We start from the raw sequence: 275796 nt of genomic DNA, 5'->3' as shown, positions 1-275796 counted from the left end.
TTTATTTTATCATTCATTCGAAAAATTGATTTTTATCCGCTCGAAGTAACAATTCTATATTGCTGACGATTTTTTTATTACAAAATTATGGAAAATTGCACTGTATAACCCAAAAAAATTTATAATTCATTCAGTAGCTAAACTAACCATAGAAATATTTAATAGGGTGTATTTTTTATAATAATTACAAGATTAACCCCCTGTTATCACCCTCTACCACCACTCCCTACACCACTTCCGGCGACCACAGCCGTCCACCTACTCCGGCGACCACCATCGGCCATCTACTCCGGTGACTACCACTTCCGGCGACCACCGCCGTCCACCACTTCCGGCGACCACCGCCGGCCACCTTTGCTGGAAACAACCTCCGGCCATCACTGCCGGAAAGAACCTCTGGCCACCACTGCTGAAAACAACCTCCGGCCACCACCCCGGTAACCACCGCCGGCCAGCAACTCCGACCACCATCTCCGGCCATCACCTCCGGCGGCCACCCTCCTCCAAACCATCAACATTCTCCCCCATTGGTAATTTTTCCTACCCCTTATGTCATATAATTAATTTTTAAAACTAATGTGCTATATTCTTAAATATATTTACAATTTTGGTTACTACACTAATTCACCCAAAAATTATCACCACAGTTTTTAGCAAAAAGAATATGAAAAAGTTTGCAGAATAAATTTATCGAGGATATAGGGGCATATTTATATACTAAATGAAACACTTGTTTTGAGGACTTGGTTGCTTTCCAGATTAACAAATATCCTACATATATATATCAAGTCTACAAAGCAAAATAATAAGCATGTACAAGGGAACCAACGTATATAAAGCAAACGGTTAAGCTCTTTACGGCGCAAAAACGAATCAAATGATCTGAGGTAATTTAACATTTAGCTAAAGTTTGAGGTAGTTACGTATATGTATTTGTTTTAACCATAAACTAAGATGCAAATTGTTCTTTTGAATGTAATTCAGTGTTTGGTCATGGTAAGATCGTAGTTTACTACATAGAGCGGAAAATGTTACATGAATAAAGCCAACAAAGTAAAAATGTAAACAAAATCGGACATAATCGAACTAGCTAGGTTTTACATATGTGATATGTAGCGAGAGTAAAAAAATTGACATTGATGGATTATTCCTTTCGTTGTTCTTCATACCCTTATAGATATATTTGTCGGAAATTTGTAGTGTAAAAATGGAAAAACATAGTCAACAACAACGAATATTGAATTGGTTACACAGTCATAGCTGTTGCAATAGGAATAAAAATTTGTTACACAGTCGTTTAAATTTCTGTCTAACTCATGATTTGGTTAAACTAATTTGAATTGACTAGTAATTAACTAACTATCAATTTATCGCTAACAATCAGACTGTTCTCGACAACAGAATGGTAGTCATTCGTTTTCAACGAATAAATGATAAGTTGTTAGCAGAAATACAAATCTTAATATTTATATAAAGTTTCGTGTCCAATATAACTCGAACGAAAGTGTCCTTAATTAATCAAAGACAAATAATTGCAAGCTGGATTTTATAACCCAAAATAGTTACAAAGTCATATAATACTTTGTTCTAGTGTAGTTTTGCATCACAACGTCAACATCAAGTTTATTATATTGTATTAAACCACAAATATATATAATCGAAGAAACGTAAACGGGCGTCATTACGTTGATATCAGTTGATGGGTCAATTATTAATAATTAATGAATGTCTAACAATAAGCTGATCTGTTGGGAAACTTTTAAAAAAGAGAACTAATGATCAAAAATAACAATTCGGAAAAGAAATAAGAAAGTGTGGGCAACATGACTAGATGCTTATTGGCCAATTTGGTTAATGAGAGTCGAGACTCGAGACCCGTGACAACCTTCCCTCTCTGTCTCACAGCTTTTTTATGTCTTACGTTTCATTTTAGATTTTTCTAATCTTTATGCATAGTATATACTATATAGAACTAAATTGGTATTATGTTATTATTATTATACATATACTAGATGTTTTGATAGAATAACTAAATATTACTCTTTCTGTTTTTTTTTATTTGCTTCTGATGAGAAATAACATTGCCTCGTCTGCCCACGACCTTGTTCGCGTGGTTTGTTCCCATGCTATATGCATCTAACCATATGTAAATAATTGAACTCTTTAATGATCAAGAAAAAACTTCAAAAACTGCAAAAAAAAAAAAAAAAAAACTGTGTATTCTTTGCTTTTAACACGTTTATGATTACTATTCATGATTAAAAATGCAATTGGAGGATTTTATTTTCGACTCCGTAATACATCTTTCAACTATAATACGGTCATGAATGGGTTCATGTCTAAATAGTCTTACATGCCACCAAACCTTAAATTTTTATGTCATATATTTTTTAAAAAAATTTAATTACAAAACATTGATAGGATTCCCCACCCTCCCTCAAGGCCCCAGATTGTTTTGTATAAAAATGTTTTATGAGTATAATCAATAATATATACTGTTAGTATGTTTAATAAGGAATTATATAATAGTTTATATATATAACAAAAAAAATTGAAGTAGTTTGTTAGCTGTATTATGTCATGAAAAGAGTGAGAGAATTTGTTTTTTTTTTTTTTTAACTTCGAGTGAGTTATGATTTAATTAATGTTAATTTTCTAATAGAAAAATCCGTTTTAAACAAAAAAAAAAGGAGTTACCATTTTTTATATTTTTTAACCAGCGTTAGGGATTATGCGGATGTAGTGGCGGCGGTGGGGGACAAGTCCAAGCATGGACATGACTGGAGGGGAGGCTACGGTAGGTGGTTTCAACAAATTAATACCATACAGTTAACAACAAATGAGTCTTAACGTTGAAAAAATTAACAGGTTTAATTGATGTAGTATTTATTAGTTATGCTTATTGAATTAAATTGAGGAAACACATCAAATACTTCATGCTAGATAGTAACAATTCTGTTATATATGTATTGTATTGATAAATAAAAATAATAGATGATCTGTTGTAGATCTATCGAACATATATAGTCTTACTACCAAGTTTTTTTTTTTTTTTTGGTTAAAGTCGATCCATTGTAAAAGTATTATATTGAAAAAAAAAGATTGTAGTGAATTCCATATTTCTAAGTTACGATGAAATTATAATAAGAGATTGTGCGGTTCAAAAGGAATCATCATCACTGGTAATGCTTTATGTAAAAATATCGACAAATGTAATATATCACTGAGAAAACGTAAAAATAATGTTGAAGAAAGGAAAAACAAACTGACACTTTAAAAAAGGGAAAATAAATTATTAAATATTTTTCAGCAATTTCTTTTTTTGGTTTGAGATATCTCATTTTTGCCCAACTAGATTGTTTTATCTTTATCTTATTTTATGTTCATGACAAGAGACTCTTATCCTTTGTCATCTATTTTCGCCTAAAACTTCTCTATAAATACCTCGTTCACTTTTCTATCACATGAAAACTAAAAAACACAAACATCACATGTATACACACACATAGTTTTTTACAACACACACATACACAAACACACAGATATATCAAAATGTCTTGTAATAATAATAAAGCATTTTTAGTCGGCAACAAAGTCGTCGTTATACTTGTATTCCTCTTATGTTTGGTTCACTCGTCAGAGTCACTTCGCCCACTCTTTGCATGCGATCCGGCAAACGGGTTAACCCGGACGCTCCGGTTCTGTCGGGTTAACGTACCGATTCACGTGAGGGTTCAAGATTTGATCGGGAGGCTCACGTTGCAGGAGAAGATCCGTAACCTCGTCAACAATGCTGCCGCCGTGCCACGCCTCGGTATTGGAGGCTATGAGTGGTGGTCCGAGGCCCTTCACGGTGTTTCCGACGTTGGTCCCGGCGCTAAGTTCGGTGGTGCTTTTCCAGGCGCCACAAGCTTCCCACAAGTCATCACCACGGCAGCTTCTTTCAACCAGTCTCTATGGGAAGAGATCGGACGGGTGAGGATAATTAAGAATTTTTGTGTTTAAAAAAATATAGTTTTAAAAATGAAGATTTTATGATTTCTCTACGTGAAAAACGTCATCGACATCGTTAGAGGTCATACACTAGTGATAGATTAGTAGGACGCTCTCTATTTATTATTCTTGGAAATTTATAATTCACATGAATTTTACTGACTACGACATGAGTCCATCGAATAAGTCAGAAAATTAAGTTAGACAAAGTCCAAAACCGGTATATTTTACTTTAGACATCAAATCCAAAACCAGTATATATATATAAAACATATTTTGAAATACTATGGGTTGAACCGAATTTATATTTTGTAATTTATATATATACACACACATATGTTATATGTTTATGTATTGTTTGCCAAATTTAATACTTATATGATGATGGGCAAGCTAGCTATAACCAGTGAATATCAAAATAATACTTTTATTTATCATATGGTGTAAATATGAAGTATATTTATTTCTTTCAACAAAAGCAAAGGCATACGGACAATATATATATATTCAAAATTAACATAATTTATGGTAAAATAAAAGGTGGTGTCTGATGAGGCAAGAGCTATGTACAATGGAGGCGTGGCCGGTCTGACATATTGGAGTCCAAATGTGAATATACTGAGGGATCCACGGTGGGGCCGAGGCCAAGAAACTCCTGGTGAAGATCCTATCGTTGCCGGAAAATACGCCGCCAGCTACGTCAGGGGACTTCAGGGCACCGCCGCCGGTAACCGCCTCAAAGTCGCCGCATGTTGCAAACATTACACCGCTTATGATCTTGATAACTGGAATGGCGTCGACCGTTTCCATTTCAACGCTAAGGTAAATCTCATTCACATTTACTTACTTATCTCTAATTATGTGTTTTGAAGTTTTTGACTACTAAACTTCTTTTCTTTGGTTGAAAAATGCTAAAACTCTTTAAAAAATTTTTTTAGACATTATCTTTAGAATTTGTATGGGAATAAAAGAGAACCCGTGAGTCTCTACTCTATTATTCTTCCATTTTAAGTGGTTCGTCATTTCATAAAAATTTCAAATTTCATTTTCGTTTTTTTCAAGAAAAAAAAAACAAAAGATTAGATTTTTTTGCTGAAACTTGTAAATATACTTTCTCGAATTAGAAATTTCTACTTTATGTCGTTTTCTATTATTTATGGCTCCACGCAACGAATTAATTGGATGTGACTAAATATGCGTTTTCTCGTTAATAATGGCCAATCGTCTTTTATCTTCTTTCGTAACAAGATTCGCTAAATTCAGAAGATAGCTTAAATCAATATATATCTCCATCGTGAGGCATTAGTTATTTATAGTTCCGTCGAATATGCGTCACTTCGCAATCTTGCAAAAGACTTTTTTCATCCTACTCAATCGAAATATATCATCAAATAGGTAAAATATGTGTAGATTTGTATGCATGTCACAGTCAGATACAAAAAAAACATTTGCCTAATATATAACAGCTAATTAAGCCAATAGACAGCGTGACTTAGTGATGTGTCATATGCATAGTCTTATGTAATATTGGTGGAGAATCTTATCCCTAATTGGTTCATGTGGACCAACTTGGGCCAAGCTCCTTTCCATTTATCTTGTTCATCCCAAATATATGCAATAAATTAAATTATATTTAACAAAAAAGATTCGTTTCTCATGCATAAATAATTTAAACCATAACCATCTAAACGAATTCACTATTGATATGCATCAAGATAATAGTATGCTTTTATTATTATAGATAGCTAATAGGTGCATGGTTGGTCCTAAGAATTTGGGACCTCAAACCTAGAAGAAAATTATGATATATAAAGTTTATTCAAATAAAATAAAATTAACTTGAACTAGTAGTGTTTTTAATACATTTTTCCATAAAAGCTAACCATTTAAACTTTTGTTGAAAAAAAAAAAAGCTAACCATTTAAACTAATACAATTTTAGGATTAGTATATTCAAGCTAATATAATATCATTGACTAACGTAATAAAGTGGTAGGGGGTGGCTTAGTCAAAATTTTCTTAAGTATGGGTTATTTATTTAATTTATTAATGGATTTAGGTCACCCAACAAGATTTAGAAGACACATACAATGTACCATTCAAATCATGTGTCTCCGAAGGAAAGGTCGCAAGTGTTATGTGCTCGTACAACCAAGTCAATGGAAAGCCCACATGTGCTGATGAAAATCTCTTAAAGAACACTATTCGTGGTCAGTGGCGTCTCAATGGGTAAGTTTTAAAAGTCACACAAAATCAACAGCTCATATCAAATTTGACTCATAGACTAATAATATGAATGCATACGTATATATATAGGTACATTGTCTCAGATTGTGACTCTGTTGATGTTTTCTTCAACCAACAACATTACACCAACAGTCCGGAAGAAGCCGCCGCCGCCTCTATTAAAGCCGGTAAGTTGTTATATTCAATTGCATGCATGTGAACCGTCCGGTTAAGTTTGATAAGAAAAAACATTGTGTCGTTATACAGGTTTGGACTTGGACTGCGGGCCGTTTTTGGCGATTTTCACGGAAGGTGCAGTGAAGAAAGGATTGTTAACGGAGAATGACATCAATTTAGCACTTGCTAATACATTAACGGTCCAGATGAGACTTGGTATGTTTGATGGCAATCTTGGACCTTATGCTAACCTAGGGCCAAGAGATGTTTGTACTCCGGCCCATAAACATTTAGCTCTTGAAGCGGCTCATCAAGGAATTGTTCTTCTCAAAAACTCCGGCCGGTCTCTTCCACTCTCCCCTAGGCGCCATCGCACCGTCGCCGTGATTGGACCAAACTCCGATGTCACCGAGACTATGATCGGAAACTATGCAGGGAAAGCGTGCTCCTATACGACCCCTTTGCAAGGTCTCTCAAGATACGCGAGGACACTTCACCAAGCTGGTTGTGCCGGCGTGGCTTGTAAAGGAAACCAAGGATTTGGTGCGGCTGAGGCAGCGGCGCGTCAAGCCGACGCAACGGTTCTTGTGATGGGATTGGATCAGTCGATAGAGGCGGAGACACGCGATCGAACGGGGCTGCTTTTACCGGGTTTCCAACAAGACCTAGTGACCCGTGTGGCTCAAGCTTCTAGAGGTCCAGTGATTTTGGTCCTTATGAGTGGTGGACCAATCGATGTAACCTTCGCTAAGAATGATCCTCGTGTTGCTGCTATCATATGGGCTGGGTATCCGGGTCAGGCGGGTGGAGCTGCCATTGCCAATATCATCTTTGGTGCTGCTAACCCCGGTACATAGCGAACAATGATTTTTTTTTTTTTAAGCCAAACTAAACATTAAATTTATTTAGCTTTGATTATTAACAGTCAATATTTTATATGTATCTTATGATAGGAGGAAAGCTACCAATGACATGGTATCCACAAGATTATGTGGCTAAAGTGCCAATGACGGTAATGGCCATGAGAGCATCTGGAAATTACCCTGGAAGGACTTATAGATTCTACAAAGGTCCAGTGGTATTTCCATTTGGGTTCGGCTTAAGTTACACTACCTTCACTCACAGTTTAGCCAAAAGCCCATTGGCCCAACTATCAGTTTCACTCTCCAATCTCAACTCTGCCAATGCCATTTTCAACTCTTCATCACACTCTATCAAAGTGTCTCACGCCAACTGCAACTCATTTCCGAAAATGCCCGTCCACGTTGAAGTATCGAACACCGGTGAATTTGATGGAACACACACGGTTTTCGTCTTTGCCGAACCGCCGAAAAACGGAATAAAAGGATTGGGTGTGAACAAACAATTGATTACGTTTGAAAAGGTTCATGTCACGGCAGGGGGGAAACAGACAGTTCAAATTGATGTTGATGCTTGCAAGCATCTTGGTGTGGTTGATGAGTATGGAAAGAGGAGAATCCCAATGGGTGAGCATAAGCTGCACATCGGTGACCTTAAACATACTATTTTAGTCCAACCGCAACTTTGACGGAGGCATATAAACAGAAACAACAAATACGGAAACCATGATCTTTAACAAAGTGAAGTGTTTCTTCTTATTTCTATTATTATATAGAGAGATAGGTTTATTTTCTTATGAAATTTAAATACTCAAGAAAAGTATGAAATTTGCAAAGAAGCACCAAAGGGTTGCTTCTTAGATATGTGTTTTTTTTTCCTTTGTTTTTTATTTGGACCAAAGTTATTGTAACTTGTGGCTCCCAACATAAGAAATACAAGGAGCCCTTGTAAAATGGTGAAACTAAAGATAAATGAAAATAAATGTTAAAATAAATGTCCCATATTGATAAGCTTGAAATGTGTTATTACTTATTACCGTTTTTCCAAATACGCTTTAAACTTTGCTGTCTATGTTTTTTTTTGTCTGTTTCTGTCTAGACATATATTAGGTGTTGTAAGAGGAGTTTTTGGTTGGAACTTTGGGCATAAAGTCGCAAATGACTCACTGCAACTTTATAGGTTCATGGAATGGTATGAAGATGTTGGTATGGTGGATGAGATTTATTTTACAAGTGCATTCATTCGTAGCCAATATCACTTTTAAGTTTGGTTTGAATATATTTAAGTTTTATTTGTTAGGTTTAAAAAATGTATTTAAAGTTAGTTTTTCAAGATCCTTCTTTGGCTATAAAACAAACAAAACAAATAAAACATCTTATTTCGTGTCGAGCCCTGAGATCATTGTTAGGTTTGATTTTACTTTTCTTCCTAATATGGTTTAATTTCATGGCAGTCAATAAATGGTTTACAATAGGCAAAGTAAAAAACATAGAGCGGGTTGGTGATGACTTTGTATTCAACTGCTAGAAACTTCTCTTATGTATTTTTTCTAACCTTCTACATGAAACTTAAACTCTACTTACTTGCACCACAAGACTTAAAAAATTTTCAGAAACTAAAATGGAATTTATATAAGGTGGATTTAATCATTCTTGTGAACTCTTGACAATGGCGTTTTCATTCATCAGAGACCTCCGGATCTCAGTCACCCTTGTCGTTTTTTTCTTCCTCTTAATTTCCTTTCCAGGTCTGTTGTTCATTTTATACACAAGCATGTATGTTACTTCTTTTGCAAGGTTTTGGTAACTTCATTTAAAAAATGTTAATTAATTTTACAGGGAACACTTACAGTGACGAAGACGAATCGGATGCAGGAGATTCAGGTGGAGGAGTTGGAGGTGGCGGTAGTGGGACAGGTGTGGGAGGCGGAGGGATAGGTTCTGGTACTGGATTTAACGGCGGAGGGACAGGTTTTGGCGGAGGAGGATCGGGTGCTAGTGGCACAGGTTTACGGTTTCAGGTTCAAAGTAAGTCTATCCCAGAAAACATAATCTCCCCATTGGTTTTTGGAATTAACGTTTTAGGTTTGTGATAAGTTTTGATTTGTTTTGGGGTTAGGACTTTGACTGTTCTATTGACTTCATCAAGTCACCATTCCTCGTTCAAGAATCAGAAGCTTTAGATGTGTACGGGAAGAGAAGAGAGACGCTGAGACTCGATATGATCCAACGATCGATGACAAAGATATACAAAAACGCAGACATTGTTATATTTAACACTGGTCACTGGTGGACTCACCAGAAAACATACGAAGGGTATGAAACTATGAACTGAACCTTTCTTTTTTACACTTGTCTCTGTTCATATCTGAGTTAACTATGTTTTTCGATGTTTAGGAAAGGTTATTTCCAGGAGGGGAAGCGAGTTTACGAAAGATTAGAAGTGAAAGAAGCTTACACAAAAGCTCTACATACATGGGCTGATTGGGTTGATTCCAATATCAACAGTAGTAGAACAAGAGTCTTCTTCGTCGGTTACTCCTCTTCACATTTTAGGTAGAGAATAGTTTCCTTTCATTCCAAGCAATCTCTGTTAGGGTATAGAAATTTGGTTTTGACTCGAGAGTTTTTAACTGCAGGAAAGGGGCGTGGAACAACGGAGGAGAATGCGATGGAGAAACAAGACCGATACAGAACGAGACGTACACAGGAGCGTATCCATGGATGATGAAAGTGGTCGAATCAGTAATCTCTGATATGAAAACGCCAGTGTTTTACATGAACATAACGAAGATGACTTGGTACAGAACGGACGGTCATCCGTCGGTTTATAGACAGCCTGTGGAGGTCCGAGGAAGTTCTCCTGCAGCCAGAATGTTTCAAGATTGTAGCCACTGGTGCCTACCTGGAGTTCCTGATTCATGGAATCAGCTTCTCTACGCTACTCTGCTAGTTTCACATAGTTCCCTGCTTGCCTGACAAGTCACTTGGAAGTCTCTTGTAGTTCTTGCCTCTGTATATTAGGTTTTACCGCTAAGGCAAGAACTCTTTCGTACTGTATTTAAAGCCTAAACATCGTTAGAAATGGGTAAAAGATCCATTTGATTGTGTACATTGTCTTTGCTTGTAATGTGGTTTGACAGCTATACTGATTAGTGATTACCGACATCTCTCAATCTCTCTCACTCTCGCTCTCACTCTTTTTTTTTTTTTTGCTAAGAGTGTTAATATCATTATAAATGAAAAAGTTTGGCTTGTACAAACGTTAAGCACATGGTCCTTGAAACCTTGGCAAAAAAGGATAAAAACAAGGTTACAAGATTGGGAACACACAAAATGGGTTCATTAGATCCATCGCTGCATCAAGTTGCGGAAACTCTTTCTGTGTTGTCTTGCTCTTTTTTTTGGTTTGTGACGTAAATTGTATTAACGGTGTGTTTATTTTTCTACTATTTGTGTTAACAATTTGTGGGGAAATATCACTTTTTCCTCAGTCTCTCTTACTTAGATATAACATAAGACCTGTTTGACAAAAAAAAAAGAAGATATAACATAAGACCTAATTAAATACAGAAAACTTACAGATTTGAGTTCCACAAAGCATAAACATTTGAATATTGGTTACCATATATTTTTGGAACTTCATTTTCAGATTTGAACAAAAAAATGTTTTCATTTTGAAGATAAAATATTTTGATTTCTAGAGACACAGGGTACAAGTGTACATGTATATGAAGTGATGCATACGTGATGATTCTACAAAAGCATTCACATACCGGGTATATTTGGATTTTCCAAACGCGACGAGGCTCTTGAAGCGTAAGGTTTGGAATGTTGGTCGGTTTCTAGACCTTACCACTAATATAAGAGGGGTGGAAGCGTTGTTACTTGTTAGTCATCATCACTCATCAGAGATCATCCCTTACTTGAATATATCTTAGGAAGTCAGCATGGTTCTGATATCGACACATTTAATCTTCCTTCACTATCTAATGGTCTTCAGAAAAGCCAAAATTCAGAATATAATAGAAGTCAATGTAAGGCGATTAGTGCTGCAGTTGGTGATTATAAATTGGCACTTCTTCAAGGTCCTCCTGGGACTGGTAAAACGAGGACAATTATCGGTGCTATCAGTGGATTAATTGCAAGCAGATCTGGTTGTAGGGTACTGGTCACTGCTCATTCCAATGTTGCAGTTGATGAAATTGTCTCGCGGCTCTGTAGTTGTCAGATTTATGGTAGCTACCCTTTTAATTACTTGATGAGAATGTTATTATATTTTAGTTTCTGTTTTATTAAATACTCCAGTTTAGCTCAATCCTCAATGAAATAAGTTTTAGACGAGATAAAATAATTACTTATGAGATTATGTCATATAGAATATTACGATTATGTCATATAGAATAGTAATATTTGGCATTTTAGACAGTTTTCAAAACATAATTATAAAAGTAGTATAATCACTATTTACAATTAGCAAATTCCACATTTTTACTGTTTTTACTGTTTACAAGACTTTCCAACCCTCAACAATATTTTATATTTACAACTTATGCCATCTGAGTCTCTGATTTTTTTTTTCTTCAAATATATGTTTTCTATAATCTTAAAAACAAAATGCTGGCTAATTAAAATTTGTTTTCTAAAATTTTAAAGATGTACAAAAACCTATGTTTTTTTGTTTATAATTTGATATGCATTTTGTTTGATGATTTTATTTGATAATGTTGAATATTTTTTACAAATTTTGTATCCGTACACATTATTAAATGTACATATGTATGTACACATTATTAAGTGTACAAATGTTTGTACACATTATTAAGTGTTTACATATGTACACTTAATAAGATGTGTAAACATATGTACACTAAATAAGGTGTACGGATACAAAAGATGTATATAATATATTTAAAATTTATTAAATAAAATTCATATCAAATTGTTAAGGAAAAAATTTAGATTTTTTTTGTATCCAAGAAAATTTCTAAAAAAGTATTATATTAACAACATTTGAATAATTATGATTGAAGAAAAAAAAACTTTATTTCTCACCCACACACACATACCCCTTTTGGTAATCTTCTCACCCAACCCTATGTCTCACAATCTCTTCTATCTCACACATTTTCTATTACACAACACCTATTTTTCCAATTTTGAATAGTAAATGTATTAGTTTGTCAATTAAGTTCCAAAATGTACTAATATGCAAACAAACCCTAAATAATCTTGTACTATGTACTAACCCGTGGTAGACCGCGGGCTAAACATTTTGTTTTAGAAAAATGTGTAATAAGATATTTGTTAAATTATTTATAATGGTTTATGATTGAAAATGTTGGTTGATTAATTTTTTGATGAAAAACTCTTCCTGCAATACTATTGTATTATAATTAAATTATTGTATAAAGTTATAGTATAAAGTTATAGTATAAAGTATAAAGTTAAATTATTGTATTATAATTTTTGGAGAAAATGTTGATATGTCTCAAAAAAAATTAATTAATTTTTTTAATAATGTGTAAAAAACTCAGAATGCATGCACGCTTCTTGGGTGATTAATTTTGGTTGATTAATGATTAATAATAAGTAATAAGATAATAAGATGATTATTAATAATTATTTTTTATACGCTCAATAGTTTTAGCCAAAGATTTGGGATTAGATCGATTAATTGGTTAATGTATTTAATTTAAGTCCATTTAAGTCGATTAATTATCCATGTAACCCTTGATTTTGGGTGATTAATTTTGATTGATTAATGATTAATAATAAGTAATAAGATAATAAGATGATTATTAATAATTATTTTTTACACCTTCAACAGTTTTAGTCTTTATTTAACAATTTCTAATGGCAATTGAATGTAAATTTTTACATTTTTCAAGATGATTTTTAATTTTGTACTTTTCAATTAATATAGTAGAATTCCAAATTTGTTGTTGATTTTTTTGTACTAATTATAATTTGTTAGCTGTCTCTTTGCGTATCACTGATACTCCTCAGAATTTGTTCCGGAAAGTATCGGGATAATAACCCTTTACATTTATCAACTCGAGATTGTGTGCTCTAGTGTTTTGGAAGCATTTGGGTCTAAAGCAGTAGAAGTTAATAACATAATTATCATCCTATCAACCGTAAGATCTTCACCTACTCATGGATATGTTTTCTTGCGGATCAGAGACATAATTAAATTGGTTTACTTATGATTTCATTATGCAGACATGATTAAGATTTACTGAAAAAAGATTTGATTTTTCACATAAAAAAGGAAAAAAATAAAGAAGAAGAAGATTTGCTGAAAAACATATGACATTGATTAAAGGGCGTAGAATATGAGTCATATGTTCATCATAACTTTTTCTTCTTTTCCATTTGATTCACATTTTTCCACAATCGAGTGAGTTCCGAAAGCGAGTAATTTCCATATTGAGTAAACTCTACAAATTAAATTAGTTAAAAAAACTATTGGAGATAAGAACAAATTCCCTTAAAGTTAGTTTGCCATTCAGTTCAAAACTGAAAAACATATATAACTACTACTGATCGTACACCAGTGATTTGTCTACTCATTTTTTCGGCAATAATTGTTCTATTTATTCAACATTCTGGCATAAAGTGAATTTTTGTTAAAAATGTATGTAGTCATTGCATATTAAAACTGACCAAAAGTAATGGTGGAGCTGCGTTATAGATTTGAAAAGAATTATTATCGTAGTTTTTTTGCTAATATTTATAGTTTTTTTTTTTTTTGGGGTTCCAAGAATATTTCGAAGGCATATTCATTCGTAAGCCTTTGTATATTAGGTTTTACCGTTAATGCATGAACTCCTTCGTACTGTATTGAAAGTAGGTCCCTAGCAATGGGTAAAAGATCCAACTTGATGATAGCTATATTGATCATTACCGACATTTTCTCTCTATCTCTCTCTCACTCTCACTCCTTTTTTGTTTGTGAGGTAAATCGTATTAACGGTGTTTTTGTTTTCTACTATTTGCGTTAACACATTTTTGAGGGGAAATAACCTTTTTTCCTAAATTTCTCTTATTTACATATAACATAAGAACAAAAACACTTCAAAAATTTGAGTAAACATTTTAATATTGGTGGCTATTATTGGAAATTTCATTTTCAAATTTTAGTTGAAAAAAAAAGGGGCATTCTCAAAAATACCCCTTTTTCCATATCTCTTTTTAAAAATACCTCTTCATGTTGACCATTTTTGAAACTACCCCTCTTTATATACAAAATGACCAAATTACCCTTTTTGAGTGACAGCAAGAATGTACAGTCATCAAAATCGAAAATATTTTCCCGCCAAAAAAATTTTCCGCCAAAATTTTTTTTCCCGCCAAAATCGAAAAATTTTCTTGAAAATATTATTTTTTCCCGCCAAAAAAAAAAATTTTCCCGCCAAAATCGAAAAATTTTCCCGCCAAAAATATTGAAATTTATACCTTTTTTAAACACATTGTAAACGCTTTTAAAAACCTTGTAAATGCTTTTAAAAAGCTTGTAAATGCTTTAAAAGGTTTTTAAACACCTTGTAAACGCTTTTAAAAACTTTTTAAAAACATTTAAAAGGTGTTTAAAAACCTTTTAAAAATTTTATAAAAACTTTTACAAGGTTTTTAAAAACATTATAAAAGGGTTTAGAAGGTGTTTAAAAACCTTTTAAAAATCCTTTTAAAAACCATTTGAAAACTTTTTAAAAACCTTTTAAAAACTTTTTAAAACCTTTTAAAAACCTTTTAAAAATCTTGTAAAAGCGTTTACAAGTTGTTTAAAAAACCTTTTAAAACTTTTTAAAAAATCTTGTAAAAGCCTTTACAAGGTGTTTATAAGGTTTTTATAAGGTAGAAACCTTATAAAACCTTTTAAAAACCTTGTAAATTTTTTTTGGCGGGAAAATTTTTTTTTCGAAATTTTTTATCAAAAGTTTTTTGACAAAAAAAATTTTGGCGGGAAATTTTTTTTGAAAAATTTTTGGCGGGAAAATATGTCGGAAATTTTTTGGCGGGAAAATTTTGTTTTTCTTTTTATTGAATAAAATAATTTTCATCTAAGGGTAAAATGGTCATTAAAAATTAAAAGAGGGCATAAATAAAAATGGCCAGAAAAGAGGGTATTTTTGAAAAGGGGTATAACAAAAGGGGCATTTTTAACAAATTCTCAAAAAAAAATTCATATACCATATTAAAAAAAAGACAATATACAAATGTATACCCTAAAAAAAATCTAACAAAAAGTCATTTTGAAGAAAATATCATTTAGTTGACAAAAAAAAAAAAAAAAAAGAAGAAAATATCATTTTGATTTCTAGAGATAGTACACAAGTGTACATGTATATGGGTTAGATGCAGGACATGTCAAAGAGATCGGTTGGGTAATTTATTACTCAAGTGCTCATATGCAAAACAAAAGCGTATTTATACCAAAGGTCAGATTTATGTAGGTTGGTGAGAGGATCGCAGGATCCATATGGACCTGCATGGTCATTATAACCTCCGTATTTATACCAACGTCCTCTTACGCGTGGACCCAAAATGCAAACATTTTTTTAACGAATTTTATATACACCTAAGTTCTATATATATGTGCCAATGCGATTACACCGATCTATATATAATAACAATCCAAAAATACGACTAATAGTTGTGTTTTTTCAATCATACATTTTAGATATTTTTTGAAAAGTCGTGATTGATCATTAAAACGGTTATTTATGAAAAGTTACAACTGTTCACTGTAGAGTTGTGATTATTGGAACATTCATATCTTTTGAAATCTATATATATTTGTGTGTTTGAACTGTTTTTATTTTTTTTGCCATGACACAAAATCAACTAAAATTTCAATCTCAATGGTTTATACATTTTTCTAAATTATTTTCCAGCATTCTTTCTTTTAAAAAACAATAAATTTCTCTAATTCTTGATTTAACAAAAGATTTTTAAAATGATGAATATAATAGAAATCCGAATAAATACCACCAAAAGTTGTGTTTTCTCAATCATACATTTTGGATAATTTTCCAAAAAATCTGTAAAAAATTGAAATTGTATGTTTTACAAAAAAGTTGTGATTGTTCATTGTAACGGTTTTTTTTGTAAAGTTGAAACTGGTCATTGTAGAGTTGTGTATATTCAAATATTCATATCTTTTAAAATCTATATATATTTGTCTGTTTGAGCTGTTTTCATTTTTTTGCCATGACACAAAATTATATAAACTTTGAATCTCAACGGTTTTTACAGCTTTCTAAATTATTCTCTATCATTCATTCTTTTAAAAGTAAAGAAATTCCTCAATTTTTGATTTAACAAATTTTTTTTGGAATGATGAATCTAATTTACAACTTTTAGTTAATTTTAAATATAAAAATTTAATAAAAATACCTAGAGTTTTTTTCCCAGAGTTAGATGGATTATATAGTGAGTTTTTGAATTTGACTTTTCAATATGATAATAAAGATGCTTTCTATTTAAAAACAGTTTATATGGGTTATTAGGTATAAATATAATCAAGTGCAGACACAACAGTTTCGATTTTTCGTAATACCTTTTCGTAAAAATTTGTTTTTATTTGCTTTTTAGAAAAAGAAAATTGAAACGGTTGTATCTGTTTATTATAGAGTTGTGTCTTTTCACTATATTTTATTTATATTTTTTCAGCAAAACTTTTCATTCTAATAAGTGTGTCTATTTAAATAGTCATGTCCTTTGAACTCTCTTTATATTTGTCTCTTCCTTAGTAACTAACAAGTTCGTTGAAACAAATTTTTCATTTTATGTTGAATCTAAATAATTAAATATTAATATCTAATATTTAACGTTATCCTATAATCTAACTAAAATTTTAGAAATGGTTATAGCAATAGAGAAATTTAATACAACTTAATAAAAAATTTACATTTGCGTCCATTTATCGTAACTTTTCTTAAAAATATATATTAATATTTAAAAATAATAATAACAATCTGAATAAATGTAAACAACAGTTGCGATTTTTGGTAGTATTTTTTTGTAAAAAAATTATTTTTATTTGTTTTTAAAAAAAAAACTCAAACAGTTGTATCTCTTCATTGTAAAGATGTGTCTTTTCACTATATTTTATTCATATTTTTTATCACAATTTTTCGTTTTAATAGGTGTGTCTATTTAAATAGTCATGTCTTTTGAACTTTTTATATATTTGTCTCTTCATCAATAACTAACAAATCATTGTTCGTTGAAACAAATTTTCCGTTTTATGTTGAATCTAAATAATTTGGATATTAATATCTAATATTCAACGTTATTCTATAATCTAAATAAAATTTTAGAAATGATTATAGCAATATAAAAATTTAATAAAACTTAATATAGAATTTACAGTTGCGTCTATTTATCGTAACTTTAGTTATAAACTATTTCCATTTATTTTATTTTGTTTTTAAAAGTTGTGTATTTTAATTTTAATTTTTTGTTGATACAGTTTTACTCACTATTAAATATATTTTTAATTATAATTATTTAATAAAAATTATATTTACTCACTACAACCATTAGTTCAATATTCTCAGTTAGGATCACTTTGTCATAATAATTTTTTTTATTGTAGCTATTTACCATAATTCTTCATAAAATATCTTATATATTTATAATACTTAAAATTTTTTTTTGCAAGTTACGTCTATTCTACATTATATTTGTTGTTATAAGTTTTCATTTTGATGGTTGTGTTTTTAGTAACAGTTTATGTTTAATGTTTATGTTTTCAAACTATTTTGTTACATTCAAATGATTTCATAATGTATAATTTTAAATTTTAAATTTTATTTACTTTTTTTTGTAAAATATTTCCTCCGCGACATCGCGGGAGTCTGAGTCATAGTATATAGAATAAAGAGGACTAAAAACATATATGGCTTCATGAAATTATAACTCGAGAAATACTTTCTTCTTTCACTGAAATATATTTGTACATGCATCTGATTTTAAAAGTTGCTCTATAGTGTTTTCTACTAATGTTATCGATCGTTGTGTTATCACTTGTACTTTGGATTTTCTCTTTTAAGATAATGCATATTTATTTTAATGATTTAGTGTCGGCGTACATTCAATAGATTGGATTGTTGTATGAATTTTACGATGAATACAGGCGTATAGGGAAATAGAGAGAGAGAGAGAGGGGTATAAGGAACCCATAGGCGAAGAGACAAGGACAAAAAGAATTTAGAGCAATGGCTTTAATGGCAAACCTTTTGCTCGTTGTAACTAAAGAGACTCGTGATGTCTACGTGACTGGTTCATACATAATGTCATCATCCTTTTTCTATTCACTCTGTCTAGAATGTCACACATATCTTAATAAGTTACGGTCGTATTTAATTTTATTTTCTTAAATGATGCCTATGAAAAAGCAATAGTTATATAATTATTATGAGTTGACAGAAAGAAAAAAAAATGAAATCTATAACTACATTAAGATTATCAAGTTAGCTACTCGATTGAACTATGCAAATAATACATGATATAAAAAGTTCATGTCGAAATGTATTGGAAAATATTTAGAGACATAATTTATTGTTTGTTTATAGTTTTCAATCTTTTCGATAGTGAAACGTAAATTTTGTTTTGATGTATATTTGTTCTGCAAGGATTTTTAAAGTCTACTAGAAAATTAAATTTGTTCGTCGAGCAGCCAAAGTTGGTGTTGATGGAGTAAGGCAGTCATTGGAGAACGAACTCGACTCGGTCCTACTTGATGCGTGATTCTTCAAACTAAATAACTTTTTAACGTTATTATTTAGTTCATTTGACCTTAATCCATGTACATCGAAAACATTAAGGTTTAATCCATGTACATCGAAAACATTTTTAAACCTTAATGTTTTCTTGTAAAGCTTAGAAGCGGCTAGGTTTACAATGTGTTTTTTTACTGATATCAAATGATTACAACTCTACATATATAAAGGAGGACCCTATAGCAACTAGACTTGGAGAACAAGCTATAAACTTTTCTATTTTTTGTAAAGTAAATATCCAACACATTGCAAGAGGTTGTGGGTTTTGTTTTTTCCATGTGAGTTCGACGGTTCCTCACTGGCTCTCTCTAGAAGAGAGTTCTTAACCGTGAGCTAGTATATGGAGTTTAGATGACAAAAAAAAAAAAAATCCAACACATTATATATGTAACATTTATATATATATTTCTCTCAATATTCTTCTTCAAGTTAGAGCATGTAAATCTGAAATGCCCAATTTGGTTGATAAACCTTCAAACTGTCCACGACTCAAAGCTTTCGTAAGCAGATCGGAGATATGATCATGAGTACTAACATGAACCATTGTAAGAGTCCTATCTTCTACAGCATCACGAACAACATGACAATCCCGTTCAATATGCCTAGTTTGTTCGTAGAAAACTTGATTAGAAGAGATGTGGATAACAGCGTTACTATCACAAAACAAACGTATGGGTTGGGTTTCAGGATAACCCAAAATTTCCAAAAGTTGTTCAAAAGCATATTTCCTTTGAGAAAGATAAAATACCTTTAGAACCTAGTGCAATATCAATTCTAAGAAAATATTTGGCTTTTCCCGAATCCTTCATATGAAAACATCTTCCCAAGTAATCTTTAAAACTCTGAATCATTCACATGTTATTTCCACAAATTAATAAGTCATCCACGTAAACTAGAACTTGAAGCTCAACACCTTCAAGTCAGAGAGTAAAAAGAGAATAATCCGCATATGATTGGAGAAATCTAAATTTTGTCAATGCCGAAGAAAATTCAGCAAACCGACATCGAGAATCTTGCTTTAGTCCGTACAAAGATTTGTGGGAGTGACAAATTTTATTTGGATCAGAGTGACGAAAACCGAGAGGCAATTTCATGTAGACTTCCTCTTTTAAATCACCATGAAGAAAAACATTGTATACATCCATTTGATATGCTTCCCAATTTTTAGCCGAAACAATACAAAACAAACTACGAACCATCTTTATCATTACGACCGGAGAAAACGTTTCATTATAGTCTTCACCTTCTATTTGTCAATTTCCACATGCAACTAGTTAGGCTTTATAACGTTCAACAGAACCATCAGCATGCAACTTTTTTTATATAACCAGTTATTGTTAATAGCTTCTTTTCTTGGAGGCTAATCAACAATACTCAAAGTACCACTTTCTTCGAGAGCTTCTACTGCTGTACACATAGCTGTAGTCCAACGTGGGTCAAGCATAGCCTGTTTATACGAAGTTGGTTCAACCCCATCTAGCACAGCTGCTAAAAACACTTTATGACCTGGAGAGAACATATCATCAGATATATAATTCGTAAGGGAATACAATGTTTTTCCTTGGACCAAGAATGAAGAATTTGTATAAGAGTCGGGTGGAGCGTGATGGGTTTCTTCATTGCACTGAGCAGTATAAGTCACATATCCTTGTAATCTAATAGAAGGAATCTTTGAATGCTTTCCTTTACTCATTTCAACAACTTCGGGCTCTTGTGTTGTAAACGTATCTGATGGAAATGTTAATGTACGAGTTAATGGCACAACGGGAACAACAGCCAACTACAGAGCAGATGGCAACACATTCAAACATGAAGGTGAGGATACATCTAGTGTCGGAGTAGATAATACGTCCAGTGTTGAAGTCTCATTGTTGACACTATTTTCTTAAGAGTCACTCCTCCTTACTATGTGTGTCGGTGATAAATCAACTATCCAATCATCATCAATATTCTCAATGGACGGAGCATGCTCATCTTGATTCGCAACAAAAGGAAAAATATTTTCTTGGAATACCAACTATTTGCTCTCAATATCAAAAAGTTTCCAGCCTTTCTTGCCAAAAGGGTAACCTACAAAAATACAATGCTGACTTCTCAATCCAAATTTATCTTTCTCTCGTGATGTCTATGAGTATAACAAGAAGATACAAAAACCCTCATTTGGATCATATGATGGTTTTACTCCATGAAGAAGTTCATATGGTGTTCAACCTTGGAGAACTTTTGATGGAGTTTGATTTATAAGATATGCAGCTGCTAAAATTGCTTCACCCCAAAACTGAACTAGAAGATTGGCTTGAAAAAGAAGAGAGTGAGCAATAGTTAAAATATGGCGATGCTTCTTCTCGACATGTTCATTCTGTTGAGTATCGACACATGAAGTTTGATGAACAATTTCATTCTCTTTGACATATGTACAAAGACACATAAACTTCGTAGCATTGTTACTACGAACCATACAAACTGATTTGCCAAATTGTTTCTCAGCATATGCACACAAATTTTGTAGAACACATCTAACTTCTGATTTTTCTAGCAAGATATGTGTCCAAACTGCTCTAGAAAAATCATCCACAATGGTCAAAAAATAAACAGCTCCACACAAAGCTGAAACATATATGGACCCCAAACATCCACATGAATGAGAGAAAAACAAATTCGTTGCTTTATTAGAACTTTCAGAAAATACTTCTCTTGTTTGCTTAACTTTAAAACATATGTCAAAAGGAATAAGACTATCTAATTTCGAAACACTAGAGAAAGAAGGATGTCCCAGCTGGCGATGCCACAAAGTCGAATCACATTGCAAGTCAACCTTGTTTCCTCGTACAACTGCCACATTCATGAAATAGTATACCCATCACGTTTTTTTCGGCTCCAATCAAAGTTTTCAAAAGAGGGTTCTGCAAAACACAAAGTGTATCTGTAAACATTGCTACACCTTTAATCTGTTTTAACAACTTTGAAACAGACAACAAAGAAAAATTGAGATCAGGGTCGTATTGAACATCAGAAAGAGTGAGATGATCTGAAACATGGAACACCCCGATACTATTTGAAACTGTTTTACTTCCATCTGCAAAACCCACTGAGCAAGCAGGAATGGAGATAACATTTTCTAACAATGAAATATCGCCTATCTATGATGAGAGGCTCTCGTATCAAGAATCATGTCCTCACTGATCTTACCAGAAACCATCTTACCCGAAAGCTTGTCTGAATTGCCAGATGATTTCTCTTTAGCCATCTGCCCTATAACCTTCCATTGCTCAGAAGAAAAAGACGGGTAAGCAGAAGCGTTAATAGGATTTCCCTAGGACTAGAACTCTGATGAAGGCTGATAACCGAGTGATAGGCGATGTGAATGGAAGATGATGATGAACGAATGATCTTGGGTGATGATGTGCGAAAATCGAATGAAGAAACAATGGTCCGATGGTGTTAGGTGTTTAGGTGTTTAGGTGGTTAAATGGATTGTAAGATAGTGAAGGGATTCTGAATCACAAAGTGTATAGAAACCCAGAAATCAAGAACGCATTCAAGAATTCAAATTGAGAGAAGAAAGATCAACAATTCTTGTTACAACATGATTCTTCGCTAAAGAACAAAGAGGCGTAGCTTTGGGGTTTTATAATTAACCCTAGGGCTCGACACTCCAAACAACAGGAAGTTCAGAATAAAACAACAAGACGTTTAAAGGAAATAAGAAAACAGCAAAGCGTCCAGGTGACCTGTAGTAGTACAGAAGTCACTTGTATTAGTACAGAAGTACATTATTCCCCATTGGTAATGGCTTCTAGATAACTCGACGTAGTGATCCATTTGCCTCATTAAAAACCATGCTGAGAAAACCCATTGGGACAAAATTCAGCTATGGGAAAAAGAGTACAAACTTCACACCTAAGTTACCTAGTTATCATTACCAGGTGAAGTCTCCAAGGTGGATATGTTGAAGACTTGGATCCTGGGTAGGTTGAATGACCCGTCAACTATGAGTGAATGAGCGTCCTTGGCCATCTCCTTAGCTCTTGAACGAGTGATCCTTCCCACCATCTCCAGTTTCTCTGCAGCCTCTGGCTCTGTGCTTGCCACGATCATATCATCCTCCCCCTCTTCAAAAGGATTTGTCCTCAAATCGGAATCTGCATGATAAGAGAGCAAGTCAGAAATATTGACTGTTGATGATATGGTATACTTACCTTGAAGATCAGTCTGATATGCCTTGTCATGGATCCTCCTTATGACTTCCCTGAAAAACAAGTTAGCTACAATAACAGCATCACCCGTCTTGTGACTTGCAATAACGTGAGCCATCTTGCTAAACCTGTCAACCACAACAAAAATAGAATCTCTACCATTTCTGGTTCGAGGTAAGCCAAGAACAAAATGCATAGAAATTTGAGTCCAAGGTTGAGAAGGATTCGGTAGAGGAATGTACAAGCCGTGAGGCTGTACCCTACCCTTCGCCATTTTGCAGATATGACACCTAGAACAAACCTTCTCAACGTCTTTCTTCATTTGAGGCCAATAGAAGTGTTCTTGCAGTCTAAGTAGAGTCTTTGACACTCCGAAATGTCCAGCTAGTCCACCTCCGTGAGCTTCTCTGATCAGCATCTCTCTCATGGATCCTCTCGGTATGCACAATAACAGATATCCATCCTGCCTATAGTAGTTTTCAAAAGCAAACTTATGGCATTTGCCATAGCTCTCAGCAAAATCGACGTCAGTCTCATAAAGTCCTACTAGCTTAGAAGGCAAAGTAGAAATGAGAGTGTACCTCCTGGATAATGCATCTATGACTACATTATCCTTACCTGCACTTGGACTGAGGTTCTCTTTAATGTGTCCATTTCTCATCAGTTCTTCTACTTGCTCCTGAAGCTCTTTAGTTTCTGGAGATATCTCTTCTGGAAACTCATACTTGTACTCCTCTTTAATCTCTATGATTTCGCGTGGAAGCTCTTCTGCTGGCTTAGTGCTGGTGAGTGTTTCTTTATACTCAAACATGAATGTGGTCATCTCTGGATCAAATAGATTGTTGAACTCGCTGTGGTTGATGTACAGGCTGTGAGACACTTTCTCTGTATCCTTGCGGTTTATGTGAAGCTGGTCCTTGTAGATTTCGCTGGGTGTAAGTGGTAGAAGAGTGACCTTGTGTCCTTTGAACTCAAATGAATGCTTGTTGGTGTAGCCATCTTGAAACATTCTTCTGTCGAACTGCCATGGTCTTCCCAACAGAATATGACTTGATTTCATCGGAATCACATCACATAACAGCTCATCCTCATACTTCCCAATCGTTAGTTTCACCATCACTTGCTGCGTGACTGTTAAAGCTCCCTTGTTGTTCAACCACTGTAGCTGATAAGGCCTTGGATGTGAAGTGGTCTTGAGATTAAGCTTCTATACCATCTCTTCACTAGCTGCATTAGTACAGCTACCACCATCTACGATCAAGGTGCAGACCTTGTCTTGAACCATACACCTGGTGTGAAATAGGTTCTCACGCTGACCTCTATCATCGGGATGCATCTGAACACTTAAAGCTCTGCGTGTTACTAACATCTCTCCCATGACTGCGGGTTCTCCTTCTTCATCTAGTTTAGGCTCTGGTTCACTTTCTGAACTGTCTACTGGCACAATCTCTCCTCCTTTTTGAAGAAGAAACATCTTCTTGTTAGAACAGTCTCTGGAATAATGTCCCATTCCTTGGCACTTGAACCACCTGATATGACTTGTAGAGGTGCTATCTTGGGCTTATAATCAATCCTAACTTCCTCTTTGACTGTGGTTGTCACGGGTTTGCTGTCCTTGGTAAAGGCGGGTTTACTGAACTCTCTCGGCTTGGACATGTCAGGCGTAAATGTAGACCTCACTCCCTTTCTCTTGATCTGCGATTCAATCAGCTCTGCCTTATGTACCATTTCTTGCACATCTTCATAGTTCTGCAACTCTATCTGGTCTTGAATCTCTCTGTTCAATCCCCCAAGAAACCTATACATAACCATGTCTTCACTCTCCCTCAGATCAGCCCTGATCATAAGCGTTTCCAGCTCTTGATAGTAGTCTCTAACAGACTTAGTGCCTTAGATGAGACGCCTAAGCTTGTTAAGAATCTCCCTCTGATAGTGTGTAGGCACAAATTTCTTTCTCATCTGCGTGACTAACTGTTCCCATGTAGTGATAGCAGGTTCTCTCTGCCGATGTCTAGTAAGTCCCAGCTGCTCCCACCACAACAAAGCATAGCCATTGAATTCGGATATGGCTATCTTCACCTTGTTCAGCTCATAAGTACCTTGAACCTGAAAGTTGGATTCCATCTTCCTCTCCCAATCTAGATATGTTTCTGGATCATTGGTTCCATGGAAAGAAGGATACTGAATCTTGAGATGTTTCAGCTGCTGCCTCAAAGGATCATATTCCCTGCCATGATCTCTGTTTCGGTTTCTCCTCATTGTCTCTTGACTATGGTCTGAAAATTCTTCTTCTTCAGAATATTCTCTATCTGACTCAATATATACTCGATGCCTAGCTACTTTTTCAACTCGTCGTGGGCGTATATGATCTCTGCCGGTTCTGCGTTGCTCTCTTTCTGTACCCTGAGTGCTTCTCCTCTAATTGAAACAAGTCTCTCTCCCCCCAGTAAGTGTATTAACTATTCTGATCCGTGTGTGCTTGGAAGAGACTCCAACGTGTGCCTTTCCTTTGGCTAAAAGATGGGCTTCATTAGGACTAGGCGGGTCTGAAGAACTCTGTTCTGAAGCACTAGATGCTTGAGCTATGTCTTTGAACTGTTTCTCAAACTTGTTACTGAGCTGCTCCATCTGTTGCTGAAACTGAGTAGACATTAACTTGTTTGCTTCTGCTATTTGCTTGGACATGGCTTGGTTCAAAGCTTCCATAGCCTCTGGAGAAAGCTCCATTGTACCTGCAAATTAAAGAAGAAACTCGCAGTAAATTGTTCTTTGAATGAGAAAAACGAAAATAACTCTAAGACTCGAAATTTTCTAACACAAAACTACAAGAAAACGAGCAACACCTAATCCTATAGCTAACAAACTCGAAATAATCAAACCCTAATTGTAGTATAATTTCGAACAACACCAAACTAAATCCTAAACGATCTAGACACAAACGAACCAACAAAAACAAACCCTAAAACTAAACAAATGAATTTTAAGCAACAAAAATGAGATTAGGGTTTTAGAATCGCTTAGCCTTGGCACAGAGTTGGCTCTGATACCACATAATAGGATTTCCCTAGGACTAGAACTCTGATGAAGGCTGATAACCGAGTGATAGGCGATGTGAATGGAAGATGATGATGAACGAATGATATTGGGTGATGATGTGCAAAAATCGAATGAAGAAACAATGGTCCGATGGTGTTAGGTGTTTAGGTGTTTAGGTGGTTAAATGGATTGTAAGATAGTGAAGGGATTCTGAATCACAAAGTGTATAGAAACCCAGAAATCAAGAACGCATTCAAGACTTCAAATTGAGAGAAGAAAGATCAACAATTCTTGTTACAACATGATTCTTCGCTAAAGAACAAAGAGGCGTAGCTTTGGGGTTTTATAATTAACCCTAGGGCTCGACACTCCAAACAACAGGAAGTTCACTCTAAAACAACGAGACGTTTAAAGGAAATAAGAAAACAACAAAGCGTCCAGGTGACCTGTAGTAGTACAGAAGTCACTTGTATTAGTACAGAAGTACATTATTCCCCATTGGTAATGACTTCTAGATAACTCGACGTAGTGATCCATTTGCCTCATTAAAAACCATGCTGAGAAAACCCATTGGGACAAAACTCAGCTATGAGAAAAAGAGTATAAACTTCACACCTAAGTTACCTAGTTATCATTACCGGGTGAAGTCTCCAAGGTGGATATGTTGAAGACTTGGATCCTGGGTAGGTTGAATGACCCGTCAACTATGAGTGAATGAGCGTCCTTGGCCATCTCCTTAGCTCTTGAACGAGTGATCCTTCCCATCATCTCCGGTTTCTCTGCAGCCTCTGGCTCTGTGCTTGCCACGATTATATCAAGCGTGAGGACTTGTTGCGTGAGCCACTGTCGCAAAACCATGATCTCGACCAGATGGTCCTGAACTCGAACAACGCCCACACTTTGAACCACGACCACCAGCCTTATTGTTGCGTTCACTCCATCACTCTGGATAACGAACAAGCTGCCAGCAAAAATCTTTTTCATGGCCTGTCCTTCCACAATTGGAACACACCATGTTACAGTCTCTGTTTCTAGTAGCATAGGGAATGAAATGAGAGATAAAACTAGACACATCAACTGATTCACGATTAAGTGCAGGAGATGAATCCTCACGACGAGTGACAAAACCAACAACATCTGGTTGCTGTTATTTCTTCTTTGCTGTTGTAAGCCTTTGTTCTTCTCTAATTGTCTTAGCATACACTTGCGCCAGATTATGCATGGGATCAGCATCAACAATTTCACAAATCAGATTGCCAAAACGGGACTCATCAAGCCTCATGGTGAACTTTTTCATCTTCTCTTTCTTTTATGATTTAAGCTCCAGCTCCACAAGTACACACATGAGTTTGACGATATCTCTGAAGCTCATCCCACAACACCACAAGACATCCGTAATAATCAATCACGGATTGCCCATCCTGACATCACGAAGCTAGAAGACACACAATCTGGTGAATTCTGACCTTGTTTTCCTTTAGGCTCTCCCATAGTTCACCTGCATCGGAGATGAATGACACCATAGAATGCACACGTGGTATGATTGAAGTTTGTAACCATCCCACAACCATCAAATTCACATAGGTCCATAATTCCATCTCCAAACCTGTAGTCGTTAGCTTCTTGATCGAACCATCAATGAAACTAGTCTTCTTTTATCCTTGAGAGCATTAACCATCTCTGTTGTCCACTCAGTATAATTCTCTCCCGTCAACTGAACATAAGAGATCATTGAACCAGGGTTATCACCAGAAAACAAAGAGTAAGGCGTGAATTCTGATGAATCAGCAACAATAGCCTTGGTATCTCTGTCGTCCGACATTGAAACAGATGCTTGATCTTATTCAAAGATCGAAAATAAATAAGAAAAAAGAAAACTCTTTGAAAACAAAAAAAAAAAACAAAGGAAAAGGGATTTTAGGCCGTAAGCTGTAATACCATGTAAAGCTTAGAAGCAGCTAGGTTTAGAATGTGTTTTTCTTATTTATATCAAACGATTACAACTCAATATATACACAAGATTTGGAGAACAAGCTATACACTTTCCTATTCGTTGTAAAGTAAATATCCAACACATTCTATATGTAACTTTTACATATATCTCTCTCAATATTTTCTTATTTTCTCTCTTTAAGGTAAAAAAATCATTATCACTTATGATCAGTTCCTTCTTGACCACCAGTAAACATGATTCTTGATTTGAGACTCTTGATCAAATAATTTGACTTCAATCACATTCGGAATCACCCTTCAACCAAATTGTGTTACTTCAATCACATTCGGAGTCAAATCTCTATTATAGAGCAACATTTGCTCAAACCCTACTCTATATTTTACTCTAAAATAGAGAAAATAATAGGATTGCTCTATCTATAGAGCAACTCTATTCTTACCTCTATTTTTTTACACTAACTCTATTATAGAGGTGAAAATAGAGTAATACATTGAAGGAAAACAGTGCTCTATTTTTGAGTTACTCTATTTTAGAGAAAAAAATAAAGAAATACAATGGAGATGGTCTTACCAATCTTGAATACAATTATTTTGATTGTGGTTGTTCATGAGATTCCAAACGATGTGTACACTATTGTGGTTATATAAAACTAGCCTTCATGATTAACTTCTCCAATCTTATCGGTGTGTTGAATGAAAATGTAAAGTAATTTCATTTCAAGTTTTCGTTGTAGCAATCCCAATATAAACTATTAGGTGTCAATCTTCTAGAATATTTTTGACACGAGAAGACCCACATCCGTAATTGTAAACAAAGATTTTCCCCCAACATTTTCCAACAGTTTAAGATTGATGATATACTATATATACTTTCAAAGTTCATAAAATTGTTGCACCAACATATATGTTGTCCTTGATAATAATATTATTGAATTTCTAAAAGAGTATTTTCTCTCTTTCTTGAAAAATACTAGAGGTGAACCTTTTTATTCATCTCTTCCTTTTTCAATCAATCAGAATCTTCTATATAATATTTTATTAAAAAAATAATCAAAATTAAATTAAAAAGCAAAACAAATAATGTATATTTTTAATTAAAGAAAGTTAAATACTGAATTCGTTTAGTTTTACAATTAAACGAAGTTATATATCAGTTTCAGTTTATAAATAATAATTAGGGTTTAGATTTTACAAATAGAACAAAATTATGTGTCGGTTTGGGTTTAAAAATAAAGTTATTAGGATTTAGATTTTACAATTAAATCAAAATTCTATATAGGTTTGAGTTCGCAAACGAGATGGTTAGGGTTTAGATTTTACAATTAGAATCAAATTATATGTCGGTTTGGATGTTTACAAATGAGGTGGTTAAGATTTAGATTTTACAATTGGAACAAAATTATATATCGGTTTGGGCCTACAAATGAGATGGTTAGGATTTAGATTTTACAATTAAAACAAAATTATATGTTGATCGATTGGTTTATAAAAAACAGTTTGAATTTTTAATTTTGCAATGATGTACACAACTACTGTACTACAAGGGTATTGTTGTTTTTGATGCCCCAAAATGTATGTTTTTAGATACTAATTTAAAGTATGATTATATTACAAATACTAATTTCAAGTTTTGATATTTATGTAAATGGCAAAAGTTTAATTATTTAAATGTTATGAAAAAGTTACTTTGACAAATGTACTTCCGAGTTAATAATAGGGAGATTTTCAATTAAAAAAACATAATTAAATGTCTAAGAGAAATAAGTATCTATAGTTTATATATTTTAGATATTTTTAACTTACTAAAAAAATCTAAATTTTTGTGGATCATGTTATGAAGTTGGTTAAAATTTACATAAATATGATTATATAGTTTTTCAGCTTGGTCTACTAAAATAGACAAAATATTTTAGTTTGATATCAAATAAATTAATAAGAAGTGTTACCCTAATCCTAACCGGTACCAAATATATAAAAAAATTCAATCCATCTAAAATAATACAATCTCTAGATTAGATTAAAAAAAAAAAAAAAATATAATTATTAAAAAATTGTCCCGCCATATACAGCGGGTTAAAATCTAATTTTACTATTGTATCACGATTACCACTACTTTCTTATTTACATAATTTATGTTTGTATTCTCTTAAAAAAACAACTTTCTCCGACATATGTTTTCGATAGACACTCATTCCTGTTTTAGAAACGCAATGTTAATTTGAAAGCATTAGGATTTATGCTATTTATGGTATCTACTTTAATTTGTACCTTAAAAACCTAATTAATATATATAAAGGATATACTATATATATACTTATTTGTTTCTGCTAAATAAAGACATACATAAGTTTAGGAAGAGAGGCAAAACATTATAATAATTTTTGTTTTCAAGTGTTGAACTAGCAACTACGATGATCACCAGACTTGCTTGGATCTATAAAGTGAAGAGACACTACACAAATACGAATTGTGTTATCAATTTTGGTCGTAATAATTTTTACTGTGAATTCTAATTTGACAGTCTAATTCGGTAAGAAATAAACTATCATCGAAGTGGAACTACTAAAAAATATCGGAGAAAACATATGAAAGCGATTAACACCAAAATGAAAAGTATATGCAGCATATGGTCATGGACCAAGAGCTAAAGAGAGTCGTTTGGAATATTCCGCCTACCTTCTGGATGGTAACCGATACCGATCCATGTAACTATGAATCAATACGTGAATCAACGTTTTTTTTATGGCCTACCACAAGACAGTGCTTGCCCACTGCCCACTTACAAATATGGTCCCTGATCTTCCACATAAGCTAACATAGCCATTGTGACCGACTCATACTCATTAGACGTGTTCGTTTTATAGACTATTGTTGTGATTTTTTTTTGTACGTACGCTGTGTCATTAATGTTGTTTGTCTTAATTAGCCATTTCTGATACATAAACGAGTTTATTTGTACTCTTGCCTCAATCAAATATCTTATAATTAACGAATATTAATTAATATGAAACCTGGTTCAAAGAAATTAAAATAAGAATTAATTAATATGTACCACGTATATCTTTTGAGTTTTGAAAAACTATTTTAAAACACCATTCAACTTAGAAAAAAATACCAATCCACCACTTGGGGGATTTTTACATGAATGGTGGATTGGTGTTCAAGTTAGTTATTTTTTTTTTTTTTTAATAGGATAAAACAAAATTGTATTCCAATTCACCATTCAACGTCTTAGGAAATTTTTTAAAAATACTCACTTGAACATCAATCCACCATTCAACTTACGAATTTAATTTCTTTTAAAAAACTCACTTGAACATAAAAACTAACTTGAACACCAATCCACCCTTAACTTAGGAAAAACATGCAAAAATCCCCCAAGTAACAAAATATGCAAGACCAACTTCGTGCGATCTAAAACCATTACAAATAAAACAATGATCAAATTAAAAAACCAATACACCGTTCAACGAATTGTTTACGTACGTAATTAAGGGTCAGATTGACGTTATCTTTGATAATTTTGATATGATCGAGGTCTTTTATATATGCAGTTTCTTTCTTTTCTATTAATTGAGGTTGATCTTGTATATTTACTCACTTCTTCTATCACTTGGAATTTTTTTTTTTTTTCTTTTAGCATTTTTCACCTCAACTAAATTCAAGATGTGAATATATATACCTATTGAGGAGGTGAACATAAGAATGTTGTAGACACACTCATTGAATGCATATACAAGTAGCTAGGTATATGCATATATAGCTGCGATACATGTACATATATGCAAGTACGTATTTAGGTATATAAAGTAGACATTGTAATAAATATTTTGTCATCACGGAAAAAGGGAAGAGAGGGACTAAAGGTTAGAAGGAGTGGTACGTGGAGTGTCATATGTGCGATGGTTTTGAAGATAGACAATACATAGGCCCTGATTGGCAGGAGACTTTTAAGACTTTAAAACAAATAAAAGACTTGACAGCCACTAATTTACCAATCAGACTTTTTTTACTTTTATTTTTTTAAAAGTTTTGTAAGCCACTTTTATTTTTCTCTTCGTTGTTTACTCAGAATTTTTAAAGCCTCAAATTCAGGCTTTAAAATTAAACAAATAGAAAAACTTTATTTTTTTCCTCCCATTATATTTAAAATCTCTCCACAAATTTATATATATATTTTACATAATTTTATTTTTATAAATTAATTTTTCTTATTTTATTCTCTTTCTTTTAAGATCCATTTCAATAATAATTATTTTTATTTTCATTATTATCATTAATATCATCATTTTAATATATTTTAATAATAAAAGTAATAGTTATCTTATTAAAAGTATTTGTTACCAATCAAATTTTAACAGTTAAAGTTTTTAAAGTTTCTACAGTTAAAGCATTTACAGCCAAATTCTCTACGGCTAAAATTTTAAAGTTAAAGTCTTTACAATCATAAGTAACAGCCGTTACCAATCAGGGCCATAACTTTTAATCCCACCGCAACGTGGTTCATTCCTTCACCTAGACGATGTCGTTTTCAAACCTCACTCTCTCTCTTTCCCTTTTGTCCTCTCTATATTAATCACCTGGATGGTTTCTTCTATTCTCACTAACTCACTCTCTCACTCAAGGGACCAAAAAGTGTTTTCTCTTTTTTTGAGTTTCTCTTTCTCTTTTTTTTTGTAAGAGAAGAGATCGAGAAGCGATGGGAAGGGCTCCGTGTTGTGAGAAAATCGGGTTGAAGAGAGGAAGATGGACAGCCGAGGAAGATGAGATCCTCACCAACTATATTCAGACCAATGGTGAAGGTTCTTGGCGATCTTTGCCTAAGAAAGCTGGTACATATATCTCCAACATTTACATTTTCTATTGTCGATTTTTCTTAGATTTTAACATTGGAAAAAGGACTGAACTTCTTCAAGCTGTTAATGCATGCATGTGTCAATCTAAAAACAACACTTGTAACGTAAATATATATAATTATATATTAAGAGAAGAATGCATATATATATATATATATGTTCTAATATCTTACATAAACTTTTTTTTTTTTAGGATTGTTGAGATGTGGAAAGAGCTGTAGACTAAGGTGGATAAACTATTTGAGAAGAGACTTGAAAAGAGGAAACATTACAGCCGACGAAGAAGAAATAATCGTCAAGTTGCATACCCTTCTCGGCAACAGGTACTATACCAAATTAATCCACGTCACATCCGTCAATTATATTTCGTGCACTGTCTAAATAGTGACTCTAAAGACTGGGACCGTGCATATAATACAGTACAATTATTTTGCATGTAATGTCAACTTAAGAAGCATTGAGAAATGGTCAGAGTCCGATCCAACCGTTAAAAAAAAAGAAGACAAAAGTCATCAAATATATTAGTTTTTACAGCCATGATTTTGTGACCATCGAAAACATTTCAGCCGTTGATCACTGTTCGAATGGCCCAACCCTTTCAAAATAATATATATACGAGATTATCCAATTTGACTTTTTGTCAATAAAAAAGCCTTGGAGTTATGTTGCTATAGATCTAACTGAATCGACCTCCCTAATTAATCTTTGTCTCATATGTGTTTTGTGTACGGTCCTAGTTGTAAAACAGGCTCTCCGACCTCTGTAAAAACCTTGATAGTGATACGCATGTGTCCGTTAGCAAAGTGGTATTGAGTCTAGGGTTAATGCACTGTTATAACTACAAATTCGCTTTTATATGCTTGTTCATTTGAGTGTTAGTATTTTATTTGTGATAAATTTGTGGAAAATTCTTACCAATAAATCTCATTTCTAGACGAAACTCGAATATATTTCATTTCTACATTTTTTTTAAGAAAAATGAGATCGTTGTTGGAACGGTCCAACCTTTTTCAAAGAAAAACTAAGTACAAATTAATGAAAACATGCAGTTTTAAAAATATTTAAAAATTTGTCGTCATCAATTTTCTTATACTCCATCGCCAGTTGCGATAAGTTTGAACCAATGAAATATTCAAAAATTGGATTGAAATTTGCGATACATATACCAATTTTTTGTATTGAATATTTGAACCAATGAAAAGCCAACTTGCGATAAGTTTTCTAAATGTATATAGTCTCACGTGTGTGCATGTGACTATTTTTTGTTTTAGGTGGTCACTTATTGCAACACATCTACCAGGAAGAACAGACAACGAAATTAAAAACTATTGGAATTCACATCTCAGCCGCAAAATCTACGCCTTCACTGCCGTTTCTGGAGACGAACACAATCTAGTCATTAAAGACTTGGTCCTGAAGAAATCTTCTTCTTCTTCTTCGCCTTCTGGAGCCAAGAACAATAACAAGACCAAGAAGAAGAAGAAGAAGGGAAGAACTAGTAGGTCATCCATGAAGAAACACAAGCAAATGGTAACGGCCTCCTCACAATGTGTCCCACAACAGAAAGAGCCACCTCCGTGCCACCGTCAACACGGCCCGCACGTTCTCCGACCGGACTAAATACTGTCAGCCAAGGTTTCCCGTGCACTGTCGCAACAGCCCGCACACCTCCGACTGAACCATGAGGTCTCCCTCTAGTCAATATACTCACATCCTAGACATTATTTGCTCACAACTCAGTGCTTCCCCCGTCCGTGGTCGCAACCAACGAATCATGCCGGCTTGCTATCAGGCTAACCACCTTAAGCTACGGCATCCAGGAAGTCACTCACACTCCCCCCGCTCTCAGGTTGCAACCTTCGAGTCATACCGGCTCACTGCCAGGCCATAGCCTACAGCTACGGTATCCAGGGAGTCTCACACGCCCACTCCCCCCGCTCTCGGGTCGCAACCCTCGAGACATACCGGCTCACTGCCGAGCCACGGCTCATAGCTACGGTATCCAGGGAGTCTCATAATCCCGCTCTTGGGTCGTCACCCTAAAGCGCGCTCTCGGATCGTCATCCGAAGCAAACATACCACTCCCACTCTCTGGCCACAAAGTCCATCGAGCTATCGGTATCACATGAGTTGGGCCCACACAATCTTGAGAAAACAAGTCTGATGTCAACGAGTATCTCCCGACTAGATCTACCTCAACACTTTCCATTTCTGGAAACTTCTACTTTTAGAAACTTTCCTCTTTTAGCATTGCGCCTTCACGAAAACTCATAACCCGAACACCACCATGACCACCACCCGGTCACCCTGGAACACCCTACCCTCAAGGTATTTCCATACACTTTTCAAAAATAGAAAAGCTCTGACTCCTATAAAACTTTCCATTTATAATGACCTTCTATTTATGGAAACTTTCCATTTGTAGCAACCTTCTATTTATGGAAACTTTCCATTTATGGAATTCCCGAGCTATTTCCTTTCCACTGGTTTCACAATTCCCAAAACCAAAGAACTCCAACTTTTATTAGAACCTCAAATGCAATAATCGTTTATAACTCCAAATGAAAATACATCATGAACGAAAGAAAACAAAAGCTAAAACTAAGCGCCGGAATGGACACCCGGTCCTCCCTTTGGCTGCGCCGCAACCTCCATCATCTGCCTCCTCTTAGGACAGAAAGGCCTGATAAGCCCTTCCTCCCCGCAATGATAACACACTCGACGATACTCCTGCGAATCACCTCCCCTGGGCCCGCTTGCCGACACGTGATCCATGCTCCCGCGCCCAAAACCTCCCTGGCTACCTTGGTTTGCCACTGTCGTCTCTTCCCGCCTCCTCTTACGCCTTTGCTCCGACAGCCTATCCTTGCTTGGAATGCCCTGCTCCAATGTCTTCTCTGTCTGAGTCGCTGAACTGACCACCACCAACTGTGACCTCAAGTCATCCTCTATCCCAGCTGCAACCTCAACCAGCTCCGCCCTCGTAGCATAGCTCCTCACTCTGCACCGACTCCTCAAATCATCCCGCAGAGCCAACAAAAACCTCCGCACCTGAGCCGACTCTGGCTCCCATGCCCGGCCTGCATACCCCACAAGCCGACTGAACTCTGCATCCAGCTCCCGCACTGTGCGGTCCCCCTGAGTCAACCCCAAGAACCGTGCCTCCATGCGATCAAGAGCCTCCTGAGGAAAATACTTGGAGTTAAACTCCCTCACAAAATCTCCCCAAGACATACCCCGCTGCACCTTCCGTGCTGTCACCGATCTCCACCACACACATGCATCTCCTGACAAGTAAAACACTGCCAGATCCACCCTGAACTGGTCGGGACACCTAAGCGAAAGGAAAATATCCTCCATCCGCTCTCTCCACTCATCTGCTACACTCGGATCGGTACTTCCTGAGAAATACCCTGCTCCCACATGCCGCAGCTGCTCCATCATCCGCACATACTGAGCATCCACTACCTCGGCCCCCGGCTGCACACCTTCCTGCAAACCCGCCACAGGCTGCACCGCTGGAACCTGCCCACCAACCACTGGCGGCACTACTGGAACCTGCCCACCAACCACTGGCGGCACCACTGGATCCTGCCCACCAACCACTGGCGGCACTACTGCTGGAAGTCGCTGCAAAACCTGAGCTAGCAAGTCCATCAAGACATCCTCCCTGCCTGGAGCACCTCCTGCTGCAACCCCCACACCCGGGGCAACACCGTGACCGACACCGGGCCCATCCGCCCTGCCGTCACCCAAACCAGCCTGGTCTCCAGACACACTAGGATAAACCTGTGACTCTGCTACCTCCTCACTGGCCATGCTCTGGGTCATACTCACACTGGCCTCAGGAACCTAACCTTGTCCCCGACCACGACCACGACCACGCCCACGACCATGACCACGACCGCGACCAACAGCACCCTCTCTAGCCATCTGCACTATCCAGAACAGAAGGCTAAGCACACAATTCAAAAACCGCACATAGAATACACATCTTACCGTGGAATCTCATTGAAGGCTCGAAGAGGATGATACTAGGACTCCATACCGCAAACAAATTTACTAACTACTCATAATCAATTCCATCACACAACATCATGCATCAAGCAGAAGGAAAATAATTCACCCAATTAAATTCCTAACCGCTCTAACCATCCATTTAACCATCCTAGAACCGTAAAGGCTCTGATACCAAAATGAAACAACCCGACCCGTTTTTTTTTTAATAATAATAATAAATACAATATATAATTAAGCAGCCCATACTACTTAACTAGACCAACCCAAATCACAACTCCTATTTAAACCAATAACAACCAATACGCACAGCGGAAACATACCAACCATACAGAACCATTACAACCTCAATACAATAACAATCCTAAGCATTCTATCCATCAACCTAGCATATCTCTATCCAAGGTTCCAACAACATATCCAACAATCCAATAACACGCAAACGAGACCCTAGATCATCCTCCTCCTCATCGCCATGATTCCACAACACAAACCTTATCAACTGATTATAACAACGAATACAACCAGTTGAGACTCTCCTAACGTCTGAAACAGCCCAGCAACGCCCGTTAACTATCAAATCGCTCCGGTGAAAAGCTACCCCTAGACGTCACGAAGCTGCCCACAAAATTTCAGCACGATCAGGCACCACACGAGACCACGATCTCAGTTACAATCTCCGATGGTCCCAACTCGCGTCTGAGAAAACGTGTCTCACGAAACTTTGAGAACGATTTGATATGCCGAAACTGTTTCCTCCCAAACCCTAACGATTATGATCTTTCTCCTTTAATCTCCTTCACACCACAATAGGCTCTCTCCTCTCTCTCTATCTCTGCAAACGGCGACCAAACACCCTAAAACCCTTAATTTGTCGCTTCTCCACTTATATACTCGGTTTAGATAACTAAACCAAACCAACCAAACCAAAATTGCGAATTAAAACAAACCCGACGAACCCAGAAATAGTGGTGTCGATCGATGCCACAAGGGTGTCGATAGACACTCCTACCAAAACCGCATAATCCGGTTCGCGGATGTTACAATTCTCCCCCACCCATAAGGATTCGTCCTCGAATCCCGCAACACCGTCCATCCGTCAAGGACCTCCGTGCCACCGTCAACACGGCCCGCACGTTCTCCGACCAGACTAAATACTGTCAGCCAAGGTTTCCCGTGCACTGTCGCAACAGCCCGCACACCTCCGACTGAACCATGAGGTCTCCCTCTAGTCAATATACTCACATCCTAGACATTATTTGCTCACAACTCAGTGCTTCCCCCGTCCGTGGTCGCAACCAACGAATCATGCCGGCTTGCTATCAGGCTAACCACCTTAAGCTACGGCATCCAGGAAGTCACTCACACTCCCCCCGCTCTCAGGTTGCAACCTTCGAGTCATACCGGCTCACTGCCAGGCCATAGCCTACAGCTACGGTATCCAGGGAGTCTCACACGCCCACTCCCCCCGCTCTCGGGTCGCAACCCTCGAGACATACCGGCTCACTGCCGAGCCACGGCTCATAGCTACGGTATCCAGGGAGTCTCATAATCCCGCTCTTGGGTCGTCACCCTAAAGCGCGCTCTCGGATCGTCATCCGAAGCAAACATACCACTCCCACTCTCTGGCCACAAAGTCCATCGAGCTATCGGTATCACATGAGTTGGGCCCACACAATCTTGAGAAAACAAGTCTGATGTCAACGAGTATCTCCCGACTAGATCTACCTCAACACTTTCCATTTCTGGAAACTTCTACTTTTAGAAACTTTCCTCTTTTAGCATTGCGCCTTCACGAAAACTCATAACCCGAACACCACCATGACCACCACCCGGTCACCCTGGAACACCCTACCCTCAAGGTATTTCCATACACTTTTCAAAAATAGAAAAGCTCTGACTCCTATAAAACTTTCCATTTATAATGACCTTCTATTTATGGAAACTTTCCATTTGTAGCAACCTTCTATTTATGGAAACTTTCCATTTATGGAATTCCCGAGCTATTTCCTTTCCACTGGTTTCACAATTCCCAAAACCAAAGAACTCCAACTTTTATTAGAACCTCAAATGCAATAATCGTTTATAACTCCAAATGAAAATACATCATGAACGAAAGAAAACAAAAGCTAAAACTAAGCGCCGGAATGGACACCCGGTCCTCCCTTTGGCTGCGCCGCAACCTCCATCATCTGCCTCCTCTTAGGACAGAAAGGCCTGATAAGCCCTTCCTCCCCGCAATGATAACACACTCGACGATACTCCTGCGAATCACCTCCCCTGGGCCCGCTTGCCGACACGTGATCCATGCTCCCGCGCCCAAAACCTCCCTGGCTACCTTGGTTTGCCACTGTCGTCTCTTCCCGCCTCCTCTTACGCCTTTGCTCCGACAGCCTATCCTTGCTTGGAATGCCCTGCTCCAATGTCTTCTCTGTCTGAGTCGCTGAACTGACCACCACCAACTGTGACCTCAAGTCATCCTCTATCCCAGCTGCAACCTCAACCAGCTCCGCCCTCGTAGCATAGCTCCTCACTCTGCACCGACTCCTCAAATCATCCCGCAGAGCCAACAAAAACCTCCGCACCTGAGCCGACTCTGGCTCCCATGCCCGGCCTGCATACCCCACAAGCCGACTGAACTCTGCATCCAGCTCCCGCACTGTGCGGTCCCCCTGAGTCAACCCCAAGAACCATGCCTCCATGCGATCAAGAGCCTCCTGAGGAAAATACTTGGAGTTAAACTCCCTCACAAAATCTCCCCAAGACATACCCCGCTGCACCTTCCGTGCTGTCACCGATCTCCACCACACACATGCATCTCCTGACAAGTAAAACACTGCCAGATCCACCCTGAACTGGTCGGGACACCTAAGCGAAAGGAAAATATCCTCCATCCGCTCTCTCCACTCATCTGCTACACTCGGATCGGTACTTCCTGAGAAATACCCTGCTCCCACATGCCGCAGCTGCTCCATCATCCGCACATACTGAGCATCCACTACCTCGGCCCCCGGCTGCACACCTTCCTGCAAACCCGCCACAGGCTGCACCGCTGGAACCTGCCCACCAACCACTGGCGGCACTACTGGAACCTGCCCACCAACCACTGGCGGCACCACTGGATCCTGCCCACCAACCACTGGCGGCACTACTGCTGGAAGTCGCTGCAAAACCTGAGCTAGCAAGTCCATCAAGACATCCTCCCTGCCTGGAGCACCTCCTGCTGCAACCCCCACACCCGGGGCAACACCGTGACCGACACCGGGCCCATCCGCCCTGCCGTCACCCAAACCAGCCTGGTCTCCAGACACACTAGGATAAACCTGTGACTCTGCTACCTCCTCACTGGCCATGCTCTGGGTCATACTCACACTGGCCTCAGGAACCTAACCTTGTCCCCGACCACGACCACGACCACGCCCACGACCATGACCACGACCGCGACCAACAGCACCCTCTCTAGCCATCTGCACTATCCAGAACAGAAGGCTAAGCACACAATTCAAAAACCGCACATAGAATACACATCTTACCGTGGAATCTCATTGAAGGCTCGAAGAGGATGATACTAGGACTCCATACCGCAAACAAATTTACTAACTACTCATAATCAATTCCATCACACAACATCATGCATCAAGCAGAAGGAAAATAATTCACCCAATTAAATTCCTAACCGCTCTAACCATCCATTTAACCATCCTAGAACCGTAAAGGCTCTGATACCAAAATGAAACAACCCGACCCGTTTTTTTTTTAATAATAATAATAAATACAATATATAATTAAGCAGCCCATACTACTTAACTAGACCAACCCAAATCACAACTCCTATTTAAACCAATAACAACCAATACGCACAGCGGAAACATACCAACCATACAGAACCATTACAACCTCAATACAATAACAATCCTAAGCATTCTATCCATCAACCTAGCATATCTCTATCCAAGGTTCCAACAACATATCCAACAATCCAATAACACGCAAACGAGACCCTAGATCATCCTCCTCCTCATCGCCATGATTCCACAACACAAACCTTATCAACTGATTATAACAACGAATACAACCAGTTGAGACTCTCCTAACGTCTGAAACAGCCCAGCAACGCCCGTTAACTATCAAATCGCTCCGGTGAAAAGCTACCCCTAGACGTCACGAAGCTGCCCACAAAATTTCAGCACGATCAGGCACCACACGAGACCACGATCTCAGTTACAATCTCCGATGGTCCCAACTCGCGTCTGAGAAAACGTGTCTCACGAAACTTTGAGAACGATTTGATATGCCGAAACTGTTTCCTCCCAAACCCTAACGATTCTGATCTTTCTCCTTTAATCTCCTTCACACCACAATAGGCTCTCTCCTCTCTCTCTATCTCTGCAAACGGCGACCAGACACCCTAAAACCCTTAATTTGTCGCTTCTCCACTTATATACTCGGTTTAGATAACTAAACCAAACCAACAAAACCAAAATTGCGAATTAAAACAAACCCGACGAACCCAGAAATAGTGGTGTCGATCGATGCCACAAGGGTGTCGATCGACACTCCTACCAAAACCGCATAATCCGGTTCGCGGATGTTACAATCACAATAATGTATGACCACCATGGAGAAAACCTCGGCTCCTCCCTCATCCCTTATGGAGAGAACCTTGCGTCTAACCTCCTCCACCATAGAGAGAATCTTGGTTCCGCTTTCCTCCCTTGGGGAGATAACCTTTCGTCCAACCTCCTCCACCTTCCTCCCTTAGGGAGATAACCTTGTGTCAAACCTTCTCCACCATAGAGAGAACCTCGGCTCTGCCCTCCTCCTATGTGGAGAGAACATGTTCACGTCTTTTTGCTATCTTAAAAATGGCTTGCTCCGACAACTATGAAAGTAAAAACCTTTTTCTAACGTCATAAAATCTTTTGATAGTAACTAATGTTAAATTCTCAATGTATTCGTGGAAGTTTCTTTGACACACCATAATGTATTCTCTGTCTCTGTAACGCCTCGACCGCCACCTTGCTTAGTGAGCCCATGTCCACTCTCAGTCCATAGGCCTACCTTCCTAAGTGGGCCTTATATCTATTCCCGGCCCGTGGATCCACACATATTCGATGGTCAGTTTGTTACGTCTGGAGGCTTTAAAAACTTGTTTACCGAACCTACATATAAAAATAATAATTTTTTCCTCTGTTTTGTCCTCACTCGCACAGTTCTGACAATCACTTCCAGGAAGGTCACCCATCATGAAGTTCTCTCAGGAGCCTTGACCAAAAAAATAAGTGCGTTTTGGTAACATATATGGCCAAATCAATTCTTTTAAATATTTCCGCAAACCAGGGTGTCATAGTCTTTGAGCTCCTATAGATCTATAAACAATGATTTATGTTTTTCCAATCTATTTATCTATGTTTGTTGTAAGCTTGTGTTTGATTAGCCTATTTTATCCATCCATTAGGTTGATGCTTATACTCGCTATGTCTCTTTGGGATTGAATTACTAATGGTAACAGTTATGTTTGCAAGAAAAAAAAAGGTTTTTGACCAACCAATCATGGTTGAGAAATTATAAGAAAATTAATTTGACATAATTAAAGAAACAATAGAAAATAAGAAGTACGGTAATATATGAATCCCAAATAATTCAAAAATGAAAAATATAAATTAAATAAAATAATCTAAAAATACTACAATAAATTTTGGAAAAGAAGACGCATATATTAATTTTTTTGGGTCGACATATTAATCTTACATAATCCCAACTGAAAAAGAAGAAAGTAGGAGAAAATTTTGGTTTAAAAAAATAAGAAAAATTTACCTTCCCATTAAAAAAGAATTTTCCAATTAAACAAAGTTGAAAGCAGTGTTTTTGAATAAATTATTTAAATATGAGACGATCTATGTTTATATAGAAGTAAATATTTACAAAATTTAGAATTAATAATTAACTGTATAATTTCCTTAATCCATTTTTCTATTTTTTTTTTGTAGAATTAATAACTTAAAATTAAAAATAAGTAAATAATATTATAATTTCGAATTTTATGAAATATATATATATATATATATATATATATAATATCCTTATAATTATTTTTAAAAACTTTGTATTGCTTTATAAATTTTGTAATTTTTGATAATTATCTTTTTACATTATTAATATTCTTTAAAACAAAATATTTTACTTTTTTGTAATCAAATTCCTCCTATTAAATATTAACGTTTACACATGTCAAAATCTAAGATTGATAACTTGACAAATGTCATAATCTTGTTAATGACTAACTTTCAAAACCCAACTTTATATAATAAGATTCATATTAACTAAAATATTTAAATAATTTTCGCCACATAAAAAAAATATAGTAAGTTTCCTCACACAATTTTTTTTTTTTTGAGTAATTTCATTATCACAAAAAAATTATCCCATTAACTAAAATAAAATTTAATCTTTTGAATGCAATAATCTAGAACTTCTAATCATTTTTTTCGTCTTATTTAAAATATTTTTACTTTTAATGGAATTTCTAATACTAGATTTAAATAATTGGTGAAGAATAAAAACCAAAATAAACAATCGATGTGTTCTCTCTGTTCCGCACTTAATTACCTATGTAAACAATGTCCATTCGTATTGGCTCGAGCTTGGTTGAGCCAATCTTGTACTCTGTTGTCAAAAAAAAAAATCAAAATAATAGAATATGAAATGGTAGACAAAAATAGACAAAAACAAAGATAGAATCATAGAAGGATAAACTATTTTTATAGATTCACTTTGATACCGATCGATAGTACGAGATAGACTCGTGACTACGTAGTCAGTAGTCACATAAAACTTGGGTATAAAACTCAAAACCAAGATTTTAGGTATATTAAATCCAAAGTCCAATATTTTTAGGGGGTGTATTGAAACAATGATTTTGAAGGATTCTATTGGATTTAGAAAATTTGGAATTTTGATAGATTTTAGGGAAGTTGATATGATTTATGGTAAAATTCTTTCAAATCTCACCTAAAACCATGAGATTTGGATTTCTGTATTTTTATTAACTAAACAAATCCTCCAGAATCCCTAAAATTTATTAAAATCCAAATGTACAAACTGTTTTGAATAACACTGGATTTTAAAGTAAATTTTTAAATCATCAGTTTAATAACAGTGGATTTCAGGAGACTTTTTAAAATCCATGATTGAATAACATAAGATTTGTAACTTTTATGCAAATCACCTAAAATGTCAAGTTAAATACACCCTCTCTTTTACAATGAGACTACGAACATTGACAAGAAAACACCACAAACATAAATTGAAAACCATAGTATTGGTTTGAGATTTATGAAGATTCTTCAAGAGTTCAACAAAATCATAAAAAATGAATAAGTGAAAGATTGTTAAAGATTGCTAGAGAGTTTTGTTGATTAGTTTTCTAAAATCTTGTAAAGTCTTCCAAACAGTCCCTGTATTTTTATGATAATTTCCATGACTTTATTTTGTAAAGAAAGTGTCTAAAATCATGAACCAATAACATAATAATTGAACTCACTCTGTTGTCTACGCGTGGGTTTATTTGATATATTTTCATAAAAATTATATATGATTGATGACAGTAATAACATATTATCTCATAAAAAAAAAATTTCAGATACACAATCTTTTCAAATATAAAAATCAATTGTGTTATAAAATTAAATCTGATAAAAAAAATTATGAATTTAACTCGACGTCCAGGCGAGACAAATCAAGCTGATGACCTCACATATCCTAAACCATTTCTTTGATCACCAGAAAAACGAAACAATTTTATAATCATGAATTTAACTCGTTTTCATATTTAATTGATCGCTACCACCTATGTTTTTGTGTTTTTTATTCAATGTTTTTTTATTCTTCATATTATTTCTTGTCATTTTCATTGTCAAATTTTGTGGTAATTGTCATCGTTACTTTTACTATTTGGTTCTTCGTTATACTCTTTTTTTTCTTCTTCCTCGTCAACTTCTTCACATTCTTTCACTGAAAAACCTTTTTTTAAGACTACCACACAATTTGTTAACCCATCAAACTCCAAGAAAAAAATCATTTATTTTCCCAAAAATTTGTGAAATTCATGAAGACCAGCATAGTTAACACATGCACCAAATTATTGATAATTTTATCCATATACTTATTTGGTTTTAGATCCACGCGTTTATAAACTTCTCAAACCAAAATCCTTACTTTGGTTTATAATATTTTAAAAACATAATAAAACATACTAATAATTATTTATTTAATATGAATCATATGATATATAGAAATATGACACTATAAGAACATATTAATTATAAATAAATAATATCAATTAAATTATATCATCAAATAATATCAATCGTATCATATTATCAGATAGTCGCAACCTTATATAACAGTAACCGCTTGAACCGTAACCGTATTTAAATGTAACTGTTTAACCGTTTATTAAACGGTTCTGGTTAAGATTTAAAAATTTCTAACCATAACCGATGGTTAATAAACCATAACCGTGACAACCGTAACCCTGGTCATGCCTATGTATAGTTAATAAAACATGTGTGTTTGTCGTCCATCTTTCTTCATTAGACCTCAAAATTTGACTCAAACATCAAATCAAGGTCTTGCGATGTCAATCCTTTTTCCTTAGACCCAAAAATAAAAAAATTAATGAAAGAATATCAACTCATCTATAAAATCATACACAAAAATATGTTTTACAGCTCAGAAGAAATAAAAAGCACAAATGTAGATAAATAAGATAATTTTTTTTTACATCAATATTTATAATATTTTAAACTTTTAAAAGGTTTCGAAATATAAACTTTGAACCTTTTAAAAAGTTTCAGTATTTATAATATTTTAAACTTTTAAAATTTAAAACTTATAATATTTAAAAACTTTTTAAAAGCTAAGAACTTTTAAAAGTTTCAATATTTATAATATTTAATCTTTTAATTTTTTTAAATATTATAATTTTTTTGAAACTTTTTAAAGTTTTAATTTGATCAAATAAAAAACCAGATCAAACCAAATAAAACTTTTAAACTTGGAAGCCTGATAAATCAAGCTTTCCTGCTTATTCTTTGTTGGAAGCATATTAATCTTATTTATACTGGTTCTGAACCATTGTCTAAAACTATTCTAGCCGATGTGGGATATTGTGCATAGTTCTTTTGTTTCCATAAATTTAAAATTTTTTTTTTTCTAAAAAATTCTGGAAATTTTAAAAATGTTAATGAATGATATGTCAAATCATGATAGGTTGTTTAAAATAATTCTTAATATATAAAATTCTGAAGATTTTAGAAAATGTTAATTAGTGACATGTGTTGTTTTAAATCCTAGGTGGACAGCCTTAGGAGCTTATAGCTCCTACTTTTATTTAGTATAATTGAATAACATAAAACTTTTAATGACTTTATAAAAGTCTGAAACTAATAACACTAAACTTTAACAGAACTTAACAAAATCTTGATCTAATAACAACAGATTCTACATAACATTTAAAATCTTTAAAATTCTATTCAAATCTTAAACCAATAAATCCCACTTAATAAGCTTAATAAGCTGGGGTCAACACACAAACATGTCTTTTTTTTTTTTTTTCCAAAGCCGACGCAACCAATGTCGGCAACAAGAAAAATATACTAACACAACGTCAAATAACACAACATCGGCGACGAGACATCTGAGATTAAGGTGATGACAAGTTGTGTTGATTAGATTCGACGCTAAAGATGCATGTTTTCTTATGTCACTACTACATCTATGCTTTTGAAGTGGGATATCAGACTATTGATTATTATGGTGGGGTGTGGAAAGCTTTTGTCTTTCTATTGATAATAAGTTAATAACACGTCCTCACATGATAATATTAATCAAATTCAAAGATATAAATATAAACTAACGCTCACGAACAAATGCAAGGTACGATGTTCTTGTATGAACACAAAATCAAAAAAGAAGAAAACAAGGTTCTAGCTTGCATCATAATATAAATACGTGTAAATATATAAAAAGAATCATCCAACTAGCTCCATTAACGAACTCTCGTCACATTATATAATTTACACATCAGATTTTAAAGGACACCATACCAAAATAGTATAGTATTTTCTAAAAGATGTCGTCCGAAAGAGAACCTTCGAATCTTTGGCCTTTAAGCAACCTTTGTCCGAAGCAATTCTTCTATTCTCCTCCCTTTTTTAAAATTTATTTATCAAATATATTAACTTTATTCTTTTCCTCTACCTTTCAGTGCCTTTCTTATATATATAAGTGTAAAACAAATCAAAGTATAATAACTTTCAAAACATGTAGAATCGATTCATATCTATCAGACATTGGCGAGAGACATGTCGAGAACAAGAGTACGAGCTGTGACCCATCAAGATCTTGTTCCAAACCCCAAAACCACCGATCTCAGAAGCAAAACCGGTATTTTCGTTGTGGTTTTGACCATAATCTTTGGCCTCTCCTGCTTTGTTCTTTGCCTCTATGCGGAAGCCACGAGATCTCAGGTATTATGGATGTGTATATAAAAGATTTCTCACATGTTTTGATCATATCTTCAAGATAAATCAGTAATCTAAATTAGGTTCCTATATGGATTACATGTAAAAACAACAATAGCAAAATTGTAACTCACAACCTCATGGTCGGTCCAAAATATACTGTCAATGATTTCTTATTTTGTATGTAGTCTATATGGGGAAACAAAACGTGCGTGTACAACAGTAGCGGGAAAACACCATTATTGTGCGGTGCAATTGCGTTCGTTGGACTAGCGGTTGCGATGGTAGGCTTGCACATGTACTTACTTATTGCAGTCACCGCATCGCCGCCACTGGTTCTAGTTGAGTGGGATCCTGACTCTGTTCCTGCAAAGAGGCTCACGTTTCAAGCTGCCTTCTTCTTCGTCTCAACGTGGTAAGCAGACTTACTCTAACGCAACGACTAATGTCATGTTTGAAATATAACAACAAAAAATCCTAACTATAAGCTCTGGATGGTAAGCTGAAACATTGTGGAATAATATGTTTTACCGTTATTTGTCTCTATAAGGGTTTGCTTTGGTGTTGGAGAAGTTCTTTTGTTGGTGGCACTTAGCGTGGAATCAGGACATCTAAAGAACTGGTCTAATCCAAAACCTAGTTGTCTAGTAATCCGGCAAGGCTTGTTTTCAGCGGCTGGAGTGTTCTCCCTGCTAACTGTCTTTCTAGCCACGGGACTATACCTAACCGCTCTACAAGCACATAGAATCTCTAAGGATCTTGAAAATACACATAGAGATATCATTGAGGCATCAATTCTTTATGCATCTCCTCCAAGATCACCCACAAATAGGATGGCTACAGTAGCTCGAGAAGGTCCTGCAACGGTGAGGGATGAGTCGACGTCTCTCGAATATCTTGTTTCTTTAAAGCAACTTGCATATATAGTGTAGTGCACAATATATAGTAGATAAGATATACTAGGTAACAATGTTAAATCAGCAGACAAAAAAATCAAAAGACACATTCGATTAATGCATCAAGGCGAAATGTGTGCTAAATGTTTTTTATCCTCGTGTAAATAAAACGAAATTTTTAATATCATGATCATAACTGCATGATGTTTAAGACCACATTGAGAAAAAACTAGTTCCTTACATAAGCAATAGAAAAGACAAAAAGTAAATCTCTGCACAAAAACCTACTTTGTCCAATCATTACATGAATCCACTGAACCAAACCGGTTTCATACACCCTCCCAAAAACTTACATTAAAGCGGTTAGCATATTTCACAGACAAAAATAGTTTCTACCTGGTTCAAGAGTCACCTTCTTTAGCCGCTTCTCATAGATCCTAAGTTTCCCATAAACTCAAACCAGACCAAACGAAAATCAATGTAAAATCAGTAAGCAAAGGTTACAATCTTCATGATTTAGTTCGGTTTGGTTCAGATTCAGTCTGATGATCCTCAGGCCTGTTTCTTACCATTGGATCGTTTTCTGCCTACTACCAACTTACTCGTAGATGTGTCGTTGCGCGATAGCTCTGTTGTCACTGGACAGACAACTGATGGCGGAAGAGTTCCAGGAGGTAACAGTCTTGGAACTTCAGAAGCTTCTGGCCAATCAGAGACTCCCGGAAGCGGATTAAAAGCAGCTGCGTAACCTCGAAGAGAACTCTCAGTGTTGTAGTAGTCATTTATATACTGCAAATGGTCACTGTTCATCCTCCTGCAAACTGCTATCACGTGTGAACACGGATATTTGCAAAGTTGCCATATCCCACATGTGCATACCCGGTTGCTGAAATGAACAACAAATCTCTTCTCTCCAACTTGCATCATTTCTGTGACCTGAAACCTCTCTCCGGTATGTTCTAATGGCAATACATCATGTGTTTGAGAAGCTACCTTGTATTCTTCAAGATTTGTCATCACATGTTTAGCGTACTGGTCTATTCCGTTCGGTGAATCCGCGGGACGACCATGTCGAGATTTGAAAAGCTCTGCCAGGTGATCAAAGATTAGGAAGATGCAGGTTATTATTCGAAGATTGTCTATGAAACCATAAGTCTTAAAGATTGTGTTTGTAGTCATGATCCCGAATCTAATCCCACCATCATCGTAAGCCAGAGCCCATAGATATAGAGGCATTTTTTCTAACCATTTTCGAGCCTCTGGGTCCATCTTTTCGATTTTCTTCAAGTAGTATTCGAAACTTGATTTGTCCCTCGTGGATCCAGCCTTGTAAACTAACTCTGTCATGAGATTGTTATGGAAAACATCATAAAACTTTAAGCACAAATGCCTAAGACAAAACCGGTGTTGTGCCCACAGACACTCAGGTTCGTTAACAACTTCAACTATGTCAGGACTCAGACTTGTTATAAGACAAAGGCCTTCCCTTTGCGTTACTTTATCTCTGATGCACGCAAAGAACCAACGCCAGGTATCAGCTGACAAACTTTCTTGGGTAGTAATCGCAAACGCAAGTGGAAAAAACCTGTTTTCTGCATCAAACCCCGCTGCAACCAACAATTGACTGTTGAAACGCCCAAAACACTGAACGAAAGGATGCATATTTGGGATCAGGATAAAGATCATATTGCCATTCCAAGACCATCTTGTTAGATGAGCTAAGGGCAGCCATGAACTTGGGAAATCTGTTAAAACTATTGTCCAAATCTCGCAAGATTGCATTGAAAGCTTTCTTTTTAGCATCCCGCATATTAGTACACGAGACTGTGCAGCCAAATTCTTCTTTCACCCACATGTTTAGCTCTGCAACTGAGAGCGAGGGTTGACCCTTGATTAGACCTTTGAGCTCACCTGCCAGAAAATCTGAGCTCACATTTGCTGGCTTACAACTATGTGGACCTATATATTCTTTTATCTTAAACCCATTGTTGTTCGTTTTAGCAGCCTTGACAGTCCATACGCAGTAAGTCTTGCACTTATATTCAATGATACCTGAGCGGTCACTTTCTATTTAGTGTACATTCGTTGTCTTCGAATAGAGTACAGTTTCACTGCTTTCTCCAACTCATCTTTATCTCGAAAAACCATCCCAAGATGCAACTCACGTTCATCAAGCCATTCACTAGAGAAAATCATCTGCTCTGAGTCATTTTCTATAAGGCTTATTGTTGGACCTGGATTTTTCATATTTGAATCCTTCTGTGCAGTCCCACTTTTACCACCATCTCCACAGTTACACTTACCGCCATCCATACTTTCCTCTTCTTCAATCCACCCGTTACTGTTACCTTCCTGAGGAGTTCTTGATGTTTTATCTCTCACACTCAAATTTCATTCTGCTTCGATATCACCATCCTCTTGCCGAGAACGCTTCCGCGTCGCCTGATTCGCCAAGGAACTAGCAACAAGACCGACGACATCAAGAACCGGTTTGACCTCTAAATACAACTCCACATTGTTAATAGAAGGATGATAAGTTGGAACCTCAAGCATAGTCTCTAAACTACAACCATCCACAATAGGCAAACGCACATACTTCACCATAGACTTCTGAACAATGTAAGGATACCTACAAATCAATTCAATCTGAAACTTCCCCTTTTCAAATCCAGTAACTCGATGCACATGATCCAACAATTTGGGCAAGTCAATGTCGCCTTCAACTCTAATAACTCTTGGAACTGATCCTTCATAGAATGGACCATCAGGACCATCTTTTATACAACCATTCCAATAACACAACACTGGTATCTTTCTTGTTTCCATAAGTAAAAGCACCACAAAAACCTTCAAAAAGAAAATCAAGAGAAACAATAGTAAAGGTGAATACTTTCTAAAGGAATCGAAAAACCCAAAACCATATCCGTGATTTCAGAAACTCTAAAGCTCAATTTCATGAGATAATAATAATAACACGCCACAGTGGAAGAGCTATAAAGGTGAATGCTTTTTAAAGTAATCTAAAAACACAAAACCATATAAGTGAATTCAGAAGAAACCCCTAAAGCTCAATTTCATGAGGTAATCATAATATAATAGGCCCCATATGGAAGACTGATAAAGGCGAATGCTTTCTGATAGAGAATGTGATTTTGATTAGATACTAGAAGATAGACACAGTAAAACCCTAGAAAAAAAATTGAGACATTTTTGAACTGTGAGGATAAAAGGAACGATTTTTTTTACCTAGCCAAGTCGGGAAAGAGCTCACTTGCAGTTGCAGATGAGTTTCTGTGTAATTTTACCGGAAAAAGTAGTTCTCACTTCGCCGGAGAAAAACACTTTTACTCTCCATATATCGTCCAAAGTTTCTTCTTTTTATCGTCTGTAACGAGTACAGTTAATAAACCTCGGTTTAGTTCGGTTTACGTTCAGAGATTATTAGAAAAATGAACGATTAAAAAAAGTACATAATTCCATTGTTTTAATTACGGCTAATTAGAAAACCCTCCCGCTTCTTTAAATTGAAACTGTTGTCGCTTCTTCTTCGAATTCACCATTGTTGCCTTCTCCTCGATTCCAAATCTTTTTACTTCTTGCGTTCTCTTCCCTTTCCAGTTCAGATTTCTAGGGTTTCTCGATAGCCATGTCGCTGCGACCGAGTGCGAAGACAGAGATCCGTCGAACCCGTTACAAGTTATCTGTAGATGCGGAAGAAGGACGGAGAAGAAGAGAAGACTTTTTAGTCGAGATTCGTAAAAACAAACGCGAGGAAAGCTTGATGAAGCGACGCCGCGACGGTGTTAAAGATTTGTCTCCTGATCACGATGAACCCTTTCAGAGTTTGGTAAAAAGCCCCCCCGCCCGATCTCTGATTTTGGATTAGTAAAGTTTAGGTCTTTAATTTGATTTTTGAATTAATTCGATTCATGGTTGTGTAGTTGGAGGTTTCGGATATGATTGCTGGGGTTTTCTCGGATGATCCTTCGTTGCAGCTTGAGTCCACGATTCGGTTCAGGAGGGTTCTATCACTTGGTAAAGTCTTCAACTTTTCTTGATTTCGATTTGAAAAGGTGCGACCTTTTTCTTATCACTTACTCGAATGGTTTCTCTTGTATATTGTTCAGAAAGAACTCCACCTATCGATAGCGTGATTAAATGTGGAGTTGTGCCACGTTTTGTTGAGTTTCTTAAGAAGGATGATTACCCTAGGCTTCAGGTTTGAAGAGAAAATTTACCCATCTTTTGATGATTTAGTGTTGTAATCTTTGGTTCTGAAATTTTTGATCTTTTTATAGTTTGAGGCGGCTTGGGCTTTAACAAATATCGCTTCTGGAACATCTGAGCATACCAAGGTGGTGATTGATCTTGGCGCTGTTCCGCTTTTTGTTCAGCTTCTTGCTTCCCCTGATAATGATGTCCGTGAGCAGGTATAGTTAGTGCTTTTGTTAATATCAATGCTTATGATCTTGTATATGAGTTCAAATTCTGAAATTTACACTTACTTATTTAGGCTTTATGGGGACTGGGTAATGTTGCTGGTGATTCAGTACATTGCCGTGACTTTGTTCTTAACTCTGGGGCAATGACTCCACTGTTGCATCAGCTGAATAAGAATGCTACGCTGCCCATACTTAGAGTTGCCACTTGGACTTTATCAAACTTCTTCCGTGGCAAGCCTTTGCCGCCCTTTGACCTGGTATTCTTACTTATCTCTCTCTATCTATAGGCTCTGTTCCCTCATTTTATATAAGTGAAACACTTGACTTATGAAACATGATTAACAGGTGAAACCTGCTCTCCCTGCTCTTGAACGACTTGTTCATTCGAATGATGAAGAAGTCTTGGTAGATGCTTGCTGGGCACTTTCGAATCTGTCTGATGGTTCAAATAAGAAAATCCAAGGTCTGATCGAGGCTGGTGTTGTCCCAAGACTAGTTGAACTTATCAAGTTAGTTGTTCTCCAATCTCCAGTAAAAATAACTTTAACCTGATGTTGCCACTTGCTACAGGTTTGGATTATGAAGGTTGACATTTTTTTCTTTTGCAGACACCTTTCTCCTTTTGTACTTATTCCTGCACTTCGTACCATTGGGAATATAGTTTCTGGAAATCATCAGCAGACCCAGGTATGTAATTCATATTCCATTTATGGAACCTTCAAGAAAACTTATGTTGTCCTCCGTGTGAATGTAGTGTTTTTCAAAGCAATAGCACAGCTTTTTTCTTTCTCCTATATCTTGGATGATTATATTACTATAGTAATATTAATAGATAGAATCCAGAGCCTGGAGAACACTTCATTATATGTTGCTTGAGTACAATGCTGAGATCAGAATTTGTAACCAAAGTACAAAGTGGAAGAAGTCTTCGCTTGGGATATGAAATAACTCTTTGAAATTATTTCTTCAGTGTGTGATCAAGTGTGGTGTTGTACCCGTTCTTGCCGACCTGCTTCGTCAAAAAAATACGAAAGGCATAATGAGGGAAGCTTGCTGGACGATTTCAAACATCACTGCAGGCACTGGAGACCAAATTCAGGTGAGAGAAGTTAGTGTTGCTTTATCACTGCAGGCATTAGTTTTTGATTTTGTTAAATATTGTGCAGTACTAGCCATTCTGTTTCTATCACTAATTGTATTCTGTTTTGTCTTTCTTTTTAAACAGTCAGTTATTGATGCAAAATTGATTCCAAGGTTGGTCAATCTGGCTAACAAAGCCGAGTTTGACATAAAGAAAGAAGCTGTATGGGCACTTTCAAATTCCTCCGTGTGTGGTTCTCCTAATCAAATAAAGTACATCCCTGTCTCCTCTCTTTATCACTTTTTCCATGTCTTATTGATTGTCAATTCACCAAATCTCCATTGGTGTGATTCAGATACTTGGTGGAGCAGGGTTGCATCAAACCTTTATGTGACATCCTGGTGTGTCCAGATCTAAGAATCATATTAGTGTGTCTAGATGGATTGGAAAAGATTTTGAACGCTGGAGAGGTTGAGAAGAAGAACACAGGAGACGTGAATTCATATTGTCAAATGATTGAAGATGAGGAAGGGCTAGAAAAGATTGAGAACCTGCAGTACCATGACAACAATGAGATCTACGAGAAGGCAGTGAAGATTCTGGAAACATACTGGCTTGAAGAGGACGGTGAAGGGTTAGTGGACATACTGAAACCTCAAGGAAAAGGTGATGAGGTATTTCAGACTTCAAGTTCAAGTCCAAGTTCAAGTTCTCATCCGGGCTTCCAGTTTGAAATTTACTCGTAAGATGATCCCACACAATCTGATATTAGATTTGATGTAGAAAACAATAGCCTCTGACATTGGAACCAAAAGCATGTACATATGGTAGGTCAAACTCAAAGTCAAAGAGTGAGTCAAGTGTTACTTTCTTGATGACATTATGCTTTTACTTGGTTTGTTACTTGAGAGAGTACATAGTTTTGATATAAAAAGCTGTGCATACATTTTTCAGGGAATAAATTGTTTTGTGTTTTTCGTTTTGAAGTATTTTGGGAGATTTTAGAATTGCTTCATGTGTTGTCTATTTGATGGTTAGAAAAATAACATATCTGTTTGCTGCAGCATTGTAGAGTTGCTTTATGAGTTAAAAACCATGTAGTGTACAAAGTTACTCAACATCTTAAAAAAATGAACGGCTACGATTAAATATATTCTTGACTCAATCATCATTGACCACTCCACTCGAATAAACCGTAGTCTGGTCCGTATCTGATCAATCACACACACCACTCTCGCTCTCGCTCTATCTGACACTCTTCTTCACTCTCTTATGTGGATGTTTTCTCTAGGTGTTATTGATTCTAATTTATAAAAAATATTGAAGACTTCAGTAAAATTATCAAAAGTGAATAAGTGAAAGATTTTTAAGGATTATTAGAGTATTATATAGTTTTATTGATTAGTTTTCTAAAATCTTGTAAAATGCTCCAAAAAATCTCTGTATTTTTGTGATACTTTCGATGACTTTATTTTGTGAAAAAGTGTATAAAATCATGAACCAATAACACAATAATTAAATTCATTAACAATCCTAAATTTTTTGTTTAAATTGAATAACACAAAAATTTTAATGACTTTATAAAAGTCTGAATCCAATAACCCAAATTTGTTAAGATTTTAAATGACTTTTTACAAATCATAAACTAATAACACTAAATCTTAACAAAGTTTAACAAAATATTGATCTAATAACAATAGATTCTACCTAACAGTTAAAGTCTTTAAAACTCTATTCAAATTTCAAACCAAACTGTAAATCATAATTAAATCAAACAAAACCAAACCAAACCAAACCAAACCGGTATTTAATTACATTAATTGAAACTAAATCAAACCAAACCGGTTTCTCATAACGATCATTAAAAGAGAGGTGGTCAAAGAAGATAAGAGAGATTTCTAGGGTTTCTTATAATTAGCATACAATGGAAAATATATTGATTTTGTTAGTTTTCCTTTTTGATTTAGAAAAATAATTTTTTAAAATATATAAACATATAAAATTCTGTAAATATAATTATGTCCTACTACGTTTATAAAAAGTAAAAAAAAAATTGACACATGTCAACATCTAATCAATATATTTGACACATGTCACCTTAATGAGTAACTTTGACATCAAGCTTTATATAATAAGATTTGAAGATGTTAATAAAATCATCAAAAATGAATAAGTGAAAGATTTTTAAGGATTGTTAAAGAGTATTCTATAGTTTATTTAGGGGTGGGGATTTTGGTTTAAGTTCGGGTTCGGTTTGGGTTCGGTTCGGTTTGGTTTATTCGGTTTTGGTAAAACTATAACCAAACTCAACCTAAGTTAGTTTGGTTTGGTTTGTGTTTGGGTCGGTCTATTTTGGTTCAGTTCGGTTTGGTTTGGTTTTAGTTTGGTGCAGCTTTAATTCGGTTTAAAAATCAATTAATGTAATAAAATAAAATTGATTATGGTTTTATAATAGTTAATTAATTAAATAATTTAGAAAAGATAGGAAATTAAAATTAATACCTAATATTACATATAATTAAATTTGTATTTATATTTATATTTAGTTATTTTTATTAGAAAATTTAAAATAAAATAATATAGAAACCAAATGCAAGTGGTAATAGACAAAATCACATATTTATAATTTTAATAATAATATTAATTAAATTAAGAAACACATTGGGTTATTAAACCGAACCGAACCATTTGGGTTGAGAAAAAACATAACCGAATGGTTGGAGTGTAGGATTGGGTTTGGTTTGGGTCGGTTTGAGTTCGGTTGGCTCGGTTTGGTTTGGTTCGGTTCGGTTTAAATGCCCACCCCTCGTTAATAGTTTTCTAAAATCTTGTAAAATGCTCCAAACGATCTCTGTATTTTTGTGATATTTTCGATGATTTTATTTTGTGAAAAAGTGTCATGAACCAATAACACAATAATTAAATTCATTAATAATCTTAGATTCTTTTGTTTAAATTGAATAACACAAACTTTTTAATGAATTTATAAAAGTCTGAATCCAATAACCCAAATTTGTTAAGATTTTAAATGATTTTTTACAAATCATAAACTAATAACACTAAATCTTAATAAAGTTTAACAAAATCTTAACCTAATAATAACATATTCTACTTTACATTTAAAGTCTTTAAAACTCTATTCAAATCTCAAACCAATAACCCCCACTAAATCGTAATTAAATCAAACTAAACCAAACCAGTATTCAATTACATTAATTGAAACTAAATCAAACCAAACCGGTTTCTCATAAAGATCATCAAAAAGAGGTGGTCAAAGAAGATAAGAGAGATTTCTAGGGTTTCTCTTTCAAGTTTTGTGTATCGCTTGGAAGAGAGGTCAAAGAAGAGAGAAAGCCATGTCGCTGGTTCGTCTAAACAAGAATGAGGTTCGTCTAAACCCCAAACTGGTTTCTCAGGTTCGTATCACAAGTGATCAAATCAATCTCTGGTTTGGGTTTTGATTGTTAATTCCTGTAGGTGGACAAAGAGATGATTGATGGTGTTCTGTCAGATGATCCTTCAATACAGTCTGAATACGCTTCCAAGTTGAGAAAGTTTCTTGAACATGGTACAAAAGCTGTTTACTTTTCTTGATCTCCATATCTGAATGTTTCTTTTAAGTTTCTTCTTCTTCTTCTTCTTATATATTCCCAGAGAAAAACCCTCCAATTGGTAAGATAATAGAGTCTGGAGTTGTGCCTCGTTTCGTTGAGTTTCTTAAGCAGGAAGATAACATCGAGCTTCAGGTTTGAAGATAAAAGTTGCTCATCAATTGATTTTTGGTTATTTAATTTGTTCACTAATTCTGATATTCGATGATCGTTAGTTGGATGCTGCTAACGTTCTAAGAGTCATTTCTGAAGATGAGAACGCCAACGTGCTAATTGATCACGGTGCTATTCAAATCTTTGTCCATCTTCTTGCTAGTGATCATGCTGCTACTGATAGTTTTCTTCTCCATATGGAGGTATTTTACTTCTTTTAGATAGATACAAATTAATGCGAGAGATATGAGTTGAAATTTTTATGTTATTTACCATAATCTGCAGGCTACATTGGCACTAGGTAATGCTGCTCGTGCTTCAGTAGAATCCCGTGACTATGTTCTACGGTGTGGTGCATTGAGTCCTCTCTTGGCTCAGCTGCATGAGAATACTGACATTTGGATGCTTAGAACCGCCTCTTATGTTTTGTCAGACTTGTGCTTTGGCCAGCCTCCGCCTCCCTTTTGCCAGGTCTTCTAGCTTCTCTCTCTCTCTCTCCAGGCTTTTGTTTCCTCAGTTTGTATATACATTAATAACACACATGGAAACATGATTAACAGATGGAACCTGCACTCTCTGCACTTCAGAGAGTTCTTCACATAAATGATGAACAATTCCTGACAGCTGCTTGTTGGACACTTTTTTTTCTATCTCATGGTCCAAAAGAAAATATCCAGAGTTTTATCGATGCTGGTCTTGTCCCAAGACTAGTTCAACTTCTCGGGTTTACTACTTACTCCCGAAACAAAGATTTAAAGCCGCCTTATGTTAAGATAATAATAAAGGCTGACAATTTTTTTTTTCCTTTTGCAGATACGATTCTCTATCTGTGATTGATCGTGCATTAAGTACCATTATTTATCTAACTAATGGATTTAATCAGCAGAAAAAAGTATGTTTCCTTTAAAAGCACTTGTTGTTGAGTTATCGTTTAATGTATCTTGAATGATCAAATATATTACTACATATACCGGATATTAGTTGAGAGGATGCAGTGCTTGGCTGCTTGCATTTGTTATATATTGCGTGTGTTGTACAATGTTACGATTGGATTTTGTAACCAAAAGGCTCTTTGAACATTTTTTTTTTTTCTCAGGTTGTGATAGAGTGTGGTGTTTTACCTCTTCTTGCCAACCTGCTTACTCAAGACTATGCTATAAGTTGGAATAACATAAAGAGGGACGCTTGCTGGGCGATTTCAAACATCACTGCAGGCACTGAAGAACAAATTCAGGTGAAAAGTCTTGTGATTGTGAATGTTGCAGATAACATAAAAACAAATTTACGTACCCTTTTGTTGCTATCACTCACTAATTTAATTGTTTTCTATGTGTCTCTCTTTACCCTAATGTATAACAGGCAGTTATTGATGCAAACCTGATTCCAAAGTTGGTCAATTTGGCTCAAAATGCTGAATTTGACATAAAGGAAAAAGCTGTAAGGGCAGTTTCAAATGCAGCCTTAGGTGGTTCTCATGATCAGATCAGGTACGTCCATGTCTTCTTCTTTCACTTTTGTAACATGCTCTTATTATTGATCATCACAAGTCACAGTTTCTATTGATGTGTTTTAGATACTTGGTGGAGCAGGGTTGCATAAAGCCTTTATGTGATCACCTGGTATGTCCAGAACCAATAGTCATCTTTAAGTGTCTGTTTGGACTGGAAAGCATTTTGATGGCCGGAGAGGCAGAGAGGAACATAGGAGGCGTGAACTATTACTCTCAGCAGATTGAAGATGCGGAAGGGCTAGAAAATATTAAGAACCTGCGACATCACGGAAGCAATGTGATCTACATTAAGGCTATGCAGATTCTGGAGACATACTGGGCAGAAGAGGATGATGAGCAGACACAACAACCTCCAAGGTGATGATCTCTGGTCTCTCAGTTGTGAGAGAACCAAGTCCTAAATCTTCAGTTGAAATGTATAATTAAATGTACACCAAAAACAAAAACAAAAAACTTTCAAACTGTTGAAAAATATTTATCTACATATGAGATCAATATCCTATAGGGTTTAATTCCGAACCAATTTTTTTTTTTTTTTTTTTTTGCTATGGTGTTTTCTCAGATGATCCTTCAATGTTTACATACGCTACCATGTTCAGAGGTTTTCTGAAACATGGTACAAAAAATTGCTCCTCTGTTTAAGCTGTGGTGCATTGAGTCCACTGTTGGCTCAGCTGCATGAGAATACTCGAATGCCCATGCTTAAAATCGCCACTCCCACTTTGTCAAACTTCTGCTCTGGCCAGCCTCGGCCTCCCTTTCGCCAGGTCTTATAGCTTCTATTTCTCTCTCTCTCTCTTTCTCTCTCTCGAGGGTTTGTTAATTTCCTCAGTTTGTATACATATTAACACACATGGAAACATGATTAACAGATGGAACCTGCACTCTCTGCACTTCAGAGAGTTCTTTATAGAAATGATGAACTATTCTTGTCAGCTGCTTGTCTGATGGTTCAAAAGAAAATATCCAGAGTTTTATCGACGCTGGTCTTGTCCCAAGACTAGTTCAACTTCTCGGGTACTGAAGAAAAAATTTAAAGCCTTGGCTACATGTTTTGATAAAGAAGGCTGACCATTTTGCTTCGTTTGCAGATACGGTGCTCCATGTATGATTGATCCGGCATTAGGTACCATTATGAAGCTAACTGACGGAGACAATCAGCAGACCCAAGTATGTACTTTTATACTCTATATATGTTTCCTTTTAAAACACATCTTTTCGTTGAGTTATCATAATGTCTCTTGAATGATTAAATATATATCACTATATATACTGATAAATTTAGAGGATGCAGTTCTTGCATTGTTATTATGTTATATATGGCTTGTGTACAATGTTACGATTAGATTTTGTAACCAAAGAACAAAATGCCTAGGCTCTGGATAAACCTCTTTGAACTTATTTTTCTCAGGTTGTGATAGAGAGAGTGGTGTTTTACCAACCTGCTTACTCTAAACTATGTTCTAATATGGAAAGACATAAAGAAGGACGCTTGCAGGACGATTTCAAACATCACTGCAGGCACTGAAGAACATATTCAGGTGACGATTAGTTTATTTAAGAATGTTGCAGATAACATAAAAAAGCAAATTTGCCCTTCTGTAGCTATAACTAATTGTTATATATCTATCTCTGTCTTTCTTTACCCCTCCCTAATGTATAACAGTCAGTTATTGACGAAAATTTGATCCAAACATTGGTCAATATGGCTCAGAAATCCTGAATATTGACATAAAGGAAGAAGTCGTATGGGCAATTTCAAATGCAACCTCAGCTTGTTCTCATGATCAAATAAAGTACGTATGCCCTATCATCTCTCTTTTTTTCACTTTTTAACATGCTTATTGATCATCAAGTCACAGTGTCCGATCCATTGGTGTGATTCAGATACTTGGTGGAGCAGGGTTTGCATAAGACCTTTATGTGATCTCCTGGTATGTCCAGATCCAGTAATCATCTCAGTATGTCTGGATGAATTGGAAATCATTTTGAAGGACGGAGAGGCAGAGAGGAACATAGGAGACGTGAACTATCACTCTGTGCTGATTGAAGATGAGAAAGGGCTAGAAAAGATTCAGAACCTGCAACACCACGAAAGCAATGAGATTCAGAATCTTGCACCTTTGATGGATGGTCAAAACTCCAAGAGTGAGTCAAAGTACTTGGTGTAAGGTTTGGCTCCATTGTTCAAGTTTCTTGGAGTCTGCTTTGAGTTGTTATCTGTGCTAAAAACCAAAGAAGAACCTTTGCTGATCAAAGAACAATGTTAACGTATTTTTAATATTGTCACTTGTGACTAGGAGATTGACAAATTCAACATTACACACAACACAAGCTCACTATCTCATTTGGAACCATGCAGAATAAAAATAGTATATGGTCTGAATCCTATACACATTTCTACTTAGGGATATAAATAACCAAATGCATCTGATCTAAATATCGACAAACAAACAATTTGATATATACAATAAATTTATCAAGCTTCGATTATCTGCAAGTTTTAAAAGCTTATAATTTGTATCTCTATATACTAATTAGAAAGAGCAAAATTGATATCCAGCATCAATGCAAATGTAAGATTTGATTTTCAAACTTCTAAAATTTTGTTAAATGCCATAATACTAAAATTATGTATTTTGTTTTTATTTCGCATTCTCTCTCATTCGTCGTCTTTGTTAGAAAAAGGAGGTGGCGACGGCGTCGTTTAGGTGGATCCTGCAGCTTCACAGAGACGTATCAAAAAAAAGCTGCTCGATTCTACGTGCAAGGTCTCGACTTCTCCGTTAATGTCGTCACCTTAGGCTGGGCTGAGCTTTGACTCTGGTCCTCTCTAGCTAGCCGTTATGCAATATCCTAAGTTCTTTTTCCCATTATCGTTCAATGCACACAATCTGTTTGATCATTTGCCTCAGTGAAAACGTTACTGAGTTTATTCGTCTAAAATCTTTATATTTTTTTCTTGTTAAAATGTTCACTCTCATGAAGCTGCAAGCTTTTTGTTATGTTTCTTCAAGTCAATTCACTATAACTTGGTTGCAAAATGTAGATAATTTTTGTTGTGATCAATTTAGTGCAAGAGAAACTCAATTTCTTATTTGGTTGGTTGAAGAAACAAGTTTTGATGCTTTTTAATTGTTGATCTTCGGATACTTTCCTAAATCTCTAGTTGAAAATGATGCTGATCGCTCTGTGTTTTGATGATCGATGTTCTTGTGTGTGTGTGTGTGTGTGTGTGTGTGTTTACAGGTTTTGGTTGATTCGGAAACCATGAAAACAAGAGCTGACTACATACATGATCGAACAGACTCGTACTGATTGTGGTACCCCTCTTTGGCCTGGTGGTCCTGAGGTTAGACGACTCTTTGTTAAACCCTAATTTCACTTCCCAGTAGGGTTCTGATCTCAGCTTAATTAATTGAAATCTGGGTTTGATAAAACCGGTATTGAATTCAAAACCAAATTTGAATCGATTTAACCAAGGTTTAAATCCCAATTAAATCAAACCAAACCGGTTTTCTGATAACGATAATTAGAAAACCGTTCTTTCCTTGTTCGCTTCTCTAAATTCATCTGTTGATTTTACTATTTTTTTTCCGCTCTTTCACCATTTTTGTTTGTCAATTGCAAAAGTTCTCTGCCTCTTTCACATTTTAGTTGAGATTTCTTCAAGGGTTTCTCTTCAAGTTTCGCAAACTGCTTTTGGAGAGGTCGAAGAAGAGAGAAAGCCACGTCGCTAGACACTAGTAGAACCCCCAAGCTTTGTCGTCTCTCAAACGATCCCACACGATGTTCTCAGAATCTAAGAGTTTGCTCGAGGGGCTTTTCTCAGATGATCCTTCAAGACAGTTTAAATCCGCTGCCAAGATCAACACGATTCTAGCAAAGAGTTAAACTTCCTCTGTTTACTTTTCTTGGAAAGATTCGTCCTTTAATCATCAAACTCGAATGTCGTTTCTTTAAAAGTTTTGTGCTCTTCTTAACATATCTCTGTCCCAGGTATGTCAGAACTAGGGCCTCTTGATACCGAACATCTGATACGATCTGGAGTTATACCTCGTTTGGTTCACTTTCTTGGCGTGAAAGATTTCCCTAAGCTTCATGTTAGAAGAAATTACAAAACCCTAATCAAATTGTTATTTTTACTGTCTCAGTGTTAATCTTTGATTCCGATATATTTCAATGATCTTTTATAGTATGAGGCAGCTTGCGGTCTAACAAGCATTGCTGCTTATAGACCGGATCTGTTAGTTGCTCACAATGTTGTTCCAATCTTAGTCGAGCTTATTGCTTCAAATAGAGATTATGTCCGTGAGCAGGTAAGCATTCTACTTCTTTTTTTTTAGTTAGATATGATTGCTTTTGTCACAGATATGTGTTTTGACATTCGTCTTGCAGGCTATAAGGGCCTTGTGTAATGTTGCTGGTCATCCAAGACACCGTGACTATGTTCTTGATGCCGCTGTTGGGGCTTTGATGCCGCTGTTGGATCTGCTGTCCAAGGATACTACTAACTTGTCGATGCTCAGATTTGCTACTCTGACTTTGTCTCACTTGTGTCGTGGCATGTCTCCGCCTACCTTCGACCAGGTCTTCTTACCTCTCTCTCTCTCTCTGTTTCCTCTGTTTGTATACGTCCAATACTCTTTTAACATATGAATGCATTGATTAACAGGTGAAACATGCACTTGAACTACATCTTCATTCAAATGATGAAAAAGTGTTGGGAAATGTTTGCTCGGGCATTCAGTATGTGTGCGATGGTTCAGAAGATGGAATCCAGAGTGTGATCGATGCTGGTTTTGTCCCAATACTAGTTGAACATCTCCGGTTAGTACTTGTCATGATTAACCCTTTTGTGACATGTTTGGATACTCAATTTTTTTGTTTCTTTTGCAGACACCCTTCCCCATCTGTGCTTATTCCTGTACTGCATACCATTGGCACTATAGTTAACAAATGTAATCACCAGATCCAAGTATGTAATTCATATTCCATTTATTTTGTCCAATCTTGTGGAGTTATCGTTTATCGAAAGCGTATTATTTTCATAGTGTCTCTAGAATGTTTTTATAACTACACCAGTGCTTGCTTTGTTAATGTTGTATATGTTCCTTGGTTTACAATGTTGTGATTAGATTTTGTAACCAAACCTCTTTGAACTTGTTCTTCAGTGTGTGATAAATTGTGGTGCTTTACGCATTCTTTCCGACCTTTTTAATCGAGACTATGACAAAAACATAAATGGAGCCACTTTCTTCGCGACTTTCAGCATCACCGCAGGCTTTACAGAACATATTCAGGTGAGTGAGAAGTTATTTGTTGCTTAATCACATATGTGCATCAGTTTTTTGATTGTTGTAGTTGCAGAACATATACAGAAATTATACACTTGTGTTGCTTATCACTAATTCTTTGCCCCCTGGCGATAACAGTTAGTTATTGATGCAAATTGGATTCCAAGGTTGGTCAGTATGGCTCACAATGATGAATTGGGCATGAAGAGCGAAGCTGTATGCGCAATTTCAAATGTGACCTCAGGTGTTTATCATGATCAAATCAAGTATGTCGTCCTTGTCTTCTCACTTTTTGTAGTTTTCTTTTGTTTGCTTATTATTGATCAACCAATTCACAAATCTCCATATTGGTGTGATTCAGATACTTGGTGGAGCAGGGTTGCATAAAGCCTTTATGTGATCTCTTGGTATATCCAGATCCAGTGATCATCTCAGCTTGTCTGAATGGATTGGAAAACATTTTGAAGGCTGGAGAGGTAGAGAGGAACATAGGAGATGTAAACAATTACACTCTACAGATTGAATACGCGGAAGGTCTAGAAAAGATTGAGAACCTGCAACGCCACAAAAACAACGAGATCTACGAGAAGGCTTTGAAGATTCTGGAGACATACTGGGGTGTATAGGATAATGAGAAGACACAACAGCCTCCAAGGTGATGGATCTTGGCGACATTTTGGTCTCTAGTACAGAACTGGTTCCGTCAATTGAAAGTAACAGAGTCCATCGATGGAAGAGCTTTGGCTCCATTTTGTAATCAAAGGTTCCATGGAGTATACTTAGTTTCGTTTTGTGGCTATTAGAGTGTTTTTTTTGAATGAGTCAAAAGCCAAAGCATATATGAGTTCAAAGATTTTTACTTCACACTATAGACACAATGCTCTCATCTTTCAACACTAAGTTACTGATGAACTCGATCAAGGGATGGATCCGTTAAGGCTAAAATCGTTGAACAGTTGCAGACTTGCAGATAAAAAGATTGAAAAAGTGTTATGCATAAATAATAAACACAATTAATAAACTGGCCATCTTAGTGACTGTTACCTAATAAACATAATTACAGTACCTAATGACTGTAAAGAAAAGAAAACTGATCATACAGATTAGTCAGATTGTTTAGTTCCAGAGAATTATTGATTGGCTACAAGAACTCTGTAATCGTTGAAACAAACAAAACAATAACTTAGCCTATATCTTGGATGATTATATGTTGCTTGAGTACAATGCTGAGATCAGAATTTGTGACCAAAGTACAAAGTGGAAGAAGTCTTTGCTTGGGATCTGAATTAACTCTTTGAAATTATTCTTCAGTGTGTGATCAAGTCAAGTGTGGTGTTTACTCAAAGGGATTTTGGCCAGAAATACCATTTTTTCAAAAAAACTTCTCAAAAATGCTACTTTTCTTATTCTTTCTAAGAAATGCCATTTTTCATAAGAGGAAGAGATGTAAGAAGACTAAATTAACCCTGGCCTATTAACTGAAAAAATTGCATTAATCTATACTATTAATCTTAAACAAATAACATCAAAAATAAAACAAATGTGAGAGAAAATAAAGAATTTATTAGTTTTGGTTGAGAACAATGTTGACGACGAACAAAAATGTCTAGTCCACCGGATCTGGTCCACAGGATATGCTCCACTGGATCTTGTCCATCAAATATGGTCCACTGGATCTTGTCCATCGGATCTAGTCCATCAACATAAAATGTGTGGTCGATAGTGTAAACCTGGCTAGATCGTGAATGATGTCTTCTATAGGTGCATCACTTGTTTTATTTTCTGGTTGAACAGTTCTAGTTTCAAAAAATATGCAGAATAGACAAAATTAGTTAGAAAAATGGACAAGTTTTGGTTTATTGGTTATGGTCCATCGAGAGAGAAAAGACAAAACCTGGCTGAAAAGTGGATTTGGTCCATTGGTGATGCAGCACACATCCTTAAATGAAGTATAAGACATGAAACATATAGGATGGACAACATATTAGGAAACAGAAGAATGGACATGACATCATAATTAGTCCACCGGACGAGTTATTCAAGTGATGGACAAAATAACGGTAGACAAGTTGGTACGTAATAGATCTGGTCCATCAAAAACTTACATGGTGGGTTCTGAGAAGAGAACCTTTGTTTGCATTTCGATCCTAGGTTTTTTGTCCTCTGTTGCAGGTACAATAGATTTTTTGAGACTGTTGAAGAACAAAATTGAAAAATTGGACAAAACCCTAATAATGAGAATTAGAAGTACAAAACAATCCATGGTGTACCATACCTTGACTTGACACATGAATTTCGATTAACACATGGATCATCTCTAATCTGGACAGAGGCATCTGAGGAGAAAATAAGAAACAAAGAAGAAGATGATAAAACAAGAGAAAGAAAAAGAAACAAAGATTTTTTTCCTTTAAATTGTTTAATTGTCGTGAACGATAGGACAAGGGCAAAAGGGTACTTTTTGGAACCCTCTATGGCAGGCGGGAAAAGGGTTTGGCCAAAGTGGCATAGAAGAGAAAGATTGATACTGTTCATGGCATAATCAACATTTTTCTCTTACTCAAAATCTAAAAAAAATGAACGGCTAGGATTAAATATAATCATTGACCACTCGAAGAAACCGTAGTCTGTTCCGTAACACCGCTCTCTCTCTCTCTGTCGATCTGACACTCTTCTTCACTCTCTTCTCTGCATGTTTTCTCTAAAACCCTAAATGAGATTGATTATTACTTTGATTGATCTCTGTTTTCAAACACCTAGATTCCCCGATCATCCGGCGCCAAGCTTCGATGAAACCCTTAAAAATTCATCTCTATTGACGATGCGGGAACCGTGAAAACAAGAGCTGAAGATATGATCGAACAGAACAACAACAAGGATTGTGCTGATGATTGTGGTACAAGCAAAATCCATCATTGCCGTTGGCGTCGTTAGACCTACAAAACCCTAATTTCGCTCCGATTTGGGGATAATCGAGATTGATCCGATCCGATCCTAACCAAATACGCCTAACGAATTGAAATTGAGGTTTGATTAAACCGGCGTTAAACCCATAAACCAAGATTAAATTGTAATCGTAATTAAATCAAACCAAACTGGTTTTCAATTAAATTAATCAATATTGAATCAAACCAAACCGGGTTTCTGATAACAATCATTAGAAAACCGTTTTTTTCCGCCTCTTTATTTATTTAGCCCCTTGACCATTTTTGTTTGCATTCTTTCGCTTGGAAGAGAGGTCAAAGAAGAGAGAAAGCCATGTCGCAGAAACTCAAACCCCTGACAGAGGTTCGTCTTAACGTGTTTTACAAGTAATCAATGAGTCTCTGGATTTAGTTTTGATTGTATCAATTCGCGTAGGTGGACAAAGAGATGATTGATGGTGTTTGGTCAGATGATCCTTCAATACAGTTTACATACGCTTCCAAGTTCAGAGATGAATTGATGGTGTTTGGTCAGAGAAAGCCATGTCGCTGAAACTCAAACCCCTGACAGAGGTATTTTACTTCTTGTAGATACGAATGCTGAGGTATGAGTTGAGATTTTTATGTTATTTACCATAATGTGCAGGCTACATAGGTACTAGCTAATGTTGCTCGTGCTTCAATACAATCCCGTGACTATGTTCTACGGTGTGGTGCATTGAAACCAGTGTTGTCTCTGCTGAATGAGAATATGATAAGAGCAGGGACTGTATTGTAAAAGAGATAGTCACATGTGTGAGGAGGGCTGAATCTATTTGGGATCATGTGCAACAAAGTTCACACGTGAGAGATGAGGCAAGTTGCTTAGGAGGCTAAGAAGAACCTAGAAAGGGATTAAGCTATATAAAGAAAGAGAGGCACATCACAAGGGGCATGATGAATATGGTGAGAGTATAGCCGACATGAGGCTAAGTGGTGAGAGAGGAATCCGAGGGATGTGAGCGAGGATTGCCGATCTCTACTTTCACTTTCATTATCTTTGTTATCATCTTCCTAAGAGATTTCTAGAGTATTATTGTAATCTGAGAGCAAGACTTTACCTTTGACATTAATATTCAAGTATTATTCAGATTAAAGCTTTGATTCTATTAGTTTTACTGTTCAAAGCTTAACAGAATACTGAGAAAGTGAGATGTGGGTGCTTATAACCGCCTCTTGGGCTTTGTCAAACTTCTGCGCTGGCCACCCTCGGCCTCCCTTTCGCCAGGTCTTCTAGCTTCTATCTCTCTCTCTCAGAAGGCTTTGTTTCCTCAGTTTGTACACATTAACACATATGGAAACGTGATTAACAGATGGAGCCAGCACTCACCGCACTTCAGCAAGTTCTTCATATAAATGATGAGTGTTTTTTGTTAAATGCTTGTTCCACACTTTATAATATATCTGATGGTACAAAAGAAAATATCCAGAGTTTTATCGATGCTGGTCTTGTCCCAAGACTAGTTCAATTTCTCGGGTTAGTAATCTTACTCCAAAACAAAAAAATTTAAGCCTTTGCTAAATGTTTAGATCATGAAGGCTGACAATTTTTTTTTTTCTTTTGCAGAAACGATTCTCCAGCTGTGCTTGATCCTGCAATAGGTACCATTATGCAGCTAACTAATGGAGATATTCAGCAGACCAACGTATGTACTTTATATTCCATTTATTGTACCTTTTAAAACACTTCTTGTTGAGTTATCATAATGTCTCTTGAATGATTAATATATCACTATATATTGCTTGTGTACAGTGTTACGATTGGATTTTGTAACCAAAAGGCACTGGATAAACCTCTTTGAACATTTTTTTTTTTCTCAGGTTGTGATAGAGTGTGGTGTTTTACCTGTTCTTGCCAACCTGCTTACTCAACACGGTTTTAGAAAACGGCAAAACTTGAGGAGGGACGCTTGCTGGACGATTTCAAACATCACTGCAGGCACTGAAGAACAAATTCAGGTGACAAGTCTCTTGATTGTGAATGTTGCAGTCTTGTAAATAACATTAAAAAAAAAAAAAAACAAAAAACAAATTTACCCCTTCAGTTTTAAGTAATTGTTTTCTATTTGTGTGTCTTTACCCTAATTTACAACAGTCAGTTATTGATGCAAATCTGATACCAACGTTGATCAATTTGGCTCAAAATGCTGAAATTGACATAAAGGAGGAAGAAGCTGTATGGGCAATTTCAAATGCAGCCTCAGGTGGTTCTCATGATCAAATCAGGTACGTCCATGTCTTCTTTCACTTTTTAACATGCTTATATATTGATCATCACAAGTCAAACAATATCTGTTGGTGTGTTTCAGATACTTGGTGGAGCAGGGTTGCATAAAACCGTTACGTGTTTTCCTAGTATGTCCATATTCAAGAACCATCTTAAAGTGTCTTGATGGATTGGAAAACATTTTGAGGTCCGGAGAGGCGGGAAACTATTACTCTCAGCTGATTGAAGGGCTTGACAAGATTGAGAACCTGCAATACCACGAATAGAATGTGATCTACGAGAAGGCTTTGAGGATTCTGGAGACATACTGGGAGGAAGAAGAGGATGGTGAGCAGACACAACAACCTCCAAGTCGATCGATCTGGTCTTCCAGTTCCTCTGTATTCAACTATAGTTGAAATGTATAATTAGAAATACGCCAAAAAAAAAAAGAAAAAAACCTTTCAAACTGTTGAAAAAACTTTATCTACTTGATGAGATCCCCACACAACCTGATCGTAGAGTGTAAAAGCTCTGTGTCTTATGGAACCAAAACTTAAAGAGTGAGTCAAGTTCTTTGGTGGATTTAATCTTTTGCCCCACTGTTCTTTTATATCGTTTTGAGGCTATTATAGTTTTTTTTGTGTATATCGTTCCTACAAAACGAATTTGTAATGCAAGATTGATTTGGTGTGCGTGAGTGAACTCACAAACTAGTTTAAAAATTGTTAACTGCGCCCCCCAATGCACACACTAAAAAATACATGTACATAGGGAAATAATAGAAGGGTATTACCGTCATTTAAGACAAATCCTAAAGGGTTTAATTCCGAACCAATTTCGTATTTTTTTTGTTGGCAAATTAAAAAGAAATCTCTCCTTTCTTTCTTTCTTTCTAATAACAGCAGAGTCTTTCAGAACCAATTCGGTTTTTTTTTTTTGGCATGTTTTGTTTTGTGAAGAAGAGACGTGATCTTCTGAAAACGTTGAACGCTAATTACAAGCTTCTGATCCCTTTCTAGATCTCTGTTTTCAAATCATGAAAATGAGAGCTGGAGATATGATCGAACAGCAAAAAATTAGTGTTAGTGATAAGAGGACTTGTGCTGATGATTGTCGTACAAGCAACACCCACCATTGGTGTTGGCGTTTGCGTGGTGTTGGTAAGCTTAGACGACCACATGAACCCTAATTTCACTTCGATTTGGGGCAAAATCGTCTGATCCTTAAACCAATACGCCTAACATATTGAGATGTGGGTTTCAGTAAACCGGAGTTAAACCCAAAATTAAATTAAATTTTATTAAACCGGACCAAATCCCAAATTAAATCAAAATAAAACCGGTTTTCTGATAATGATCGTTAGAAAACCGTTTTTTTTTTCGCTTCTTTATAAATTCACTCATCTGTTTATGTTCCCCCTTGACCAATTTTGTTTGCATTCTTGCTCTCAACTGCAAAAGTATTTTTGCCTCTTTCACTTCTCAGCTGAGATTTTTGTTCCTCTTTCAAGTTTTGTAAATCGCTTAGAAGAGAGGTGAAAGAAGAGAGAAAGCCATGTCGCTGAACCCCCAACCCTTGACAGAGGTTCGTCTAAACGTGTTTCACAAGTAATCAGTCAATCTCTTGTTTGGGTTTTTGATTGTATTGATTCGCGTAGGTGGACGAAGAGATGATTCTCGGTGTTTACTCAGATGATCCTTTAATACAATTTGAAAACGCTTCCAAGTTCAGAAAGATTCTATCACATGGTAACAAAACTACTTCCTCTGTTCTTTACTTTTCTTGATCTCGATCTGAGTGTTTCTTTAAGTTTCTTCTTCTTCTTATATATTCCAGAAGAAAACCCTCCTATTGATAAGATCATAGAGTCTGGAGTTGTGCCTCGTTTCGTTGAGTTTCTTAAGAAGGACGATGACAATGTAATTCAGGTTAAAAGATAAAAGATCCCATTAGTTAGATATTGTAATGATTGGTAATTTGTCCTGTAATTCTGATATTTCCATGATCGATCGTTTCGTTAGTATGCTGCTGCTTCCGTTCTACGACTCATTTCTGAAGAGAACACCAAAGTGCTAATTGATCACGGTGTTATCGAAATCTTTGTCCATCTTCTTGGTAGTGCTACTTCTGATGTTCATCTCCGTTTTCAGGTATTTGACTTCTTGTTGATACAAATGCTGAGGTATGAGTTGAGATTTTTTATGTTATTTACCATAATCATGTGCAGGCAACAAGGGCACTAGGTAATGTTGCTCGTGCTTCAGTAGAATCCCGTAACTATGTTCTACGGCGTGGTGCATTGAAACCAGTGTTGGATCAGCTGAATGAGAATACTCAGATGTGGATGCTTAGAACCGCCGCTTGGACTTTGTCAAAACTCTTCTCTGGCCAACCCCAGCTTCTCCTTCGCCAGGTCTTCTAGCTTCTCTCTCTCTCAGCAGGCTTTGTTTCCTCAGTTTGTACACATTAACATATATGAAAACGTGATTAACAGGTGGAGCCTGCACTCTACGCACTTCAGGAAGTTTTTCATAGAGATGATGAATTTTTTTTGTCAAATGCTTGTTGGGCACTTTATTTTCTATCTAATGGTTCAAAAGAAAGTATCCAGAGATTTATCAACGCTGGTCTTGTCCCAAGACTAGTTCAACTTCTCGGGTTAGTAATCTTACTCCTCCAAAACACAAAGTTAAAGCCTTTGCTACATGTTTATATAAGATAATGAAGGTTGACAATTTTTTTCTTTTCTTTTGCAGACACGTTTGTCCATCTGTGATTGATCCTGCAGTAGGTACCATTATGATTCTAACTAATGGAGTTAAGCAGCAGACCAAAGTATGTACATTTATGTTACCTTTTAAAACACTTCTCGTTGATTTATTATAATGTATCTTGAATGATTCAATATATCACTATATATACTGGATATTAGTTGAGAGGATGCTGTGCTTGCATTGTTAGATATTACGATTGGATTTTGTAACCAAAAGGCTCTGGATAAAGTACCTCTTTGAATATTTGTCTCAGTTTTTGATACATCATGGTGTTTTACCTCCTCTTGCCAACCTGCTTACAAAAGACTATGGTGCAACATGGAAAAAGATAAAGAAGGACGCTTGCTGGGCGATTTCAAACATCACTGCAGGCACTGAAGAACAAATTCAGGTGACAAGTCTGATGATTGTGAATGTTGCAGATAACAATTTAAAAAAAAAAACAAATTTACCCCTTCAGTTTTAAGTAATTGTTTTCGATTTGTGTGTCTTTACCCTAATTTACAACAGGCAGTTCTTGATGAAAATCTGATCCCAACGTTGGTCAAGTTGGCTCAAAGTGCTGAATTTGACATAAAGGAAAAAGCTGTAAGGGCAATTTCAAATGCAGCCTTAGGTGGTTCTCATGATCAAATCAGGTACGTCCATGTCTTCTTTCACTTTTGTAACATGCTTATATATTGATCATCACAAGTCAGAGTTTCTATTGGTGTGTTTCAGATACTTGGTGGAGCAGGGTTGCGTAAAGCCTTTATGTGATCTCCTGGTATGTCCAGATCTAAGAGCCATCTTAAAGTGTCTGAATGCATTGGAAAACATTTTGAAGGCCGGAGAGACCAAAAGCTATTACTGTCAGCTGATTGAAGATGCGGAAGGGCTAGAAAAGATTAAGAGCCTGCAACACCACGGAAACAATGTGATCAACGAGAAGGCTTTGAAGATTCTGAAGACATACTGGGAGGAAGAGGATGGTGAGCAGACACAACAACCTCCAAGTTGATGATTTCTGGTCTTTCAGTTGTGAGAGAACCAAGTTCCAGTTCTTCCTAGCGGATTCACCTATAGTTGAAATGTATAATTAGAAATACACCCAAAAAAAAAAAAACCTTTCAAACTGTTGAAAAAACTTTATCTACTTGATGAGATCCCACACAACCTGATATTAGAGTGTAAAAAATCTCTTCCTTGTGAATGGAACCAAAACACAAAGAGTGAGTCAAAGTTCTTTAGTGGATTAATCTTTTGTTCCACTGTTACTTTAAATCGTTTTGAGGCTACTAGACTTGTTTCGTATATCGTTCCAATTGATGCAAGATTGATTTGGTGTGCGTGAACTCACAAACTGTTTTAAAGAATAAAAGGGTATTAACGTCATTTACACCAAATCCTAAAGGGTTTTAATTCCGAAACCAAATTTTTTTTGTTGGCGAAATAAAAACAAAAAAAAAAAAAAAAAAATCTCTCGTTTCTTTCTAATAACAGCAGAGTCTTTCAGAACCAATTTGGTTTTTTTGTTTGGCATGTTTTGTTTTGTGAAGAAGAGACGTGATCTTTTTAAAACGTTGAACGCTAATTACAAACTTCTGATTCTTTTTTGAACTCTGTTTTCAAATCATGAAAATGAGAGCTGGAGAAATGATCGAACAGAACAAAATTAGTGCTAGTGATAAGAGGACTTGTGCTGATGATTTTCGTACAAGCAACACCCACCATTGTCGTTGGCGTTTGCGTCGTGGTCGTAAGGTTAGACGACCCCATGAACCCTAATTTCACTCCGATTTGGGGGAGAATCGTCTAAAAGATTGAAATCTGGGCTTCAGTAAACCGGCGTTTAACCCAAAATTAAATTGAATTGGATTTAACCGGATCCAAAATTAAATCAAACCAAATCGGTTTTGTGACAAACGATAACTAGAAAAACCGTTTTTTTTCGTTCGCTTTCTTTGTTTGTAATCTTGCTCTGCTCAATTGCTAAAGTTCACTTCCTCTTTCACACATTTCAGTTGAGTTTTATAGGGCTTCTCTTCAAGTTTCGTAAACTGCTTTTGGAGAGAGGTCGAAGAAGAAGAGCGAAAAAAAAAAAAAGCCAACGTCGCTAAAAAACCCAAGCTTCGTCGATCGTCACACGATGTTCTCAGAAATTGCGTGTTTCCTTGATGGGTTTTACTCAGATGATCGTTCAAAACAGCTTGAATCCGCTGCCAAGATCAACGAGTTTCTCTTAAAGAGTAAAACCTTCTTTGTTTACTTTTCTTGAAGAGATTCGTCTTTTTATCGAATGTTTCTTTTTAAGTTTTTGTGCTCTCTCTCTCTCTCTCTGTCCAGATATGCCAGAAATAGGGCCTTCTGATACTCAACGGCTGATATATTATGGAGTTATACCTCGTTTTGTTCAATTTCTTCACAGGAATAATTCCCCTGCGCTTCTCGTACGTTAGAAGATTTCCCCTAATCCAAGATTTGATATTTATGATGATGATGATCAGTGTAATCTTTGATTCTCATGTATTCCAATCACCTTTTTCTAGAGTCTGTCAGCTGAGGCTCTATCAATCGTTGCTGCTATTAAACCGGATCTGGTTGTTGATCAAGATCCTGGTCCAAGGCTAGTCACGCTTATTGCTTCACCTAGAGATTATATCCGTGATCCGGTAATCATTATATTTTGTATACTACTTCTCTAGTTAGAGTATGATTTCTCTTTGGCACAGATTATGAGTTTTTGACATTTTTATTCTTGCAGGCTTTACTGGCACTTGCTAATGTTGCTGCTGATCCACTACACCATGACTATCTTCTTAAGTCTGGTGCATTGATGCCACTGTTGAATCTGCTGTCCAAGGATACTACCTTGTTGACGCTCAGAGCTGCCACTCTTACTTTGTGTAACTTGTGTCGTGGCAACCCTCCACCCACCTTCGAACAGGTCTTTTTACCTTATCTCTCTGTTTCCTCTGTTTCTATACATCCAAAACTTTAATTTCAACATTTGAATGCATTGCTTAACGCAGGTGATACATGCACTTGAACTACATCTTGATTCAAATGATGGAAAAGTGTTGGAAAATGTTTGCTCGGCCATTCAGTATCTGTGTAATGGTTCAGAAGATGGAACCCAGAGTGTGATCGATGCTGGTTTTGTCCCAAAACTAGTTCAACTTCTCCAGTTAGTACTAGTACTTCTCCTTTTGTGACATGTTTGAATACTCAAAAGGCTGACAATTTTTTTTGTTTCTTTTGCAGACACCCTTCCCCATCTGTGCTTATTCCTGTACCGCGTCTCATTTCCACTATAGTTAGTAAACATAAGGACCAGATCCAAGTATGTAACGTTAAAACTTTTCGAAAGCGTACTTTTTTCAGTGTCTTTAGTACGTTTATACCACTATTAGTAGAGAGGAGATTCATTGCTTGTGTTGTTATATGTTCAGTGTTTGATCGATTGTGGTGCTTTACGCATTATTTCTGACCTGTTTAATCGAGACTATGACGAAGAGGTAAAGACAGCCACCTTCTTGGCGGTTATAAGCATCACCTCAGGCTTTAGAGAACATATTCAGGTGAGGAACTGACAAGTTATTTGTTGCTTTCTCATGTGCATCAGTTTTTTTTATTGTTGTAGTTGCAGAACATATACAAACTTTACACTTGTGTTGCTGTCGCTAATTCCTTTCCCCTGGTGATAACAGGCAGTTATTGATGAAAATTTGATTCCAAAGTTGGTCAGTCTGGCTCAAAATGATGAATTGGGGATGAAGAAGGTAGCTGTATGGGCAATTTCAAATGCAACCTTAAGTGGTTCTCATGAGCAAATCATGTACGTCCCTCCCTGTCTTCTCTCTTTTTTCACTTAAACATGCTTACTGAATCATTAATTCACTATCTCCATTGGTTTGATTCAGATTCTTGGTGGAGCAGGGTTGCATAAAACCTTTATGTGATCTCCTGTTACATCCAGAGCCAGTTATCATCTCAGCGTGTCTGAATGGATTGGAAAAGATTTTGGAGGTTGGAAAGGCAGTGATGATGAGAATAGGAGGAAACGTGAACAATTACACTCAACGGATTGAAGACGCGGAAGGTCTACAAAAGATTGAGAACATACAACACCACGAAAACAACGAGATCTCCGAGAAGGCTTCCAAGATTTTAACGACATACTGGCAGGAAGACGATGGTGAGAATTGAGAAGACACAACAACCTCCAAGGTGATGATCTCGTTTTGCAGTTGTAAGAGAACCAGATCTTCATCTACTTTATGATATCTTCATCTACCTTTCAAACTGTTGAGAAATCTTCATCTACACTATGAGATCCAACACAATCTATTTGAAAAAATGGCTCTCTAGATATTAAGAGATTAGGTTGATTTAGGAAAGATGACTGTAGATACGTTTATCCATTGAAATAATTAGGCTGAATTGTACAGTATTTGGCATTAGATGAATGTCAGGGAAGGTGATATTTGGACATATTGGTAACGTTGTTGGTGTTGTTCAACTTTTACTGACAACATATTTTTCAGCCAAGATATGAGTTCAAAGCTTTTTACTTCATACTATAAACTCCTCTCATCTTTCAACACTAAGTTCCTGATGAACTCGATCAGTGATGGATCGTTGATTAATGCAATTATCGTTGAATAGTTGTAGATAAATAGATTGAAAAAAATGTTATGCATTATAAACACACTTAATGAACTGACAATGCATCTTGTAAAGAAAAGAAAGCTGATCATACAGATTTGTCAGATTGTTTGGTTCCAGAGAATTATTGATTGGCTTCAAGAACTCTATAATCATTGAAACAAACAAAATAATAATTTAGCTTTCTATGTGACAAGATAAACAAAGGAAACAGTAGAATCATACGAGAGTGAGGTTAATATATTTTCCCAATCTTTTTGGAATATGTCTCCTGATAAGCGATTTTGCGCAAACATAGCTACAGAGAGACATTTTCAGGTAAATTCAGAAGCATTTCTTACTTCCTTAATAAACAAGAAATCAGATACTTACATATGTTTTAGGTAAGGCAGTGACCCACATTCCATAGGGTTTGAACCAAAAAGGTAATTTGGCACAAGTCACTGCAAAAAGAAGCAAAAGGTTCCCCCATTTTATAACTTTTTGTCAACTAGGACAGTAAAAAACAGAGGAAGAACACTTCTCACGTAATTCAAGATACCGAAACTTGGGAAAACTCTGGTGGAAGTCTACCTGGAAGAATGAACCTCTTAAGGGAAGGGACACTGCAAATGAAGCAACATTAGTTATATAGAGTTAAAAACCATAGATTTCCTCCGGCTAGTTTCTTACAAGTGTGTGATATGACAAGTGTCGTTGTTGTTGAATCAACAGTTACATTTGATTGTGCTGTTTCATCCTTCGTTGAGAACATCTTGAGTTATTGTACTGTACACTCACATACCAAGTAGATAAAAGTAAGAACCTAGAGTCGATAGCTTAAATGGCGACTTTGCGACATGAGCTTGTACGCTGTATATAAACTTAAGATCCAATGTTTACTGTCGTCTAGTAGAAAAGAGGCTTGGTAAAAAGTTACTGAAATCTTGAAATCTCCATGCTGGTTATAGAACCAAAGAAAGGGTTTAGTTATTAGGATCATATTCATTATTTACGGAAGCACCATTTTTAGCGATTTAACACCAATTAGAAAAGAGAGAGAGAGAGGTGATCAAGATAAATGTAAGTACTGTATGTGGTGGTTCAAGTGGGAGACAAATCAGTCCCTTTCTGTCTTCTCAATCAATTTTAAACCTCAAAATGAATATCCTCCTAACCAATACACTGTCCAAAAAGCACAAAATCTTGTTTTTTTCAACATTTAAAGATATGCCTTTATCATCATAACCTAAATTCAAGTATTGTCACTTTGACCCAGGACATTGTTAAGTCAACATTACACACCAAGCACACAATCTTATTTTGGGTAACCATTTGCAGAATAAATAATATGTGGTCTGAATCCTATCTACATGGCTTATTTCCCTACCACACTTGTTTCTTTTCTCCTTTATAACCAATCTAACATATCTCAACTTTTTCACTATGTACATATTTATTTATCCCCCAAAAATTTGGAACGTAAGATTGAATGAACGGCTACGATCAAAAAGGTACAAGTGAATCATCATGGTTGATCCCCACTCGAAGAAACCGTACACCGTTCCGTATCTGATCAAACACACCGGTCAAAGTGGCGCCCTTTTTCTTTTCACCAAAATCAACTCACAATAAGCGAACTTGTGTTTGGCGGGTGGCTTCCTCTGTTAATAGAGAAGAAACAAGAAGGTGTTTTCGTCATTTTAAAATCAAATTCCTAGGGTTTAATTCCATAACCAATTTTTATACAAATCGCGTTTAGTTTTTTTTTTTTTTTCTATCATTGTGATTTGTGTCTGTCGGTTTGGTTCTCTCTCTCTGACACTCATTATTCACTCTTTCCAAGTTTTCTTGCATGTTCTGTAAAGAGACGTGATCTTTCCTTTATCATCTCTGTTTTCAAACCCTAGCTTTCTTGATCCCGATCGCGCGGCGCCAAACTTCGTAAATTCAACTGATTGAGAATGTTGGATCACAGTGAAGAGGTAAAATGATGATCTGCTTCTTCTTCTTTTGATTCTGATGATGATGATTGATGATCTAGTAATAAGCTGATCGATCTCTGTATGTTTCAGGTTTTGGTTGATTCGGAAACCATGGAAAGAAGAGCTGGAGATGTTATGATCGAACAGAGCAACAACAAGAAAACTTGTGCTAATTGTGGTACAAGCAAAACCCCTCTTTGGCGAGGTGGTCCTTCTGGTCCCAAGGTTCAGACATAAACCCTAATTTCACTCCGATTTGGGGGGGGATCAATCGAGTTTGATCTTGTCTCTGATCTGATATGTTTTTTTTTTATTGGTTTTGTTCTATGTAGTCGTTGTGTAACGCATGTGGGATCAGAAGCAAGAAGAAGAGAAGAGTAACAGAGGATGATGGTAACAAGAAATTGAAAAAATCGAGTTACGGCGGCGGGGGAACCCCTAAATTTGGTGATTCTTTGAAAAACAGAGGTTGATTGATTTGGGGATGAAGAAGAGTCGATCAACGGTGGAGAAGCAACGACGGAAGCTTGGTGAGGAAGAACAAGCCGCTGTGTTACTCATGGCTCTATCTTATGGCTCTGTGTACACTTAAGTGGTTCCTACACCATGATTAGGGTTTTAATTCTTGTGTTTGGGGAGCAATGATGATGATGATTAGTGATGAGTGATGACTAACAAAAAATGGGTGTGAAATTCTGTGTTTTTTCCAATTTAATTTGTTTTGGATTTTTGGGGGTATCTTTATGTTGTGATTTTAGTAAATCACAAAAGAAAAGTTTTGGAAATTGTTAGAAGATTAATGAAAGAAACAAAAGATGTTCGGTGGTAGTATTATTTAATTTCGAACATTTGTTTTAAATTATTGTTTTCTGTGTTGAAATTTTGTCTTTATTAAGACAGGAATGGGGCTTGCCTATCTGTTAAGCACAAATCTTGTCCAGTCCCAGAACTATATAATACAGTGTAATTTTAAATTTTGAAATGACAAATAAATTTTATTTTCTCATAATTGTATGTTCTGAGTTTGCTACTATATTTCATTATGCTGCCACTTTTTAGGTTCAATTCTCTCATTAATCGTATATATAAAATTACTTCCAATTTTCTTTTCCATCAGTTCCGTGGGAATCAAACAATTATAAAAGTAGGGAATGATCATTTTTGTTACACATTAATGATAATAACAAATATTATGATGTGTCAACATTAAAACCCATATCACTTATTGCATGTCCCGTAGTTAGGTAACACAGATCTTGGTCTGGCCGCATGGAAAATGTTTTTCTTTATACACGTCTGCTAGTACTATTCAACTAGTTAAATGTGTTTAGTTGTAAAATCAACTCCAATCGCCATTTAGTAGGAGTACTAAACTTAAATGTAAACTTTTGCATAATTAAAATAATTTAACATTATCAAATACTGTATTTGATTATTAACAAAAACATAGATGAATCTTTTGCAACAGAGACAACCTGCATAACTTACATTCCTCTGTCACACCAACACTTAAATTTCTTGCTTCTAAATTAAAATGTAAAATACACAAAACTTCGTTTATTACATGGTGAGTGTGTGTGTGTGTGGAGATCTCAACAGTTCAACTCACTGTCCAGAGAGATTCAATCCATCGTCTAGAAACCCCATACATATACATGTAAGTAAAAGCCAAAGCACATGTACTTACCAAAAAAAACAGAGGATTGAAGTTTTTTTTGCTTGATTAAGAAAATCCAAGAACTGTGCTGAAATGGTTTTAAGACAACTTACGTTTCGCAGAGGCGATGAAGGCTTCGACAAGGCAAAGCCATATTCGACGCCAAGAACAATCGACATACATAAGTACAAGAATGCCTATCAGTGCAGTAACATAAGTTGCAGCTGTACTCCAATAAAAGACCAACATGTCAATAGCAGCTTCATTATCATCTTCTTCTCCTTCATTATCTGGTTCCTCTGAGTTCTTCTTAGCTTCACAGCTTCTATCGGTTGGCGGTCCACAGAGAAGAGGATTGCCTATGTAGCTGGTCTCGTCGAAGGTGTTAAATTGCCTACCTTGGGGAATGATGCCTGATAAGTTGTTGTAAGAGACGTTGAAAACAGCAAGAGAAGTGAGATTGGTTAATTGGTGAGGAATTCTTCCTTGTAACATGTTATAAGAAAGATCAAGGCTCTCAATGTCCTCCAGTTTGGAGAAGCTATCTGGTATAGCACTTGACAAGAAATTATGAGACAGATTCAAGGCTCTTAGTTTGGAGAGATCTCCAAGCTCTGCTGGGATAACACCACTTAGTTCATTATTTGACAGATCCAAGCCATACATATAATCAAGTGTTCCTTCACTTAACTCAGACGCCCCAGTATAAGAATCATACCTTTGCTTCGCTGCAAATTTGATTTCAATTTTCATATGAGTTAGGTAATTTAACCTGAAATACTCAACCACAAACGTGGATTTGTAAACCAAAAATGTAGATTTGTATAATCCCAAGTATAAGTTCTCCACAGAGGAAACTGCACCAATGTAGGCAACTTGATCATCGTTCCCTCCCAGTCCAAATGATAAATTACTGAGGCATGACGGTATAACGCCATTGAGCTTGTTATTTGAAAGATCTAAAAGTCTGATGCTTCTCCATTCACACAGCATCCTTGGAATACTTCCTGTTAAGTTGTTACCCTTCAGCAAAAGAATACTCATGTCGTAGGCATTTACAAACTGCGGGATACTCCCAGAGAGATTATTATTCCGTAAATCAAGTATTTGGACATTTTCGAACCATGTGTCCGGAATTGGCCCTGTGAAGCTGTTGTTGTGTAGGAAAAAGCTTGGCCAAACTACACTACCAACATGTGATGGTAAGGCTCCAGTTAATAGGTTTGCAGAGAGGTCTAGAAAATAAAGATTTTCATAGGCCAGAAGCGAAGGTGGTATTGCACCTTCTAAGAAATTGTTGGACATGTCAAGTAAAAACAAACTAACCAAGTTAAGCAAACCAACTCCGATCTTCCCGGTAAATAAGTTGTTATCGATTCTTAGCACCAACAATAAAGTGAAGTTTGTACGTCTTTGAAGGAAATGGCCGCTAAATTTGTTGTGAGACAGCTGCAGGAATCCTAATGAAAAGCAACCTGTGCCAAAGCTTCTAGGTAGCTCTCCTGATAAATTATTATAAGACAGGTCCAAGAATGAAATGTTTTTCATTTCACCCATAGATGATGGGAAATTCCCTTGGAACCCATTATTCGAGCCATTCATATGTACCATATTCCGAAGCACATGACCAATATTATCAGGTACCTGTCCACCAATATCATTATCTGATATATCCAGAACATGCAAATTATGCATGACTAGTGTAGGCATTTGGAAGACAGTGAATGAATTGTTCTTCAACTGTAAGACTTCAAGTTCTGGATTATTCTCCAACAGCCATGTAGGAATATTTCCAGATAATCTATTGTCGGATAGATCAACTAGACGTAAGTTCTTCTGGTACATGAGAAAGTTGGGGATTTTCTCCAAGCCGCAAAATCGTAATACAACAACATTTAGTTGAAACTTTGGCTTCCAATTACTTTCTGTCTCTACTTGAACCATATCAGTTGCTGATGAAATTATGAGCACCTTGAGCTTTGTTAGGTTGGCAAGTGGATCGAGTGAGAACAAGCCTTCAAAGTTATTATCTGACAACGATATATATTGGAGGGACTCGAGGCTACTGAAACTAGATGATATATTTCCACTTAATTGGTTTGATGAAAGATCCAGAAACCGTAGCTTGTTCAACCTACCAAAACACAGAGGAAGCTGACCTACAAAATTATTTCCTCTGAGATCTAGTTCGCGCAGATTCTTCATTTCACAAAAAGCTGCAAAAAAAGGATAGTTTGGAAAAAAAAGCAGATGATGAGAATAATAAGATTAGTTATATTTCTCTCATAACACTTCTCAGACCTAATATGTTATGTTGTTCAAATAGATAATCTTGGAGGTGAGGTAAAGACATATTACCTTCCATTGGTATAGGTCCGTCGAATCCATTTTGAGCAAGACTCAGGACTTCCAAGTTAGTCAAATTCTTTAATTCTGAAATAAAGTAAACATAAACATTATACCTTGAAAATTGATATTTCGGGAGAAAGACAAAGGCTAAATTCACATCCAACCTTAATAAATTATAAAGTCAAATTTTAGCAAACTTGCCTTCCCATTCCATTGAGCCATAAAGTCTATTATCACTTAGATCTAGAGCCTTCAGCTTCTTTAAGTAAGGAAACTCTGCCATAAAACAAAGAAACACAAATCAAAGACTCCTAATAATATGGACATGATGTTCTTAAAGATAGCATAAACTAGTATCAGCAATTATGTAGAGTTTCAACCTGTTAAAAGTTCTACTACAGAAAAGAAAGAAGAACAATTATATATGAACAGTCACTATTGACGTAAATGCTACTACCTCTTATAGGCATGGAGCCGTTAATTCCGTTTCCGCTTAGATCCAGCAGTTCCAAGTTTGTCAAGTTTCTAAGTTCTGAAAGAGACTCCACGAGAATACTCATTCGATAAGAACTAAAATAAAGACATGGGATATTGTATCGAGTACTATATAAAAGAGAAACGATCTAACCAATGATACATCAGAAATAAATAGGTTTACTAGAAAGAGAAACATACCTTTAACAGGAAAATGGCCATCTACTAAGTTATACCGAAGAGAAAGCTTTGTAAGTGATGTAGCAGCATTAATTAAGAAAGGGAAAGATGTTATTGTTGAATTCATTTGAAGATAAATTCAGACTCTCCAGGTTTCTTAATAACCTTAGGCTTTTATAACCTGCAAAATAAAATCTCGTTAACAAAGTATACAAAAATAACATAGCTCCTTCTAATCACTTGGATAAGTGGATGATAATAGTCTTGTTTGCATGCAAATGGAGATAGTGTGAGTTGAACTGTACGGAGTTTGGAAGGAACATGAGTGAATGTGCTACATGGCATATACATCAACTCTTTTTTCATGCTGGAAATAATCTAAGGTACTATAGTTTTAAATGGTATCAACTTTCAAGAATTTATGAAAAACTTTAGTGCAGGGAACAATGTATCGAAATAGAGACCGTACAAGTGGTAAGAAAAAAGAAACATTGGGAGAAACTTGATATACCTTCCACATCATCAACCAATCTGTTTAATCTGGACTCGGATAAGTCCAGAATTCGAACCTCTTCAAAAGGATGCAGCAAAGAAAGATTTAGAGGAGAACTCTTTAAAAACATCGATTTGTAAAGGGAAAGCTCCATAACTCGCCTGCTTGTACGATTGCACTTAACTTCCTCCCACAGGCAGCAATCGCTATTTGTATTATTAGTCCAAGTAGGGAGAACAAAGTCATGATTCCATCCTTGGCTCTTTGAGATGACAAATTTTTTGAGCTCCAACAAAGCTTTCCTTTCTTTCAGGATACAGCTTTTATATCCATGTAGTTGCCCCAACATAATCATCATCCATATCAGGTTTTGACCCAAGAACACCTTCCCTTTCATTGGTTTAAGTCAAAAAAAAAAAAAAGAGATTCACAAACTTTGGATGCTAAGTTTGATGTTTTCCATGTTTATACAAGCATATAAAACTACTGTTTTGACATTGAGGAATTGGAAAACCCAAGTGGCATCATAAACTATATATTTTACAAAGTCCATATCTTATGTTGAAAAACATTCATATAATATGACATACCTTGTGACGTGCTTAGCATTATCAACTATTCAACTTCAACTAAGCTATATACAAAACTAACAAAGACATATTGTATACATAAGCCACGAGGGTTCCCTCATCCACAAGAATAAGAAAGCTCAGTCATAATTATAGAGTTTGCAACAACTAGTTACTACTTACTACGAATGATTCAAGAACAAGCAAAAACTATACTTAAATATCCCCCAAGAGTGCAAGACGATGCTTTCTTTAGCCTGTAATATATATAATCTTTGAGAGCAATGTACGCTAGTTGAATTATTCAGATAAATATTTGATTTTTTTCATAAAGAATATAATAAAGAGAGAAGAAGAAAGATCTACCCTTTAAAAACTCAGCCAAACGAATTACCAAAAAAAAACACTCAAAGCGGTAACTGGAACGAGTTGCTGCTAAACCACCAAACACAAACCCTCTCGTTTCATCGACATAAGAATTGGGGAATGATTGATTCGCCCTAGGACAGTAAAAGAAGAAGAAGAAGAAGAACCCATCATGAATCGAGAAAAGGGAATCCGATTGAAATAGTAGTAGACTGCCATGGTGGATCTATCGTGCAAGCAAGCTTCTGAATTTTAAACTTTTGGTTGATTCTCATTACTGTAGTCTGTACTCTGTAGTAGTGTTCTTAAAATTTGAATCTCCGATTCGCTTGTTGGGTTTTGTTTTGGGCTATAAAGAATTGGCCCAATAAAATAGAAGTAATGCACTAATAAGAGTCCTACGAAAGGCAAACACCCCAGACGCCGTTACTCTACAAAAAATGGAGCCTTAAAATGTTTGCCTTTGCCCATTGCTTGTAATGGTGTTGATTTACATTTATTTTTCTTATGACTTTCTTTCACCAGAAAATTAAGAAGATTAATTGACATGCATGGCCAAATGAGTAACTCGTGACAGCGACGTCTTGGCGGTTCAACGCAACACGATTGTCCATACAATATTGATCCTTGGGCACATGTCACATGTGAATCATGGGTTAATTTGAATATCTGATCAGTGTCAAGATGATGTGTTTTCACTATAAGAGATTGTTACGTTTATATACGTTAATACTTGAAAATAATATGTCAAAAGAAAGAAAGTCGTGTAGTGTTTCTGCGTTTTGTTTAATTATGCATTAATTACTGGCTGAAAATGTTATCGGTCGAGGAGTTATGAAATTAAGATCGAGTCATTATCTATTTTGAAAAACACAGAAGATTTCAAGAATTCAAAAAATGAGAAGAAAATGAAAATGAAAATGAAAAACATAAAATTATTAATTAGGAGTTTTAAATGAATGATAGTATATATGAGAATCCTTAATCTAATCTCGTCGATGCGTCCTTCTCAACTCTTCATTGGATCAATAATACAAAAGTATATATGATGGTGAAAATCTTATAAGAAGCATAATCAAAAATGTTTTGAATACATATCGATCGGTTTGATTTTTTTTTAAAGAGAAGTATTCTTTGAAATACGTTAATACCTCTTGAGAGAGAAAATCGGGCGAGTGGTTTCCACGCGCGGCGATTTTTTCTCTCCCAAATTCTTCTTCTTCTGATCACAACCTCTTGCTCCGTCGTTGGGGGTTCTCCGTCGACTCCGGCGACGACGAGAGCCCAAGGCTCATGGTGCTTCATCGATTAACCGCTGCATCAATCTGGTGAAAGATTCGTGGTCGAAATCAAGGGAACAGTGGAAGGGAGAAGCTTCCTCGACACACTAACGGTAAGAGCTCTATCGGCGGTGGTGCGACGAGGAGTAGAAAAGGGAGATTCACGGCAAGGATCAAGAGAGAAGGTGGTTAGATCTGAAACTCGGAGATTCTGGAGGTTTCTCAGCGTTGTTGTTCGATGGGGGAGGTCGTCTACGGCAAGGAGGAGCTAAGCCACCGTCGAAGGGTTCAGATCTACTCCCTACCGCCTATCTCTTCTCACATGTGAGCCTGTTTCTCTTCGACAATGAAAGCTCGGCTTTTTTCTTCCTCCTCGAAGCTGCTCTACGGTGGCGGGATGGCAACGGATGTTGGATCACCATCTCCGTTTGACTCGCGTCGTCCAGGCTCGTCGGAGGACCTGTTCCGACGAGCATCCGCAAAATTTTGGGCGGCGGCTGCAACTGTGTTCTTCAGTTGCAGAATTAGGGTAAACGAAATCCGGTTTGATTCCGGTTCGTGTTTTAAACCCGGGTCAATTTTGATTCACGGTTTTTTATTTGGTTTAATGTAAGCGGTTTAAGCCCTTTGGAGATTGTAATGGGCTAAATCCGGAAATAGCCCATTGGACATTTATTTATAAAATTGAATACCCTTTAACAAAAAAAAAAGTATTCTTTGAAATCATTTAGTATATATAATTATATATGTATTATGTATATATGGTGAATAGCTCTGTAAATCTAAGCCAGAGTTCAATCCTCACCAAACGCATCGATCTTCTCTTAGCCGTTGCAAAATTCATATATAACGTTTGGAAACTTTTAGAGATTAGTTTAGGATATGGATTTTTTTTTAAAACATAGTAATTTGGTAATGTTGCAGCATTAACAATTGCTTTAAGTCACTAAAGCAAACAAAATACCCACCTTTTTAAAATCAGCGTAACTTTAATCATGAGATCACCATAAGCATGGTGTGACCATCTTCAGTCTGGTCTTTTTGACTAAAACTAAGCTTGCTTGTAGCTGGAATCATTTTGTTAATTTACCTACAATTGGAAACTTTTTTTTAACTATAGCAGTTGTCTTAGTTATGATTTTACTTGAATTATGATACTTTTGATCAAATGACTTCTTTTTGGAATGCAAAAAAAAAAAAAAAAAAAAAAAAAGGTTTCTCAACACCTATCCACTAGGTTTCGTGACTTACTTTCTCCTCCACTGTTCACATATTCTTTTTCTATGAAACAATAACATCTCAATACGGGATATAAGTCATATAACATCCGGCCATGCGGTCTATTCCTTGTGATTGTTTCCACTGGTCATAGAAGTTTCAAAGTTGGAATTACTGGGTGGCACGAAGTTAAGCCGGAATGGTAATCATGCAATAGTGATTTTTTTTTTTTTGTGTGTCTGTGTTTTATATAGAACAAATGGTATTCAACGCCACTTAAGGTATTTATTTAGTAATGACTATAAGTGACGTTGAATGTGTTAACAAATGGAATTACGGAATCACGTTTTCTATTTCATAATCAACACTAATTCATTTTCTATATATAACCATTCCTTCAAATCTGTAGCACTTGAGAGTTTTAAGTTCGAGCAACTTATCGAATTTTCTCATAATTTTGATTTTCGAAACCAAAAACAAAAGCTGTTGAGGCTCAAGTCGGCACTTCCGTCATCTTCACGTCTACTCATCGAAAGCTAACCACGTCATAACTAAAAGACCCAATAAAAAACGGCCACGTTTAAAAGCTTGTAAAAGAGTCAAGCCCCACTATAATGACCACTAGATTATTTATTTTATTTTGTGTTGTTGTTGTTGAAGATTCTCTTCATCTTAATTTTTAACCCCAACCCTACTTGGCTCGTCGACGCAGCCGCCACGAGATCGCCACGAAACTAGGGATTTTACCGTAAATTCCACATTTTAAGAGATGACGTGACGTATTTGCCCCCGACATCCGCGTATTTCCGGTGCTTTATTACAAGACCTTCGGTCATAAAAAGGTTAACGTGTCCGCGTCAACCTTTTTTATTGCATTCACTATTCATCTCCTTTTTGCAAAACACTCAAAAATCCTCGACAACAAAAAAAATATTTGTAACGAGCGATTTATGTATAATTTTGCATGCACCACAATATTTGCACTGGATAATTATAGTCTTCACAGTTCACACACAAATATATAAATTTAATCATCCAAAATCTCCAATAATTTATCTCCACTACTTTGCATAACTCTACTATTTTATAAGAACTGAACAATCGATTAATCGAACCAGAGTTTTCTTTTCATTTAAAAGTATTAAATAACCCAGATTTGTTAAGATTTTAAATGACTTTTTACAAATCACAAACTAATAACACTAAACTTTAACAGAGTTTAACAAAATTTTGATCTAATAACAACAGATTCTGCATAACATTTAAAATCTTTAAAACTCTTTTCAAATCTTAAACCAATAACCCCCACTTAATACACTCCACCGAACTTTCACTAATTATATACTAACTTTATTAAAGCTAACCTTTTTTGTACTAAAACAAAAAATCATTTATAGTATAAGTTTTTATATTAAAAAATCATCGATAAAAAGAAGAACACTCCTCCTCTGAACGTGCTTCTTCTTTCTTTCCCACTCCTCTTTGGCTCTCTCTCATCTTCTTCTTCCTCTTTTACCTTTTTTGTGCATATTATTCTCACACACTAAACTAAGTTTCTAAATCCGATCTCTGACAATGGAAACAAACCGGTTAGACACTTTGTCTACACTTGTTGTTGTTGTTATGCTGCTAGTGTCAGTAACACCGACAGTGACATCTAAAGACGAGGTTGTTTCTTGTACAATGTGTTCTTCATGCGACAATCCTTGTAGTCCAGTCCAATCATCTCCTCCTCCGCCTTCTCCTCCACCACCGTCAACTCCCACAACCGCCGCATGTCCTCCGCCTCCTTCTCCTCCTAGTCCTAGCTCCGGCGGCAGTAGCGGTGGTGGTAGCTCTTACTATTACCCTCCTCCTTCTGGCGGCAAATACCCTCCACCGTACGGTGACGGTGGTCAAGGCTATTACTATCCTCCGCCTTACTCAGGAAACTACCCTACGCCGCCTCCGCCGAACCCGATCGTCCCTTACTTCCCGTTTTACTATCATACTCCACCACCAGGTTCTGGCTCAGATAGGTTTACGAGTTCTTGTTCTATTATTTTTGCTCTTTTCGCTGTCTTCCTCTGTTTAGTGTGACGGATAAGTATATTCGCCGGAAAATTAAAGAAGAAAACATCGGAATAATGTGGCAAGATCGGTAGATCTACAAAAATGTTTAGATATATCTTTTGATCATGGAAAACCAAATGATGTTGGATCAAATCATTATCTTTTTTACTTTTCTTCGATCTGTTTTTAACTTTTTCTCTTCTTCTTTCTTTTGTTGTTGACAATTTGTATTTAATTGTTCTTGATAATATTAACATATTCAGAATTCAGAAATAAAGAATTGTTTACTTTTTATACAGTATATATGTGCTCTTTTAGTGGTTTACACTTTACACTTAATTAGTTCGATTTTAACACTATTTTGTCGGTTGGGTTTATTTTGCCTTTGAAATACAGTAATGATTTATCTTACTCCTCTCTGTATTCGTTAATTAACCAATCCTGTCGTTTTCACGACTAATGGTCAAACGATACAGTAATAAATTTGGTATATCTATTGATCAGCTAAATTCACGGCTAGTAGTACCTTTTTAATTATTGTAGTATTAGTTTATAATTCACATGTGATTGTCGTTAAATCAGAATATATTAGTATTTCAATTATTGTGAGTGAATTCGCACCGTTGGAAAATTCAAAATACACATGCAACGAAAATTTTATAGCTAGCCAGCTTTGGTCCAACACATATATCTTTCTGTTTTCCCAAGAGGCTAAATTATGTATCGATAAAAAACATATTTCCCTTTTGTTTCGCTTAGACTGTGGAAATTTATATGTACCTGACCTCCATTGTTGACCTTTAAAGATAAGCCGTAAAAAAGTGCATTAAAATACGAATACCCAACATAAAGATAGTTTATTACTATTCGGGTAGTCGCAATTAACCCTAAAAAGTTGTTGAGGCAGTGGGACAAAAGATCAATGGTCTGTCTCTACAATAATTGTTTTTTATTGTTTACTGTTGTTGAATGTTGGTCTGAGTTTAAAGGGATGATATAATTGGTAAAACGTTGCTGACACTCTGACTGGGTTAGAGGGTTGGGTTACTTAATCAAGCCTAAACAGAAGCATGTGACCCTAATAATCCGAAGGCGCAAAGAAGATATAATATTTGGCCATTCACTAATAATTTATTTCGAAAATGTTGATCAAAAAAGGAAAGAAAAATACGGAAAATTTAGAGAATCATAGTTTCCTAGGGCCTACGACTAAGCAGCCCGACCCAATACATTGTGGAACACCCGACCAGTCTCCGGACTTACGTCGGTTTTTTTTTTTATTCTTCTATGAAAAGCCTTTTCTCATTGCCTCCAAACAAAGATGGGGATGCACATCAATTTATGACTTCAGGGATGGCATCGCGCGAGAGGTTTTCTTAAGAACATAGTCGACCATGGATACAACCAGCAGGCCAATTTTATGTTTGTGGCTCTAAACATTATTTTTTCGGCCGATTTCTTATACAAATGTGTCATTGGTGGAGGTGGTTAGAGCAAGGCCAACGGGGAGTTTATATTTTGAGGATCTTATACACTGTTTGAATTTTTTTATGAATTAATTGTGTATTGTTTTGAATATAAGAACCCATGATCTCTTAGTTAAAATTTTCTCTTATAATTTTGGGTCTCTTATTTTTGAAAATATTGTTTTTTGAAATTTAAAATTTTTAAGTAGAATAGAAGTAGTATAAAGGTGTAAGCATTTAAGATTTTATAAAAATAGGAAAATATTGCATTTGGAACATTCATGAGGTTTTAATCAAAAACACTAGATATATAACTTTTAGAACTATAAAGATCTTGGAACTCCAAATACAACCATTAAGGGAATATAAAATTTTTTTTTTTTTGATGTTCTTTTTATATATACGTGTATACATATGTAACAAATTTGAAAGGTAATGGAACATCATACTACAACTAAACCAATAGTAAACCATCTGGGAGTTGTTGATCATGAGAGGAGTCTTGAGATTTAAATTTACGGCAAGCATAAAGCACTGCAGAATGAAAACCACTTGGATTGTCTATGAACACGAAATGACCACCCTGCAACATTTCAAATAAACAAAAATCTCACATAAGCACCATCTTCTTCTCTATTGTTTTCTTCTCAAATTTGAAATGTTGCAGGGTGGTCATCCAATCATTCATTCTGTAGATAAAAGTTGTTGGCACTTTCCACTCTGATGCACTACACAAAAAAACAGTCATCGAATTTGAGTTGTGTAAAACCTCCAATGTAGTCACAAACTTGGTTTTATTCATCAGATTTGGTGGACAAACCTTTGTAGGAGGGGCTTCCGAGCAAAGGCTCCAAATGAGAAGATGTATTTCAAGCACAACTGTCCACTAGCCTACCATAATCTACAATGCAAAACGAACCATCAATGTCTGCAGAACACAAGCAAAAGCCACATCAACTAGTGCATTTTTCACAACACCAAAAGCCACAATCATCAATTCAAAGCTATATATGCAAATAAAATACCTCAAGATTAGCAATAACAAACCTTTGCAACATTAACACTATTTCCTAGCTAAAGTAATGAATTGAACTAGCTGGTAGCAACAGCTCCAAGATTTACTCATACTTGCCTGTAACAATTCCTCCAAACACTCTTCTCATGCTCACCAAAAAGAACTTAATCAGGCTCATGACAGATCTAATTCAGTGGTTTTCTCCAAGTTACCTTATTGACTTGTCGATATACATTTAACTCTGTGCAGACAAAAAATAGGTAAGACCACTAACCACCTGATGTATCTACGCTGATAGAAGGTTGTTGAGTCAGTAAAAGTATGCTTCTAGAAAAAAAAAAAAACAATGTACTGATCCTAGTCACTTGCTGAAGTCCCGTAGAGTTTGAGCATTTTGAACTGGACCAACAACAAAGTTGAGGCAGATAAGCAGAGCAGCCATTGTAGTCCAACAAGCTGTAGAATTGAGGACATCCGTTTTCTCTTTAGGGAGGAACAATTCGCTGTCCCGATGGTAATGAGAACCCTTTTTCCCCGGACTTCAGCCCACTGAATCAGATGAAGAAACATTAGCCTCTGTTTACTTGATGTGTCAGCTTAAGTTACCATAACAAAATAAACAAGTTTTACTAAGTAGAAAGCAAGCATCACAAGAGGCAGTGTGAATCTAAGAAACACCAAAAGGATTGAAACAAGAGAACAAAAAAAAAAGTCGTGTTAGACTTACAGGATGCCAAGATTCGTCGTTCTCAACATGTCCATGGTTTTGTGGCTAATTCTCCTGCAGAACCAAGCAAACTCGTATGAGGTTCTGCAAATGGTTTATTGAATTATAATGAATTGAAAGCTAAACTCACCAGCCATGGTAAGGTACAAGAATAGAGGAATAAAGAAGATGTCCCACCACATTGTTCAACCTCGGATCATTTGAGAAGCTACCATGTCCACTGCAATATGATCAACAACAAAAATTAATAATTTCGTTGACAATTCAAAAGGAGATTACACAGAGTTGCAAAATCAATAACCAGTAGCCAATGAACATGATAATTATAATGATAGATTAATTGTAATAACTAGTGGTGGATTAATCCGATACAATCTCGTCTAAGTTCACCTCCGCTGATTCAATGTCCTCCAATTCACATCTTCTCCGACCCGAATCTCCTCTGATTCGAGAGACAGAGAGAGGAAGAGGAAGAAAAGCAATCAATCGACCATCAAATTTTTTTATCTCTTTGCCCAACCATCTGGTGACACGTATAGTCTCTTATATGCAAATTGAGTCTACTATATAAGAGGATCTCTTATTCTTTTTCCTCTTTCTTATTTTTTCTTTTCTTTCTACTTTTCACTTAAAACCTCCCTTAGAGCATCGTTAGTGAGGGTTACTCAGGAAGTGAGTTACTTTAAAAATAATATATAATAATAAAAGAGATGAAAAAAACAAAAGAATCAATGCTTCAATTACTTGCTGAAGTATCGGTACTCTTAGCAAATAGCCACATATCATATTTCTAATGGTTGCCACTAATAAAAATATAACAATATACAGTAGAACCTCTATAAATTAATACTCGGTAAATTAATAATCTTTATATAAATTTCTCCGGTCCAAAGTTGGGACTAGTGTTGGACACTATTCGATAATATAATAAAATAATAATTTTTTTGAAACTCCTTTGTAAATATATGGTCCCATCAATAATATAAATTAATAATTATATAAAATTATCTAAATATATATATATATATATATCTACTCATTAATTTTTATTAGAGTTCATTTTTAACTCATTAATTTTTATTAGAGTTCATTTTTAATATTTTTACTATATAAAAATCTTTTAATGCTATCTTCAAAGCATGGTAATTGTTATTTTTATTGTAATTGATTTTATAAAATATTAGTTATAAAGATTAAATCATGTTTTTAATATATTTTTATCAAATTAGGAAAGTCTCTCTATAAATTAATAATTATTAATTTATCGATAAATTAAAACCTCTATAAATTAATAAAATTTCATGGTCCCGACTATATTAATTTATAGAGGTTTTACTGTATATATGATTAAAATAATATATATAAATTTTTTAAAGTAACGATGTGATCGTTACTGCAGTAATGATGGTCTTTTAAAATTCTCTAAACCCTTCCGTTGGAGAAGGTTTTATTTTCTTATTTGAAGTGTGAAAGGGTTGTCCTATATTAGGGAGTTCACGACACCAATGACACATTTATATGTCCGGTAAGCTTAACTTTTTTTTTATTCTCTTGTACTCAAGGTAAGCTCCACCTAAAATTGATGTCTGGTGAATTAAAAGAGATATCTAAACGATATGTCGGAAATCTCGTACGTTTCTCATCATTCTCTTTCTAAATATATACCCAAAATCGGAGGAAAACTCCTCTGGTTGCTTCCCAGAGAGTTCCATCATCATAATCAAACCATAACATTTTATATCGTAAATTTTACTCAACCAGTCGAATTGTTCCTTCATGACTTGAGCTCGAAGAGTATTCCGGTTTGGAGGACGTCCCATATGTTTCCCTGAACATGTTCGTATATATGACAGAAAAACGATATACAAGACACGGGCAAAGAAGTGTGTCTATTGCCACAAATTACTAAGAACCTAACTTTGTTTGATCCCTAATGGTCAAATTGTTCACCATACACTCACTGAACATCCAAAATAATTGACGTTCACTCTCATTGTTGTAACAGTTGCCATTGTTGGAAAGTGGGTATATTATATGAGGCTATCAGCTTCCACTCTGAAGTCTCGGGTAAGCAACTAAGTAATATGAAATATATATATATATATATATATATTGAAAAAAAATTAAGTAAATATGAACAATCTATGAATAATACCCATAATAAGTGATAAGTCCAGTTAAGTCTAGCCGAACTGAAAGCAGTTTTCACGTTATCTTTTTTTTCTTTTTTTTTTGGTTAAATTTTTCACGTTATCTTCAACACACATCTGAAGTCCTACCAACCATTATAATTCGACCATCATTTTCACATAGTATACAGGTCAACTGCACCAAAGTTCTAACTATACGTTCCATCCCAATCCTATAAAAACAGGGTTCGGTCAATGTACTATTTTTCTTTTTGGTTTAAAAAGAGATGTATGTCAAAATTTAATATATTTACTTTGGCATTTTAATTAATTTGGATTTTTAGTAGAAAAACGTTAATATATCTTTGATGAATCTTGAAAACAAACTAAAAGAAAAATAGAACCAATTCAGGCTTACCTTGTAGCTGTGTATATATTGGCCTTACATCAGATCTGTAAAATTTAAGTCCAAAAAATCAAAGCCGGACGCCCACATAGAAGTGCAAATATATACAGCTATTGCGAGTATTGAGCTGGACGATCCCTGATATCTTTTAGGAATATGTTGGCATATTGTTGGAATGATCGTGTCATGCCGATGTTGTGAGCGAAAAAAATAAATAATTTGCGTCCACGACTCTTATTATATTCTCTACTTCATAATCAACCTACCAACGTGCGTGGCACGAGTTCTAAACTCAAAACCTCTCGACGTGCATCCTAGTATCCTACAACGTTTTATCAAAACCTCCTATGATTATAGCACTCACGTTTACACTATTTGTTTCAAATGAACCAAATAAAACAAAAACAGAAACCATTTGGGTTCTTGTTTAGTTTCTAATTTTCTTTAGAGAAAGGCACAATGGGACTACTCCTTCCGATTTTATTCGGAGCGTTACTTTTATTAACCATTACTCCACCGTCTCTGTCTCAGCTTCCTCCAGAAATAATGGCTCCGGCACCTGCGCCAATTTCGCCATCAGATCTTTGCAACGGGATCTTTCTCTCTTACGAATTCATACTCGGTCGCAAGATCCCTCCAAACGACACAAGCGACCAGCCTTATCGGTTCGAGTCACTTCTCACGGTTCTAAACAACGGCCGTGAAGAGCTCAAAGAATGGAGAGTGTTCGTTGGATTCCAACACAATGAAATACTTATCTCCGCCAGCGATGCGCTGATCGTCAATGGAACTGAACTTCCTGCTTTGGTAGGAAACGGCACCATCTTCGGTGGCTATCCTGTCTCCGACCTCAAAACAGCCATTCAAACGGCCGGAGACTTAAAACAGATGACGGCAGAGATCGAGCTTGTCGGGACTCAATTCATGGTGGCTCCTCCGGCGATTCCTTTGCCGACCAACATATCGCTTGTTAATGATGGTTGGCTCTGTCCTGAGCCTACTCTTCAAAGTAACTACTCCTATCATTTCCCTTTTTATCTTTATGTTTTATTAATGATCAAAATTGTTAGAAATATTGATTTAGGAGTTTTTTTTTTCTTTAACCTCATTTAGGAGATTTTCTTGTTTTATACATTCTAACTGATTTTTATATATATATATATATATATATATATATATATATATATATTACTTTAACGAGTATTTTCAAATTGTTCCTAATATAAGTAGAGTAAGTTTTTGAAAAAAAAATTAAAATCAATAATATATCATTTTGTTTGAATTTACAAATCAACAAATCCCACTACCATTAGACCACTATATAGGTGCATTTTAGTTTATTTATTTTTAATATATTTATAAATTTTCTTACCAATAAAATCCTTTTATACAAATTATTTTGGCATAATAAGCCGCACTATTAATACTTCAAAAGAAAAAATTAAACTTTTTAAACTTATTTTTAAGGGATTTGAAAATCAAAATAAATCAAAAGATCGTAAAGTCATCAAAGACTACTGATTTATAAAATGGGTAGTTTTCACAATGCAATCAAATTTTCGAATGATAATTAATGAAATACAGTTTGAAGTTCAAATAGCATTTTTCTTACTCTTTTTTTTTTTTTTTTTTTTTTTAGTCAAACAACATTTTTCTTACTCAAACAATTAATTATGTTCATTAGGCAAAAGAGAGCTAACGACGTGCTGCACGAGAGACGCGAGCATTAAAGTCAACACAACAATCACCACCAAATTCTTCCCACGACAGCCAGGAGACTTGACCATAATGTACGACGTGATCCGAGCCTACGACCAAAACTACCTGACCGAAGTAACCATGGAAAACCACAACCCACTAGGCCGGCTCGACCATTGGGAGCTTAGTTTCGACTGGATGCGGGACGAGTTCATACAGAAAATGCAAGGCGCATACCCCACGGTCGTGGACGCCACAAAATGCATCTTCGGTCCTCAGTCCCTAATCTACACTGGTCTCGATTTCGCTGACGTTCTCACCTGTGAGAGACGACCGGTCATCATAGACTTGCCTCCGACCAAAAAAGACGACCCTATTTTAGGCAAGATCCCTTTTTGCTGCAGAAACGGTACGATCTTGCCACCTACCATGGACCCTTCCAAATCAGTATCCGTCTTCACGATGCAAGTTTCCAAAATGCCTCCCGATTTCAACCGATCCGCGCTTTTCCCACCGCAGAACTGGAGGATCAAAGGGACGTTAAACCCGGATTACGCGTGCGGGCCACCCGTTCGGGTAAGCCCGACTTTTTATCCGGATCCGAGCGGTATGCCCACCAATAAATCATCTTTCGCTAGTTGGCAGATCGTATGCAACATCACGCAAGCCAAAACCGAGATACCAAAATGTTGCGTCTCCTACTCTGCTTTCTTCAACGACTCGATCATCCCTTGTAACACTTGCGCTTGTGGTTGTGTTTCCGAAACTCGACGCACCTGCAACGCCGAATCTCCGTCTCTTCTCATCCCTCCAGACGCTCTTCTCTTACCTTTCGAAAACAGAACAGATCTAACCCTTGCTTGGAACGCACTCAAGCACAAAACCGTCCCTAACCCGATGCCGTGTGGGGACAATTGCGGCGTATCGATTAACTGGCACATGGCCTCGGATTATAGAGGTGGTTGGACAGTGAGGATCACGATTTTTAACTGGGGAGAAATCGATTTCCCCAACTGGTTCCTCGCGGTTCAGATGAAAAAACCGGCGCTTCTAGGGTTTGAGAAAGCCTACTCTTTCAACGCGAGTCGCTTAAGCGTGGACGGAGGTGTCAACAACACCATTTTCATGGAAGGTCTGCCGGGTCTGGATTATCTTGTGGCCGAAGCTGATGAAAAAGATCCAAAGAAGAAGAATATTAGGATTCCGGGTAAACAGCAATCGGTTATACAGTTCAGCAAGAAACTCACCCCGGGGATTAATGTGGCGGAACGTGATGGGTTTCCGGCGAAAGTGATATTTAACGGCGAGGAATGTTTGCTTCCTGATGTGCTTCCCATGGCTAGTGGTGGCAGACGAAATGGGTTTATCACGGTTTTGTCTTTTATAACGTTTTATGTCGCGGTGTTTATGATTCGGTTATAAGCTTTTTTTTCTAGGATTTATTTACTCTGTTTTGTTGATTGATTAATTTGTTTTGTAAAATAAAATTGATCTTAATTACTCTATACGCCTGCAGTTTTTTGTAAAACACTATTCTAGATTTTTGTTTTGTCTTTTTATACCACAAAAATTTGAACGCATGGAGTTGTACATGTACTTACTACGCATAGTTTGGATAAACTAAGAAATTATATTGGCTATGTCACTATGTGAATATTCATTCTCTCGGGGTTTGCATAAACTAATAAATTTTGTGAAATTATATTGTACATGTACTATGCGTAGTTTGCATAAAATAGGTCAACGTTACTTATTGGTACGTAAGGGCTATGTCCAACCGAGAACTGGCTGGAGATTCTCAAAAAAAAAAGAAATAATAATACTTTAATCATACAATAAGCAACGTTGCTTCAATAAAAATTGAACCAATGAAAATTGTCTATAGCCTATAAACAGTAGAGAAACGTTGCTTCCGTAAGCAATTTCAGAAACGTTTCTTTCGTTAGTGGGCAAGCTTTTGAAATTTTTAATTAAAATTTGGCCCTACAAAAACATGAGCAACCTAAGACCATCTTTACTGGAAATACTCTTTGAGTTACTCTCAGTATTGGGCCCCAATTTCCTAATAAAAAACCCATTTTTCAGTCCAAGAAATAGAGTATCGTTACTTTGGGAAGCAATTAAACAACCCCTTAAGTAACGCGACGTGGCATGTTTTGGTTCGTTGTTGGAGAAAATTTTTTTTTTTTGCCAATTTTGTTTTCGTCTTCGCATCCTCTCTCTCTTTCTTCTGATTCTCTCTGTTTTTTCTCTGGAATCCTTTGATTTTTCCGGCTTAAACTTGATATTTTGGGAGCTTCCATTGGTTCGATTATCCGATTCAGCACTGGTGTTTCGTTTCTGGGTAATTTGTTCCTTTCTCTTTTCCCCTAAATTTGAGTTTCTGGTTCACTTTTTAGTTTGAGCTTGAATTGTGTGTTTGTGTGGTGTATTGATACTTTTTATACTTGATTTGAATCAATGTATCTGATACTTTGGCTCTCGGTAAGCTTTTGGGACCATATCCTCCTAATTTTAAATGATAGAAAGGTTGAACGGTTACCTGTTACAATCAGCTTTTGATTTTTTTGGTATGTAGATGGTGGAATAGTATTGTTAGAGGCTAATTAGAGGGTAAACTATCTCTTCCTCAGGGTTTGAAAGAGCTTAGAGAATCAACAATCCAAGCGACGACATTCACAGGGAATCTCGACGCTCCAGTTGATGAAACTCTGTTTGATATCGAGAAAAAGATTGATGATTTATTGCCGATTGAAGTCAAAGAACAGAGAGTGAACAACTTGTTTCAAGCAATAATGGTTGGAGGATGTGTTGCAGCTATGTCTCTCCTTAAAATGATCCCTACATTAGTCCTTTGGGGCTACTTCGCATTCATGGCAATTGAAAGCTTACCCGGAAACCAATTCTGGGAAAGAATCTTGCTTCTCTTCATAGCCCCAAGCCGTCGATTCAAGTAAAATCTCAATCCTTTTTATAGCCTTTTACTGTTCCATTCAAAACGATTGCAATGTATGGTTTGCTGAAGATGTTTCTTTTCTAGTTGCAAGACCTCTTTCATATTACAATAACACTAATTGAGGTGGCTCTGCTGTTGGAGTTCAAATCGGTGGCTCTGATGCTGCTGCTCCAGCTGTTGAGGCTGAGGTAATCCTCGATTATCTTGTAAGATTGGAAGCTTGAAATCCAAAAAGAGAAGTCTCTTTTATATCTAGAGATGGAGCTGTGTGTGAAACTACTCAGTAGTTGATGTTTACTTGTGTTCTGTTTTGAATTGTTAGCTGAAGGATCGCCAGCTAGATTTTATGTTTCATTACCATCTTTGTAGCATTTCTAACTTGTAACTCATGTTTGTCTTTGTACAGGAGATCCGGCTGGGAGAAGTGGATGTAATTAGATCTTTATTTGAGAGAACCATTAGCTTGAGCTTGCCTCCTAAGAAGATGAAGGTGCGAAACAGCCTGTTCCCTAAGTCTGTTTCATAAAGTGTTCTTGATTACTATGAATTCTAAACTATTTTGTGTTGTGTGTTCTCAGAGCTAGTTTTGATTCTTGATTCCTGCATCTTTCAGAGCTAGTAAGCAGAACAGCTATGGCTGTCACGAGCTTTGCTCCTCCATGGGTCATCTTAAGACACGCTTTCCGGTCAGTAGCAGCTTCTTGTGAACCAATGATCCAGATATAGTTTCAACTTTAAGGTACAAGTCTTGAATGGTAATGTTCTCTTCTTGAGTTTTGTTCTTGTCTACATCTGAGTGTGTTTTTCAATTTATATGTGTTGTGGAGCTTCAGTTAGAACGGTTTAGGCTTAGGTAGAACCATGCTTTTGATGTTGATACACGATGCTTCTATCTACCTGCATCTGTGATTGATCTTCCTGCGTTTTTTTTGCTGTGTTACTGAGATATCTTCTTCACTAGAAATGGTCTCAACGTTACCAACTATCTATGAATTTCTGCATCTGCTGGCTATGGATTATGACATTGTTGTCATGTTGTTGCTGAGCATTGGAGGATTGCAAGTGATAACTCCTCCTATAACTGTTTGTGTTAGTTCGCATGTCATTGTGATTCCTGTACAGACCCTGCAATCATCTCTGCAGTCACTTGTTCATGTCAAGCTTTCTCATGTTATTGGGTTTCACAGAATGACAAGCCAACTCTATTGCTTATAGTTACTCGGATCATATTGTGGTGATACTATCTTTTAATGGCAATACCATGAAGTTACGAACTGTTGGTTTGATCTTTGTATCTTTTAAAAGACTGAGCAACCTTCTTTGGGTTCTCTAGTAAAAGGAGAATTTTACAAAAATACTCTTAGAGTTGCTTTACTTAAATTAATATTAATTATATAATTAATTAATATAAGAGTAACTTAAGAGAGGTACTCCACTAATGATGCTCTAATAAGTACTTCCACTGGACTTGATCTAATAATTTTTTTAGCGATAAAATATGTCGACATATATATTAATAATCTATGCACGGAAGTCTTTTGGGGTAAAAAAAGATATCCTCGAAACTTTTGGTCCGAAAAACTTACTATAGATGTTTAGTACGTAGCAATACGTAGAATCACTGTTTTAGAAATTGCTAGGCGCTAGTCGAGTGGTTGGGATGGGCCTAGCGCCTAGCAAGAAAATCGGAGATTAAACGGGATTAATCGGAAACTAGTTTTAGGATTATTTTATTAAATTAATAATAAAATAAAAATATATTGTAATATATAATATATATGTATAATTCTATTTATGTTAAAAAAAAATATCAAATAAATTAGAAAACTATAGTATTGTCTTTCAAATTATGGTAAACACATAAAAACGTAATTTAAAATTATTAGGTATTGACTTATTGTAAAACAACATAATTTCTTAATTTAAATGTCTAAATAACAAAAATATATATGTTTGATTTATATTTGGTTCCAAAAATAATCAGTATGAACAAAATTAAGCAGAAAATAATCGGATTAGATGGATTATAATCAAATTAGACAGACATAATCGGATAATCGATGGTAGGCGGGGATTAGTCATTAATCGAAACCAGAAAGGATGGATCTAGCGATTTTGCAGGGCATAATTGGTGTTAGGCGGAAATTTTTAAAACTGGATATACAATAAATAATTTTTAAAAATATAGTAGTATCTTTCTACTTTCTCCCTCTACTCCAGGGATTCTTATAACGGGATCAAGATAGAATTAAGTGAATTTTTTTATTAAAAAAAAGCAGAAGTTTTAGGTGGTATATACTATGTAGATAATTATAATTGTTTACTTATTCAATCTTATTCTCAAGCACCACGATATTTGTTAGCGTGATCCTATAAAAATAAATTAAAAAATCTAGAAATGATCTTTAAAGAATCTTGATAAAATTTAAATTCGTCGAGCCCCCCCCCCCCCCCCCCCCCCCCAAATCTCTGCTTTCGAAGACTTATTTATATAAACCCCCAATGGCCTCTCCCATCTTTAAAACCCTATTCACCTATTTTACTAAGTTCGTTTTGTTTTTTGTTTTCCTCTTTTTCTTTGAACGAAAGATACCGTCGTCGGACTCGAATGAATTTGCGGGATTTTCAGTCTCCATGTAAATTTCGCAATGATGAAAAAAAGATGCGTCCAATAAAAATCGATACGTGACCTTGACCAAAGTGATAATGATAATCAACGTGTTATTTATTTAGCTTATATTTGGTTTTTGAACTAAGAAACGGTTTATAGTGTTTTTTCTTCTTTAAGTTAACAATGTTTAAGGTTTTCCTGGATCTCAATTCCACAGTCCTTGTACTCTTTTTTTTTTTTTTTTCTCAGCTTAGTTTGTTAAATCATTTTTTTTCGAGTTTTATTTTAAAGTTGACGAAGTAAAAACATTTTCAGCAACTATGTGATATTTTTCTTATTTTAATAGTGGATTGGTCCGACCATTAAACCCGCTCCGATTATTGATCTTATGATGGGTCATTCCCGATCTGTTGGGCTCGCGGGTGAGTGGTGACCTGAAAAATCATATTCATTCTCTCGGGGTTTGTTCATGGGATATATTATTTTATTTTTTTAGTATAATAAAAAATCTATTACAAAAATTATAAAGTTTTCTAATATTCTTTTGTTTTTATTCATTAAACAAACAGTTATATATATATATATGTAATACAATATATACATGCTTTTTTTTTATACATGTATAAAATTGTATCTTGTGACTTTTTTTTTGTTAACTTGTCGTGGGCTGATACACGAGGTCCTCATCTTAACGGACTAAAAAGAGGACTCGTGTGTTGGTATTGATCATGTTTTGGCCCGTGGGTGGTTGTCCATATTATCATTTCTATGAAATATTTTTTTAAAACTTTTTCCAATCGATATTTTTTTAATTGTTTCTATGCGAGTTTATTGTAGCGATCATGTAGATGAGCAAGCATTTCAATAAGAATTTTTGGCAAATCTCATCTCAATGATGGGGTTTTCTATACTAAATATTGAATCCGGAAAGGTACCATATGCTTTCGAAATATTATCATAACATATTTACGCTTCCGGATCACGTTTTTTGTATGGCATAATACTGGTCTTTGTTTTACATTACGTTCTATGAAACATATTATTACGTTATAGACAAACTGATTTTGACTAACTATATATGGTCACATATTTATATATATATATATATATATATATATATATCTGAAGTTATGATTATATTTTTTCTTGATGTGAACTAGGACGACCAACATGCATTATTAGTTGTTGGAGAAATACTAATTTATTGAAGAATTGAAACACTTACAATCAGTTTTTTTTGCAACTTCTTATTGTGAATGAAAAGAAAACAAACGTCTACTTCTTGACTTGACTTGCACCAAAAATCCATGCTAACACATATATGTTGAAAAGGAGAGAAGGGAATCCTAGGATATGCCACCTAAAATATATAGTAAATAGTACTAAACCCTAGAATTTTAGAAGTTCAAAGATACAAAAGAAATTGTAATATCATCTCTACATCTTCATGCTTGGCCCCGATCATGACCCATCTTGATTTCTTCTTGCAAATCCCAATCTTGCATTAGCCATACCGAATAAGATTAGGCTGACTTGTTATAGTTTATGGGCCGAGTAACATCACGTTTGTAGCTGAATCCTCCACTTTCCTGCTATACACGAAAGAACACATGCTGAAAATAAGAAATGACCATAATGTGTTTTCAATAAACATAAGAAATATAATTTAAGCCTCATCACCTGATCTAAACTATATGTGTAAGGAGGAGAAATTAAATGAGGCAAATTTAACATGGATGATGATGTCCCAGCTTCATGATTGTTCCTCCTTTCCAAATAAGTATACTCCAACTGGCAAGGGTACAACTCTACTTCATCCGGGTTGGGCGTCAACATTAAGGCTGCAGCTGGCTGCTCTTCCTCTTGAAAGTTGTTATACCCAAAAGTTTCTTCGACGGTGAAGTCCGAGGTCTGATGGTGATGATGATGGTGATGGTGATATTGATGATTCATCACTAGGTCTTTACCAGAAACCGCAGCAAAGGCCTCATCATAATGATGTTCGAGATGTGTCATAAGATTGTTAGGGTTCGTGGTGTGTTGCGGCACATAAGAAGGTTGAGGAATATTGTTGACATGATGTGTTGGCAATTGGAAAATTTTTTCTCTGAAGTATTGTGATGCAGCTGCTCCAACATACATTATTCCTTCTTGCGGAGTTATCAAAGATAGGTTTGTTGTTTCCTCACTCTTAATCTTTTCATTCTCCTTTTTCATACCCATCCGAAATTTCTAAACACCCAATTAAGAAAATAGTTGAATGGAATTATCCATTGTTATAATGATCCAAAAAAAAAAAAGAAAAACTAAAAGCAAATACAAAGTTAAAACCGCTAAGTATACAATATGTAAGAGATCATGAACTATAGCAAACCAACTTAACTTAAAAAGAAACAGAAAATATCTATAAATGAGAGATTCGATGTGATTATTTAATAGAAGAAATATAAAAACTAATTTTATCCATATAACTTATAACAAAAATACTGGTGTGTACAGAAAATACTAAAAATGATGTATAAGCATTTTATTGGGTGAACGCCTCTCTATTATTTCTCCTACCATCTCTAATAGTACAGATAAAAAAGATGGTTAATGAGTAAGCAGCTCATATAATATTCGTAACACATTCTGGTCGGTAACATTTTAATCATCCTAAAAAAAAAAAAAAAATCAGTGGACCACAAAAAAAAAAAATGGAACTGCTTAGCAAAAAAGAAAAAATGGATATAGTGACGAGAAACATCATTTTTGGAAAACTCGTTTTAGTTTTGTTCCCTAAAAACTACTACTATGAGAATGAATTTTAAATGTATTGGTTTATATAACATATGCATTATAAATGTTCAAAAGATCTTATAAAACTATTGTAAAACTTTAAGTTATTTAATAAGTACCATTATTATAAGTTTATAACTGATTCATAAAATCCTATATAAAAAAAGATAACTACTCTATAAAAGTTTGATAGTTTTAAAATTTGAGAGTAAAATAGTGGTATTTTTTTTGTAAACATGTATTTGTGGTAGTTATGAAAACCTCCTCCTTAATTCTAAGACTTAGGTAATCAAAGGAAAATATATTAAAGCATACCGTTGGTAGAAACTAATGGACTGATTTTATGTATTGGTTGTTGAACAATATAATGATGTGTAGTATACATACAATAAGAAACGTTACCTGGAGATGGCTGGCTACGTTTTCTCGACTGATGTTTTCAACATTCATGATCTCTAAAATTTTCTTGGGAACAGCTTCTGCATGAAAATCCAATTATCACATAATTATACACTTATACATATCTATTGAGAGAGATAATGAATCCGAAAATGGTAACTATGAACAATAGTGTTTGTGACTCACTATGGTGTCCCAGAAAATTCACGGCGTCTAGAAACTTTTTGTGAAGCTCACCGTCCCACACGACCCGTCTTTTCTTGGAGCTAGAAGCACAAACACGATCATGATCATTATGATCCTCCTCGTTGACTTCTGCATTAGGGGAACTACTTCGTTGTCTCTTGTTAGGGTTTCTTATGGTGGAATCTCCCACCGAGGATGACTTCTCACCTGCTGCTTTCTCTTCTGCCTCTACGGTCACAAGACTCCTCCTTCCTAGCATCTTCTTTACCACGTGTTTAAATATTATCCGCAAATCATCGGGTCTTATCGGTTTTATGAGATAGTCAATAGCACCGGTACTCATCCACTTGACCACCGATTGTATCGAGTCGTCTTTAGATATCACTGCGGGTTAAAAAAGGAGGCTTTTGTTGTTGCATTCTGAAACTACTCTTAGTCCAATGTAAATCACATGATAATTAAATACTTTGATTAAAAAAAATCATATATGATTAGGTTCTTACTGATTATTGCAAGATCCATTTCTGATCCGATTTCCGAGATACACCGGATCCTATCACCATTTGAATTATTAGCTTGTATCATAGCAATGTCGAACTTATTGTTGCGGAGTAGAGATATAGCAACACCTTCTTCATTGCATGTAGTCACTGCAAAAATAATAAGAAATGATGATGGTCAGAAAAATCTTGTCCTCTATATAAATCTAGTTATAGATCATAAAATATGAACGACGGCTCTGAAACTTTGTTTGATTCATCATGTTCAGAAAATCTGAAATGGAGGATGACTCTCAAAGCAGGTGTCAAACATAGGTCAAAATTTAGAGCAATTTTTTCTAAAAAAAATATTTTGTTATCAACGAAAAAGGGGCACAAATGTTCTTTCATAGGACATTGAAAAATGTAAGACCAGCTTTGACTATAGACTTCATAAAAGTAGATCAACACTCGAAAATGCATAAAATGATCACCTTGGTATTGAAACTCTTGGAGATGCCTCTCCAATATGAGAAGATACGCAGGATCTTCATCGAATACTAACACTCGCAAACCCTCGGGGAAGTTGCTTGGAAACATGTCGGAGATATTGTTTGGATGATCTCTAGATGGACGGCCACCACCATCGTCACTAGCTGGAACTCCACCGTGGTCCAAAGTCTCAGCCATATTGGACGATCGGTGGCTGCATATAATACTGCGTGTTTTGAGCCTACGTTCTCCCTTTTAACCAAAAATTATTCTGATATTATCACATAATAATTATTAATCATTTTTAAATGAGTAAAGATAGGAAGTGGACCCCAAACTAATTTATCTTAGTAACAGAATTTTAGATTTTGGTTTAGCTTCGAAAAATGGATTAAGGAAATTACGTGTAAATTTTTTTACGCGTGTTCTATTTTTTACTTTCTCTTATATCTCTCTGCTTCTCTTTTAATTTTTTTTTTTTTTCTCAAGAAATCACAGCAGCATTGATACGTTTTGGAGTGAGAGAGTTTAGAGGAGATTATATATCATCAGTGAAGATTTTGGTATGTTTCTATGTTCTTATAGTATGTAAAGTCTTGAGTTTTGATCGTTGCTTAAAGAGTCTCATTGTCTTGGCCTCTTGGGTAGAAATCCTTTGTGCTCCATTTTGTTTATCTGGCTCAGAATCAAAGTTTAGTTTTTGGGTGTGAGTTCAAAGTTACAAAAGGCTAAACTATATACCCTTGTTCTTTTGCTTATTACTTTGGTCAAACATATTTCATAGCGCATGTGTCCAGAGGAAGATAAAAGTGATCATGGCCTCGCTAGGCATTGGTTTCTTAGCAGAATTTGGACGCATGCATATATACGGCTAGAGATGGATAAGCTTTTCGCCGAACCGAATTATTTATCTAATACTTTTTTGAATTGGGAAGCAAGTTTCTTTGTTCAGTCGTACATACCAAGCATTTAAGAGTCTGAGTTTGGAATTTAGAAGAGTAATGAGCTCCCATATATCAAATGTTTCTTCTCTCGATAGTCTTGAACAGTTGTTTTCAATCTTTAAAGAAGTGTATACTTGCTATGATCCGTGCAGATAGCTTTGAATCTTGGAAAATCTCTGTGTACATTTCAGTCAACGATTAGAGAGCTACAATTTTTTTTTTTTTTCCTTACTTTAAGACTTTTGAGAGAAAAAATGAGGCTGGTTTCTATATTGACTAACTATTTTTGATTGCTTAAATGTCTGTTTTTAAGGATGTTAATTCAAGATATTTCAAAAGTTCTCTGAAGACTGCATTATCGGGAAGCAAATAAAAATAGATGGAAAGAGTGCTCCTTTACAGCTATACTACGCACACATATAAGACGTTTGGTGGAGAAATAATGAGTTGTCATTGAGGTTAGATCTATTATTTTAAGAAACCCTTAAGTTGTTCTAAAATTTATCCTCCTCCAATGGTAAAGGGTTTCTTAAACTTGTCATCTTCTTTAACTTGTCCTCCTGCCATCTTCTTTTACATGTCAACTTGCCATCTTCTTTTACTTGTCAACTTGCCAAAACTGATTGAAACCGAAAACATAATCACAAACCATCTGCAGCAGCCAATTTCATCGCCTTTGATCTGCAACAAACCATCATCTCACCACAAAGCTTCCAAAATAAACCTGCAAAACGAGAAAAGAAACGTAAGAAACATGAACAAAAAGAAGCAACAGACGTGTTAAGAGGAAGGAACAAAACCCTTTGAAGATGTTAACACAGAGATGCTTCATTGCTTCCCTCCGATCAATCTTTGATATAAGTTCTCATAGCCATTAAGAATCAGAACTTCAATTCTCTACTTAGAGAGGGTAGAAAAGAAAATACAAACTAGGCAAACTGATTCAGCTACTTAATAGCTACTATGTAAACAACTAACAAAACATCTAAAAATATCATTCTCATAACTAAACAAAAATAACAAGTTAAGGTCAGTATAGCTCTAATTTACAAGTTCAAATCAAACTGATTCAGCTACTTAATAGCTACTATGTCGCTACACTGACTTCAACTTCGACCAATTTTAAAAGTAAAACAAAGCAAAACCCACAGAGCAAAACACTGAAGGTTAGCTCACCAGATCGGGATATAAGCGTAGACATAAATATATTTCTTGGAATCAGCGTCCATCTCTTGCTTAGAGTTGTCGAATTTGCAAACGATCACCGTCTAGAAACTTACAACTCTGCCCGCTGTTCCTGCAAGTAAATATTACCGCTGGTCAAGAAAAGAAATATACTTTTGCACTATGTGCCTAGTTAGTAGTTAGGAGTCTTAAGACCAACATAATGCACGCTAGCTAATTAGAGCGTAAGCTTTTCAAAGGATAACGTAACCACTACAGAATCATGTGATCACATTAGCTTACATTTGGTTACATTTGTTTAGCTTGAGGTGTGATTCTTCAAGTTCGATTGTCAACAACCGTTCCTGAAATCACATAACCTTTATCAGGAAAATGCAAAGAAAAAGTATGAGGGGGAAGTGCCGAAGAGTGAATCCATAAAAAAAAAACAAAAAAATTCAATAGATGAACACAAAAATTATAGCTCGTAGACGTTTTCGTCCGCCAGAGAGACGAGAGAAGACGAAAAAGAGACGAGAGAGACCAAGAAGATCGACCAAAATTTTTTTCCCTTTTGTCTTAAAATTTTAACCAATCGGAAACAGACACCTATGCGTTTTTTAATTTTCTCTTCAAACTCCTTTTAACATACGATTCTTCACATTTTAACCCTTTAATCTTTTTAAAAATTATTTTTTAGCCTTCTTTTGTATGAAACTCTTACTTCAGAGCCAGCATTAAAGCTGCTCTCGGCATTAGCTACTATTGATTCTACCATTTTTTTTTTAACTTTGTAGGTGCAAGTATAGGACACTGATGCTATGAAAAATTATTGACAAATACGACGTCAAGTTGAATAATATATAGGTAAAAAAACAGGAGGAATAACTCTAGACATTATGCGACTAACTAATCATTATGCGATAACAACTCAACCAATCACTTTAGAACACTCATAAACACAATAACTTTAGTCCAATAAGGGGTTACCCATGTAATTTACTTAGATTCAAAAAAATTCAACTACTATCACTTTGTTTTATAATTTTGTAGTTCTTTTTTGTTCATTTTTTTAGAAAGATAAGAATACAAAAATTTTGGTTGATTTTACCGAAAAGATTGTGGAATTACAATCTAGTGATATATTAATATTAAAAATATATTTAGTCATTAAATTAGGAATAAGATAAATATTAAAAAAGTGACAATAAATTACGTTTTCTTTTTTAGATATAAGTCGATAAAATAGATTTGATTTAATTAGTTGATGTGGAGAGTGGAAGCATCAAACTACTTTTATGAATTTTTTTGAAATACTTTTATCCAATTACTCCAACCAACTATAGTTTTTTTTATATAAATTATAAGTCAGGGAATTTCAGAAAATATGTAGTAGCATCTTTTTTCCTTGTTAGCCAGAATCATTTTTCTTTACTAAAGAAAATTTGTTGGAATACCATTGCTAACAATAAAAAAAAAATAGTTGTTATGATTATTGCTAACTATATGGTTGCGGTTATCCAAGCATAGTTGTTTATATATTCGTATTAGTTTATTATTATAGGAAACATGTATATATTTATATATGAACAATACTTGGATTCACCCCTAGGGGTGAACCTTTCCATTCACCTCCTTATAAAATAAGGAAATAAATCTATATATATTATTATAAATTAAAAAAATTTAAACCGCTCTTTAATAAACCCAAACCGACATATATAAAATCTAAACCTTAACCATCTCATTTGTGAACCCAAACCGATATATAATTTTGTTCTACTTGTAAAATCTAAACCATAATCATCTCATTTGTGAACCCAAATCGACATATAATTTTGTTCTAATCGTGAAATCTAAACCCTAACATCTCATTTGTGAACACAAACCGATATATAATTTTGTTCTACTTGTAAAATCTAAACCCTAACCATCTTATTTGTACCCAAACCGATATATAATTTCATTCTAATTATAAAATCTAAACCCTAACCACCTCATTTGTAAACCCAAACCGACATATAATTTCGTTTTAGTTGTAAAATCTAAACCCTAACCACTTCATTTGTAAACCCAAACCGATATATAATTTTATTCTAATTTTAAAAATCTAAACCAAACTAATATTTAAATTTCCTTAATTAAAAGTATACAGAATTTGTTTCCTTAATTTGATTTGCTTTTTAATTTAATTTTGATTTATTTTTTAAATGAAATATTATATGAAAGATTCTGATTGGCTGAGAGAAAAGGGGGTGAATGGAGAAGTTCAACACAAAAACAAAAAAAATCATATAGAGTGGTTTAGATGTATTGTGTGTAATTGCCATTTCACTTTCATTTGTTATCCACTTTCCCTAGTAAAAGCACAACTTAGATATATAATTAGTGGCTAATTACCAAAAAAGAAAAACAAAACAAAAAAGGAAAAAAGAGGAAAAAAAAACATACACACACGCACGAGCCACAAAAGGCCACACGTGTGAAAGTGACATAATAATAATATATTAATTAATAAACGCAGTTACAAAACACAACCACTTGTTTCGGTTTGGTCAAGTCTGTAAATACAAACAAACTCCGAACCAGTAGTTCTACTTCTGGTCACAGCTCTTGTTTCCACTCTCTCTCTCTCTCTCTCTCTCTTCTCTTTACATCGTTCTAGTTCTAGGGTTTGGTTAATTTATTAGATTCAGTTTCTTCTTAATCTCTATAACATATCCTGTAAATTATCTGTTCTTGTGTTCCCAATCTTTGACAATTAAGAAGAAATGGATTCGAATTCGTGGATCAGCTGTCCTTCTGTGTTTTCATCATCGTCTTCTTCACGGCGTTACCAATCTCGTTCAGGTTTGTTAAAGATTGTAAAGTTTCATCCTTTTGTTGTGATTTAATGGTGGAAAAAAAACACTTGTTTTTATTTGGGGTTGGGGCAGATTTGTGTTTGGGAGATGTGGAAGGAGAAGACGATTCGAAAGCAGAGTTTATGTGTCCGTTTTGTGCAGATGAGTTTGATATTGTTGGGCTTTGTTGTCATATTGATGTGAATCATCCTGTCGAGGCTAAGAATGGGGTAATGTGAATTCTTTTACTTTGACTTCTTTTTAATAAATATTGAGTTCCATGGCTTCTTAGGTGTGTTTGGTTTATGTTTAGGTTAGGTTTAATTTCCAAATTTTGAAGCTTTCTTGAGATGGAAAACGTTGTTGCTTTTAACCCATTGTTTTGCTTAATCAAGTGAGCATTGTAACCCGTTGTAATTTACCATTTGACTCTCTTGAGAATGTTTCTGAATTAAACGGTTGTATAACTAGTAATTTAAGGTCTCTTACGTGCCATCTTTGATATGTGAACACTGAACAGAGTAGTTAAATGATCACATTGAGTATTACTAGTGTACCATGATACTAGTAATCAACCTAACAAAGTGTTGCACTTTTACGCATTATTTAGCTTAATCAAGTATCAAGTGTTGTATCTTGCAATGCTTCTGAATTAGATGATTATGTAATTAGTTAATTAGTTTTCCTTGTGTGTCATCTTTGATGTGATAACAGAGTGCTGAATGGTTATATTAAAACAGAGTTTGCTTGTGATTGTTGTACTAGGTATGTCCTGTCTGCTCAAAGAGGGTGGGATTGGACATCGTTGGCCATATTACAACGCAGCATGGGAACATATTTAAGATATCCTTATGAAATTTAATTAAGCTCTTTAACGGTTTTGGTAGAGTTGAAGAGTTATTTTGCGTATTCCTTGATAGTGAGAGATTTTACGTGCAACGAAGGAGAATGTTGCGTAGAGGTGGATATAGCTCTGCCTATCTTACGCTTAAAAAAGAGCTTCGTGAAGCTAACTTACAGCCTCTTGGAGGGTCTTCCACTTTCATTCCTTCGTCCAATATAGATTCTGATCCTCTGCTCTCATCCTTTATGTTCAAACCCCCTTCGGCTATACCCATCTCTGAAGTAGACTCCGTAGCAGAAGTTTCACCTAGGGGCACCCCTAAAAGGTATAGTGTCATGCTGTCCTATTAAAACATGCGCTGCTTGCTTCGGTTTGTTTTCACATAGAGCCTATTTTTGTCAATACTTGACAGCAACACAAGACAAGTATCACTTTCAAACGAAGATCAAGAGAAGGCGAAAAAGAGTGAGTTTGTGCGGGGATTGCTTTGGTCAACCATGCTTGAAGACAAGTTCTATTCCCTCTAGATATCGTATATTGTAATGGTGTATCAAGCAATCATACATTAGTCTCAATGTATGTAGCAAGGCCTTTATAGCTTAAGGGCATGCAGAGTATATGTTGTAATCAAATGTTCTTGGGGTATCTTTTATGTCTATAAAAATAAGAACTTTTTCTCTCTACTAAAGACTCAGAAATATGTCAATGCTTAAAACTTTTCAGTATAAAAACCTGGTAAGAGATTGATATATAAGCCAAAGCTGTGTTTCAGTTCAGCAATCAAATTGTATCACAAAAAGTGTTGCTTCTCAACATTACAAAAGCACTCCTCGCAGATTTCACTATATGGGCTCCTCAAATCCTTATTCAGGGAAAAGCAAAAGACTAAGTATCAGAAGATAAAGGAAGATTAGGCTAACAATTCACAAAGCATCTTCTGAAAATGTAACAGCAGAGACTCTTAAATCGCCTGAAAAACACGCAAGAGTCTGTCCACTATTTGGTGGTTCTTCAGTGTAAGAGAGACTTTATATGTGAAGTAAGAGCAGAGCAGATAATGGGTCTTTTGATCAGACCAGAGGCAAATCGATGGTCAAGAAAGTATCTTTCATTTTCACCTCATTTGTGGGCTGTTAGAGGTGAAGAATCTGTAGTCCGGATGATCAACTTGCAGACGCTTGAGCCATTTTTCTGCAGCTTGTAGCAAAGAAGTGATCTTTTGGGACTCTTGACTTCTGTTTTGGTTCCACACGGATACTTTCAGCTTATAAGATGCGAGTCCAAAAGTAGGCAACGGTAGCTTTGTCGTTCGTTCTGAATCACTGCAACCCATAGCACCTGATCCAGTACATAGACAACACTGTGTAAGAGGTCACACTAGGTTGTAACGATCAGAACATAGTAACGATCTCATGTTCACATTATGTCATAGCCTTTACTTACTTTGAGGAGGTGGTGTTGAGAGAGAATGGAACGTTAGAAAGCATGCATCGAGATTTTGTAGTGTTGGACCAACCGGTATTCTGTATATTGGATACCTAAGACACCATAAATTAAAAAATTCGTCATTTCATATCCGTCCACGCATAAGTAATGATCTCAAGACTCACAAGAGGGTTCACTTGAAACATACCATGACACAGAGACCCAACTGGAAGGAAGAAGATCACAGCTGCGGTATGTCATGAGCTCGGGAAATCTTGACGCAAGATCCGAGACCTGGTGTATATGAAAGCGTTAGTAAAAATATTGAAAGTAAACAACGAAAAGAGCTGTCTTTGTTTGAAGAGAACATTTTACTTTGTTAGCCAGAGGTTCACGGCCAAACGGAGGTTCATACTCCAAGTACTCAAATAGTAACCGTCCCTGAGTATTGCTGATCTCAGATTCTCCACTAGACAACGAGCCAGCAACAGATTGATCTCTCAGACTAACTCTATTCAGTTCGTTGACACTCAAGCCCACCTCATTCTGCAAAGTCTTAGCATGATTAGGTAACTTCTCAACCCTACTACTGCTGCTTCCTTCACTACTTCCTTCGTTATCCTCAACTGGATTTCTAATAAAAACAAGAAAATAATCAAAACCATCAAATAGAAAAATAGACGGAAGAGCTCTTTCGTACAATAAACCTTAAACATCTCAAACAACTAACCTAGGCTTCTTCGACGGGTCAACATATAACTGAATACCAGATAAGTAAGGTACATAATACTGGACGGTGGAGTCGCTCTCCTGCATATCTAGAGGAACACCAGCACCATATGCACTCCATTCTGCAAATGACTCCCAGAGATCCTCCAGAACAAAATATGTATGGCAATCTGATTCACGGGTTTTAAGTTCCCACCTGCTCCTCTAGAAAAAAGAAAACAAACACGCAGCGATAATCAATGCTCACAACACATCTTGCACTGAGTTCTAAACTAAATCACAAGATAGTCTCAAAGTCTTCCCAATTCAACTCCAAAGTATGATTACAAAGTCTCACTAACTTACTTAGATCAACAATACAAACGAGATTATAAACACAACAAACTACAATCTCCAGTTCAAGCAGAGCCGCAAATGAAGCAAAAAAGACTCAAGATTTGAAATCATCTAACCATAGGAAATAAACGGGCAGGGACAAGAGGAGTAGTATGCTCCAAGAACCGATCCAAGTTAGACCCATCACTCTGAACCCGACTAGACCGACCCGACCCAGAAGAAGAATCAGAAGAACCGGCGCAAACATCAGACCCAGAAACAAGAACCCGATTCTTGCTGCTAGTCTCCGTAACACCAAGACCTTTCCTAGACCTCGGGGGAGGCATAGCAACAACACTGGCAGCCTTCCTCCGCTCCTTATCAATCAAAACCACCTCTTCTTCTTCTTGATGAGCATCATCACGCCGTTGCTTCTCCCTAATCTGTTGCTGCAATTGCGCCTCTTGCTGCATCCTACGCATCGGAGGTGGGTTATAAAACCGATTCTCACCACGGATCGCTGTACGTGCGATTGAAACTCCTCCTGAACCCGACATTGTTACGCTAATCCCCAAATAAAAAAAAAAATCGATCGCTTCGAAACAAATTGAAACCAAAAAAACTGAAAATTTCTTTCTCCCCAGAAAAAACACAGAAGAGAAGAGAGTTAAAAGATGCTTCTTTCTTTGTACTCTGGTTGATATCAAAGTGAAAGACTTGGGGGAAAAAACTAAGTGAGTTTCTAGGGTTTTAGAACAACAAGAGATTGGGGAAGATGAAGGAACCAAATGGGAAATTTTTTTTTTTTTTAATGATATTATTTTTTTATCTATCACTCAATTAGTTTATTTATTAATTTAATTTTTGGGGTTGCACAGTAAGGAAAAATAAATATTATGGTGGCGAAAAAAAGAAGAAGATGGTTGGGAAAATGAAGAGGTGTGTGTCTCTGTGTTTGGTAAGCGAATGGTTTCGTCTCTTTCACGAAGCAACTCTTCCTTATTGGGCTGGGCTTTCTAAATAAGCCCAATTACAACAAAATAAAGATTTGAACAAAATTTTCTTTGATTACTACACACATGAATGAAGAAATGAACCTGTACAAGATTATATAAAATCTCACAAGCTGCAACAACACCAAACAATGGAGGGGGGAATTTTGAACAGGTTAAATTCTACACACTGTGGTTTATTGGATGGGGAGGGGAATAAAGAAAAAGAAAGAATCTGACCTTTTTTAGCTATCTTAAAAAAACAAATATGAATCATGCGGAGCTGACTCTCATAAGGACTCAGCTCTACCATAGTCACTATCAAAACTCTTTAGCTCAGGGCATGGTTCAGGGACTACGGATTCTGATGACCCGTCAACATACGAGCATTGCCAAGAATCAACAGGAGAATCCGAGTTCTTGATCGACAGAGAGATGTTCGATAAGATGATCGAAGTGAAAGGAGACTCTTTGGTTCCAAAGAAACCCCCGGCGATGCTGATGTTTTCTCCTACAATGTCATGTAATCTGATGTGACTCACGAGCGGGAAAGCATTTTCGTCGAAACCAGAATCCGGATGAGTGCCGAAGCTACCGTTGGCTATAAACGCAGTACCAACGTTAACCATATGGACGTTGGAGATATCAATCTCTTTTATGTAACCTCCTCTTCCTTTTGTTGTTCTAAAGGCAATCCCGGTTAACGAGTTGTGTATGTGAACATCTTTGACCTCGACATCAGATATGCCACCAGACATTTCACTACCAAAGGAAATGGAGGAACCATAAGCTCCTCCGAGGTGAACGTTTCTTATCTCAACGTTTGCAGTAGCTCTTGCATACGAAATACCGTATTGGTCCCAACCGCTTTTAAGGGAAATTGCATCATAACCCATGTTGATGGTAGAATCTTGGATACACACATTTACAGTAGAATCTGAAAGAAAAAAAAAATAGAAAACAAACAGTATGAGATTCTAGTGCTGCAACAATTGTTTAAACACCTATTTATGCATCAGCTGTCTTGTTGGGATCATTCATAACAACTAACCTGGGACAATGCCGATGGTATAAGGAGATTCAGGAGAAGTGTTAGCTGTTACATTATGAATGTATACATTGCTGCAAAAGATCAGTGACCAGAGTTAAAGAGTTTACCAAATTTTTCAAAACCAAAGGAGCTAACAATTATAAGTGAGGCATTTTCAAACTGATGCTTACTTAGAATAAACCGAATGGATAGTATAAGCAGGAGCATTCAAGAACGTAAGATTTGAGACAAAGACATTTTCGGAAGAGACAAGCTCGATGAGGTGAGGGCGACTGTACTCTAAAGAATTGGTATTGAACCGATCCCACCAAACCAGGCCTTGTCCATCTATAGTACCATTATCACCTAAGACCGAAAAATATGGAACATTAGCATTGACAAACAAAATAAAAATGAAAAGATCAAATCATGTATTATTATTACCTGTTATTATTACATCATGTAGCGTATCACCGTTTATCAAACTCAGGTATCTCTTCCCTGGTAGATCAACGCCCTGTCCATATGACGGTAATGGATCCACTACTTGCCAATGCGATGGATCCTATATACAGATTTTTTGTTCGAGGTAAGAACCAAAAGACACAAATGTTCTGATTGGTAACAATGCAGACCATGGTACATAGCTACGACATTTTGAATCACTCAGGCAGTATTGTAAATGGAGCTAGAGATCATCCTAAGCCACAATGCCTAGTTCACCAAATTTGGGGTTTTCTACACATCAAAATCTACTCCATCAGGAAAAGACATGAATCTCTAAAGCTAACCAGAAAGTTCTATGGAGTAGTTAAGCCACACACAAACTCTGATCTTAAGACAAAGAGAGGCACACACACACACACACACAATAGAATGATCAAAAACATAAGACAAAAGAGGCGTAGAACATACAGACATACCTGGGAGGCAAGTATGACGGCGTCTTTGTCGAGAAATAGAGTAATATGACTAGTGAGATTGAAACTACCAGTGAGCCAGCGTCCGGGAGGAACAAAAAGCTGAGCACCACCTTTATCGGCATAAGACTTAAGAGAGAAGACAGCATTCTGAAAAGCAAGTGTGTTCAACGTTTTACCATCTCCCACAGCACCAAACTCCGTAATTCTCATAATGTGTTCTCTCATCTTCGGTTTCTGATCACATACGCCGCCGTAAATCGGAATCACACAGCTCAATGCCAGCAACAAAACTAGTTCCACCTGCAAAAAAAAAAAAACAAAACATAAAACTCTTACTAAGAGCTACCAAAATTCAGATCCGAATACGATAAACATAAATTGGGTTCGATTCTAATAAATAGATAACAAAAGGAATCATTTCTCAAACGGATCCGGAGAAATGACCAAGACCCAGAAAGCGAATTGGATTCGAGTTTCGAAGCTTCGTCTCGATCAAGGAAATTTCGGACAAGACAGCAAAGGACAAGGAGAGTTAAGAACTAAACCAAAATAATAAGAAGACGTACTTACTGGCATCATCTTTAGTTGTAACGAAAAAAAACACAAAAGAAAAGCTGTCAGAGAAAAAGGCAGGGGAAAAAGGGGAGAACTTTTCGCGCCCAAATGTAACCCGACAGTGAGAGAAAGAGCGAAGAAGAAGGGAGTGAAGGAAAGAAAGAAGAAGGAGAAGAGTTATGATGACCACAGAGAGAACAACAACACAGAACAGAAGAAGCTCTTTTTTTTTTTTTTATGATGATGATTGAGCAAACAGTATAAAATGATAGAATAAAAGACAAATTATGATATTTTATAGTACAGAATAATTACATTAAAAAGAAAAATATTTTTTTAAAAAAGATGCAAAATTAACCCCAAATGACAGCCTTTATTTATGGGGGTATTAGCATTTTAAGACTTTATAAATTATTGAGCATATTAAGGAAAAGACAACCAAATGGTAAATGAAAAATAAAAATATTATATTTTAATTTAATGTGTTATAAATTTTATCATTAATTTCCACTAATTTGCAATTACTACCATTTTTTTTTTCTTTTGGCTACAAAGAATGAAGAAGAAGAATCGTAACGTATTATCGCCGACAGATCTTCTCATTCACCGGCCGAGAGAGAGAGAGAGAAAACGACCTCTTTTTTTTTTTTGCTTGTCTTCGTAAAGAAAAAATAAAAATGGTTGTCTGAAATTGATTTTTTTTGTCTTTTATTTAGAGAGTGCATGTGTTTGGTTTTCTTTTTGTAACTTTTTTTAGATAAGAAATTGTTTTTTTAGTGTTTGATTTTTTTTTTTCTAATGTTTTTGGTTTTATTATGTCTTTTTCATTGTTTTGTCGTCGTCAATATGATGTCATAGTGTTATGGTCTAGAACTCTAGATGTTTAGGAACGGAAAAATATTTAAAATTTGAAATCCAAAAAAAATATTGGATATTCAGAGTTTTCCGATCAATATCTGATCCGAATTTGCTATAGTGTCTAATTCTTTTCACATTTAAGATATTCCTTCTGTTCCAAATTAATCTATAAGTTCTTTTAGCTAAACACACAAAGATAAAAAAAAATAAAAATATTATAACATTTAACTAAATTCAATCAATAGAAAAATACTAAAAATTTTAAATAGTCAAAATTATCAAATTAATATAAAAAGTGTACAGAAACTTGACAAAAAAAAGCCTAACATATCTAATATATTGAAACTGAGGGAATATATAGAATAGTAAACTGTGATTCTGGCATCATAAATTATATATATATAATATATCTTGGATTTACTTATTTTATTGACAATATCTTTAACTTTTTTAAAAATATTGATTTAACCGAAGTAAATGTGAAGTAAGTGTTAAGTTTTAACTCCTTGACGTGGGTCGGTGTTTCTCTTTTGTTTTCAATTTTCAATTTCATGTTCTATATATAAATCTCTAATAATTTGCCAATGATTTATGCAAATTCGTTGGCCTTCTTTTTTCAATTTTTCATAATTTTCCTCTCCTTTAGGATGAGATTCATTCCGACCACAATAGGACGAGTTTATTGGTGGTGTGTGGATGCCTATCCGCTGAAGGTCTGTTCAAGCGATTCTCTTTGTTCTATGATTGAAATCGGTTCTCATATGTATTGTCGACTTTGTTTCGACATAAACTTATTTTTGAGAGGTGATTTACAATGTTGGATCTGGGATCCCGGTGACTCAACTGATGGCGACTTCAAGACTCGGCAAGAACTTATCATTAAACACCATCTCCATCTCTGCTCAGTGGTTATGGGCCTCTTTCACTCACATCTAAAGGCAAGGAAAAAGTTTGATGATGATTTATTTCCATTCTCTATGTTTCAGTGGTTTTGGAGACAGTTTATCTTCTACCAAGGGAACAAAAAGAATCACCAACCGTTACATCTACCAAATGACCTTTTATCGAAGTCATCTGAAGAACTTACCCGAACTTTTCAATTCTGGCCATTGAAGAATATCAACAAAGGAATCAATATTATGGATTTATCATGAGTGATATTTACAGCCAATATAGTACCATCGCCTAGCGCCGGAGATGGAAATGTTTGTATGGTTAGCGATGTAACTGATGGATCACAAGCCTTTGATTTTCAAAACAAGTTTTAGTGCTACATAACAGAAGAGACAGCCCAACAAAAAGATCAAAATAGACCGACAACAAAGACGATGAAAGAAAATAACAGATTGATTAATCTGTTGACATTTAAGGCTTATTTATAACAAAAACGATATGTTTTTCACTTTTGTGTTGTGTCCTTAAATATTGGTTGTATGGTATGTAGAGTTTCAATCTGTAAGGTCATTGATACATTTGTATTATTGTATTCAAATTATTAAAAAATGAAGATGTTAAAAAAAGACTAATCAATTATTATCATATTTAAATATCTTATTTCTAATTATTGTTTAATTATTAATTTTTTATATTTTACTGTAATCAACTTAATATCTCATTTTAGTAATCTGATCTTTAAGTAAAAAACATCAAAAGATTAAAAAATTGATATAGATATATTACTTTTTGTGCCAAGAATATCAAATTTTGAATAAAAATATTATATAAAACAAGATAAGGTTTAAAAGAAAACCAAGAAAAACAAGAGAATGAAAATGAGTAAAGTTTGAATGTATATACTATATAGTAAATGTGGGAATATTAAGAAAAAAAAAACAGAATTTGTTAAAAATGCCCTTTTTGATATACCCCTTTTCAAAAATACCCTCTTTTCTGGCCATTTTTATTTTTGCTCTCTTTTAATTTTTAATGACCATTTTACCCTTAGATGAAAATTATTTTATTCAATAAAAAGAAAAACAAATTGTCCCGCCAAAAAATTTCCGACATATTTTCCCGCCAAAAATTTTTCGAAAAAATTTTCCCGCCAAAAATTTTTTGAGATAAAAAATTTCGACAAAAAAATTTTCCCGCCAAAATTTTTTCCGCAAAAAAAAATTTACAAGGTTTTTAAAAGGTTTTATAAGGTTTCTACCTTATAAAAGCCTTATAAACACCTTGTAAAGGCTTTTACAAGATTTTTTAAAGAGTTTTAAAAGGTTTTTTAAACAACTTGTAAAAGCTTTTACAAGATTTTTAAAAGGTTTTAAAAGGTTTTTAAAAGGTTTTTAAAAGGTTTTTAAAAGGTTTTAAAAAGGTTTTCAAATGGTTTTTAAAAAGATTTTTAAAAGGTTTTTAAACACCTTGTAAACGCTTTTACAATGTTTTTAAAAACCTTGTAAAAGTTTTTATAAGATTTTTAAAAGGGTTTTAAAAGGTTTTTAAACACCTTGTAAATGCTTTTAAAAACTAAAAGCATTTACAAGGTGTTTAAAAACCTTTTAAAAACATTTACAAGGTTTTTAAAAGCGTTTACAATGTGCTTAAAAACCTTTTAAAAACCTTGTAAACACTTTTAAAAGTTTTTTAAAAGCGTTTACAATGTTTTTAAAAGGTATAAATTTCAATATTTTTTGGTGGGAAAAATTTTCGATTTTGGCGGGAAAATTTTTTTTTTGGCGGGAAAAATTTTCGATTTTGGCAGGAAAAAAAATATTTTGGCGGGAAATTTTTTTGGTAGGAAAATATTTTCGATTTTGATGACTGTACATTCTTGCTGTCACTCAATAAAGGGTAATTTGGTCATTTTGTATATAAAAAGGGGTAGTTTTAAAAATCGTCAACATAAAGGGGTATTTTAAAAAGGGATATGGAAAAAAGGGCATTTTTGAGAATACCCAAAAAAAAAAAAAGGGAACTGTGGGGAAGAGAAGGGAAAGTCTCAAAAAAAAAAAAAAAATGCCATGTGGCTGACAGTGAAATAAGCTGAATGACTAATTTTGCCAGCCTGTCACTTTTTGTCTTCTTCTTTTTCTTCCCTTTTATGTTTTCTTCTGTTTCTATTTTCATTTCATCAAAGTTACTGATATGATATGATATAGTTCAATTTTGTTTTGTACATTGTTTTATTACGTCAGATATTTCAATTTTGTTTTCATAACAATGTTTCTGCAAAATACTGTAACAAATAAAGTTTACATGGGCGAGGGATCGATTAATTCTTTGAATATATAAAACCAATTATCCTTAATTCTGTTACTATTAACAGAATATAAATCTAACCGGATCTTGTTCAAACTCAAGTTTGCAGCTAGTACATTTGATGATGTTTTTGCAGACGTTGATGACATTGTAACAATCGTTTCACCATCGGCATTGACGAGAAACGTGCTAGGCGTCGATGTTGACACCATGGATTATGCTAAGGTAGAAATTGACGAAGAATGTGTAAAACGTTGGTGTCGACACGAGAGAATGTGTAAACGTTGCAAAGATTGAGCACTATTAGTAATTAGGCTAATCCTTATTAACCCGACAAGAAGGCGATGTTCTTATAAGAAGTTTGTGACTTGCGCTGAAAGAAACATGCTATATCTGGCGAGTAATTCACACGCTCGAACTCAAAAGCTAACACTAAGGTAAAAGAGGGACACAGACAGACATCCACTGAAACTAGTTACTGAAAAGAGGACATGAACAAGTTGATAACCAGTCAGTACAACTTGTCACTGCATTCTTCACCGCGCTTATCCTTGTTTAGTCATAATACTACGAGTCAGAATGATAGTTGCATGTCGTCGACGTACTCCTGCTCGCTGTCATCATTTTTGTCGCTGTCATCATATGAGTAATCATAGCCTTCTTTGAACCTATCGTAACACTGCTTCTCTAGACCCCCAGGCAGGTAAACGTTGAAACACCGACAACGTATATCAAGATGTTCTAGGTTTTGAAAATTGTCAAGAATGGCATTTAAACCAGCGTCTGATAATCCGTTCCCTAGAAGCTGGAGGTGGCGAAGACTAGGCATTGTATCAGCGATTGCACTAGCGCAATACCATCGCCAGATTCCACCAAGTAATCCGAGACTTTAAGCTTTAACAGCCTTATTATCATCAACGTCCTCAGATTTGGACAAGACTGGCATACAGCTTTCAAATCCCATCCTCAGATAAACGAGTCTGAAGAAATCTCGAGTTCTTCAAGCAATGGGAGCTTCACAACAGCTTCGAGAATCCCATAGCCGGTTACTTGTTCACCACAGTCAACAACTCCAAGGCGTCTAAGATTACTTGATCTGCATATCAGATAAAGAGTTATTATAACTGCTTATAAGAACAACACAACAACCTTCTTTCCTACTACCTTTTATCAACAACACTTAGGAACAAACTCAAACACAATTTGGGGGCATTTCATATAACTCAAACCCTAGACAACACAGCATTTGAGAGGCTTACTATAATTAAAAGATCTCAAGCCTTAACATTATCAGAAAATTTTGTGAGTTTTAGGGATTTGAAGAAAGAAAGAACCTATCGGCGACGTAGGTAAGGAGAGAATCGCTCCCGAAGTTCTTAATGTTGATCTCCAGCAAGCCTCCACGGCTAAGATCAACGGCGTTAAGGCACATGTTCTCGAGGTCGAACCTCCAAGCTTCGAAGTTTTCTGGGATTCACGTCGCATCGATTTTGGTCCACATCGATGGGTCTTTTTACATACGCGTCGCCACGAGCTGCACACCTTCTGAGCGACGTGGAGTATCTCAATCGTGCTTAGACGGAGAAGAATTAAAGACGTCAACTCCGGCGGAAGCTCCGCCCAGTTGCTATGATTTTCTCTTCTCTTCATCGCCGCAGAGGCAAAAGACGACGAAGAGAACTCGAGTGTTTTCTCCTAGCCATAAAATTACACTATTGCCTCTATGTCTCTATATAATTACGAAAACATTTCATGCTGATAGAGGTCTACTAAGCCCATTACTTGATATTGGGCCAAGGCTCATTAGTTATAATACTACTCACGTTGTGTTATTAAAAATCAATGAAAGATTCAAATTAATGGACAGATGTTCTTATTAACCACCATACATGACGACATCAAAACCACAAACAAGAGATCGGTTCAGAAGACGTATTTCAAGTTTTTATCCGAATTATGTGCGTAATGCAAAACGGCTAAACACAGCCTTTGCCTTTCTTTGTCTATCTGAAGAAGAAGAAGGAAAAGAGTTGTCTTTCAACAAAAGGGACTAAAGTGATCTTCCCTTAAAACAAAGATTCAAAAGAAGAGAAGCTTTTGGTTTAAAGAACAATGGTGTCAACCAAGGCTTCTGTAATCTTCCTCTCCAGTTCCTTTGGCTCGATCCACAATGAACTCTGCTCATGTAGTAGCTTCTTTCTCTCTTTGATCTTCTCTTCCCTTTTTATACCCATCATCTTCCAGATCTCTAGCTTCTCCGCTCTTTCTTTCATCTACAATTTATTATACACAAAAGACAGGTCTATATAAATCAACAGGTCTAAGGAAAACACTATGACCATTACTGCTCCAAGGCTGTGTGACCAAGAGAAATGAGGAACTCAAACAAGAATCAGAAACCAGGGATTGTGTACACTTCTCAGTCAATTTGCAGAAACAAGTACGTGAAATCAATTTTATCAGTCAGTAGACACTATTTTGGCAAATGTGTGCGTGTACAATGTTTCATCTACCTACAAGCTCGAACAAATGAAGCTTCTAACTAATAAGTTTCACTGCCCTCCCACATTCCCACTGAGAAAGCATCAAGATCAAGCATCGAAACCTATCTTATGTTTGATACAGGCAAGATTCCAAAGCTGGAACCACAACAACAACAACTACTGTAGAGAGACCATGATGATTACAGGATTCATAGAAAAATCTCAACTTCTAAGCAACGATTATCCAAGCTCTTAATTAATTATACATCTCCAGCTATACTCCAAAGTTTTTTTCTCTTCAAATCACAAACACCCTTTTATATATTACTACACCTTAAACCACAACTAGGCAAAGTTCCCAAAATTTCAAGAGGAAACAACACTTTGTTTCCCCATATGCCAGACAAAGCTTATCCAGACCCACCCTTTTCCTCATTTCTCCAAGAATCATCTCACACTAAACTAACTAGTTGATTCAACATCCATCACAGTTCCTATACAAGGAAGAAAAGAATTGAGAACAGAGGAAGTGAGAACTCACCAGGGTTTGCCTGAACTCTTCATCAGCAATCTTACGTTCCTCAGCCCTAACCTTAGCAGCCTCAGCCTTCAACCGTCTCCTCTCCTCATTAGCAGCTCGTTCAGCCAACAACCTAGCCTCATCCTTAGCCTGCTTCTCAACACGAAGCATCTCAATCTCATGAATGTACTCTTTACGATACACTGTAACTTTCTTTGCATAATCTCTCCTAAGTTGTGCAAGCTTCCTCTCTGCGTCTTTCGGATCCTTTGGAGCTTCCCAGCTACCAATATAGCTTTCTGGCTCAAGAAAGTTGTGAGTCTCCTGGTGGTATCTATGGTGAGTGGCCTCAGCAGAGAAAGACCTGATAGACCCAATCATGGAAGCGTTCTCACTCTGCCTCACGAGACGGCTTAGCTTATTGCAAAAAGCCATTTTTTTTTCACTGAATCTGAAGAGAGAAAATGAAAAACACAAATACAGATTAAGATTCAAGGAGGCAGAAATACAGATGTAAAAATCATTATGAACGGCACATAATAAAACAGATAACCAAAATCTTTGCCTAAATATGAGAGAAATTGCGATGATGAAAGAAGCATTACCATTGACTAGCACCGAGCCAAAAATGTCAAGATTATGATCAGATTCGTTAAAAACTCTATTTCTGGTTCTATAATATAGAAGATTAAAACAAACAAACATACTAAGGAAGATTAAAACAAACTATGAGAGAACCGGAGATTATAAAACAATGTGTCTTTGTTTATGTTATAATCTCAATCTCAATCACATTGTCAACCAAAATACATGCAACGGCAACAAATCAGTCACACGCCACTCAAAACAAATGTTTAATATAAACAAATGGCCAAAATTTACTAAAAGGCAAAAATCATTGACCAACAAATTATATTTTATATCGATCAGTTGTAGCAAAGGAAATACCTTCGTGTCAAAAGACCCTCACGTTCAAGCAGATCTTCAAGCGGCTTCAGTGGATCAGCTTCTCATTAAGAAGATCAATCTGCAGAAACAAAGATCTGAATTTCTTAGATTCAGCTTACATTGTCATTGCTGCGGTTGCATGTTATAACTTAACAAAGAAAACAACAGAAGTGAACTAATTATTTGACAACAAATATTCAGAAATCATGAGACAGAACACTTGCATAATTCACAAAACAAGTTCATTCTTCCTCGATCTTCCTAATTCATATGATATCTACACAACCTGATCCTGTTATCTTTGATTAGCTAATTCAACCAGCCAAGACAGAATAGAACAATAATTATGTGTTCAAATTATGTGTTCAAACACTAACTCATCATATTTTTATTCTATAAGTGGAGACACAGAAGTATAACCCAGAAAAAAACTTTCTTACGGTGGCTGAGAGAGTGAGAGAGACTTACGGTGGCTGAGAATCGATTTGGGGATTTTAGTTTTAGGGTTAAGTTATCAATTGACTAAAATAAGAGAAACGACATCGTTTATCACATATGATTTTTTTTTTTTTAAGTCTCATGGGTACCCATAACCCGATAAGATAAACCCGAATAAGACTTTCCAAATTGGGTACCCGAACCATTTAAAACCCAGAAAATTTTAACATATCTTTGGGTCTCTTACTTTTCATGGGTCCCGGGTACCCATCGGGTTAAAACCCATTCTTAACATCCCTATTCTATATTCAACAGAGCCACAATCAAGAGTTTATTAATATAGATTCAGAGTGATGAACACTTACCATAAACACGAGAAGCAACAATCTGCAGAAACCATATTAAGAAAAGAAAAAAAAAACGTGAATTTATTTTGATCATCTAAGGTCACAACAGTTTTGACATTCTTTCACATAAACGGCTTATATAAACAATAAAAAACGAGAGACCTCACATGATAGAAGTATTCATCAAAAAGACATGTAATGCAATAGTTCCTCCTTTGCCAAAAAAACTAGTAAAACTAACAACAATCATCAACCTTCTAAAGTCCACTAATGACACTAAGGCACTAAAGAAACAGAAACAGAGTCAGGAAACCATGACAGAATCACATCTTGTAAGGATTCAAGAATTAACGTTTACATATTCTCCTTTATCAGACAAAACTTATGCCACTACTTCAAATGAGGCAAACGAATAACTTTGATAAGCCAAGAACTAGTATCCTACAAAGACAAGATTGGTTTTACTCATTATCTTAATCCTACTTCTGTTCTTACAAAGATCACACTTAAAAAACTAATTAAGAATTTCCTACAAAAAAATCTCAAGCAAAATCATGTTCCAAGGAAAAAAAATGATTCAGAAAAGTTCACCTAGCATTGAACATCAATCCCACTATTTCTTAAGACAAAAGGGATACAAAGATTTTTTTTTCACTGAAGAGAGAAATGAAAAACTCAAATACAGATTCAGATTCAAAGATACATACAGAGAATTCGAAATTAAGTGTTTCTACGTTGCAGCAACAATTAGAGGTTCTGGTTTGGTTTAAATCTTGATTAATGGGAACAGGTAGGGTTTATGAATCGGGGAACTCTACTTAGGTTTAATGTAAGCAAATGCGAAAGTATAAATTGGGTGAAGAAGCTTACCTGGGAGGGATGAATCGACGGAGATTTGTGAGTTTGGGACAGAGAGAGCAGAGGAAGAAGAAGAACAACGGCGTGAAGCTTTTTTTTAGGGCTGAGAGAAATGAGTGTAATTGTATTTTTTTTTTTTTTTTTAAATATTAGTACTATTTTGCAATTGTTATTATTTTTTATTTTTTTTGTATGATTAAAAGCAATTTAAAAGGTTCTTTTCTATCGTTCTTTTTATTGATAGGTTATGAATTTGTGGATGTGTATTTTGATTTGCTTAGTGTTGGTGTAATTCTAATGTATCAACTCTTGTCTAAGATTCTGAATCAATGAATGAAAATGAAGTGTTAAAAAAAAAAAAAAAACTCTGCATTTGCTTTTTTTTCTTTTTCTTTTTTTCTTTTTTATTGTCATAAGAGTACAAGATTGGCTCTGCATTTGCTTTTATTTTAATAGTTTAAAACCTCCCAAAGATAACTTCTATATATATATATATATATTTTTTTTTTTGTACATTTCACGTCAGTTAAGTATGAGTTAGTGCTAGGTTTTCAGTCTAATTAAATTGTTAATATATATGTGTATACAACTTTGATAGTGTAACAATTTAGGTTTTAAGCCGTGGTTCATGGAAGTATAACTCATCTTAGATTTTAATTAGTGTCTTCACCCAAAAGTGAAATGTGAAACAAACAAATGTGGAAATTGAATTGAATAAATTTGATCATGTAAATCAAACACTAGTAAAACAACTATCCCCCTTGTCAAAAGTAAGATAAGTTATTGTAATCATTTGTGATGCACCGTTGGTTAGCTAACATATGTGTTTTCTTTGCACCAAAATTGAGTGAGTACAGATCATTGAGTGAATGAGATCATAAGTAGATTCAGAGGACGGCGTAATCTGACATGATGCCATCAGAAGGAAAAGCTGATGGATTGAAGCGCAAGTCAGCACCATACACTCCAAGGTCTGATGATGTGCTCCCCTTCAAGCATCTTTACAACTCCCGACTTGCTTGGCCTTAATGTCGGAGACTTGTTTGAGCATTAAAGTGAAACCTTTATCATTCCTCATCTGGAGTCTATTTTGTGATGTTCTTTCAGCTAAAAAGCGACATTACCACCACACCGAAGCTGTAAAAATCTGCCTTTTCTGTTAGGTGACCCCTCATTGCATATTCAGGAGCCATATCTCCTCTGCAACCATAACAACATTAACTCTCACTGAAACATTATCATCATAAGTAGGATTCAAGTGTATAGGACTGACAATAAGACTTACAACATTGTTCCAGCAACTCTGGTGGTAATGTGACTCTCTGATCATCTTCATGGAGCCTAGCATAAGAAACCATGTAAAAGAAAGAAACGCCAAATCTTTTGCAAAAGAAAAAAACCAAAGAGAGATCAACTAAACCTGAAATAATTCACTTAAAACCTGCAATCAACTTAGAAAACCAAAACCTGCAAATTTTTCAAACCAAATCTGCAACTTATATAAATCAAAACCAAAACCTGCAATTTAGACATCTAAAACCTGCAACTTCGACAGCCAAATTCTGCAAATTAATTAATTCACCAAAACCTACAATCTATGTAGCTTAGACAAACCAAACCTGCAACTTAGCAAACACAAATTCTACAAATTAAATAATCAAAACCTGCAATTTAATTGTTTGACCAAAAAAAAAAAAAACACCTACAATTTAAACAACCAAAACTCAAGGAACAGAACATACGAAAAAAGAGTATGGAACAAAACAAAAACAAAAAAAAACATAAATACGGATGAAATCAGAAATAACAAAACATGAAAGTGAAAAAGCATTAAAAAAAAAAAAAAAAACAAAGATCCATCTTTGGCGGGTCTTCTTCTTCTTCATACTATGCGTTAACAAACCATAGCTCGTCGTTTAAAGCGATCTCGAATTCGAACGTGGCTACCATGTATCGGAGGCCCACCACTCACTACGGGCGTTACACTCTAAGTCGAATCAAGCGTTACATGTGGGTGGTGTTGAAGAAACTGATGAAACTCGCCCATGGTTTTCTGTTATCTCTGCCGCCAAGTGTCGATCTTTCTTCGCCACTTCTCACCAAGTTACCAGTAACCCAAAAAATGGATTCCTCCTTCGATCTTGTATATATAAGCTGGAGTGGTTTCTTCAACAAAGTCCTCTCCTTTTGTGTTTTCTGGGTTTGCCTTGTAAGTGTTTGTGTTTTTGCCTCTGAGAAAAAGAAAAAAAAGTCATGCCGACTGGTAGGTTCGAGACGATGCGTGAATGGGTTCACGACGCCATCTCTGCTCAACGCAATGAGCTCCTCTCTCTTTTCTCCAGGTCTCTTCTTTACCCTCTCTCTCTCTCTTTTGAGACCTGAAAAGCAAAATACTTCTAAAAATAGAGCTGCGTTTGTTTGTTTTCCTTTGCATGTGTGTTGTGATTGAGTCTCAATAGTAATCATTTTGGTTGTTATCTTTAGATATGTAGCTCAAGGAAAGGGGATACTGCAGTCCCACCAGCTGATTGATGAGTTCCTTAAGACTGTCAAAGTTGATGGTACAACTGAAGATGTTAACAAGAGTCCATTCATGAAAGTTCTGCAGTCTGCAGAGGTGAATCTCATGACTATGTTATACCTTTCGGTTGAGGTTTTCTTGATGTGTGATACACAATAAGTTTTCGCATTCAGGAAGCCATAGTTTTGCCTCCATTTGTTGCGATGGCTATTCGTCCCAGACCTGGTGTTAGGGAATATGTCCGTGTGAATGTGTACGAGCTGAGCGTAGATCATTTAACTGTTTCTGAATATCTTCGGTTTAAGGAAGAGCTTGTTAATGGCCAGTAAGTAAAATCCTTTTGTGCAAAGTTTTTCTGTGTATGCTTAGATGCTTAAAGTGTCAACCTTTTACGACAGTGCCAATGGAAATTATCTTCTTGAGCTTGATTTTGAACCTTTCAATGCTACATTTCCTCGCCCAACTCGCTCATCATCCATTGGGAATGGGGTTCAGTTCCTCAACCGTCACCTCTCCTCAATCATGTTTCGAAACAAAGAAAGCTTGGAGCCTTTGCTTGAGTTTCTCCGCACTCACAAGCATGATGGCCGTGTTAGTATTTTTCTACACTTGAACTTAGTTTATATCATAAACATTGTATAAGTAGTATATAACACTGATCCGTACTCTCTCGGTGGAATGCAGCCTATGATGTTGAATGATCGAATACAGAATATCCCCATACTTCAGGGAGCTTTGGCAAGGGCAGAGGAGTTCCTTTCTAAACTTCCTCTGGCGACACCATTCTCTGAATTCGAATTTGAGTAAGATCTTTCATTCTTTCGTCATTCGCTGCATATTCTTTTTCCTTATTTGTTCCCTAACAAATTATGTTGCCCTTTTCCCTTCTTGGACAATGTACTTTGGTGAAGACTACAAGGGCTGGGATTTGAAAGGGGGTGGGGTGACACAGCACAGAAGGTTTCAGAAATGGTGCATCTCCTTCTGGATATACTCCAGGCACCTGATCCTTCCGTCTTGGAGACGTTTCTTGGAAGGATTCCTATGGTGTTCAATGTTGTGATTTTGTCTCCGCATGGTTACTTTGGCCAAGCCAATGTCTTGGGTCTGCCTGATACTGGTGGACAGGTAGATTTGGTCGTAATCTTCCATTTCTGGTAACTTGGTGGTTCTCTGTTGATTCAACTTTATACTTTACCGTTGAGATTTGCAGGTTGTGTACATTCTTGATCAAGTACGTGCTTTAGAAAATGAAATGCTCCTTAGGATACAGAAGCAAGGACTGGATGTTATTCCAAAGATTCTCATTGTATATTTTCTTACTGACTATTTACTTTGTTCTTCTCCATTCTAAAACTTTGGATTTTAAGTTTCAGTGTAAGTTCATGTTTCTTTGCTGGCTTCTAAAGGTAACAAGGTTGATACCCGAAGCAAAAGGAACAACGTGCAACCAGAGGTTAGAAAAAGTTAGTGGTACAGAACACGCACACATTCTGCGAATACCATTTAGGACTGAAAAAGGCATTCTTCGCAAATGGATCTCGAGGTTTGATGTCTGGCCATACCTGGAGACTTTTGCAGAGGTTAGAACTTACTAGTAGCCAGATTTCTATATAAACTCTAATTTTTTTCTTTTTGCTACTTTATTTAGATGGGGTTAGCTTAGAGTTAGGGTGAACTAAAGAATATACTTGTACATATGTTGTAGAATCATCCTTTTCAGCTGTATATTAGCTAAGACTTACTTCTATGTGACTAGGATGCATCAAACGAAATTTCTGCAGAGTTGCAGGGTGTACCAAATCTCATCATTGGCAACTACAGTGACGGAAATCTCGTTGCTTCTTTGTTAGCTAGTAAGCTAGGCGTGATACAGGTTGATGATTCTTATGCTAACATGTCTCTGTAATCTTAAATTCAATGTTGTTCATAAAAGACTTGTAAACTTCTGTTCTGATCTCTCCTTTACCATCTGAGAGGCAGTGTAATATTGCTCATGCTTTAGAGAAAACCAAGTACCCTGAGTCTGACATTTACTGGAGAAACCATGAAGATAAGTATCATTTTTCAAGTCAGTTCACTGCAGATCTGATTGCCATGAATAATGCCGATTTCATCATCACCAGCACATACCAAGAGATTGCGGGAAGGTAAAAATTTCATCCAATATTCAACTGCATGTTCTTGCCTCTGGAATTTTTGTTTAATGCCAACCGAAACTGTTTTGCTTTTGTTACAGTAAGAATAATGTTGGGCAATACGAGAGCCACACAGCTTTCACTCTTCCTGGTCTTTACCGAGTTGTTCATGGAATCGATGTCTTTGATTCCAAGTTTAACATAGTCTCTCCAGGAGCTGATATGACCATATACTTTCCATATGCTGACAAGGAAAGAAGACTCACTGCCCTTCATGAGTCAATTGAAGAACTCCTCTTTAGCGCAGAACAGAATGAGGAGCATGTGTAAGTCCTTTCACAACAATTCTGTTTCAGCAATACAAAATGACGTATCTTTTTCCACATTATATAGGTATTGGCTTGCATGTTTCAATCTTCTTGTATTGATGCAGTGGTTTACTGAGCGACCAGTCAAAGCCAATCATCTTCTCCATGGCAAGACTTGACAGAGTAAAAAACTTGACTGGGCTAGTTGAGTGCTATGCCAAGAACAGCAAGCTGAGAGAGCTCGCAAATCTTGTTATAGTTGGTGGCTACATCGACGTGAATCAGTCCAGGGACAGAGAAGAAATGGCTGAGATACAAAAGATGCACAGCCTGATCGAGCAGTATGGTTTACATGGTCAGGTCAGGTGGATTGCTGCTCAAATGAACCGTGCCCGAAATGGTGAGCTTTACCGTTATATCGCAGACACAAAAGGTGTTTTTGTTCAGGTAACATGAAATAAATTCGCATATACTTGGACTTTTTGTTAGGTTTACAGACCACTGTCTAATATTTCTCTTTTGACACCACAGCCTGCTTTCTATGAAGCATTTGGGCTTACAGTTGTGGAATCAATGACTTGTGGGCTCCCAACGTTTGCTACTTGTCATGGTGGACCAGCAGAGATTATCGAGAATGGAGTTTCAGGGTTCCACATTGACCCATATCATCCAGACCAGGTTGCAACTACCCTGGTCAGCTTCTTTGAGACCTGCAACGCCAATCCGAATCACTGGGTAAAAATCTCTGAAGGAGGGCTCAAGCGAATCTATGAAAGGTTGCCCCATTTTTCCTTAACAGGCTCAACAAAAGAACTCTAATATCACTTCACCCAGCTGATATTATAAGGGATTGTGCATGTATAGGTACACATGGAAGAAGTACTCAGAGAGGCTGCTTACACTGGCTGGAGTTTATTCATTCTGGAAACATGTGTCTAAGCTCGAAAGGAGAGAAACACGACGTTACCTAGAGATGTTTTACTCTTTGAAGTTTCGTGATCTGGTTAGTGTAACTCACGCTACTACTTCTCCTCTGTTTTGGATGTCTTCACCTACTTTACTTACATAATTCTATTCGGTTTGCAGGCGAATTCAATCCCGCTGGCAACAGATGAGAATTGAGCATGACATGGTTGGATTCCATTTTCTGCACTCTCTCTTTGGAGCTTTTGTTTGTGTTATCTAAAATAAAAGTTGTTGGGTTTTGTTTCCTTGAGTGGTTTGATTTTGGACTTGTTTGTGTTAATGTTGTTTTGTTTGTTTTCTTAATATCAAAAACAATAATTCACTGGTTGGTGTCTAAGAGCTAATAGTAGTTACTATTTTTAGAGGTAAAGACACAAACCTAGTTATAACGGTCCAAAGCTAAAAACCTTAACTTGTTGGGAAAACGAACCCCCTTAATTCATAACCTCATGCTCTACCCCAATAATAGCACTTTGCATCTGCATTATATTATTAACTCCACTCTTCTCTTCTCCTTCCTTCTAACCAATACAGAGTCACAACAGGGCTCTAAGCAACAGTTAGAAGCCCCTCCAACTAAATTATTTTCTTTACGTTCTCTTGAAATTGAATCCACCAAACAAAAAAAAAATGGGGCTGGAAGGTGAATTGATAAAGAAGAAAAGCATCATTGCTGGGATTCTCACGGCCTTACTCGTTGTCATGGTTATCGTTGTCGCCATCATAAAAACACAAAATACCAGCCATCCAGACAAAATCACCACTGTGCATATTCAAGCAACCACCAAGGCAATCCGAGCAGTTTGCGCACCAACTGATTACAAAGAGACTTGTGTCGACAGTCTCATGCATGCTTCTCCTGACTCCACTCAGCCTCTTGAACTCATTAAGCTTGGCTTCAACATCACCATCCAATCCATAAAAGATAGCGTCAAGAAAGCTTCCGGGGAGCTGAAAGCCAAGGCAGCCAATGACAACGAGACCAAAGGGGCTTTGGAGTTGTGTGAGAAACTTATGACTGATGCTACAGACGATCTGGAAAAGTGTCTTCATAACTTTCATGGGTTCTCAATCACTCATATTGAGGACTTCGTCGAAGATCTCCGTGTTTGGCTTAGTGGTTCCATCGCTTATCAACAAACATGCATGGATACTTTTGAGGAAATTAACTCTAACCTTTCACAAGACATGCACAAGATCTTTGAAACATCCAAAGAACTCACTAGTAATGCCCTTGCTATGATTACTAGCATCTCTAGCTTTCTCGGAGAGCACATCACAGGTACCATTTTTTATTTTGTTACTTGTACACTTAAAAATACATGTCTATCTCTTACGCTAGTAGTATAAACGAAAAATGGTACCATTTTCGCTGACAGGATTAATTGGAGATCATGGAAACCACGCTAGAAAACTCTTGTCCACGGAGGACGGTATCCCAAGTTGGGTTGGACCAAACACTCGACGGCTCATGGCAGAGCAAGGAGTTGTCAAACCTGATGTGGTGGTGGCACAAGACGGAAGCGGTCAGTACAAGACTATCAATGAGGCCTTGAGTGTTGTCCCTAAAGCCAACCAAAAGCCATTTGTTATCTACATCAAGCAAGGTGTCTATAACGAGAAAGTTGACGTCCCCAAGAAGATGACTCACGTCACTTTCATCGGTGATGGACCAACCAAAACTAAGATCACTGGTAGTCTCAACTATTACATCGGCAAGGTCAAGACATACCATACTGCCACTGTTGGTGAGTCCCAACTCTGTTTCTAACCGCAACTCTGTATTATTTAACCCCAACTCTGTTAGCTCATTCTAATATGTATGGTGATTGATACAGCCATCAACGGTGATAACTTCACGGCCAAGAACATCGGGTTTGAAAACACGGCCGGTCCGGAAGGACACCAAGCTGTGGCCTTAAGAGTCTCCGCAGACTATGCGGTCTTCCATAACTGCCAAATCGATGGTTACCAAGACACACTGTACCTCCATTCTCATCGTCAGTTCTACCGTGACTGCACAATCTCTGGCACTGTTGACTTCATCTTCGGAGATGGGAAAGTCGTTTTACAAAAATGTAACATTGTGGTTAGAAAACCAATGAAAGGTCAGTCTTGCATGATCACAGCCCAAGGCCGGACGGATGAACGTGAATCAACCGGACTCGTGCTAGACAACTGCCACATTACCGGAGAACCGGAGTACATTCCCGTGAAATCTATAAACAAAGCATATCTTGGAAGGCCATGGAAACAGTTCTCAAGAACCATTATAATGAGAACGACCATAGATGACGTTGTTGATCCAGCGGGATGGCTTCCTTGGAATGGTAGTTTTGCACTTAATACGCTTTACTATGCTGAGTATGAGAACAATGGGCCTGGCTCAGATCAATCACAACGTGTTAAGTGGCCTGGAATTAAGAAACTCTCGCCTAAGCAAGCTCTCCGATTCACTCCTGCTAGGTTCTTACGTGGTAACTTGTGGATTCCACCAACTCGTGTGCCTTACATGGGGAGTATGCAGTAGATTCCAATTTGCGATTTTTATCTTCCAGTTTCTGTTGTAAGTAATAAAATTTTAAAGGTGAATAATTTTCTGTACATTGTTTTCTATTTGGTTAAGAACAACTAAGAAAGAGCTTCAACTTTTCATAGTTTTGGTAAATTAATCTTCATAAATGTAACGGAAGATGAAAAATAATCCAGTACATACATTTAGTTTTTTAAGAAATTATAGTTCATACCAAGCTGACGTATAAAGAGAGAGAGTCACTCTCAACTGTACTTGTTAAAGCAATATATGCTCTTCTTGTCCATGGATCTATAATGCCTATGTTCCTGTCATTGCAATGATGGTTTTTTTACTCTCGTCTTGTCTAGTAGTATGTTCCTTACTTGGATTCCTACTCCTTTAGGTTCAAAAGAGCAGTTAACATTTTGACTTCTTGTTTATGTACTTTTATTGATTAAGAGTGTTTCATTGTTCTATGGATCGGAGACTACAAAGGTTTTTAGATGTTTTGGAATGGTTTTTGGGCATGGCTTGGTGGATATATAATCAATTGATAGCGGAAACAATCTTATAAATTATAATTTCCACATGTTGAACTGTTGTGTATTTTTCTATTAATAATCTTTTTATATGTATCGAAATCTAATTGAGTATGTATAACACACATGTTGTACATCCGCCGCTAGTTAAGATTTCCTTCCATTCCATATATATCAAATTCTTGTAAGAAACATCAAAATTTATATAATATATGATAATTTTTTTTATAGTTTCATCATTGATTTTATGTATCTAATAACTTAAAGTCGTCAAAATTACGACAATGTAACTTCTGAGGGACCATATGATAAGAAAAGCATTTACATGTGATCGAATACAAAACACAAAACTCTAGTTTATTTATAGAGTTTGAAAGTATTTGGGAATGGACTAACCGAAAAAGGTGGTGGAAGGAAAGAGACAAGATAGTAAAGAAGACTGAAGAGAAGAGACTAGAGACTAGAGAGCATTGAATCAAGTAAAAACACCTTTCCTCTTGGAACCCCTTATCCAATTTTCCCAATATGCTCCAATCTCAAGTCTCGATTTCCACAGATTCACTACTTCCACTACCAGTCTACCACCAACTATATACAGTATATTATAATTACCTAAGAAGAATATATATATAAAAAAAAACTTTTATAATTTAAATAAAGGGTAATATAACCATTTAGTTAAAAGTTAGTCTGACATCCTGAAATTTCGTCTAGCCCTCGTCTTAAAGAACCACTCGTTTGGAGTAAAGTCTTGTGTAAAAAAAGTCATATGCTTTTCGTGAAAGTAATCTCAGATTCTTTATGGTTAATACGTAAACGTAGTAAATGTGTCTGTGAGAATAAATAAATGATGAGAAGGACCCATGCAAATTCCTTGGTACCATTAAATGTTATCTCTGAGATATTCAAATTACAAATATACAACTAATACATTACTTTCTGTTTCTAGACTCTCTAGTGGGTCATATAAAAGCAAAAAAAAAAAGAGATTATTGCCAAACTAGGCATTATTTGTGCAAGACTTTCGGATTTAGGCACTTTATACAGTACACTTCAACTGTAGAGTAAAAGTCAAAATTTTTGGACAATATTGCCCTTCAGAAACGAGCGAGAATCTGAAGACTCAATTAGCAAGTGGGTTGCTGATGTCATGTTATTAAGTATGTAACGTTTGAGAAAATTAGCAACATAAGACATTTATAATGGATATACGTTAAGAATTTAGAATTGGGTCTAGGAAATTAGCTGACATGAATATTTGTTGATCCACGATAAGTCACATATAAGGCTACATTTATATTAAAACCAACAAATTACAAGATTACATCAACATCCAATTAGCGACAGAATCACAATAATATGTATACTAGATAAATGAGAAACTCTCCATTATTTTTTACATGTCCACATCCATCTCACCATTTGACTGGCTGAACTTCTTTTAAATTAGCTGAAACAAGGAAGATTATAAGATAAAGAAGCAGAGGAGAGAAATTAATATATCGTCGTACCTTTAGAAGACGACAAAGAGAGTTCAATATTTGTTTCACCTCACAAATTCAGATCAGTATAGTATATTAAGAGTAGTGTAGAATTTTGAAAACCAGAACATTTTTATAATGCTTGTTATAACAAAGTTAACAACTATTACATGCACCAAATGTTGGAGATATATCATATTTTTGTGCATATGGACAAGACGATGAGTGAACCCAAGGGAAATCAATTTAACAATGTGGTGGTGTTCATAACTATACCCTAAAGCCAATAGCGATGGAAGAATCCAAGGGAAACAAATTTAACGACGCAATGGTGTTCATAACTATACCCTAATCCAAGAGGGATGTAAGAACCCAAGGGAAACAAATTTAACGAGGCAATGGTGTTCATAACTATACCCTAAAGCCAATGAGGATGTAAGAACCCAAGGGAAACAGATTTAACGACGCAATAGTGTTCATAACTATACCCTAAAACAAGGCAGATGACTAAACCCAAGAAAAACCAATTTAATTTTGTTGTGGTGATTAAAACTATACCCTAAATACAAGATGATGATGAATGAACCCAAAGGAAAACAGATTAAACACGCAGTGATAAAATGCGCAATGCCAAATATTATCTCATTACCTCCTGACAAAGAGTTCAATTCCTTAGCGATTTTTTTAACTCAAATGGGTGAGAAAGACAAGTTAAGAGAGTCAAACACATATAAAGGTTCAAAAAATTGCATAAACAAGTACCAACTAATTATGAAGTTTGAGTTTGGTGATTCAATGCAAACAAGAAGTGGGTAACTAAACACGTACATGTATTGATCATTGGTCTGACATTTCTTAGCAGAGCTTGTATTCATCGAAGTCGCAGTAGCATCTACGGCGAGTATACAATGTACCTGTGGCGATAATACAATGTAAAAATGAACAAATATAAATAAACTAAATAGAAAGAACAAACAATTCATCAAAATTTTAAGTTTTACCTGCAACTAGATGCAGAGAGCCCATCAATACTTGATGTATCGTTTGGTAAAATGCATGTAAAATGTGTGAAAGGCGTTTATTTAACTTCAAATTTGACAAATCATTTACCATTCAGACAATACGATTACAAGTTAGATCATAAAATCTGAATTTAACCTGGATTGAAATCTGAGTACGGCATTGAGTTCACCGCCGTCTATGATTTGCCAAGCTACAAACCGTGCTGCTACTTCTTCTTCCACCTTCGACTCCGATTAACCTGCTCTCCTACCGCTTTCACCGCCATTCCTCGCTCTGCTTCTGTCATCCCGTTGCAGTAGCCCCTCTCGTTACCGGAGGAGATTGCCGGAGGTTCGAGGAATTGGAATGCCGGAAACGGTAGAGGAGGATTGGATGACACTACAAGAAAACCTGCGATATGTGACCATTGGTTGTGACCAAAATTGTAGTCGCAAATATTAGCGACTACTTTGTAACGTATTTGTGACCAATTAACGACCAACACCAATACCAAGACAAATCAGTCGTAAATTAACGATGATGCTGGGAAGTCGGCGAGTAGTCGCAAATTGCGGACTCTTTTGCTACGCTTTTAAGACTGGTCCAAAAAAGGTCGTAGTTTGCGACTAATTTGGGATGGAAAGAACGGGGTTGCAAAAAGCCGTCGCTAAATCGTCACAAAATAAGACTTATTTGTAACTTTCTTAAAGTTTTGTTGTTCCGTCACAAATCAATCGCAAAATAAATTTAGAAAACTTTGGAAACATTAGTATCTAACTCACCTAATGTTTGAGACCCCCAAAATGTACTCGCAAAATCGTCACAAATATTCACCTGTCATAGTTTGCGAGTACTTTGAGACGCAAAAAACTGACAGATGGGCAAAAATGTAATTTACACACATTTCATCTTCTTCTCTACAAACCCTCAGCGCCGCCTGTGCTTGCTGCGAGTTTCAATCTGAAATTTTGGTGTTTTTCTGTTTTGTTGGGCATTTTCTTATGTGTTTTCATCAAAATGGAACAAATCTATGGTCACCTATTTGCGACTTATTTGCGACTAACACCTATTTCTTGACGCAGTTACAAAGCGGTCGTAAATTAGCTACAAAACGACGATGACTTTGCGACCACAGCCTGAGTTCGGGACCATTTTGCGACTAACACCTGAGTTCGGGACGCCTTTGTAACGCCTTTGCGACACTCGTATTTTACTTGGACATTTATCTATTCATATTTTGACAATTGTCTATATTATAAGTCTTATAATGACTCCAACAACATTAGACTTGGAAAATATAAGCAGTGGCATACAAATATTATAGAATTTTAAACATTTGTAAGAATTTCTTAAAAATCTTAAACATTGCTTAATATATTAGGTAATGTTTAGTAATGCTTTGTAATGATCATAACTTAAATGCATTTCATGATTATTGTCATGTAAAGGATTAATCTTACTCTATTGTTGTAATTTCATTGATTTTAACAGATTAGATGGACTGTAGATCGATCAAAAGCTTTAAAATTCATTAGAAAGTTTTGTGACTCTTTAGATTGGTCACAATAAGGTAGCGTTTTTGCGTCTGTTTCTTGTAGCAGTTACAAAGTGGTCGTAAATCAGCTACAAAAAGACGACGACTTTGCGACCACCACCTGAGTTTGGGACCACTTTGCGACTAGCACCTGAGTTCGGGACGCCTTTGTAACGCCATTGCGACGCTCGTATTTTACTTGGACATTTATCTATTCATATTTTGACAATTGTCTATATTATAAGTCTTATAATGACTCCAACAACATTAGACTTGGAAAAAAAAGCAGTGACTTACAAATATTATAGAATTCTAAACATTTGTAAGAATTTCTTAAAAATCTTAAACATTGCTTAATATATTAGGTAATGTTTAGTAATGCTTTGTAACGATCATAACTTAAATGCATTTCATGATTATTGTCATGTAAAGGATTAATATTGCTCTATTGTTGTAATTTCATTGATTCTAACAGATTAGATTGACTGTAGATCGATCAAAAGCTTTAAAATTCATTAGAAAGTTTTGTGACTCTTTAGATTGGTCATAATAAGGTAGCATTTTTGCGTCTGTTTCTTGAAGCAGTTACAAAGTGGTCGTAAATCAGCTACAAAAAGACGACGACTTTGCGACCACCGCCTGAGTTCTGGACCACTTTGCGACTAACACTTGAGTTCGGGAGATTTGTAACGCCTTTGCGACGCTCGTATTTTACTTGGACATTTATCAATTCATAGTTTGACAATTGTCTATATGATAAGTCTTATAATGACTCCAACAACATTAGACATGGAAAAATAAGCAATGCTATAGTCAACTTATGGTTTTGTATCTTTTTTATAATTAATCAAACCATAACATGTAACATGATATGTAATGTTAAGTAATGAGTTTGCAATTTCATAACTTACAAGCATTGCATGTGTTTTTACTAATTTAACTTGCTAGACTTTTAATTATTGTAATATCATCCTTACATCACAATAGATAGGTGTTATTTCGATCATAAGTTAACAAATTCGTTACAACTCTTAGATGTTAGTCACAAATTTGTCTCTCTTTGCTACACTTTGCGACTTATTAGCGACCATTTCAAACTTCTTTGCGACTGTATTGCGACATAATTGCGACGGATTATTTTCAGATTAAAATTTTGGGTTTTCTTTTAGCGGCAAAACCTCCCTCCTAATATTTGATTATAATTAATATTTTTGTGACCCTTTTGTGACTACGTAAGATTTATAAAGTTAAAACAAAACCCATTCGACACTTAGTAAATATCGACATGACTTTTTAGATCTAGGGTTTTGCTCTCTTGCTCTCAACCTGAAACTCTCTCTTCAATCTCTAACCAAATCTCTCTATTTCGATCGATTTCTCTCATACTCTAAACCCAATCTCTCTGTATTCTCTTTGATTGCTTCTAATGGCTGGTAAATCGACCAAAGGACGAGGAGGGAAGTTTGTTGCTCCCGAGACAACACCATGGAATGAAGCAAATCTTCCGCAACACGACTAAGCACCTCCACCTCGTCAGCCACTGTTTGATGAGGATGAGTATATGGAAGAGGAACAGCCTGAGAGTGATGAAGATTCTAGTGATGGCGAATGGGAATGTCCACTGGAAGCTCGAGAACCACCGGTGCCGCTAGACTATGAAGCTTTGATTTACGGTTTGTTGCAGCTTCCTGGGCGAAATCATCTACCAGTCTTGAGTAAGGACCATATTGAAGGCGTTGAGACCATATGGTAAGGAATCTTGGCTTCTCGTTTGAGTAATTTCTGTTTGAGCTTTTGAATTTTGTGTTTGAGTTTATGATATTTGTGTTTAAGTTTGCATTTGGATAGAGTTATCTTTTGATTCTTTGACTGGTTAGAGTTAGCTTTTGATTCTCTCTAATATCGATTTGTGATTCTGATTCTAGCTTGGAACCTCAACTCATCGGAATCTCTATATTGATCAACAGAATGAGATCTTTCTAAAGGTAATTTATGTCTAACTCTTCTTAACATTGTCTCTGCCTATGACCTGTGACTGGTTGTCTTTATTTTACACCTAGAGGTTGATGCTACTTTCAGATTTTTTTTGGCTTTTTAATCATTTTCTATTCATGTTTTCAGTGTACTCAAACAGATGACAAGGGAAATCCTTTTGGGCTTGGACGACTTGCTGAAACCATGGCGAAAGGGAAAAGAAAAGAGAGTTGTGAAAGCTCTTCTTCCTCATCTATGTTGGAGTTGCATCAGAAACTTGAAGATGCTCATTGTAAGCTCGTGAAACAAAATGAAGAACACCAACAAGCCCTTTCTCGACTCTCAACCTTGGAGCACCTTTTCTCATTCATGAAGAAAAAAGATCCAGAATTAGCTGACTATATGGATGCTCACCAACCACCACCAGTGACTACACCTGCAAGTGCCGCAGGCACTGCACCTTCCACCGAAGAAGGCACTACACCAGCCACCGGAGAAGGCACTACACCAGCCTTCATACCTGCCAATGAACAAACCGTCAATGAAAACGGTTCAGTCATTCCCTCTACCTCTCAGAATTAATCTTCTTCCCTCTGAACTTGTTGTTTATGTTTATGTTCTCTTTTGGAATTATCTCTTTTGTTGGAACTTGAATTATCTCTTCTAGGACATGAATGTTGTTTGGAACATGAATGTTGTTAATGTTTTGGTTATGGATTGTGTTTTTTGGTCAATATGGTGTTTTAGGTTTCAAATTTGAATTGTCAGGATTTATAGCGTTTGATTCAGCTTTCTAAATTGGTAAAACAATAATAGTAGTGACTACCTGGTTACAAATAAGTCTCAAAACTGTGACTAATTTCAGACCAAAACAATTACACAAGCTAACAAAATCGTTGCCAATACGTTACAAATTTCTGACCACCCAATGTCTCTCACACATTAGTCGCAAAATTTTCACTCTTTTCTCACCGTTTCACGACTAATGACACGCTCATTTCTCTCCAAACCAGGAGTCTCTAATTCGTCTCAAATACACATGAATCACAAAAGCGTCACAAATACGTCGTCAAATTTACCACTATCTTGCGGCTAAATTGAGACGATCTTTGTCACTTGTTTGCGACCACCTTTTCGTCATGATTCCCCGACGCACAACTCGTCCTAACGTAGTCGTATATACGCGTTTCCAAATTCAGTCACGTTTTGGTCTGTAATTTACGACTAAAAGTTACAGTCTTAAAGGAGTCGCTTATTAAAGATCAAATTTAGTAGTCACAAAATCGTTGCACAATTACGACACTTTTACGATGCTTGTCATTTTGCGACGGGAAATTTGTGACTACTAGAGGTCGTCGCTCAAACGTCGTAGACAAGTGTTTTGCGACCCATTTGTGACGATTACCGGTGACACAAAACGCAGGTTTTCTTGTAGTGTGAGAGATCGAGATCCCGAGAGTTTATTGCTGACCGCACCTCTACTGGTCCTCCTCTCACCAGGTAGATTTCAATTTCGTTATCAGTTAGGGTTTGGAGATTTCGATCCTAATTCTTGGCTCATAGCAATCTCACAGTTTGTTTATTGATTCCATAGATGAGTAAAGAAACTCGAGTAGAGGTTTTTTGGTAACAGCAAACACTCAAAAATTTCAATCATCAAAGACCCACCAATTAGCGTTTGTAATCTAGATGAGAAAAGAAAATCGACTGTTTTTACGCAACAGTAAACCCTTAATTAAGAATAAAGCTTCGATCTTAGGCTGGAAGAGGCAAAGAGAATGACGTCACCAAAAGAAGGACAAATTGGACTTTAGACAAAATGAAAGTGCCTGTTTTCGTAAGGCCACTCGAAAGTGCCTAAATCCGAATACATATCTAAGACAAATGCTTTTTTTTTAATTAACTCAAAAAAAAATCTTCAAAATTACGACAGTGTTTTAATTTAGTTTGTATAAATAAGAAACAATTCCCATGTGATCGGTTACAGAATACAAATTCTAGTTTTATTTATTTATTTATTTATTACGAGTCTTTATTTTCTAAAATATGTAATGTAGTTTGGAAGTAGTATTTGGGATAGTATGTACTACTAACCGAAAAAGAAGGTAGAAAGAGACAAGAGAGTGAAGAAGCATTGAATCAACCAAAAACCACACTAAAACACCTTTTCTTCTCTTTGGGACACTACAAAAAAACCAGAACTCATTTCACCAATGTCTAACAAAAACAACAAATCTCCAATTTTCCCTATGATCCAGTCTCAACATTTCAGTGATTATGGCTTCGATCCCCAGATCCATTACTTTCAGGTTCTCTCTTCTTCTTCTTCTTCTTCCACTTTTTCTTCCTAGGGTTTCGATATAGAGCTAGCTAGCTATATAACTCTGTTTTTTTTTTTTGTATATATTGTAAGGTTTTGGAAGAAGCAAAGAAGCACAAGTCCTCCATTGACACGTTTCAGTTCAAGCTTCAGAAACCTATATCGAAAGACGATTTGATCCGGACCACTCTTCACAACAAGAACAAGAACAAGAAGCGTTGGTTATGGTGCAAGAACGCTTTGTTCTTCTTCAAGTGTCGGAAATGGCCAATCTCACGATGCTCCGGTGGAGACAACAATAATGAGTTTGACGATCGTACTAGCGACGACGACGTTCACATTGCTAGAGCTAGGAACTTTAGAGCCGGTTCGTTATCTGGTCCGGTTTACGTGACGGAGAGCTGGAGCGGTTCAAGCACACCGTACCGAACGATGACTACGACGTCGGCGGTTCATCAGTATCTGAGTCTACGGGAGCTTAATATGGAGCGGCAACAGAGGATCACTACCTCTTCCTCTTCTATGTCCGGTCCTATTTACTTGGTCACGTGATTATACATCAATTTGCAGAATTATCCTTTTATCAAATTTTTTATTGGATAAGAAAAAAGAGAATTATTAAGATTTGTTTTTTGGGAGGTGTGGTTATAGTTTATTTGCAAGAAAAAGCTTGGATTTGGTTTGCGGGCCTAATGGGCCCAATTGTTGTATAGGTTATGATGAGTCCATTGCCTAAGACTAAGAGTGTACGCAACTTTTTTTCGACGCAATATGATTGAAAAGTTCTCTTTTCTTTAAATGTTCTTTTTTTTTTTTTTTTTTACAACAACTTACAAGATTGGCTCAAACAAGCCAATATGAAGGGATATTATTTACAAAGGTAACTAGATGCGGATAAGTACGAACACGTCGCGCCAAATTGTCCGCCTTACCATTCTGCGAGCGAGGAACATAAAGAAGCTTGAAGGAAACGAACTCCTCCCTATCCGCCTGGATGTCCTCCAAATAAGGTGTAAAGGCTGGCCACTCGGAAGGCGAAGATACCATCTTCACTAAGTCAGAGCAGTCGGTTAGAAAGACTACAGATTGGTTATCCGCCCCGATCATACATCGCATAGCCCAAATAAGAGCTTCAACCTTAGTATGAAGAGGGGAGAGACTACGACGAAAGTTGGCTGCACCCATAGTGGGTGAGTCGCCCGAAGGCGATGTGCAAAACCATCCTTTTCCCGCATAACAATCTGTTGCTTTCCATGAACCATCAATAAAACAAGTATAACCTGAGAAGGTTCTAGGGACCACAAAATTCCCCTGCACACTAGGAATAGTCGCATTCATGTGATTCGGTTCTAAGACCATATCATCTGTCTGCGCCTGTTCCCATGTTTTGGCCTCGTCCTCCGCTAGCCGCAAGATAGCTAGGGGATTAGAATCCAAATTACTAAAAAGTTTATCATTTCTGGCCTTCCAAATATACCATAAAATCCAGGGGAAAATTTCCTGGTTAAGAACGTTCGGGAATCTCCAAAATAGATAATCCATGCTTGTGAAAATCGAATCCGATGGGAAAAAATCAGGGGCCGTCGGAAAATTCGACAAAGCCCAAACCTGGCGAGCTGGTGGACATTGAAAGAGGGTATGATTGATCGTTTCCTCCTCAGAACCGCAAACTCCACATGTGGAATCACAACTCAACCCACGTTTCCGTAGATTAGTTGTCACCGCCACACATCCCGATAACACCTGCCACATAAAATGTCGAAGTTTCGGTGGACACCGAATCTTCCACACAAAGGCCTGAAGAGACACGAAACTTGGACCAATCACCTCTGCTCCAGGACTAGCCCGAGAACTAGAACGAAGTGTGTGATACCCCGATTTAACCGAGTACTTACCAGACTTGGTAAAATGCTATCCCATTAGATCCGGTTTATCAAGTCTTTTTTACCCAATTGACAAAGCAAATTTATCTTAACATTTTTTAAGTAATTTTTTGTGTCATCCTCTCTTATCTTTGTATCAAAACAAGTCTTAACTAAATTCCTTACAATCCTTAGAACCAAACACAATCATTTCCTTATTTGATAATATTAATTTCCTAAAATCTATCTACATAATTTAAAGCAATATGTTATATTAAAATAGAATTCTCCTTTCACTTTTTTTTAATGTTATATTTAATTATTTGAATTGCTATTTAATACATAAAGTTGATAAATTTTAGATTTTTTTTTCAGCATATGATGTGATTTAAATTTTTATATACGGATATATATTTTAATTTTTTTTTAGGATTTTTGTAACCAAACAAGTATTTTCAGATATATATTATTTTACATTTCAGTTATTTTAATACATAATGAATATTTACAATTAAAAGTTAAAATAACACGCAATGAAATTATATTGTGCGAATGATTTGGATCAATATGAATATAAATTTAATTATCATTAATTTGGTGTTACACAGATAATTGATTATTTCATTATTTTGCTAACATTATCAATATTAGAATATTAGATATATTAAATCCTATAATTAACAGTCAAATACAATATAAATATTTGAGATTATTGATTTATAAAACAAACAAAAAAAATAAAAAAAAATGGACTACCACGAGGTAAATCCTAGTATACCTCATTGCTTGATTGACAAACATAATTGAGACACAATATAATAAGATTTCCAGTCCGAATATAGAATATACAAAAACTCTTCTTATTAGGCTTTTCTTAATCAAAAGTATCGTACCAGCACCAATAACTATATGAGTTTCATTCAAGAGAAGGATCATAATGACTACTATCATTAAAAAGGACATGCCAAATCTAAAATCTCATTTAGGGTTGTTGCTGAAGAGACTTCTTGAGATGTAGGGCTTCTTTGAGCTTACGACCAAGAGCAAACGCCAATGGTGGAGGGACTGCATTCCCAATCTGCCTATGCTTGTGTATTATGTTCCCTGAGAACTCATAGCTATCCGGAAACCCCTGCAGTTTTCATATACAACCGTGTCACCATATTGATAAAGCTAATAATACTAACTCTATTTCCCAAAAAAAAAAATAGCTCGAAAAATCATTCATATGGCAAGCGGTTTGAATTCTCTAAGAATGAATGTTATCTGATGTTAGAGGACCTACTAGGAACATAGAATTTTTCTTACCTGAGATCGGGCGCATTCACGGACTGTGAGGATTCTGTCCTGTTCAGGATGGAAGCACATTCCCACCTTGCCCATGGGCTGAGGATCGGTAATGGAAGTCGGAAAATTGCCTTGCCAGTCTAGTCTCCCAAAGAGTCCCTTCCACTGGTTGTGGCGCTTAGCTGTGTTTGGCAGACACCAGGGAATTATTTCTACCACCTGCCCAGTTGATAGCTTTACCTGTAATTGTAAAACAAAGCAATTAGGTTGATCTTTAGTTTTGAAAGGCAACTCTTTTAGTTTCCAGTGGTCCAACTGACAAAGCAATTGCCGTAGTAGGATGTATAGGACTGACCTTTTCATTTGGCAGGTCACGCCAATCAGCACCTGGCCTCTTTGGGATATACTTACATCGAATGAGGTTTATTTCATTCATCTCCTTGCATATATGATCAGTGAGAGCAATCATGCTCCCTCGTATCTCCTTTTGGAACCACGAGACTGCTTCAGCTTTATACTGCACGACACAAGAATTTCCCCAACAAAAAAAAATTCAAATGGGTTCACGTTGTTGTGTTTAACAGATATGTATGTATAGATACTTTCTCCTGATGTGTTGTCGTACCTCTTTGTTTGTCCTGGATTCTCCGTTTTCTACTGGTGGAAGATCACCAATTGTGTCTCTCACGGTGATTGGGCGGAAAGGTGCACCAAGTGCAGTACTACGAACAGCAGCATAATATAAGCCTTTGGATAGAGGGATTTTCAACTCCGGAACACCAAAGACATGCATTGGTTCAGGCCATTCTGGGAGAACTTCTTCGGGCGCAGCTGCCCAGATGAAAGCTCTTTTACGAGATTGGGATACTCCATATGCACCAGCCTCCAGGATACCAAATCTCACCTGGAAAACATATGTTAAGGAGGTTAAATTTAGTATCACTGTATGTAAGGAGGTTAAATTTAGTATCACTAGATTGGGATACTCCATATGTTAAGGAGGTTAAATTTAGTTTCACTGTATTTTGCAAACCATTGCCCACAAAGCATACTAACGCCTATTAAAGAACAATCAATTTTATAGCGTTAAGATTTTACCTGGTAACCCATTTCGAGAAGGGAAGCCAAAGTAAGCTGAAATGTCTGCCCTTTATTGAATGAAACAAAGGTCCTCACGTTTTCCAGAAGAAAATACCTTGGCCGGAGATAATCAGCAAATGACAAGAATGCTAATATCATTTCACATTGAACTTTACTCCAGGAGCTTTGGTTGAATCTGTTCATCCCAGAAAAGCCCTGCCAAATTGCACAAGTTAAGAGCTTTTCACTTATTCAACAAAAATTTTACCCAAGTATTGAAATATCTACCTGACACGGAGGTCCTCCGTTGATGAAGTCCACTTGACCAGGCGTTGGCAGATTACTCTTCTGATCCTCATCAAGTTTAGCTGCGAGTTCATTTGCCTCCTTAGTAGAGACACAATCCTCTTGATCTCCACCTTTCTCCATTATAGCCCTGCGAGTAATCTCAACAAACTGATCAAAATACAAGAAATAGCCACGCAAACAGAGTAAGCATTTAACTAGTTGGTTATTTACCTAAGAATCACATTGCAGTTGTCAACAAAAACTGTTGACTCAGGATGGTTTTGTCTAAAAGCCTGCCCAGCTGGCTCTTCATACTCAATTGCCCACTTTGTATCAGATACACCTTGTACATATAGCATGAATATTAATTAATACAACTTATTCAAGCATTTTGGAAGATTAAGAGTTGACTAGAGATAATACATACCAGCCTTTTCCAGTCCTTGAGACAGGCCACCACAACCAGCAAATATATCTAGTGTAGCCAGACGCATCTCTTTAGGTGGCTCATCAGGCTTGACAACCCCAGACTCAGTTTCAGTCTCTACTCCCTTTCCCTTTTTTTTTTTTAGAAGTGTGTCGTCCCTAATAGTAGAGAACTTCAGCTTCATATTGGCGGGCAACTGTTACAAAACAATTAAGAGAAACAGTTCAACATTGTATCGGAACAATAATCATAACAAATTAATTACAGACACAATCTATTGGCAGAAACTAAAGTGAATAGATATATACCTGCTTGAGAGAACCTTTGGAGGAATCAAAGAAAAGTTCGCAGAAGAAAATATGATCTGATATTGGATATTCACGGCGTAAGGGCATGTCATTTTTCTTTCTTACTTCACATTTTCCCTCTATATTTCCTGGATGGAGAACGTATGTTTCCTGGCTGTAGTACAACTTAAGAAATTGCAAAAAGAAAGAGAAAAAGATTGTAAGATAAAGTTGAGAAGAAACCTTCCCCAATTAAAACATTACCAGATATAAGAAATAGTTCTTACTTCTTGGATGTCTGAAGCATAGGCCTTCTCTGCAGAAACATCCTCAGGCCTATAAAACCTTCTAACTTTCACATCAAAGGAATCCAAATCAGCCTTTCTAGATTCCTTTGGGACGATTTCCAACAATTGGCAAACAACATATGCTCTTAACCCAATGTTCCGCCCAGACTTATAAACAGTTCTGCTATCCTCCTTCAATCCATCTATTGAGTCAGGGTTGACATAGACGAAATCCTCAGTAGAATACTCAATCCCATTGGAGAAAAAGCCTGTCTTTGAAACATTTAGTTTATTTGCAGACCTCTCCTCTTCATCCTCCCTTATCTTACATGAATTGCAGAACCCAGAACTGCGACCAATATCACTTAGTGGAAGACTAAAGAATCCCCCTCTCTCAGGTGAGTACAAGCTTTTGCAGTAGTATTCTGTTGGCAAATCTTTTGCTTTTCTTTCTAATGCTCTTTCCCGGTCGAGCTTATCTGCAGCGATGTTCTCTTTCCTATACTGATGCCCCCATGGCCTTGATCGAATCTCAAAGCCGACTATTCCTTTTATGTCCTTAAGCTGTACATTCGTGCATTCATTGGTCAGAAATAGTTCCCTCTCGTTGGATGCATTCCCCAGAACCGTCTTAGATCCTCTTTGTAAGAACCTACCATGTAACATTTTGCAGTGATCTGTACTTTCGAACATGTACTCCACAAAATAGATGGCCGGGAGTTCATCTGAATCATCAACTTCCAAGGTGACAGCACCACCTACAGCCACTGATTCCCCTCCAATAAGGGCTTGTCGATAAAGAGGCTCACCAGCAGATGTTTTTCCTAGACTCTCGCCATCCCATCGTATTTCCCTTTTTCCAGAACTGGCTCGAATTTTCTTAGGAGCATGAGGCTTTTGAACTTCAGCAGGTTCTGCTACAGTCTCCTCCGTGACATCTTCATTTTCACCTTCCTCTTCAATCTCTTCCTCCCCATTTTCGTCCTCGTCTTCCACCTCTTCCTCCTCATTTGCTGCACCAATCGCCTCCTCTGGAGAGTAATTAGAGTAAAACTCTCCCCAAATTCTGTTGACCAGGCGTGTCGTTGTTGCTTGCATAGATTTCCTCTTGGATACCACAGGTGCCATGCCTGCCCTTGGATTCAGATTCTCTTTCTTCTGCAAAATTTTCTTCGTCTTGATGATCCATTTTGAGTGGTGCCTATCCTCCAATTTATTTGCAAGACCAACAACAAATGCACATCTTTTTAAATCATTGTTGGGATATTTTGCAAAAAGCTGTATGATAATTTGTCCATGGACAATCAAATATCTCTCAACAGCCACGACATCAGAAGAAATGTAAGCTTTATCATTCATCGGAAACCCAGACAGTCTCTTTATGACATCTGCTAATGAAAGCTTTGCAAACCTACTTTCATGGCCGAGCAATGTAATAATGTGTATCCCAACCGTTGCTGTTTTCAGAACAGGTTTATACCAAAGGGCATACTGCTTTGACGGCTTTCCAAGACGATACCTGCATATAAGTTATAGATCAGCAACAGAAGAAAAGAGAAAAAACAACGCAGAAACATGGAGCACAAAATACTAGTATAGTAAGATTACCAGGCCATATCTGTTCGTATAGAAATGGAGATATATCCGTCCGCCCCAAACTCAATAATCCATCCCTTTATTTGACTGAGAAATATGCTCATCCCATCAGGATCGTGTGACTGGGAATCACTGTCAGGATGTTCTGGAGAAAACCACAGTCCCATATCTTCAGTCACCACGCCTGAACCAAAAATGGTGACATCAATATCATCACATTGTTCCATGGGAAGAAGCTCAAGAGATATCATCCGTAAATCAGAGTCGTAAAGAGCCCAGTTGTGAAGCATCCTGCGAGGCAGGTCATCAGCGTCAAGCTCATACCAAGCATCATAAAGCAGAAGCTCATCTGTTTCTTCTTTGGTGCTCTTATAGTAGGACGGGAGAGGATAATCACTGGCAATCTCATCTTCATTGATCTTAATGTAGAACATATTTGAAGCAGAAGCTGAGCTGGTGTTTTTTCTGGGCCGCCGCTGCATAGATTTCCTATACTCTTCATCTTGTAACAGTTTAGCATATCTTCTGTCCTCATCAGCACCATCAACCAGTTGCTTCGATGTCAAGCCATTGGTCTCCGAAACTCCATCAATCCTCACAACCCCATTAGATGGTTTTCCTTGCATCTGCAAAGCCTTGTCGACTATACTACTCTTATCTCTGAGAGCTACAAGAACAGGAATCTCAGCATAGCTTGTTTCATGTTTATTGGCTGTCTCATCCAAACCAGCGAGTTGGTTATATATAAAATCTCCCTGAGATATAACAAAGTCTTGGATTGCCGCACCACCAGAAAAGTACTTGCTCCCAATCATTGACCTAGCAACCGCAGCAAGCAAAGCATCAAGACTCGTATCAGGATCCCCACCCGAAGACTTAGACAACTTCTTATACACAGCCACAGAAGCACGCGCTTTCTCAAAGAAATAATCATAAACCTTCTTGTATCCAGCAGCAGGTTTACGACAATCGTAATCCGCCAACTCCGTTGAGATCCAAATCACAGGGGAACCATCTTCATAACCAGAAATACTCCAATGCTCAACCCTTCCAAAAGATGGACACCTCACACCCTTCTCTTTCTCCTTGTCAGAACACACATCTGAAGGTAAGATAGCTCCAGAAACGAATATGTCATTAATCTCCAACATCTCCACAGGCTGTGAGACGCCATCTGAATCAAACAAAACGAAATCATTCAGCCTCCTGGTTGGACGAGGCTCAATGTCACCACCCTCCAGAGTCGTTAACATTAACGCGACAATCTCCTCGTCCACAGTCTGCTGTCTCTTTACTTCAACAGTAGCAGATTTCGCATCGAGTCGGACAGATTTCTCCTTGAAATTCGTACACGCTGCAGCACGCCTCGGCCTCCTCGTCCTCGAGACTTCCTCTGGCTCGCTAATCTCTGGAAGTGCTCTCTTCTTTCCCTTCTTCATAGCCTTAACCCCATTCTCCACCATTTTCAAAAACCCTAATTTCATTACCAAATTCACCCACAAAAACATCAGTATAACGCAATTGAACTATAATTCACACACGAGAATCCGTAATCAAAGCGTTTACTACACCGCATTGCTCAAACTACGGCGGAAAAAAAAAAAAAAAACCCAGCTAAAAAGTTTCTGAATCTAGGGTTTTAACAATCACTGTAGCTCGAAAAATCAACACAAATTTCAGAAAAATCGACATGATAAACTTACGTTAAGAAGCGAAATCAGCGGGAGAAACGCGAAAATCAGCCGGCCGGAGAGACGCGAAACCCTAGTCGGTTAGAGAGAGAGAGGTTGAAGAAAGCACTGGTTTGATTTTTGAGAGGAAAGAGTGAGAGAGAGTGTAATATAAAATTTAAAAGAAAGGGAGACAGAGAGGCGAAATCGAAACGATATAAACGGCGCTAAAACCAAAATTTTTAAAATGAAACAAAATCAGAAAAAGGCGCCTGAATGAATATATTCTTCACATTTTAGGGTTGCTATAAAAATGATTATTAGACCATCTCCAATGGTTTTCCTTATTTTTTCCTCTATAATAGAATAACTCTATAATAGAGGTGAGTTTTACTCCAATGGTCCTCTATTCTCACCTCTAAAATAGAGATTCCTCTATTTATAGAGGAACCTTTGTAAAAAAAAATAGGGTTCCTCTATAAATAGAGGAAAAAATAGCAATCTCTATTTTAGAGGTGAGAATAGAGGACCATTGGAGTAAAACTCACCTCTAAAATAGAGAAATTCTATTATAGAGGCAAAAATAGAAGACTATTGGAGATGCCTTTAGCTTTTGGGGAATTTTCCAAATTAAATTCTAAATTTACAGATTTGTGTCTATCTAAATATGAAATTGCACGCGTTTCTATTTTTCCGTCTGTCAAAGTCAAAGTATTGAAATTGGGATGATAGGAATTTGATATTTTGGTTAAGATTTTTTATTTGACTACAAAGTAGAAGGGATGTCCTTTTTTTTTTTCCTCATAAGTTTTTCCATTTTATATATAACAAAGTGTTGCAAGTGTTACAACAGTGGAAACTTCCACTTACAGAGCTCTACTATCTTTCTAACCTTTCATCCATGGATTAGATCAAACAGATTCAACTAATCCATTTTTCTAAACTACAAAAGTACATGTCATTCCAAACTTCTAAGTCTGCTTTAAAGATTAAACTAAGAGATCACACCCTATTGATCATCTTGGATATGCACTTACCAAAAAGATTTCAGACCATATCCACTTATTCACTACCTTAGCTGCATTCATTGAACCTAAGCAGCATTACCAAAAAATTGTTGACACAATCAGTAGAGTGTCAAAGCTTTAACGTTTCTTTGGAGGTTTCAGAATCCCTCCCTCACTAAGCTCATGAACCTTCTGCTTTTGCTTCCTTCGTTCTTCCTCATTCTTAACAACTTCTGAGATTTTGCGCTTTAAATCCTCTTCCATTTCAAAATTCTTACCAGCTTCACCTTCATCATGTCTTCTGGAACATTCTCCAACCTCAAACTTTCTTACCTCTCTGGAAGATACCTCATACTCACTTGTTGGAGTTATATTAGATCCTATTGATGTTTGATTGCGTCTCCCAGGCTTCTGAGGAATTGGTACAGCAAAATTCAGAAACTTTTTGAAAATAAGGACTTGCATCTGCAATCTCATCTGGGTTCAGAGGTGGCGTATCAACTCTTGGAGGTGGAAGGATAGGTACCGGATGAGAACCATCAGAATTCTGAGCTTGCAAATTCCTGTGTGACCTATGTAGCTCATCATGCAACACAATTCTTTCTCTCCCATCGTTTAAATGATCTGCAGTACCAGTGTTTGTGACAGGTCGAGGTTGGAGAAAGGGGCAATAGTTCCTGATGTGACAACCCGTCCCGCGAAACCCACTAGCCCACTGCTAGCTGCCCCAACGGACCGTCCGTTGACCCCACTAGCCCACAGCTAGCTTGCCCCCATAGGCCCGAAGCTGGCCCTGCAGGGCATCGATCCTAACCCCTCACTGGGCAAATGGAACTATTCATCCAAATCCACAGTAGGTTATTGGTGCACCGGGCTTTCCTCGAACCCTGGTCCCCACCCTTTAACAACCTTCCCACAGGACAAGCTGTCACCAATTGAGCAGATCAATTGGTGACAGCTTGTCCTGTGGGAAGGTTGTTAAAGGGTGGGGACCAGGGTTCGAGGAAAGCCTGGCGCACCAATAACCTACTGTGGATTTGGATGAATAGTTCCATTTGCCCAGTGAGGGATTATGATCGATGCCCTGCAGGGCCAGCTTGGGGTCCGTTGGGGCGGCTAGCGGTGGGCTAGTGGGGTCCACGGACAGTCCGTTAGGGCAGCTAGCAGTGGGTTAGTGGGTTTCACGGGACGGGTTTTATTTTATATTTTATTCCAAGTTGCATAATATTTAATGGGTGATGTTTTATCTTTCTACCATAAAATAATTATAAATTAGTTTAAAAATAAAAAGTTTAACTTTTTTTTAATGTGTGTGAAAGTATTGAAACATGTAATGGGTAACTTATTAATTAACTACTTCATTGGGCCACAAAGAATCTAGTAACTTTAAATATATTAAAGAATCTTGTAACTTTAAATATATTAACTTTTCAAACCAAAACAAAAGTTTGCATGAATATATTAAATTTTAAAATATGATCCAATACCAAGCTAACCACGTAATAGAAAAACAAGGAACTACTAAACAATCAAACCAACGAATTCTATAATCACCGATGCCGTCTAATTAGTACAAAAGTTTACAATACTTATTTGCATGATATTGGATCAGTAGAGAAAGGAGACGGCGACATGGAAAACGGCTTGTCGAAGTGTTTTCTCTTCTTTCTTAAAATTCAGATCGGTTAGAGTTTTAGGGGAGACTCTGTTTTACTCTGTCTAATTGTGCAAATATTATATAACTTATTTCTCCTGTTTCAAACCTATAATTATTTTTATCCATTTTATAAGGTTTGTTGTCTTGGCGAGATTGATGTGTTTTTTTTTATATAGCTTGGCTATAGTTTTGTTTATAGCTTGGCTACACCACCGAAAAAAAAAACCACCAAAAAACTATAGCCAAACTATTAAAAAAAAAACACATTAATCTCTCCAAGATAACAAACCTTATAAAATGGATAAAAATAATTATAGGTTTGAAACAGGAGAAATAAGCTATATAATATTTGCACAATTAGACAGAGACAAACACCTCTTCGCTTTTTCGTTCAACATGTTCATCATTGTCTTCGAAGCCGTCTCTCAGCTGTCGTTATTATTGAGATTGTTGTTGTTGATATATTTTTGATACAAATCCATCTCAATACCACTAAATTGATACTAACAAAATATATTTTTGAGTTGTTCATTTCCATCTGTTTGCCATCAAGCATGTTAACAGGTGAAATCTTCTTGAGCTTTTGCTTTCGTGATTGATATTGATACTTTTTTAGGGTTTTAGCATGGTGAATTGATGGTATTGTTGTTGCTTTTTGTTAATCCTCTGCTAATTTAAGAATCGCTAGTCTCGACATATATAACATGTGGCTGGATGATTTTTTCAAGTTCAGCCTGTTACAGTATAAATGATTGTTCTTGGTGTGTTTTGAGTTTGTTATAGTATCTAAGGTTGTCTTGTATTCTAAAATGTATCTTCCTTGATATGATTTATGATGAATGGTAATGTAACTTTGTTGTGAATTTTTGTATACAGTCAGTGAAGGACACCGACGGAAATCCAGGTAGCGACCGTAACCAATTAAACAGTTAGTTAACTCTCTCATGTAAAATTATTTCAGAAATCTCATGTGTTTGTTCTTTCCAAGATTTAATCTAATTCACCAAGTGGTTTGGTTCACTATTTATCTTGGTCTGCAATCTTTGGATGCAGTGTTCCAAAGGTGCAGCTTTTATAGAATAGTGATTGAGAAGATGGTTCAAACAACACTAGACATATGGAGGCAATACAAATCCTAATAGTTAAAGCTTCTTCCTTTATTCCATTCTTTTCTCTGTTTCTTGACGAGGTTCAATAAGAAAGAAAGAAAATAATCTGAATAAGGAAGATAAGAACCAGACATAACCTTGGCTATGATATTTGTCTGGGTTAAAGTTTCCAATGTGAAACCTTTAATATCCTCATTACAAGAAATAGAGACGAAAGCATCTAATACTCTACTCTAAGAATCAATTTATGAATCGATGAACTAAACTAACACATCGAGATTCTTATATACAGTCTAACAATCAATCAATCAATGAACTAAACCAACAGATGCAGATTCTTCAACAATCAATCGATGAACTCCAAATTTTAAACCAAACAACAAGATAAAAGAGACTAACCTTTGAATGAGTCTTAGACGTCTTGGAAAGCGGAGAGCCCGAAGATGAAGAGAAGAAATTTAGAGAATCCAGGTTGATAGATTGTGAATTGCAGAATTTATATAGGAAAAAAAAATCTCCAGCATATATAGGTAATAAAGAAGAACTTATCAACACAGGATTCTTAACAATCTCAATTTCTATTCTTAATGGGGGGGATACGTAGATATATACATAGGTTTGGATATATATGGGTACTAATTGGGTATCGGGTATTACCCGATCCGAACCGATACCCAAAAATATATACATTCAAGATCCAACTAATATATTGTACTAGATAAGGATCTGTCCGATGTGCGGGTTTAAAGTTTTGTAACTAAAATAAAATTTAATAAAATATATTAAAATATATTAAAATTTATTCTACATTATTTATAAAATTTATTTTTCCTATAATACACTGATTTATATCCATATACAAATATTTTATGTATGTTATCTTCAAAAGAGTATTTTTTACACCTAGGTATATTGTATGTTACAAATTTATTATTTATCACCACCTAAAAAATGTCTATATGAACAAATTAAGCCAACTATTATATGTCTCTTCACTTTCACTTTTTTATAGTTTCTTTAATCACTAAAATTGTTGGCTCAAAAAATATTTTAAATAATAAATAAAGTACATCACAATAGTATATGACTAACCATAGAGAGAACCTCCCTCCTCCCTTATGGAGAAAACCTTGCATCCAACCTCTCCCACCTTTCTCTCTTGGGGAGATAACCTTGCGTCCAACCTCCTCCACCATAGAGAGAATTTTGGCTCTGCCGTCCTCCTGTGTGGAAAGAACATGTTCACGTCTTTTAGTTATCTCAAAGTGGCTTGCTCCAGCCACCAATGAAACTAAAAACCATTTTCCGTCACAAAATTTTTTGATAGTAACTAATGTTAAATTTCCCAATGTATTCATGGAAGTTTCTTTGACACACCATGATGTAGCCTCTGTCTTCAAGTTCCTATGGATCTATAACCAACGATTTATGTTTTTCCAATCTATCTATGTTTGATGTAGGCTTGTGTTTGATTAGCCTATTTTATCTAACCATTAGGTTGATGACCTTCTCCTCTTTATCTTCTTTTGAGTTGAACGAATGGTAACAATTATGTTTGCAAAAAAAAAAGGTCTATGACCAACCAATCAAGATTGAAAAATTAGAAGAAAATTAATTTGACATAATTAATAAAATAATAGAAATTATAAGCACGGTAATATATGAATCTCAAATAATTCAAAGAAATATAAATTAAATAAAACAATTTAAATCTATTACACGAAATTTTAAAATACGGTATTAGAAAAAGAAGATGCATATATTAATCTTATATTATTTTTTTTGGGTCAACATATTAATCTTACCTATTCCAAGCTGAAAAAAAAGAAAATATGTTTTGGTTTAAAAAAATAAGGAAACTTTGTCTTCCCATTAAAAAAAGGTTTGACCAATAGGACAAAGTTGAAAGCAATATTTTTGAATAAATTATTTTGTAAGATGAATAATATGAGATGGTCTATGTTTATATAGAAGTGAGTATTTACATTTTTAAAAATTAATAATTTACTGTATATTTTCTTTAATCCATTTTCTATTTTTTGAGAAAATTTCTTCCAATGAACTCATTATTTTAAAAAAAATTATCGCTTCTCACTTTCTTGTAAGACATATTATCGTTCGACAATAAGAATACTTTCTATTTAGTTGATCTAGTGCTATATAATTTATGTTGTTATCTTGCATTCGTGTATTCATCTTTTTTTTTATGCTACTTGTCCAGCAAATTAATAGAAATAATAATTATACCATGAGAAATTTGTTAAACTCAAAAACCTTAGTTATTATGCATAAAAAACTTTGTTAACACTTCAAAGTTAAAGATTGTGTAGTATGCATTATGAAATTGAGAAACGAAACAAAATTCAAAGAAACGACGACGAAAACACATGGTAATATCTAGGAATCTTTTCATATAGTTTCTTCGATTAAACAACAAACAAATTGCCTTCGAGTCTTTTTCAAGAACAATGATGTGTCAAACAAAAAGTTAATAAAAAAACAAAGAATAAAATTTTACCAAGAAAAACAAAGGTAGTCGAAATTATTTTGTTTGATGAAAAATATGTCATCATTTCTTTGCTTATATAGAGGGGTGTATTTACAATCCTTTTCCTTTTAGGATTAACAAAGTTTTTTTAATATAATAAGATTACAATTATCAACAAAAAATTTTTAATATAATAAGATTACAATTATCTTATACATCGTTTTATCAAACTTGAAAACTGAGATTTCTATAGTTAAAATTGACATGTATCAAGATGTGATGTGTTACTAACTTTGATATGTGATTTCTGATCGTTAAAATTGACACGTGTCAAGACCTGATGAATTACTAACTTGGATATTTAATCGTTAAAACTGACACATCTCACGATCTGGTGAGTTTTTAACTTTGATTTCTGATCGTTAAAACTAGCATGTGTCACGATCTAGTGAGTTACTAACTTTGAGAACCAAACTTTATATAATAAGATTTTAAAATATGATCCAATACCAAGCTAACCACGTAATATAAAAACAATAAACTACTACTAAACAATCAAACCAACGAATTCTATAATCACCGATGCCGTCTAATTAGTACAAAATTTTATAATACTTATTTGCATGATATTGGATCAGTAGAGAAAGGAGACGGCAACATGGAAAACGGCTTGTCGAAGTGTTTTCTCTTCTTTCTTAAAATTCAGATCGGTTAGAGTTTTAGGGGAGACTCTGTTTTTTTTTTTTCTTTTTTTTTCTTTTTCGGGAGACTCTGTTTTACTCAATATTTAAGATACTTTTTTATATTCTTTGATGTTAAAAATAAGATTGTAAATGGAACGGATGAATATTGATTAATTTACTTAGGTTGTATTAAGCTCTCACTTTCACTCATATAAAAACAAACAGATAGCAATCGAAACCCCAAACAAAAACAAAAACACCTTAAGGTCATTTGGTCAAACTCGTTATCAACTTGAAAGACCGATAAAATTAATAGGGAAAGCAAAGAAATCTAACTTGAAGTTAAGTATTTAAACAGACGCGTTTTAGTTGGAACAAGAGGCTTGCCGTGAGTATCGGTCCCAGCAACAGCGCTCGACCACTCAACTCATACCCGCTCACTTCTCATTAAATAGATATGATCAGTACGTATGTTTCCTCAACTCTACAATCACAAAGCAAATCAAGGAAGCTAACGAGAGAATCAAAATGGCTAGTAGTGGAAGTGATCATCAGCGTGTGGTGGTCGTAGGAGTAGATGATTCATCACATAGCTACCATGCACTCGAGACGGCTCTCGATCTCTTCTTCATACCTTTCAAGGCCAACCCACAATTCAAACTTGTCGTTGTTCACGCCCGACCAACAGCGACCTCCTTCATCGGGGCTGCTGGTCCCGGAACGGTAGATATAATACCAATGGTGGAACAAGATTTGAACAAGACTGCGGAATTAGTTAAGAAGAAGTCCGCCGAAGTATGCTCGGCTAAATCTGTTGAGATGGCGTCTTCGGAGGTGATTGAAGGAGATCCGAGGAATATAATGTTGGAAGCCGTGGAGAGACATCATGCATGTGTTCTTGTCCTTGGTAGCCATGGTTATGGAGCTGTCAAGAGGGTGTTTTTGGGGAGCGTAAGTGACTATTTAGCTCATCACGCACATTGCTCCGTGATGATCGTCAAGAAGCCTAAGGCTAAATCTACTTCTACTGAACAACACTAATGAGAGGAATAAAACGTCATTTTTTTTGTGATATATATGTACTACCATTCTGTTTTCTTAAGTACGTAAGACCCTATATACAGTTCCATCAAAACTTTTTATACTCTTCATTCCCCAACTCTTAATGTATATCAATTTATTGTATCCATGACTCTATATGTATATTAATTGGTTTTTCTTTGTCTTATTCTCCTTGCTTTCTTCTGTATCGAGGCTATTGCATGAAAATTTTAAAACCAAGTTCTTGAAACATATATACATTGATTTTGTTATTATCCACTGGCCACTGCATAAGTTGTAACTTGCAAAGAGCTTGATCATCTGATAGAAAACCTTGTCGATCTTGACATTAAATGTGCTATAATAACCAAATAATCATGTTGCCAAGGACTTGTAATCAATGGCTTCCGCAACTTTTGTTTTTCTTTTCTCAGTTTACCTAACCTCTAGCAGTTTTTGAGTCTCGTTAGCATAACCGAGTTTGTAGAAGACAACACCAGTGTTTTATGCGAAAGACCATTTATTCATATCCCTTATTAGAGCTAACACCTTTTGACACAAGGGATCCCTTCTAGAAAATTCTCGAGCCCTTAGCCTTCCGTATATAAAGAGGTCAGACAAAGAAACAATGCCATGACTTGAGGGAAAAAGAAAAATTAAACTGAGGATTGTAGGGCTTTTTACCCCAAAGGACATAAGGAAAACTCATACAAAATAAAATTTGACTATACAACTCAAAATCATGAACATTGAATAGAACTACAGAAGGTAGCACCACCCAAAACTTATGCTATGTTTGAGTTCAGATCAAGTCAATTTGACCAGATTCGAATGCTCCTTTTACAATCTTGTAGAGATCACCGCGCTCCATCTCCACAGTCTCGGGGATCTCTCCTCTGCCAAAGTAAGTAAAGGCAAAAACCCACACATAGATTACAGAGAGGTTGTGTGTATAAATGTGTATGGGGGAAAAAGAGAATTCTCTCACTCTAGTTCATAGAGACTACTGAGGGAGACAAAGTTGTTGCTTCGACAAACAACAAAGGTGTTCAAAAGCGGGAGCGGCACTGTCAGTTCAAAAATTATAGTAGTGTTCAGTAACAGACAGAGAACTCTAGCTACTGTGTGAAAGGAATGTCCAACTATATAATGACAAACCAACTAAGAATATGGTTAAAAGTGAAAAGGTTAACTGTTTAAGGAAGGTAAGGTACCCATATCGTCCACTTCACTAATAAGGGATTGGTTGAGAACCGACTGATAATTCTCAGGCAACTTAAGCAGTAAAGTCTCTTCGAAATGCGTTGCTAAATCATCAGAGCACACCTGTCGATGTAAATATATATATGACTCATGACAATGCCCAGCAATTAACGTAAATATGTAAGAATAAAGTAAGAATAAGCAAACCTTGTAGCGAAAACCTTCTGTTGCTCAGGAAGCCGTCTTTCAGCTTCTTCTGACTTGAGGTTGTGGAACAAAAACTTTTGTCTATCTGCAACAGTCAAATGAAAACCAACCATTGGAGGAGATACATAAAAGGCAAGAAAATTGTCTTTACAGCAAACATATTTGAACAACAGCTAACAGCAACTGAAGTGTATATTAACTAACTAACTGTCAAGCAAACATTCCATTCCAAAAATCACTAACTAACCTCTGCCTAGGAGGAAATGATAAAAAAAAAAAAAAAAAAAAGCAGTAAATCCGTTGCAAATATAGATATCTTACAGTCAAAATCACCTGGTACTATCAAGCAAAAGAGAAGTGTATATTAACTAACTGTCAAGAAAACATTCCATTCCAAAAATCACTAACCAACCTCTTCAATTCCTAGAAGGAAATGATCAAAAGCAAAGTCTAAGCAATAAATGGGTTGCAAATATAGATCTCTTAATCAAAGTCTATAACGCAACATTCCTGTACTACACAATTGACACTTAACCTGAGACTCGTGGAAATAGAAGATATAGGGTGGCAACGCAACACCTTAGAGAGAAGCCTAACCCTGAGATAAGATCTGAGTAGAAACTGGGTTCTGTCCAAATCCATCTGATAATTAAAAGAGACACCACCAAAGGGGTCTTTACCATTTTCCACATAAATCCTCAATTGTTTCTTCTTGTAGTTTGATATTACAAACAATTTCAAAACCCCAACACAAACAAAACAGTTAGAGATATTTACCACTACTATACTAATTCGATCTGTTCTTTGGCTCTTTGAACAAGAGCTCCTTCGTACTGAAGAATCTCCGGCGCCGCCTTCTCGTTACGCCACGTTGACATCATTGTTTCCGAATTCGACGCCATTAGAATCTCACGCGCCGCCTTCTCGTTACGCCACGCCCTCTTCCCCTCCCTCTCTCTCTCTCACTCACTCTCCGCCTTAAAGATTCCGATCAGATCAATTTGGTCGAGTGGGAGGGAAATAGAAGAATGGAATACACACGAGACTGATCAGAGAGCCCTCTTCCAAATTTAATTGATTTTTTTTGCTTTGCTTTTTTATCGAACGTGAAGAAGGCAAAACTTTAAGACTTAAAGACACGTGTCAGATAGATAGGGTTGCAGTTTTTTAGAGAAATTTACATGATACTAATAAATAGGATTAGGAAATCATATCATATATATATATATATACGAGAGAGAGAGAGTGGCAAATTTTTGGTTTTAGGAAATCATTATTACGAAACAACCAAAAAAAAACTCTCTCTCTCTCTCTCTCACTAAAAAGTAAAAACAACACTCTCATCTCTCTCTCTCTGATCGATCGTAAGAAACCTAAAAAAAAAAAAAAAGAAAGAATGGTGAAGAAAGGGGGAATGAAGAGAAAGATCGAGATAAAGCCGATCAAGACAAAGACTTCCCTCGCGCTCCTACTTACAACAAACGCCGTGAAGGTCTCTTTAGCAAAGCCGCTCAGCTTTGTCTCCTCTCCGGTGCACAAGTCGCCGTCTTAGCGACTCCTTCTTCTTCCGAATCCAACGTCTCCTTCTACTCCTTCGGCCACTCCTCCGTCGATGGCGTTGTCTCTGCTTTCCTCTCTGGACAACCTCCTGTTCCCGATGATGACAAAGCCATGAGGGAGGACGTTGCTATCTGCTTGACTCGTCAGAACCTAGGGTTAGGGTTTTGGTGGAATGACGTCACATCGGAGGATCCGCGAGTGATTAGTGACGCAATTGATTCCATGTGTACGTTGTTGGGTAATCTCAAGAAATTGCGTGCGCATGAATCTTCTTTCGTTAATAATAATAATAATCAAGCTGCTTTCGTTAACGATGATCACGAGGACCTGAAGAAGAAAAACAGTTAGGGATTTAGAGATTTTTACCACTAATTCGATCTGCTTTTTGGCTTTTGTTGTGATTTTAGCACCGGCGCCGCCTTCTCGTTACGCCACGCCCTCTTCAATAGCTCAACGTCCAATGTCGCCATCATTGTTTCGTAGTCCGCCGATTTATCCCCCCGTTTCCGAACTCGACGCCATTAATTAGAATCTCAGGCGCCACGCCCTCTCGCTAGAATGATTCCGATCAGATAAATTTGGCGCCAAAATCAAGATCGAGGAATAAAGGGATTTAGGGTTCATATCGAGCCTTTAGCAACAAATGTGTGGGCCTTTAAGCCCATTCGATTTTATTTGAGCCGACGCAGAAATGGTTTAATTCGGTTTAGTAAATTAATTATGTCCGTTATCGGTTTTGATGTGAGGGTTTAGGTTTAGGTTATTTCCTTTTCCTTTTATTACAAATTAGGAAATCATATATAAAGGATCTTGGCAAATCACAACAAAGGAAAACTCTCTCTCACTAATTGTAATAAGAAACAAAAAAAAAAAACACTCTAATCTCTCTCTCTGATCGTAAGAAACAAAGTAAAAAGAATGGTGAAGAAAGGGGGAATGAAGACGAAGATTGAGATTAAGAAGATCACGAAGAAGACCTCGCTAGGACCTATCTGTGTCAAACGTCGTAACGGACTCTTCAGTAAAGCTTCTCAGCTTTGTCTTCTCTCCGGCGCACAAATCGCTATCTTAGCGACTCCTCCTTCATCTGAATCACACGTATCATTCTACTCCTTCGGTCACTCCTCCGTCGATGGCGTTGTCTCTGCTTTTCTCTCCGGACAACGTCCTGTTCCCGTTCCTAATCCCGAGGATGACCAAGCGATGAGGGAGGACGTTGGTATCTGTTTGACTCGTAAGGATCTAGGGTTAGGGTTTTGGTGGAACAACGAGAGGCTTGTCAGATCGGAGGATCCGCGAGAGATTAGTGACGCAATTGATTCCATGTGGACGTTGTTGGGTAATCTCAAGGATCTGCGTGCGGATCAAGCTTCTTTCGTTAATAATAATAATCAAGCTTTCGTAGTTAATGATGATCACGAGGACCTGAAGAACAACGAGAAGAGCGGTTTTACCACTGAAGAACAAGATCAGATCCCACCGCTTTGTGAAAGCTTCTGCGTTACGGACAACAACAACAACAACAACTCTTTTACTAAAGTAAACTTGGATTTCGATCAAGAGCTGGATATTGATCAACTCATTGATTTCGATACTGATTTTGAAAGCTCCCTTGATAATTGGTACACTCATCAGGAGAACCTCGATCAGTGTTTTCCTTATATCAGCTAAATTGAATCCAACTCAAACTTTGAGCTTCAGTTTTGTTTATGTAATACTGTATCACGTTTGTGTTTTGTTTTGTTTCTATGTTTTGTGTTGTATTTGTGGTTTATTTCAAAATCAATTCTTTTCATTAATCTTCTCATATCAAAATAGGAATTACAAATTAACTTGTATATCTCTTATATATCTGATATTATTGAATTTGCATTGGTAGCTAACCAAAAAGGTAATTCTATAGAATCAATTAATAAGCATTTACAACAAAACATTAACATAAGCATGATTGTGTCTTAATAGCAATCTCTGGCTTTCTTGGTTAATGCATCTCTTTTGCCCCTTCCCCTTCGATGACATTTCTTCCAAAGGTTCTTGATTGTTTTGTAATATTGATGGCTCAGTTTCATCAACTTCTAGCCTTCTCTACCTCAAGCGGCATAACACTGTTAATATCTGGTGACAACTGCTTATTCTGCTTGCCGGAAGTTTCAGCGACGTCTCTATATACCAAACAAACAAAACACTATCTATGTAAGAAGGGAGATTAATTATACCAACTATACGATTCCCCCAATTATATATACCTCTGAGGATGATGGCGTTTCCAGATACTTTCCGGGAGACAACCAGCGAATGTTCTTGTTGAAATATTGTCGTTTAACAATTCGGCACTGTCCTGTTCAGAGAAGTACATACACGGTTTAATATGGACACAAATGGTTGTAAGAAAACACAAGAGAGATTGAGTTTTTTTGTTTACTGTTGGTTGCTGTAAACTCTTGTGGGCACAATGTTCACTTCTTCTCTCGTGTACCAGAAGAAACGCGCATTTGCAGGTGAAGAACAGAAGCAGAGTAGCGAGAGTGAATACCACGAGCGACTCCATCACAATCATAGATCCTAGAACTGCTACCAAGCAACATAAGTATTAAAATTTGAACCCAAGGAATTAGAGGTGGCCAGGTGGGCAACAAAAACTGAATCAAACCAAATCCCAAAAGTGGTGTCAGCTTGGAGAAACGAACAAACTATGAAAAGACCATTTTACTACTCATCTAACTCCTTATTACGTTCAAACTATGAACCCAAGAAATTATTAGAGCCTTAGAGGTGGGCAACGAAAGCTAAACCAAACTGTGAAAAAAGAGCATTTTACTACTCATCATACTCCTTATTAGGTTCAATGTTTAACATGATCCTCATATTCACAATGAATAAAACTAAACCGATTTAGACTAAACAACACCAAACAAATCAGAGCCAGATTTAACCAAATCGAATCATTTGAGATTACGTAACTAAAAACCAAATCCAAACCAAACCAAAACAAGACCAAATCGAAGTGGAACTAACCAAAGTTCTATTAGTATTTCGCAATATATCTGTTAGAAACCGAGTAAACCAAACCGAATGGAAACCACTCAAAGTATTTCATTCACGTACCGTGAGCTGTAAGGGAACTCAATGGTCTCTTTCTGATGAGGTTTACGTGAGCCTCTGCGTGTAAAGGCAGTGAAATTCTCTCGTTGCAGTCAAGGTAGCACCCGTAGTTCCCCATGTCACTCAGTTTCAGGGTCAAAACCGCACCATTCTCCCCTCCCTACACAAGATTTATGGTGATCTATGTACACGAGAAACCAAACACATCTAATTGAAAGATTGAGAATTTGACTTTACATGATGGAGCAGCTGTTGCATGAGGTCGTTGCATTGCTTTATAGTTCCACGAAACCTGATCCCACTGGCTTTAACATTCACATGTTTAGAGATAGAGGCGTATGTCTGAATTGGCTGCCATTGGAACATGTTGTTAAACTTCAGTTCTGTTGAGTTTATAAGGTCCGATGGTAAGTTTGTCAGCAGAAACCCGTCAGTGACTTCCACAGAAAACGTTACGAAAAATTGAGAATCACCACCTGAAATTTTGCTTTCATCAGTCAAAAAGAGAAATGTTTTACTAGCTTGAAAGTGATCAAGAGTGAATTGTAAATTTTTAGCATTACCGGGGTAATGAACAAGATCTGGATCTCCAGCTGAAAAGTTGAACTTGTCTCTTTCCGGGTGAAAGATGAGTGATTCACTCCCGTTACTCTCCAGCATTATATATTGAGGAACGTTAATGAACGGCGGATCATTTACAGGTTCAACAAAAACCGGAACATCCAGATGATTGATCCCGTTCTTGTTCTTTGTGGACAGCCGAAGAGAATCAACACCAGCAAAATTCTCATTTCTGAGGCAGACAAGACCAAAGAATAAAAATGAGAGTGACATTTAAAACTCTTGTAATACTATAATAACTATCTGTGATTCCATATATGTATACCCTATACCCGAGATATTGAATGGACTGAAGTGCAGGATTGATAACTCCTATTTGTCCTTCTAACATTAAGAGCCTTCCACTTTCACCTCCATTGCTAACTGAGAGTCTTCCACTTGAAGGCAGTCTAAACTGCATCAGCATTGGAGATAGAATGACCGATCCCGAAAGTGCTTCTACTGTTACTGAAATGTTCTCTGACAGGTCTGAGTAGCTTATCTGCAACCCAGAGAAGCCACTGTAATAACATTCAAGAACAGGATTACTATAGCTTCAGTGGAGTATTAGTAAGATAAACTAACATAAGCAAGACAAGACGAAGAATGCTTGCCCATATCTAGGACTAATAAGATCTTCAGTTGCTTGTAATCCGCCGGAAAATGAGACAAACAGTAAGAACAGAGATGTAGACTGTAGCTGCAGCTAAGTTTCCATTTATATCAGCTATTGTATAAGGAAAGGAGTCGTTTCCTGAAAAGTCCTTGATTGGCGTGTATCTAAGCACGTTTCCATCTCTCAGAAGAGAACCATGACCTGGCTAACATCCAAAAACAAATAGAAAACAAAAGTTTACAGACAAAGATTTTGCTACTGTCAGATGATTTAACTATCTGCAAAACATAGAAGAAATGAAAGTTTCGATCCTCACTTGTGAGAAACCGAGCATGCTCGCATTGCCGCCAGCAAAATAGTCGTTTTCCAGTGGTTTAAAGGATATTGACTCATCTTCCCATACACTGACTGGATCATCATAGGCTCTTGGAAAGTATCCATCTAAATTCATGGCAGAATCTCAAAAACAAGCAAATTAAGAATCATGGTGTGAAAGAAGAAAAGTAATGGACTTACTGCTGTACACATTTACTTCAAAGGGGCAAGGTTGGATATGTTTATTGTCAACGGAAACGCACATGTGGTAAGTGCCCACCTCCATGGCCAGATAACTACCAGTATAGGTCCCATCATTATTATCTACAAATTCCCATGTAGTGAAACTTGATGTATTAGCTGAGGTGATCTCCAACTTCAAACGGGATGGTTGTGAGGGTACAGGATTGTAGAAGCCGTCCAAGAGCAACACCACAATTTCATTCTTGATTTGCTTTGGCACTTTTCCATTGAATTGGGTCACACTACACGCCGCCACATTAATTTCACCTGAGAAAAGCAAGAGTGAGTGTGGTGATCATAAACAGAAAGAATGGACATTTTCCCAATTAATATACACATGGAAGTTACAGGTTGTCTAGATTCGGTTAAGGAGCATGATACCAGCATATACTTCCTTGACGAAAGGCTGGCCTCCATGGAGGACTATGTTTCCAGATGATATAAGAATTTTATAGATTCCACTCCTTTTTGGAGTATAAGTTACGTCAAAAATACTCGCTTGAGTCGCTAGACTACCTGAACCCTGCAAGTAAGAAATTCCCTTAAGTCTCTATGCCTAATCAGGTATGCATAAGCATATATGCATATAGTCTGCTTCTTACTCTTCTGCCATGTTTCTCATACAAGGGGGTAGCAGTTTGGGAACTTGATCCAGTCCCTGTTAAAATCATTTGCCAATATAAGCCACAAGTGAAGACATCATCTAATTGTACGAAAGTAAGAAATTGTACCATTGAGGGTCTCTCTTGGGTGTATGGTTGGCAGAATGAAGGAGGAATCAGCCTCGAGTAGGATTCTGACCTGAAGTCTATCCACTTGGACTGACGAGGGATAACCATAAGCATCTTTCAAGTAAATAGAGAAACCAAGAGACGCCCCAGCGATAGAAGCATTGATCCCTGAACCATTTACTATACTTCTTGATCCATCACAATAACCTGTCACGAAAAAAAAAAAGAGGACTACTGCAGAGAACATTCACCAAAAATTAAAGCAAATATCATACCATAGAGCAGTTTAGGCAAACACTGACCTATATATACTGTATACGCATATGGCATACCAGAGATACTCTTATTGTGCTGCTTCATATCAGAAAGAGTAAGCAAGAAATTGCCTGGTTCAAACAGGGTAAAAGACATCAACTGAATCCCTGGCTCTACATACTCAAACTGAAAATCTGATACCGGTATGGACAAACCAGTCTCTTTTTCAACCACATCAGCATCGAATTCGTAAAAACCAGAAACGAGGTTTCCAAATCGATCTCTCTGGTGTAAAAAGATGTCCATTTTAGAAAATATCTGCCATGTGTTTAGCTCTGACTTCCATATACTCACACAGTTGGAAACATCCAAAGGTCCTGCTCAAAGAAAACAGCAAACATGGCTCATCGATCTTATAATCCACATGAGAAACAAAGTGGTAAATGGAAACAAAACTCAATGATCACCTGAATTAACCTCAAGTGGTAATGGACCACCAGTCAATATTTGGCTATCCTTCTCGACAAGCAACAAGAGCTTTCCAGAAATCACAAGAAGAAACTGAATGGAGATATAGCCAGATTCAAACCATCTAACGTGTGCTAGATCAAGATTATTAGTAGCAATTGAACCATTCTCATAAAGAAGAGACAAAGAAAACCACCCCTGAAACTCAATCACCTTCCCGGAATACGAAATGTTATTCCCAAACGCATCTTTGGGAAGAATCAAAATCGATGCATTCATCCCGGCTTCGAACACATTCCTAAGACCCATCCAAGACACAACACATACCGATGGGTACATCATCCCTTCACAACAACAAGTTCAAAAAATTTATTAGTAAAATCTCTCTGATAATTTCAAATTGAGGAACATCAAAAAAAACTCAAAGAAACCTGTTTGGACTTGGAAATGGAGCGACGAATCCAACACTTTGAAATTGGCTTCGTCTATAACGATGTTGAAGATCCCAACCATGATTGGAGTAAAATAAATCTTCCAATTTCCAATATCTTCACCGAGATCTAGCGAAACCCCAGAAATGTACGAACTGTTGCCGATTCTGCCGTTTACAGTCACTGTGGGCTTAAACGCTCTCTGCCCTAACGAAGCGTTGCCATGGTTTTCGAAATTCCCCAGAACTTTGATCGAAATCGCAGCGGTTTCACCAGATTTGAACTTGCTCTTATCATCTGACCAACTGAATGTAAATTTCGGTAGCCCAGATTCTTCATCTACGGTAAAAAGAGAAAACACTCTAAAATTCAAAACCCTGACCGAGTAAGATTAATAATAGTGAAGAGAAAAACAAGAAACGAACCTGTGGATTGGGAAATTGAGATTGCGTTAAGGAACAAGAAGAAGAGAGTTAACAGTTTGACCGCCATTGATTACATTGAGAGAAACTGTATCGTCGATTTGATGTTTTCTTTGAGGAAGAAAGCGCCAACTGCTCTGATTCTTTTGGGTTTTTTGAATTACTTTTTTTTTCTTTTTCTTTTTATGAAATCATTTTGGGTTTTGATCGATGGATGGAAAAGGAACACGTGTCATTAGTGCAATATTAACCGTTTGATATATCAGTTTTTCTTTTTTGAAAAAAGGGTTTATTGATTTATCAGTTAGTTCTGATCACAACATTCGGAACTCTATAATGTTTTAGAGCTTGTTTATGTACATGAATGTTGTCAAATATGGCACAGATGAAGATGATGCATGTAGACGTCTTAACTTATCTTCATTGTTAAAGTGACAAAAACGTTAACAATATTCAGTTAACTACACTGCAACTTTAGACTCAGTTTACAGTGTTTAATATGCAAATTAAAGTTTGGTTTCATATAAATATCTTGTATGATGAACATTTGTTTTGAGAATATGATGTAATCATCATTTACATACATAATCTGATATGATCTGATAGTGTTAACCACCACACAAGACGTTTGTTTTCAAAACAGATCCAGGCCATGAAACTAAAACAGTAAAATCCAAACCAATCAAGAAACATATCTTATTGGTTTGAAGAACATCTTATTGGTTTGAGGATAACAACAAGTTCAAAAAATTTATTAGTAAAATCTCTCTGATAATTTCAAATTGAGGAACATCAAAAAAAACTCAAAGAAACCTGTTTGGACTTGGAAATGGAGCGACGAATCCAACACTTTGAAATTAACTTCGTCTATAACGATGTTGAAGATCCCAACCATGATTGGAGTAAAATAAATCTTCCAATTTCCAATATCTTCGCCGAGATCTAGCGAAACCCCAGAAATGTACGAACTGTTGCCGATTCTGCCGTTTACAGTAACTGTGGGCTTAAACGCTCTCTGACCTAACGAAGCGTTGCCATGGTTTTCGAAATTCCCCAGAACTTTGATTTTAGTTGCAGCGATTTGAACTTGTTGTTATCCTCCGACCAACTAAATGTAAATTTCGGGAAGAGAAAACACTCTAAAATTCAAAAATCAAAAACAACAACAGTGAAGAGAAAAAAAAAAAGAATTAAAAAACAGAAACGAACCTGTGGATTGGGAAATTGAGATCGCATTGAAGAAGAAGAGAGATAACAACAGTGATACGAATTTGATCGCCATTGATTATATGAGAGAAACTGTGTCGATTGAAGTTTTTTTTTTTTTTTTTTTTTTTTTTGGGGAAGAAGCGCCAACTTCTCTGATTTTTTGGGTTTTGACTTTTGAATTACATTTTTTTTTTAATGAAATCATTTTAGGTTTTGATCAATGGATTGAAAAGCAACACGTGTTATTAGTGCAACTAGATTTTAACCCGCGGTGAACCGCGGGATTATGTAATTTTTGTATCTAATATATTTAAGGAGAAGTCGCTCACAGCCAATCTCACAAAATTTGATCTCTCTTGCCCTTAATGAAAATTACCTCTGAAAAATTTTCGGACAAGCTTTTGTTCTCTATTTAGGTTGCTGAAACGCACCACATTCATCCTCAGACTTAAAATTACTAATTTGCCATTAATGAAAATCCAATCTGGACGTTTTTACCCTTCATATTAATTTAGAAAATTATAAAAAGTTTAAATAATTAAATATCTAATCTATATAATCGTCAAAACGTGATTTAATAAATTTTAAAACACTAAAACCTAAAATAATGGGCTTTCAAAAAAACCCAACCAAATTATACCGACCTATTCGAAACCCTAAAATTATAGGTTGTAAACATATATATATAGGTATAACCCTAATCATTCTCCATAATCCGAAATCTTTAAAACAGAGAAAACCCTAATTTTCTCTCATGTTCTTCAAATTATATATGTATTATAGTTTTGATGATCCCTTATATGGTTCTTCGTATTCGTGTTCGTGTTTCAATAATTCATGTCCTCTTTCTGTAGTATTTGTTTGGAACGCAGGTTCGAGCATTACCAAAACTTTGAGTATGGTTTCATTATTACTTCTTATATTATATTGTATAGGTTTCTTGATTTATTTAATGTTTTGTAAAAACGATTATACTAATTCTTATGTTTCAGGTGAGTTAGTACATGGTCGTGATCTTAGTTCTATGTTCTCGGACAAGAAATCTAGGTCTTTTATATTTGAATACTTTAAACTTTAATCTTTATAGTTTGATGATGCTAAATAGAAAGACTTATTTCTATAGTTGCAGGAAAGCTTCTGAAGATGATCATAGTGATGAGAGATGTTTGGTAATTTAAATTTTAATAGTAAATTACTCTATCATCGTTAAAAAAATTAATTCATAAGTTTGTGGCTCTAACAAATAAATATAAATGAATAGGTGGAGGTGGCGAGGACTATCAAAATTTCTTTTTTGAATTCTGCATCTTCAAATATATTGCTAAAAGGTATGTTGCTAAATTTAAAATTCCTTATATTAATATATTTCTAATGATCAAATTTAATTTAAACATTGTTTAGATGAATCTACCAATGATCGTATGGTGAAAAACAGGTATTTTTATTTTAAAAGGAAAATTAATTATATATATAAATATATTTGATTCAGAAAATCATATTAACATTTGCATTTACTGATTATTATTGCAGAAAGACTGTTAATGGTGTTAATAATATCCCAGAAATTATGGTATATTTTTAAATAAATTAATAGTTATAGTCTTAAATTAATAACTCTTATTTTCACGGATATAACAATATTTAGTGTGATTAATCAACAGATTAGAGATGCAGAGTCAGCAACACAACATCTTTTGGCTATTGTTCGGTAGTAATTCTATGTTAAAAGGCGGTTTTGACTCTAATTATTTGTTTGGATCATCTTCAAACGTTTGTTAATCATTTGTTTATTTGGTATTTTTATGCAAATCAATAGTGTTTTAAAGTCATCTTGATACTAAAATTTAATGAAACAAATTATTATCATTTTTCTGTAAATTCTGATCTTAATCCTATTTTTGTGAATATCTGCAGAGAAGCTATTGATCGCAAAAAATCAGAGTCGTTTCCGTTCCTTCTAAACTACACGGTAATTATCTTCAAATAATCTCAATCAAATTCCATTATATATAATTTATAACATTGTTATTATTTTAAAAAATAGGCAGCGTATGGAAGAAGATATGATTAGTGTCATTGCAAAAAATCAGACGTGAAGCAGTGTTTTTAAACCCGGACCGGACCGGCCGGTTAGACCGGTTAACCCGCAAACCGGCTTATAGTCCGATCCGAGTTAGTCCTAAAAACCGGATTGTTAAATACCCGGATAGAACCGAAAAAACCCACTAAAATCCGGAAATCCGGAGTTAAACCGGTGGATCGGGTCAATAAAAAAATATATTTTTTACACTACGACACGGGCCTTTACAGCCCAACGAAAATCTGAATTGCTTATGTTGCTAATATATATCAACTTAATAATGTAATTTACTTAGCTCTTGGTCGATGTGGGACAAAAAGAAATTCTATCATACGTGGTTCCTACCTTTGTTTGTTTGGTTCATGTCATATTGTCACGTTGCTTATGTTGCTGTTTGTTTTCAGTGAAGATTTTCTATTATTTACATATACATAATACATTATGCAAGCTCTTGTTCATTTACTATTTTATGTTTTATTAAATGAAAGGTATTGTTGATATATTTTGTAAGAAAAAGATAAAAAAAGTTAAAATTATGTTCACAAATATTAAAATATATATTATTTAATTGACCCATGGTCCGACCGGTTGGACCGATTGACCCAGTGACCCGAAAGAATTCCGGTTCACTCTCCGGTCCGGTTTTAAAAACATTGGCGTGAAGAAAGGAGGAAGACAAATTTTCGAGAATAGTAGGATGAATGTTATGCGATCTTATAATCGTATTTTTATTGATATTGTTTTAGATGGATGAATATTTTATGAAATAGAAATAGTCCAATGATAATTTATTTTAATAATATAAGATTATACTTTATTAATGACGATCAAATGACCGAATACCAAGGTGCTTGATTATTATATAAGAACAAAATAAAACAATGAAATGCTATATTCATAACTATTATTAACATAAAAAAAAAGTGTTAAAAATTATGTCTAATATTTTGAATAATTTTATTAATTAATGAAAACAATCTGCATATGGAAGAACAATCCTTGGTGTCGAAGCTCATATTCAGACGTGAGGATAAGATAAGTATGATATTTAGAGAATAGTATTATGAATATTATGACATCTAAACGATCGGTTACTAAGGTTCTTGATTATTATTTCAATTTTGCAAAAAATAGAGAAAAGACATAATGATGCTAATATTCTTTAAAATGTGATAATTATTATGTTCAAAAATTTGAAGACTATTGTTAGAAAATTCTAAAATTGTTATTTTATACCTTATGTAAAGTAGGGTTGAAAATCTTAAGAGATATTCTATATTTAAAACAGTTTAGAATATAGTGTAAGATCATGATTTATTTAAAAAAAAAAATACGCATTTAAAGCCGTAATGATAATCATTAAGAAGATTACTATTTAACTCAAAAATAAAAGGAAATATAAAGATATATCAATGTCTGGAGATCTTTACAGAATAGTAAAATGATTTGGTAAACAGGAATTTAAAAATATCACTTCCGGAAAAAAATGTAAATTGTGAATATATAAAATTGTATATATATACGTCTATTCGACACTTTTGATTTTTTAAACCTAAATCAGAGAAAAAATCCAAAGAACACACAAAAAAAAGCAAAAAATTATGGTTAGGTATAGCCTTTTCGATGATGTTTCGCGTTTGAACTCTTCAAAATATGAATGGAAAATTTGTGTGAAGGTCTTATGTCTGTGGGAAGAGAAAGGTCCAAGTTTGGAGATGGTTTTAACTGATATTAAGGTATTTACTTTATTTTAATTATAAGCTCATTATATATTTCAAACAATGAGTTTATATGCAATTATACCTGAAAGTTAGAAATTACAAGGTTTTAAAAATATTTTAAAGACATGTAACAAAATCGTATTATCCGATAGTTAATAATACTATGTTTTATTAGGGTGTAAAGGTCCAATGCTCCTTTCGTGGAGATGTTTATGATCGTTTTGTCTTAAAGTTCAAGGTTGGTGATTAGCTTGATTTCGAAGACTTTAAGGTTGTTGAACAGAATGGTTCATGTTTAGCTACTACACATCGTTACAAAATTGTTATTTGGTACAATACCAAGATAAGAGAGAATTCAATTGTTGGAGGGGAAGAATTCTATGATTTCATCGATTTCAAACTCATCCATGATGGTACCCAATGTGAAGATTACTTAATCGGTAAGGGAATAATTCAGTTATTTTAAAAGAAATTTCAAATACTATTTGAGATTCATTATATTTGAACTAATTTAAATTTTTTACAGACATTATTGGTGAGGTTGTAAATGTTGGCGAATTCAGATGTAATTTCAGAGAATTACAACAAAAAGAGGAAATCAAAGGGTTGGAAAATAATGGAAAACATGAGGATGTCACACAAAGTGATAATATCCGTATGTTATTTAAGTACTGTACTCGATATGGTTCAGATCAAAAGAAAAACATTATTTTCATGATCAATATGAAACAAATTGCACGATCTTTGAAGACTCTGATGATGACATTGATGTTGGAGATCAGGACGATGATGATTATAAAGAAGATGAAGAAGAGGATGATACTGAGGAAGAAACTGATGATGATGGCAAATACCAAACAGATAACAGTGGTAACAATGATCAAGATGACGAAATCTCATTTGAAGAAGATGAAAAAGATGATGAGCTGGAAAGTACTGAAGATAATCTTAAAATTAAAAAAAGAGGAGAGGATATCTCAATTAACCACAAAATCTCATTTGATCTTCGTGATTTCAGGTAAATTTTAAAACTCATATATATTTATATATTATACATAATCATACTCTTAATCCATTATTTTTAATCACACAAATTTTAATTCTTTAATTTTAGTGGAACCCTACTAAGGTGTGAATTATTCGAAAAAACGGCTGCGGAATTCTACGATGCTTTAAAATCATTCCAGGGTGAACGTTTAATTTGTGTTATTCGTTGGGGTGTTATTGAAGATTTCCAAGGTATACAATTAATTTTATAAAAATTATTGCATATTTTTGATGATCGTGTATTTAAAGGAATAAATTCTGTTATAACTTTGCAGGAAAAAGAAGTATATCTTCTACAGTTTGTACGCGAATAACACTCAATCCTCGCAATTCTGAGGTTGCGAAAATGATGGAATTGTAAGAATAACATCTTTGTTCATGCTATAAAATAGATGAAAACGAAATTCGTTTATAAACTTTTTCACGTTCTACTTAATTGAATTATAGGAGATCGAGGAAGAGGACTCGCAGATAGAAGACTGGCTTCCACAATTTTTTTATGGCGTTCTAGGGATTTTATGGGATTTTAATTATTTTATATTTAGTTAGTAGTTGGATTTTAAAAAATTCTTGCTTTGATATAAAATGAAATATTTAAATTATTTATTTACATATAATGAGCTAAACAAATTAGTTACATATAACGAATTATGGTTTTAATAACCAGAAATTTTCCTTTAAACAAAAATATAAAAATTAACTACATATAAATTACTTAAAAAGAAATATGAAGTGGAAGACTTTTAGTTTTCCAATGAAGTTTCAACAAAAGTCTTAGTAATAAAAAAACGATAGTCCAATGTTGATAGCGTCAAAACGAAAGGGAAGGATAATTTCAAATTGAGCTTCGATTTGCAAGATTTAACGTATGTAACTTTAGTAAATATTTTGAAAATTAATTTAATTTAAAATAAATAATTAAATTTTATTCTTTTTCATGCATTCGTAATATAGTGGAATCCAGTTAAATTGCACGGTGTGGGGGAATCTTGCAAAGGACTTTGATATACAAATAAAAGAACATCAAGATACTGTTGTCGTTTGTGTAATACGATTTGCATGCCTGAAGGAATGGAAAGGTAATATCTTACTTTCAGAAAAAACAAAACTTAAAGCTAATAATTGTCAAATCTAACGTTGCCAATTAAATGCATGTTACAGGGAATTATAGTATTTCCAATGCGTTCAACTCTACCGATATTCTCATAAATCCAGTTATGTTTGAAGTAGACGCGTTTCGAAATAAGTAAGTATAAATATATATCCTTTCTATATTATTCTGCAAGACATGCTTAAATCATACACATATTCTTATTATTATCATAACTATATATGTTGCCTACTGATGCTGTTGATTTAATACAACTTGATGATGACCCAAGCCCTCAGAAACCCAAGGTGACATTATATGAGGAGTTTTTCATTGTGAACGAAAAGAGTACTATGGACCAAATCGTTTATGCACTTGAGGTAATGATTCAAACGTAAAATTGATATCGTGATCTTATTTTTTTCTGAATTATAATTTGGGATAATAAATGTTTGATTAATTCTTTACAGGCGCGAACATGTGTGACAATCGCGACAATTCACTTTGTTGAAGTGTTGCCCAAATGGTATTATATTGCCTGTAAAGTTTGCAATAAGAAGGTGCAGCCATATCCACCAGAATCTCAAGCTGGAAAGGATTTACTTTATAGTTGTGGAGTTTGTGATTCTGATGTTATGGAAGTTGATTACAAGTAAGTCCTAAATTGTCTCTTAAATTTTTTAAAGAATTGTGGATTATAACTATACGCACATTAAAGTCGTACCAAACTGTTTATAAGGTATAAACTCATACTTCATGTTGGATACGGAAGTTCACAAAAGATTAAGCTGCTCTTCTTTGACGGTCTTGCCCAACTATTTATTGGAAAAAAAGCAGAAGAACTAGCTTTGGAAAAACCTAAAGTAAGTATAGTATCATTTGAATTCTTTTTGGTTTAAAGTTATAAAAACAAGTATTTAATCAAGATTTGACATTTGTTCAGGACGATACTGCACCTATTCCTGGAAGTCTCTCTGCCTTGGTTGGGAGGATTATGCTGTTTAAAATTTTGATTACAATCGAGAATTTAAAAAGCGACAAGTCTGCTTATGTTGTCGAAAAGTTTTGGGAAAAGGAAGACATGGTTGTGCAATTTGGAAAGGTACTAAAGTAAACAAAAAAAAACAGATATCCATAATATCATTATGAATTCTATACCTTTTAAATCTCAATGTATATAATTTCAATGTAGGAACTATATGGAAGGAATGAACTTTCAAATAATTCTTTGGATCTCGACGACCATAAGTTGCAAATCGCACCAGCTGAAATGAATTTGACTTCATCTAAGAGAGATTATACAGACAGCAATGTTGGATCGACTGGGGGTCATAGCATGATGACAAGGAAAAAAATCAAATCTGAACCTCGAGATTGAAAAAGTTGCGGCATTTCTAAACATGAAATTGGTTAATTTTTATTTTCAACTTTTTGTTTTAATTTTTTGAATTGAAAATTTTAATTATTTTGAACAATTAAGAACGCTTTTAATCTTCTTAGCGTATTTTTATTGGTCAAACTTTAATTCTATCAATTACTATAATTATGTTACAATGAACGAATATTAAAAATATATATAATATATAATCATTTGGGAAATATTAATAGTTAGAATATCTCTAAACCTCAACTTAAATATTTTTAAACATATTTCAAAATTCCATAAATAATGATAATATGTTAAAAATAAAAGGCCAAATTTAATGATCTGAATATTCAATACGATAATTTAAGAAAATGACCATTAACGATTATGTTATCAAAACTTTTTATATTAAAAACTTAATGGTAATCCTGAATATTTTGCTTTTTCAATACGAAATTTTAGGAAATATAATATTATCAAATGTGTAAACTTATTTAATACATTTTATATGTATATATATAAGTCTTATTGATTTATCATGTCAACTAGAAAGAAAGAAAAAACTGAACCAATTCTTAAGTTCTTGCTGTTTGACGTATAAGGTAAAGCAAAGTTCAAGCTTTTATTATTTTGTATTATTGAAATTACATTCACATGTTTCAACTGTATACGTGCAGAATCATAATGAAACGTTCATCTGGAGTTCGTCGAACCACCCAAAAAAGATCAGGACCTGATGAAGATTCGCTCCGTTCGCAAATTCAAAAAGAACAATTCCGGAACCAGTTAAAAAAAAAGTCAGGAAAACAAGAAGAGAATCAAGTTCTTCTGAAGATAACTCGTTGGCGCATCTTGACGTTCAAAATACCATTGTTGAAGGTGAAAATAGTATTTCGAACTCAACGAACAAGAAATCTCAATTTCAATCCTGGATGGAGTGCAATGTCATACCTATCAATGAGTCAATTAACACTTATGATAAGGATGTTTCCAGATATTTCTGGTGTGTGAAAAACAAGAAATATTTACAAAAAGATATATCATGAAAAAGGATAGACCTTAGAATGTCGTTTTTGAATTTTAATTTCATATTTTGATATTCAATAATAATAACTATTTTTATTTCTGATTATCATCATGATGTTATTATAATTCGCTATGTTTTTAAAAGGGATTTTATCACTTTTTAATGTTTATCGAATGTTAGTTTTATAACATAATGAAATTATCTTCCTAATTAATAATAATTATGATATGACAATTCAGCGGAATGTTCGTTAATAGTATAATATTAATAATGGAAGAAAAAATATTTAGTTTAACATGTTTTAAAATTTTGTTACAATAAATATGATATAAAATTTGAAAATATAAAAATAAAACTAAATATTCAGTAATGACCCGATAATGATCTACAAGATTATGGAAATATAACAATAAAAAAACAAAAATATATTGACAAAAATCAAGAAAGTAAATTTCAAAAAATACGTATTAAAGATCTCCATACATAATAGAAAGATAAATAACATTTTTTTAAAAAAATATTCAAAAAAGTTAAGATGATATATAGATACATATGTCAATATTCGTATATATCAATAATTAGTACATTTTAGATGGCATCATATATACGGCACCATCTTCCAATATAAACAAACCTAACAGCGAAATTTAGAATAAAATTGTCAGAATTACTCGATTATATGAATTCTTGATCGTACTTTGAATTTCATTTTGCAGATTACTACACTTGACGTATTATAATGAGACCTTCGAAGATTCCATATCGGAGGAAGAATGTAACGACACATGCCGTCTCTAGAAAACGTACAGACATTTTATATTCTTTACATTAAGATATATGTTACATTCAAAACTAATAGATTGCACGTAACAACATTATTAAACTACAGGTGTTAGTTCTACGATAAATCTTCCTGCTTTTACGAATGCACTGAATTTTCAGTATCCTGATCCACATAAGATGGCAAGGTTGAAAAGAATGCAAATACTGAAGTCTAAACGGGCACAAAGGAAGAAAAAAGGTAATATGTTCAGGAAGGGATTTCAAAATGAGTATATATAAAAAATATATATATAAATGCTAAAACTAATCCAATTGTTACCTATGCAGAAAATTTCCTTCTTCCCGGATTACAGGAAGATTTCGCATGTTTCGTCGCAACTGATTCGGATACGAACGATGAAAGTGATTCAGACAGCTCTACTGATGAGATTTCATTAGATACTAATGAAAGCAATGCGACATCTGAGATGTTTCTTGGCTTTCCTCCAAAAGCTAAGTTATTAAATAATGGTATATCTCGATGCATATCTGATTCGTTATACGACTGTTTTGTAAATAAGTATGTATATCTAACATATTTTTAAAATAATAATTTTTTTAAAAATGTATATGTAGGTTATTATGATGATGGAGATCCTTATTTTTTATGTGATAATTGTGGAGCATATATGTGGTATGGTGAACGGGTGAACAAACGGTCTAAAAAGGCAAAGCCGGATTTTTCACTGTGTTGCCATCGCGGCAAAGTAATACTTCCTACTTTGAAGACTGTGCCTGAAACATTATTATCGTTGTTTTATAATAATGACGATAGGGGTAAAAACTTCCGCGATAACATACGAGCGTACAACATGATGTTTTCGTTCACATCATTAGGTGGGAAAATTAACCATTCAATAAATAATGGTAGAGGGCCGTATTTATTTCAGATGTGCGGAGAAAACTATCATCGTATCGGTGATATCTTGCCAGAAACTGGAAAGGAACCAATGTTTTTGCAATTGTATATACATGACGTATGTAACGAGATAACTAATAGAATTTATGCATTTAGGTAATTATATATATTGATAAATATGTATTTAAATATTTTCCATATCTTAATTATTTGTTAAATATCTTTAGCATAATTTGATGTATCTACTAATCATTATTATTATTAATTTTTGTGTTTTGTTGTTGATATAGATCATCAGGATCTTCTGGAGATTTAAAACATGAGATTGTTGGACTATTAAAAAAAATGCTTGATAGTCATAATCAGCATGTTAAGGCGTTTAGATCGCACGTGAAAGATTTAATATGGAAGAAGGTAGCGAAGGTCTGCGATTAATCTTACCTTCAGAAAGAACTACTGATGCAAGAACTCATAATCTTCCTACCAGTAAAGAGGTCGCTGCTTTAATTCCCGGAGATTTTACGGCTGGTGTGAATAAACGTGACATTGTTATAGAAAGTCGTTCGGGTAATTTACAGAGAATAAGTGAGCTTCATCCTGCATACTTGTCTTTACAGTACCCATTGTTGTTCCCTTATGGTGAAGATGGTTTCAGATTAGGTATCGATATAGGTTTCATGGATACCCGTGGACGTAAAAGGAAAACCGTTACCATGGGGGAATTTTATGCGTATAGAATATTTGAAAGATATGAAGAGTCTTCGACTATTGTTATGGCAGGCAAATTATTCCAGCAGTTTTTAGTCGATGCATTCACTACCATCGAGTCGAACAGGTTGAACTACATATGGATGAACCAAAGCAAACTCCGAACTGAAAGAGTCGATAAGATAATTGAAGCTGCTGAAAAAGACATGAAGACCTTGCACAACATGGAAAAAGAATATTTATTCCGTCATCGTTTACGGGTGGAAAAAGATATATGATGCAACATTATCTTGACGCCATGGCTACTTGCAAGTATTTTGGATTTCCTGATCTTTTCATAACTTTTACGTGCAACCCAAGGTGGCCTGAAATTGATCGTTATCTAGCAAGGCATCGTCTTAGTAAAGAAGATAGACCTGATATATGTAGCCGAGTTTTCAAGATGAAACTTGATAGATTAATGGACCAAGTGAGAAAGGAAAAAACTTTTGGTATCGTAAATTCAGGTATGTATTTAATAAGTTTTAATTATTATTATTTATATTAGTCTTTGGAAAAAAATAACTTATTAATGTTTTTAAAAAATATTTATTTGTTTTAAAAATTTTCAGCGATGTATACAATAGAATTCCAGAAGAGGGGGTCTGCCTCATGCGCACATGATTCTGTTTTTACACCCAGACAATAAGATGCGTACATCAGACGATATTGATAAATACATAAGCGCTGAAATTCCTGATAAAGAGGTGGATAAGTATTTGTACGAAGTTGTTTCTGATGTGATGATCTGTAACACCCCGATTTCTTAATTCTTATTGGGCCGGTTTGTTTTGTTATTAAGATTAGCCCTTAAAGACCTAAGTTGATCAAAACGACAAAACGACAAGGTTATATGTGTATTGTGAGTGTGTGCTCGTGGATCCATAGGTATGTATACGCGTCTATCGCCGTCGCTCTTTTACGAAGGGAAGAGATCTTGAGTAAAACGTCCCTAAGTCAATAAGAGTGAGATTGTTGTCGTCGCCGTGATCCTCTACTGTTGCCGTGAGTCTCGTGGAGGAGAAGCGTAGATAAAGGTCTGTTGTTCTTTTTGGTCTCCATCGTTCCCGTCGCTCACCACCGTTGGTCAGTCAACCACCGTCTTTCACTGGGGATGTCAATTTCCTGTCACCGGAGCAGTCGTAGCCATTGTCGAGGCCATTAAGGGTAAGGAAACCCTAGATTTCTTTTGTAACTTGTGCAGGAAGTTTTTGGGCATTGACTTATGATATGTTGTGTTGTTTTGGTTTTGATTGTTGAGCCATGATGACGTAACCACCGTGGGCTGAACCTTCTCTTGGAGCCACCAAACATGTCCGTCGAGAGAAGTTGCAGAGAGAGAGAGGTAAACGGTGGAGCTTAGTCTCGTGCGTGTTTGTGTTGTGTTGTTTTGTTGATTATTGAACCGGGAGCATAAACCAACTAAACCGGAAACAGTTTGTGTAATTAAGGTCCATTACCGAACTCAATTATGTGAGTACGTAAAAAGTGTGGTGTTGTGCGATCATGTATAACTGGGGGATAATTATATTGGTTTGGTTTAATTATTAAACTGTGGTTGATCGATTTAATTAAGAAGCACAAAGTCAAGCATAGAAATGTTAAACCGAGGCATGTGTTTGGATTTGGTTTATTGGAATAACCATGGATTATTTAATGGATTGTTGTCATCTAAATCATTGCAGACCAAGATTGTTGCTAAAGCAATGTTCTGTTGTTGCTATTTCTAAACCAAGGATTAAATCCAATTGCTAAGGTGAGGGTGGTATTTGCGGATATGCAGTAATCTCTTTCTTTATATACTCTTCGATAGTTGCTGAGTATAGACTCAAGATTTGTTTGTTAATTGAATGTGTTTGTGTGGATTTGTGTGCATGATAAAGTAGATTGTTAGTAACATGATATATGTGAAGCACATTTAGCTACATGATATGATGTTATGAATTAACTTATATATTATATTATAAATATAATTATGAACATACAAGAGAATGAGAATGAGAAAGGATAAGATACTTGAGGATGTTGGACTGTAATGAACCGACGGGTTCATTGCAGGTCATAAACCGCTGACGAGCAGGGGAAGAATCGAGCTATGGGCCGTGGTCTTCTAAGAACAGGGGGTTTGGGAGCCATAAAAAGTGTTAATGGCCAAACCTATAAGGAAAGTAAAACTTACTAAGTAATGTAAAGAAGCAAAAATGTTTGAATGTGGTAGTTGCCACAAAAGTGCATAAAATAAGATGAGAGTTAATAAGGAGAAATAAGAAGTTTGTTTGTTTGCTTGCATGATAGACATTCTGAATCTATGCTAAGTAATGTTTGTTGATTATATTTGGAATGTGATTATTGTATGTCCAGTGGGCAGAGTTTGATCTCCTCACTGAGTAAACTTGTTTACTCACCCCCTTCTTTCCCTTTTTCCCAGGTTAGTAAGTTCAAGAGTTACAGTTTGAAGTTTCTTCGTTGGTGAATTTTAAAGAAAGAAACGTTTTTGGCCAGACCGGATGGATTACATGTTGTTCCGTCTTTTGCGACGGTACGGGTGTTACATGATCCATGGTCCGTGTGGTCATATGAACAGAGATAGTGTCTACATGAATAATGGGCAATGCACTAAATTCTTCCCAAAACCATTCATGGATAATACTGTTGTCGACGATGCTGGCTATCCAATATATAGACGACGAAACGATGGGAGAATCGTGGAGAAAAGAGGTTTTCAATACGATAATAGTTACGTTATTCCCTATAATCGTGATTTATCACTCCGTTTTCGTGCTCATATAAATGTTGAGTGGTGCAACCAAACACGTTCAGTTAAATATTTACATCACTAAAGGTCCGGACTATGTTAGAGCCAAAGTAGGAGAAGAAGATCAGGAAAATGAAATTAAAAAGTTTTTCAATTGCAGGTAACAACTTAATAGGATTGTCAAATATTCTCATATTAAATTATACGTGACAAACTAATCCAATTTTTTTTAGGTATGTATCTGCATGTGAGGCTTCTTGGCGAATTTTTGCTTTCCCAATTTGTTATCGTACTACAGCCGTAGAAAAACTCCCGTTTCATCTTCCAGGACAAGAATTGGCTATTTACAATCAGGATGATCCAATAGAAGATGTATTGCACCGTACAACAAATAGAACTTCTAAATTTTTGGGCTGGATGGAATGCAACATGATTTATCCCCAAGCCAAAGAACTTACGTATGCTGAATTTCCATCTAAATTTGTGTGGAATAAGAGAGAAAAACTTTGGAAGCCAAGGTCAGAGAAACGGAAAAGTTTTGCAATAGGCAGAATTACGTATGTACCGCCTTCTGTAGGACAAGCCTATTACTTGCGAGTACTGCTTAATAAAATTCCAGGACCAACAAGTTTTGACTATTTAAAAACAGTCAATGGTGTACTTTATAGTGATTTCCAAGAAGCTTGCTATGCTTTGGGATTATTGGATGATGATAAGGAGTACACTGCAGCTATAAACGAAGCAGGTGAATGGTGTTTTGGGGAATTTTTAAGAAAGTTATTTGCGATCCTACTGCATACAAAGAGTTTAACTGTTCCTCTTGAAGTTTGGAATAAAACGAAAGACATCTTGTGTGAGGATATTTTGTTTAAAGAAAGGAGAAACAGGAACGATCCAGGTATTTCAAAAACTTATTTTCTTTCATCCAAATATTCCGTTTTCGAAGGAAAAAGAATATATATTTATATATAATAAAATGTTTAAATTTTTCTGTGGTAGGTCTAATGTTGTCACAGACTCAGATAGAAAATATATGTTTAACTGAAATAGAACTCATGTTACGATCGAATGGGACATCTCTTACGGCCTTCGAGACAATGCCTAGACCAGATGATAGTATAATGAACACAGGAGAAAATAGGCTTATCGCAGATGAGAGAATATATAAGCCTCAAAAACAACAGGAATTGTACAATAAGTTGTTACCTATGCTAACTGATGAGCAGAGACGTGTTTATGAAGAAATTATTCACTCTGTGAATCACAATAAAGGTGGTATGTTTTTTGTCCATGGTGTGGTGGTACTGGAAAAACTTTTATGTGGACTATTCTTGGTGCTGATATAAGGTCTAAAGGTAATATTGTTCTTAATGTTGCTTCAAGTGGTATAGCTGTTTTGCTTTTGGAAGGTGGTAGAACGGCTCATTCAAGATTTGGTATTCCAATCAATCTTAATGAATATTCTGTTTGTTTGATAGATGCCGAATCTGATCTTGCTGATTTAATTAGAGAAGCAAAGCTCATAATATGGGATGAGGCTCCAATGATGAACAAGCTTTGTTATGAGACTTTAGATAGGAGTTTGCGAGATATCATGAAGTGTGACCAGATTTTTGGAGGTAAAGTTGTTGTGTTAGGAGGTGATTTTAGACAGATTTTACCAGTTATTACGGAAGGTGGAAGGGTAGCGACAGTTTTAGCATCTATCAACTCATCTGTTCTTTGGAATAGTTGTAAAGTTCTTAAACTTACCGAAAATTTGAGACTTCGCAAAGCACGTAATAGTATGGATGCGGGTGCTCTTGCTACTTTTTCTAAGTGGCTTCTTAAATATCGGGGATGGCAAAATTAACGAGTCAGATAGTGGGGATGTGGAGATAGAAATTCCGGATTATTTATTAATTAATACAAGTGGAAATCCTATTGAAGCAATAGTTAAAGAGATCTACGGAGAACAATTTACAAGGAGGACTGACCCAAAATTCTTTAGTGAAAGAGCTATTCTAAGTCCAAGAAATGACGATGTTGATAAGATAAATCAGTTTATGCTTACTAAGCTTCCAGGTATGCAAATTAAAAAGGATATAGAAATTTAATTTTTTAAAAATTTTCTAATATTCAAAACATATATGAAATTTAAATTTTTTATTTTGCAGGTGAGGAGAGACGATATCTTAGCTCTGATAGTATTGAAACGTCTGATACGAGCGGACTTGATGATATGATCTACACTCAGGAATTCCTAAATAGTATTCAAGTTTCTGGACTGTCAAGCCATGTTTTGACTTTGAGAATAGGAGCACCTTTCATGTTGTTAAGGAATATAGATCCTAAGGGAGGTTTATGTAACGGTACGAGGCTGATTATTACTCAGATGGCCAATCATGTAATCGAAGCAAGAATCGTGACAGGAAAAAAGGTTGAGATAAGGTACTTATCCCTAGGATGTATGTTAGTCCACCTGATGCAAAGTTTCCCTTTCGTATGAGACGACGACAGTTTCCTATTACCGTGGCGTTTGCAATTACTATAAACAAGAGTCAGGGTCAGACGCTAGAACATGTTGGATTGTTTCTTCCGAAACCGGTTTTCACACATGGACAGCTTTATGTTGCCTTCTCTCGAGTGACAACCTGAAAAGGATTGAAGGTGTTAATTACAGATAAAGATGGAAAATGCCAGAATAAAACACTTAATGTTGTTTTCAAAGAGGTTTTTGAGACTGTTTAATTATTATGTTTGTAATTGAACATTGTTTTGGATTTTTAGATTAAATTTTATTTCCATAATTAGTTAAACAAATTTTTATGAACTTTGAAATACAATGTTACTCATAATATTTATTACAATTATTTGTAATATAATTAAAATTGTGGTATTTTGCTATGTAATTAGAATAGAAAATATAATTACGTAATGGTAAAAATATTGTTTAAGGTATGATAAAGTCTTAATTTTAACAATTAAATCTCAAACACATTTAAAATAGAATCTTGCAAAATATATCTATTAAAAACAAATCCTGTCTTTCATTTTGTTATCATAATTTAAATAATAAAATATAATAGTGAAAAAAAAGGTGTAACGCTAAACGTTAATACGCAACGTTTAATCGTGACCCTTTGATTTCTTACAGTTCCGAAATCCCCTTTTCGTCTCCGACAAACGAGAGAAATCAGAAAAACCCTAATTCGATAGAATCATGAATATGGATTATATTTCTGATCTTCATCGGGGAAGAACCAACTGGTGTATCCAAGCCAAGGTCTTGAATTCTTGGTATGTCTACGAATTCTTCAGCAAACGAGTTTTTCTAGTTGTGGATGAAAGGGTTAGAGAATTTCCCAAATGATAATTTCTACTGATATTTGATATTTTTAAAGTCTTATATATTAGATTACTAACACAATTTATCAAATTTTGAAGGGTGATACAATTGAGGTGGCCTTTGTTCCAACAACACTAAAAAAGCTCCAGAAGTATATTTATGAGGGCAAATGGTACTCCCTCTGTTTCACAAAGAGTGTCATTTTGACACATCTTCTTTGTTACAAAAAGAGTGACATTTTCGGTTTTCAATGTAGTTTTAAAGATTAAATTCTCTTTTTTATCCTTATAATTTGAGCTAATTAATTAGAAAGAGAAAATTTTTAGTGTATTTATAAAGGGTAAAATAGAAATTTAGAAAATTTTCTTAATTTGTGTGCATTATGTCAAAATGACACTCTTTGTGAAACAGAGGGAGTATGAGATTAGGACTTTCAAAATCATCGATCCAACCCTAAGGGAGAGGAATACTCATCATCCTTTCCAAATCAAGTTTACGGAAGAATCAACCATGACTCAATTGGAATCAGTGAATTCGAAAAACTACTTCCGATTCGAAGATTTGGGTGATATATATCGTTCAAGAATCCATCATCCCATTTCTTTTGGTACGTTTTTAATATACGGTTTATAAAAGTTTCAATTATATACCCTGTGGATAAAGATTTTTGCTATCTTTGTGTTGTTTAATCTTTAGACTTTTAAGAATTTTGGAACTTTGTGAATTGGTCCCTCCCATATAAAGTACAAATATAGAACTTATACATAAGTAGTTTTATGTGGATGATAGATTCAGAAATAATTATTCTTAGATATTGCTATCTTTGTGTTGGTGAATCTTTATACTTTTCATAATTTTAGAACTTTGATAATTGGTTCTTCCCATTAAAAGTACAAACAGAACTTAAAAACTAAATAGTTTTATGTATATGATAGATTTGGAAACAATTATTCATCTTTTTGAAATAAAAAATGTCTTTTTATGGCAAAAAATAGATGTTTGCGGATGTGTAGTAGCTGTAACTGACAACAGAGAACATGCTGATGAAGTTGTTTTCACGCTATTAAATGGCAGGTAAGACACATTTATTCCACATTTGATGTTGCTAAGATTTTTAAGTCTCACTCTTTAAAAAATGTTTGTACTAACTTCATCTGTAGGTATGAATCTATCAAGTGTCGTGCAGTAAACAACTATGCTACCCTTTTCATGTATTCATGGGAGTCGTCAGGATGCCATCTCACATATCGTAACGAACCAGTGTTTTGTGTTCTGCGTTTCTGGAGGGTTGGAAAGTATGAAGGTATGACTGTTAATAACACTTACAAGTTTTAATAAATGTTAAAGACTAGCTATTTTGTATACTCATTTACAAAACTTTTATAACACTTTAAACATCTCTAGGTAAACCGTGTATTGAAAACACATTGGCCTCCTCCAAGATCTTTATAAAACCGTATTTTGAAGGTCTTGAGCATCACAAGGCTATGTAAGTTTAAATGTTTATTAATACCATGTAGTATATCATGCTAGGGTTTAACTTATGAATGTGCTTTCTATACTTAGCTCCGAATTTGCTGGACGCTACTAAACCGTATGATGGAGCATGAAGAATAATCGTATAAGGGGCTTAAGGTGAAGGCAGGTTAGTTAAATAAAAACTGTTATGAATATGTAAACTTTATAACTATTTGTAATGTTTGTATGACCTAGAATTTATATTACTTTCAAAAATAATTTCTATTGTCTAAACGTAGTAAATTAATGTGACGCAAAACTTTATCCATCGTGATTTAATTAACCATACCGATTGTATTGGGCTCATCAAATTCATGAAAATTGTAAATGGGCTTCAAAAAAATATATAAAAGTTTACATATTTATGAGAATAATATATATTTAATAAATGAGTCCATTTTTAAAAAAGTGAAATAAAATACTTAAGGTACAACTTAACTGCTAATTTAGTATAATTCTAAAAATAGCAACCATTTAATCTATTAGTTTAATTATTGATTAAATTTCGACTTACGTATCTTTAAGAAACAAAAATTTAAAAGGTTTGAAACAATTGTTCTATACTGGTAAAAACATTACTTCTTAAAAAGTCTTATAAACCTATTATATGGAAGACAAAATTAATCAGACGACAATATCCATCACCATAGAATATTCTTAATTAAGAATATATAGTCATGTACAGTATTGTAAATAGATGAGTTTCAAATGATACTATTTAAGAATATAATGTCTCTAGCTAAAACTCAAGTAAGACTTCTAATTAATTGTCATCTATTTTGTAATATGAATATTCCTCATATTTTTATTGCAGTAACAACTTTAATTCAAGCAAATTGTATAATTGAATATAGTACATTATAAATATGAATTAATCAATTATGTATTATAGTTTCGATTAAATAATATTATTATATTATCAAAATTAACCAATGCATGTATGGATGCAAGTAAAAAAAAAAAAAAATGTTATTCTCAAAGTCTTCGCATTGATTAAATCAATTTCGAACTGACATTACGAAATTGTCATAAATTTTTACGTAACTTCCAATCACTCTTCATATTCCTCCTTTGAAGATATATCCAAGATAAAATATTCACTAAAATTTTTCTAAATATCTATTATATCAAATATTCTAACCTCTCACCTTTCATCGTCTTTCTTCTTTCTAAAAATTAACCAAGTTCGAAACAAAAAGATGGTTGCATACTTAGAGGATTTGAATCCATCAACAGATAGGTTGAGTGTTGCTGTAAAAGTTCTGAGGCTGTGGATACCCGAAATCGTTATAATGCAGCCTACTTACATTTGTTTGATCTTGGTTGATGAAAAGGTAACAATCGATTTATATCCATCATCACCTTAAATTTAAATCTGAAATTTTTTTTTTCATAAACTTTAGGGAAAAATAATTCAAGCTAAACTCAGAAGTCAGCTTTACTTTGCTGAGTACACAGACATGTTGGAAGAAGGACGATGGTTTCTTCTTTACAAGTTCCGAGTTATTGAAAATCAGAATATTTACAGGAATTGTAACAATTCTAATGAAATATTGATCACTCTCCAAACTCGCATTACTCCAGTCCCTCCTAGATGTCCAGACAATTTTTTTCATCTAATAGATGCACTCACAGTTGAAAATGCTGCAGAAGATGAGAGAAATTGTTGTGGTTGTAAATAAAATTAAATATACTGTTTAACTTACATTTTTAATAAATTATTTCCTTAGATTCATAGTTATTTTTAATTTTTGTTCTTTTCAATCAATTTCAGATTTTTGTGGAACGGTGGTAAGAGTAAGGCAAGATCGTCAAATTGTTTTTCTAGAAAATGAAGTTGGATTCAATGGTCTGGAAGTTGTTCTTCCCTTTACTGTAACTGACATCAAGTAAGTAAATAGTTTTTAAAATTTTAAAGGATGTACTACCTCATTTTGATTTATTTATGCCAATGAAAATAATACATAATTATTAAGACTGAAGTTGTCAAGTGTTGATTTTTTACTGCAAAGTAACGAACAGATTGAATGTATTGCCGTCGGTGATACATGTTCGGAATTTCATGAAAAATGGGAACAACATGTTGCAAGTCCTTCTTATGCCAGTGAACCAGTATTGTGTCTCCTTATGTTTTGGAGAATCTCTGTCTTTGAAGGTATTAAGCAATATATAAGCATAAGCTTTTGTTTTAGATAAGCCAATATATAAAATTTAAGATTTGGAACTTACTTTTTTTTAATAAAAGGTCGGCGTTGTCTAATGTCTCAAATAAGATGTTCTAAATTTCTTCTTGGAAACGAAGCAAGAGCGTTCACTACAGATCCGGCACTGTAAGTTCATAATTTTCCTATACTATGACGAAATATTAGTTTGGAGTCATTACTATGAGATGTTTTAGCTCTTATGTTCCTTTTATCTTCTGCAGACTTTGTTTTCATGATACATCAGACGATGAAGATTACAACGGCTCAGAAGAAGATGAGAGTGATTCTAATGATTCTATGTAATGTTAAAATTTGTTATTATTCGAAAAATTTCAGCTGTTTGTTGTTATAATCTTGGACCTATATTTTCGTTTTTATGCCAAAAACTCTTCTCGGAACTTTAAATTATGTTCAAATATATATTTTAGACAATTTATGCATAATATCAAATTTTAAAGATACTTTTGACAGAGTATCTTTCATGAATGACAGATGCATGCCATTTAAAAATTAATTTTTAAAAAATTAAATAAAAATCTTATACCAAAAACATACCATTTATAAAACAGTAAGATTTCGATTCCCATAATTTTGATTTTTTGTTTACCCTACCAAAATGATTACATCAAGATAAAATTTCCCAAGATGGTATACGGATATTGACGAAAGATATCAGATAATATATGCGGTAAATAAATATTATGCAATATAATTATTTAATTTTAATTACAAAATAGTCGTAAATTCTTAATATATTAACAACGTCTTAGCATGTTAACTACTATAAAAAATTAAAGATATTAGATGTTTTCAAAATATATCAAAATAATAGACTTAACATTGCATTTTTGTCATTAACCTCATCGTTATTTTTTTTGCTGCATGTAACATATCACAAATCATAAGATTTCTATGAAATTAGAATATATAAATTCATATTGAAGAAAGTCGTTTTGTTGTTGTTATAAACAATGTTAAATGAAATAAAATAACTGTTAACTGTATCATAATGTGTATTTATTAACTACTATGAGGACTGTTACAAAAATGTTTTTTGCAAATGAATATTTTTGTTGTACCATAAAATGTAATTCTTAATTATATAAACGCTTAGACCATTGTAAAAATAAATTAACATCAAATATACCGACTATAAAAAATACTACTAATCTGTAATTATAATCATAATTATACCTATTAAAATTATAAATATTAAAAAACAAAAAAAAAAGACACTAAAACGATTAAGACGCAACGCTACGTTTAATAGTGACTGTTTATATTCTTACAAATCCGAAATCCCATTTTCGTCTTCGAAAACAGTGAAGGAAGAGTAAGAAACCCTAATTTGGTAAAATCATGAGAATCGATTACATTTCTGATCTTCATCGAGGACGAACGAACTGGTGTATTCACGCTAAAGTCTTGAATTCTTGGCATGTCACCGAGTTCTTCACAAAACGAGTTCTTCTTCTTGTGGATACGAAGGTTAGAGCAGTTAATCGAAAATCGATTTTACATAAATCTTTATTTTAATAATGTTTATATACTAGATTACTCACACGATTTTAAACAAACCTTGAAGGGTGACACGATTGAGGTCGCCTTTGTCCCAACTATACTTAAAAAGCTCCGGAAGTATATTTACGAGGGCGAATGGTATCAGATTTGAAATTTCCAAATCATCCATCCAACCCTCAGGGAGAGGAATACTCATCATCCTTTTCAGATCAAGTTTACGGATGATTCAACCATGTTCCTGCTCGAATTAATCAACTCCAAAAATTACTTCCGATTCGAAGATTTGGATGATATATATCGTGGAAGGATCAATCATCACATATCTTTCGGTACATTTTTCAAAATTTAATTGTAATTTATTTATTTTAACATAGTATAACCAAATTGGATTGGATTGTTTTTTAGCTTTGTGTTGAGTTATCTAGAAACTCTAAAAGAATTTTGGAACTTTGTGTATTGGTACCTCAATAGAAAAGTACAAATTGAACTTTTACCAAAATAGTTTCATGTGAATGTCAAAAAGCTTTGGATACAAACATTGTAAAAAATATTATTGACTTTTTCCAAAAATAGATGTTTGCGGATGTATAGTAGCTGTTGATGACAGAAGAAATCATGGAAATGGTGCTTATGAAGTTGTTTTGACACTATTAAATGGCAGGTAAGTCACATTTATTGCATCTTTACTCATATTAAGATTTATAAGTCTGACTTTATTTTGTAGAGTGTAACAAGTATATTCATTTGTAGGAATGAAACTGTAAAGTGTCGTGCAATGGATTACTATGCTAACCTTTTCATGTCTTCATGGGAGTCATCTGGATGCCATCTCACATATCAAACTGAACCGGTGTTTTGTGTACTGCGTTTCTGGAGGATTGGAGAGTATGAAGGTATGTACTATTAATAGAACTTGCTAGATTGAAAAAATTCTTCAGAGTAGGTTGTATACTCATCTAATAATCTTTTTAACACTTAAAACATTCCTAGGTGAACCGTGTATTGTAAACACATTGGCCTCCTCCAAGATCTATTTAAAACCGGAGTTTGTAGGACTTGAGAATCACAAGGCTATGTAAGTTTTTAATTGTAACACCCCAATCCAACGTTGTGGACCAATTCCTGTTTGTGTTGAAAAGAAATCCAGCCCATAAAAGCCCAACTTCTCTAATTAAAAATACCTAAATGTGTGTATGTGTATATATGTGTACGCAGCTTCGTTCTCGTCACCGCAGCTTTTTGTTATCACTTTCATTGATTTTAACCTGAAAGATCATAAGAAAATATCGATTCTAAGCCTCAATCATTCCCCATAGTTGAAGTTGGTAGTATTGTGTGTTTCCATCGAGAAAACAGAGAAGTTTAGTTGATCGTCGCGTTTCCACCATCTAACACCGGTTTCATTAAGGTAAGACATATCTTTCATGGATATATGGTCTATTCCATTGAGTATGCCTCTATTGGTTACTGAGATTGTAATTTATGGTTCCACAGTTAGTTTTGGTGAAGAAGAGGAATTCAAAAACATTGTCAAGTAGGGGTATTGGCGACCTATTTCCCGTTGGATCTGAAGGACCCAGATCACGCTTTTGGTGTTGTTGGATAGATCCTGCTGCAAGGAAGACGTAGCAACTTTCGGTTCCTCATTACGAGGTAAACTCCATTCGCAGTTCAAGTTGCAAGTTGGTGAAAAACCATTGTTTTCTGAACCCAGAAATTAACTAAGTGTAAGAATCAGTTTTCAGTTTCGACTTGAGGTTTTGGTGGAAGAATTCCGGCGTTATCTTAGCTCTTCAAGTCAGTTTGACGGTTGATAAAGATAGAAGGAGTGTTAGGGAAGCCACCTGAGCTATCATTATCACCAGAAAAGGTAACCCTTAGCTTCTGCGTTGGTTGCTTGTCGGTCAAGAATCTGCTTCTGTCAAAACCCAGAAACCCTAATACGTGTTGAACTGTTTTTCTTCTGCTGCAAGTTTCAGATTGTTGCTAGCTGCTCCATCCTTCTTCCTTCCAGTTCTCACCAGCTCAAAGTCAGGTGAGGGTGTGATCTTTGGATTTTGAACACCAAACTATTTTGACCGTAATCGTGTTATGCTTGGTTTAGGGATAGGTTGTTTGATTGTTTGTATGATATAGGATGATTAGTGATAATATGTCTATTAATGATAGATATGTGTTACGTGAGTGTTTGATATTCATATGTGGATGTATGACCATTAGTGTCTGCATGAAGAAAAAGGATGTATGACCATTAGTGTCTGCATGAGTAGAGTGGATGTATGACCATTTGTGTCAACATGAGTAAGATATGTATGGTCAATGGTGCCTGCATATGTTACGAGTTGTTATATGATATTGTGTGGTGGCATGATTCGATGTTTTAGATGTGAGTTGTGTTTAGTGAAATATATAGGTTATATGTTGTCGAGGAAGCATGTTTGATTATAGCTTATTCTTAGACTTTGTGTATGCGCTTGCTGGTGTGCTTAGTTTTGTGTTGACGGTCTTGTGGACAGGCGGGATCGTTCTCACTGAGTAAAACTTGTTTTACTCACCCCTCTTTTCTCTTTCCTTCAGGTCAGGTTTGATTAATTAGAGAGTTTAACGCAAGTCGTCGGAGTTCTTTTGGTGTATTTGAGGGTTGGGGTTTCACATTAATGTTCAAAAATATCAAGTGGTGTATCATGTTAGGGTCTAACTTATGGATGTGTTTTCTATTTTTTTAGCTCGGAATTTACTGGACGTTATTACATTAAGCACATAATGCAGCATGAAGGGTAAACTGGAGAAGTTTAAGCTGAAGGCATATTTGTTAACAATCTTTTTGTATATGCTAACTTTATAATTATTTTGAAGGTTTGTATGATCAAGTACTACAAACCCTTTTAAGGGTTGCTTTCCAAATTTTCTTGATGGTTTAAACGAAATATTAAATTATTCTGACCCAACTTCTACCTAATTTAAATTAACCACATAATATGGATCAGGCTCAATGGATTTTTCCCATTTTGCAAATGGGCTTAAAATTTTTTTTAACAAGATAATATATATTGAAGACTTTAATTAAGATTTTATTAAATACTCTTTTTAAATGTCCATTTAGAAATGTCAGATTAAAAGTTTAAAATACAAAATTAATTACAATTTTTAACATATTTAAAAAGAACACAAAACTAATTTGAAAATAGGTTATTTTTTTTGACATTTTGTTTTATTTAACTCTTGCCCGCACAAGCGTGCGGGTAACTCTCCTAGTATTTTATATAACTTACTAAAAATACATAATGTTAGATCAAATATATGTTTTAAACTTTTTTACAATAATATTGAGATATTTGTAATTTTATTTTCTTTATCTATTTAAAAATTATTATTTTCATTTGAAATTTAATTAATCAAATTCTTTTGTTTTGGAATTTAATCAATCAAAATTAGTTGTTGTGAAAGTAAACATCTGTTAATATGTATAATACTTTGTAGTTAGTATACAACTAGATTTTACCCCGCGGTACACCGCATAGCTATATTTTACTTTAGAAAAGAAAAATATAATTTGATTAGTAGATTAACTATATATATATATAAGTATATGACTAATGTTTTGCATATTTTAAATCTTTATCCCTTATATTTATACATTAATTAAAATTTAACCCATGTTCTAGCAATTGGTTAATAATATTTAAAATTTATGCTAATGTTGTTATAACCCGGTTTGAAATAAACTCTGTTTTATGAGATTTTTAACATTTATAAGTCTAAAGATTAATAATATTTTAATTTTTATTAAGTTTAACATAGAAATAATCATTTTCTGAAATGGTGTTAAAATATAAAAAGGTATATTTATTTTATTTGATAATTTAGATAGAACTAATTAGTTTCTATAAATACATTTCGAATTATTTTATAATAATTAAACCGAAATTTATGTCATATGCTCCTCTAACAATTACTATGTATAATAATTAGTTTTTATTAAATGAATTTAATTAAATATTTAATGTCAGTGGCATTCCTTGTAAATAGTATTGAACTTCAGGATTTATTTTATAATTGTCTCCAAAAATGTATATATAGATGATTTAAATTTTATTCACCAATTTGAAATTACTTAGTTTTGTCTATGAGTATGATGGAGCGGGTTAGTGTTGGTTTTTAACTCCTTTCATAAAATTCAGTTTTAAAATATTTTGTTTGTGTTTTTAGACCAACCCGCAAAAATATATAAGTGTACTAATATTAACCTAATTCCCATCACATACTTATGATTATTTTTAGTCTAGGTTTGGACCTGTGGATAAAAAAAATAGTTATTAAAAAATAGTTAGTTTTGTATCTGAGTATGATGTAGCGGGTTAGTGTTGGTTTTTAACTCTTTTCATATAAAATTAAGTTTTTAAATATATTTTTTTGTGTTTTTAAACCAACCCGCAAAAATATATAAGTGTACTAATATTAACCTAATTCCCATCACATTCTTACGGTTATTTTTAGTTTAGGTTTGGACCCGTGAATAAATAAAATTTTCCATAAATTATTGTTGCTTTTTTAGTATTGTGCATATGTTAAATTGCTAAAATCTGTATTTACTCAGATTTAGTTTTATTATCACAAATTTAGTAATATTATTGTTATTACTCATATGACTAAATTTGGTGTATTCACTATTTAAATTGTGCAACATGATATATATGTTTGTATTTGACATCATAACTCTATAAATGACACATCTTTTTTAGTCAAAAAACATATACCATTTTCTGGAGGTTAAAACAATATATATATATAGTATAATAAAATCATACATTATTAGTTTATTTTTATATTTTTTCTACCCATTTTGACATCAATTGGTCTATGCATTTTAACATAAAAAACATTAAATAATTTATGTATAATGGACAACATGTATAATGCCAAACCAATTATGGAAAATCGAAATTAAATAAGGTAAGATACTATAGTTTTTTTTTCATTAAAACATTTTAAAACTTGTAATTGAAAAAGAAAATAGAAATTGATGTTGGTCAGATATTTAGGGAAATAAGTCTGTAAATGTTGTTAATATCTACTAGAATAGTACCCGCGCTACGCCGCGGGATTGTTTTATATTTTGTTTTTATTTTTATTATTTTTGGATAATTTTATATGTGTTTGTGAATAAAAAAAATCATTATTAATATAATTTTTAACAATATTCATTGGTAATATTTTCGGTTTTAGGTTTTTGTTATTATGTATTGCTAGTTTTATTATTGAAATGAAACTGTAGATTAAAATCATTTTTTCTTGTATTAGTATGTATTGGAGGACCATTATTATTGTTAGTTGTTGTTTTATTTAATCAATTTTGGTGTTTGATATTTAATGTTTTTATCAAACCAAGGAGATTTTTAAGAATATTTTGTTTTAAAAAAATTGTTTGATTGTGTTATATCAACTCTACTTCCTTACATGTTTTTTAGATTAGTTAATTAATTATTAAACATATAATGAAAAATGTTTTTTCTCGCTTCGGAAAAATTAACTCATTTGAGTCGAACTTGTGTTCAGAATTGTCCAACCATTTTTGTCTTCGGATATGAAACTTTATTGAATGTTTTTAATCAAAAAAGAAATCTATCAAAACATTTTTTTTGTCATTAACATCTCCTTTTTGGGGTTTATGATTGGGCTTTTGATTTGATGATGGGGTCTGGTTCACCTTATGTAAAAGTAAAACCCATAAAGGTTATATATACTGAAATCAGTCATCGATCATAAATACTACTGGTGTCTGCTGAGGAAGGTTCTCGTTGAAACAAAGTTTAAACCAGTTCGGTGTATATATTACCGGTTAAGTTTGGTTTAATTTTATTTAGGCGATGTTTATTTCACGTGGCAAAACAATAGGCCTTGTGCTTCATTTAAAAAAAAATCTATTAATTTATTAATAATTGACAAACAAATCAGAATATTAAAATCTATACTCAAGCTTTTTAGTATTGATTGTAGTAGGGAAAATGACACCCACACCCACTTTCTCCTAAAGTATTGACACTTACACCCACTTTCTACTATCCATATACTTTTCTTATGTCAAATTACAACTTACACCCTCTAACTAAACTAACCTTCTCTTTCTACTTTTTTTTTTCTTTCTCATCTCTCTCTCTAACTTTACTCTTTCTTTTCTAATATTTTTTTTTTTTAACATTTATTTTTCATTTTCATTACTAAATTTTAAGTTTAGTAACTTTAGTTGGTGATAAACATACTAAATTTTAAGTTTAGTAACTTTAGTTGTTGACAAACAAAAAAAGTTAACCTTATACCCTAAATCTTAAATCCTAACACCACATAGACACTAAATCCATATAAGCCCAAAAACGTAAACCTTATACCCTAAATCTTAAATCCTAAACCCTAAACCATACACCTTGAACCCTAAATCCTAAACCATGAATTAAAAATATAGACACATCATCCACATACCTAAACTTTTAATCTTAACCCCTAAATCCTACACCTTGAACCTTAGACAATACAACTTGAACTCAAAACATAGACATTGAATCTATATACCATCTAAAGTCTAAACCCTAAACTATGGTGATGTTTGAACATGCAACAAACTTGTCAATAAATTTCATCTGGATTGCTTGTCCACGTGGTCAGAGTTTGGTGGATAGGCTTAGAGATTAATAATGACCATGTTTGTTGTGTAGTATGCTTCTAGTGATACTTCTAAGTTCTAATATCTCTAATTCTAGCTTAAAAATAGTACAAAAACATTTGGCTAAAAGACATCTAAGTGGCTAAACTATAGTGATGTTTGAACATGCAACAAACTTGTCAATAATTTTCATCTGGATTGCTTGTCCACGTGGTCAGAATTTGGTGGATAGGCTTTGAGATTAATAATGACCATGTTTATTGTGTAGTATGCTTCTAGTGACACTTCTAAGTTCTAATATACCTACTTCTAGCTGAAAAATAGTACAAAAACATTTAGCTAAAAGAAATCTATGTGGCTAATTTATCTTGGACAAATTTCTGCTCATGTAAAGAATGAGCAAGATATTATAAGATAAGTATCCATAACTACTAATCCACATGATTGATATTCAATGTTCTAAATAAATCAATGTTGTTAATTTTTATTTTGTTTATTAACCACTTATGAGTGTATATGTTTCTGGACCAACAAAAAATATGAAGCAAGGAGCTCATGGTGTCTATGGATTTAATTGTGTGGATGTTGTATGATGATTCTTTGGTCTGTCTACATTGGTATCCACAAAAAAATATCCACATGATCACATCCATAGCCACCATTCAACTGCTATTCTTCAGCTTAATGTCTAGATATGCTTTGTAAATCCATGGAGACCTATCCATAGTTTTTCTATCCACTAAACTTTGTTTATTTTTTTTTAAAGTGAATAGTTTTGGTTTTAGGTTCAAGGGTTTATGTTCTAGGATTTAAAATTTAGAATTAAAGGGTTTTGTACTTATTTGGTCTATGTTGTGTTATGGATAATATGCTATGGATAAAGATCTAACCAAATTTATGTATGTATATTTTGTATGAATAAACACAAGTAACTATCTATTAACAATACTACAATTGATTATCCACTTATAATTAAACAAATGTTCAACGACTGATGGATACTGTATAATCTAAAAATTCATAAAAAATATAGCAATATGTATCTTAAAATGTAGAAAATATGTAATCATAATATATTTTATAGAAATCAGTAGAAAATTTTTTTTATGATAACAAATAAATGTATTTTACTTTGTTTAAGTGTTAACAACAAAAAAGAAGAGAAAAAGAGAGAAAAGAAGGAGAGAAAGAGGAGAGGGGCAAAATCGTCCAAAATGTGTGGACACATAAGCAAAAAATTTGGGAAAGCATATCATGAGTGGAAAGTGGGTTTTTGTGACACAACTCACACCCAAAGTGGGTTTTCATGACATTTTCCTATTGTACGGGCGCTCTATCATTGTCTGATTTTAGGTTTCTGATCACTAGCCTGCCGGACCCTTTTGAGGTTTTGGAACTACTTATCAAAGGAGAGCTTTCTTTTGCCCTTCCTCGCGTCCTCTATCAATAAAAGCTCACACCCAAAGTGGGTTTTCATGACATTTTCCCATTGTAGTATTGTACACATACATTGTCTTCTTTTCTTTTTTAATTGGTCATCAATATGTCATCTCTTTCTCTCTTTGTCGACCTTTATTCTTGTTGCAGGTTTTAGGCGTTAACAAGACATAACAACTTTGTCCAAAAAAAAAACAAGACATAACAACATACACTTTAAAATATATCTCAATCTAGACATCAACACAAAAACTGATCAAAATATATTATTTATTAAAGACAATCCATATAAGTTTATATTTTGACAAGAACCGATCCAAAAGCTAAAGAATATATGCAAAAGTAAAAGAAAAAAAAATACGTAAAATTACAGATCAAAAGCAAAAGTTTACATCTTTGACACATAAAATATCAGGACACTAACAGACTTGATCATATGTCACAATTTATTTTATTTTATTTAGAACATATCTCAAGTTGATTGTTGTAGAGATTCGGGACAAGGAGACTTTGAATTTTTGCAAATTCTTCAAGGAGCAATCAGTTTCCGACCAGATAAATCAACTCGGTCCAGTGGTGCTTCGAACTCCGAAGCTTGATGCAATGTACTCACAACCTTTTCTTTGATTCTCTCCTCCGCAACTTGTAAATAAACCCACACAGAAGCCTCCTCCTTCCTCTTTTCTCCATCCTCAATTTTAATCTCCAAATATAATCTCCAAAACATATTTGAATTCTTAGTGTTTTTTTTCATGAAATCTTTTTAAAAATTAGGAAACAGTACGCGTATATATATATATAATATGTTTTGTATAATTTAATTGTATAGTTATGAATAATTCAAAATATCATATCTTAAATTGTAGAGTATGCCATATATATCTTTATTTCATTAATTTAAATGTAGATTTTTTTGTTCCCATCTCTTTTTAACACTAAATTTCATTGATATCAAATATATTACACAAAGCCGAAATACATAAGCAAAGAAAGACATCCTCGTTAGCTAAACAAAAAGCCCAAACGAAAGGTCCAGAAAAAAACAGCTCAATAATCAGTTTTTAATTAAAAAAATATAGGCCATGTGTAAGTAACAAACAAAAAAAAACCTTATTGCTTTTCTTCTTCGTTAGTTTTTTAGGTTGCAGCGCCGCATATAATTTTTTCTCAGATTAACCTCAAAACACATATATTTGCATGGATTTTACTTAGATCTAAAGTAATTGCACTCAGATTCAAGTGATTTGACAAAAAATTAACGCTTTGAGTTCCTCTGTTGTACGCTTCCAAACCGAACCGTAAGTAAAAGAAAGCCAGGAGAAATAAAAACACTCTCACGTTCGGTTCGGTTCTCTTCTATTTAGTCCACATAGGCGTAAAATCAGGTAAGCTGTATTAATTAAAATGTTTTCATTGGTTACCTGTTTTAACTGAGGTGTCAGCTCCTGCATGAATAACAAAGCTGATGTGTCAAGCCTGGAGAGAAACATAATACTTTTAATGTATTGATACTATAGTTTTTTTTGTTTTTTGTATTAAATGTTTTAATTACAGTGGCATTGTATGTAAATAAGTCTGAACTCCAAGCCTTCTTCTGAAAAATACTGTGAAAATAATAATATAGATATTAATCGTTTGATTTATCTGTTTGTTTTCCTTTTCGAATAAGGATTTATTGTTTTATCAGTTAGTTCTGATCAAAACATTCGGAACTCAACACTGTTTAGAGCTTGTTTATTATGTTCATGAATGTTGTTTATACGATGGTTGAAAATACTTATCAAATGTTCTTTACTAATAGAAAATATCATGAAGCTTACCTTTAAATCTGTGGATCGATAATATAAAGTGTCATATATACTAATTAAACACATGGGACGTTCACTTACTTCTTGTCCTGAATCCTGATGTTCACTCACTCATATGATAATGCATTTTTGGCACTATTTTCTGTGTTTGGAGGAGATGGAATTCACTTCTCAGCTACACAGCTCGATGTCCCTGAAGTTACTGAACTTAAAAGGGGTGCAATGTCCTACTCAAGGTGTGTGAATCTTTGCATAGGAAGTTGACTAGCTACACAATGAAGTCTGCGAGGTGCTCATAATTTTGCCAAAGTCTCTTTGGACTTCGACTTTGGTTCATTCTTGTTTATTGGCTTCAAACCCATTTTAAACCGGGACCAGACCAAACTGACTTTTTCTTCGATCTCCTTCTCTTTTGCCTTTTGGATGTTTTGGATTCCTTGTGTTTTTTTTTTTTTGAATGGTTAGAGTCATTCAACTGCATTACATCTGCCTTGATCTTTCTTAGTTCTGTTAGCGTGCATCGGTGCATAGCAAAAATATGAACGTACGTAGTATTATTGTCGCCAGAGCCGTCGCACAAGATATTGGGGCCACAAGCTCAAAACTATGATAAGGCTGGCTTTTTAGTAAGCCAAAGAAAGAAAAAAAAATTGTAAAAACTGATGGTGCTATGGTTCGAACCGTAGACCACAGACACAAGGTTGAACAGCTTTACCACTACACTAACAACAATTTTCTTAAATTTGAGGGCCGAAATATTAGATATAATTTCCGGGCCGCAAGCACATGCTTCATCAGCCTGTGCTTGGGACCGGTTCTGATTGTCGCCTTGTTGACTGCTGTTAAATTTTCATTTCAAACTCCATCCACTCAAATGCTTACACGTTAAGTTGTTCAAAGGGAGGATACCAAAACATGCCTTTATCACATGGCTTGTTGTGAGGGGACGTCTTCATACCAGGGATAGGTTGATTAGATGGGGACTGTTAGTTCCACCTCTCTGTCTCCTCTGTGGTACGCAGGATGAAAACCTCCAACATTTATTCTTTAACTGTCCTTTCTCCAGGGAGGTTTGGTCTTTCTTCACCTCTAAAGCTCGTGTTTCCCCTCCAGTAATCTTGGCGGATGCAGTTGTTTGGTTAAAAAACCCTTGCAGAGACAAGAATATTGGGCTAATTCTTAGGTTCACTACAAGAAAACATGGATTTGCCGACTACAAAAACAGTAACTAAACAGTCGCAAACTACTTAGTTACGACTGATTGGCGACTGATATACGTAGTCGCTAAACAGTGCGTTGCTAAAATAACCAGTCGCCAAACAGTCGACACGGAGCTACTAATTGGCGACTGATAATTGTGGTCGTGATTGCCTTGCCAAACAGTCGCTAAAGTTGCGACTGAATTTGCAACGCTTTAGCGACTGATCTGATTACTCATTTGCGACTGTTTTGGTTACTGTTTTGTGTATGTTTTGGTGACTGTTTTACGACTGTTTAATTATTATGTTTTTTTAAAAATTCTGGTAAAAACGAATTATTTGATTTTGTAATACCAAAACTGATTATGAAAACTATAATTAAAACATAACAAAGATGAAATTAAACAAAGACATAAGTTTCAACATACATCTAACATAAGTTCCAGAAAACATCCAAACAATCATTACAAAAGTTTTTAATGTTGAGCTGCTAATTATAACTAAAACATACCAAATATACCTAGGCCAAGGTTGTTTTCCCTACACGAAAGAGGTACAAGAAATGTTTCGGGACCAGGCTCCAAGGGGAATCCAAGGTTGTTTTCTATACACAAAAGACCAGTCTGTGATAGAGTGCTGCTGTCATCTCTAACCTTCTTCCCTTAGACTAACACCCCAATACGTATTCGACCACTGAGTAAAGCAGTAACAGCCTCTTTCACCGTCCTCTGAAACCAAAAGTATTAAGTATCATGACTAATGTTATGAAATAACATTGATCATTGCACACAGCAGAACCGAAACATCTAAAGAGATAGACAGGAAAAGATAAATTAATCACGCACCTTCAGTAAGCCTACAGTTGCTGTCTCTGGAACTTCAATAACAAGCTCCGGAATCCTAAAGGACTTGATGCTGAACATTACTGCAAACAATGATATAACATGAGACCCACATATCACGTCTCAGTCAAATTCTATGAATTATTTAACTGATCCAAGTACCAGGGGAGTCCTCTAAATGAAGACCTATTTCGCTAGAGAGAACACCATCTTCTGCATATAACAAAGAAGCCAAAAGATGATCATGAAATAAAAACCATATCAGCCTGATAATGAAGCATCTGAGTATAGACTGATAAGTACCTGATTCTCGCTTCAGAGCTGCCAATTTTCCTCCCTCTCCAGCAGTCCCCTCAAAGGTCTTAGTATTTGTTAACAACAAAGGAAACAAAACATATTGTGTCTCTCTCCTTATCTCCTCCCCACCTATCTCCTTCGGGCTTACTTTCACTACACCCAAATATGTATATTCTTGGCTAATGTATTCATTAATTAGATTTACCATTTCTCCATTTACTAATTTTAACCGGAACATAAATACTTTTGCATACAAATTTTCTAGATATATATATGGTCCTACAAATTTTCTGAAATTAGGCAACTCAGTTTCATCACCGCTTCACCATATAACTAAAAATTATTGATGTCAAATTTAGTTATTAGAACAAATAGTTAAAATTACTTTCTTTTCTGTTAGTGGATTGATCATATGCCACATTTGTTTTGAATCTCAATGATATTATGTTTTTGAAAATGTGACAGTGATGTTTGTTTCTTTAAACCTCATTAAACATAATACTAGCTGCTTTATTCCACTGCCAACATGTAAACATTAATTTGGATTGAGAATGCAGAATAATATATTTCCATTTAAAGGTTTCTGAAAGTATGGGATTAAAGCTTTAGTTGTTGTGAAAGATAATTAAGGTGAAGAAAAGAAGCGAGAAGGCCACAAGGACACTAATATGATGCCTATTTTGGTTATGGGTACACATGCACATGCTTGCACATGTGTTCCGGCCAATAAACTCTTGTTTTTCCATGTGGTTCGGTATCTCTATATACACTCATGCACCCAATATATCTTACACGTCATGGTCATAGCCATCGCATCCGTTGAAGTCGTCATCATCCAATTTATGAATCCACTCGCTTCAATAATGCACATCTTGGTTTCAATAAAGTTTTACATTCTCTCCTTAATTGTCTAATGAAGACACTTGTATTAATGTATAACAAACATACATATAGATATGGAAACAATTTGTAATAATAGAAGACAGAAACGAAGATACAGTATGAAGAACCAAAAATATTTCTGTTAGTATAGTATCCCTTCTTCGCATTTTACAATAATTTGATCGACATCAGGTGAAACGACGTTTTTACCCACCAAGTCATGAGCCTTCAGAGACTCTTTGTTCCAATCTGTGTTATAGACAACGGTCAAAATAGAGATTGCACAAGCTAGCTGTGCCCCAAGCAATCCATAACATAGGCCCATGAAGCCTAAACCCCACACAAACGCTAAAACAACGGCCACGGGTGCTCCAACTACATAAAAGGCGTAGAAATTAATCTTAGCTCCTACACGTGGCCTCGCGCTGCCACGTAGGATCCCACAGCTAATGGTTTGAGGACAGTTGGCAAGCTCACAAGCTCCTATCACCGGAAGAACCGCCGCCGTCAGCTCGAGGACTACTCCGTCCGCCGTGAAAACTCTCCCCCATGCGTCTCTCCCCACGGTGGTCCCCACAAGTCCAAATATTGACACGGCCAAGGCGGCCCCAACCGCTACAGTCGCCGCGGTACGTGCTTTCTCCGGCCGTCCTGCTCCTAACTCGTTGCTTACCCTCGTGGAGACCGCAGCAGAGAGGGCCGTCGGGATTGTATACATCAATGACGTTGTTTGGATCACGATGGCGGCTGTTGCAAGCGCCACCTTCGGCTCCGGGAGATATCCAGCGAGGACCGTCATGAACTCGTACCACCACCACTCCAAACAAACTGCCATACAGCTCGGGACAGCGAATTTGACCAGCGTTGTCCACACTTCATCTTCACCGGGGTCTCTCAAACCTGAGAGCATCAACGGCGTATCAAGACAAAGAGACTTAGAACTGGTTTTGTCGTTTTCGTTGTCGTTGTTGTTTCCCAAGTAGATGTAGCAAAGGAGAAGCGACAAGGAGATGAAGTTGCTCAGAAAAGAAGAGACGGCGACTCCGGCGACTCCGAGAGAGATGTAAAACGTGAAGAAAGCGGTAATGGGAAGATGTAAAAGGACGGAGACTAACGTGCACCACATCAAAGGCCAAGTGGTGCCTTTACAACGTAAGTAAATGCATAAAGGATGAAGGAAGCTATTAGCAAGAAGATCAGGCAAAGAGAAGGAGCAATAAAGAGATGCCACACGTGTGATGTCATGTTGTTGGCGGAGCATTAGCATTAGAGGCGTGAGGTTTAGCCAGAGGAGTGAGATGGGAAGAGAAGCTAAAAGAAGGAGTAAAATGGTTCGCTTGAGGGTTAAGGAAGCGAGTGAAGGGTTTTTGGAACCGATGGATTGACCACAAAGTGGTTCCATACCAGTGGCTAAACCGGAGAGGACGGAGTAACCGGTTATGTTGGTGAAACCGACGGCTAAGGCTCCACCAGCGAGCTCGAGACTACCGAGCCGGCCCATACACACGACGGAAGTCATGTTCTTTAGGTAGTTTAATATGCTCATGGCGGCCACCGGAAAACTTATGTCCCAAATCCTCTTCATCTCCTCCACCACCTTTTAAATATTTTAAATGACAAAAATAAATAAATAATAAGAGAAGAGATATTTGAAAGACTCTAGTTGAGGGAGAAGTGTACCGAGAATATAAATTTTAGATATAATTTAGTACCTCGGGCATTGTCGGGTTGTACTTGTGTTGGAGATTTATGAGACGTGAATCTTCTTCGACCACCATTGTTAGTGTTTGTTTCGATTGAGATGAGAGAATTATAAAATATATATGAAGAGAAGATGCCGTTTTATAAAGATTTTTTTTTGTTTTGTTTAGTAACGTGGGGTTTGAGTTTGGCATGGTTTTTCTTTTTTCTTTTTTCTTTGGGCTGGTGATGTGATGTCATTATTTGTATAACTTTTTTATGTGAACTCTCTAATCTAATGTATACAAGAATAAATACAAACTACGTACGTATAGTTTGAGAAAAAAGTATGACTAAAATCAAAACGATCTTAATTAAAATTCGAGACGACTCTATCCTAAATTTTATTAAACAACAGAATTTATTGACCTAAAAAAAAGTACGAATCCAAATCTGATTTTGTCGTACAAAAGTGTCACATAAACAAACGAAATTATATGCATGTGGATTTTTTATTTTTTTTTCAACCTAACATTAAAATAAATTAAAAAGTGACTCCAAGATTGGTTGACCAAACTGGAGCAAAGGAGTTTACAAATGAGATTTCAGTAGCTAAAGATTTAGAGGAGCGAGCAAGACAGTCTGCTTGGACGTTTGACGTTCGCGGAATCTGGGTCAGGGTGAAGGACGAGTAAGATGATCTGAGGGATTGGAAATCTTCCAATAAATGCGAAAAAGCTGGCCAGTCATCTGGAGTCTGCACCATCGCCACCAGTTCAGCACTATCTGACTCAAAATTCTAACAATCAATCTCCGCCGCCCGAAGAGACTCCATAGCTCAAAGCAAGGCATTAAACTCCGAGTGAAGGGAAGAAGGACTGCGTTGAAAACTGCGAGCTCCCAAAAGTAGCGTCCTGTCATCATGGGTACCAAACCACCAACCCAAGCCCTCCAAAGGGTCAGAACCTTTCCAGGAACCATCAACCCGACAACGAACAGAAATAACCCTTTCCTCCGGAGCTGGCTGGGAAGGCAAGAAGTGCACAGAAAAAGACTTCGCCTCTTCCCACAAAAGTTTGTCATTTGTCGCCTGATTTAAAATATCCATTGGCTCAGCCTCGACTCCTTGAAAAACATTTTTATTCCTATCTTTCCAAATTGTCCAAAGTAACCAGGGCAACAAATATCCAATACTCGAAACCCTTGAGCTTGAGAAGACCATAGAATATATGAAATCTAAATTTGAATACACTGATCCATTAGGAAAACCAGACGACGGTGTATGTCCCGACGCTAACTCCCAAACCAAACGGGATCGTACACACTCAAAAAGAGCGTGATTAATAGACTCCACCGCAGAACCGCACCGTTGGCACGTAACATCACACCGTACACCCCGATGAGCTATCCGTTCCTTTACAGGGAGACTACCAGACGCCACCTGCCAGAAAAAATGTTGAACCTTTGAAGGGACTTCAAGTTTCCAAGCTTGTGCCCGTAAAATTGTACATGTTGGCCCGATTTCAACTTCCTTCTGTAATTCTCGTGCGAGCCTATAACCAGTCCTCACAGAATACTTACCAGACTTAGTATAATGCCAAATCAATCTATCCGAACGAGATGACTTACTAACTGGTAAACTCTGTATAAGCGGAATATCGGCAGGATCCATATACTCCTCTAATATGGGCAAATGCCAATCCATCGTAAGGGGATTAATTAAATGATTGACCTTCAAATTAGGATGTAGGATTCTTCCCCTACCAGAAGCGGGTCTTGGCTGGTGATCTGGTATCCAAGGATCCCGCCAAACCGATATATCACTACCCGACCCTACTATCCATTGTGCCCCTCGTTCCACTAGACCCTTAACTGAAAAAAAACTCCTCCACGCAAATGATGGAGAATATGGTTTAGTTGCCCGTAATGGATGTTTTCTCCGGAAGTAACGACCACGCATCACCCGAGCCATTAAAGAATTCGGGTAATGAATCAGTCTCCAATACTGCTTAGCCAACATTGCATCATTAAATTCTTCCAAAGCGCGAAACCCCAAACCCCCATCACACTTATCCTCGCACATTTTATCCCAAGCTACCCAATGCATGCCTCTAGCCTTATCATTAGACTTCCACCAGAATCTTGATATGGCTCCCGTAAGTTTGGTCGTTAATGCCTGAGGCAATTTAAAGCACGACATAACATGAGTTGGTAGAGCTAATGCCACCGACTTAATCATAATTTCTTTACCCCCTTTCGATAAGGTCTTCGCTGACCAACCATTAACTCGCTCATCCAGGCGATCATTTACATAACTAAAAACGTTAGTTTTTGAACCCTGAAGGTTTTCAGGTATGCCCAAATAAAAACCCATACCTCCCTCACTGGAAATACTAATTACAGTTTTTATCCGAGATCTTACATCCGGCGGAACTTTCTTACCAAACATAATAGAAGATTTCGCTAAATTCACCTCTTGTCCCGACGCTTTCCCGTAATTACCTATAATGTCCATTACCACCTTACATTCAGACTCCTCTGCTTTACAAAAGAACAGACTATCATCAGCAAACAATAAGTGAGAGATTGACGGGCAATCTCGAGCAATCGATATGCCGGTTAGTTTCTTCTCACGTTCAGCCTTTTTAATATTTGCTATTAGAGCCTCAGTACAGAGAATGAACAAATAGGGAGAAAGAGGATCACCCTGACGTAAACCCCTCGTTGGTAAAATGGAACCCCGAGGTTGACCATTTAGAAGAACTTGATACGAGACCAAAGAAACACACCACATAATCCAAGTAATCCATCGTCTATCAAATCCTAATTTAATCATAACCGCTTCCAGAAACTCCCATTCAACACGGTCATACGCTTTGCTCATATCCGTTTTGAATGCCAGAAAATCCGACTTACATCGTTGATTAGTATTTAATCCATGGAACATTTCCTGCGCAACTAAAATATTATCTGTAATCAATCTCCCAGAAACAAAAGCCGATTGCGTTTCTGAAACCAGAGATGGTAAGCACCGCTTAACCCTAAAGCATAACACTTTAGAAATAATCTTATAACTCACGTTACATAGACTAATCGGCCGAAATTCCGTCATGCGTTGTGGTCGATCCACCTTAGGAATGAGACAAATATTAGTCTCATTGAGGCGCGGATCAAAACCACCCGTTCGGAAAAACTCTTTAACCAATGTCACCAGATCCTCTTTTAAAGAAGACCAGAATCGTTGGAAAAATAGGGCCGTCATACCGTCTGGGCCCGGAGATTTCTCTGGATGCATAGCAAAAAATGCCCTCCGAACCTCCGACTCCATAATTTCCCTAGTTAAACTTCGGTTCATACTATCCGTAATGATAGGTGACATTTCCTGTAGAATATCTGAAATCCCGCTTACTTCAGATCTTTTAAAAAGCTCCTCAAAATAATTTGAGGCAATCCTCTCCATACCCATGGGTGTATCATCCCATACATTGTCCGGACTAAATAAACCCACAATCTTGTTCCGTACCCTCCTCTGCTTGGTCGATGCATGGAAATATTTAGTATTTTTGTCTCCCACACGTAACCAGAATTTCCTACTCTTTTGTTGCCAATATATTTCCTCGTCCCTATAAGCCTCTTTCAGTTTCCTCTCGACTTCCCTTATATCGTCCTAGGAGATCGAGTCATCCATCTTAGCCTCCTGCAAAGCTCTCTTAAGGGAAGAGATAAGAGATGGACCAGACGTCACATTATTTTTTCGCCACCATGAAATCGAGTTTCTGCAATTCCTGATCTTATCCATGAAAGCCGGTATTCGGAAATTATTCGTGCGTGCCCACCCTGACTCCACCGCTCCTAGTAAACCATCCTTTCCCAACCAACGTTTATCAAAACGAAACTGCCTATTCCGTCGTGAAACTGTTCTAAGACAGGTTGCTAAAATAGGACAATGGTCAGACCCAACCATCTCCAAATAATCAACCTTCGAATTAGGGAAAAAACTATGCCAATCCTCATTTCCTAACGCTCGATCTAGACGACATCGAACCACCTGATTATTACATCGATTACCTTGCCATGACAATTGTTCCCCATAGCAGGGAAATTCCAGCATAGCACAATGATTAATCATTAAATTAAAAGGCACAAAAGATGACACTGGGCGCAAAGCACCACCCCTTTTCTCATGATTACCAACTAATTCATTAAAATCACCAATCATAAACCAAGGATCAATTCGAAAAGATCCAATATCCATTAATTTCTCCCACACCGTAACCCGATTTTGCGGGACAGGATCCCCATAGACAAAAGACAAAAAAAACCAAATGTTGTCCAAAACATGCTTGTACATCAATAATACGATCACTCTCATATAAAATAGATAGTTTTATTTCATCCATAAAAAATAAAGCTAACCCACCCCTAAAACCAAGGGGGTCAACAGAATACAAATTGTTATAACCAAACTTCTTCTGGAATTTTTGTAAATAGGAAAAACTTTTTTTAGTTTCTGATAAAAATAAAATATCCGGTTTATGCTGCTTCCATAAATCTCCCAAATATCCCTCTGTCAGATCAACCCCAATGCCCTGACAGTTCCAGCTCAAAATCTTCACGTTCTAGCCGGCGGTTTCGGGAGAGCCCCCATCCCTTTCTTACTTGTAGTACCCCCATCCGAAGGTTTGCCACTCCCTTTATTCGGTTTCCCTAACTGCCTCTGAATATTCCCATCACCTGCAGGTTTAGACAAAGCCTAAGAAGCAAATGTTTCCCAGGAGAAGCCAAAACCCTAGGAACTATCCTAGTACGATTAACATTCTTTCTACTGTAAGGGTTTAAAGTCCTCCTTTTCTGACCACTTGTATCTCTTAACGTAAAAGCTGCTAATGCACTATTAACAACCCCCACATCCAAATCAACCGAAACAGAAGAAGAGTTGTTACCTTGCGGATCACCCTCAGAGTCAACCTGAGTCTCCGACCCTTGATCACCTTGTAAATCAGGTCCCTAACTTGAATGTACCGCAAGACCCTGAACTGTTGAGCCGGCTTCAATCTGGACATCTTTGTTAACACCCTTAGCAGTGTCATCAAACTCACCATCCTCAAGAAGGTCATCAGTTTCAACCTCAAAATCCATCGCTAAGTGTCCCCCGGAGTCCCCCTTAAAACCGCTTCCCTCCTGATCTCCAACCCCTTGTGAAACACGATTACCGGAAGCACCTAAACTGAGATCAATACTCGGAGGAGCCTGCTTCTCAGCCGATGCCTGTTTCACCTTGAACAAAGGTTTAGGCCAAGCCAGCCCAACAGACTTCCTATTTAGATGAAACCCAAAGGCCTTCCCCGATGATTCTCCAAATCCCGTTTGGGTGCCGCGACGAGACCCCTCCTCACGGGTAACAACTTCACCGTAATTCCTTCGCTGACCCCAAGCCGGACCATGGGGGTGCTCATGTTGTCTAGGACCATAAGGACCACCTCCACCATAACGTTGCTGGGGAAAGTATCCTTGCTCGCCATTATCCACAGATTGAAAGTCAAGAGCCCTCTTAGCATGTTTTCGAGGCTTTTCCCAACCCCCTATGTTACGATGTTGCTCTTGCTTGACTGGAAGAGTTTGCCTTTGACCACCCCTGTTATCCATCTTCTCATCCATAACTTGACCCGAACCAGACTTGAGAATCCCAGGACAAACTTTCGCATCGTGAGTGATCCGCGAGCAATGATCACAAACACCCGTCAGTTTCTCATACTCCAATGACACGACGATTTCATCACTTGAAGCAAAAGGCACCACCATTTTAAAAATCAAAGGGTTAAACCCATTAACTGAAACGCAGAGGCTACCAGTCTCCTCATCAACCTCTTGAATCTTCCCAAGCTTCTTACCAATAGCTTCCAAAGTTGCCACCTCCCACAAATGCATAGGTATCCCTGATACCTTAACCCAGAAATTTATCGCCGAGGGATAGGAGGAGGAGATAACTGGCTCCCATCGCACAAGAGAGACCATCCAACTATCAAAGTGATATGGTCCATTCTGAAGAACAGACAAGATATCCTCTTCTTCCTCAAAATTAAATTGGAAGACACCTTGACCAAGGTCTGCTCCCACAACCTTTTCCTCCAATTTCCAGATCTTTGGAAAGTTAGCAATCAGAGACTCCATGTTTTGACAAGCCGGATTCATCAGCCTACCGATCAGGGTCATCGAGAACTGCTGAATTCTCTGAGCCAAGACAGAGTTGGAGATCGTCACCGTATCAGTACAAACCATCGAGGACTTACTCTTGCTGAAAGCTAATTGAGCCATAACTCGCTTTCGACCGAAACCGTGAGAACCCACCACAAAAAGAACACAGAAAAAACTGAGTGAGTAAAGACGCCCAAGAGAAAACCAAGAGATAAACGTGAGAGAGGTAGTGCGTAAACAAAACCCAAACCCACACCTAAATACTTTAACAACCATCCTCAAATCGTAAAAGAAAACAAATCGAATCAAGAAGATACCAAACACGAACCATATCAAATCCAATCGTAACCTCAAAGCAACAAAATCCATTTGAATCTTACTTCCCAAATCGTACCCTTGAGACTTACCATAGAAGAAAGAGAAGGAAATCCGCCTCCCAAAACCCAATGGAGATATCGCCAACCAAAGAGACCACAAATCCCGTGACGAAGGCCAAAACAGCGTGGACAGGATCTCACCCAGAGACCGAATCAAAATATTAATCTCCTTGAGATCCGACAACCGCACAGAATTAAGACCCATCAATTCCCGATTTTCCTTTAAGAAATCCAATCCCAACCATTCAGCAGGGATCTTATTCAAACCCGAAGAAGGAGTACCACTCCAGCCACGAGACCAACAAACAGGACAAGAGTGAGAGACCCTCTCTCCCTCCGCCAGAATCGAGCGAACCAGCATCTCAAGATCTACAGAACCCTTTCGCAATCGCAATCGCCATCCGTTACGTTTAGAAATATAATAGTATAGATTTTTGTTTCTAAATTTTGCATGTGGTTTTAAAACAACAAAAATATAACAAAACTCAAATCAAATTTCTTCTCAACATTCTGATCAAATTAGTACAAAGTTCCATTAATGATTATATCTTTTATTTAATCATCAAGTCTTCTAGAAGTAGTTTTGGTTAATAAACTGAGAGTAAATATTTTTCTTTGATTATCGGAAAACTATATAAGGATTCTAAACTAGTGTTAGGAAATAACTAATCTCGAATTTCATAGTGATTTACCAATAAAAATGTATATATACACATTTATCGTGAACGAGCTGTGGTTCCAAAAAAGAAGAAGAAAAACAATAAGTTACTCTTCCGACAAAACAATTGTTCAAGAAACGAATTTGCATCTGTTCCAAGAAAAAACAATTCGCCCATAGATTAAGAAAGTAATTTATTAAATTGATGATGTTTAATTACAAAGGAAGAAAACTATTGTAAGTTTCTTTGAAACATGAAATGGGTCGTCTATATTTAATTTGAAACTGTGTGGTTACAAAAAACTATGCATAAAATTTGTTTTCCTCTAAAATAAAATGTGATGAAGACATCTTATGATGAAGCTCAAACTAAAAGATATTAGTAGAAAGTGATATGATTGGTCCATCAGTCTAGAAATGAAACTAGTTACAATTAGGTATAGCGCAATGTCTTGTCTCCCTCTCACTGTAATTATCAACCCGAAATCGACTTGAAAATTATGTATACCTTTCCTTTCTCTTTTCTCCTTTTTCCTTCTTATTCCCACTCCACTCCTTATAACTAGTGACATTTTATATATATCTTGTCTCTGCTTACGTGGAAAAATGATCATCATGATTCATGACCATCGAAAACAATATACGTATATGTGTGTACATTTGATAGCCCATATGTGGTTTTATTAAGATGAGAAGTTTTGATGACATAAGTTTTAAAATTATAAACTATTGAAAGATAGTATGGATGTTTTCTGCAAGGACTTTTAAGTTCTAGTGACGAATTTTGGCATATTAAAGTTTTCTAAAAATTATAAACTCAACAGATTTTCTAAAAGTTGTTTTTGAAATTATTTAGTTCTCTAGACGACTATTAGAGTTTTCTAGTGACATAAAAACGTGACATAGTTCAAGCTAAAGAGAATAAGTTTCCGGTCACTGAAAATCGAATCCATGGAAAAATAATTTAAGGCTTTGTCCATTCGGTCACTGATACTCGATTATTAGAGATTAAAAGTGAAAGAGGTCATTACAATAAATCATTTTCCCTGTGTTTATAAACAATATGTAATTGGAAGTATCTTTAGTTAAGTGGTTACATCATTACCTTTGCGACCGATTCTACCGAAATTCGACTCCATCAAATATCGTTATTCTGTATTATAGGAATTGACTATAAATCAGATTTTATAATTTTAATGATAACAAAAGAAAAAATAATATGCAACTAACAAAGCATAAATATTCATCTACTAGTTAGTAAAAATTTAGATTTGCATATCGATCATCTTTATATAAAACTTTCAGTTATTTAGCCATAATATATAATTCTTTAGAGTGTAATTATATATTTTAACCACGAAGTGGTAGACTAGTGGTTTTAGCTTGGTGGAAAAGTTATCCTATTTTTCCAAACGTTTGATTAGTCTTGGATCCCTCCGTATATTTGAAGATTTATACTGAGTTACTAAAAAAAATAAAAAAAAATATATACATTGTCCTACTCCTACCGTCAATTTTCACACACATGAATCATGCATGCGTTATACGACTATATATAGTGCATGCGTAAGTCTATATAAAGATGTGTAAATAATAATAAAAAATCGTAAATACGAGCAGAAGAAAGTTGTGTAAATCGTGGGGGAAACTAACTGAAATGATCAAAGACAAGTAGCTAGTGAACGAGAAGTACCAATAGAGAAAGAGTTTGTAATTGTTCCCCATTACAAAGGAAACATATCTTCTCTCCTTTCGTTGCTTAATATCCTCTTCGGCTCTTCGTTTGCTTTTTTCGCACGTGCCTATTTTCTCTTACTACAATCTCCATCGTTGATCTCGATCAATGCACTACTTTTAACCTACACGTAACACATTTACACATGCATGGACATATGCCTAACCTATATCCCTCTCTATACTGTATACATCGTTTTGTTTGTGGTAAGAACGTTGTCTACATCGTAATCTCCAATAGCAGCAAGCCATCGTTTTTTTTCTTCCCCACTCGTTGTTTACTATTAAAAAAAAAAAAATCCTGATTTTTTGCTTTCTAATAACTTATGCTATCTATTAATTCATATTTTGTTTTGATAAATGTGTGAACTTTTCATCAAATGAAAAGGTTTGAAGAAGTTACAAACTTACAATAGTCTTGAATACAAAGATTGTTCCTTGTTGCCGAAAAAATTAAAACAAGAAAGAATATGTTAAAGGAAATATGAGTAGAAAACAATCTATTAATACTTTAGCCAAACTCTCATAAGGTATTTCAATTGCTCGCGTCTTTTCTTCAGCATAACTGCATCACGAACCTGTTTGTTAAGGACCTTGAATAAAACATGATTCTTCGTGGTAATGTTGTTGTGATACCGGTTGGTTCTCTCCTGCGCAAAGAGTCTCCCAAGAGTTCGAGGTGAGCAAGAGTCTTTATGTTGATTCATTTTGATTATTTGTTAAGCTATATATGTGTTGATTCATGTTATTTAATATCGCAAATAGATATGCTGAGACTACCTACGCAACTTGTGAAGTATAGATATAATTTAGCTATAAACGAATGAAGATTTATTTTGGACTTTGGAGTCCACTATTATTATTGTGAAGACAAAGGCAACCAAGATATTGTTTTCTATTTCCTTTTTTTCTTCTTGGCAACTTATTTTCAAAGTTACTAGTATGTGGGATTTGGAGGATTTGAATCAAACCCAAAAAAAGTTGAGAAACCGACATCTTTTTGTTTTTTTTTAAAATAATTGATTGAATGAAATAGAAAATGTTATTGACATCAGTTAAACATGGGAGCTTACTGTCAGTAACACAAACCATCTTTTTAAGTTACAAAAGTAACAAGATCAACTAACAATAAAAGGCAGAGGAACCCAACTGGTCACTTTTAGTATAGAAATCAACTAACAAGAGAGATTTTCCAACATATATAGTTTCAAACTTGAATTACATCAGATCATTAATATATATAATGGTCTAGAAACTTACAAAAAAAAAAGTTAATTACCGAACCAACATGCATAATCAAAAACAGATTTGTCGATTATATTCAGTTTAATCAGGTAGTGCTCTCCTTCTTGAGTGAGAATTGCAAGCTCTTAGTTACCTCACAAAATCAGCTTTCTTGATTATGGCCAACATCATAGTTTTCCATTTTCTCGAATAAAGCCTTCTTTTCGATCGGCACTCAGTTGATAATTAACATGAACGTAACCATAATCTCAGTGTAAGGGACAACAATTCATCAAGTTCAGTGGCGGACCCACGTTGACGTTGGTGGTGGCAGTTGTCCCCAGTAAATATACTAATACCTAAACGTTTTACGTTAGACATTATAAGAAAAGTGACGTACTGGTTTGAGTTTACCCCTAAAATGGTCACATGAGGAGTGTTCGACTCCACCTTAGAGCAATTTGCCCCCACTAATTTTTTTTCCTAGGTCGACCCTTCAAGTTCATATATATTCTCTCGATATTTCGTGTGTCCACTAACGCCATGTTCTGGTTGAAGATTACGATGAATTTTTGTCTCCTATCCTTAGAGCATGTGCATTGGTCCGTCCTTAGTACGTCCTACATAATTAAAAGGATTAATTTAAATCGAAATCATAGAAAAATGAAAGATACGTTCCTACAAACGGGACAATTTTTATGTGTCCCTCATAACACGTGTCTTCCTGTAATAGGTTGTTGTTTTATGGGTAGGGTGAGAGAAAAAAACTTGATGTATCGTTTCATTTTTTCTCTCGGACTCTCTCTCTTTACTCTCTCTGTATCGCGACGGCGATTTTTTTGCAAAGGGCGATCGCCTCCATCAAAGTGAAGATTTTGTAACGCGAAGGCGTATCTGTTGTATCATCTTCCAAAATATCCACCGTTTCCAATTGTAAGAGGTTTGTGTTGTAAATTCGAATCCGATTTTGATGTATTCTCGATTTAGGGTTTTTATGATGTATTCTCGGATTAGGGTTAAGGGAAATTGTTTGGGGGATTCGATAGATTAGGGAAATTGTTTGTGGGATTCGATAGATTAGAGAAATTCTTTGTGGGATTCGATAGATTAGGGAAATTCTTTGTCGGATTCGATTTAGGGTTTATGATGTATTCGCGATTTAGGGTTTCGGGAAATTGTTTGGATAGTTTACTATGTATTTTTAGATATATGTTCCTCTGATTTTTGTTTCGATTTAGGGTATTGGATTATGTTTTGGGTATCGATGGTTGAGTGTGTCAATTTTTGTTATAATTAGGTTTTTGGTTTATGTTTGTGGGTTTAGCTAGTTGACTGTCCGAGTTTATGGCTTTGTCTGTTAAGATTGTTTTCAGTTTGTATTGATTATGTGGATTCTTTTATGCTAAACCGAGTATAACCTTGCAATTGTTTGTTTTTCATGAGTTTCCTCAGCGTCACCTGAAGAAAGCCACACATAATGGGAAGCAGTAGCAACAATCATCGAGTAAGAGGTAAATAATCGATTCCTTTAGCTACAGATATGTCCATATTGTTGTTTAGTGGACTCGGTTTTGTAATTGTTGTGGTTGTCTTTGTAGTGGTCGCTGTGTTTGTCTTTGTAGTGGTTTTTTAGTGGTTTTTGTAGTGGTGTTTGTTGTGGTCTTTGTTGTGGTCTTTGTTGTGGTATCATAAATTGATTTGATAAACAAGTTAATATGATTGGTAAACTGCTTGCTAGTATAAAGGATAGTGTAGTTGATGATTGAAGTCTGATAAAAGGGAGCGAATATTAGTGGTGATAATCTATGTTAAAACTCAAAGATTAATGCAAAACTAACATATATAAAACCGGAAGTTTTTTATAACTTAGTTTTGAAAATGTAAAACTCTTTAAAAAAACTCTATTCTTACTAAAAAACAGAGTTAAAGGCTATAATGTTTGGTAGAAACCATCTCCTCTATGAATTTAATGGGATAGTATAATGCTTTGGTTTTTTATAAGTTGTCATAAATTGTGATTAGACTTATGTAGTTGGTGGATAGGTCATTATGATTGTTAAGTTATTACTTGAGAACGATTTCACCTTTTAAACACCAACCAGCCTTCAATCTTTCTCCATAATCTTCTATCTCTCTTATGTCTCCATCATCTTCTATCTCTTTTCTTTTAGAACGATTTCTGTTCCTCATCTTAAACTTCTATCTCTCTTTGGTACACTCTTTTCCTCATCTTCTTAAACTCTTTTCCTCTTTGGTACACTCTTTTCCTCTTTCGTACACTCTTTTTCTCATCATCTTAATCTCGTCTTCCTATGACTTCTTACAATACATTCTGTCAGTCGTCTTCTAGTTATTTAGATCTTCTCAACAGTCAAGGAGAAGCTCTTAACCAAGACGGTGCTTATGAAATACCTACTTGGAGCTCTCAACAATCCCAGGATGAACCTCTGTCTCAAGAGACACCTGTCAAGAAGGATAGGAAGAAACGGAATCCAGCTGACGATGAAATACTGATAAGTGCGTGGCTGAACACTTCAAAGGACCCGATCATTTCAAATCAACAAAAGGGAGGAAGCTTTTGGCAAAGGGTTCAAAAATACTATGCAGAGTCTCCTCATGCGATAGCCAATGGTGAACAGGATGTGAACATCAACTGTAAGCAGAGGTGGTTCAAGATCAATGAGTACACAAACAAGTTCTGCGGGCCTTATGCAGCTGCAGAGAGACAAAACAGTAGTGGACACTCTGAGAACGATGTGCTGAAGGTGGCTCACGACATCTACTTCTCTGACTATAAGACGAAGTTTACAATGGAGCATTGCTGGTGTTTGTTAAGGTATGAGCAGAAATTCCTTAACCAAAACGCGATTAACACAGCTTCACCGTCAGTCAGAACAAAGAGGAAACCAGTTGATGCTGCTTCACAATCCGAGGGAACCCACACTGAACAAGACTTCGAGATAAGGCCTCAAGGTATCAAGGCTGCTAAGGCTGACAGGAAGAAAGCTCAGGGAAAGGCTCTTGCTGAGTACACGAGCATGTGGGAAGTAAAGAGGGTGGATATGGCTGAAAAAGAGAAGCTACAGAAGCTTGCCATACTAGACACACTCCTTACTAAACCAGAGCCACTTAGTGCAGCTGATCAAGTTATCAAGGATAAGATAGTGGCTCAGTATTTCTGAGATTAATGTATTGATAGTGGCTCAGTATTCAATTATGTATGTTCGTGTTTCTGTATTAGTACTCAATTATGTATGTTCATGTTTCTGTTTTAGTACTCAATTATGTATGTTCGTGTTTCTGTTTTAGTGTTCAATTACATATGTTCTTGTTTCTGTGTCAGTGTTCAATTAATTATGTATGTTCTTTTATATATTAATAAGACAACACTGTGTCGTGTGAATCTGATTGTGTCTATATGATTCAAATAGATCTATTATCAGTTTTCCGTTAATATTACATAAAAATCTAAGGTTGATGGCTCTTGTATTTTTTGCAGGTTCAGTATTTCATGGGCCATGACTACAACTACTCTCAGCCTGTTTCCTCAGATCAGGCTGATAGATACTCTGATGACACTGAGGACAGAGAAATAGCAGCTTTGATACGGATGGATGAGGCCGAGAGTACTCGAGAAAATGATCAAGCGACTCAATACCCTCCCCAACATGAGGTTGAGTTCGGATTCCCCAAGATATGCTACTGTGGTGGCCAGCCTCTACTATCCTCGAGCTACAACAGAAGGTATGTCGTTTAACTTTAATACATTATGAATTGATTTGCTATGTTTCAACAGATTATGAAATGATTTTGTATGTTATATATGGTAATGCAGATACTTCACATGTGGGAATGTTGATGATGGAGAGATGCATATTCACAAGTGGTGGGATGTAGCTGTCATGGAGGAGATGGGAGAGATGAACAGACAATGTCAAGTGCTGTCTGAGAAGGTAGATAGCCTCACATTCGCAAGTGACTATGACTCGCACATAAGTACTGAAACTGAGCAGAAAATAGTCCAATTAGAGAAGGTAGTGTTAGAGCTACGGAAGACTAGAAATAGGTTTACAAATGGTACATAATTGATATTCGTAATTGCTATTGTTGTAGCTTTAATATGTATGGTTTAGGAGGTCTATGAAATTGTAATGACATTGTAATGACTAATTTGTGTAATATAGCATTTTAATGACTAATTTGCTATTGTTGTATTTGCTTGTCTTTCACTTTTTGTGTCACGGGTAAAACAAGGCATGTAAACAAAGCTTGAGTGACATGCTTCACGGGTAACACAAAGCTGAGTCACAAAGCTTGAGTGACATGCTTCACGGGTAACACAAAGCTGAGTCACAAAGCTTGAGTGACATGCTTCACGGTAACACAAAGCTGAGTCACAAAGCTTGAGTGACATGCTTCACGGGTAACACAAAGCCGAGTATCTCATATCCTATATATATGCTTATTTTGTTATGCAAAACCAATCAAACAAAATCAACAAAGAGCTTATCTTTTTTCTACACTCCAATTTTTCTCAACATCAAAACAAGATCCCTTAAATTTTTTTTTTTATCAAATGGCATCATCATCAAACCATTACCACTACCAAAGAGACGATGCGGATAATTTTGATGCTTATTTTGATAATTTTCTCGCAAATTCTAATATCATTCAAGAACCAATAGAGCCAAAGAAACAGATTTTTATACAGAGAAACCGCGAAGAAGGCCACATTAATCTTTGGAATGATTATTTCAGTGATACTCCAACATACCCGGAGAATTTATTCCGGCGCCGGTTTCGCATGCACAGGCCATTGTTCATGCGTATTGTCCAACGTCTCGCTACCAAAGTCAAGTATTTCCATCAATCCCAGGATGCAACCGGACGGGCTAGTCTATCACCTATATAAAAATGTACTGCAGCAATTCGTCAATTGGCATATGGTACTGCGTCCGACACAGTTGACGAGTATGTACGAATTGGTGCTTCAACAGCTCAGAAATATTTGCACGAGTTTACCGCCAGAATAATCAACTTGTTTGGCGATGAATACCTAAGACGTCCCAGACCAGACGACCTAGAAAGACTATTCTATGAAAATGAAAAACGTGGATTTCCCGGGATGGTTGGGAGCATTGACTGCATGCATTGGGGGTGGAAGAATTGTCCAACAGCTTGGAAAGGGATGTATTCACGATCAACCAGAAAACCAACAATTGTGTTGGAGGCGGTAGCTTCGTATGACCTCTGGATATGGCATGCTTTTTTGGAGCTCCAGGTATTATGAACGATCTTAATATTCTGGATCGATCAAATGTTTTTGATAACGTTCTTAACGGTCAAGCTCCGGAGGTCAACTTCTTTGTCAACGGAAGGGAGTACAATTTGGCGTACTATCTCACGGATGGTATTTGTCCAAAATGGGCTTCTTTTATACAATCTATTCGGCTTCCACAAGGTATGAAAAATTCTCTCTTCTCTAAAAAACAAGAAGCTGTGCGGAAAGATGTTGAGCGTGCCTTCGGAGTCTTTCAAGCTAGATTCGCCATTGTTAAAAATCCATCTCCTTTATGGGATAAATACAAAATAGCAAATGTTATGAGAGCATGCATAATACATGATTGTCGAGGACGAACGAGATACATACAGTTTCCAACACATTGTTTTGGAATTTCAACACGAAGACAATGTGGATCAAACATATATCGTCGGTGCCGCCAGTTTGGGTTCAAATATGAGCAATACGATTACTCGTCGAACAAATATGCGAGATAAACAAGTCCATGACCAATTAAAAAAAGATTTGATTGAGCATATTTGGACTAACTTTGGACATCTTCAAGATAATTAAGATTAATTAAAAAACTCTATGCAGAGAATAAAATGTTAGTTTTTAATTGTGATGTTTGTATGGTTAATATTTTTTATTTTCAATGTTTTAATTGTATGTTTTGTTTTTTTTTCAAGTTTTTGTAACTTTGTAATTTTCTTATGTTTTTAATGTCATTGTTATATGTTTTATTTTAGTTAAAACTTTAATATGTTTTTACTTATTAATTTAAATAATTACTTTCTAAAATTAAAAATATTTTTTTTTTTCAGGGGACCAAATGTGAGGGACACCAATGCTCGTACCAAACTTAAGAAACTCTCAAAATAAGATTAATATATTTGAGGGACCAAAATTTTGTCCCAACCAATGCCCATGCTCTTACATACCTCTTTTGCCAAAAAAAAAAAAAAAAAAAAAAAAAAAAAAAAAAAAAAAAAGAATCCACACATACCTCTTGAAAATCATTTTCGCGGCCCGTAGATTGTATACAGCCAAAGCTTTTATTTCATAAGGAGTGTATTATTAATTAGATTTCGATCAACATAAAAGGTTTACATTATTACCAAACTCTTAGAATAAGGTTTTTAAAACAAAGATATGAAAATGATCCATTTTAGCTATATTTCTCCAGTGATTAAGTATAAATTTCGATTAACTATAATATTAAAAAAAAAAGTGAATTATGAACCGATAAAGTGAAAGTGAAACATTTCTTTCAGATAGATTATTATTTTCTAATGTTTCGTTGATATTTTATGTGAATTAGTTTCTCCTCCTATAAGTATTAGTTTGATGAATCACGACCATTTTATTTTCCCCGACATTTGAGTTTGATATATTTATCAGTATCTGCTTTTGTTGCATGCATCCATAGTCCCACTTGATTTAATTGCAATCAAAGCAAAAGACTTTTGTGCATATATAATTCACATTCATGTATGTGTAAGTGACTATAATATAGCTTGTGATAGATTCTTTTTACACCATAGGAATAATTTATAATTGGTTATATATAATATTAATACAATCAGTTATGTCCAAATACAATAGTATATAAATTCTAAATACTATTACTAGAACTGTGATCGGTCGTTTATTAGATTAATTAAACGAATGTTTTCAAATTTAAGGAAATAGCATACATTTAAAATTTTGGTTATGCAATCCCAGAAACCAGTCGTAAACTCGTAATCTTCAACTACTAGACAAAGTACTTTTTCTCAAAAGGTTCTCTGAGGTCCGACAACCGAGAAAACCCTAAGCATCTCCTTGCCATGGCTTCTGCCGTCACTGTCGGTGACCCTCCTTCGCCAGAACCCCCTGACCCGCCCGACCCTCCCATCCCTCCCTACAACTTCGTGCAAACCTCCATCGTCGAACTATCCCCTCTATCCTCTCCCTCTCCAGCTTTCCACCTTTCCATTCTTCTAGATCTGGGATCTACGATTCTTCTTGTATCCTCTAGTGATACTCATTTCGCTTATTTGCGATTCTTTCCTGCTGTGTGCAGTCCCCGGTACCAGATCTGTTCTCGGATATGTGTCTTAAGTGTCGGTGTATTAGCCAAATTTGTTGGTTTTTCTTCGACGTTGCTCCCCTCTGTTGAATCTGGCCTCTCGTCGCCAGCGAATCATCCTCCCCCCCTTTGCAATAGCTGTCTGGTTCTTCTTTGACACCTCCACCTCCCCTCCTCTCCCAATTCCCCAGGTTTACTCTTCCTCTTCTAATTCTTCTCTCTTGGAAAACTATCAGATTTTTGTGAAGTGTGTAGCTCTGGCTTTGTGGAATACGGGTTTAGATCTTTCGATGGCCCTTGTTGCCTTTGGCTTTACTTGTGTGCTCTCTCGTCGCCCCCATATCGCCTTCGTACGGCCCTTCACTGCATTATGCAGATTCTGCTCCGATATCACTACATCAACGGTTGCTTCTTCGATGGGGCTTTCTATCCTTTGCTCAACTCCGGACCCTCCATATCCCTCTCCAGCTAAGACCCACGTTGCTCATGTCGTCAAGTCACACCGGCTTCTCAGTCTCGTTGGCAGCAGAGTTGATTGTTCGCTCTCTATCTCAATCAACACACCTCCTCTCCTGTTCCCCCAGGTATGCTCCTGTTCTTCGGTCTCTGGTGCTTCTATTTTGGAAAGTTCTTGGATGATCGTTGAGAGTGTGGCTCTGGCTTTGTGGAATTCGGATCTAGGTTTTACTCCTTTGATGAATTTGGATATCCTTGGATCCACATTTGTGCCTTCTTGTGGTACCTTTATCGCCTTAGTGCGAACCTTTACTGCAGTATGCAGATTTTACTTTGAATTGGCTGTGTTAGTAGCCGCTTTGTTGCAGATTGGAAAGAGATCTTTGCTCTCCTTCACCATTCCAGATTTTCTGGTTCACCGGGGCTTTTATAGCTCTCATCTCTCCTTTAAGGAGCTTATTATCTTCCCAAATACTTCACTCGGTTTTAGTGGTATTGTCACAGGGAGCATTGTTCTGAAGACTGTTCTACTTGAAGTAGAAGCGAGGATTGTTGCTCAAGACTGTCCCCGTTCAGCATTTGCTGACTGTTTGTCGTTGGTGTCTTTAGAGGTTTCGTTTCCTCCATTCAAGAACCAATCTACTTTGGTTGAGCTTGTTAGCTCCCATTTATCCCTTTATCCATGGTTTGAGCTTGTTAGCTCCCATCTATCCCTTTATCTATGTTTAGCTTATGCTTTCGTTATTGTTGTTGCTTTACCATTTGCTCAAGTGGCTTGGTTTGTTTGGGCTTCTGATAGCCTTTTGTACCTTCTTCTTAAGGAGGAATAACTCTTTTAGTTTGAATGAAATCTGAGTTTGACCAAAAAGAAAAAAGGAAATAGCATACGAGTAAATTGTGATTAACTAATAATAGTGACTCAAAATTTTGCACAAAATTAATACTGGACTTTGTAAATTTGATATTGGATAATAATATCCTTGATGGAGTATAAATGGAACCGAGTATAGTTTGACATTTCTCACTAGATATAGCACTTAATTCCTCTCCTTTGTTATTCACATCTCCGACATCTATCAATATGCTTTTTAGACCCTAACATAATGCTATATATAATTATGCTACATTCATTGACGAAATCTCTATGGTGGAAACATATATATATTATTCTCTATGTTATTGTCCACATTGTGGCTTACTAATTTCTACAATTTGACCCATGTTGGGTTGAGTCCATTCGCCATAAGTAATCAAAGTAGTAATTAATTGAATAGTTTGAAAATAACAAGAGAAGTCAAATGTGTTAAGATTCGGATTTGACAAAAAAAAACCACAGCGAAAATTATTGCTTCTTTTTACTGATTGACAAATCGACTTTATAAGGGCAGATGAATAGACTGGATGCATGGAACAACAGAATACAGCACGATGCATTTCATAGACTGAATTTTCATTTTTTACCAAAAACATTTATATGAGTACAAATTTTTTAACATCACAACCATGGTAAATATCGATACATATTCAACTTCTCTAATTTTTCCCCAAAAGAACAGTTTTGTGGTCTCTTCCAAGCTTCAACTCATTTGAACCATTGCTTATGTGAAATCTTTGGAACTAATAGAGTTGTTTTATCGCAATTTTCTTCTATTTTCTAACCACCGTATAAATTACCATGCTACAAATTAACAACATTACCCAAAATGTGGATTCCTACATCTTTTAACCGTGTCATATATGATTGTTTTGTGGTTATTATTGTGTTTTTATCTATAACATATGCTTGATCACCATCAAGAAATACAAATGACAAAGTTATTATACATATAATAAACAAACTATGAATTACAAATCTAGAAAATTAGTATACAAACTTGATTCATATGTACGTACATATAGATATAGTTAGATCATGTGAAAAAAAACTATATATTTTGGACTTGAAGATATGTTAATAGATTTTAGTGTATACTGCTTGAAACGTTCGAAATTAGCATACAACTTGATCTAGTTATAGATCTTAGGGAATCTAATTTCAAATCGTTATCACTTCACAGTTCAACGAGAGAACACAATAATCTATAGAAGGAAGAAATTAGGAAAAGGAAATAATTAGGATCAAACGATTAAAACAGAAAAGCAGCAATTTGTGTAAAGTAAACGACATCAATTGGGTCCTAATTTCGCAAATAATTGGCAACCATAGCTCTTAGTTATTATGTCTTGTCTACGATTAAATTTACTGATTAATCTTGACGAATAATCACATAATTCATAAGTAAGCTTTTTAATTACTCTGGAAATTTTCAAAATAAATTCTTACAATCTTTTTTTTTTTCTTTTTATTAACAAATAAAAAGACATGTAGATGCATGATAAGGTAAAGAAAACCTACTATTCGTAACCTATTTGGAACATGAAGAATAGCGAACCATAGAGATAAAAAAAGACATGGAACGTTCACATTAATTAGTACGTAATGGTATTCAACATTAGATATAAAATTAGACTAGAATCATGTTTGCAAGAATGTCCACGTGAAATTTGAATCATGTTTATGTGTGATTATTGTTTAGAAGAGTAATCATGATGTTTACTAGTCTAATCATCAACAATAATAGTGATGCTCTTCCATAATTAATCAACCATTGCTTGTATCTAAAACCAACAAACCTTACATCCTCCTAAGAAAAATATTATAATTTGATAGGACACTACAAGAAAATAATTTTATTAAGACGAAATATTTAGTCACAATACAAAGTATTTAGTCATAATATAAACATTGTTACGAATTTGTGACGATTTTTGAATGGTTGCAATACAATGGTCACAAATTTTTATTTGTAACAAAAACGTCACAAGAGTTGCAACGAATATATTAGTAACCATTTTGTCATCAATAACTACGACACCAAAAAGTAACAAAACTGTCTTAATTACAGACTAACAAAACGTCTTTAAATCGTCACAATTCGTGTTTAAAATAACGTTTTAATTATGTATCTTATTGTTACGAAACCATAGTCTCAAATGGTCACAAATGATAAATAGAAATTTGTCGCAAAATTTTAACAAATACTCAAAAATCATGATATTTTGTGACTATCGTAATGTCCAATTTTAACATTAGAAGTTATTTTCAAATGGTGTTATTAATAAAAATTCATTGCATATGATAAAAATTATAACTAAAAAATCAATCTCAAAACAATATTATTTTTTAAATTTATTATCATACAAATTTTTTATAATCATAAACATTAAATATACATTATAAGCTATCTTTATTCTTACAAAAAAAATAAATCACAAATTCGTCCAGATGAACATATTCGATGATAACTTCCATGTTATAACTCCTATGGAAACGATTTCAGGCATTCTGGAAAGTTAAGACTCAGATCTTTCCAACGGTTGGTAGATCAGCTTCTGGTTCAATTTGTAGCAGTGGGAAACGATTTCACAAGATGACTGATGTTAATTCGCAGATCTGCGCAGAATAGGTTTGAGAAAACATGTATAACTTTTAATCTACAAAAGGGATTACAAAATCTTTTGGGGAAACTTACATCTATGGGTTGGGAAATTGCTCACCAAAATTCGTCCATAAAAGAGTCTGTTTACCCCTTATTTTCCACCATCTCCTAGAACATGTAAGATCTGTCCTTAATCTCAATTGTGGTTCCTTGTTCTCTTTCTCTCAAATGGTTCACTCTCTCTCTCTCTCTAGGTTATGGAGGCACGAAATTATAAAGAATAAAACCCTAATCATCTCTTAAATAAGTCTGGTTAAATTAGGGTTAGAGACTTGGCTTAATGGGCTTTGTATAAATGACATAACAATTTATACTATTTTATGACTGATGTTTACTCATTTTTATGTCACAAACTGTGACTTGCATATCTTTTATAAGTTCATAACTAATTTGCAACAACATATTGGTCACAATGTAGTCATAAGAGTGACGATTAATATTATCGTAGCATATTCGTCAATAATTGTGACAAACTTTTGTTACTGAGTTTTTTCGTCATAATATAGTGACAAAAATACTATGAATTTGTTACAAATAAACTTAGTCATAATTTCGTATTTAAAGTGTCACAAATTTGTGACGGAAATTTTTTGTCTCAAAAATACGTCTCAATAAACTTATTTTCTTGTAGTGGGACATCATTATTTGAAAGAGAACATTTGTATGCTAAGTTGTTAACGGACATAATGAAAATATTCTATTTCATCAAACAAAATATAAAAAAAAAATTAGAAGAATTATTTTAAGACATTGTAATAATGGAAATGATTAATTGATTTTAAAACTTATAGATATATATTTGAAATTTTGGTACATTTTTAAGACTGTAATACATTTATGGTAAAGAGTTAAAAAAATAAATTGTATTATTATAAATTTAACGAGAATTACAAAATTTTACAGAATAATATTTAAGGCATCGAAAATACAGTATTACATATAGTTACATATATTTTCTAATTATGAAGCTAATAATCATGTAAACTTTTTGTTTACTATGATAAAAATATAATTTAATAGCATACTATATATATATATATATAGATCAGATATATAGAAAGAAAAAGAAAATCCAGTGATGAAGTAAAGCAAGGTTTGGGCCTTTATATATTCATGAAAATAACAATATGGGCCATAGAAAACACCTACACACAATTTGTGATGTGTAAATTAAATGTTAACATCCTTCAAAATATTTGCTATAGTTTCTTCATTGATTGAAAAAAGGATTTGCTCCTTTCTTTTTTCACTTTTAAAAGTGTTTAGGTCCCTATTTTGATTACTTACCTTAAGTTACCTTGAGATCCGTATGAACTAGTAGAAAGTTTTCCAATCTGTATTAGATTTAACTGATTTTAGTATGAATGTTGTTTAAAAACATGTGCAAATAAATTTGTTTTTACTTGAGGAATACAAATGGTTGAAATTCATAATTTTATTTTTTTGACAATACACTTGTGATGCATATCATCAAATTTAGAGAAAATTAATTTGCATTTTGTAAGACTAATTTGTAGTAGTATTGTTTTTCCATCTAATATATATATGCTTTCTCATATGCAACATGTTTCAAAAAATTAAACACAAACAAATCTTATTAACCCAAAGATTGGCTAGAACATATAAAATTTATATGGTGACATAAAATAAATTGAGAATTTTACGGTGTTGTAAACTCTTCTTTCTTATCAAACAAAAGAATTAAGACCGAGATGTCTTTTAATTGGGTTCACTTTTCCATCTGGATCAAACACTTCTTCCAAATCACACTAGATCCAAAAGAGTTGAATATTTTTAAAAAATCTTATAGTAAGAAATTTACTACTATGATCTTGCTAGCATCACGAAATATTATGTAGTTAGAAACTAACATTCAAAGATGGTGACACGTTTCATAACAAGACTCACCAATACTATACAAAACGACAAAAGAGTAAAAATTCTGATAAAAACTGTGAAAACATTTATCCCCAAAGAAAATAGGGACACAAGTAATGAAGAGGAGGAAACACGTGGCGTATACCAAAGCAAAAGAAATCAAATCAATCGTCCTCGCTTAGTACACTCTTGTAGGTCCCACACCCCTCTCTCAAACTTCTCCTTCATCTTCTTCTTCTTCGCCACATTCACACCTGACTAGAAAAAGAAAAAAGAAAAAAAACTCAAAACACCATAGAGATGAGATAAGAGTACCAAAAGGAGAAAAACAAAAAAAATGGTGGGACTAAGTATTGTTTTGGAGATGACTAACAACAACAACACTGTAAGTGACGGCTGTTTAATTAGTCCCAAAGTCGTCAACAAAGCCAACGTTCTAGTCACCACCACCGCCATAACCTCCTCTGCCTCCTCCGTGACTAATCTCCATCGTCGTTATCAAGATTCTGGATTTCTCCAACATTGTTTTCTCTGTAGAAGAAAACTTCTCCCTGCCAAAGATATCTACATGTACAAGTATGTTACTTTACACTCAGTAAAGATTCCTTTTTTTTTTTTTTTTTTTTTTAAGTTTCTTGATTCCTTTGTTAATGTTTTTTTTTTTGTTTTTGGGATTTGTTGGTTCAGAGGTGACAGAGCGTTCTGTAGCGTGGAGTGTAGATCGAAGCAGATGGTTATGGACGAAGATGAAAGCTTCAGAAGAGATTACTCTTCTTTTATGGATGTTAATACGACGACCAAGAAGAGTAAATCTGATTCTCCCGCTACTGCACCATCGTCGCGTTACCGTCGAGATCCGAGAAACCAAAGAGGCGGTTTTGCGTACTGAATAGCGATGCAGAGAGAGAGGAGAAAGAGACATCTCTCGCAAAATGAACTGATGAAAATCTGTGTGATTTTGACGTTTTTACCCTTTGGCTAATTTTTTGTCGTTTTGTTATCTCACGTGTAAAGCCGTAAGGGTGTTTTGGGTATTATCCTCGGAGCTTCTTTTTTTTTTTGTTGGTTCTGCATATCTAATTTAATTTATCTATGGGAGCACTAAGTAAAAACAAATATTTTAATTTTATTTGATGCTTACCTTTTTGCGTACATTAACGATGGAAACTAACTTAAAGAGTAGAGTTTATGAAGATTATAAAAATCTCTCCAACCATGTAAAGTAAACTTTATTTTAAAGAATTAGAAGTTGTAAAGAGGATGAGAAGCGAAATGGATTAAGGTAATCTTGATTAGTGATAGACTATGTTGATCTAATCCGCAACGCGACAAACGAAAATGGACACGTAATAAATACTATTAGTATATGTTTCTTTTTATTTGATTATTGCACTATTTAGTACTACTAGTATAAGTAAAATAAATAAAAGATATTCTCTTGGTTTCATGCGAATTAAGCTTCTATATACTATATGTGTGGAGAATCTTTAAGCTTTTCACCGACATAAGTTTCTATCTCTATATATATAGACGTATAATAAGAATTTATTTTTAGGATTTCAACGAAATTATTCTGTTATATTCGTTCTTTACAATAGTAAAAAAACATGTTCTATAGTAATTGACTATATAGAACAATTTTTGAAGATTACTTACAGTGTACTTTGGTTTAGTCATAAAGAAAGAAAAGCACTATCTCGTATATATAGCATGTTCAAAAATATTACAGTACTACGACGTACACAACATTAGCATGCTATATATTCAGTCAACAAAGATCTCTTCTTCTTCTTGTATGTTTTTTTTTTTTCCATATTGATGAAAAAGTATTATGTTTCTCGTGTCAGAACGTACGTTTCTAAATGACAATCACCAAAAGTTTTTATACGTATTGATTATTTGATTGTATCAAATGATCACTGGAATATTCCAAAATTTTCAACTTGAAATTTAAAGGATATATAGTGGTTTTGCTATAGTGGATCAAATGGCTTATACTATAGTGGTTTTGCTATTAGTCAAAGACAGAGAAAAAACACTCTTACTCTATGGCCAATGCACAAACTTGATGAATGTGAATTTCACATTGCAATAAAAGGGAGTTTTAGGCTAATTATCTTATAAACAGTTCAATAATGCTCTCTCTATATATAAGTTGAAATACAAACAAAACTTTCAGATTTCTGCAATATGTAATATCAGATTAACAAAAAAAAAAAGTTCATGCAGGAAACATCAATTAATGTTTACTTTTTAGTGTTGACCAACAACGATGGTGAATTGGTGATCGTTACAGTTTCTTTATCAATTTGGTCAAGAAGAAGACTCGCAATATTCTTATAGTTTTCTTTAAGTTATGGAATAAAGAGTGGGACAAACTTTGTTTTGGCATTTTACTTTGTCTTCATGTAATAATAATATGTATGTCCCATGAAAATATAATTGATTTATTAGTGCTCCACATTCATAGGATTCGACTGTAAAAGACAGTGAGGTCCCTTTACCTGTCTGTCTCTTTCTTTCTCACTTTCAAAGTGGGTTCATTGTATTGTATTGGGTGTGGGGTTGTTTCAATAGTTTTGTGATCAATTCCTTAATTAATTCAATGCAAAAAAAAAAAAAAAATTAGAGAATCCAGGTTTTTATAGTTGAACACAGCAATAGCTCTTTTAAATTAATGCAATAGGCACTGCTCTCTCACATAACAACACCTGCTCATTCATTAACAATGGCTCTCGATTGCATGTCTGACTAATTAAATTATACAGCCTGTAAAATAAAAAGCTGATGAACTCATAGGTACGTCAGAGGAGTATAATTTAATTCCAAATATCTTTAGTACTACAGTATTAAAAAAAAATGTTTAGCTTCGGAAATTGTGAATTTGATTACCAACCTACTTGGTTTAGTTATTAGGGATAATCCCAACTATGCTTTATACAAACATAAAACTGGATAAGGCTTCTGAGATTTTTAGTGGAAGTGGATTTAATAAATACATAATACATCAATAAATGAAGGTCAGGCCACATGTTCCCTTTTAAACCATCATTCTTAATGCAACACTCCACCTTTTTACCAGAGGCACACTACACAACATTTTTTTTTTTTTTTTGATCAAAAGGCACACTACACAACTTAAATACTCAAAAGGTTAGAGGATGTAGCATAGAGTAGAGTCCACAACAACAACAAAAATAAATTGTTATGTTAGGCACAGGCAGATAGTTACGTTTTGGTTCATAATTAAGTAAATAAGTTTGATGAAAATTGAAAGTGATGGAGAAAAGAGATACATATGATTTGTAACATAATAAAAAATATGTTACATAACTATAATATAGTCGATTATAAAGAATTATATTTGTGTAATGAATTTGGATAAAATAGTATATAAAAAATGAGTATATATTCGTAAAAATAACTTTTTTAAAATTGTAAAAATTGCATTCGTAAAAATTACACACTCACAATGTATGTTAGGGACTAACCTAAAGTAACCCAAAGTAAATAGATTATAGTACAGGTCTATTCTTAAATAAGTAATATTTAATATTCTTACCCGTTGAAATATGATTATGTTGAGCTAAAAGTTTTTATATGTTCTTACCTGTTGAAATTTACATATATATCTTCAAAAATGAATTTGATTAATTACTCCAATAATTGATAGGTTTGATGGAAATTGATAATGATGGGAAAAGGAGATGTTCTCTCCAAGTATGGTGATTGGTGAGATTATATATACTCAAACCGGTTTTAGACTATACTAATAATCATAGAATTTATCGACTACGTTAAACAGAGAGCAAATGATGCTTTTGAATCTTGGTATGTTTGTTACGTTCCATAGGCGTGATGCCTCAGTAACTCTAACACAAAACTTTGTAGAGGTGACCTGCCATGAAGACTTGCTGATTAAGGAAACCTGTGACTGTGAGAGAGCTACTAGTATAATGCTTTTTATGTTCCTTCTGATTGCAAGTTTTATTTACAAAATATGAAACCTAAAACGTTTGAGAATCTTCGTCCGAATCTTCCACAACCCAACTCTTCCTGGCCATCTTTTTACGACGACTACTTCCTTCTTGTTCTTCTTCTTGTTCTTCTTCTTGTTCTTCTTGTTCTTCTTCATCGTCCTCTTCTGTTGCTATTGCTTTATCAGAATCCAAGCTCGGTGATGATACGGAACTAGCATTTCGGGGGGACAACGTTTTCTCTATATCATCTTCTGACTCTTGTCTTAAATCATCCTCGTTAACACCAATGTCATTGTTCTCTTCTTCCTGGTTTCCTCCATCATCGCCTCTTGCAGGAGTTTCTGCATCTTCAATTATTTTAAAATCTCTGGCAGTGCTGCGCTTGGCATACCTCAACAAATTCAGTTTAGTAACTTTGCTTAGCTGAATTAGGTATCTTTCACAATCTTCTATCTGGAATATCAAATCAGGAATGCATTTGTTCTCCTGTTTGATCTTATTGATTATGCCTTTGGCATTGGAATTTACATTCTCCTGTTGTTCCTGCATTTGGAAAATAAGCTACACGTTACGCTTTTGGATACGAAGAAACATCAATCTAATGACTCTGCTTGGCACAACTTTTACCTTCTGCATTTCAGATAAAAAGGGATATAAAGGAACTGTGAGACTCTTGCAAGTTAGTTCCACGAGTTTTTGAAATTTAAGGCTCGGAAGAATTTGCTTGCAACCCTTGGGAGCGATCCTCAGCTTCACAATTTGTGCCAATTGTTTGTAAAACCTAACTGCTAGTCGAAGAAATTGCGCTGCTTGCGAGTCTGTAGATCATGAAAGCACGAGTTAAACAAGCTCATCTAAAGTTAGCGAGGAGTAGATTGGTGAGAATGAGAAAAAACTTACCTTTGAGGCTCATCAAAACAAAGGAAGAAAGCATTCTGACTGTTGACTCAGCCATTGAGTAAAGGGATTCCTCAAGAGCCAACCCAAATGTACTCTCGGCATCATCCGGGTTGAGATGGATGTTCTTCTGAGAGACCACATAAAAGTTCTTGAGCTTCTTTGTGGCCCAATCCATGTCAACTATTGCTGAATCAATTGATTGCAATATGCAAGAAGTTACAGTAGCACTTGTCGACTGGTTTATGACCTTGTATAATTCAGACACTTCTAAAGTATCGGATTTGTCTACATCCATGAGATTTTGCAACTCCTTTGCCACTTCCACAGCTATGCATAGATCACCAGGGGATGTAGTAAAAGAGATGGCAAGTTTCAAAATGCTCTTTGCCACAGTGGTATTAGATGTTTCACAGCTTCTGAAGATCTGATGAGCCCAAGATCCATGCCTTTGTTTGAATTTGTCAGGCAGAGTCTTCCCAAGCGTCAACATTATGTCACAAAGAATCTGAACAGTGCAATTGAATGTTATAGTATTAGCTTCCTATACGTTAAAGAATGTGCTCAAGAGAAACTGCAGACAATTTAGTTTGAGATTAAAAGGAATTTACCTCTAAATCATTAGAATTTTGCGCGATAAGGTCCGTGATCATGGGCTTCATGATTTTATCCATGAAAATTTGGATGCTCTTTACAAGTGGATCTTCAATTTTGGAAGCTTCACTGCAATCTATTAAAGTAGCATCCTCAGATGCAGGGACTGCCAGCAAATCTTCAAGCAAGCCAGTCAAACCAGATCCACTTGAATATACATTGATCAGCTCTTTCAAGCTAAGTAAGGCCAGATGTAGACACTGTTTTCTTCCTTCAGCATCCTTCCTTCCTTTATTCTCCTTTTTTGTCAGTCCGGTTGCTAGAGGTGGCTCTTGTATTAGCATGTAAACTACTTGTAGCAGTGGAGGACCCAGAACTTTCATGTCACCATAGACCAATGGTTTAAGTGGATTTTCCTCCTTCATGCAAAGAGATGATCTTATGTGTCCAACACAAACATGCACAGTGAAAGAGAAAACTCCAGAAATTGATTTATCTGTCTTGGCTGATGACTGGCTGTGATCCTGCGAACCTGAAAGAGTACCAACGGATGTGCTGCTGTAGAGTTTGAAACTGAGTAGAAATAGCTGGTAGATACTTGAAGTAGCTAAAAATGGAACTTTTTCTCGATCTTCGTTGATACTTGCATTTCCCACATCACTATCAATACAGGCGCTAAATCGTACTCTCTTGCCAACATTGCTATGCTTCGATTTTCCCACGTCCTTTTCGATTGATTCATAAAGATCAATCAAATCGACAATCTCCTTTCTGATAGCACCCTTTTTCCCTTCTGGTTGTTTCTCTAGATCCACTATAATATAATTTAGCAGCACTTGAATGATTCCCAATATAATCAAACAATAGGATTTTCTTTTATCTTCTTCGAGAGATGCGGAAACTGTGTCCTGAGACTGCCCAACAATATCTGTAAAATGCGTAAAGATCAGAAGCGTGCTTAAATATGTAGATTTTTTTTAAGACTGAGATGCTCCTTTCGGTTTCAAGACTCACTATCTAGACTAAGCTTAACACAACCTATTTGAATCAGACTTGAAAGCAAACAAACGTAACAGCAGATCAAACGTGTTCAGGTATGTAAAACTAGTCAATGAATTTTAAAACAACGATCATTTGTTACGTTATCGTACCTCCTAACTTCTTGCCTAGTAAGAAGCTTCGGATCTTCACCAAAGCACTGGAGTACATTTCATGAGATATGTTTCTTCTTACCTGCTGCTGCCATACGAAATTTGAATGTACCCACACATTATTATTGACAACTACACTCTATTACGTAATACAAAACAAGTTCAAGTAGCTATACCTCATTATCTTGTGAAAGTGAGAATCCGAAGCACGGCCACGCGGCATCGGAAGGCCGATCAGAGTTGTTGTGCGGCTGGAGGAGTAAAATCCAAGATACACAAAAGAGAAGCCTATCCAAGGGTTCTTCAATGATAAATTTGCCACCTTCTAATTTAATGCATAAAGTGACTTCAAGTTCAAAATCTGTGTCCTGCCAGCATAATCATAAGTTGTCAAAATATGTATAAAGTTGTGTCTATCAACAACAAAAGTTGAAAAAACAACAGCTCCTCCTCTGTAAAAATATTTAATGGTAGAGAGAAGCTTTAAGTATATAGCAACTTTTTTCTTGTTTTGTTAAACCAGACTGAATAGTCATAGTCAGCATGGAGAGAAGATGAAGCTGACAGTTACCTGTCTGAAGAAACGAAGAAAATGAGGCATAAGAAAGTCCAACACATGTCCGCCACTTGATGGATCAATCAGGACTAACTTCACAAGCCCATCGTAAACTACTTCCTTCACTTTTGCCTACATGTAGGAACCAAAGAGCTCTAAGAATTTTTTCATACTCGAAACTTCCCATGATCAAGAACGAAAAAGACACCTGCTGGTAAAGACATCTTTGAAGCAACCCATTCAGTTCAGTAAAGAGGTTTCCCCTCATAATACAGCTTATCTCGGTCTGCTGACTTGAACTGGCTTGGCTTGCTGAGTCTTGGAAAGTAAATGAGCTGTCTCTCTTAGCTTGTTTCTCTGCAAGTATAAGATCAGTTATTACTTTGGTTGCAGCAATACGAACTGTGTCTTCCCGCCTAAACATAGCCTTGCGAATCACCAAGATGGTATAGTCCTGCATCATCAAGTTAGATTTAATATTTTCTCAATTCCATATAAGAAAAATGCATCCAAATAAATGAATACAAGATGAAACAATCCAAACAGCAGCAGATGTGCAGAAGAGAAAAAGAAAGGAGAGTGCGCAACAAATATAATTTACCTGAAGATCACGGCTGAATTTGATGAGCGGGATAACAGCAGAAACAAGAAAACAGCTGATATTTCCCTCCATGAAAGTGAAATAATCCAATAACTCTTTGAGATGGTGGACAAATTCCAGCATGATAAGTGAGTATCTCTGGACAAGATACCCTAATAACCTACAAAGTCAACCTCCTTAGCACATGAAAAAATGGCTGACAACAATATTCATTAAGCATTACTGACCTTACTATTGGCTTGCTCTTTGCGCATTTCAAAGAAAGAACGCGAAACTTACACTGCTCAATTATCTGCAAAATACGAGTGTCACTCAACTAAGTTTTACGAATGCAAGAAAAACTGGAATGTCTGTCTAAAAATCACTAAAATTAAGGCATCAGTAATCAAATAGTTATTAACCTCGTTTCTTGTCATATCATGGGCTTCAAATAGGGCTCCCAGAATCTGAATGCTAAGCTTCTCAATACCCAGTACACCATTAGAATCACCAAACTCATTGGTTCTACCTTCTTCAACAGATTCTAGCAACATAAAACCAAACTGAATAACACTTGGAACCACATGCTCCCTCCCATATCTGCACTCACTAACCTAATAAAATATAAGAAAATGTTTTAATCTTCTTAAAGTAACATGTCATGGAACTCAAATCCCAAAAGTAAAAACGCAGGGGAACATACAGCTCTTAGCAAAGATTTTTCAACCAATTTGGCATGCAGGAAACTCTCTTCCTTAAGCTCATCAGGTAGCCACTTGCAATCTCTGCATTTGATTAACAAAAACATTGGAAAAAATGTAACCCCAACAGACTCCAACATGTAAGAGAAAGTATCCATAAAACATCCTCAATGATTCTGTTTGGAACTACTTACTTGGAGAGTCTGTAATCGTTGTACGCAGTAAGCAAAGCCGTTCTCAGACCCCCCAAGGAGCTCTCACCAAATTTTCTGACTCTAGCTACAGAAAACAGAACCGCTACTGTAAAATGATTGAAAGCTCTAAGATCAGATTTGACTAACGCTACAACCTCTAGCCCCAAGGAAGGATCCTGCTTCACTGCGAAATTCACATGAAGAAGAACAGTTCCTTCGATCTGTCTAACAACAGAAGCTACTCTAGTCTCAGCTTTAGACCCAAAAAAACCAACAACACCTCCAATCACTTCCCTCTTGCAAAAACCTTTAGAAGCAAGAACCAACAGTTGATACACAAGTGAAGGCAGATCTTGCAAGTCTATACACTTAATACCAACAAACACCTTCTCCACCAACTCACTCTTTCTCCCTTTATCCAGAAATGAAAACTCCTTTGCTAGAGAAACCATTTTCGTTAACAACCCTTTATTCCATTCACAATTTAGAACTCGATCAATCGCCGAATTAACGAAATCGATTTCACTAGCTTTAGCTTCTCTCGGATTCCGCAATAAATCAAAGCACACAGGCATTAAATCAAACAGCTGGGCTTCATCCACAGTGGTAACTCTAGACACACCTGATAAGATCGAATGTACTACAGATTTCACCTCCTTAACGTGCAAGTAGCGTAAGAGAGTGCCGAAGAGCTGAATCGTCTTGAGTGAGTCCGAATCGCTCGGGATTTTGCCGGAATTGAAGATTTGGGTGTAGGAGATGAGAAGAGAGGCGAGGAGAGAGGAGAGAGACGGAGTAGTCGGGGAGAGAGAGATTAGAGATAGAAGAGAGATCACATACTCAGAAACTGGTTTCGACGGCGATGGTGAAGAAGAGCGAGATTTGAGGTATGAGAGAAGCGAATCGTGGGAAGACGGAGAGAGGAGATAAGGTGGGAGAGAGTATCCGGTTTGACAATGGTGGTACTGCGCTAAACGGATGATATCGTTGTCGGTGAGAGGGCTCTGAGTCGGATCTTCACCGGCGATGACGGTCATATTTTTCCCCCGGCGGGATGAATTGATTTTTCGAAAACTTTTCGGGGAAGAAGATAGTTTTAAATATTTTGATATTTTCATTTACTCGGGAGAATTTATTTGGGCCCTTTTTTTGGGCCTTAAGAGCCTTGGGCAATCTTTGACTTGTGTACTGTACGGAGATATTTTATTTTCGTAATAACTTTCTGTGGAGTAATATGGTTAATTTACTTTTATTTTGTTTTCATTTAAATTTTAGCTATGCATAAATCTAGTTAGCTACATGGAGGAATTTCAAAATTCTGAGTTGATGACTGTTGAATAGTACCGTACGTTTAATAAGACTATTTCTAATTCATTACTTTATTTTAACAAATAATAATTTAAAAACTCCATAAGTTTCTTTTTCTTTCAGTCTATAACATGAATCCACTTGGTAGTAAGAATTACAAGCAAGGTGACCAAATTGATTTGACAGTATATAAAACAAGATTATTTGTGAAGGTTTTCTCTTTACGTTAAGCAAATGAATTGGCGGTGATGTTTGGAGCGAGCTCGCACTTTTGAGGGCCAGTCGTCCATGCAAATTAGCCTTTAAATACTAGTATAGGTAGCTTATTCTCTTATTTTTTATTCATCTCGGTCTCTCTTCGAGGTACACTAGTATTACTATTACGTGAAGCAACTGTATTTTATATTATTATATACAGTATATACATACTCCCCCACTCATAATTTACGACCTATATATACTATATACTATATAATGCATATAGCCATGTAGTTTCATTAACTATAGGAAATAGCAAGTCAAAAAAAAAAAAAAAATCAAGAAATAGTTCGTAGGTAGTGTGTGCTCCCAAGGTGGAGTAACATCTTTCCCATCTCTCTCTAATCTCTATTCGTTCTTTAGAATAAGACAAAACAAAAGCCGAAGGATGTGCATGTGAGCCTCCTCTTTTGCCCATCTTAAGCTTACCGTCAAAACCACCATTGGATTCTTGTTTCGCCCATCATATATTTGATAACAACAAAAGAGCTTTTTCAGTTTTCACGTATGATGATGATAACAGCAATTTACTGCGAGTCATTTATATGATGATGCAAATAAGATTGGTGTTGGTTTCTCCCGAATAAATTTTTCGATGATGAAGATTTTTTGTAAAATTGCTGATTATACCGTCGCCAAATATGGTATAGTGTTCTCTTTAGTCTTTACTGTGAAACTGATCAGAAACTATTATACAAAATGGGATGTTGCTGATTTGGAGATAGCAAGCATAATACTATCTATCCTAGTCCACCATGAAAGAGGTATCTAGCTAGGAGTCTTCTAGCAAAATTCTGCCAAATTAAAGGTGCAAATGTACAGGAGAAGAAATACGGTTTCTAGGGAAACATTTGTATTGTTTTTTCTGTTTGAAAAATTGATTTTGAGTTATTTAGTTTTTAATTATCTATCTATCGTCTTGATTTTTTCTTTTCAATTATTTTTTCGTGATTGGAGCTTTGCTGAATGAATCGCAGCGACTGCGCAACTACGACCAAAACATGTTTTACTGGAATCTAATGTAGAGCTTTGCTGCTAGTTTTTAACTAGTTTTTAGATTTTGGTTTTTAGCTTTTGGATTTTGGTTTTTGATTATTTTAGTTTTTGCAAAATCTTGAATGGTAATTTGATTATTTTTTTGTTTTTATGTATAATAATTATTTTAAATAGTAAAATAATGATTATAAAGTTTTATCAAAAGATAAAAAAATACAATGATGCAGAAAAAACATATGTTTATTGCATATAAAGAAACACATTATTGCAAAATTACTATCATCATCACCATTCAAGGCATTAGTTTGTTTTGGAATTTAAGTAAATTAGAATAAATATATATTAGGAAAAAGAGAAGAAAAAAACACTCACGCTGAATAATCTCACAAAATATGGTTTTTAGATTTTATGAAGGAATTGCTAAAATGTTCAAAAATCTGGTTTTCCAAAATTTTAGGAAATCTATTTTTTCATAATCGTGAATGACTTAAAGAATGAATTTTACAGAATCTAAAGCTAAAAACTGATACACAATCAGGTGCCATTCAAAGCCTAAGATCTGCCAAGAGTGTTTTTGTTAATTCTGTTCATTTGGTTTAAATCCCATGTATAAGTGATACTTCGTGTAATATAAAACTTTGTTATAATATTATATTTAAATATACATAACAAAAAAGTATTTTATGTAATTTAATATTTCTTTATTGACGATATATTATTTTCTTTAAAATATTTAGCTCAATTGGTTTAAGTAGCTTATATATATTATATCAAAGAACAAATAATTTGAGGCAAATGAGTCATTGTCATGATGATTTTGGAGATTTTATTTTTGTTTTGTTTTTTGAATTGGTTACTTGTGTATATGTTTGTATACCTTACAATATTTATATTTTCCAAACCAAAAATTATTTTTAATTTTTAATTTACTCAAAACTGTAAAAGTAACATAAACTTTTTTTCAGTCCACTTATCGTTTTCATTACAAAATAAATAAAACTAACTTTTTTTTTGGGTCAACAGATCAAGTTTTGATTTGTTCTAAAAACCAATATAAAAATTTTACTTTGTTCATCAATAAATTTAATTCATCTTTTATAAGAAAAAGTATTATTTAGTTATTTAGTTTTGAGAGATTGTTAAAACTACATTTTATAGATATCGTTTTTTAAAAATATATTTTTTTGCTATTTTATTTTATCATATTTTACACAATTACAATCTGTTAAATTAATTTTTAGAATATTTTTTTTTAGGTTTGGGTTCTATATTTTACGTTTTATATAGTTTCAAGGAGGTACGGTTTAGTATTTGGATTTTAGGTTTTTGAATTTAGTTATTTTATATATTGAAAATGATATTATTGAAAATAGACAGTAAAAAATTATTTTTGCAAAAAGATATTGAAAAATGGTATTTTTGCAAATACTCGTTATTTTCTATTTGTTTATGCATACTTGCAGAGTTAGTTCCAAACAAAAGTATCAATTAAAAAATATAAAACATAGTCCAATGTCGAAACACAAAATGAGACTATCTCTAAATTTATTTACTAACTAGGATCGGACCCGCGCTACAGCGCGGAGGAAAATTCGCAAATTATTATAGCTAATGACAATCTATAAGGCAGTGTATTATCTCGTGTTTATACTATTTTTGTTCCAAGACACTCTCTACCGGTGTTAAGAAGTTTATCTAAAAATGTATTATCTCGTGATTATATTAATTTTATTTCAAATTACCTTTTACCGCTGTTAAGAGGTTTTTGGAATAAATCAGTTATTTATATATGATTATTGAATTCCGCTTATATACAATAATGAATGAAAAAGTAAAAAAAAAAATATAATGACACGGGATTTGAATTAAACTAAAAAATAATTAATCTAAAATGTGGTTGTTGAAAGACGAACAAAAGAATAATACTGTCGACAGATAAATATGATAGTCGGTTAAAATATACTAATATGTATTTATTCTTCAACACATCATATACATGGACAATGTACAATTTGCTGACCATAGTTTTAATATAAGTTTTTTAATTTATGACTTTAAAATATATAATTTAAAATGTATTACAACTTGTAAGTAAATATAGTTGGGTTATATGTTTAATGGTGTATGTATAGATTATTGGGCTTTTAAAAATTTTTCTCCACATTGACAATTTGGGCTTTGTTGGCCTTCATGTTGGAAATAATTTAACGCCTATCTCGTTTTATTTTTGTCTTTTCTTCTTCCTGAGTGAACCAACTTTCCATTCTTTTGACAATCATCTTCCATTCGCTTGATCTGAATTCCATATTTTAGTAAAAAAGGTTTTTTATTCTTAAGTAATACCTTCTAATCTCAATTCAGTACATCTATAATCGAGAAAATGTTTTCTGGTTTGTTACAAAATCGGGAAAGGCGAGAAGATTTATTTTGTTGAATCGAATTGAAGATGTCTGTGTTTGGGTAGATTAATCCAAGAATCGGCGGATTCGATTTTGAGAGTATAAAATGAGTAATCAATTCAATTGAGTTGGTATGTTGTCTATCATTCGGAATTGCTTTAATTTTAGATTCTTAAATTTGTATAGGTTTAAACTCTTTCTCTACTGTTATATGTATTGTACGGTCCTCCCAATAGTTTGTTTTTGTTTGGGAAAAGTTAGAAAAGGCAAAACTGAAAGCTTTACTTGTTTTCCAGATCGCTTCCGAGTATCAATTGATATGTACTTTAATGTAGACCGGTATATTACGACAGAGTACATGTTTTTGAAGCTTTCAAATATGTGAGTTCCAAATACATTTTTTTTTCTACAACATTGGGCCTTAGTAAATTTTGATTTCATATAAGCTACTATAGTAGAACGTAAATGTGTAAATACTCATCATGTTAATCTACAGTAAAACATGTACTCTGTCGTTTAGTAGCTGCCAAGCTATTGATCTCAGATTAGGAGATTTAGAAAAATACAGTTAAAGGGTAAGTAATTCTACTATTCCAAGTTTAATCATACTTGGAGATATTTATTCTTGTTTTCGTTGTTTGATAATACAAACATAATAACTGAAAAACTTATTCTTTGCTTTTTCATTTTAAACTTGAAAATGGAATAAAAACATACGAATAAGTATTTAAAGTAAAACAAACATGAAATTTATAAAGCAATGTAAAACACGCAAAAAATCATTCTTCTAATAATCCTCTTGCGAAACATGCTTCCTTGTATGACGGATAAACAACTCCATCATATGTCTTCAGAACTTCGTCACTAAATGGACCTTTAAGAAAAGTGAAGAAGTGTGATGCATAAGTTACCATTAAACTTACTTGAAATAGAAGTTGTTCTTCGATTGTTGATTGTCCTTTTTCTTCTTTGGAAACATTTTTCTTTAGGATTCGAAGTAAAAAACACAAGGATCTCTTTGAAAGTTAGTTGTCTTGAATGGTTTGATTGACAGTGAATCTGTGGTAGCAGGGACGGCGGCAGCCATTGCAGTGGTTGATAGAAGATAGAAGGCAGAAAGTTTTAAAGGTATGATGATTGAACTTTTGGTAACTAACATCGTATTTATAAGAGGGGTTGACGTATCAAATGTAGGTATAATTTCCTTGGTTTAAGTTTGGGAATATTCTGCAAAATTGAGTAAGTAAATATATTGGAAAATATTTCGTATATATTGTTGGTATTTGTAGTTAAGATGAGATTCTAAAATATTCCGAGTTAGGAAATCTAGTACGTGTATAAAGAAGCAGTTTAGTAAGATTTCCTAATTATGCTAGGAGATTGATATCTTTTAAATTAATTGATGAGTTTGAATAGCGTAGTTATCGGCTAAGTTTGTGTAATAGGGAGATAAATTGCGTATATCGTAAACAACCGACTACCCATTAATTAGCCCATTTAAATGTCAATACCCGAAGACCATTTAAAAGACACAAAAGTTTTCTAAGGGGGTGTTATTGAATAATGGATTTTAAAAGATTTTGATGTATTTTGGAATTCAGCGTTATTCAATTAGGTATTTGAAAAAGTACATTAAAATCTGCTGTTATTGGACTTAACATTTGTTGGATGATTTTAAGTCACTTGTAAAATCACTGTTATTCTATTTCCAATGGATTTTGTTTCACTTTAGATTTTAACGTATTTTACATCTAAAACATGAACAAAGACAATCCTAACAATTTGAAAGTATTTCATATCTCTCACACTTCTCGTAAGTATCTCTCCCGATCGATAAAATCTGGTCATTTCGTCATTGTTGTCATCATCGTCATCATCTTCGTCTTCGTCGTCATCATGGTCAGTCATCGTCGTCGTCATCACCGTCGTCATCGTCGTTATCACCATCATCACCGTCGTCATCACTGTCGTTATCACCATCGTCATCACTGTCGTCATCGTCGTCATTGTCATCACCGTCAGTTGAACTTGCCATCCTCAGTTCATCGACGGTATGGGAGATCATTGGAGCTCTGCATCAGTTCATCCACCGTATCATTTAAGAATACGTATAGATCATTGATTAAGAATACATATAGATCACTAATCATTGGAGCTCTGCATCAACTTTAATATAGAAAGCGTACGTCGATGTTCCAGATAAGCATCGCCACCACATTCTTATCTTGAGCTTAATTAAAATCTTAAATTTTGTAACAAATAGTTGACCACCGTATTTGATAAAAATATTATATTATATATGCATTTTTTTTTAGATTCTCTGTTTTGATTACAAACGATCTTGTTGTTCTCTATCCTTCCACTTGTTGAACCTTCTTCATTATCTTGATGCCACTAAATTAGCTAACCTCATTCCACTCGTTGAACTTGGTGCCACTAACTTAGCCAACCTCATTCCACTAACTAAATCCTCTTAACGAAATTGGTGCCATTAAATTAGACAACTTCTTTAGAAGTTTATATAACACCGTAAGAGAAAAGAAGATCAAAAAAATAGGTGCGCTACTGCAATCTTAAGTAATTGTTCTCGTATATCTTTTTTTAATAGTTATTAATCTATGGCAATTTTCTATCACACTTTGATACATTTTTCCTGTGTGTCTTGTAGGTTACACTGCTATCTTGTTCAGCCTCATTGGGTTTCACGTGTAAGTTCATCTTTTGTATTTTTCTGAAATTATTAGTTATCATACATAATCTAGACGTATTCTTAAATGATACTTGATATTAAAGTTTATAGGTTCTTAGAATTTATGTTTACATTTGATAAATGTTATTTTACTAGATGTATAATGGGATGTCATTTTACTAGAAGCATAATGGGAGATCCGCAACCACAAGGAAAGAAAAAAGGACCATATGAAACGTGGAATGCACGAGAAACAAAAATGTTGATCAGACTCCTCACAGAGGGTATCAACCAAGGTTGGCGTGATACAAGTGGTTGTATAAGCAAGATGACAGTGGAGAAAAAGATTCTGCCTGCTTTGAATTCTGCACTTCAGTGTGAGAAAACTTATAACAACTATCAAAGTAAATGGAAGAATTTGAAAAATCGCTATAATAGCATGCTAGAGCTGATTCGGTTTAGTTCTGGATTTGGGTGGGATCCCGTAACTAAAAAGTTTACAGCTCCCAACCATGTGTGGGATGATTACGAAAAGGTAACTGAGTTTTTAAAGTTTTATAATAGTTTATTTTAATAATTAGTAATATTATATATTTTTCTTTATAGGCACATCCAAGACAAAAAAGCATGCGTGATGAAACATTTGAAGACTATGAAGATTTACAGCTAATATTTGATGTTGGATTAGCGACGGGAAAAAATGCTGTTGGCTTAGGAGATGATACTGACGCGGAAACTTTTGGAGTTAAAGATAATGCACCATGCGAGTTATATTCAAGTCTATTTGGACATTTAGATGGATCTCAAGCATCAGGGTCGAGAGATTCAAGTATGCCACAAAGCAAAGGGGGGCAGAGAGATAAACAAAATCCTAAAAAAAGAGCTAAAAGTGGAGATGGTGAAGACTCTGGCAATTCGAATCCAAGCATGGATAGTATCCGTATGGAAAAGACGTTCACTGAAATGATTGAGGTAAGCAATCAAGTTGTTAGCTTGATACAACAACGAGAGGAAAGACAACAAAGAGAAGCCAACTCCAGAGAAGCTGAGAAGAAAAAGAACAATTTATGGGAAGCTATTAAAGAAATTTCTGATTTGGAGGAAAATGATCGTTATGATACATTGAATGAAATTCTTAAGTCGGGGATGAAAGAAGTGTTCATCAGCATGTCTATCGAAGAACGTATGTGTTGGATAAGACGCAACGTGTATTGATGTTTTTTTTTGTATTGTTTCCTTTTTTCCTAAAAATTGTTTGCTTCATTTGAAATCTACATTTTGTTGTTTAAAAAAAATTTATTGGGTAAATCTGTTCTCAATGAGCTTGAATCGGTATCATAGATCACTGTAAATCTTTAACTGAGGATCAAGGTGATTTCCAGAACTTTACATGCTCATACGAAAAAATAACAAAAAAGAAAAGACAGGTTCCAATGTTAAATGGAGATTCCATTAATCTTATGTGTGGCTCACAGTAAGATTCCCACTTTGGTTATAATTATTGTTTAAAATAGTACGAAGACTTAAGAAAAGAAGAGATCCAATAGACTTTCAAACTTTGAGCCACATGTAATTTATAAATAACTCACACCTTTCATAATTCAATGTCGATTATTTGATAACGTAGCTGCTTTTTTATACCGTAGTCAAGGTACTTTAATACTATACATTAATGTTAATTTCATTTTTATCATTATATTATTAAATCGATTTTATTGAACTGGTCAAGTTCTATCTTATTTGAGTTTACCTCAAATCTTTACTCTAGATTTTCTCCAACAAATATTCAACATAGATTTATTATATTCTATTTTCTGTTTTGATTACAAAATATAATTTCAAAATTTTATATTACGTCAAAAGAAAAAAACCAGATCATTTTTATCAGAAGTTTCATCTTTCTTCTCCTCTCAAATTGGCTTCTCATCGACTTTAGTTTTTTCCTTCGACTGTTTCACATGTAAGTTCGTTTTCTGCAGTTTTTTTTTGAAACTCTTAATTACTTAAATAAATAAAAAATATTTCATACATGACTAATATAAACTATTTGTTTCCTGTACAAAGGTTGTCGGACGAAGAAGAAATCGAAATTGCAAGAGAGCAACTCGAGGATGAAGATTTGGATACAAAGATAATGCATTTGTTGGTGACGTTAATAGGGTTAGCACAAGTCTTCATTGCACATCAATATTTAAAACAGAAAGATTACATCGAGTATCCAATCCGACGACCTATCACAAGAATTGGATACGATTATATGTGCAATGTGTTACGAGAAGATAACGATCATTTTCGGGAGTTATATCGTATGTTTCCAGACGTGTTTCTGAAGCTATGTCAGCTTATACGAGATATGACGCATTTAAAAGATACAAGATTCATCTGTGTTGAAGAAATGGTTGCCACCTTCCTAATCACTGTTGGCCACAATTCAAGGTATGGTCACACTAGAGATAGTTTTGGAAGATCAAAATTTGCTACAAGTACAAATTTTCATAAGGTTTTAAAGGCAATAAATACAATTGCTCCGAGTTTGATGGCCAAGCCTAACCTTATGGTAGCTTCAAAAATAAGAGAGAGTACAAGATTTTATCCTTATTTCAAGGTATGTATATGTAGTCTATATTTTTTTTTTTTTGTTTACTATTGTGTTCTTTAAAACTAATATCTCAGTCCTATATTTTCTTTAGAATTGTTTGGGAGCAATTGATGGTACACACATACCTGCTATGGTATCTAACAATATCGCTCCAAGCTACCGTAATCGAAAAGGAGTAATATCGCAGAATGTATTGGCTGTTTGCAACTTTGATATGGAATTCATATACGTTCTTAGTGGATGGGAAGGTTCAGCACACGATTCAAAAGTATTATATGATGCTTTAACAAGAAGGACTAATAGATTTGTGGTTCCACAAGGTAATTCTTATATTTTATGATAAACTAATAATTTTATGTATCATATGATAAGCTAATAATTACATGTTATAAATTTTCTCTCAGGAAAATTTTACTTAGCTGATTGTGGATTTGCGAATAGACGTAAATTTTTGGCTCCTTTTCGAGCTACTAAGTATCACCTCCAAGATTTTATCGGCCAAGGTTGCGATCCGGAAACTCCTCATGAGTTGTTCAATCATCGTCATTCATCTTTACGAAACGTGATTGAGCGAATTTTTGGAGTTTTCAAATCACGGTTTACTATATTTAAAACTGCTCCTCCGTTTTCTTATAAAACACAGACAGAATTAGTGTTGGCTTGTGCAGCCTTACACAATTTTCTGCGCAAGCATTGTCGGTCAGATGAATTTCCTGTACTTGAAGAAGAATTTGGAGTTATTGATGAAGAAAACATGGAAGACAACACTCCATTAGATGGTTCTCAAAATAATGAAGAAGTTTTTGAGACTCAAGATCAAGAAAGAGAAAGTGCTAATATATGGAGATAAGCAATGGCTCAGCAAATGTGGAGGGATGCAACTAGCTAATAATGAAAGCTAGAAGTGAGAATAATGATTTATGCAGTTTTAAGTATTTATTTTATTATGAATTTACTTTTTAATGTAAGGTTTTAATCATTTTATAGTTTAATTTTATATTTTAACAGTTGCAAAATTATTTAAAACACAAAAAGTAACCATGAGTGACGTAAAATTATTAAAACCAAATTAAAATGTTATCATTACTAGCTAATATATGGAAAGACATGTTTTTGATAAGGTAACGTAACGTTTTAATTTGGTTTTCACTTACAACACAATTTATAGATAAGTAATATTTTTTTTATTTACCTTAAAAAAAAAAAGTCCACTAGTAAAGGACTTTCAAATCCATCAGTTATGCTTTTCAAATTCACTTATAATGACATCAAATCCTCGTCTAATGTTTTAGAAATCCATTGTACTTTAAAATCCACTAATAATTCAAATCCATTAAAATCCTCCATCCAATAACACCCCCTAAATACCCGACTGATGTATTTTGGGTTAAGGACTTAATTTTGCCCCGACCCAATAGAATTTAAAGTCATATTTAACCTTGGCGCAGTTGTTTCCTTGTTGTTGGCGTAGGGGCATTTTCGACCGTAGAGCAAGTTGTACTTCTCTTTTACTATAATAGAGATGATGTTGAGAAGTCCTAAAAATAATCTATACTAGATTAGGACCCGCGGTATACCGCAGAGCAAAATTATTTATAACTAAAATATTTAAATTATAAATTGTATTTATTGGTTAAATATGTTATAATTATATAATAATTGTTAAATAAATCATATAATACCGCAATATAATTTATTTTTACATAATATTTCTTTAATCAATTTAATTAGATATGTCTATTCTCTGATACCGACGATGTTAACAAAATAATGAAATGATGTTTTACCCGTGTAACACCGAATTAATGATATTTTTTCATTTATATAAATATCGATAAAACTCGTCCGCTATATAACCTCGTCCCGAGATATTTTAAATCACACTGTATCATCGTAATTTTTAATATTTATTGTGTATATACGCTATAATATTTTTCATATTTAACTTTTAAAAGTTTTAAATATTTTTCATATTTAACCTTTTAAAAATCTTTAAAATAGAGAACCAGAATAAACCAAATAATAGTTTTTAAAGTTTGAATGTCTGATAAATCAAGCTTTCTACTCATTTGTATTCGGAATCATTTTGGTCTCTTTTATAGTTGACTCTGAAACATTGTCTAATTTTTTTAGACGATGTGGGATATTGTACTCGTATTTTTTTATTCATCTATTGAGTAATATATTTCCGTTTAAAAAAATTTGTATTACATCATATGTAGAAAAAAAAATCACAATTTTTATTAACTAAATGTATTATAGAATAATTCAAGATAATTTAAATATAAATTCAAATTAAAATGAAAGAGAATTATATATTTATGTTTAAATGAGGTAGAAAGATTTTCTTATTTTTTAAAATCTTACCTATAATTAACTTTAAAATTTTGGTAACTAATATTAAAGTCGATGCATTAAATTTAAAAACTTTCCAAAAAGTATTTTTGAGCAAAAACTGCTGCAAAAATACTAGTATAGATTACAACTAAATTTAATTCTTTCAAAATTAAGGAAATATACTTTATGTTTAGATTTAGGACTAAAATTATGAAATAAGGGATTCAGGATTTCAGATTGAAAGTTTAATTTTAAAGAAACTGATAATATTTAGTTCTTAAATTAACTCTTTTGTTAATTTTAAGATATAAAATATGATTGGATACTTCTTTAAATATTGAACATGTTATAATTTCCCACCACTTTTTGCTAAGAATATATAAATCTTTTGTCATATAGAAAACAAAAAAAGCAGGCGTTTGACCAACACAAATAGAGAATGATGTAAAACGAGTATACAAAATTGAGAAAATAATCAGTGGGCATAAAAATTAGAAGACGTTTTATGAAAGAGACGAGACAATATTACAAATTCACTCACAATAGTGGAAATAATAAGCTCAAAAAGATATAAAAATTCAATGTTGTACTGGACCACTCCTTCTTCTCCATATCTTGTCACCTTTTGGTCAAATACTACAAAAATACAATAAATCAGCGGGTCATCCAATTAAATACTGAATATCTGGTTAGTCTCCAAGTAAATACAGATAAAATGATATAATACAAAAGAATTTACTTTTCGTCTTTAACTTCAGCTGATATGAACATTTGCAAATTCACAAATTTAGCAGCAATGCGTTTTTAAAAGAGGAGATGACTATAACATTTTATATACACCACATATTAAACGATTTACATATAGTCGATTCACTTGAAAAGTAATTAAACAAGAGAAAAAAATAAAAAATATTCTGATCATCAAAAATAAAAAATGTAAATTCTTAGATCAGAATTTTGTTTTAGGTTTTGTTTGAATGTTGTAACGTTAACAGCTTAATCCACTCTATTTGTAGGTATGTAATAATCTCTCAGCAAATCAAATTTTGTATGTAAAAGTGGTCTATAATGAATTTCTTATACTTTTTTTGGTATGCATCAATATGAACTACTACAGTTTATTAACAGTAAATAAAATTGGTTCAATTCACAATTTTTTCCATCTCAACTCACAATTATTTGAATCTTAAAGTGAATGTTACTGGCCAACATCAATCTATCAATGGTTTAGTGCATACAAATTTTGGATGGACAACAAACCGTCGCAAAGACGCGAACCGTATCTGTTTATATGTAAAAACGGTTAATAGTTGGTCAACAATCATTTTTTAAAATTTGCAGTAAAAAATGTTATTAAAATCCCCAAGTTAGCATTTTCGTTGATTTAAAACACAAACTCTGGATTTGGAGGTAAAAAACATCAATTTTTTGTTGACTTCCAAATAATTTGCAAACTCTTGTTGACCTGGTCATTTGAGGCACAATGTAATGTGACCAAACGGAAAATTAGATAGGGTTAATTATCTCTTAACAAGATCTGTTAATAGCAAAACGACGCTGTTTATAACACCCTAACCCCCCCCCCCCAAGTTGAGAAATCTATAATCGATAATCTCTTTTCTTCTTCGATTCCTCTCTTCTTCTTTGAGTCCAACATATGAGTTCGAGCTCAGAGACATCGGTGGTAGCTTCGTTTGACCGTGGAGTGCCATCAAAGTATGTTTGTGGAGCCGGAGTCATCAGTTGAATTCGAAGAAGAAGATCTTATCGAAAAAGAAAGGAGAAATCTCAAATTAGGGTTTGTGATTTGAGAATTTAGGGAGGAATTGATAATCGGGTTCGATTTGAGGATGTAATTAAAGAAGAAAACGACGTCGTTTTACCAACTAACGGTTCTCGTCAACGCCTAATTAACCCCGTTTAATATATTCGTCAGGCCAGTTATTGTTGTGCTTCAAACGGCGAAGTCAACAAGACTTCATGATTTAAATAAAAATCAAGAAAAAGTGAAGATTTTTTTCAACAAATGAAGACTTTGTGATTTATATCAACGAAAATGCTAACTTGGGGATGTTTAATGACATTTTTTCCAATTCTAAGTTGTGAATGAAAAATAAAAGTAGCTTAATCGTAAACAGATTTGTCAGTTCAAACCGCCATAACCTTTAGAACCTTAAATCCCTACTATTAATCGTAAAACATTGTCTGAAAGAAACCTTAGTTTTGTAAAAATTTACAATACAATGCCATTGGAAATAAGACAAAATAATTTATTTGCGATAAGGATAAAAGCGTAATTATATTGGTTCTGAAATTCGGATAAACACGCGGATTCCTTTTAACCCATTAATCTGACCCGATTTTAGCTTTTAATCTCAACCGTTTATTATATTATTGAGAATAAATCTGGACCGTTCAATTGACTGAGTGTAGTAAACCTAAATTTTATTTTTCTTTCGCCTATGCTCACTCTCTCTCGCCGTCTCTCCCAAATGGAGAGTTAAAGATTTGTTTTTCCTTTTTGTCGACAAAGTCGAAGAGATGATAAGAGGAAGAGAAGAAGGCAAAGAATTTTGTTCAAGCATCGTGTATATGCTAAGGTATTTTGTTTCTTTTTATCTTTTAATTAAGTTCAGATTTTAAATTTTGTTTCTGAATCTTGATGTAGAATGGAAACCAAGTGATTGGGAAGCTTACAAGATGTAAGTTGTTTTTGTATTTTAATTAGACCTTATTTTGTTCATTTCCCAGATTTTTATTTCTTCTTAGTTTCATGTTTTTGGGTTTTGTGGGATTGACGTTTATATATACGTATGATCGATCATTTGGTGAAGAAAAACTTCATAATACTGCAAAGTCGTTTATGATTGAAGGAAAGGTTTCCCCTGATCGAGTTGGTAATTAAATGACTTTCGTGATCAGAGTAAGTATATGAGAAACAAGAATATTAAACCATCGGATGTTCGATGGTCATCATCATGATTTTAAGTTGGCTACCTTTCACACTCTCTTTTGTTAATTCACATCATAATTGGTACTGTTTAGGTACGATGAAATGAGGCACAAGTTCAATTGAATACATTGCTAGAGGTAAATTCATCATATCTTCTTGTGCTATTATTCTATATTTGGTGTTTATGTGCATTATTAGTAGAATTTGTGATATCTTCTTGATTTGGTTTCATTTTTTCAGGTGCTACCCATAACTCTCAATCAAACTGGTCCAGGTAAACGACTGTTAAACCTTATCCTCATAACTATTTTTAAATGTTAGTACCTTTGTTGCTTAACCTTACAATTTATTTGATTACTGCAGTGGATGCTTCACTCTTTAGGCAACCAGTTACATGGTATCCATTGGAAAGGACAAATAGGGAGAGGCAATGAAGGATGCTACCGCAGCTGGTGTCAATGTGAGTCTTCTTTAGGTTTAGTTATTGGTGTTTGGTTCTGATTTAAGTCAATATCAACAGGTGCTATAAACTGTTTATTACTTATTGTTCTATATCCAGGTCCACTATTTTGGAGATGAGTCAAAACCTACCAGAACTTGCCGTGCCTGTGTTCTTGGTGGAGAAAGGTTAGGGTTACAATCAATCTTTATATTTTCTTTTGATTATTTTCTTAATAAGATGTCCTTCTGTTGAGTTGTATTGAGGCGTGTCTCCCTTTTTTTGTAGGTCGCTCATTGCAAATCTTTCTGCTGCAAGCTGCTACAAGGTTGAACACTTGCATATGCATGAGTACTGGGCTCTAGGTAAAAATAAATCTCATCTACTGCCTTTTTTAAAAGAGTTTACTGAGATTTTTAATAGATTTGATACTGAGTTTAATGTACTTTTTAATAGATTTGATACTTTCATATGTTGGAATCTGCTGAGATTTTGTGAAACATGTTTCTTTTTTGGTAGTTGGGAATGCTAAGTTCTACTACATTGATGGATTCTTCGTCACAATATATCACCATAATCCATTCAGTTGGTATGTGAACATGCAGCTGCTAACAAGCTAAGAAGATCCTTTATGAGAACCAGACATTTCATATTTTGTAATGTCTTCTCTTTGATCAGATTTCAACACATTTCTCTACTGTTTCTCCCTAACAGTAGCAAGAATCAAGGTTTACTGACATCTGAAATATCTATCTGCTCTTAGTTAGTACATGATTTTTTCTATTAAGAAATTTTTTTATTAAAGAATCTAAGTTATTGGATAAGTTGAGGTTTGTTTAGTTTTTGCAACCAGATGGAATCTTATAGAATTGTCAGTTTGGTAGAAAACATCCATGTTGTTTCTTCTTACGTTCTTTGTTTTAAATTTTGTGTACAAAATCAATTTGTGTGACATGTTTTTGTTGGGTATATTGTAATGTTCTCTGTTGAACAAATCGACAATGCACATTTTTGGATGAACTAAATTTTTTGTTTTCAAACCAATAAAAAAGATTTGACAATCTGCAACAAGTTTTGATTCGATTATTTTGGTTTCTTTTTTACAATTATATTTTCTATATTTAGTCTTTAGAATTATGGTAAGAATATAATGTTATATGTCAAATTAACGATGTTACATACTTAAATTAGATTGCGAGTGATTATATGAACTAAATAACAAGAAAAGTAATTATAAATATATGACAAAAATAAATTTTATAATGTATCAAACTCATACTAATTTCATTCTATGGATTAAAAGAAAGCATCTCTATATTATTATTATATAAAAATTAATATATGAACATTGTAGAACAGGTTATTTATTTTATTCTCTTTTTAACATTAAAATTGAACTTATAATTATACAAATAACTATATAAATCTTGGATTCAAATGTATCAATGATTTGACCTAAAATTGTTAATTAGATATGTCGATTAAAGTATCAACAACAAAATTATTAAAAATATTGTTATTATGATTAAAATTTTACTGCTCAATCATGTTACAAAAATAAACTTTAAACTTTAAAATTTATATAAATATAAGTTGGGATGTTCTACTCTCATAAAGCACACCCATATAAAACCCAATTTTATTCTTAAAAATGAGACATTTGATTAGTTCCCGAATTCAAACCGACACGGTACAAAATCATCCAAACATCCACTATAGTTTTGATTCATTTATTTATTAAACAAAGATATTAAAAAAAAAATATACAATTTTAACCAAAATTGAATCAAAAGTTGGATTGGAGAATTCTATATATACACCAAAATATTAGCAAAACACCTTAAAAGAATGGCAACCTAAATTTTATGGAAAATATTAATATTAGACAATTAAAGTTTTACAACCTAAAAATATTAATTATTTGACTAAATTTATGTTTAATCAGTGTTTTTAAGTAATTTAATTGACTAATTAAGTACATATACTCAAATAGTATAAGTAAACTGAAACGGGTAATACGAATAATGAAAAACAATATTTTGATCAAATTTTTTTAGAAAAAGAGAGACATAAATTTTAGATAAAAGTAAAAAATTATGATGGATAAAGAGAGAAAGACAAGACGGGACAGGATGGGACGGGATAGGATGGAACAGGACGGGAAATCTTTCCTATTACAAAGTAGATATGTTTGGATTTATATGAACAATACTTCAAACTAAAACCAAATTGAAATCCAATATTTAGATTTATTATCAATATTGTACAAATAGTTTTATATATTTTAAATAATAAGATTCTAACTCATTTTTTCAAATTTAAAATTTATATGAGAAAATTTAATACTAAATTAATTTATATGAAAGATTTAAATTTTTTGAAAAAACACGACATCATGTTATTAATGTTTGTCGAAAATTTGAAAGAAGAAAAAAACAAAATCATAAATAAATATGAGAATAAGGTGGCTGGATGGCTTCAATTGTAGAGACTTTCATAAGGTGGCTGTTCCGACAAATAAAGTGACGATTGTTATCGCAAATAGTGTCAAGAGAAATGGTAGATTTTAGTCATATTTAGCACTTGGTGGGCCATCTTAGCTTCATGATCAAGTGCATGTTGATGAATAATGTTGTTGGTGTTTATTATTGTACTTGGTTACTTTCGATTCTTAAACTATTTTTGGTTATATCTAATGACCAAAAAAAAATGACAAATAAGCCTCTTATTTTTCCAAAATCAGCAGTCCATGATTAAAAACTTTTTGATTCATCATCACTGTCTTTGTTGAAAGCCAATATGCAATAAATTACATTTCATGAGAAATCATTATTGTAATCACCTAATAAAGAAAAACCTTTTTTTTGTGTGCCATTAAACAAAAAACATATAAAACTAAAAAATTTGATGTATTATGTAAATGAAATTATGATTAAGTTTGAGGTATTTAAGGTATTACAATGAGAAATAGTGGAGATGCAATGGAAATGGGTAATTCGTATAATAGAAAAGATTGCATTTAAACGATTTTCTTAAAAATATTCACTATGTGACATATAAAGAACTAATATGAGATGGATATTTTGAAATTTTGGTTGAAAATATTTAAATGGAGACTTTATATATTTCGTGAAGTAATTCTCCATTTTGGAACGGGTAACTTCAATATTTTAGTATTTTTTTAAAACAGTTAGATAGTTTGTTAAAATTGTATTTTTTTGGATAGTAAAAACTAACTAAATGAAAAAAAATATATTCAAGAAGAATATGGGATAGTAAAAACTAACTAAATAAAAAATATATATATTCAAGAAGAATATGGGTATCCCATCTAAATTTCTTACCCAATCTCTATTAAAAATATTGTCTACCAAGTAATTATGTAAAAGAGAACGATCATAATTGTGACATCCCAGTTTGCAGAAAGATTTAAAAAAATTGATTTGATCACCTATGTCACCAAAGTGCAGTTTTCTTTTCGGTCAAAGATCTTAAAGGAACTCTAGAGTTAAGCATGTTTGAGCTGGAGTACTTTCAGGATGGGTGACCATCCGGAAAGTGATTGTCGGAACTGTGCGAGTGGAGACAAAACACATGGAAAGATCATGTGGTGATTTGTAGGGATGGTAAATAAATATTTAAAACCTCCTGGACGTAGCAAATCGACTGTCGGATATGGATGGGCCCACTGGCCGGGAATGGATGTGGGCCCACTAAGTGAGGTGGGCCTATGGATCGGGAATGGACATGAGTGGGCCCACTAAAGTGATGATCGGAGCGCTACAATAAGACAAAAAATTATGATGGATATGGGAAGATGGGAGATGGAACGAGACATGATAAAATGGGACAGGGACGTGTTTCCCGTTCCTCTAGGTTATATAGTATATACGTGTAATAATCCAAAGTAAAACCAAACTTAAATTAGATATTTAAAATAATACAATTATATAAAATATTTTGCCCGCACGGGTTACTACCTAGTAATTATATTAAAAGAATATTTTTCAATGCTGAACAATTTTTAACATTAATACTACAAAGTAAAGTAAATTAGGTTGTTAAGCTAGGTGGGAGGATTTAAAGCGACAACCGAAATAGTAGAATAAGCCACGTTGGTGTCGTAGGGTTTACACACACTGGACCAGAAAACCTTTTTAGTCCATCCCAAACCTAGTTGTAAACTGAGTATTATAGAGAGAAACAAAATAAAGATTAGTGTTATAAACCTTTTGGAAGATTTGAAGAGCTGAGAAACATACAATCTATATAAAGTATAAACCAAAAAAAAAATAAAAAAAGAGAGTAAAAGAGGCCACAAACAAGTCAGTATCCCACGTGCATCTGGGAACTCGACCCCTCTCTCTGCCACAACCCTCTCCTCTTTCTCCTTCTTCATTTCTTCCATTTCTCTCTCTCTCTCTCTCTCTCTCTCAAAAGAAGAGACACAAATAATACTGAAAGCTCAAAGCTTTCCCATCTCTCACACACAGAAACAGAGCCCAACTTAAAAGAAAAAAAAAACAGAGGAAGTAAGTTTTGGTCTGGTCAGAGCAATGGTGGAAGTGAAAGATCAAGACATGGGTGATGGGATGCAATGTATAAACCATCCATTTACTAAAAACCCAGGTGGGATCTGTGCTTTTTGTCTCCAAGAAAAGCTTGGGAAGCTCGTCACTTCATCTTTCCCACTCCCTAAACACCTCGCTTCCTCTTCTTCTTCTTCATCTCCTTCCTTCAGATCTGACTCTGTAGGTAGCACAACCACTGCCTCCGCCTCAAATCTTTCAGCTTCTCTCTCTCTTTCCGTTTCCGGAGCTAGAAATGTCGCAAACAACAACAACAAGCTTCCATTTTTGCTGGCTAAGAAGAAGAAGAAGATGCTTACAACAGCTTCTTCCTCCACTACGGCGAATATAGTCTACAAGAGAAGTCAATCAACGAGGACGACGAAGACATCGTACGGCGATTCAGATTTGAGCCCTAGAAAGAGGAATGGGTTTTGGTCTTTTCTTCATCTCTACTCTTCAAAACACCATAGTAGCAGCAAAAAAGTTGGAAGCTTTAACCAACCCTCAAGCCAGAACGAAACGAAAACAGAGTTGACAGAGTCTACGACAGTGGGATCTTCTTCGTCTTCTTCCTCAGCTTCTTCTTCGATGTCAAAGAGAGCAGGGAATGGAGTTGGTGGGAGTAGTGGTAACAGAAACGGCATTGATGTGATTGTAGAAGAAGATGGGAGCCCTAACATTGAAGTCACACCAAGTGAGAGGAAAGTGTCAAGATCTAGATCTGTTGGTTGTGGAAGCAGAAGCTTCTCTGGTGATTTCTTTGAGAGGATTACAAATGGGTTTGGAGATTGTACTTTGAGAAGAGTTGAGTCACAGAGAGAAGGTAATAATAACAAAGCCAAGGTTAGTAACAGTAGTAGTAATAGTAACCCTAGTAATGGTGTGAGGGAGATGGTGAGATGTGGTGGGATCTTTGGTGGGTTTATGATAATGACATCATCATCGTCTTCTTCATCTTCATCGTCATGGGTATCATCATCATCTGCTGAACATCATCACCAACATCAACATCATCATCATCATCATAATCATAACATGGGTCATGGTGGAGGAAGGAACAGAAGCTGGGGTTGGGCATTTGCAAGTCCAATGAGAGCTTTCACTTCTTCTTCCTCTGGTAAAAGAGGTCGTACAATTTCAGATTCTACAACAAGCAAGAACACAACTCCAAACTTGGGTGCAATTCCTTCTTTGTTAGCCGTGAGTAGCTGAGTAATAAAACTTTAATCTTTGTGTTCCAATAAGTGCTTTTTTATTAATCTTTGAAACAAGAAGAATACAGTAATAATTAATTAGTTATCTTTTTAATCAATGTGTTTATTATCTTTTTAGGTGTTCTTGAAACATTTGTTGATGAGTTTTTGATAATCCTAATAGTATTGTAATGTTACACTACTCTCCCTTCTATGTTCATCATCATATTTTGTCCAACAAGGTACTTAGGATACTTTTTCGTTTATTTGTCTTTTTCTCTTTGATTATTTTAGTCTTTAGATATTGTTTCCCTAATCTCTCTCTTTTGAATATAATCTGTCTTGCTTTATGTTGTTTGCAAGAACTACATCTTGTACAATGGTAAATAACTTGGTTTTGGTTTAGATTCAATATCATGTAAATTTTTTTTATCTGATTAACCATATTCTATATGGTATTATAGCTTTATTTGTTAAATTACACCTGAAAGAAAACTCATATTGTCTTTGATGTTTTAGCCAAAGCTTTGGCTTTTTGTCAATTTTGTATATTCTTATAAATTCTATTTTCTTTCTCTAATCTCTCTTAAAAACAAAACATGTGTCTTGCTTACTTTATGTTGTGATTATGATGTGTGTTTTAGAAGTATTAATTAAATTAGTAACCAAAAACCAACTGGAAAAGCCAGTCAAAGAGGAAAATTTCTGATGGGGTTTGACTAGCTTTTAAGTGTGTGTTTTGTGAGATAGATGAGTGAATCAAAAGGCACATGCCTTTGCACATGCATTATGATTCCATGGTCCCCCAAAAAAACTTCAATTTCTTTTTTTGTATCTCTTGTGACCCACAAAATTAAGGCATTAATAAACAAACGGTTGCACTGCTCTACATATACATCACTGGTCACCTAATCTTCAAAAACCCAACACAGTGCAAATTTGGTTTCACATCGATATTGTTAAGTAGATTAAGGACAAAAACATATACCGAAGATTTTGTTATTATGTAACGTGTAGAAGAGGACATGAAGGGGTCCATGAGATGAAACTACATATGAAGGATTCTGCAAAGCCAAAGAGACAGGGCAAAAAGCTCTCCTTCTCATTTCCTCTTTTCTTATTTATTATTTTGATTTATTTGTATTTTTCCATGTGGAATCATCGATGTACCAAAGACCCAAAACCACATAGATGAATTAACAGCTGATCATGTGTTGTTAGATAAATATTAGTAGGATTGCTCAAGATAGATTCAGAACTCAATTAAAAATACTAGGCATGTTCGTAACTTGCTCCAACTTCATAGAGCCTAGAAATCGTCACAAATACTAACATGGAAAATTTATAGCTAGACTAGAGAATCAATAAAACATGGAAACGCAAACGGAGGAGAAAAAAAACAAAACAAAAAGGGGCCTAGCTCTGTAAAAACCAATAATGAATTTTTTTTTTTCATTGCTTCTAAATTGTAATGAACTGTTGTTGTTTGGTATGAATTAAAATTTGAGAATCTAACCTAAAGTTAGATCATAACCTAAGAATTTTTGTTTACAAATAGTCAATAGTTGCATCTCTCTGATTTTTAGTGTACTCAAATTCGTTTTTTAAGTGCAAAATAATTTATTTTGTTTGGACCACTTGAAATTTTGGGTTTCGGTTTATGTGACAAATTCGTTATCAAATTTACGAAATTTTTTAGTTAATAGATGATTAGTCGATAATGGCTTTTAGCTACGGTTTCGAAAGATTGATTACTGTTGCTAATCTAACAAAAAAATATATGAGGACCTATAATTTCAGTAGAAATATAAGTCTTTTCATTTTTGTGCAAATTTCTGCATTTACAAATGCATTTTAAAAATTAAAAGAAAATTATTATTTATTGAGAAATATCTTAAAATACTAGTAAACTAAGTTTATGTTCGAAAAGTACTATCATAATAAAATACCACAAACACGTAAAATATTCTTAAGGTCAGTTATAAAGGCTTAAAATTTCGTACTTTTTGGTATTTTCGGAAAATTTTGTTTTACTGTTATTTAGAGAAAAGATAGTAGTAGTTGTATTTTAAATATAAAACTGAAGTTAGTGGTATTTTGAAAACTACCTTTACTTATTATGTATCTCTTATTGTTTAGTTTTTCCCTGATTTTTTTTCTTCTAAAATAGTGTGTGTATACTCCAGACTGGTTCTCTAATTTGGAAAACCGTATGTTCTTAGCTTAAATGGATGAATTTGTTTTGCTGTAAAAAAAATAATAATAATAATATAAATACAGGTCGTGTGAGTTTGGCTTATACTTCTACAAAATTACAAAAATGAAACAATCGAAATCGTAATCTGACTCTGAGTAATATACACGGCCCACACTATTGGACACTCTCGAGTCTCTAGAGTGATTAATAGAACACAACCATTTCTCATTACATTATTCCGAAAATTGCGCTCATCATCATCATAAACTTACAAATAATTTAAGTCCATAGATTTTGATATCGCCACCCACGGAAAATTTAATGGTAATTTTGCCGACCCATCTGATTCAATCATGGTGTGACAAGAACATGTTGGGTCTATAAATACTATTCATGGTGATGGGTCAAACTCAAACACCATCCATTTATTACCTCTATGACTTCATGCATGCTCATGTTGTTGCGTTGTAAGTTTCGTCGATCGTTTTCATAGTTATTGCCGAAGCGAACCAGAATCTAAAGTGTCTGTAATTGCCATAACCTACTTGCCATTAATGTGGCCAATTATAATCTGAAAAAAAACCAAAGATGTTCTGCTACTTTTCTATTAGAATGAAATGCATTTTATATTTTTATATTCTTTCGCTCCCATTAGTGTTTTTTTTTTCTTTTTTTAAATGAATAAATCAGGTTTTGTTTTTAATAAATATGTCTGAACTTGGGGCTCTTGTAACACAAGAAAAAAAGCAAAATATAGATCACACAATTACAATTTACAATAATTTTACAGTGGCTGGTTAAACGTAAACCCTTTAGACCGCACGACCCAAGTTGGCTCTCTTATCTAATCAGACAAAGCAAGAAGACGTGTTGTGTTACTAATTAATTGTTACAAAAGCACACAAAGGATGCTGAAAAACAAATAGCATTACCTAACGCAGTGAAATCCTCTGCAACAACTTCCACATGATAATTTCATTCTCTTTTATATCTTCATGTAAGCAAACTATAGGGGGCGAATCAATCATCCATGAAAAAACTTGAAATTAAAAAGAAATAGAGTGACATGAACCAAACGACGATACACAGAGTTTCACCGATCTCATTGACCATGTCAGAGCTGAAGACGCTTCTAGGCTCAGGTGGTTCTGTCTTTGAGATCTTTGCCGGTTTGCTAGTATTGCATCTCATCTACCAAAGAATTAGAACAAGAGTCAAAGTCTACTTACTTGATTTCACTTGCTATCGCGCACCCGACTCAAACCGCGTCCCAATGTCAACTCTTATCGAAACCATCTACCTTGATGACAAGCTTGATCAAGAGAGTATTGACTTCCAAGCCCGGGTTCTTGAGAGGTCCTGGTTAAGCAACCAAACCAGCATTCCTCCTTCCTTGATGGAAATACCCCTCAAGAAATCTCTCTCCTCAGTCCAAATCGAAACCATGACTACTATCTTCACCTCTGTTGAAGATCTCCTCAAGAAAAACAAACTAAGCCCAAGAAGCATAGACATACTGATAACAAACTGCAGTTTGCATTCGCCTACACCGTCTCTAAGTGCAATGGTGATCAACAAATTCCACATGAGAAGCAATATCAAGAGCTTTAACCTGTCCGGGATGGGCTGTGCGGCTGGGGTTCTATCAGTCGGTTTGGCTAATGACTTGCTAAAGGTTCACCGAGGCTCCTTGGCTCTTATTATTAGCACCGAAGCGCTGAATACACATTGGTACATTGGCAAAGACAGATCTATGCTTCTTACCAACTGTCTCTTTCGAATGGGAGCAGCTGCAATATTGATGTCTAGCGATAATCATGACAGAGGAAATGCAAAGTATGAGCTCTTGCATGTTGTTAGGACAAACAAAGCAAAAGATGATCGAGCTTACCGATGTATCTATCAAGACATCGACTCTGAGGAAAAGCAAGGGGTATCAATAACCAAAGATGTAATCAGCGTTGCTGGAGATATGCTGAAGATGAACCTAACTTCACTCGGACCTTTGGTATTACCTTACCTAGAGCAATTCCAATATGTGATACAACACATTCTTAATAAGAAACTAAAGATCTATAAGTCGAGTTCTTCTTATACACCAAACTTCAAGACAGCATTTGAGCATTTCTGCATTCATACAGGAGGAAGAGCTGTTATTCAAGCAATGGAGATGAATCTGAACTTAACCAAAGAAGACATCGAGCCATCAAAGATGACTCTTCATAGGTTTGGGAATACTTCTTCGTCATCCATTTGGTACGCTCTCTCTTACTTGGAAGCAAAACGGAGAATGAAAGAAGGCGATAGGGTCTTGCAGATTGCTTTCGGAAGTGGGTTCAAGTGTAACAGTGCAGTGTGGAGATGCATCCGACAAGTGGAGCCCAATACAGAAAACAAATGGCTCGACTTTATCGACTCTTATCCTGTTGATGTACCTGACTCTACAAAAATCAGACCAGACTAGCACAAGCAAGTAATGCAACTCAGGAGGGCTCTGAGTTGTTAGTTAAATTCATCCTCGAAGAACACAAAGACCTCTTTTCACAGGTTTTGTAATGTTGTTTGGTCTCATTCTCACACTCGAATACATTGAAAATTGATATGTTATTTTTCACATGATCCCCATGTTTATAATCTAGTTGTAACAATAGCATTAAAAATTTTGATATAATGTATGACCAAGATCCGAGAATCCTAAACCAAAAAATTCTAATCGTGAAGCAAAAAAGAGCTAGCATGACCACCGATTTCCACCAAAGTTATCAATAGAGCTAGATTTGATTGAAACAAATCAAAGCCTTATTGTCATATTAACAAGTAATGGAATTGTTATCTGCTGTATCTTCTACAGAGAATTGTTGGACTGCCTTTTTTTTTGTTTTGAATCATAATGTGAGTATGCAACAGGTACCTCTGTTATGAGTATTTCTTCTTTGTTGTTCTCAATATTCTCCATAGAATTATCATCTCCAACTCTATATGCGACAAAAAAGAAATATTATTGTTATCCTCCCTACACATTACAGTTTATACGTTCAGCCCAAGAACCTCTGGAACATCAACATCTGGCTGTCTTCAGGGAATGTAGGACAGTTCTGAGCCGGTATCATATCGGTATTTGCCTGTTTTGTGTCAAACAAACAAAGGCTTAAACATCAATGATTGTTCTGTGTCAAACAAACAAAGGCTTAAACATCAATGATTGTTCTGTGACCATACGAAAACCTAACACTAGCATTTGCCATAAAATATGTATGGGTTCTACGTTTCGTATGAGGGATGCAGGTTCTACGCCATGTTAAAGATCTCTACTTGTCAAAAGGGCTTCTCTTGTTAAGATCTTACAGGTTTATTCAATTTGCCTTCTAACTGTGGAGGGGCTTAGTAAACATGATTCATTGGGATCACAAGTTATAGTACATGACAAAATCCAAAAACAAATCTGGAGGAAAAGCAAAAGCTATTACCTGTCAACAAATCCGCGATCTTGAAGTTCAATGCAGTGAGGGGTTGGTATCTTCTTGTTCCACCGCCGTTTTTGGAGCTCCATGCGACAAGACTGGAAAAGAAAGTGTTTGTACTCTTTGATCACGTTGTCCTCAAGCTTAGCTCGAGCAGAGCTACCGAGCGGAAACTTCTCATCAAAGGCTGATGATGATCTAACATAAAAGCTAATCTCCATATTCTGTGTTGTCTTTGGTATCTGATAAGAATGGCTCTTGTGCAGAGAATACTCGGGTTCAGAAAAGGGTAAATACGCCAGCAACAAGAGTAGAAAGAATGGTAGAATCTGAATAATCGTCAAACAGCTTGGTCCAGCCAAACTAGGCTCCTCCTGTCGGGGTTGGTTACGCGCTTGTCTAGTCCTATAAGCATGGGAAGCACGGAACATGTTTCGTTGTTGTTGTTGACCAAAAAACGACCTGAATATCTCATCGGGATCAAACTCATCATCAAAGAAATCATTCCGCGTGTTATATCTCCTCCTGGGCCTACGATTCCGCCTCTGAACATGATCAAACTCATCAACAAACCCCACCTGATCATACTGGCTCCTCGAATTACCATCACTCAAACAAGTAAACGCTTTGGAAACTTTCTTAAACGCCTCCTCTGAACCAGGTGCCTTGTTCTTATCCGGATGAACTTTCAAAGACAACTTCCTATAAGCTTTTCTAATCTCTTCAACCGAACAGTTCTTCTCTAAACCCAAAATCGCGTAGTAGTCGCTGTTCCTATTTACATTCCTAACCAACTCCACATTTTCCTCAGTATACTTCTTTCTCTCATCACCCTTCCCAGTCTCAATCTTATCATCACCATCCACGGTTTTGAGCTTTTCGTCAAGAGACGGATTCTTTGAAACTGAACCAAGATTGTCACAAGCAGCAACAAGTTGATCAACAGAGAGACTTGGATTAAGACGCTTAGCCATCTTGAGAAATTTCAACGCTCGTTCTTTATCACCAGAAACAATGGCGTCTTCGGCGATTGTCAAACACCTAGAAGCATCATCCTTATTCCCATCCATAACTATTCAAATACAAACCCCTAATTTCAAACCTCTACACTTCGAATTTTCACACACCCTACACGAAATTCAACAATAACAGAGGCTAAATCAGAATTAAGAACCGTGATATATAAACCCTAAACAGCTCGAATCGATTGAAATTTCGTAAATCTAGGTCACTTCCGCGTACTAAAATAAAAGCGTAATAAGATTTAGAAGAACTGGGAAACGTACCCAATTCAGACGACGAGATTCGTCGCCATGGAAGAGAGAAGGAGAGAAGCTGATCAGAAACAGGGTTGAGAGTTTTTTGTCGTCGTCGTTAAGAAGTGATGATGAGCCAGGGAGAGAGCTGAAGCCCGAATCTGTGAGTCTATTACTAATTGTCGTCGTTCACTCTTCCTAATTTTGAGTTGATATTAGCCATTTTAAAGCTTAAAACCTTAGGTGGTTTACAAAAAAAAAAAAAAAAAAAAAAAGGTTTAACCTAACGTTAAGTACCTGCTCACTATTAACAGATGGTTAAGAAATCGTGTCAAGATTAGGAATGGGTATGTGTTTGGTTCACAATGATCACAAGTATGTATAAAGCAGAGAGATTCTTGTGAATCTTGTTGCATATATACCCTCACCAAAGTGGATTCGAACTTGTGGTTTTCTCAACTAAAAGTAGATGAAATGGTACGCAAATATGGTGTGTAGCGCCTAAATTGTTGTAGTAACCAACTGGTTTCGCCAAAAGTATGAATATGATGAGTTCAGTGAAGAGTAAATAGACGCCTTCAGTAGAGGATGAACCGTGTAATGCCCACACTACTCTTTTTAAAGATGAAGAGAGGCTAGAGAGCACATGTTACGGCCTTCATTGGTCTCCAATCCATTGGTATATTTATGCCATGAAAAGATATGTACGCTGTACTTAGTGAAGGAAAACCATAATAGATTGTTATGACAAGAAAAAGCGAAAAGCCGAAAACCATAAGATGCTCAAACACTTAACAAACTTGCAGATCCTCACATATCCCCAATACAGATTCATCAAAGGAACGTTTGAATTTTGATAGTACATATTCATGTACTTTAATGGGCTTAGAGAACGTATGGCCCATCCATGTGTTTAAGAGAACATCAAAACTCATGTCGTTTTTTAAGAGAACATATCAATCCCACATCGTTGAGAACTGAAAGAATAATTGAAGAAGCAGAGTATAAAAGAAGATGTGGGCCGACTGAGAAAAGTACTTACCTGGACGGGGTCAACTCGTGATCAAGAAGACGAGTGGCCTAAGCTAGTGACCTCCATTGCACATAAAGGAGGGGTGCTTAGCTTAAGGTCTCCCCAAGTGGGAGAGCCTGCGTCATTATTTGTGGCAGAGGAGGCCTGTGTTCGCGTAGCCTCTACCATATTTAGTCTTAATTATATTTAATTATTCTTACTTTATTTGACAACACTCTTAGTACATATATTTTCCATTTATAAGGAATGTTAACTTTTGAAAATGTTTATAGCTCTTACTTTGGACAGAGTCCCACATCGGAAGAATACATCAACTTGGTCGGTTTTGTTTTGGTATAAAAGAAAGAGGCATTAGGTGAAAGAAACTTATCTTTGCGCTTGGGGCAATGACGCAGCTAGTGAGGTTCTAACCGAGGTGCGTCTATTGCTGGTTGAAAACTATTTCCAAACCCCCTCATAGGTGTAAAAGCCTTTGAGAATTTCTGGAAGGGCTCCCTTCGGGGTAAAACCCTACAATCCTCAGTTTAAATTTTGTTTTCTCAACTCATGGCATTGTTTATTTGTCTGAAAGCTATAGGGTCAACTAAAAATTTATGGACGAGCTCTCCTTGTTTCAATGGTCGTAGCTATAGCACATTTAAGTCAGCAACGAACCTTGTTATGCAAACAGAGTTACAATTACAAAAGTGGTAGAGGCTGAAGTCATTACTTGGCTCTTCAAACCAATAAGATATGTTTCTTGATTGGTTTGGATTTTACTGTTTTAGTTTCATGGCCTGGATCTGTTTTGAAAACAAACGTCTTGTGTGGTGGTTAACACTATCAGATCATATCAGATTATGTATGTAAATGATGATTACATCATATTCTCAAAACAAATGTTCATCATACAAGATATTTATATGAAACCAAACTTTAATTTGCATATTAAACACTGTAAACTGAGTCTAAAGTTGCAGTGTAGTTAACTGAATATTGTTAACGTTTTTGTCACTTTAACAATGAAGATAAGTTAAGACGTCTACATGCATCATCTTCATCTGTGCCATATTTGACAACATTCATGTACATAAACAAGCTCTAAAACATTATAGAGTTCCGAATGTTGTGATCAGAACTAACTGATAAATCAATAAACCCTTTTTTCAAAAAAGAAAAACTGATATATCAAACGGTTAATATTGCACTAATGACACGTGTTCCTTTTCCATCCATCGATCAAAACCCAAAATGATTTCATAAAAAGAAAAAGAAAAAAAAAGTAATTCAAAAAACCCAAAAGAATCAGAGCAGTTGGCGCTTTCTTCCTCAAAGAAAACATCAAATCGACGATACAGTTTCTCTCAATGTAATCAATGGCGGTCAAACTGTTAACTCTCTTCTTCTTGTTCCTTAACGCAATCTCAATTTCCCAATCCACAGGTTCGTTTCTTGTTTTTCTCTTCACTATTATTAATCTTACTCGGTCAGGGTTTTGAATTTTAGAGTGTTTTCTCTTTTTACCGTAGATGAAGAATCTGGGCTACCGAAATTTACATTCAGTTGGTCAGATGATAAGAGCAAGTTCAAATCTGGTGAAACCGCTGCGATTTCGATCAAAGTTCTGGGGAATTTCGAAAACCATGGCAACGCTTCGTTAGGGCAGAGAGCGTTTAAGCCCACAGTGACTGTAAACGGCAGAATCGGCAACAGTTCGTACATTTCTGGGGTTTCGCTAGATCTCGGTGAAGATATTGGAAATTGGAAGATTTATTTTACTCCAATCATGGTTGGGATCTTCAACATCGTTATAGACGAAGCCAATTTCAAAGTGTTGGATTCGTCGCTCCATTTCCAAGTCCAAACAGGTTTCTTTGAGTTTTTTTTGATGTTCCTCAATTTGAAATTATCAGAGAGATTTTACTAATAAATTTTTTGAACTTGTTGTTGTGAAGGGATGATGTACCCATCGGTATGTGTTGTGTCTTGGATGGGTCTTAGGAATGTGTTCGAAGCCGGGATGAATGCATCGATTTTGATTCTTCCCAAAGATGCGTTTGGGAATAACATTTCGTATTCCGGGAAGGTGATTGAGTTTCAGGGGTGGTTTTCTTTGTCTCTTCTTTATGAGAATGGTTCAATTGCTACTAATAATCTTGATCTAGCACACGTTAGATGGTTTGAATCTGGCTATATCTCCATTCAGTTTCTTCTTGTGATTTCTGGAAAGCTCTTGTTGCTTGTCGAGAAGGATAGCCAAATATTGACTGGTGGTCCATTACCACTTGAGGTTAATTCAGGTGATCATTGAGTTTTGTTTCCATTTACCACTTTGTTTCTCATGTGGATTATAAGATCGATGAGCCATGTTTGCTGTTTTCTTTGAGCAGGACCTTTGGATGTTTCCAACTGTGTGAGTATATGGAAGTCAGAGCTAAACACATGGCAGATATTTTCTAAAATGGACATCTTTTTACACCAGAGAGATCGATTTGGAAACCTCGTTTCTGGTTTTTACGAATTCGATGCTGATGTGGTTGAAAAAGAGACTGGTTTGTCCATACCGGTATCAGATTTTCAGTTTGAGTATGTAGAGCCAGGGATTCAGTTGATGTCTTTTACCCTGTTTGAACCAGGCAATTTCTTGCTTACTCTTTCTGATATGAAGCAGCACAATAAGAGTATCTCTGGTATGCCATATGCGTATACAGTATATATAGGTCAGTGTTTGCCTAAACTGCTCTATGGTATGATATTTGCTTTAATTTTTGGTGAATGTTCTCTGCAGTAGTCCTCTTTTTTTTTTTCGTGACAGGTTATTGTGATGGATCAAGAAGTATAGTAAATGGTTCAGGGATCAATGCTTCTATCGCTGGGGCGTCTCTTGGTTTCTCTATTTACTTGAAAGATGCTTATGGTTATCCCTCGTCAGTCCAAGTGGATAGACTTCAGGTCAGAATCCTACTCGAGGCTGATTCCTCCTTCATTCTGCCAACCATACACCCAAGAGAGACCCTCAATGGTACAATTTCTTACTTTCGTACAATTAGATGATGTCTTCACTTGTGGCTTATATTGGCAAATGATTTTAACAGGGACTGGATCAAGTTCCCAAACTGCTACCCCCTTGTATGAGAAACATGGCAGAAGAGTAAGAAGCAGACTATATGCAT

The 275796-nt window shown here is 35.2% G+C and overlaps 40 protein-coding genes, 9 long non-coding RNA genes, 1 other non-coding gene and 9 pseudogenes across 88 annotated transcripts in view; 36 read left to right on the top strand and 23 right to left on the bottom strand.

Annotated features, from left to right (window-relative positions):
- Positions 1–3192: 3192 nt before the first annotated feature.
- Positions 3193–8250, top strand: LOC104723790 (beta-D-xylosidase 1). The gene is made up of 6 exons (XM_010442201.3): positions 3193–3975; positions 4534–4815; positions 6052–6221; positions 6309–6406; positions 6486–7244; positions 7349–8250. The coding sequence occupies exons 1-6, from the start codon at positions 3553–3555 to the stop codon at positions 7942–7944; spliced, it is 2328 nt and encodes a 775-aa protein (XP_010440503.1). The 5' UTR covers positions 3193–3552; the 3' UTR covers positions 7945–8250.
- A 674-nt stretch (positions 8251–8924) lies between these two features.
- Positions 8925–10422, top strand: LOC104751614 (protein trichome birefringence-like 4; annotated as a pseudogene). Its single transcript, XR_015568204.1, has 6 exons — positions 8925–9003; positions 9095–9147; positions 9194–9283; positions 9375–9571; positions 9653–9811; positions 9895–10422. The product of XR_015568204.1 is annotated as a protein trichome birefringence-like 4 (transcript).
- Positions 10423–32834: 22412 nt separating this feature from the next.
- Positions 32835–35656, top strand: LOC104723781 (transcription factor MYB111-like). The gene is made up of 3 exons (XM_010442191.3): positions 32835–33064; positions 33282–33411; positions 34360–35656. Exons 1-3 carry the CDS (start codon positions 32932–32934, stop codon positions 34706–34708), a joined length of 612 nt encoding a protein of 203 aa, XP_010440493.2. The 5' UTR covers positions 32835–32931; the 3' UTR covers positions 34709–35656.
- A 5228-nt stretch (positions 35657–40884) lies between these two features.
- Positions 40885–42572, top strand: LOC147948763 (uncharacterized). The gene is made up of 2 exons (XR_015573728.1): positions 40885–42222; positions 42319–42572. It is a non-coding gene; the product is annotated as an uncharacterized LOC147948763 (long non-coding RNA).
- A 4144-nt stretch (positions 42573–46716) lies between these two features.
- Positions 46717–48714, top strand: LOC104723766 (uncharacterized). The gene is made up of 4 exons (XM_010442167.3): positions 46717–46816; positions 47438–47637; positions 47820–48046; positions 48182–48714. Exons 2-4 carry the CDS (start codon positions 47473–47475, stop codon positions 48561–48563), a joined length of 774 nt encoding a protein of 257 aa, XP_010440469.1. The 5' UTR covers positions 46717–46816; positions 47438–47472; the 3' UTR covers positions 48564–48714.
- Positions 48715–49162: 448 nt separating this feature from the next.
- Positions 49163–51891, bottom strand: LOC109128499 (uncharacterized; annotated as a pseudogene). Its single transcript, XR_015580041.1, has 2 exons — positions 51774–51891; positions 49163–51374 (listed from the first exon to the last, which is right to left on the bottom strand). The product of XR_015580041.1 is annotated as an uncharacterized LOC109128499 (transcript).
- Positions 51892–52046: 155 nt separating this feature from the next.
- Positions 52047–54321, top strand: LOC104723755 (importin subunit alpha-5-like; annotated as a pseudogene). Its single transcript, XR_015580044.1, has 9 exons — positions 52047–52374; positions 52469–52562; positions 52655–52746; positions 52826–52957; positions 53041–53226; positions 53315–53478; positions 53578–53656; positions 53940–54068; positions 54195–54321. The product of XR_015580044.1 is annotated as an importin subunit alpha-5-like (transcript).
- A 2958-nt stretch (positions 54322–57279) lies between these two features.
- Positions 57280–59843, top strand: LOC104751595 (importin subunit alpha-1-like). The gene is made up of 10 exons (XM_087484477.1): positions 57280–57436; positions 57528–57618; positions 57705–57796; positions 57877–58017; positions 58100–58285; positions 58375–58538; positions 58628–58706; positions 58911–59048; positions 59174–59301; positions 59388–59843. Exons 1-10 carry the CDS (start codon positions 57407–57409, stop codon positions 59683–59685), a joined length of 1347 nt encoding a protein of 448 aa, XP_087340603.1. The 5' UTR covers positions 57280–57406; the 3' UTR covers positions 59686–59843.
- A 173-nt stretch (positions 59844–60016) lies between these two features.
- LOC147948762 (importin subunit alpha-1b-like) lies at positions 60017–61495 on the top strand. The gene is made up of 5 exons (XM_087468463.1): positions 60017–60091; positions 60197–60255; positions 60416–60494; positions 60736–60845; positions 61228–61495. Exons 1-5 carry the CDS (start codon positions 60017–60019, stop codon positions 61493–61495), a joined length of 591 nt encoding a protein of 196 aa, XP_087324589.1.
- Positions 61496–61771: 276 nt separating this feature from the next.
- On the top strand, positions 61772–65490 carry LOC104723744 (importin subunit alpha-1-like). 9 transcript variants are annotated; one of them, XM_087484536.1, is made up of 11 exons: positions 62002–62095; positions 62574–62676; positions 62958–63213; positions 63324–63427; positions 63521–63643; positions 63723–63914; positions 64000–64154; positions 64224–64302; positions 64499–64627; positions 64760–64887; positions 64983–65490. In XM_087484536.1, exons 3-11 carry the CDS (start codon positions 63114–63116, stop codon positions 65245–65247), a joined length of 1275 nt encoding a protein of 424 aa, XP_087340662.1. In that variant the 5' UTR covers positions 62002–62095; positions 62574–62676; positions 62958–63113; the 3' UTR covers positions 65248–65490. The 9 variants fall into 9 exon arrangements, with proteins under 9 accessions (XP_087340678.1, XP_010440449.1, XP_087340673.1 ...); XM_087484542.1 differs by having other exon boundaries at positions 62012–62095; positions 62998–63213; XM_010442147.3 differs by having other exon boundaries at positions 61976–62095; positions 62574–63213.
- Positions 65491–66291: 801 nt separating this feature from the next.
- LOC147948761 (uncharacterized) lies at positions 66292–66807 on the bottom strand. The gene is made up of 3 exons (XR_015580106.1): positions 66727–66807; positions 66516–66560; positions 66292–66417 (listed from the first exon to the last, which is right to left on the bottom strand). It is a non-coding gene; the product is annotated as an uncharacterized LOC147948761 (long non-coding RNA).
- Positions 66808–68450: 1643 nt separating this feature from the next.
- LOC104723737 (importin subunit alpha-5-like) lies at positions 68451–70375 on the top strand. Its single transcript, XM_087484585.1, has 6 exons — positions 68451–68812; positions 68898–69061; positions 69152–69230; positions 69406–69543; positions 69680–69810; positions 69894–70375. Exons 1-6 carry the CDS (start codon positions 68738–68740, stop codon positions 70075–70077), a joined length of 771 nt encoding a protein of 256 aa, XP_087340711.1. The 5' UTR covers positions 68451–68737; the 3' UTR covers positions 70078–70375.
- Positions 70376–71214: 839 nt separating this feature from the next.
- On the top strand, positions 71215–73672 carry LOC104751585 (importin subunit alpha-1-like). Its single transcript, XM_019230443.2, has 10 exons — positions 71215–71377; positions 71451–71541; positions 71630–71721; positions 71815–71943; positions 72021–72206; positions 72288–72451; positions 72550–72628; positions 72821–72958; positions 73078–73205; positions 73288–73672. Exons 1-10 carry the CDS (start codon positions 71348–71350, stop codon positions 73565–73567), a joined length of 1317 nt encoding a protein of 438 aa, XP_019085988.2. The 5' UTR covers positions 71215–71347; the 3' UTR covers positions 73568–73672.
- Positions 73673–74187: 515 nt separating this feature from the next.
- On the top strand, positions 74188–77428 carry LOC147948760 (importin subunit alpha-8-like). Its single transcript, XM_087468457.1, has 11 exons — positions 74188–74310; positions 74571–74622; positions 74739–74795; positions 74893–74996; positions 75096–75218; positions 75311–75493; positions 75579–75733; positions 75811–75889; positions 75999–76127; positions 76257–76384; positions 76470–77428. The coding sequence occupies exons 1-11, from the start codon at positions 74188–74190 to the stop codon at positions 76753–76755; spliced, it is 1419 nt and encodes a 472-aa protein (XP_087324583.1). The 3' UTR covers positions 76756–77428.
- A 97-nt stretch (positions 77429–77525) lies between these two features.
- LOC147948759 (uncharacterized) lies at positions 77526–78042 on the bottom strand. The gene is made up of 3 exons (XR_015580035.1): positions 77887–78042; positions 77742–77819; positions 77526–77657 (listed from the first exon to the last, which is right to left on the bottom strand). It is a non-coding gene; the product is annotated as an uncharacterized LOC147948759 (long non-coding RNA).
- An 885-nt stretch (positions 78043–78927) lies between these two features.
- LOC104723723 (GATA transcription factor 16-like) lies at positions 78928–80040 on the top strand (annotated as a pseudogene). The gene is made up of 3 exons (XR_015580081.1): positions 78928–79178; positions 79269–79403; positions 79511–80040. The product of XR_015580081.1 is annotated as a GATA transcription factor 16-like (transcript).
- A 646-nt stretch (positions 80041–80686) lies between these two features.
- LOC104751578 (receptor-like protein 56) lies at positions 80687–85552 on the bottom strand. The gene is made up of 6 exons (XM_087477273.1): positions 84350–85552; positions 83860–84019; positions 83642–83716; positions 83386–83460; positions 83194–83268; positions 80687–83051 (listed from the first exon to the last, which is right to left on the bottom strand). Exons 2-6 carry the CDS (start codon positions 83963–83965, stop codon positions 80935–80937), a joined length of 2448 nt encoding a protein of 815 aa, XP_087333399.1. The 5' UTR covers positions 83966–84019; positions 84350–85552; the 3' UTR covers positions 80687–80934.
- A 3583-nt stretch (positions 85553–89135) lies between these two features.
- On the top strand, positions 89136–90093 carry LOC104723714 (uncharacterized). Its single transcript, XM_010442111.3, has one exon. The coding sequence runs from the start codon at positions 89340–89342 to the stop codon at positions 89841–89843; it is 504 nt and encodes a 167-aa protein (XP_010440413.1). The 5' UTR covers positions 89136–89339; the 3' UTR covers positions 89844–90093.
- Positions 90094–91569: 1476 nt separating this feature from the next.
- On the bottom strand, positions 91570–93691 carry LOC104723701 (uncharacterized). Of its 4 annotated transcripts, none has more exons than XR_015580034.1 (7): positions 93415–93691; positions 93155–93244; positions 93025–93078; positions 92650–92846; positions 92415–92538; positions 92099–92210; positions 91570–91865 (listed from the first exon to the last, which is right to left on the bottom strand). It is a non-coding gene; the product is annotated as an uncharacterized LOC104723701 (long non-coding RNA). The 4 variants fall into 4 exon arrangements; XR_015580031.1 differs by having other exon boundaries at positions 91570–92010; positions 92103–92210; XR_015580033.1 differs by having other exon boundaries at positions 91570–92010; positions 92103–92183.
- A 1926-nt stretch (positions 93692–95617) lies between these two features.
- LOC104723687 (COBRA-like protein 9) lies at positions 95618–98762 on the top strand. Its single transcript, XM_087484462.1, has 2 exons — positions 95618–96568; positions 97244–98762. Exons 1-2 carry the CDS (start codon positions 96019–96021, stop codon positions 98677–98679), a joined length of 1986 nt encoding a protein of 661 aa, XP_087340588.1. The 5' UTR covers positions 95618–96018; the 3' UTR covers positions 98680–98762.
- A 642-nt stretch (positions 98763–99404) lies between these two features.
- Positions 99405–101568, top strand: LOC104722071 (uncharacterized). 4 transcript variants are annotated; one of them, XR_015580013.1, is made up of 6 exons: positions 99424–99601; positions 99891–100210; positions 100298–100401; positions 100620–100703; positions 100827–100952; positions 101175–101568. It is a non-coding gene; the product is annotated as an uncharacterized LOC104722071 (long non-coding RNA). The 4 variants fall into 4 exon arrangements; XR_015580012.1 differs by having other exon boundaries at positions 100792–100952; XR_015580014.1 differs by having other exon boundaries at positions 100298–100419; positions 100792–100952.
- Positions 101569–104347: 2779 nt separating this feature from the next.
- Positions 104348–107362, bottom strand: APRR4 (pseudo-response regulator 4). The gene is made up of 6 exons (XM_019230433.2): positions 107161–107362; positions 106691–106837; positions 106188–106571; positions 106005–106081; positions 104505–105056; positions 104348–104413 (listed from the first exon to the last, which is right to left on the bottom strand). Exons 1-6 carry the CDS (start codon positions 107354–107356, stop codon positions 104348–104350), a joined length of 1422 nt encoding a protein of 473 aa, XP_019085978.2. The 5' UTR covers positions 107357–107362.
- A 4432-nt stretch (positions 107363–111794) lies between these two features.
- LOC104723678 (protein DEHYDRATION-INDUCED 19 homolog 7) lies at positions 111795–113634 on the top strand. Its single transcript, XM_010442069.3, has 5 exons — positions 111795–112116; positions 112203–112339; positions 112875–112952; positions 113043–113278; positions 113366–113634. Exons 1-5 carry the CDS (start codon positions 112038–112040, stop codon positions 113478–113480), a joined length of 645 nt encoding a protein of 214 aa, XP_010440371.2. The 5' UTR covers positions 111795–112037; the 3' UTR covers positions 113481–113634.
- Positions 113635–113669: 35 nt separating this feature from the next.
- Positions 113670–116379, bottom strand: LOC104723668 (uncharacterized). Its single transcript, XM_010442057.2, has 6 exons — positions 115560–116379; positions 115109–115311; positions 114754–115012; positions 114587–114672; positions 114397–114491; positions 113670–114291 (listed from the first exon to the last, which is right to left on the bottom strand). The coding sequence occupies exons 1-6, from the start codon at positions 115977–115979 to the stop codon at positions 114068–114070; spliced, it is 1287 nt and encodes a 428-aa protein (XP_010440359.2). The 5' UTR covers positions 115980–116379; the 3' UTR covers positions 113670–114067.
- A 90-nt stretch (positions 116380–116469) lies between these two features.
- LOC104723650 (putative polygalacturonase) lies at positions 116470–119214 on the bottom strand. Of its 2 annotated transcripts, none has more exons than XM_010442045.3 (6): positions 118938–119214; positions 118368–118667; positions 117889–118009; positions 117636–117810; positions 117466–117536; positions 116470–117351 (listed from the first exon to the last, which is right to left on the bottom strand). In XM_010442045.3, the coding sequence occupies exons 1-6, from the start codon at positions 118944–118946 to the stop codon at positions 116705–116707; spliced, it is 1323 nt and encodes a 440-aa protein (XP_010440347.1). In that variant the 5' UTR covers positions 118947–119214; the 3' UTR covers positions 116470–116704. The 2 variants fall into 2 exon arrangements, with proteins under 2 accessions (XP_010440347.1, XP_010440353.1); XM_010442051.3 differs by having other exon boundaries at positions 118934–119189.
- A 4089-nt stretch (positions 119215–123303) lies between these two features.
- Positions 123304–124678, bottom strand: LOC104723641 (putative F-box/LRR-repeat protein 9). Its single transcript, XM_010442035.2, is given in 4 exon segments — positions 123304–123822; positions 123825–124074; positions 124313–124491; positions 124494–124678. Coding segments are annotated over 4 exon segments (834 nt in total). The 5' UTR covers positions 124629–124678; the 3' UTR covers positions 123304–123552.
- A 150-nt stretch (positions 124679–124828) lies between these two features.
- On the bottom strand, positions 124829–128776 carry LOC104723609 (uncharacterized). Of its 4 annotated transcripts, XM_010442006.3 has the most exons (5): positions 128585–128712; positions 127733–127754; positions 126930–127008; positions 126003–126432; positions 124829–125251 (listed from the first exon to the last, which is right to left on the bottom strand). In XM_010442006.3, exons 4-5 carry the CDS (start codon positions 126414–126416, stop codon positions 125081–125083), a joined length of 585 nt encoding a protein of 194 aa, XP_010440308.1. In that variant the 5' UTR covers positions 126417–126432; positions 126930–127008; positions 127733–127754; positions 128585–128712; the 3' UTR covers positions 124829–125080. The 4 variants fall into 4 exon arrangements, with proteins under 4 accessions (XP_010440308.1, XP_010440302.1, XP_010440321.1 ...); XM_010442000.3 differs by lacking the exon at positions 127733–127754 and having other exon boundaries at positions 128585–128776; XM_010442019.3 differs by lacking the exons at positions 127733–127754; positions 128585–128712 and adding an exon at positions 127398–127480.
- Positions 128777–129269: 493 nt separating this feature from the next.
- Positions 129270–130345, bottom strand: LOC109128497 (uncharacterized). The gene is made up of 3 exons (XR_015580021.1): positions 129993–130345; positions 129858–129913; positions 129270–129772 (listed from the first exon to the last, which is right to left on the bottom strand). It is a non-coding gene; the product is annotated as an uncharacterized LOC109128497 (long non-coding RNA).
- LOC104723601 (sucrose synthase 2) lies at positions 130311–134827 on the top strand. 3 transcript variants are annotated; one of them, XM_010441988.3, is made up of 15 exons: positions 130311–130914; positions 131057–131189; positions 131267–131418; positions 131492–131684; positions 131778–131896; positions 132005–132221; positions 132307–132402; positions 132503–132676; positions 132853–132969; positions 133077–133243; positions 133333–133557; positions 133665–133986; positions 134071–134315; positions 134404–134542; positions 134626–134827. In XM_010441988.3, the coding sequence occupies exons 1-15, from the start codon at positions 130826–130828 to the stop codon at positions 134659–134661; spliced, it is 2424 nt and encodes an 807-aa protein (XP_010440290.1). In that variant the 5' UTR covers positions 130311–130825; the 3' UTR covers positions 134662–134827. The 3 variants fall into 3 exon arrangements, 2 of the variants coding, with proteins under 2 accessions (XP_010440290.1, XP_087340542.1); XR_015580019.1 differs by having other exon boundaries at positions 130372–130914; positions 133337–133557; XM_087484416.1 differs by having other exon boundaries at positions 130680–130785; positions 131032–131189.
- Positions 134828–134920: 93 nt separating this feature from the next.
- LOC104723592 (putative pectinesterase/pectinesterase inhibitor 58) lies at positions 134921–137155 on the top strand. Its single transcript, XM_087484425.1, has 3 exons — positions 134921–135787; positions 135885–136253; positions 136344–137155. The coding sequence occupies exons 1-3, from the start codon at positions 135136–135138 to the stop codon at positions 137033–137035; spliced, it is 1713 nt and encodes a 570-aa protein (XP_087340551.1). The 5' UTR covers positions 134921–135135; the 3' UTR covers positions 137036–137155.
- An 8390-nt stretch (positions 137156–145545) lies between these two features.
- LOC104723584 (uncharacterized) lies at positions 145546–146669 on the top strand. 2 transcript variants are annotated; one of them, XM_010441965.3, is made up of 2 exons: positions 145546–145859; positions 145964–146669. In XM_010441965.3, exons 1-2 carry the CDS (start codon positions 145764–145766, stop codon positions 146420–146422), a joined length of 555 nt encoding a protein of 184 aa, XP_010440267.1. In that variant the 5' UTR covers positions 145546–145763; the 3' UTR covers positions 146423–146669. The 2 variants fall into 2 exon arrangements, with proteins under 2 accessions (XP_010440267.1, XP_087340532.1); XM_087484406.1 differs by having other exon boundaries at positions 145720–145859; positions 145954–146669.
- Positions 146670–146713: 44 nt separating this feature from the next.
- On the bottom strand, positions 146714–147622 carry LOC147948758 (uncharacterized). Its single transcript, XM_087468439.1, has one exon. The coding sequence runs from the start codon at positions 147620–147622 to the stop codon at positions 146714–146716; it is 909 nt and encodes a 302-aa protein (XP_087324565.1).
- A 913-nt stretch (positions 147623–148535) lies between these two features.
- LOC104723578 (DNA (cytosine-5)-methyltransferase 1-like) lies at positions 148536–155106 on the bottom strand. Its single transcript, XM_087484358.1, has 12 exons — positions 154688–155106; positions 152997–154458; positions 151389–152907; positions 151123–151287; positions 150815–151010; positions 150619–150730; positions 150388–150535; positions 150118–150315; positions 149645–149923; positions 149375–149536; positions 149041–149259; positions 148536–148864 (listed from the first exon to the last, which is right to left on the bottom strand). The coding sequence occupies exons 2-12, from the start codon at positions 154445–154447 to the stop codon at positions 148715–148717; spliced, it is 4599 nt and encodes a 1532-aa protein (XP_087340484.1). The 5' UTR covers positions 154448–154458; positions 154688–155106; the 3' UTR covers positions 148536–148714.
- A 693-nt stretch (positions 155107–155799) lies between these two features.
- Positions 155800–156138, bottom strand: LOC147948757 (uncharacterized protein At4g02000-like). The gene has a single exon (XM_087468434.1). The coding sequence runs from the start codon at positions 156136–156138 to the stop codon at positions 155800–155802; it is 339 nt and encodes a 112-aa protein (XP_087324560.1).
- Positions 156139–163211: 7073 nt separating this feature from the next.
- Positions 163212–165140, bottom strand: LOC104751561 (uncharacterized). Its single transcript, XR_015580009.1, has 5 exons — positions 164827–165140; positions 164050–164134; positions 163854–163965; positions 163628–163706; positions 163212–163535 (listed from the first exon to the last, which is right to left on the bottom strand). It is a non-coding gene; the product is annotated as an uncharacterized LOC104751561 (long non-coding RNA).
- Positions 165141–166515: 1375 nt separating this feature from the next.
- Positions 166516–167339, top strand: LOC104751496 (agamous-like MADS-box protein AGL97). The gene has a single exon (XM_010473453.2). It carries the CDS (start codon positions 166528–166530, stop codon positions 167278–167280), a length of 753 nt encoding a protein of 250 aa, XP_010471755.1. The 5' UTR covers positions 166516–166527; the 3' UTR covers positions 167281–167339.
- Positions 167340–167453: 114 nt separating this feature from the next.
- Positions 167454–172946, bottom strand: LOC104723450 (protein GAMETE EXPRESSED 2-like; annotated as a pseudogene). Its single transcript, XR_015580001.1, has 17 exons — positions 172796–172946; positions 172371–172709; positions 171939–172283; positions 171519–171848; positions 171217–171423; positions 171088–171143; positions 170867–171008; positions 170444–170752; positions 170244–170368; positions 169926–170132; positions 169605–169832; positions 169275–169504; positions 168949–169187; positions 168715–168871; positions 168032–168177; positions 167856–167947; positions 167454–167771 (listed from the first exon to the last, which is right to left on the bottom strand). The product of XR_015580001.1 is annotated as a protein GAMETE EXPRESSED 2-like (transcript).
- Positions 172947–184417: 11471 nt separating this feature from the next.
- On the top strand, positions 184418–184999 carry LOC147948756 (uncharacterized). The gene has a single exon (XM_087468432.1). The coding sequence runs from the start codon at positions 184418–184420 to the stop codon at positions 184997–184999; it is 582 nt and encodes a 193-aa protein (XP_087324558.1).
- Positions 185000–187550: 2551 nt separating this feature from the next.
- Positions 187551–192336, top strand: LOC147948755 (uncharacterized; annotated as a pseudogene).
- A 5244-nt stretch (positions 192337–197580) lies between these two features.
- LOC147948754 (uncharacterized) lies at positions 197581–198180 on the top strand. Its single transcript, XR_015580010.1, has 3 exons — positions 197581–197739; positions 197825–197956; positions 198066–198180. It is a non-coding gene; the product is annotated as an uncharacterized LOC147948754 (long non-coding RNA).
- A 9373-nt stretch (positions 198181–207553) lies between these two features.
- Positions 207554–208535, bottom strand: LOC147948753 (telomere repeat-binding protein 4-like). The gene is made up of 4 exons (XM_087468423.1): positions 208334–208535; positions 208193–208243; positions 208034–208113; positions 207554–207916 (listed from the first exon to the last, which is right to left on the bottom strand). The coding sequence occupies exons 1-4, from the start codon at positions 208533–208535 to the stop codon at positions 207851–207853; spliced, it is 399 nt and encodes a 132-aa protein (XP_087324549.1). The 3' UTR covers positions 207554–207850.
- A 698-nt stretch (positions 208536–209233) lies between these two features.
- Positions 209234–211062, bottom strand: LOC104723458 (protein DETOXIFICATION 55). The gene is made up of 2 exons (XM_010441837.2): positions 210922–211062; positions 209234–210806 (listed from the first exon to the last, which is right to left on the bottom strand). The coding sequence occupies exons 1-2, from the start codon at positions 210985–210987 to the stop codon at positions 209352–209354; spliced, it is 1521 nt and encodes a 506-aa protein (XP_010440139.1). The 5' UTR covers positions 210988–211062; the 3' UTR covers positions 209234–209351.
- A 3494-nt stretch (positions 211063–214556) lies between these two features.
- On the bottom strand, positions 214557–215144 carry LOC147948752 (uncharacterized). The gene has a single exon (XM_087468414.1). The coding sequence runs from the start codon at positions 215142–215144 to the stop codon at positions 214557–214559; it is 588 nt and encodes a 195-aa protein (XP_087324540.1).
- A 116-nt stretch (positions 215145–215260) lies between these two features.
- LOC104723468 (uncharacterized) lies at positions 215261–218395 on the bottom strand. Of its 2 annotated transcripts, XM_087484365.1 has the most exons (3): positions 217492–218395; positions 215833–217210; positions 215261–215623 (listed from the first exon to the last, which is right to left on the bottom strand). In XM_087484365.1, exons 1-2 carry the CDS (start codon positions 217492–217494, stop codon positions 215897–215899), a joined length of 1317 nt encoding a protein of 438 aa, XP_087340491.1. In that variant the 5' UTR covers positions 217495–218395; the 3' UTR covers positions 215261–215623; positions 215833–215896. The 2 variants fall into 2 exon arrangements, with proteins under 2 accessions (XP_087340491.1, XP_010440149.2); XM_010441847.3 differs by having other exon boundaries at positions 215833–218365.
- Positions 218396–223389: 4994 nt separating this feature from the next.
- On the top strand, positions 223390–224259 carry LOC147948751 (glutathione S-transferase T3-like). Its single transcript, XM_087468410.1, has 2 exons — positions 223390–224008; positions 224150–224259. The coding sequence occupies exons 1-2, from the start codon at positions 223390–223392 to the stop codon at positions 224257–224259; spliced, it is 729 nt and encodes a 242-aa protein (XP_087324536.1).
- Positions 224260–224293: 34 nt separating this feature from the next.
- LOC147948750 (uncharacterized) lies at positions 224294–225162 on the top strand. Its single transcript, XM_087468406.1, has 3 exons — positions 224294–224329; positions 224577–224821; positions 224913–225162. Exons 1-3 carry the CDS (start codon positions 224294–224296, stop codon positions 225160–225162), a joined length of 531 nt encoding a protein of 176 aa, XP_087324532.1.
- Positions 225163–225593: 431 nt separating this feature from the next.
- Positions 225594–226894, top strand: LOC147948749 (uncharacterized; annotated as a pseudogene).
- A 914-nt stretch (positions 226895–227808) lies between these two features.
- LOC147948748 (uncharacterized) lies at positions 227809–229822 on the top strand. Its single transcript, XM_087484318.1, has one exon. The coding sequence runs from the start codon at positions 228720–228722 to the stop codon at positions 229713–229715; it is 996 nt and encodes a 331-aa protein (XP_087340444.1). The 5' UTR covers positions 227809–228719; the 3' UTR covers positions 229716–229822.
- Positions 229823–234246: 4424 nt separating this feature from the next.
- On the bottom strand, positions 234247–234812 carry LOC147948747 (uncharacterized). The gene is made up of 2 exons (XR_015579984.1): positions 234676–234812; positions 234247–234560 (listed from the first exon to the last, which is right to left on the bottom strand). It is a non-coding gene; the product is annotated as an uncharacterized LOC147948747 (long non-coding RNA).
- Positions 234541–235431, top strand: LOC104723484 (FCS-Like Zinc finger 15-like). Its single transcript, XM_010441867.2, has 2 exons — positions 234541–234878; positions 234990–235431. The coding sequence occupies exons 1-2, from the start codon at positions 234640–234642 to the stop codon at positions 235189–235191; spliced, it is 441 nt and encodes a 146-aa protein (XP_010440169.1). The 5' UTR covers positions 234541–234639; the 3' UTR covers positions 235192–235431.
- Positions 235432–238186: 2755 nt separating this feature from the next.
- On the bottom strand, positions 238187–244041 carry LOC104723493 (uncharacterized). 2 transcript variants are annotated; one of them, XM_087484301.1, is made up of 13 exons: positions 242956–244041; positions 242764–242845; positions 242483–242674; positions 242309–242373; positions 242082–242241; positions 241689–241934; positions 241496–241612; positions 241101–241292; positions 240925–241012; positions 239791–240701; positions 239183–239687; positions 238910–239100; positions 238187–238825 (listed from the first exon to the last, which is right to left on the bottom strand). In XM_087484301.1, exons 1-13 carry the CDS (start codon positions 243990–243992, stop codon positions 238310–238312), a joined length of 4302 nt encoding a protein of 1433 aa, XP_087340427.1. In that variant the 5' UTR covers positions 243993–244041; the 3' UTR covers positions 238187–238309. The 2 variants fall into 2 exon arrangements, with proteins under 2 accessions (XP_087340427.1, XP_087340432.1); XM_087484306.1 differs by having other exon boundaries at positions 240925–241009.
- Positions 244042–247752: 3711 nt separating this feature from the next.
- Positions 247753–251913, top strand: LOC104751536 (uncharacterized protein At2g29880-like). 5 transcript variants are annotated; one of them, XM_087484352.1, is made up of 6 exons: positions 247753–248047; positions 248213–248297; positions 248988–249044; positions 250585–250624; positions 250789–251140; positions 251212–251913. In XM_087484352.1, exons 5-6 carry the CDS (start codon positions 250796–250798, stop codon positions 251818–251820), a joined length of 954 nt encoding a protein of 317 aa, XP_087340478.1. In that variant the 5' UTR covers positions 247753–248047; positions 248213–248297; positions 248988–249044; positions 250585–250624; positions 250789–250795; the 3' UTR covers positions 251821–251913. The 5 variants fall into 5 exon arrangements, with proteins under 5 accessions (XP_087340478.1, XP_087340475.1, XP_087340468.1 ...); XM_087484349.1 differs by having other exon boundaries at positions 250762–251140; XM_087484342.1 differs by having other exon boundaries at positions 248988–250473.
- Positions 251914–257958: 6045 nt separating this feature from the next.
- Positions 257959–259994, top strand: LOC104723501 (adenosine kinase 2-like). 4 transcript variants are annotated; one of them, XM_087484265.1, is made up of 9 exons: positions 257959–258141; positions 258210–258243; positions 258376–258464; positions 258587–258631; positions 258735–258768; positions 258858–258954; positions 259054–259121; positions 259222–259298; positions 259453–259994. In XM_087484265.1, exons 6-9 carry the CDS (start codon positions 258925–258927, stop codon positions 259551–259553), a joined length of 276 nt encoding a protein of 91 aa, XP_087340391.1. In that variant the 5' UTR covers positions 257959–258141; positions 258210–258243; positions 258376–258464; positions 258587–258631; positions 258735–258768; positions 258858–258924; the 3' UTR covers positions 259554–259994. The 4 variants fall into 4 exon arrangements, with proteins under 4 accessions (XP_087340391.1, XP_087340411.1, XP_087340405.1 ...); XM_087484279.1 differs by having other exon boundaries at positions 257971–258141; positions 258415–258464; XM_087484271.1 differs by having other exon boundaries at positions 257971–258141; positions 258311–258464.
- Positions 259995–263102: 3108 nt separating this feature from the next.
- LOC104723522 (uncharacterized) lies at positions 263103–264899 on the top strand. The gene has a single exon (XM_010441906.3). It carries the CDS (start codon positions 263490–263492, stop codon positions 264714–264716), a length of 1227 nt encoding a protein of 408 aa, XP_010440208.2. The 5' UTR covers positions 263103–263489; the 3' UTR covers positions 264717–264899.
- A 2962-nt stretch (positions 264900–267861) lies between these two features.
- LOC104723532 (putative 3-ketoacyl-CoA synthase 21) lies at positions 267862–269578 on the top strand. Of its 2 annotated transcripts, XM_087484326.1 has the most exons (2): positions 267862–268902; positions 269036–269578. In XM_087484326.1, the coding sequence occupies exons 1-2, from the start codon at positions 267961–267963 to the stop codon at positions 269066–269068; spliced, it is 975 nt and encodes a 324-aa protein (XP_087340452.1). In that variant the 5' UTR covers positions 267862–267960; the 3' UTR covers positions 269069–269578. The 2 variants fall into 2 exon arrangements, with proteins under 2 accessions (XP_087340452.1, XP_010440217.2); XM_010441915.3 differs by having other exon boundaries at positions 267961–269578.
- Positions 269579–269787: 209 nt separating this feature from the next.
- On the bottom strand, positions 269788–271999 carry LOC104723549 (chaperone protein dnaJ 49). 2 transcript variants are annotated; one of them, XM_010441932.2, is made up of 3 exons: positions 271642–271999; positions 270362–271483; positions 269788–270016 (listed from the first exon to the last, which is right to left on the bottom strand). In XM_010441932.2, the coding sequence occupies exons 2-3, from the start codon at positions 271423–271425 to the stop codon at positions 270001–270003; spliced, it is 1080 nt and encodes a 359-aa protein (XP_010440234.1). In that variant the 5' UTR covers positions 271426–271483; positions 271642–271999; the 3' UTR covers positions 269788–270000. The 2 variants fall into 2 exon arrangements, with proteins under 2 accessions (XP_010440234.1, XP_087340458.1); XM_087484332.1 differs by lacking the exon at positions 269788–270016 and having other exon boundaries at positions 270276–271483; positions 271642–271886.
- A 646-nt stretch (positions 272000–272645) lies between these two features.
- LOC147948746 (U1 spliceosomal RNA) lies at positions 272646–272809 on the top strand. Its single transcript, XR_015586475.1, has one exon. It is a non-coding gene; the product is annotated as a U1 spliceosomal RNA (small nuclear RNA).
- Positions 272810–273012: 203 nt separating this feature from the next.
- Positions 273013–273154, top strand: LOC147948745 (U4 spliceosomal RNA; annotated as a pseudogene).
- Positions 273155–273926: 772 nt separating this feature from the next.
- LOC104751542 (protein GAMETE EXPRESSED 2-like) overlaps positions 273927–275796 on the top strand; it is a 5505-nt pseudogene continuing 3635 nt past the window's right edge. The window contains exons 1-6 of the transcript XR_015579982.1: positions 273927–274066; positions 274153–274491; positions 274579–274923; positions 275014–275343; positions 275439–275645; positions 275719–275774. The product of XR_015579982.1 is annotated as a protein GAMETE EXPRESSED 2-like (transcript). The remainder of the gene's footprint in view (positions 274067–274152; positions 274492–274578; positions 274924–275013; positions 275344–275438; positions 275646–275718; positions 275775–275796) is intronic.

Source organism: Camelina sativa, chromosome 2 (genome assembly GCF_030686135.1).
Source record: "Camelina sativa cultivar CO46 ecotype springtype chromosome 2, ASM3068613v1".
NCBI lineage: Eukaryota > Viridiplantae > Streptophyta > Magnoliopsida > Brassicales > Brassicaceae > Camelina > Camelina sativa.
This window is presented reverse-complemented; position numbering and strand designations above follow the sequence as displayed.

Bases quoted from the DNA above. Each gene is read 5' to 3' on its own strand.
- LOC104751578 (XM_087477273.1), bottom strand. From the start codon at position 83,965: ATGAATTCAACAATAACATCTTTCCCTTTCTTAATTAATGCTGCTACA. The intron at 83,461-83,641 runs GTAGTAGCATTT...GTTTTATGGCAG, and splicing joins CGGCTCCATGCCTATAAGAG to AGTTTCCTTACTTAAAGAAG. The intron at 83,269-83,385 runs GCAAGTTTGCTA...ACTTTATTTCAG, and splicing joins TGGCTCAATGGAATGGGAAG to AATTAAAGAATTTGACTAAC.
- LOC147948758 (XM_087468439.1), bottom strand. From the start codon at position 147,622: ATGTGGCAGGTGTTATCGGGATGTGTGGCGGTGACAACTAATCTACGG.
- LOC104723592 (XM_087484425.1), top strand. From the start codon at position 135,136: ATGGGGCTGGAAGGTGAATTGATAAAGAAGAAAAGCATCATTGCTGGG. The intron at 135,788-135,884 runs GTACCATTTTTT...TTTCGCTGACAG, and splicing joins TCTCGGAGAGCACATCACAG to GATTAATTGGAGATCATGGA. The intron at 136,254-136,343 runs GTGAGTCCCAAC...TGATTGATACAG, and splicing joins ATACCATACTGCCACTGTTG to CCATCAACGGTGATAACTTC.
- LOC104723687 (XM_087484462.1), top strand. From the start codon at position 96,019: ATGGGACTACTCCTTCCGATTTTATTCGGAGCGTTACTTTTATTAACC. The intron at 96,569-97,243 runs GTAACTACTCCT...TATGTTCATTAG, and splicing joins TCCTGAGCCTACTCTTCAAA to GCAAAAGAGAGCTAACGACG.
- LOC147948757 (XM_087468434.1), bottom strand. From the start codon at position 156,138: ATGAGATTGCAGATGCAAGTCCTTATTTTCAAAAAGTTTCTGAATTTT.
- LOC104751585 (XM_019230443.2), top strand. From the start codon at position 71,348: ATGTCGCTGAACCCCCAACCCTTGACAGAG. The intron at 71,542-71,629 runs GTAACAAAACTA...TATATATTCCAG, and splicing joins CAGAAAGATTCTATCACATG to AAGAAAACCCTCCTATTGAT. The intron at 72,452-72,549 runs GTTAGTAATCTT...TTTCTTTTGCAG, and splicing joins AGACTAGTTCAACTTCTCGG to ACACGTTTGTCCATCTGTGA.
- LOC104723484 (XM_010441867.2), top strand. From the start codon at position 234,640: ATGGTGGGACTAAGTATTGTTTTGGAGATGACTAACAACAACAACACT. The intron at 234,879-234,989 runs GTATGTTACTTT...TTGTTGGTTCAG, and splicing joins AAAGATATCTACATGTACAA to AGGTGACAGAGCGTTCTGTA.
- LOC104751496 (XM_010473453.2), top strand. From the start codon at position 166,528: ATGGTGAAGAAAGGGGGAATGAAGACGAAGATTGAGATTAAGAAGATC.
- LOC104723650 (XM_010442045.3), bottom strand. The intron at 118,010-118,367 runs GTATGTCTGTAT...ATCTGTATATAG, and splicing joins CCGTCATACTTGCCTCCCAG to GATCCATCGCATTGGCAAGT. The intron at 117,811-117,888 runs GTAATAATAATA...TTTCGGTCTTAG, and splicing joins ACATGATGTAATAATAACAG to GTGATAATGGTACTATAGAT.
- LOC104723714 (XM_010442111.3), top strand. From the start codon at position 89,340: ATGGAAACAAACCGGTTAGACACTTTGTCTACACTTGTTGTTGTTGTT.
- LOC147948750 (XM_087468406.1), top strand. From the start codon at position 224,294: ATGTATGTTCGTGTTTCTGTATTAGTACTCAATTAT. The intron at 224,330-224,576 runs GTATGTTCATGT...TATTTTTTGCAG, and splicing joins CTGTATTAGTACTCAATTAT to GTTCAGTATTTCATGGGCCA. The intron at 224,822-224,912 runs GTATGTCGTTTA...ATGGTAATGCAG, and splicing joins TCCTCGAGCTACAACAGAAG to ATACTTCACATGTGGGAATG.
- LOC104723532 (XM_010441915.3), top strand. From the start codon at position 267,961: ATGAACCAAACGACGATACACAGAGTTTCACCGATCTCATTGACCATG.
- LOC104723458 (XM_010441837.2), bottom strand. From the start codon at position 210,987: ATGGTGGTCGAAGAAGATTCACGTCTCATAAATCTCCAACACAAGTAC. The intron at 210,807-210,921 runs GTACTAAATTAT...AATATTTAAAAG, and splicing joins ACAACCCGACAATGCCCGAG to GTGGTGGAGGAGATGAAGAG.
- LOC104723609 (XM_010442000.3), bottom strand. From the start codon at position 126,416: ATGGCTTTTTGCAATAAGCTAAGCCGTCTCGTGAGGCAGAGTGAGAAC. The intron at 125,252-126,002 runs GTGAGTTCTCAC...AATAAATTGTAG, and splicing joins AAGAGTTCAGGCAAACCCTG to ATGAAAGAAAGAGCGGAGAA.
- LOC104751536 (XM_019230428.2), top strand. From the start codon at position 250,691: ATGATACTTGATATTAAAGTTTATAGGTTCTTAGAATTTATGTTTACA. The intron at 251,141-251,211 runs GTAACTGAGTTT...TTTTCTTTATAG, and splicing joins TGTGGGATGATTACGAAAAG to GCACATCCAAGACAAAAAAG.
- LOC147948752 (XM_087468414.1), bottom strand. From the start codon at position 215,144: ATGGATATTGGATCTTTTCGAATTGATCCTTGGTTTATGATTGGTGAT.
- LOC104723744 (XM_010442147.3), top strand. From the start codon at position 63,114: ATGTTCTCAGAATCTAAGAGTTTGCTCGAGGGGCTTTTCTCAGATGAT. The intron at 63,428-63,520 runs GTTAGAAGAAAT...GATCTTTTATAG, and splicing joins AAGATTTCCCTAAGCTTCAT to TATGAGGCAGCTTGCGGTCT. The intron at 64,888-64,982 runs GTATGTCGTCCT...GGTGTGATTCAG, and splicing joins GTTTATCATGATCAAATCAA to ATACTTGGTGGAGCAGGGTT.
- LOC147948751 (XM_087468410.1), top strand. From the start codon at position 223,390: ATGACTTCTTACAATACATTCTGTCAGTCGTCTTCTAGTTATTTAGAT. The intron at 224,009-224,149 runs AGGGAACCCACA...ATATGGCTGAAA, and splicing joins TGATGCTGCTTCACAATCCG to AAGAGAAGCTACAGAAGCTT.
- LOC104751595 (XM_087484477.1), top strand. From the start codon at position 57,407: ATGTCGCTGGTTCGTCTAAACAAGAATGAG. The intron at 57,619-57,704 runs GTACAAAAGCTG...ATATATTCCCAG, and splicing joins GAGAAAGTTTCTTGAACATG to AGAAAAACCCTCCAATTGGT. The intron at 58,286-58,374 runs GTCTTCTAGCTT...CATGATTAACAG, and splicing joins CTCCGCCTCCCTTTTGCCAG to ATGGAACCTGCACTCTCTGC.
- LOC104723468 (XM_010441847.3), bottom strand. From the start codon at position 217,822: ATGCTGGTTCGCTCGATTCTGGCGGAGGGAGAGAGGGTCTCTCACTCT.
- LOC104723668 (XM_010442057.2), bottom strand. From the start codon at position 115,979: ATGTCGGGTTCAGGAGGAGTTTCAATCGCACGTACAGCGATCCGTGGT. The intron at 114,492-114,586 runs GTATGTTTCAAG...ATGGTGTCTTAG, and splicing joins AGTTGGGTCTCTGTGTCATG to GTATCCAATATACAGAATAC. The intron at 114,292-114,396 runs GTAAGTAAAGGC...GTACTGGATCAG, and splicing joins CTCAACACCACCTCCTCAAA to GTGCTATGGGTTGCAGTGAT.
- LOC147948760 (XM_087468457.1), top strand. From the start codon at position 74,188: ATGAGAGCTGGAGAAATGATCGAACAGAACAAAATTAGTGCTAGTGAT. The intron at 74,623-74,738 runs GTCGAAGAAGAA...GGTTTTACTCAG, and splicing joins TAAACTGCTTTTGGAGAGAG to ATGATCGTTCAAAACAGCTT. The intron at 76,385-76,469 runs GTACGTCCCTCC...GGTTTGATTCAG, and splicing joins GGTTCTCATGAGCAAATCAT to ATTCTTGGTGGAGCAGGGTT.
- LOC147948756 (XM_087468432.1), top strand. From the start codon at position 184,418: ATGGAAGAAGGTAGCGAAGGTCTGCGATTAATCTTACCTTCAGAAAGA.
- LOC104723493 (XM_087484301.1), bottom strand. From the start codon at position 243,992: ATGACCGTCATCGCCGGTGAAGATCCGACTCAGAGCCCTCTCACCGAC. The intron at 241,013-241,100 runs GTATAGCTACTT...TTCGTATGGCAG, and splicing joins CACTTTCACAAGATAATGAG to CAGCAGGTAAGAAGAAACAT. The intron at 239,688-239,790 runs GTAAATTCCTTT...TGCACTGTTCAG, and splicing joins AAAATTCTAATGATTTAGAG to ATTCTTTGTGACATAATGTT.
- LOC104723501 (XM_087484285.1), top strand. From the start codon at position 258,925: ATGAAGGATGCTACCGCAGCTGGTGTCAAT. The intron at 258,955-259,053 runs GTGAGTCTTCTT...TTCTATATCCAG, and splicing joins CTACCGCAGCTGGTGTCAAT to GTCCACTATTTTGGAGATGA. The intron at 259,299-259,452 runs GTAAAAATAAAT...CTTTTTTGGTAG, and splicing joins GCATGAGTACTGGGCTCTAG to TTGGGAATGCTAAGTTCTAC.
- APRR4 (XM_019230433.2), bottom strand. From the start codon at position 107,356: ATGGCTGAGACTTTGGACCACGGTGGAGTTCCAGCTAGTGACGATGGT. The intron at 106,838-107,160 runs GTGATCATTTTA...TTATTTTTGCAG, and splicing joins CCAAGAGTTTCAATACCAAG to TGACTACATGCAATGAAGAA. The intron at 105,057-106,004 runs GTAACGTTTCTT...TTGGGTGTTTAG, and splicing joins ACGTAGCCAGCCATCTCCAG to AAATTTCGGATGGGTATGAA.
- LOC104723766 (XM_010442167.3), top strand. From the start codon at position 47,473: ATGTCGAGAACAAGAGTACGAGCTGTGACCCATCAAGATCTTGTTCCA. The intron at 47,638-47,819 runs GTATTATGGATG...TTTTGTATGTAG, and splicing joins CGGAAGCCACGAGATCTCAG to TCTATATGGGGAAACAAAAC. The intron at 48,047-48,181 runs GTAAGCAGACTT...TGTCTCTATAAG, and splicing joins TTCTTCTTCGTCTCAACGTG to GGTTTGCTTTGGTGTTGGAG.
- LOC104723578 (XM_087484358.1), bottom strand. From the start codon at position 154,447: ATGGTGGAGAATGGGGTTAAGGCTATGAAGAAGGGAAAGAAGAGAGCA. The intron at 150,731-150,814 runs GTATGTATTATC...TATATGTACAAG, and splicing joins TCAAGGACTGGAAAAGGCTG to GTGTATCTGATACAAAGTGG. The intron at 150,536-150,618 runs GTAAATAACCAA...GATTACTCGCAG, and splicing joins AACTGCAATGTGATTCTTAG to GGCTATAATGGAGAAAGGTG.
- LOC147948762 (XM_087468463.1), top strand. From the start codon at position 60,017: ATGCCCATGCTTAAAATCGCCACTCCCACTTTGTCAAACTTCTGCTCT. The intron at 60,256-60,415 runs GTCAGCTGCTTG...CTTCGTTTGCAG, and splicing joins AGAAATGATGAACTATTCTT to ATACGGTGCTCCATGTATGA. The intron at 60,846-61,227 runs GCACTGAAGAAC...TTGGTGGAGCAG, and splicing joins GATTTCAAACATCACTGCAG to GGTTTGCATAAGACCTTTAT.
- LOC104723522 (XM_010441906.3), top strand. From the start codon at position 263,490: ATGGTGGAAGTGAAAGATCAAGACATGGGTGATGGGATGCAATGTATA.
- LOC147948753 (XM_087468423.1), bottom strand. From the start codon at position 208,535: ATGGTAAATCTAATTAATGAATACATTAGCCAAGAATATACATATTTG. The intron at 208,244-208,333 runs GTACTTATCAGT...TGTTATATGCAG, and splicing joins AGCTCTGAAGCGAGAATCAG to AAGATGGTGTTCTCTCTAGC. The intron at 207,917-208,033 runs GTGCGTGATTAA...TTTTGGTTTCAG, and splicing joins CAACTGTAGGCTTACTGAAG to AGGACGGTGAAAGAGGCTGT.
- LOC104723678 (XM_010442069.3), top strand. From the start codon at position 112,038: ATGGATTCGAATTCGTGGATCAGCTGTCCTTCTGTGTTTTCATCATCG. The intron at 112,340-112,874 runs GTAATGTGAATT...TTGTTGTACTAG, and splicing joins CTGTCGAGGCTAAGAATGGG to GTATGTCCTGTCTGCTCAAA. The intron at 112,953-113,042 runs ATATCCTTATGA...GAGAGATTTTAC, and splicing joins AGCATGGGAACATATTTAAG to GTGCAACGAAGGAGAATGTT.
- LOC104723790 (XM_010442201.3), top strand. From the start codon at position 3,553: ATGTCTTGTAATAATAATAAAGCATTTTTAGTCGGCAACAAAGTCGTC. The intron at 6,222-6,308 runs GTAAGTTTTAAA...GTATATATATAG, and splicing joins GGTCAGTGGCGTCTCAATGG to GTACATTGTCTCAGATTGTG. The intron at 7,245-7,348 runs GTACATAGCGAA...ATCTTATGATAG, and splicing joins CTTTGGTGCTGCTAACCCCG to GAGGAAAGCTACCAATGACA.
- LOC147948748 (XM_087484318.1), top strand. From the start codon at position 228,720: ATGGCCCTTGTTGCCTTTGGCTTTACTTGTGTGCTCTCTCGTCGCCCC.
- LOC104723781 (XM_010442191.3), top strand. From the start codon at position 32,932: ATGGGAAGGGCTCCGTGTTGTGAGAAAATCGGGTTGAAGAGAGGAAGA. The intron at 33,065-33,281 runs GTACATATATCT...TTTTTTTTTTAG, and splicing joins ATCTTTGCCTAAGAAAGCTG to GATTGTTGAGATGTGGAAAG. The intron at 33,412-34,359 runs GTACTATACCAA...TTTTTGTTTTAG, and splicing joins CATACCCTTCTCGGCAACAG to GTGGTCACTTATTGCAACAC.
- LOC104723549 (XM_010441932.2), bottom strand. From the start codon at position 271,425: ATGGATGGGAATAAGGATGATGCTTCTAGGTGTTTGACAATCGCCGAA.
- LOC104723584 (XM_010441965.3), top strand. From the start codon at position 145,764: ATGTCTAACAAAAACAACAAATCTCCAATTTTCCCTATGATCCAGTCT. The intron at 145,860-145,963 runs GTTCTCTCTTCT...ATATATTGTAAG, and splicing joins CCCAGATCCATTACTTTCAG to GTTTTGGAAGAAGCAAAGAA.
- LOC104723601 (XM_087484416.1), top strand. From the start codon at position 130,695: ATGGATTCCTCCTTCGATCTTGTATATATAAGCTGGAGTGGTTTCTTC. The intron at 131,190-131,266 runs GTGAATCTCATG...TTTCGCATTCAG, and splicing joins AAGTTCTGCAGTCTGCAGAG to GAAGCCATAGTTTTGCCTCC. The intron at 132,970-133,076 runs GTTGATGATTCT...TCTGAGAGGCAG, and splicing joins GTAAGCTAGGCGTGATACAG to TGTAATATTGCTCATGCTTT.
- LOC104723737 (XM_087484585.1), top strand. From the start codon at position 68,738: ATGTGGGTGCTTATAACCGCCTCTTGGGCTTTGTCAAACTTCTGCGCT. The intron at 68,813-68,897 runs GTCTTCTAGCTT...CGTGATTAACAG, and splicing joins CTCGGCCTCCCTTTCGCCAG to ATGGAGCCAGCACTCACCGC. The intron at 69,811-69,893 runs GTACGTCCATGT...GGTGTGTTTCAG, and splicing joins GGTTCTCATGATCAAATCAG to ATACTTGGTGGAGCAGGGTT.